A 212,490-nucleotide genomic window follows, 5' to 3' on the forward strand; every position below is an offset into this window, starting at 1 on the left:
ACTAAATCAAAAGTTTTTGTAAATAATATATTTGATAAAGCACTAATATCTAAATCAAAAGTTTTTGTAAATAATATATTTGATAAAGCACTAATATCTAGTTTATAAAGAATGCCTACAACTTGACAACCACAAAACCAACACAGAAATGGGCAAAGAAAAAAAAAGCAAAACTGGGCAAAGACACAACACTTCTCCAAAAAAGCTATACAAATGGCAAATAAACACACGAACAATGCTCAACATCACAAGTCATTAGGGAAATGTAAATCAACACCACAGCAGCATAGCCCTTCACACCTCTGAGGAACATAGGAAAACACACATAGGAAACAGCACATAGGAAACAGCAAGTGTTGACAAGGATGTAGCGAAACTGAAACACTCATACTCAGCTGGTGGGAGAATGCAGTGTCGCAACCACTGGGGAAAACAGTTTGGTGGTTCCTCAAGAGGTTAAACAGAAGAAGTCCCCAGTGCGCCTCAGCGTTAACAAAGCTGGCTAGTATCCAGGAGGACCCGGGTTCGATCCCTGGCCTTGCTCAGTGGGTTAAAAGATCTGGCATTGCTGTGAGCTGTGGTGTAGGTCACAGAAGTGGCTTAGGTTCTGCATTGCTGTAGCTGTGGCTGTGGCTGGCAGTTGCAGCTCCAATTTGACCCCTAGCCAGAGAACTTCCATATGCCATAGGTGTGGCCCTAAAAACCAAAAAAAAAAAAAAAAAAAAAAAAAGCAACGGAGAGAGAGAGAAGTTAAGCAGAATTATATGACCCAACAATTCCACTCCTAGAAATATATACCCAAAAGAACTGAAAGCAAGGATTCAAATAGATAATTGCACACCTATGTTCATAGTAGCATTAGCCGAAAGGTGCAAACAACCCAAATTCTGTCCCACAACATAAAACTGGATAAACAAATGTGGTGGGTACATATAATGGAATGTTATGCAGCCTTAAAAGGAGTGCAATCCTGACACCTGCTACCACAAAGATGAAACTTAAAAACATGATGTTAAGCAAAATAAACCAGACACCAAAGGAAAAATTTCTACTTATATGAGGTCCCTAGAATAGGCAAATTAATAAAGAAAATAGAGGATGGATACCAGGGGCAAGGGGGAGGAGGGAATGGGAAGTCAGTATTTAATGGGAACAGTTTCTTTTTTGGGGAGATGAAAATGTTCTGTAAATAGATAGTGATTTTTTTTTCTGGGCACATCTGCTGCATGTGGAAGTTCCTGGGTCAGGGATCAAATCTGAGCCAGAGCAGTGACCTGAGCCACAGCAGTGACAATGCCAAGTCCTTAACTGGGCTGGGCCACCAGGGAGCTCCAATAGTGATGTTGATGATAGACCATTGTGAATGTATTTAATGCCATTGAATGATACATTTAAAACATTTTAAAATGGTGAAAATTGCCTTATGTAAATTTCACCATTATTATTATTATTTTTTTGTCTTTTTGCCATTTCTAGGGCCGCTCCTGCAGCATATGGAGGTTCCCGGGCTAGGGGTCTAATAGGAGCTGTAGCCACTGATCTATGCCAGAGCCACAGCAACACGGGATCCGAGCTGCATCTGCAACCTACACCACAGCTCACGGCAACGCCGGATCGTTAACCCACTGAGCAAGGGCAGGGATCAAACCCGCAACCTCATGGTTCCTAGTCGGATTTGTCAACCACTGCGCCACGACGGGAACTCCCAAGTTTCACCATTATAAAAAAAAAGTGAAAGCTACCTATTTGGATTTGTACCCAAAACATGAGAGGGCTTGGTGGATGGGCAGAGGGGTGGAGAGAGAGCTGGATAGATACAGTATGATAAATTTAGCAACATGGTAATTGCAGAACCTCTGGGTATTCACCCTACTCTTTTCAGATTTTCTGTATGTTTGCAATTTTTTCAGAACATAATGTTGGAAAGTGACAACCACATCCTTGATAGATCTGGGTGGCAGCTCATGTCACAAAGGAGGGAAAAGCAGAGAGGACACAATGCCCTCTGTGAGAGAGACTTGCCAAAAACTGGACAGGGAATCTGACCCTCGGTTGGTCAAGTTGAGGACATAGGAACACGTTAAACTACACCACAAGGATGACCTCAAACTGGTAGAGTCTACAGAACAAACAGCACTAGTTTCATCACCAAATATTAGCAAGGGCGAAAGAAGAGGAACTCAGAACTTGCAGGAAACTGCACCCAACCAAAGGCAGCGCAGGGACCTTGTTTGGATTTTATTTTTATTTGAACAAACCATAAACAAACACCTGATATTGAAGAGATAATTGGGGGACTCTGAGCACAAGTGATACAATGATACTGAGGAATTACCATTAAACTTTTCAGTTTTTTCCTTTTTTTTTTTTTTTTTGCTTTTTAGGGCCACACTCGCACCACATGGAAGTTCCCAAGCTAAGGGTCAAATTGCAGATGTAGCTACCGGCCTACGCCACAGCCACAGCAACAAGGGATCCAAGCTGCGTCTGTGACCTACACCACAGCTCACAGCAATGCCAGATCCTGAACCCACTGAGCGAGGTTAGGGATGGAACCGGCAACCTCATGGTTCCTAGTCGGATTTGTTTCTGCTGCACCACCATGGGAACTCCAAACTTTTCAGTACTGATCATGAAATTGTAGTTATTTTTTGTGAAGATTTTTTTTTTTTTTTGCCATTTCTTGGTCCGCTCCCATGGCATATGGAGGTTTCCAGGCTAGGGGTCGAATTGGAGCTGTAGCCTCCGGCCTAGGCCGGAGCCACAGCAACGCAGGATCCGAGCCACGTCTGCAATCTACACCACAGTTCATGGCAACGCCGGATCCTTAACCCACTGAGCAAGGGCAGGGATTGAACCCACAACCTCATGGTTCCTAGTCAGATTCGTTAACCACTGAGCCACAATGGGACCTCCTGAGTATGCTTTAAATTGGCCATAATAAAAGTTGTTTGTTTCTTTGGGCTGCTCTCTTGGCATGGAGAAGTTCCCAGGCCAGGGACTGAACCCAAACCACAACAGTGACAATGCCGAGTCCTTAACTGCTAGGCTACCAGGGAACTTAAAAGTTTTTAAAAAGTAGCTGCCCAAGAACAAGCCAAGATAATTTAGAAAAAAAAAAAAAAAAAGAATGAGAAGAGACCTGTCCTATCAACTATCAAAATATATTCTAGTGTCAGTGACTTTCAAAATTACCAGGTTAGATCGTGCAGGCTGCTATTCCCAGTGGGAATTTTTCCTACAGTTACCCTTTAATGTGGGTGAAACGATGTGTACACATGTTTACTCACTGCAGCATGGGCATGGCAAAAGGTTACAAATGACTACATGAGGAGTTCTTGTTGTGGCTCAGCAGGTTAAGAACCCAACATAGTCTCCGTGAGGATGCAGGTTCAATCCCTGGCCTTGCTTAGTGGGTTGAGGATCCAGCGTTGCCACAAGCTGCAGCAGTTCACAGATGAGGCTCAGATCTGGTGTCACTGCAGTTATGGCACAGGCTGGCAGCTATCCCTCTGATTCAACTCCTAAACTGGGAATTTCCATATGCCCAGGTGTGGCCCTAAACAAAACAAAACAAAACAAAAACAAGCCCAAGAACATACTGTATGGAATTCCTGTCGTGGCTCAGTGGTTAACGAATCCAACTAGGAACCATGAGGTTATGATCCCTGGCCTTGCTCAGTGGGTTGAGGATCTGGTGTTGCTGTTAATTAGCTGTGGTGTAACTTGCAGACTTGGCTTGGATCCTGCATTGCTGTGGCTCTGGTGAAGGCCAATGGCTACAGCTCCAATTAGACTTCTAGCCTGTGAATCTCCATATGCTACAGGAGCAGCCCTAGAAAAGTCAAAAAGACAAAAAAAAAAAAAAAAAAAAAGAAAGAAAGAAAGAAAAAAAAAGAACGTACTGTATGGCTCAGGGAAATCTACTCAAGAGTTTGCAATAACCGGAGTTCCCGTCGTGGCGCAGTGGTTAACGAATCCGACTAGGAACCAAGAGGTTGCGGGTTCGGTCCCTGACCTTGCTCAGTGGGTTAACGATCTGGCGTTGCCGTGAGCTGTGGTGTAGGTTGCAGACGCGGCTCGGATCCCGCGTTGCTGTGGCTCTGGCGTAGGCCGGTGGCTACAGCTCCGATTCAACCCCTAGCCTGGGAACCTCCATATGCCGCGGGAGCGGCCCAAGAAATAGCAACAATAACAACAACAACAACAACAACAAAAAGACAAAAGACAAAAAAAAAAAGAGTTTGCAATAACCTATATGAGAAAAAAAGAATGGAGATGTGTGTATGTGTGTGTGTGTATATATATATATGTACACATATAACATATTCACTATGCTATATACTTGAAATTAATACAACATTGTGTGGTTCCCACTGTGGGGCAATGGGATCTGCAGTGTCTTGGGAGCATGGGGATGCAGGCTCAATTCCCAGCCAGGCACAGTGGGCTAAGGATCTGGCGTCAATGCAGCTGGCAACTTGGGTCGCAACTGTGGTTCAGATCTGATCCCTAGCCCAGGAACTCCATAAGCTGTGAAAGAAAGAAAGAGAAAGGAAGGAAGGAAGGAAGGAAGACAGACAAACTAATACAACATTGTAAGTCAACTATACTCCAATAAAGTTTTTTTTTTAATTTTTATTTTTGTCTTTTTTAGGGCCGCACCTGCAGCACACGAAGGTTCCCAGGCTAGGGGTCGAATAGGAGCTGTAGCCGCCACCCTACACCACAGATACAGCAATGCCAGATCCTAGACGCATCTGCAAGCTACACCACAACTCACAGCAACGCCAGATCCTTAACTCACTGAGCGAGGCCAGGGATCAAACCTGTATCCTCATGGATGCTAGTCAGACTCGTTTCCACTGAGCCACAATGGGAACTCCCAATAAAGTTTTTTAAAAAAAATGACTACATGCACCCCATCAGAGAACAAATGCTGATGACATTTGAATGATGACCTACAACACAACCATAAAATAGAAAAACACTTTTGCCAGGCTATATGGGATCACCTCCAAGGCCAATTACATGGGGAAAAAAATGAAAAGATATAGACTAGAGCTCTATATAGCAGCACATACTTTGCAAAAGATGGGAAAATATAAAATAAAATGTATAATATTAAATATATTAAAAAAAGAAAAAATATAAAAAAATAGAAAACAAAAATAAAATAAAAATTAATATACAAAAAGGAAAAACAGGGGAATTCCCACACAACAGGATCAGTGGCATCTTGGGAGCATTGGGATACAAGTTCCATCACCAGCCCAGTACACTGGGTTAAGGATCCGGTGTTGCTGTAGTTGCTACGTAGGTCACAATTATGGCTTGGATCTGAACCCTGGCCCAGGAATTCCATTTGCCACGGAATGGCCAAAAAATAAAAAGTAGGAAAAATAAAGGTGTGAAAATATGTGTACGGATTTCCTTGTATCTGGATAAATTTCCTCTGGAAGCCCAACCAAGAAACCAGATGATGTTAGTTGTCCCTTGGAGAGGTAACAGTGGTGGCTAAGGGACAGAGGAGGAAAATTTTACTGCCTATGTCAACACGACCTATCCAAAAAAAAAAAAAAAAAAAGGAAGATTTATAGTTATAATCAATATTTAATTTTGAAAACTGTTATAAAAAGCAAAATATCAGTAGGATAGTGCCAAACTGTCCTGTCAGGAGAGCTGTGATGCACAGGGTCTCGAGAAGTCCCATGGGAAAGAAATATAACTGCTTTTCACAATGTGGCTGACCTGTCTAAAGTATAGTTGTTAAGTAGAAACATGTTGGCAAATACCAGACCAACAAAAAAGTTAGATGTTTATCTTACATTTATTTATTTGTCTTTTTAGGGCCATACTTGCAGCATTTGGAGGTTCCCAGGCTATGGGTCAAATCAGAGCTGTAGCTGCCAGCCTATGCCAGAGCCACAGCAACTCAGGATCCAAGCCACATCTGCAACCTAAACTACAGCTCAGGCCAACGCCAGATCCTTAACCCACAGAGGGATCGAACCCACATCCTCATGGATCCTAGTCAGGATCATTAACTGTTGAGCCACAAAGGGAACTCCTTATCTTACATTTATTTTATTTATTTTTTGTCTTTTTTTGTCTTATCTTACATTTAGAAGGAATAAGCAATGAGGTCCTGCTGTGTAGCACAGGGAACTATACCCAATAGAACATGACAGAAGATTAATATGAGAAAAAGAATGTATGTATATACATGCATGATGGGGTCACTTTGCTGTATAGCAGAAATTGATACAACATTGTAAATCAAATATAAAATTTGATAAATTTTATAATAGTATAAAATATCATAGAAATTTTAAGACATTATAAAAATTTTAAAAAGTATTATTAAGCACTTGTTTATATGGCTCTCTGCTAAGCACTTGACAGATACAACCTCATTAGCTCTTTACCTTAGTCCTACAGGTAGCAAGCATAACCAGCCTCAGTTCAGAGTTGGGAGCTGAGGTCCAGATTGGGGAAGCCACTTGCCTGAGGTCACACAGCGGGAAAAGTGAATCTGGCAATCTTATCTACATGGCACAGGGCCCCCTCAAATCCTTCAGATATATTTACCATACACATTGATGGCCTTTTGTGTTCCAGGCCCTGGTCTAAGTGCTGGCTAGAGGTGAGTGAAGGTTACATAGTTAATTCTGGCTTCTTCTGCAATGAGTATCTTGCCCTAGCTGCAGTCCCCAGGAGAGCAGACACTTGCTGAAGAAGGGCCACTTACTGAGGGTGGAAGTATCTTCTACTTCCTCCTAGGGTGGAAGGTGGAGGAAGGCAAAAAGATCAGATTCAAGGGCCGGGATAGCTCCTTGCTTGTCCTGGGTCCCTCATGAGCCTGTGTCAGGCTCATGACCTTGGAAGGTGCTGTGATTGGAATGACTATGTCCCCCCAAATTCATATGTTAAAATCCTAATGCCCACTGTGATGGTATTAGGAGGTACGTGGGTCATGAGGGGGGAGCCCTCCAGAATGCAATTAGTGCCTTTCTAAAAGAGGCAAAGGAAAGTTCCCTGCACCCTTCTACCTTGTGGGGACACAGCAAGAAGGCACAGGCTATGAACCGGGGAGAGGACTGCTGCCAAGATCTGACCACACTGGTGCCTTGATCTTGGACTTCCTCGCCTCTAGAACTGTGAGAAATAAGTGCCTGTTGTTTTTAAGCCACCCAGTCTGTGGCTGCTTTTTGCTCCAGCAGCCCAAACAGACTAAGACAAGGAAAGTTGGCTCTCAGGAGTGGGGTCCCCAGACAGGGGTAAGGCACAGGGAGTCGGTGAGGCTGACCTCCCCTTTGTGGGCTCCTCTGAGGGTGGGGAGCAGGAGGGAGGACACTCTCTGTGGGTACTGTCAGCTCCAGTCCCCCGAAGCACAGTTGCAGGCAGGCTTCAGCAGACACTGAACACTGAGGGGGCCTGGCCTTGGTATTTCTCCTGGATGGTTTTCAGGATAGGTACGAGGTTCTGGAAGGTGGGGCGGAAGGAGGCCTTTGCCTCCCAGCAGTTCTTCATGAGGCGATAGATCTGGGGAAGGAAAAACTGAGGCTGTGATCTCTGCTTTCTCCCTGGTCCAAAGAACAAGAGCAGGGGAGAAAGGGAGGGGCTCACCTCATGGGGACATTTCTCTGGCTGTGGCAGCCTCTCCCCTTGTTCCAGCAGCTCAGTGAGCCTCAGCACTGTCATCTGCCCCTGGGTGAGGCCTATGAGCTCGATGAATTTCTGCAGAAGAAACAAGACAAGCTCTTTTCAAGAGGCAAGGCTGCCGAGATAGTGGTCAGGAGCCTGGAGCTGGAATGCAGGTGTTCGCATCACACCTCTACCACTGCCAGCTGTGTAACTCTGGACTTTGCCTCTCCCACCTCAGATCTCTCACCTGTAAAATGGTTCTACCACCTGGGGCCACTACTGTGAAGGTTAGATGAACATTGATAGAGTAATCCTGAATTAGGTATTTGGTGTTATTATTATTATTCTTTTCTTTTTTGGCTGCTGTGTGCACCAGATCCTTAACCCACTGTGCGGGGCTGGGGATGGAACCCTGGATACTGCGCATGCTGTTGTGCCACAGCGGGAACTCATTTGCTGTTATTATTAAGTTTCCCAGCAAGCTGTTTTTGCCTTTTCAGAAATTTTTTCCCAGGAGTCCCCATTGTGACTCAGCAGAAATGAATCCGACTAGGAACCATGAGGTTTTGGGCTCAATCCCTGGCCTCACTCAGTGGGTTAAGGATCCAGTGCTGCAGTAAGCTGTGGTGTAGATTGCAGAGGCAGCTTAGATCTGATGTTGCTTTAGTTGTGGTGTAGGCCTGCGGCTGTAGCTTAGATTGGACCCCTAGCCTGGGAACCTCCATATGCCCTGGGTGCGGCCCTAAAAAGAAAGAAAGAGAGAGAGAGAGAGAGAGAAAGGAAGAAAGAAAGAAAGGAAGAAAGAAAGAAAGAAAGAAAGAAAGAAAGGAGGGAGGAAGGAAAGAAAGAAAAGAAAGAAAAAGAAAATAATCTCCCCCCTTTTACAAAGGCACTCTGATTGGCTTCGGGAATAAACCCTTAATACACTCTGGGCTCTTCCCCCCCAGCCCAGGGCTACACAGTCATTGGCTCCCTTGAAGGCAAGTGAGTCAAGTTGGGCCAATCGGAGAGAGTCCTGAATTATGCTGGAAAGAGAACCCTTGTCTCTTAGGCTGGGGGGATGGTGGGCCCGCGGGGTGGGGGGTGGGGTTCCACTGTATCCACAACAGAGGTAAGGTCTGCTTGAGAAATGTTACCACAGAAAACTGCAGAGCCAGAGAGATGGAGAAAATGCCACTCCTGATGACATTCGAAGGTCTACGTGAAGCCCTTTCCCCAGTGTCCCCATGGAGTATGTGAATGGTGGAATAAGCTGTTCCTATTTGAGTTTCTGTCACAGCCAAAGCCCTCTGCAGTGTAAGTGGCCCACTTTACAGAACAGGACTATGAGGCTCAGCCGAGTTAAATGCTTGCTAAAGTGGGGGAGTTGGGAACTCACTAACTCCTCTACTATGGGGTGGGGGTGGGGGCTTGGCTCTCACCGAGGGGGGGCTCTGGCTGGAGTCACAGTAGGTCAGCAGCTCATACATGGTGACCCCAAAGGACCAGACGTCAGAGGCATAGTAGAACTTACACTCCTTCAGGCACTCTGGGGCATACCTGGGGAGAAAGGGCACTCAGGCCTTGGGCTAGACCAGGTTGGAGTCCTTACCTGGGGCTCCAAAGCCCTCCGGCCCCAATTAGGGCCCCACCCTTAAGGGGGGATGGATGCAGTGTTACTGGAACTAGGCCCTGTCATCTGAGACCCCAGCATCCGTCTTTTCCACCCTATCTGCTCTAGGTGACCCTGGCACCCTCCTCCAGCTGGGTCCCGCCTGGTCACCAGAACACAGGGCTGTCCCCATCCTCGCGCACGCAGTAGTAGTCGTGGCCTTCGGGCACGGCCTTGGCTAGGCCGAAGTCCCCGATCTTGACCAGCCTGTTGTTGTCCAGCAGCACGTTGCGGGCGGCCAGGTCTCGGTGCACATAGTGCTGCGCGTGCAGGTACGCCATACCCTGGGGGCGGGGCGAGTCAGGATCAGCGGGGGCAGGGCCGTGACCAAGATGACTGTGGGACAGTCAAGTCAGGTTTGGGGGGATTGGGCGCCGGAGCGGGCAGGATGGAAGGTGGGGCTGGGCAAAAGGGCCGGACAGCAGAGGGGGGGCCACACAGGCTCTCCCGGGTGGGGGACGGGCGAATTGCGAGGCTCCGTGCTGCCATGCTTAGCCAGATCAGCAGAGGGAACTAGACAGGTTGGGGGCGGGACCGACAGGGGTGTGGCCAGGTGATCCGCGGAAAGGACCCGGAAGGAGGAGAGCAGGCCCAGGGGCGGGGTCGGGCAAGCAGAGGGGATAGGAAGCTCAGGCCAGGCAGGCCGAAGAGTTGGGTCTGGGAGCAGGGGCGGACCGGCCGACCTCGCAGATCTGCTGGGCGAAGAGCAGCAGCTGGGCCAGCCCGACATTTTGCCGAGGCAAGTAGTCTCGGAGGCTGCCCAGGGGCACGTACTCCATGACGAGCTGTACTGACTTCTCGCCTGACAAGGGAGAGCGGCGGTCGGTAAGGGCGTTAGAGGCCTGGGCCAAGGACTGCCCATCCTGAGCCCTGCGACCCTCTATCCCAAGGTGAAGAGGAAAAGCCAAGATCCATCCACACTAGGCCCAGTGTGAACCCATCTCCAGGCAATCGAGCCCTCACCAGACGGAAAGGAGGCCCAGCCACGCCCACCTGGGTGAATACACTCGGCCCTCCAGCCTGCAAATGGGAGGCTCTAATTGGCCAGGCCCTTCTGGCCCCGCCCTCCAAACAACATCCACGCTCCAGTCCCCCCCCACCGTTTCTCCAGGACCCGCCCACCTTGGTCTTCGCAGCAGCCCTTGTACTTGACGATGTGTTCATGGTAGAGCGTGCGCAGGATGTCAATCTCTCGCCTCCAGCCGGTGCGGAGCTGGGAACCGCAGCCAGCCTTGAGGGCCTTCACGGCCACCATCTCACCAGTGCCATCGTTGGTCGGGTCATAGCAGTACAAGCTGACTTTCCCAAAGTGACCCTGGCCAGAGCGTGCGGGGGGGTCAGTCCCCCCGACTCCCTCACACCCCGCTCCCCAGGTCCACCTCCAGCCAAGTCTGTTCAGAAAATCTTAGGTCCTATCTACTCCAAGTTGATGGGTCCCCTTGGGGCCCAGGCCTCCCTTTCAAGTTCCCAGGGCCTCCCTAGAAGCTGAGGGTCTTCTTAGGCCAGAGCCTTCTAACAGCTCAGGCCCCGCCCCACCCCCACCCCCGGCCTCTAGGACCCGCCCCTGGTCCTCCAGGCCCCACCCTCACCTCGCCCAGGTCCCGGATCTTTTTCAAATAGCGCTTGTGGAAAATGGTGGGATCTGATGTCGGCAGGTCCGGGTTCACAGACAAGACATCAGCAAGATCTGGAAAAGCCACAGTGAGTGAGTCCCGACCCCAGCCCCTTCTCTAGCAGGCCCACACTTGGGCTCAGAGAAAGCCAGCGACTACTACCCCCATCCAATTCCAGAGGTAAGGAATTTTTTTTTCCAAGAGCTGGAAAATTCCATTTCTTGTTCAAAATGCAGAGTTGGCTGCACCAAAACTGATACGTGGGATGTTCTGAGATCACGTAAAGGGCACAACCTTTTCCTTAATAATGAAAAAATTTGCCAGGGTCTAATTCATCCAAAGAAGTTGTAGCCTTCTTCAAGCAAAACATTAAGGTCTGCTCCGGGCATCCCCACCCCCCAACTTAAGTGAATTAGAAACTGGCACACACCCCAAGCCTCTGCACAGAGACTTGGGTGCACCACACCTGTGTCAGCAAGGATCTCAGCCCCTCTCCTTCCTCCAGGATCCCAGCCCTGGAGTGGTGCTCACTTTGGGGCTGCAGCTGAGTGAGGTCACGCAGGATGGTGCGGAAGGATGGCCGCTGGGCTGGCTCGTAGGTCAGGCACTGGCTGGTGAGTGTGGCCAGCTCTGGGCAGGAAGGCTCAGGCAGTTTGTGCTGTTTCTGGTAGAAGCGCTCTTTCTGTTGGGAAGGGGACAATCAGAAGCAATCAGTGCACCCCCTCAGTCTCCTCCCCCAAAGACAAAGTCAGATCCACAGAGCAGTAGGGCTAGACCAGTCAGGTTCCTTGTTCTTGTCATTTCCATTTTACAGATAAGATGACTGAACTTCAGCAAAGGGACGCAGACTTGCCCACACCTCTAGTCAGGACTTGAATCCAAGTCTAGCAGATTGGGCTATGCCGGAGCATCTCACACTTGGCCCTTCCTGCCCTGGCTGCCACCCGGCTCTGCTCCTAGGAAGCTCCTACAGACTGCAGCTCCCCAAATGCACCAAAACCTCCTCTGGGCTTTGGCACAGGCTGTGCCCTCTACCTAGGCTGCCCCTCCTAGCCTGGGACACTGGTATTTCCTTTTTTTTCTTTTCCTTTTTTGGCCACCCCGCAGCATATGGAGTTCCTGGGCCAGAGATCAGATCTGAGCCGCAGTTGTGACCTACGCCACAGCTGCAGCACCACCTGATCATTTAACCCACTGTGCCAGGCTAGGGATTGAACCTGCACCCTTGGAACCGCAGAGATGCTGCCAATCCTGTTGCTCCATAGCAGGAACTCCGTATTTCTGCACTTAGATTAAAACCTCCTCTGGGAACCCCCGCCCCCCACCTTGCCAACAGCCTATGCTTTCATCATTCCTGTGGTCACTCTGCCTAGAACCGAGGCATGTGACCTACGTGGTGTGTGCCACAACGACCTTATGAGGTCAGGACTACAGTTCACCGAAATTGACTGATGACCAGATGGAGTCCCAGAGACATGAGGCGACATATGTGAGCCCCCACAGACAGAGGAGAGGCAGCTCTGGATCCTAAATGCACTCTCTAGACACCTGGCAGGTGCCAGCCCCCTTTGTGGGATGGGCCCAAGGGTCCTCAGATGTACCTCAGAGGGGCCACGGCCCTGCAGGGGGGCCTCGCCATCAAAGCAGATCTCCAGGAGGGTGGCACCAAAGCCCCACTTGTCTGCTGCAGTGCTCAGGCTGTTGGCTCCACCAGACAGGCACTCTGGGGCTGTCCAAGGGATCCGCTCAACTCGCTCTGGGGGACCAGGTTCAGAGGTCACCAAGGTAAAATAAGTAGGGGAAGCCCATCCCTGTGCCCAGCCCCACCCCGGTCCTCACCCTCTCTGGAGAGGGCATTCAGGCCCACACCGGGGTCACTCAGCTTGATGAAGGGGCTGGTGCCCTCTGCCTGCCCCAGCCGTGCCAGCAGGATGTTCCGGCCACACACGTTGCCATGAACCAGACTCTTGTCTTCCTGGGGGGAGGGGGTGGGGTATAAAAGGGGGCGTGGCCACCTAGGTGTGTAGGCACCACCTCCATCCCACTTGGTCCCCGCAGGGACAGCCCATGTGAAAAAGACACTCATGGTCATTATGGAGAGCCCAGTGCACTGTCACAGTGACAAGGCAGCACTGGGTGCCCAGTGGGTCCTTCCTGTTTCCCAGAGCTGGTGGCCAAGGCTTTTAGCCAGGGGCAAAAGGCCAGAGGACCCCACTGCTGTGCTCAAACCCATGTTCCTTCCCCGGGGCCTTGCACTGGCTGTTCCCTCTGCCGGGAATGCACTTCTCTCAGTTGTGCTCACAGCTCCCACCTCAGTTTCAGGTCACCTTAGTGAGGCTTTCCTGAACCACTCACCTACCTATTTAAGACTTCACCTCTTCCCCAAACTGAAGCAAATCTCATCTCCATTTCTGCTTTTTTCTTCACAGTTCTCACTACTTTCTGACTTTTTTTTTTGGCCATGCCCAGGGCATGCCAAAGTTCCTGGGACCAAGGACTGAACCCAAGCCACAGCAATGACAATACTAGATCCTTAACCACTAGGCTACCAGGGAACTCTACTACTTTCTGACATATTATGTCATGTCCTTAATTATTATTTCTCATTTGCCCCTTCCCATGAAAATGCCAGCTCCCCAAGGACAGACACTTCTGTCTATTTCATTCTCTGTTGGATCCCCAGGACCTAAGACAGAACCAGGCACACAGAGAGTGTTCTGGAAACGGGGGTGACTGGACCAGGAGGGGCTGGGGATGAAATGGTAAGAGAGTGGTGGAGGTGACTCCCACAGGGCCCTGGATGCCAAGTGAAGGAGTTAGGTGCTCTCTGGAGGAAGGTGGGAGCCATAGGGGTGTGTGAGCCGAGGAAACTCATGGGAAGATCTTCCCAGGATAGCATGTGGATGGATGTGTCAAGGCCTCCATATCCAAGGCGGGGGCTGCCCTGGCCCTCCCCACTGCCCCAGGTCCTGCCCACAGGCCACGTACCAGGTAGCTGAGGGCGCTGGCCAGCTGCTGGGCCACTGCCAACTTCCAGGCCAGAGGCACATGGCCCCTCTCCCGCCGCAGCCACACGTCCAGGGGCCCGTGCTCCACGTACTCCGTCACCATGATGTCTGTAAAAGCCCAGCCACTGCAGGCGCTGCCCACCCGCTCACCCTCCCAGGCACCAGGGGGCTGGGATCGTAGGTGGGGAGGGGGCTAGTCAGGGCTGTGGAGGAGGCATGGGAGTGACTCTGGGGGGAGGAGAAACTCAGGACAGAGGGCAGGTGTGGGGTGAGGCCAAGGTGAAAGGTGGCATTTAGGTCCAGAGTGGGGCCGTGGCACAGAGGAGGCTGCGAGTAAGTGACTAGGTAATGATGGGACTGGGGAACTGGGGGTGGGTGCAGGCGAGTGGAGCTCCAGGTGGGTTGTGAGCAATGTTTGGATCCCACAGGGGTGGGATGCTTGTGGAGTGGGGGGTGTGCAGGGTTGGCACGCAGGCCAGTGTTGGGGGGAAGGCAGGAGAGACAGATGTGGGGTTGATGTTGGTAGATCAGAGGCTGGCCACTAAGGAGCTGTGAGGTACACGCAGAGTCGGGGCAGGGGTAGGGGTGAAGCAGGGACTGAGGTCTGGGAGGACTGGGGCAGCCAGCAAGGCTGGGGTCTGTGCAGTCGCAGTGTTGATGCAGTCAGAGGGGCTGGGCCATTAGAGGTGTTCAGGTGGGAACTAGAGCTTGGGATGGAGTTTGGGTGGTGGAGGGTGGGTGTGGCCAGGAATCGGAGTGCAGGTAAGGGTCAAGGTGTATTCGGGGTATAGGTGAGAGTCAGATGGGCACAGACTGGGCTGCAGTCAGGGGTCAGGGTAGAGGTCAAGGGTCCGTGTGCAGTCAGGGATAAGGATGTAGGTCAAGGAGTCCCCTGGTGGACTCAGCAGGTTAAGGATCCGGCCTTGTTACTGCTGTGACTCAGATCACTGCTGTGGTTGATCCCTGGTCCAGGAACTTCCGCAGGCCGCCAGTGTGGTCAAAAAAAAGAAGAAGAAGAAGGATGTATGTCAAGTGGGGTTGGGCAGTAAACAAGATGGGGGTGGGGTGGGGTGGGGGCAGGGCCCACTCACTCTCAGAGCCGTGCACATAGACGCCATGAACGAAGACTAGGTGCACATGAGAGACCTGGCTCATGAGGCTGGCTGTCTCGTAGAAGGCCTGTGGGGACAGAGCAGTTGAAGCGGCCGCGGACCCCTTCATCCTGTTCCCCCAGCTCCTGGCTGCGTTTACTCACCAGGGCGATGTCATGGTGACTGGGGTCTAGCACCTTGAGAACCACTCGCAGCTCCTGCCCACGGTCCCCACTGGATGGGGAGGGGTCCCTGCCATCTGACTTTTCCTCTTCGGGGCCTCCGCCCCCCACTCGCAAGAGGCCCTCATACACGTTGGTCCTTGTGCCCTGGCCTAAGTGGGACAGCTGGGGGCGGGGGAACATTTCCGTGGAACATCTCCGTGACAATGGTTCAAGGCTGCCTCCCTGTGCCCCACCCCAAGGGCCCACTCCCCCACCCCCACGCCATGCACCTGAGTGATGTCTTCCTGGTGGACCCGGTGGAAGCTGAGATGGCTGAGGTTGAGAGGCCTGGTGCAGGCCTGAGGCCCCCGAGTGATGATGAGGTTGGAGATCTCTGGGGGGTGGAAGCCATCACTGAGGCGTGGCACAGAGGGAGAGGCCTCCCGCACCCTGTGGATGCCCCCACCCTATCTTGGTACCTCCCGGCCTCGGCAGGCAGCAGCGGTCCAGGGAAAAGCAGTCATCACCGGCCCGGAGAGAGCAGCCCTGCAGGGCAGCCCGCAGCTCCCGCACGCTGGGGAAGGACCGGCCCCAGCCCTCCAGCGTGACCGTCTCAGCCTGCAGCTCTATGGGGAACTTCCGCAGGCGCAAGCCCTTCGTGCCAGGTGCCTGGGGTGGGTGGCAGGGGTAGGGGCGGTGAGCAGGGGTCCAGGCAGGGAGCACGCTCAGCCCCGGCCCAGGACCCCCGCCCCAGGCCCACCTGGTCGCGCTGGGCCACTGTGAGGATGAGGCGGTTGAGGTGGCTGGTGCTCCAGTGAATGAGGTAGAGGCCATCCTCTGGCCGCAGCTTGGCCAGCACAAATGGCTCCCTGGGTGGATTGGGGGGGACAAGGGAGCACCATCAGAGCTAGGAACTGTGTGTGTACTAATCCGACTGTATACTCACATCGATACTTGTTTTATTAGTAGTAGTAGTATTTTTTGCTTTTTAGGTCCGCACCAATGGCATATGGATGTTCCTGGCTAGGGGTCTAATCAGAGCTACAGATGCCGGCCTACACCACAGCCACAGCAAGATCAGATCCAAGCTGCATCTGCAACTTACACCACAGCTCACAGCAACACTGGATCCTTAACTCACCGAGTGAGGCCAGGGATTGAACCCGAAACCTCATGATTCCCAATAGGATTTGTTTCTGCTGTACCACGACGGGAACTCCAATACCTACTTTCATATTTAACTACTAAAATAAACATTTCCTGATGATAACCCCATCCAGCACCACATTGCTTATCTGTAACTTCCTTCTCCAACTGGATGAAAACTGGTTGTCCGTATCTACAACATAGGTACTTATTTATTCAATGCTAGTAAACAGCAGTTCCAGAATTAACCTGTACCCCTGTGAGAAACAAATATACTGACCAGAATACAGTGTTTCTGCACAGTTCAGATTTTTTTAAATGGCTGCACCTGTGGCCTATGGATGTTCCTGGGCCAGGGACTGAATCTGAGCTGAAGTATGACCTACACCACAGCAATGGCAATGCCAGCTCCTTTAACCCACTAGGCCTGGCCAGGGATCGAACGTGCACCCCCAAAGCTACCCAAGTCGCTGCAGATGGGTTCTTTTGTGGTTGTTGTTTTTCTTTTTTTCTTTTTTGCAGTCATATTCTTAACTCGCTGTGCCAAGTGGGAACTTTTTTTTTTTGATAGGCAAGAAATAGATTTATTAAGAGGATGCTTGTGAGAGATGCAAGTGGGCAGGCAAGGAGGTGCTGCTGTTTGTTTTTTTGTTTTGTGTTTGTTTTTTGGTTGAGCCTGGGGCATATGGAAGTTCCAGGACCAGAGATCAAACCCATACCACATGGAGTTCCTATTGTGGTCAGCGTTAACGAGCCCGACTAGTATCCATGAGGACTCAGGTTCGATACCTACCCCCGCTCAGTGGGTTAAGGATCCAGTGCTGCCATGAGCTGTGCAGTAGGTTGCAGATGTGACTTGGATCTGGCATTGCTGTGGCTGTGGCTGTGGCTGGAAGCTACAGCTCAGATTCAACTCTTAGTCTGGGAACTTCCATATGCCACGGGTACAGCCATTAGAAGCAAAAAACAAAAACACTTCACAAAACCTGCCCAGGAAACTATGACTTGAAAAGATTCATTTATCCCAATATTCACTGCAGCACTATATACAATAGCCAAGACATGGAGGCAACCTAAATGTCCATCAACAGAGGAGTAGAGAAAGAAGATGTGGTACATATATATACAATGGAATATTACTCATCCATAAAAAATAGTAAAATAATGGCATTTGCAGCAACATGGGTGGACCTAGAAATTATCATACTAAGTGAAGTAAGTCAGACAGTGAGACAAAAATATCAGATGATATCACTTATATGTGGAATCTAAAAAAAGGATAAAAATAACTTATTTGCAGATAAGAAACAGACTCACAGACTTTGAAAAATTTATGGTTTCCAAAGGGGACAGGTTGGTGGGGAGGGATGGACGGGAGGTGTGGGATGGAAATGTTCTAAAATTAGGTTGTGAAGTTCCCTTCGTTGCTCAGTGGTTAATGAACCCAACTAGGATCCATGAGGATGCGGGTTTGATCCCCGGGTTAAGGATCTGGCGTTGCCATGAACTGTGTTGTAGGTCACAGACATGGCTTGGATCCCACGTTGCTGTGGCTCTGGTGTAGGCTGCAACTCCAATTCAACCTCTAGCCTGGGAACCTCCATATGCTGCAGGTGTGGCCCTAGAAAGCAAAAACCGCCCCCCCAAAAAATAAAAGATAAAATTAGGTTGTGATGATGGTTGTACAACTATAAGTATAATAAAATTCACTGAATTAAAAAAAAACAAAAACAATGGAGTTCCTGTTGCGGCTCAGCAGAAACAAATCCAACCAGTATCCATGAGGATGAGGGTTTGATCCCTGACCTCACTCAGTGGTTGGGGGATCCGGCGTTGCTGTGAGCTGTGGTATAGGCTACAGACATGGCTCAGATCTGGTGTTACTGTGGTTGTGATGTAGGCCAGCAGCTGCAGCTCCTATTTGACCCCTAGCCTGAGAACTTCCATATGCCACAGGTGTGGCCCTAAAAAACAACAACAAAAATAACAGCAAACAACAACAAAAAAAACCCTGCCCAGCAGGGCACACTCCAAGCTAGTATAAATGTCAGACACAGCTTATCTGGTGACACAGTCTGCACACACACACACAGTTACCAGAACAGGCACACAGTTGTGTGTAACAACTGTCAGCCACTGAGGCTGATAAGGTTACATACACACCCAGACAGGAAACAGCCATCACATGGGCACACACCCAGCCACAGACACAGCTACTCACAGGGTGACACACAATGATGATCAGTCACACACCCCAAAGACAATGATCACAGGCACAGCTGCTTACCTAGTGTAACATGGCAGCACAGAGGCATTGGCATCCTAGACCCAGAGGGGACAACTGTCATAAGCAAAAACAGGTGCTAGGAGGTGACACAACCACACAGGCCCCAACAGCTACACATGTTGTGGCTCACGTGCTGCCATAGACTGAATGTCTGTGTCCTCCTAAAATTCCTATGTTGAAGCCCTGAGCCCCAAGGAGGTGGCATTAGAAGACAGGCCTTGGGGAGATGATTAAGTCATGAGGGTGGGGCCCTCACGAATGGGATTAGTGCCTTATAAAGTGGACCTCTTCCACCACACAAGGACACAGCCAGAAGACTGAACTTGAGGCTGTGAACCAGGAAGTGGAGCTCTCAACAGACACTGGATCTGCCAGCACCTTGAACTTGGACTTCTAGTCTCCAGAACTGTGAGAAATAAATGTCTGTGGTTTCTAAGCCACCCGGTCACTGGTATTCTGTGATAGCAGTCTGAATGGACTAAGGTGACGCCGATGCTGCCCACAGCCACCCGCTTCCAGCCCCCCATACAGCTGTGACATGGCATGGCCAAAGCCCTTGAGAAGCGAAATGACCACGTCACCCTCCTCTGGTGTAGAGACTACGGTCAGGCCTCTTCGACATCCCCAGGATCCAGTCCCAGTGTCACAGGTAGGACAGGGGATGGATACCCAGGCACAGGGCCAATGACCAGACAAGGCGATAGTCACAAACCCCAACCGAGCCACATACAGGATGGCCACAGGCACACCTGATGACCACATAAGCCCTGACACTTCACTCTCAGCCCCACACATTGAAGCAGGAGTGCTCAGACAGTGATCCACAGTTACCAGGACAGATACACACCTGCACAGGGGTGTAAACACCCACATGTATATCTGAACGGCCATGGGCATTTGAGCAACACACAGCCCCACAAAAGTCAACAGTCCTGTCACGTGTGAAAACATGCATTGACAATTTCAAATGCAGCCACTGGAGCAGTGGTGCAGCTGCCTGCCAAATGGACTGTCTACACACATGTGCACACATCCATGTGCATGCACGCACACGTGCACCCACATCAGTATCCAGTGACATGAATGTGTGCATGATGCAGTGTGAGTGAATCCTTGCATGCACACATGCACGCACACACAGGCAAACACACACTGAGGTGTATACCCTAAGACACAAGTGTACATGTGTATGCATTCATACATGTGGGTGAACACACATGCTTTCACAGCCTAAGACATGTGCACACACTGAGACACAAAAGCACACACATCTTGTTCTAACCCCACCATCTCTAGGGCTCACAGTCCAGGTGGCAACTGCTACCACCTGGGCCTGCACCGCCCACCTGCCCTTCCGGGCACTCACAGCAGAGGTCCGTGGATCCCATCCTGGATGCTCATCACCAGCCGTGGAGGAGCCACCTCGTGGCACAGGTAGTGGCTCGAGTCAGCTGTCAGGCGGAAGTAGCCATCCACCAGTGCCACTAAGGACAGGGCCGTGGCCCGGGAAGGCAGGGTCAGCTCCTGCAGGCCAAGGCCACGGGGGACATCAGACAAGGATCGCAGGCCAGAGGTGCCCCGCCCCCCTCAGCCCCACCAGCCCAGCCCCGGGTCCGGGCCCCACCAAGCACTTGTCCTGACAATGAATGCTGACGTGGCGTTCTTTCAGCACCACGTGGGTGATGTCCTGGAAGTTGCAGAAGTAGGTCCACAGGGCCTCCCCAGGCCTGTCCACTGGCTGGTTGCCCCGCTCTTGGGCCTTGGCTTTCTTTCCAGAATGGCCAGTATGGGGAATCCTGCTGCTGCTGCCATCACCAGCACCACCACTGGGACCCTGGAAACCAGCATGTGGGGCAGTGGAATGGAGCAGAGCTATGCCTGTTTAGTTTCCCTGCATGTTCCTGCTGGGAAGAGGTGAAAGCTGAAGGGACCGGGTAACCCTGGTCAGGCATACCCCCAGTGAGTCCCAGTGTCACAGGCTGGACAGGGGACCCACCAAGAAGAGATACACTTGCCAGAAGCTGGAACTTCAGGGCTGGAATTTCAGATGTCAGATATAGGGGTGCTTCAGAGGTACAGACCCCATAAACTAGATCTCAGGGGGCAGAAAGGCAGAGGAGACTCTCCAAGAAACAGGCCCCAAGGCACAGACAGACACACCCCAGAGCCATGTGGGCAAAAACCCTCTTCAACCCAGTCACTTCAGAGGCAAAGGCCAAAGCTGAGCAGGAGTGAGCCACCCACAGAGAACCATGTGGGGAAAAACCATCCGCCACGCGCAGCTGCTCTGGACCTCCAGATGGAAGAGGACCCCCGCTCACCTCTGCCTGTACCAGCCGCCACTGGATGCCATCAGTGCCTGACACCAGCACCTCATGGGTGGTGGGTTCCGGAGCCGCCTGGGGCTCGGGGTCTGGAGAGGACTGCCCACCGTCCCGGATGTAGCAGGGTTCGCCCTCGGCCTGGGCCAACAGCTGCAGGCGGCAGACGGGTACGCGCTCTGTGCCGAAGCGGGGCGCCAGGCGCTCGAGCGTGGCCAGGTACTTCACCATGACGACCTGCTGTGAGAGGCAGCCCGGCTGGAAAGCCCGCAGGAACTTGCGGAAGATGCTCCGCAGGCGCAGCCTCGTCAAAGCGTTGTGCTGCCGGATCTGCCGGCGGAAGGAGCGCGGGATGCAGTCCTTGAAGCTGTGGGGACCACGGGAAGAGGCCGGTCAGGGGTCTGGGTTGCAGGCCAGGCTGGGTGATGTGGGGCAGGTGACTTAACCCCTCTGAACCTCCGCTGCCTCAGCTAGAAAAAAGGCAGGCTGCCCTGGAGAGAATGTGATAAAGAACCAGCACTGGGAGGTTGGGTGGTGTTCAGGCCCAGGGCCCAGGACTCTAAGGAGACCACAGAGCTGAAATCCCAGCTCTTGGGCCATTTCCCTAAGCTCTAAAGTGTTCTGTCTCTTCATCTGTAAAATGGAATCAAACAGTGCCTGCTTCTAGGGCAAAGAGGGAATTAGGACTATTGATTGGCACAAAATAAGGATTATTCGAGTGTTAAAATTTTTTTATTCCTTTTTGGCCACTGTCTGCTGCATGCAGAAGTTCCTGGGCCAGAGACCAAACCGGTGCCACAGCAGTGACAATGTTGCTTCCTTAACCTGCTGAGCCACAAGGGAACTCTGAGGGTTGGCTATTATTATTACTGGAGGAGTCACTATTGTTTTGAGCATTAATATAATTATCAGTAAAAGGCACAGCTCTGGGAAGCCTCTCTGCTCCTCACAAAGCCCTAGCCCTCACCCCTTCTCCCGCCCTGCACCTATCCACCAGTATAGCTCACTTTTTTTTTTTTTTGTCTTTTGTCCTATTAGGGCTGCACCCTAAAATATGGAGGTTCCAAGGCTAGGGGTCTAATTGGAGCTGTAACTGCTGGTTTAAACCACAGCCACAACAATGCCAGATCCGAAATGCATCTGCAACCTACACCACAGCTCACGGCAACACCGGATCCTTAACCCACTGAGCCAGGCCAGGGATCAAACCCAAAACCTCATGGTTCCTAGTTGGATTTGTTTCCGATGCACCACGATGAGAACTCCTTTTTTAGCTTTTTAAGGCCGCACCCACAGAACATGGAAGTTGCCAGGCTAGGGGTCAAATTGGAGCTGTAGCTGCTGGCCTACACCAGAGCTCACGGCAACACCGGATCCTTAACCCACTGAGCGAGGCCAGGGATTGAACCCGCATCTTCATGGATACCAGTCGGGTTCTTAACCCACTGAGCCACAATGGGAACTCCTTTACTTTTGTATTTTGTTTATTGCCTATCTCCTTCATCAGATGTGAGCTCCAGGACAGCAGGGATTTTTGTTGGCCCTGTTCAGTGTTGTCTCCACCACCCAAAACTAGTACCAGCATACAGTAAGTGCTTGATAAATGTTTGTTCAATGAACGAAGGCATGGTGGTATGCAAGGTCCACCCTGGCCCCCAGGTGCCTGGCCATGTCCACCCGCCCCATTCCCAGATACCTGATCTTCTTGGCCACCTTCTCAAGGGGGACACCGTGGCGGAGGGCGAGCTGGCAGAGGTGCAGGAAGGCCATGCCCAGGCTCTCGTTTTGAAAGTGGTGGATCTCCTCCTCACTTGACAGCTCCCACAGCGATGCCACATCATTTACAAACTCATGCTTGCCCTGGGGATGGGGGAATCAGGCAGGAAGGGAGGCATGAGAACCTGTTCATTCCTCAGCTTCTGGCCACTCTGGGGAAAGGAAGGACCCAGCATGGAAGCCTTCTCTGTCCAATCCTATGCCTGTGACAGACATCACTGATGGATCACATCACCCTTTTCCCTGTAATCCTGAGTCTTAAGATTCTTTGGTTCAGGCAGCCACAGGTTCCCAGGTAACATGTTTTTTGTTTTTAGGGTTTTTTTTTTTTTGGCATTTTAGGGCCACACCTGTGGCATATGGAGGTTCCCAGGATAGAGGTCGAATCGGAGCTACAGCTGCTGGTCTACACCACAGCCACAACAACAGGGGATCCGAGCCGCATCTGTGACCTACACCACAGCTCATGGCAATGCCAAATCCTTAACCCACTGAGCAAGGCCAGGGATCAAACCTGCATCGTCATGGATCCTAGTTGGGATCATTAACCACTGAGCCACGAAGAGAACTCCCCCAGATAACACATGTTAAAACCTATTAGCTATGGTGAACTGGGACAGAAGTGGGGACTCCTCAAATGCCCCTGGGTCCCTCATAAATCGTCCTGCCTCCCCAGCCCCGCTCACACCTGCTCAAAGAGGTACTCAAAGGAGGCTGGGTCCAGGAGTTGTACCCCCGGCTCTGCCTGTTCTGAGGTCTCGGTCCCGGGGGGCCCGCAGCGGTACACAGCTGGCTCCTGAGGATTCATGCCATGCCAGTTCCGGAAATAAAACCTGCAGGAAGGGAGAGGACGCAATTGGGGCTTAGCACGGATTCAGATCAGCTCCCAGATGGGGGTGACCAGGAAGGGAGGGGACAGAAAAGGGGACAAGCCCCCCAAGGGGACTGCACCTACCTCATGCGAAAGTGCAGCGTCAGGCTCGAGTCTCCAGAAATATCCAAGATGTGGTTTGGAGGCAGCCAGACTTGGGCCTGGGCATCGAAGAGGGCAAAGAGATTGAGGCAGAGTGGACTGATGCCTGGACAGGGAGAAACGAGTCAGGAGTTGGTGTCTGCTACTGTTAGCCCTGTGGACCCCTAAACCCACCGTCTCCCTTCACAGTCCCTCCCTGAGCCTCCTCCCCTAGGCCAATAGAAGGCAATGCAATATGTTGACCATGCTGTAGCCTCACAGAAAGGCTTCATTTCCCAGTCTCCTTTGCAGCTAGGATGGGGGCACTGGACTGGTTTCTGACCAATGGGATGTGGACAGAGGGAATGTGCATTTTTCTAGGCCTAGAAATAAACCCTCCTGCCCTCTTCCCTGCCCCAGGGATGTTGGCGATCCCTTGTGCCTGGTGCTGAAGCTACAAGATAGAGGGGAACCATCTCACCTATAACAGACTTTATGTAAATTTTCATTGTCTTCTTGTTTTTTTTTTTTTAAGGGCTGCACTTGCTGTATATGGAAGTTCCCGAACTAGGTGTCAAATCACAGCTGCAGCTGTTGGCCTGTGCCATAGCCACAGTAATAACAGATCTGAGCTGCATCTGTGACCTACACTGCATCTTGTGGCAATGCTGGATCCTTAACCTACCAAGCAAGGCCAGGGATCAAATCCCCAACCTCACGGACACTATATTAGGTTTTTAACCCACTGAGCCACAATGGGAACTTCAAAATTTTCATTGTCTTAACCCAGAAGAATCTGGGGGAGCTGCTTATTACCACAGCAAAATTTATCATAAACTGACTAAGCTCTATAACCTGATGGCACTTCGCCTGGTCTCTCTCTGAACTCTAGCCCCAGAGAAATTTCCAACTACTCTTTGGTTGTCTCCCTCTAGACATTTCAGGCTCCCTTAGATGTGCCTTGTTTCAAACAGATCTCATGTGAGGTCCCCAAACCCGCCCCCCTCCACCCAGTTTTTAAGCCAGGATTTGATCCTTGTCCTCAATTCCTCCCACTCCTTCCCCATCAGATTGGTCCCAAGTCCTGCTCTTTCTGCATCCTCCGTCTCTCTAGGATCTACCCACTTCCTTCAAGTCTAAAACCCAGCCCTAGTTCAGCCTCCAGACTTGCTATCATTTTCCATGCTGGCCACCCAAGCATCTTTTTTATATATATCACTTAAAAATTGTATATGAAATAGTCCTGCCAGAATAATTTATAATCACCCAAGGACTGACTAGCCCTCAGATAATAAAATAAATTCGGCAAGTACAATTGAAACCCCCACCTATATCTACCTCCTTTCTCTCCCTTAAAGAGGTAACCACACTCCTGAACTTGGGGTGATCATTTTCCCATCCTCTATGACCTAGTTGTGAATGTTATAAACTCAATGCAGTATTATACCATAGGTGTCCTTCTGCAATTTGCTTTTTCATGTTACAATAGGTTTGTTTCACACATGACGTGTAATTTTAGTCAAATTCCCTTTTCCTGCCTCTATAGTATTCCAGTGCCCAGCCATACTGCAACTGATTTGTGATTTCTCCTGGAGACAAGACTTTGAAATGGTCTCTTGCTTTTCACTAAGACAAACGAGGCAGCTCTGAACATTCTTGTGTGCATCCCCTGAAGCACATGAGTTGAGTGTCTGTAGAGTTCATTTCTAGGTGTGGAACTGAGTACCCCCAGCGAACATACATTTCAACCATGTTGGCTGATGCCAAATTGCTCTCCAAAGTTATTGCATCCAAGTGTTCTGCCCTTCAAAGAAGGAGCATGCCTCCCAGTGAGACAAATTTCTAAAGAACCAATCTGTTTCACTCTGGCTTAAACCTTCTATGGTTCCCATTTGCCCCCTAAGAAGGCCCAACCCCCTCAGCACTGACTAACCATGACCTGGACCCAGACAACTATGCTCTGGTTTCAATTCCTACTTCCCTTTCCAAATTCTTGAAACTGATGCACCAGTTACTCTTAAAGTCTTTTGCTTCCTCAAACAGATCAGGTTTTCTGGGCTCTCTGCCAGACATGTTTCACATCACCCAACAAACCTGTCCAACTTCTTTTTATTTTATTTTTTTAACTTTTTGCCACACCTGTGGCATATGAAAGTTCTCAAACCTCACAACAACAGTGACCCAAGCTGTAGCAGTGACAACACTGGAGCTGCCTGGGAACTCCACCTGTCCAACTTCTTTAAGAATCAGCCATCAGGAGTTCCCATTGTGGCTCATCAGGTTACAAACTGACTAGTATCCATGAGGATGCTGGTTCGATCCCTGGCCTCACTCAATGGGTTAAGGATCTGGTGTTGACACAACTTGTGTTGCAGATCACCAGTGTGGCTCGGATCTAGCATGGCTGTGGCATAGGTTGGCAGCTGCAACTTCAATTCGACCCCTAGCCTGGGGACTTCCATATGCTGCAAGTGTGGCCCTAAAAAAAAAAGAATAAGCCATTAAGAGTTCTTTTATGGCATAGCAGGTTAAGGATCCAGTGTTGTCACTACAGCATCTTGGGTCACTGTTATGGTGTGGGTTCTATCCCAGGCCAAGGAATTTCCACACGCCACAGTAGAGGCAAAAAAAATACATAAATAAATAAAATAAAATTCTGCCACCAATGGGAAAGTACAAGGTATTACAGAATCTACCAGAGGGCCCCCATCTAGTTATGGAGAAAGGGGTTTGAGAGGACTTCCTGGAGGAAGGGACATGTAAGTGAATTCCCCTTGGAGGGACCTTCCCCTCCTTTAGTGAAAGAAATTAGACTTTTGAGCACCTCTACTGCAGGCTCTCCCAACCATTCCTTACTGCTCCTAGGAAAAAGTCTAAATCTAAACTACTCCCTCTGGTGGCTTTTTTTTTTTTTTTCTTTTTCTTTTTAGGGTCGTGGGATTTGCACACTTCCCAGGCTAGGGATCGAATTGGAGCTACATCTGTTGCCTATGCCACAGCCACAGCAATGCCAGATCCGAGCCGTGTCTGCAACCTACACCATAGTTCACGGCAACACTGGATCCTAAACCCACTGAGGGATCGAACCTGCATCCTCAAGGATCCTAGTCATGTTCATTTCTGCTGAGCCATGATGGGAACTCCCTCCCTCTATTGTTGAAGGCACTGTAAGATTTGTTGTGGGGTTTCTTTGGTTTGTTTGTTTTGTTTTTTTGCTTTCTGTACCCATGGCACATGGAGGTTCCCAGGCTAGGGTTGAATCAGAGCTACAGCTGCCGGCCTACACCACAGCCAAAGCAATGCAGGATCCCAGCCATGTCTGTGACCTACACCACAGCTCACAGCAACACCGGATCCTTAACCCACTGAGTGAGGCCAGGGATCGAACCCACAACCTCATGGTTCCTAGTCAGATTCATTTCCGCTGCACCAGAATGGAAACTCCAGCACTGTAAGATCTGACACAGGCTGACCTCTCTTCCATCATCTCCTACCTGGAGGTCACCTCTGCCCTGGTGTCCCTGTTCCTCTCACCCACCCCAGTCTGCTTCCCCTCAAGGCAGCCTGAGAGTGTCTGTGACATCAGAGTCCAAACACGTTCCTCCTCAGTTCACAGTCCTCCAGGACTTCCACCTCACTTGAAGAAAAATCCAAAAGTCCTCCCTGAGGCCCAGAGGGCTCTGCATGATCTGTGCTGTCACCTCCTTGCCCTCACCTACTGCTGCCTCCACTTCATTCACTTGGCTCCAGCTACACCGGCCTCCTCTCTGTTGCCGGCAAGTTCCCACTTCGGGGCCTTTGCACTGGCTCTTCCCTGTGCCTGGCACCATCTTCCCCTAGATATTCCTTTGACTCCTCCCCTTATCTCCTCAAGGTTTTAATTCTTAGGATATCATCTCTGGTCTCCTATACAGTTTTCTTATTCATTGTTCTTCTTGCTGATCCCTGTTAGAATATTAAGTTTACAAAGGCAGCATTTGGGGCTTGGCACACAGAAGGTGCTCATTCAATGTCTGCTGAACAGATGCACAGAAGATTGGATGCCAGCTCCACCCTGCCCTAAGACCAATGCCTCCGACTCACCGACTCTGTGTGCGATGTGGATGCAGACCTCCTCTGCAGTCAGTGTGACCTCACTGAAGGTGACCCAGGGCTCCCCACCACCAGGACCAGCCCAGTGGAGAAGCACCTTCAGGCCTTCTGTGGTGGCTGTGGGCTGGGCTCCATCCCCATCAGGCTTTCGGCCCCGGGTGGTGGCTCCCCAATGGCACAGAGGCATGTTCTTCACTGCTGGCTTGCCTGAGAAGGAATAGCCTATTAGTCCCCACGCCTCAGCCTGGAGGCACCGTTTAGTACCTCAACCTTCCAACCATCCAGCGGAGAGATTCGGGATCCCCTTCACTGTGCAATTCCCTGCCCCCCTCCTCCCCGACCATGCCTGGATCATGTGAAAGTTCCTGGGCCAGGGATCAAACTCACGCTATAGCAGTAACCAAAGCTACAGCAGTAAAAAGCCAGATCCTTAACCACCAAACCACCAGGGAACTCCCCCAATCTCCCTCCCTGGGCCTCAATTTCCACATCTGTTTGATGGCATTGGAGTATGCGTCCCCATCTACTACTTGGCCAGTTATGAAGAATGACACCACCAGACCCCCATATTGGACAAATTCACCAAAATCAGCTCTGAACCCACCTTTCCAAAATAACCAGGCAGACAGGTGTGGTCAGACCGACCTGGGGATGAATCCTGTGTCAACTTAGGCAAGTCATGGAGCCATGCTGGGCCTCAGTTTCCCCATCTGGAAAATGGAGATGCTGAGAGTGTTGCCATGAAGAGGTGGTTGTGAAATTTCTATATTCTTTTTTTTTTTTCTTGCAGTATATGGAAGTTCCCAGGCTAAGGGTTGAATCGAAGCTGCAGTTGCCTCCCTAACCCACAACAACAGGGACACGGGATCCAAGCCACATCTGTGACTTACACTGCAGCTTGTGGCAATGCCGGATCCTTAACCCACTAAGTGAGGCCAGTCATTCAGGGATGCTAGTCAGATTGTTTTACTATGCCACAATGGGAACTCCAGCTTCAAACTTTTAAACTAGAATTGTAGGTGAATTATATACCACTGTTACCATATTGTAGGGAAAGACTTACTATTGCCATTTTGGTTGTTTTGTGGATCCATTGTTCCTTGTTTCTCATCCTGCTGTCTTTCTTTGTGTTGTGATGTAATTACTACAGGATTTTTCCCTTGTACTTACCCTAAGTTTAATGTTATAAGGTTAAGATACTTTATGAGACTTACCTAACATACCTCACACTTATAACACCCTATTTTTAAGCTAACAGCTTCACTTCAATAGAATTTGTAAACTTTACACTTTTAATTCTCATCCACCTCACCAATTTTGATTACTGCTCTTAACAATTTACATGGGTTTTTTTCATTTGCAATTTTTGTATTATTTTTAAAATTATTATTAAAATTTTTTAAATTATAGTTGATTTACAATGTTCTGTCAATTTCTGCTGCACAGCAAAGTAACCAGCCATACATCCATATACATTCTTCTTTTCACATTATCCTCCATCATGTCCCATCACAAGTGATCAGATATAGTTCACTGTGCTGTACAGCAGAATCTCATTGCTTATCCATTCCAAATGCAATGGTTTGCATCTACTAACCCCAAACTCCCAGGCTCTCCCCCTCCCTCCTCCATTATTATTTTTAATGGATGCACCAGCCACCAGCGGCATATGTAAATTCTCAGGCCAAAGACTGAATCCAAGCCACAGCTGTGGCCTATACCAAATCCTTTAACCCACTGCGCCATGCTGAGGAGCAAACCAGCACCTCCACAGAGGCCTCAGCCGCTATAGTAAGATTCTTAAAACTACTGTGCCCCAGCGGGAACTCCTTTCCTTTTTTTTTTTTTTTTTAATTTTTTTTCAAGTTTTTTTTTTTTTTTTTTTTGTCTTTTTGTCTTTTCTAGGGCTGCTCCTGCAGCATATGGAGGTTCCCAGGCTAGGGATCTAATTGGAGCTACAGCTGCCAGCCTGTGCCAGAGCCACAGCAACACGGGATCCCAGCCAAGTCTGCGACCTACACCACAGCTCACAGCAACGCCGGATCCTTAACCCACTGAGCAAGGCCAGGGATCAAACCGGAAACCTCATGGTTCCTAGTCGGATTTGTTAACCACTGAGCCATGACAGGAACTCCTGTCTTTTGTCTTTTGAGGGCGGCACTTGCGGCATATGAAGTTTCCCAAGCTAGGGGTCAAATTGGAGCTGCAGTCGCCAGCCTACACCACAGCCACAGCAATGCCTGATCCTTAACCCACTGAGCAAGGCCAGGGATTGAACCTGCAACCTCATGGTTACTAGTCGGGTTCGTTAACCACTGAGCCATGACGGGAACTCCTCCTTTCCATTTTTTAAAGTTTTATTGAAGTATGGTTGATTTACAATGTGTTAATTTCTGCTATACAGCAAAGTGATTCAGGTATACATATATCCATTCTTTTTCACAATTTATATGTTTTTTTAATATTGTATAATTGAAACAGATTATTGTAGTTATGGTTAGTTTTTCCATATTCTTTTTTTTAAAAAACTAGCATTGTAGGAGTTCCCATTGTGGCTCAGCTGATTAAGAACCCAACCAGGAGTTCCCGTCGTGGCGCAGTGGTTAACAAATCCGACTAGGAACCATGAGGTTGCGGGTTCGGTCCCTGCCCTTGCTCAGTGGGTTAACGATCCGGCGTTGCCGTGAGCTGTGGTGTAGGTTGCAGACGCGGCTCGGATCCCGCGTTGCTGTGGCTCTGGTGTAGGCCAGGGGCTACAGCTCCGATTCAACTCCTAGCCTGGGAACCTCCATATGCCGCGGGAGCGGCCCAAGAAATAGCAACAACAACAACAACAACAAAAGACAAAAAAGACAAAAAAAAAAAAAAAAAGAACCCAACCAGTGTCCATGAGGACTCAAGTTTGATCCCCGGCCTCGCTCAGTGGGTTAAGCATCCCGAGTTGTGGCAAGCTGTGGCAGTGGGTCACAGATGAGGCTGGCATTGCTGTAGCCGTGGCAGAGAGTGGCAGGTATAGCTCTGATTCAACCCTTAGCCTGAGTACTTCCATATGCCGTGGGTGTGGACCTAAAAAAAACCCAAAAAAACAAAAGCAACAACAAAAAACTGACATTGTAAATGAATCTGTGCCTTTTCAACACTGTTCTGCCTGTTTCAGTTTAGTACCTTGACATAGACATGAAAAAATAACATATAAAAACAAGAATGAAGTAATTATTGGTTTGATCATCATAATCCTTCTGCCTCTTTCAAGCCACGATTACTGCCTCCTACATCCATCCCCAGGAGCGACATGCAGGCCCTGCTGGCTCCCTGAGTGGAGGAGGGGCTGTGCTCAGCTCTCTTCCCAGCAGTCTGGAACTTTTTGAGAGCTAGGCCCAGGGCCAAGGCCCCCTGAGGTCTCCAGTATTTCCCAGAGGGGCTGTCAGCAATTCCACCGATATTACTGATTTAAGCAGTGATGGGGAAAAAAAGAATATTGTAATAGCACAATGTCGGATTGTCAGGAATCCTTTCTGAGCCTGTTTCCTCATTTGGAAAGTGGGCATATAACAGTCTCTCCCTCAAAGGGTTGTTGGGAGGATTCAACGAGGTGAGGCAGGGAAAGAGCTCGGCACAAGGCCTGGAATGCAATACACGATCGACAAATGTTCTATATTATTATCTTATTAACGTTCGAAATAAGATCCTGGAGATAGGGCTTTGGGGGTGACCATCTCCTCCTTCCTCGTTACCATTGGGCCCAGACCCAGCTTTGAAGATGGGATCTGGGTGAGACCCGCAACCCCCCACCCCGCAACATTGAAACCTCCAAACCCCGATGGTAGGGGCAGAAATCGCGACGTGCACCCACCGGGTAAAGACCAGTCTTAAGGCAGTGTGGGCGCTTCTACCCACCTCCTGCCCAGGGTAGTCAGTCTCCGATCTCCCGCCGGCCACGCCATTCCTGAAGATCTCCTGGGCGCGCCCCCACGTGCCCCGATCTAGACTCACCCTTTAGCGGGAACTCTGGCTCGAACCCGGGACCCCGCCCCACAGCCCCGGGCCGCCGCCGCTAGATCGCAGCTGGGACACCTCCTCCTATTGGCTGCCTGAAACAGGCACACTCATTGGCCGCCGTTCTGCTCCGCCCTTTCTCTGCAAGGGCGGCGCTCCTATTGGTCCCGGCTTCACTTTTCGCTCCGCCTCGGGAGGAGGAATGAGGTCTTACGGAGTCTCAGCGACTTGTTAACCACCTGCTGGTGGACCCAAGTCAGGCTTCCGCACCCGAATCTGGTGCAAGCCTAGGTCCTCACTTCGGCGATTACGGCTGCAGCGGGCCGCCATTCAGTCCTACAACCCCCTTGCCAGATGGCCCTACATTCCATCCAGCCTCTTCCCTATCTGCCAGGCCAGCCTTGCTTTGAGGGTGAGAACGTCTTCCTCCACAGGAGGAATTTCCGGCCACCTGCTCACATCCCTTTTCTGATCGCCTGTAGCTCCGTCCTTTGAAGCCTCTTTGCTCTCTAGGTAGCAGCTTGGACATCCCACTTGATCCCTACATAGCACGTCCCTGCCATTTACGGAGAAGGTTATGCGCTGAGCTTTTTACACACTTTATCTCATCTGTAGTCCTCTGAGGGCTCTCTCTCTCTTTTAAATTATCTATTTTATTTTATTTAAAAAAAATTTTTTTTGGTCGTGCCTGCAGCATGTGGAAGTTCCCCAGGCCGGGGAGCAAACCCACACCACAGCGGTGACCTGAGCCTCCGCAGTGACAATGAAGGATCTTTAACCCACGGAGCCGCAAAGAAACTGAGGCACAGTGAAGTGAGGAAGAATTTCTCCCTGACCAAACTTTAGCTCTCTGAGCCTTTTCCTGGCTACCCCTCAACCTAGCCCCAGTCCTACCTTTGGGCTGCACAGTCCAGTCTGAGCAAAGAATCCTTGTAGATCATCCCCCAATCCTTGATATCTGATCAAGTTTCTTCCCACCATTGATGTATAAATCCTTGGCCTATCTATTTTTTTTAATTTTTATTGTACTTGATTTATAATGTTCTGTCAATTTCTGCTGTAAAGTGACCCAGCTATACATACATACATTCTTTTTCTCATATTATCTTCCATCATGTTCCATCACAAGTGATTGGATGTAGTTCCCTGTGCTATACAGCAGGAGTCTTTTTTTTTTCCCTAAATGGTGGAACCCAAGGCATATGGAAGTTCCCAGATCAGGGACTGAACCAAGCCACAGAGCCACAGTTGTGACCTGAAGCACCAGATCCCTCAACACACAGTGTCTCTGCAGTGACCCAAGCTGCTGCAGTTGGATTGTTAGCTCACTAAGAACTCCGCTTGGCCTCTCTTTAGCAAGAACACTGTTATGTCAGTTTAGCAAAAATCCCGCCTATTCTTGATGTCTCCGGAGACCCCTTCAATCTGCTCTTTGGCTAGCAATCCCCAGCTGTCTTTGCAGTATTCAGAGTTGAGCGCAACTCTCTCCCTTTTTGCTGTCCCCCTATTGCAGTAGTCCAGAATAAAGTCTTCCTTATTGTTTTTAACAAGTGTCAAAATAATGGTTTTTTTGTTGTTATTTTTGGGTTTGGTTTTTTTTTTTTTTTTTTGGTTGTGCCTGTGGCATGCAGAAGTTCCTGAGCCAGGGATCAAACCCACGCCACAGCAGTGACAACACTGGATCCTTAACCAGCTGTGCCACAAAAAAACTCTGGAAAACTTTTTTTCATTCTTTCTTTCTTTCTTTTTTTTTTTTTAAGGCCCCGCCTGAAGCATTTGGAAGTTCCCAGGCTAGGGGTCTAATGGGAGATGTAGCTACTGGCCTATACCACAGCAACACCAGATCCGAGCTGCATTTGTGACCTACACCAGAGCTTTCAGCAACACTGGATCCTTAACCCACTGAGTGAGACCAGGAATCGAACCCACACCCTCATGGATACTGGTCAGGTTCTTAATCTGCTGAGCCACAACAGGAACTGCATTTTTTTTTTTCTTTAACAGAGGTAGAGTAACTTTCCCAGGTCACAAATCACAAAAGCCCAGAGCCAGATTAATTTCTAAAGTTGGAGCAATAGCTGCTGTGGCCAAGGACACTTGGCTACTCATCTCTGAGGCTGAGAAAATATGGGGAAAAACAGACTGTTCTTCACAGGGCAGCTTGGAGATTCAGTGTGAGACTTAGCCTAGCCCCTAGAGGGTAGTAAATGCTGGGAACTTGGGGATTGGGGAATGAAAAGTGGTTCATCCTGACAAGGGAATAATTTGCAACTGGGAAAAAAGAGAGAAAGAAAGAGAGGAGTTCCTGCTGTGGCCCAACTTGATCTGCGGTGTATGGAGTTCCCAGGCCAGGAATCAGATCCAGTTACAGTTGCGACCTAAGCCGCAACATGAGAACACAGGATCCTTAACCCACTGTGCCAGGTCAGGGATTGAACCTGCCTGCAACCCAGTGCTGCAGAGATGCCTCCAGTCCTGTTGCACCACAGTGGGAACTCCTAACCCCCTGAAAATTCTCATCTGAAGGAGTTGGCCTTTCCATGTGTGATATTTCAATTTAATAAGAATTTGGTCTTCATTTCCTGTGGTTGTTGTTGTTTGTTTGTTTGTTTGTTTGTTTGTTTTTTGTCTTGTCTTTTCAGGGCCACACCTGAGGCATATGGAGGTTCCCAAGCTAGGGGTTGAATCAAATCGGAGCTGTAGCTGCCAGCATACACTGCAATTCATGGCAACACCGGATCCTTAACCCACTGAACGGGGCCAGGGATCAAACTCTCGTTCTCATGGATACTAGTTGGCTTCCTTAACCATGAGCCACAGACAGGAACTGCTTGTCTTCACTCCTGATTCCTGGCACAGAGCTTCAAAAACTCTTGAAATTTCCTGAGTGAAAGAGGTGATAGCAGTGTGGGTTTTTTGGTTGTTGTTGGGTTTTTTTGTTTGTTTGTTTTTCGTCTTTTTACGCCCACACACGCAGTATATGGAGTTTCCCAGGCTAGGGGTCAAATCAGAGCTATGGCTGCCAGCCTACACCACAGCCACAGCAATGCAGAATCTGAGCCGTGTCTACCACCTACACCACAACTCATGGCAACGCCAGATCTTTAACCCACTGAGAAAGGCCAGGGATCCAACCCTTGTCCTCATGGATGCTAGTCGGGTTTGTTAATTGCTGAATCACCACAGGAACTCCCAGCAGTGTGATTTCTAATCATTTTTGGCTTTAGTCCCCAGTTTCCTTCTCAGAGTTCCTAAAGCCTTGGAATTTCCTGAGTGACAGAGGTGAGAATAATATATTTTGTTTTTCCTAATAATCACATTCAACCCTACCTGAGCCAAGGCTAATGAGGTGGCTCTTGGGAAATGGGGGTTGGTTTCCAGAGGAACTGACCACGTGATTAGAGGATCTGAACTTTCAGTCCCAAACCCTGACAACTGGGAAGGCTGAGGGCCTAGAGACTTAGTTCCATCACCAATGGCCAGTGATTTATCAGTTGTGCCAGTTTAACGAGGCCCCCATGCAATTTTCAAACAACGGGATTCAGAACTTTCTTTTTTCTTTTCTTCTCTTTTTCTTCCCTTTCTTTTTTCTTTTTCTTTTCCTTTTTTTTTTTTTTTTTTTTTCTTTTTGTCTTTTTAGGGCCACACCCATGGCATATGGAAGTTCCCAAGCTAGGGGTCGAATCGGAGCTGCAGCTCTGGGCCTATACCACAGCCACAGCAATGCCAGATCTGAGCTGAGTCTTCGACCTACACCACAGTGCATAGCAACACCGGATCCTTAACCCGCTGAGTGAGGCCAGGGACAGAACCCGAGTCCTCATGGATATTAGTTGGGTTCATGACTGCTGAGCCACAACAGAATTCCCTTAGAGAGCGTTCAGGTTGGGAAATACAGCCGCATGCTAGGAGGCTAGCACACCTTAATTCCATGGGGTCCGAAGCTCCCACATTCCAGACAGGAGTTTTCACTGTGGTGCAGTGGGTTAGCAATCCGGTTTGTCTTTGTGGAGGCACCAGTTCGATCCCACCAGCGTTTAGTGGGTTAAGGATCCAAAGCTGTGGCAACGATCTGATCCCTGGCCCAGGAACTTCCATATGCTGTGGCTGGGGGTGGAGTGAGGGTGGTGCAGGATGCTCCCACACTCAGGACTCTTCAGACCTTGCCCAATGTACGTCTTTATCTGGTTGTCCATCTCCTCTATAATATCCTTTATAATACACTGGTAAACCTGGAGTTCTCATTGTGGCTCAGTGGTAACAAACCTGTCTAGTATCTGTGAGGATGTGGGTTCCACCCCTGGCCTCAGTCAGTAGGTTAAGGATCCAGCATTGCCCTGAGCTGGGGTGTAGGTCACAGATGAGACTCTGATCTGGCGTTGCTGTGGCTGGGGTGTAGGCCGGCTGCTGTAGCTCCAATTCGACCCCTAGCCTGGGAACTTCCATATGCCGCAGAAGCAGCCCTAAAAAGCAAAAACAACGACAACAACAACAACAAAAACCAAACCAAAACAAACAAACAAAAAACCTGGTAAACCTAAGTAAATGTGTCTCTAAGTTTTGGGAGGCTTTATGGCACTTTATTGAACCTGAGAAGGGGGTTGTTGGAACCCCCAAATTACAGCCCTTTGGTCAGAAGCATAGGTGTATATGTATCAGTGAATCACTTTGCTGTACAGCAGAAATTAACACAACATTGTAAGTCAACTATACCTCACTACATTTTTTTTTAAATAAAGCGTTTACATCTAAAAGAAAAAAAAAAGTAAAGAAAGAACAATAATAAACCAGGAGTTCTCTTGTGCAGCAGGTTAAGGATCCAGTGTTGTCACTGCAGTGCCTTGGGTTGCTGCTGTGATGTGCATTCGAAATTCCTGGCCCAGGAACTTCCACAAAACCAAAGAAAAACAAAACAAAACCCCCCAGTACCCAGGCCAATAAATAAACCCTCATCTCTTCCCCAGAAACTCCTCATTCTGAATCAGCAAACCCGTGTCTCTGTCCCCTTTCCCTACTCCATTTTTCTTAACAGCTCTTATGACAACCTGACATTTCACTGGAGGTTTCTTTGAGGACTGATTTCATTTTAATTTTTTCTTTTTTCTTTAGGGCTGAACTTGTGGCACATGGAAGTTCACAGGCTAGGGGTTGAATCGGAGCTGTAGCCGCCAGCCTACACCACAGCCACAGCAACATCTGCGAACACGTCTGCGACCTACACCACTGCTCACTGTAACGCTGGATCCGTAACCCACTGAGAAAGGCCAGGGATCGAACCCACATCCTCATGAATACTAGTCAGGTTTCTTTCCACTGAGCCACAGTGGGAACTCCTGAGCACTGATTTTAATGCCTGCTTCCATTCTGGAATATCAACTCCACAATGTGGGGGAGGTGGGGGCAGGAGAGGTCTGTCCGTGGGGGGTGGTGGGAGGGTTCTATCTGGTTCTCCACTGTGTCCTCAGCACCTGGAATTGTGCCTGGCACCCAGTAGGTGCTAAAAAGCTGGTTGAGTTCCCATCGTGGCGCAGTGGTTAATGATCTGTCTAGTTAAGGATCTGGCGTTGACGTGAGCTGTGCTGTAGGCTGCAGATGCGGCTTGGATCCCGAGTTGCTGTGGCTGTGGCGTAGGCCAGCAGCTACAGCTCCAATTCGACGCCTAGCCTGGGAATGTCCACATGCCATTGGAGTGGCCCTAGAAAAGGCAAAAAGACGAAAAAATAAAAAAATAGGAGTTCCCGTTGTGGCGCAGTGGTTAACGAATCCGACTAGGAACCATGAGGTTGCAGGTTCGGTCCCTGCCCTTGCTCAGTGGGTTAACAATCCGGCGTTGCCGTGAGCTGTGGTGTAGGTTGCAGACGCGGCTCGGATCCCTCGTTGCTGTGGCTCTGGCGTAGGCCAGTGGCTATGGCTCCGATTCGACCCCTAGCCTGGGAACCTCCATATGCCGCAGGGGCGGCCCAAGAAATAGCAAAAAGACAAAAAAAATAAAATAAAAAAAAAATAAAATAAAAGGCTGGTTGAGTGAATGAGCTGGGGACACATCTAGGCCCAGGATACTGTCTACCCCCTGCGGAAGGACTGACCACAGCCTTCTGGCTCAGCTTCCTCTTTGCTACCAGGATAGCAACAGCAGGAAACCGAGTGTGCCAGATTCTTCAATAGCCAGCTCAGGTGAGGTTGGGCACCCTCTGCTGGGCTTGGAAGCTTGATCACAGAGGGCAGGGTGGACCTGGGACCTTGTATCCACCACCCCAGAAAGGACCGACAGGAAGTGTCAGGTGGGGTGATTAATAACAACAATAATGGTAATAAACTTAGTCATAATAATAAATTCTAATAATAACTTGCCTTTTCCCAGACCGGATGTTGTCTAAACCCTAGAGTTCTCTGAGCCCTCTAAGATTCTTCAAAAGTGAAACTTTTTGGAGAGACAGCAGTGAATAATGACTTGAAAGGAGTCTTCAGGAATTCCCGTCATGGCACAGTGGGTAATGAATCCGACTAGGAACCATAGGGTTGAGGGTTCAATCCCTGGCCTTGCTCAGTGGGTTAAGGATCCTGCATTGCCGTGAGCTGTGGTGTAGGTCGCAGACGTGGCTTGGATCCCGCATTGCTGTGGCCCTGGTGTAGGCCGGTGGCTACGGCTCCGATTAGACCCCTGGCCTGGAAATCCCCATATGCCACAGGAGCGGCTCAAGAAAAGGCAAAAAGACAAAAAAAAAAAAAAAAAAAAAAAAAGAAGGGAGATCTTCATTCTCTGCTCAGGAATTGAACCTGGGTAGCCTGGGTGAAAACCGGGAATCAGCCACTAGACCAGCTAGACGCTCAAAGCAAAACTGGCCTGATTCTTGACCCCGTTGAAAGCAAGACTGTTTCAAGGAGGCAAAGACTATAAAAGCAGGTACAAAGTTTACTGTTAGAAACACAGTACAAACGTGGGAGAGCACACAGAGAAGTAATCTCTCTAAGGCAGAAGCAAAGCAGTAACACACACACAAAGGAGAAGTGAGGGTGCGGGCCTCCCTCTGAATGAGGAGCGCACCAGTTATATGGGGCAGTTCTTCCAGGTCTTTGTTTTCCTTTGGTCAATTATCTTGTTTTATCTCTCATACCTGACTGGACCCAGGGCTTTCCCCAGTCTACTTGCCCATCTTTTGGCCAAGCAGGATTCCAAAGCAAGGCATGCTAGGAAGGTTAGCTGGACTTATTATGGCCTGGTGCTCCCTCCCTTTCTGACCCAGAGGGGTCTTTCTGCACATGTGTTAACTGGGGTCTCCCTGACCCCGAGGATGGAAAGTATGTGACGTCTCCATCTTTTGCCCAAGCAGGGCTTAGCCCCTTTCTGCCTCTGCCATTACCATTGATTAAAGGGTCCACAGAAGACAAATTCCAGTTATTTACCTTGTTCCTGTTGTGATTTCTATCTTGAAGTATAAACAGGTGGCTGGTTGTAAATAGCTATTCTGGAGCCCATCTATCTCCTGCCTCAAGACCAGTACCCTATTTGACACCTGAAGGAAGAAGAGGCCACCCAGGAGTTCCCCTGCATCTCAGTGGGTTAAGGACCCAGTATTGTCACTGCAGTGGCTCTGAGTACCAGTGGCACAGGCTTGATTCCTGGCCCAGGATCTTCCTCATGCCATGGGTAAAAATAAAATAAAAGAAAGAGGTTACAGAGGCCACTGGGAAGGATCATGTGATGCTCCTCAGCCCTGAGGTCACAGATGGTGTCTAGCCCCTGGGCAGGAAAGCTCCAGGTTACCCCACCAACCATGGGGGTTTGCCTAGGACTGGAGGGGGGTTTCCAGACAAGGGACTTTCCAGGCTAAAATTGGGTCCTAGGGAAACAGAGACAACTTGGGCACTTGCCCCAGTGGGTTTTCAGGAGGAAGCTGGAACTAGGGAAATCCCCACCTCTGAGAAGCTTACAGGGAGGGGCCTCCCCAGAGCTCCTACCAGACCAGGGAAAAGTCAGGAGCTGCTAAATTAAAAACAAAAATCCCTTTGTGGGAGTTTCTGTTGTGGCACAGTGGAAACAATCCAACTAGGAACCATTAGGTTTCAGGTTTGATCCCTGGCCTCTCTCAGTGGGTTATGGATCCAGCATTGCTGTGAGCTGTGGTGTAGATCGCAGACGCAGCTTCGATCCCGCGTTGCTGTGGTTGTAGCGTAGGCTGGCAGCTGTAGCTCTGATTGGACCCTTAGCCTGGAACTTCCACATGCCATAGGGTGTGGCCCTAAAAAAAAAAAAAAAATCCCTTTGTGTCCTTTTGAATGGGAGGGTTCAGACTCTTCCCCAAACAGTCACAGAATGGGTTGGGAATTCTTTCAAGGAAGTTCCACACCAAAAGTTCTCACCAGTAACCCCAGATAGCACATTCTCTACTGATCTCCAGAGGATACAAAAGAATTACATAAATGAAGGCTGGAGCTGGAAGGACTTTGTTCAAATCCCAGCTCTGCCACTGTGTGTGAACCTAAGTAATCCCATTGGGAGTTCCCTTTGTGGCTCAGCAGGTTAAAAACCTGACTAGGGGAGTTCCTGCTGTGGCGCAGCAGAAACAAATCTGACTAGGATCCACGAGGATTCAGGTTTGATCCCTGGCTTCATTCAGTGTGTTAAGGATCTGGCATTGCTGTGAGCTGCAGCGTAAATCGCAGATGTGGCGCAAATACCAAGTTTCTGTGGCTGTGGTGTAGACTGATTCCACCCCTCGCCTAGGAACTCCCCTATGCTGTGGGCAAGGCTGTAAAAAAGAAAAAAAAAATAGTCCTTTAACTTCTACTTACCTCAGTTTCTTCTTCTGCAAAATGGGTCTACTTGGAGTCCTAAACTCCGAGGTGTGTGTCAGGATCATCAGATTAATTAATCATGTAAAGAGCTCGGAACACAGCCAGGCATGGAGTGAAGGCTATTACCTTTTAGTTTTTATTTTGTGACCTCACCTTCAGCCTGTGGAAGTTGCTGAGGGATCCAAGCCCCACCACAGCAGTGACCAGAGGCTCTGCAGTAACAACACCCTATCCTTAACTCTCTGCACCATAAGGGAATCCCCTTTTAAAAAAAAATTTTTTTTTTTTTTTTTTTGCTTTTGTTCTTTTAGGGCTGCTCCCATGGCATATGGAGGTTCCTAGGCTAGGGGTCGAATTGGAGCTGCAACTGTTGGCCTATACCACAGCCACAGCAATGCAGGATCCCAACCACATTTACAACCTATGCCACAGCAACACCAGATCCTTAACCCACTAAGTGAGGCTGGGGATCAAAACTGCATCCTCATGGAAGCTAGTCAGATTCGTTTCCGCTGAGCCATGATGGGAACTCCTTTTTTTTTTTTTTTTTTTTTTTTTTAATTTTTTTGCTTTTTAGGGCTGTACCTGTGGCATATGGACGTTCCCAGGCTAGGGGTTGAATCAGAGCTACAGCTGCCTACACCACAGCCACAGCAACACCAGATCCTAGCAGCATCTGCAAACTACACCACAGCTCAAGGCAATGCAAGACCCTTAAACCACTGAGCAAAGCCAGGGATTGAATCCACAACCTCATGGATCCTAGTCGGGTTGTTACCGCTGAGCCATAATGGGAACTCCCTGGAATTGTTTTAAGGTGAAATATTTCAGGTTCCCCAAAAGGTGTAGAGATAAATAAAAACATCACCTAGGAGTTCTGGTTGTGGCTCTTGCAGGTTAAGAACTCGACATAGTGTCTGTGAGGGTCCCTGGCCTTGCTTTGTGGGTTAAGGCTCCAGCACTACTGCAAGCTGTGGCATGGGTTGCAGATGAGGCTTGGATCTGGTGTTGCTGTGGCTGTGGTGTAGGCCTCAGCTGCAGCTCTGATTAGACCCCTAGCCTGGGAAAATCCGTATACTACAGGTACGGTCCTAAACAAAACAAAACAAAAACAAAGAAAAAAAAATCACCTAGGCACCAGGTGGAAACAAGTCAAGAATCCATCAACAGATGAATGAACAAACAAAATGTGGTACAGCCAGAGAATGGAATACAGTCACCCCGCTGAATCCCTGGATTCTGAATCCCAGATTCAAGCAACGGTTGATGGAAACTAATCAAAAGAAAAGGAAATTCCAGAAAGCTCCCAAAAGTAAAACTTGAATTTGTCATGTGCCAGTAGCTATCTACACAGCATTGACATTGTATTAGTTATTATAAGTAATCTAGAGATGACGTGGAGTTCCCCTGGTGGCACAGCAGGTTAAAGATCAGGCATTGTCACATGTCCTGGGCATGGCCAAAAAGAAAAGAGAAAGAAAGAAAAAATAATCTAGAGATGACTTAGGAGTTCCTGTTGTGGGTTAAAAACCCAACATTGTCTCTGTGAAGACGTGGGTTAGATCCCTGGCTTCACTCTTTGGGTTAAGGATTCGGCATTGGGGCAAACTGCATGTAGGTCGTAGATGGGGATCGGATCTGGTGCTGCTGTGGCTGTGGTGTAGGCTGCCAGCTGCAGCTCCCATTCAACCCCTAACCCCATAAGTGCCAGGTGCAGCCATAAAAAGAAGACAAAATAGAGATGACTTAACAGAAGGGGAATTCCCTGGTTGTCTAGTGATTAGGATTTGGTGCTTGCCCCGCTGCATCCCGGGTTCGAGCTGTGGTCTGGGAACTGAGATCCCACACCAAGCTCCTGCATGCCATGGCAAAAAAGAAAAAAAAAATATATATATATATATATATACACACACATATATAGGAGGATGGTTTGGAGATTATAGGCAAATATGCCATTTTATATGAGACTTGAGCATTTGCAAATTTTGGTATTGTAAACAAAAACAATCAATAATAAGAATAGAAAAGAGTTTTCTTTAAATTAAACTGACGGCTATAGCCTGGAAGCCACCTTCCCAGATTATTGAGAAACTGTTCCAGAGAAGCAGGGTTTTCAGCACAGTTTTATATCTTGTCAGAACAAAGAGCATTAAGTCAGGGTCACATTTCTTCGAGGTTTAAAAAAAGAACAGATGGAGTTCCCGTCGTGGTGCAGTGGTTAACGAATCTGACTAGGAACCATGAGGTTGCGGGTTCAGTCCCTGCCCTTGCTCAGTGGGTTAACGATCCAGCGTTGCCGTGAGTGTGGTGTGGGTTGCAGACGCGGCTCGGATCCCGTGTTGCTGTGGCTCTGGCATAGGCCAGTGGCTACAGCTCCGATTCGACCCCTAGCCTGGGAACCTCCATATGCCATGGGAGCAGCCCAAATAAATAGCAAAAAGACAAAAAAAAAAAAAAAAAAAAAGAACAGACAAGTACATACACAAAAAGTCAGTTTTTTTTGGTTGTTGTTGTTGTTGTTGTTTTCTCCTGTTTTTGCTTTTTAGGGCTGCACCCACGGCGTATGAAGGTTCCCAGGCTAGGGGTCTGATCAGAGCTGTTGCTGCAGATCTACGCCACAGCCATGGCAACCCCAGATCAAAGCCGTGTCTGTGACCTACACCACAGCTCATGACAATGCCAGATCCTTAACCCACTGAGCAAGACCAGGGATCAAACCCACAACTTCATGGCTCCTAGTCAGATTCGTTTCCGCTGCACCATGACGGGAACTCCCAGAAAGTGAGTTTGGCCTTGGCACCTGGGAAAGGGGTCTCATCAAAGGAGGACCAGAATTGTCGACCCAGGAGGAGAAACGTTTAATTCTCCTTCCTTCCTTCCTTTCAAAAATTTTTGTCACCCATCAGCATACGTATTTCCTAGATCAGAGATCATATCAGAGACAGATCTTAACCTGCTGAGCACAAGGAAACTCCCTATATCCCTTTTTTTTTTCTTCTTTTTCCGGCCACACCTGTGCATATGGAGATTCCCGGGTTAGGGATTGAATAGGAGCTGCAGCTGCCGCCCTTCGACACAGCCACAGCAACGCCCAATCCAAGCCCAGTCTGTGACCTACAACACAGTTCAATGCAATGCCAGATCATTAACCCACTGAGAGGATCGAACTCGCATTCTCATGGATACTAGTTGGGTTCTTAACCTGCTGCATCACAGCAAACTCCCCAATATTCCAATTAAAAAAAAACCGTCTGTGTGCCATCCACTCAGGTAGTAAAACAAAACAGCACAAATACCTTGAAAGAGCTCAGAGTTTCACTCTCCATTTTCACCCCTGGAGGGGCGTGGATGTTGTCCCTTCTGTCCCCTAAAGCAGACATGTATGAGGACGGCATTTCATTTAGTTAATACCTATCTCTTGAGCACCTGCGGCGTGCTCGGCCCTGTTCTAGACTCTGGGGACACAGTACAGAAGAGAAGGGATAAAATTCCCTGCACTCATGGTGTGACATTCTAGATGGGACAACAGCTTGGACCAAGGATAAACAAGTAAAAATATATCATGTGGCAGATGGTGACATGATATAGAAAAAGCAAAGCAGGGAGATGATGTCACTGGAGAGCAGGTGGCCCAGGACTACCTTTCTGATCTGTGGGAGCCGAGATGGAACCACATGGATGGCAGGGGAGGGGTGCAGCAGGCAGAGAGAACAGAAGGGGCAAAGGACTGGAGAGGAAGGCTGTCCTTGAACTTGGTGTAATTCCTATCCACCTGCTGGCCCATGACTTGCTTGTTTTATCCACAATTCTGTTCATGAATTTCATCTACATTGGTGTGAGCCACTCTCCTTGGTTTCACTGCTTTATAGCATTGCACACATTAATAGGCTTTAATTTATTTGTCCCTTCACCCATGGATGGACTGTTACGGCATTTCCAACTAGGTGGTTTCAAATGTCTCCAAGAAGCAAGCTTAGCCCACCATTTTTCTCTTTTTAATGTTTTTTTAGATTATTTATTTGTATTTTTGGGCAATGGCTGTGGCATGCACAAGTGTGGTCTAAGCCTTGAGAATTTAGCCAGGAACAAGACACAAGAATTCCTGCCTTCAGGAAGCTGCAGGAGGAACTTGCTTTAGGCTCTGTCCTCAGGACCCAGCGCCATTCCCAGGCTCCTGGCAGGAGCTTTGCTTCCTATAAGCAGCTGTGTATTCACCCAGCTTCCATGTCCTTAGCTTCTGGTGGGTTCTGCCAATAGGGGAAGCTGGCAGGAGAGGGGAGGTGGGAGATGGAGGAGGGTTCCTTCTCTCTCCCTGCCCAGCCACACTTGGAGCAGTGGCTGTTTCTCTGTGGACACATAACCTGCAGGGAGCTGCTCTTTAATTCCCTTCCATTCCCTTTAGCCCTGTTAGCAGCTCCCCACTGCTGATAGTTCTGGGTGCCTTATGGAATAACATCACCCTGAAGATATCCATGCCCTAACCCCCAGAACCTGTGAATATGTTACGCTAAGTGGCAAGGGGAAATTAGGAATTTTTTTCCTATGGCTGCACCCACAGCATATGGAAGTTTCCAGGTCAGGGAGCCAGTCTGAGCCACAACTTTGACCTAAGCCACAGCTGTGGCAATGCTGAAAGGGCAGGGGATCCAAGGAGCGACCTGAGCTGCTGCAGTCAGATTTTTTTTTTTTTTTTTTTTGTCTTTTTAGGGCCCGCACCCACAGTATATGGAGGCTCCCAGGCTAGGGGTCAAATCATAGCTGGAGCCACTGGCCTACGCCACAGCAACAGCAACATCAGATCTGAGCAGCGTCTGCAACCTACACCACAGCTCACGGCACTGCCGGATCCTTAACCCACTGAGCAAGGCCAGAGATCGAACCCTAACCCTCATGGATGCTAGTTAGATTCGTTTCTGCCGAGCCACCATGGGAACTCCCAAAAGGTTGTGTTTTGGCTCTTTTGTCTTTGGTTTTTTGTTTTTTTGTCTTTTTGCCTTTTCTAGGGCCGCTCCTGCGGCATATGGAGGTTCCCAGGCCAGGGGTTGAATCGGAGCTGTAGCCACCGGCCTATGCCAGAGCCACAGCAACGCAGGATCCAAGCCACGTCTGCAACCCACACCACAGCTCATGGCAACGCTGGATCGTTAACCCACTGAGCAAGGGCAGGGACTGAACCCGCAACCTCATGGTTCCTAGTCAGATTCGTTAACCACTGCACCAAGATGGGAAATCCTGCAGTTGGATTCTTAACCCGCTGCACCACAGTGGGAACTCCAAGGGAACTAAGAATTAAGGATGATAATCCGCTGACTTCAAGATAGGGAGATTAGTTTATTCGCTTTAGCAGCAAGTCTCCTAAACTTGGAAGGCTACAGAGAAGATTAACATGGTTCCTCTGCAAGGATGACAGACAAATTTGCGAACTGTTCCATATTAAAGAAGAAAAGGGGGGAGTTCCCTGGTGGCCTAGTGGTTAAGGACTCAGTGTTGTCGCTGCTGTGGCTCGGAGTCAATCCCTGGCCCAAGAATTTTCATGTGCCACAGGTATGTCCCTCCCAAAAAAAGACAGAGGGATTATTCTGATGGGCTTAGGGTCATCACAAAGTTCCTTAAAATGAAAGCAGGAGGCAAAAAAGAGGTCAGAAAAAAAAAAAAAAAAGGTCAGAGTAACATAGTAGAATTTGATTCATCTGGAGTTCTCGTCGTGGCACAGCAGTTAACAAATCTGACTAGTATTCATGGGGATGCAGGTTCAATCCCTGGCCTTGCCCAGTGGGTTGAGGATCCAATATTGATGTGAGTTGTGGTGTAGGTCGCAGACGCGTCTCGGATCCCACATTGCTGTGGCTGTGGTGTAGGCCGTCAGCTGCAGCTCCAATTCAACCCCTAGCCTGGGAACCTCCATATTCCTCAGGTACAGCCCTAAAAAGAAAGAAAGAAAGAAGGAAAGGAAGGAAGGAAGGAAGAAAACTTGGTTCGTCTTTGCTATCTTTGAAGATGGAGGAAGGGGGCTGTGAGCCAAGAAAGGCAGGGAGCCCCTAGAAGCTAGAAACAGCAAGGAAATGGATTCTACCCACAGCCTCCAGAAGGATCACAACCCTGCCAATGCCTTGATTTTAGCAGAGCAAGACCCATGTCAGCTTTCTGAGCTGTAGAAGTGAAAGGTAATATATTTGTTTTGAAGCCACTAAATTTGTGGTGATTTCTTAGAGCAGCCATAGAAAACAGATACATGGGTGTTCCCGTCATAACTCAGTGGTAACAAACTCAACTAGTATCCATGAGGACATGGGATGGATCCCTGGCCTCACTCAGTGGGTTAAGGCTCCAGTGTTGCCATGAGCTATGGTGTAGTTCGCAGATGTGGCTCGGATCTGGTGTTGCCATGGCTGTGGTGTAGGCTGGCAGTTGTAGCTCCGATTCGACCCCTAGCCTGGGAACTTCCATATGCCGAAAGTGTGACCCTAAAAAGACAAAAACGAAAGGAAAAAAAAAAAAAAAGACACACTCAACATACATCTGTTGGTTCTCCTCCCTCACATCCCTGAAACCTGCCCCTGCATCACATTCTGTTTGGAATAGAGTTCTGTTTGTCCCTAAGACCCAGCAATCCTGCTTCTGGGAGCTTACTCGCAAGTGGGAGGCCTGTACTCCTGCAGTATTGCTGGCAGCATTGTTTGTAAAAGTAGAGATGGAAGAAAAAAAGGAGTTCCCGTCATGTCGCAGCAGAAACGAATCCAACTAGGAACCATTAGGTTGCAGGTTCAATCCCTGGCCTCACTCAGTGGGTTAAGGATCCAGCGTTGCCATGAGATGTGGTGTAGATCACAGACACACGGCTCAGATCTGCTGTTTCTGTGGCTCTGGTGAAGGCCGGCGGCTACAGCTTTGAAGAGACCCCTAGCCTGGGAACCTCATGTGCCGCAGGTACAGCCCTAAAAAAGAAAAAAAAAAACCCCACAAGTGTTAATAGAAAAAAAAAATGCTGATGAAATAAATGCTGAGATGTGCATACACTAGAACTCTCTACCAGAGTGGAGAGAATGAGGAAGTGCTGATGTACTGATAAGGAAAGATCTGCAGGGCCACACCGTGAAAAAAAGCAAGACTCATCACACACTATATCGTGCCCCGTTTCATGTAGAAAGGAAAGGGGTGAGATTTTGTTTGATCTTACAAAAAGAAACCCTGGAAGGAGTCACTGAGAAACCAGACAGTGGGTTCCCGAGGCGGCTGCGGGCAGGCAACCAGCTGGGTGGAGGATGAGTAAAGAGAGCAGCACTCTACGGTGTACCTCTTCATATCATTTGAAGTCTTATTAATTTTTTTTTCCTTTGGCTGCACCATGGACATGTGGATCCCTGGGCCAGGTATCAAACCAGCTCTGCACCTTCGCCACAGCTGTGGCAACATCAGATCCTTAACCTGCTTCACCACACGGGAACTTCCAATCATTTGCTGTTTTATATCCTCACTGGCACTAGAGGAAGGCAGGTAAGGCATGAAAGCAAAGAGGGCGTCAATTCAATCCAGTAATCAAGATAATGTTTTAATGTGACGCTTTTTTTTTTTTTTTTTTAGGGCCACATTTGCAGCATATGGAAGTTCCCAGGCTAGGGGTCAAATCAGAGCTACAGCTGCTGGCCTACACCACAGCCACAGCAACACAGGATCCGAGCCACGTCTTCAACCCACAGCACAGCTCACGGCAATGCCAGATCCCTAACCCACTGAGCAAGGTGAGGGGTTGAACCCAAAACCTCATGGTTCCCAGTTGGATTGTTTCCGCTGAGCCACAACGGGAACTCCTTTGATATGACACATTCAAAAGACAATTAATGTGAAAAAATTCCATACTGAACAAAATATTGAAATATTAAGAGTCAGTAACAAACAGTTCTGAGTTATATTGGAACCTGAGGTGATAGGAAATATCAAGAATACGGATTTTCTCTTTGAAAGTTTCTGTGGTAAAGAATTAACAGATTGATGAATCTGAATGGATCCCAGGTGGACCTTGGATGGGTGAGGTTTATTCAGCGCCTTAGGAAGATCCCCCTGCCCCACCCAACCCCCTCCAGATCCCCCACCTGTCATTCTCATCTATTAAGAAAGCATTAGGCAGAGTTCCTGCGCTGGCTCAGCAGAAACAAATCTGACTAGTATCCTTGAAGATGCAGGTTAGCTCCCTGGCCTCACTCAGAGGGTTAAGGATCTGGTGTTGCCGTGAGTGTGGTGTAGGTCACAGAAGCGGCTCAGATCTGACGTTGCTGTGCCTGTGGCTGTGGCTGTAGCCAGCGGTACAGCTCCTATTCCTTGGGAAACTCCATATGCCACAGGGGCAGCCCTAAAAAGACTGGGGAAAAAAAAAAAAAGCATCAGGCAAAGCGACTTGGGTTTGCAGCTCACTGTTGCCCCCTGGTGGCGGTCAGCTTGGACACCCTCTAACTTGGGCACAATGGCATTCTGGGGCCCTTGACAAAACTTACTGAAGTCCAGGGCCCCATAGGGGCAGGTCTCAGGACCAGGAAAGGTTCAGTTTGTGCCCTGGCAGCTCCCACAGCCTAAAGGAGACAGGAGTTCCCTTGTGGCCTAGCAGGTTGAAAATGGCCAGCTGGGGCTTGGGTCACTGCTATTTGATCCCTGGCTGCAAGTGCAGCCAAAACAAATAAGAGAGAGAGAGAGACCACAATACACAGGGTGCCAAGAATTCAGAAAGGTGAAGAAGCTGCATGGCTAGACATGAGGGGTGACTCAAGGGTAGGTCAAGGAGGGCCTCCAGGAGGAGGAAGAGCAAGGAACAGCTGCCAGGAGGTGATGTTTCCCCATAGAGGTGGGCAATGGGCTTCACTGGATCCTGAATAATTCATGTCTTAAAAGCTGATATGGGAGTTTCCGTTGTGGCTCAGCATAATGAAGCTGACTAGCATTCATGAGGATGAAGGTTCGATCCCTGGGCTTGCTCAATGGATTAAGGATCCAGTGTTGCCGTGAGCTATGGTGTAGGTCGCAGATGCGGCTCGGATCTGATGTTGCTACAGCTGTGGCATAGGCTTGCAGCTGCAGCTCCTATTCGACCCCCAGCCTAGGAACCTTCAAATGCCAAGGGTGTGGCCCTAAATAAGCAAAAAAAGTTAAAAAAAAAAAAGTAGTAAAAGCTGACATGTGGCATTCCCTCATGACTCAGCAGGTTAAGAATCTAACATTGTCACTGCTGTGGCTCTGGTTACAGGTGCAGTGTGGATTCAAATCCTGGCCAGGAATGTCTGAGTGCTGTGCATGCAGCCAAAAAAACAAAAAACAAAACAAACTGATGTGTCCTTGTTACTTTTTTTTTTTTTTTTAATTTTGTCCATGGCACGTAGCAGCTGGATGTGGGATCTATTTCCAGACCAGGGTAGAACCCAGGCAGCAGCGGTGTAAGTGCCAAGTGCTGATCACTAGATCACCAGGGAACTCCCTACCACTGTATTCTTTAAGCCTTTCCTGTGGCCCAAATATTTCATTACTTTTTAAAGGAAGACTGCAGGGAAGGGTATTAAAGGAGAGGGACAGGCATGTGCCGAGGTCCACATTTTCATTGCATCTGAGTGCGTGTACATCCTTTGTTTTCCTTTTTGGCTGCACTGGTGGCATGCGAAAATCCCCAGGCCAGGGACTGAACCAGAGCCACAGCAGCAATGTAGTATCCTTAACCTACTAGGCCATCAGGGAACTCCTGTACATTATCTTTTACTCTTCATGGTAACTCTGGGAGGGAGGCACTTACATGACTCTATCTACAGAGGAGGACACTGAGACAGAGTTAAGTTGCCCAAGCTCACAGTGATAGTGCTCATGGATCTTCAAGGAGGGAATTGGTGAGAGGGAGAGTAGGGGGAGGACACAAGATGAGAGCAAGGAGGTGACCAAGCAGGTGGTACAGAGCCTGGTGAGCTGCAGGGAGAGTTTAGGCTTCTGCTCCAGGGGAGGGATGTGCCCTGACTCACGTGTTAATAGGTACCCATTGGCAGCTACCCCCTTCCAGTGAGGAAAGGGGAGCCAGGGCGAGGGCTGGGGCAGGTGCCCAGGACAGAGGTGATGGGGGACCTGGACCAGGGTGGAGGATGAAGGGCAGTGGTCAGACCCAAGATCTCTTTCGGAGACAGAGGTGGCCACGTGGTAGGAGAGACATGTAAGGGGTGATGTACCTGAGTGGCTGGTAGGGGGATTGGAGGAATGGGATAAGCCAAAGACTTAACAGGAATAGAGCTAGAACTGATAAAAAAAGATGTCCTGAGGAGGTGTTCCAGGTGGTGGCCCAGCATGTGGAAGAGCCTGGAGTGAGGATAGAGGACAGTGCCCATTTGCTAGAGGCCAAAGCTGGGGTGGGGGGGGGAAATCACAGGCGGAGCCCCCAACACTCACCAGGGTTTCTGTCCCACCCCCAAGACAAGAGCTGTGCCAACAGCCCTCAGGACGTCCCTTGGAGCATCTGAAATCCTTTATTGGAAGCTAATTGCTCTTTACTATAGAGGAGACAGCGGACAAACAGTGAAAACAGCCCACGGTGACTGGAGCAGGCTCCTCGGCTGGGGACCCCACCCCCACCCTGAGGACCAGCCTGGCGACCTCTGCCCCTCCCTGGACCCCCGGGCCTTTGGCATAACGCTGATGGGGGGGCTGCAGGCAGTGAAGCCCCTTGACTCAAAGCAGAGACTTGGATGAGCGCTGGGGGGCGGGGGCAGTGGAGGGGGTGAGCAGGTCCCTCCAGGCTAGGTCAAGGAGCAGCAAAAGTGGAGGAAGCCAGGAGCTGGGAAGATGGCATCTATTTGTTTTCTGAAAAGGGTTGCACAGGGGCCTGCAGGCAGGCAGGCGGTGCCTGGGGCAGGTCACGCGCTGACATCTTTCTCGTCACCCGACTTGGAGGCAGCTTCCAGCAAAGGGTCCCCAGGACCCGCCTCTTCCCCCTCCTTGGCCTCGCTAGACTTGGAGTTGGGGACCCAGAGGCCGGAGTCGATGCAGCGCTGCATGTGGTACTTCGCGTCCTGTGGGGAGAAGGGTGGGTAGGTGAGGCTGGGCTGCCACCTACTGGTGGCCTCTCTGTCCCCTGCACATCCTCAAGCCTGCTTCCTGCTTATTCTAGATCAGAGCTGTCCTCAGGCGTGGAATTGGTCTGTGAGTTGCGCCCTGCAACAGCGTAGCCTCCTGCCACACGTGGCTACCGAGTACTTCAAATGTGGCTGATGCAAGGGGAGGACAGAACTTTGTATTTTACCTAACTTTTTTTTTTGTCTTTTAGTCTTTGGAGGGCTGCACCCGCGGCATTTGGAGGTTCCCAGGCTAGGGGTCTAACTGGAGCTGTAGCTGCCAGCCTACACCACAGCCACAGGAATGCCAGATCTGAGCTGCGTCTGTGACCTACACCACAGTTCAAGGCAACGCCAGATCCTTAAACCACTTAGCGAGGCCAGGGATTGAACCCGCAACCTCATGGTTCCTAGTCGGATTCGTTAACCACTGAGCCACACTGGGAACTCCTGTATTTTACTTAACTTTAATTCAAGTTCATTTATTTTATTTATTTATTGTCTTTTTTTTTTTTTTGCTTTTTAGGGCCACAACCACAGCATATGGAAGTTTCCAGGCTAGTGGAGCTGGAGCTGCCAGCCCAGACCACAGCCACAGCAACACAGGATCCAAGCCATGTCTGCGACCTACACCACACCTCACGGCAACGCTGGATCCCTAACCCACTGAGCAAGGCCAGGGATTGATCCTGCGTCCTCATGGATGCTAGTCAGATTTGTTAACCGCTGAGCCATGATGGAAACTCCTATTTATTGTCTTTTTTTACATTTTTGTCCTCCATGTGTACCCGCGGCATATGGAAGTTCCCAGGCTAGGGATGGAATCAGAGCCACACATGCAGCCTACGCTGCAGCTTGCAGCAATGCTGGATCCTGAACCTACTGATAGAGGCCAGGGATCGAACCCGTGTCCTCAAGGATACTAGTCAGGTTCAACCCACTGAGCCACAACTCCGATTTTAATTCAAATTTAAACAGTGTAGGTCTAGAACAAAGGTCAGCAAACTTTTTTTTTGGCAGAGGGCCAGACAGTAAACTTGCAAACTACGTCGTCTCTGTTGAAACCTCTCAACCCAGAGCGCCTCAACTTTATGGTTAACGGCACAAAATCAGCCAGAGAGAAGATGAAAAGAAATGAGCTTGGTTGCTGCATGCCAATAAAATTTTATTTACAGACGGGCAGCAGGCCTGCAAGCCATAGTCTGAAGACCTTTAATCTAGATGCTCTTTCCCACAGAAACTTCTAGAAACCCTGGGCCAGGCCTTGTGATTTTTACCCATTTTACAGATGAGCAAACCAGTGTGGCCAACCAATGAGCCAAGCAGCAGGAATGGGGTCAAACCGAGGTCTAATAGACTCCAAGTACTTGAGCAACCAGTGCTATTACTGCTCCTGATAAGAGCCAACCTTTACCAGCTGGGGGCTCAGCGCCCCCTGGGGATTTTGTGAGAGAGAAACTGGTTTAACTGAGGCTCGGGGGGAGGGGGGAGTCCTCCTCCCTGGGCCACTTAGAGTTGCGAGTAAAGGTGAGGTCAGTTGGGTATGTTCATAAACATCCCAGGGTGACAGGGACACTCAATCTTGACACTGAGCACACAGCAGGTGCTCAATAAATGTGAGTGTGTGGCACTAAGGTTGGCTGCCTCATGTGCTGGCCACCTCGTGTGCTGGCCTCACAGGGACAAAAACTTCCATTATTTCTTTGAGAAGCCCAGGAGGTGACAGGGCTGGAGGGGGGCAGGGAGACACGGCTTCCCAGGCGGGGCCTAGCACCCTTGTAGTTACTCACGGTGGGGTCCATCTTGCTGATGGCGTCTTGGAGCATCTGAACGTCCTTCGCATCAAAGCATTTCTGGAGTTCCTGTGGGTACAGGGGATGGGGTCATGGCCTGGGTTCCCAGGACCCCAGGGGATTCTACTGGCCGCCCACTCGACCACCAGGGGCCAGGGAGACCGCACCTCAGGGAGGGACTCGTAGACCTCGACAGGGTCCAAGCCACCAGGCCCGAGCCGCTTCTTGCGTTCCTCCTCCTCATACTCCTTCATGGCCTTCTCAATGCGCAGCTTGGCGCGGCCCCGCACACGGTCTTTGAAGGCCTCCAGCTCGTCGTTGAAGCCCTCCATGTACTGCCGATCGGCTGTCTGCAGCAGGGAGCAGGGGTGTTCACGGGACCGGACTGGGGGAGCCTGGAATCCACCCCCCCGCCACGACCCCTGCAGGTCTTCAGAAATGCCCTGGGGCTCGCCATGTCTGTTGGGCACCATGGGGCTCAGGCCTCTCCTCTGCTCCATCTGGCCTCCTCCACCTTCTCTGAGCTCACTTTACTTCTCTATGCTGGAGACTTGCATGGCCTCTTGAACTGCAGACTCATGACACCCACCTCCTGTGTGTCCTCCCGTGGGGAGTTTTGCAGGCATCTCAAATTCAACACAGCCACCCCCGAGCTCTAGATCACCCCGTCAGACTGCCCTGCATCTGGTTCTCAAACTGCTGAGCCACAGCGGGAACTACTCTGATATAGGAGGTTCTGATCACAGGGGCTTGAGTCTGAGTGGACCCAGGTCTGCCTCCCCCAAGTGACTGCAGGCTGGTTCCCTGAGAAGGACCACCCCTGCTTTGCCTTGATCACTCAAGCCCTGACCTTGATCTTCGTGAAGAACTGCCGGAAGCAGGCACGGGGGTCCACCTTTAGGCTCTTGGCCAGCTCTAGGATGAACTGCATGACAATGGTCTGGTGGGCTACCTGCTCCATGAGTGCACATTTCTGCCAAGGGAGAAAACAGGCACAACGTCACCAAGTAGCGGACAGAGAGCAGAGCCTTCCCCCAGCCCGAGGGGTGGGCTCCACTCACCTCCTCTACCTCTAGGTCAATGCACCAGATGACCAAGTAGTTGGCGGTCTCCTCGCACACCAGGTGGACATTGTCTGACAAGTACTTCTGGCTGTCGTCCCAGCGGCGGAGCATGCCTGTGAGAAGGTATGGGCAAGGTGTTGGAAGGGCCCTGGAGGCAGAGGACCAGCCCTTGTCACAGGCGCCACCTACCTGGCCTCCCCCAACCCCCTGAGAGGCCTTGCGCCCAACTCACCAAAGTGCTTGATCTGTTTCTCATACTTTTCCACGAAGGTTTTGTGTTTCTGCTCCCTCACCTCCTCCGACTCCTCCTCCGCCTGCTCAGGCTTGGTATTGACCATGCTCTGTGGTGGGGCGAGAAGGGGAGTGGGCTGGAGCGAGGCCATGGAGCGCCTCGAACGTGGCCGGGTGGGCCTCGGCCGCATCGCCCATCCCGTCCAGGGTGGAGGTGGTGACAGCGTCGTGAACCTCAATGTGGTGGGAGCGTGGGCGTGGCAGGTGTGGCCTCGGACTAGGGCCTTGGGGCAGATCAGAGGGAGGGGTACCAGTGGGGTGCCTCACCTACCCAGCCCCCCATCTCCTCCTCCCCCACTGACCCCAGCACCTGGCCTCTGTTCCTGGACCTCCCCCACCCCAAGCAAAGCTTCCCACACACCCCTCTCTCTCTCCCCACACACACCTTGCTGAAGCCATCCTTGCTCAGTGTGTCCACGTTCCAGGGCATGCTCTTCTCCTTCTTGCGCATCTCCTCCAGCTTCTGCTCCCAGCTCCTCTCCTCCTTGAGCAGCTGCTGTGCCTCGGCCTGGAGCCGTTCCAGCTCGGCCTCGCCGCCCTCGCCCTCAGCTACCTCCAGCTCCTTCAGCTTCCGCTGACACTCGGCCACTTTGCGCTTGCACTCGCGGCAGCCCCGGTCCAGCTCCTCCTTCTCTTTCTGGAACTGCTCCATGCGCTCCACCCGGGCCTACAGGAGGGGGATGGCCCATCGCTCTAGGGAACGGCTTGTCCCTTGACCCCTGCCCCATCCCAGCCTCAGGCTCCCGGCAGTGGCACCTGGGAATGGCCCCACAGTGTGGCCTCACCACCCTCCCTACACTGGACTCCCAACTTCCGCTCTCGCCCCTAGAGGTACACCTGAGCCAGGGCAGGTCCTTTCTCTGCTCAGAACCCTCTATGGCTCCCACTTCATGCTGAGCACAAGCCCAAGTTCTTCCCACAGTCCACAAGGCTGTGCACGATTTGTCCTGTCACCTCCATGCCCTCATCTCCTCCTGCTCACCCTACACTGGGTTAGGGTTAGGGTTACCTTCATGAACCCACTTCAAACCTCAGGGCCTTTGCACTTGCTCTTTGTTCCCTTGGCCTGGAAGGCTCTCTCCCCAGACCACCCCCGCCAACCCCTTTGCATCCTTATCATCTTCAAAGGACTTCAACAGATGATGCTTTCCTTGACCCCCCTACTGAAGGTCACAACCTCCCCTATTCTGCTCTGCTTGATCTTCCTCCTCAGCACTCGTGACCCAACAATGTCCCGTGACAATTATTTATCATGTCTTAAGCACTGTCCTCCTCCAAAGATACTGGCTTGGGGACCTGTTCACTGTTGTCTCCGGAGCCAGGAACTGGGGCTGGTGCATAGGAGGGATCCAGGGAAGGCATGCTGGATGTAATAAAGTATTGAGATGCTGGCTGGAGGCATGGCCACCCCCTCAGGGTCTCGGGCTTCCCCTCCTCCCTGGAGCTGCCCTCGGTAACACTCCACCACCCTCCCCCGCCTGCCGGGCTTCCCACAGTCACCTCCAACTCTGTGCCCCAAACTGAATTCCCCACCTGAGCTCCCCAAACTTGCTTTTTTGCTGTGTCTTCCCTCAGTGAAGATCGCCACCACCTCCTGCACCCAGCTGAGGCCTGCCATTAGCCCTGTCCCTCCCTAACTGCCTCCAAATCTTGACAGTGTTCATTTCCAGGTGTTTCTCCACTTTGCTCCATCTGGTGTTACACGTGGATCTGCAGAGGCCCACTCGCCTGTCTCCAGGCCAGCACGCCCAGCATGGTGCCCACCAGCCTCCTGTCCCCACCTCATCCTAGATGCTGCTTCCCAGATCTCCTCCTCCTCTGCACCCCAAGCTCAATGATAGCATCCCATCTCCTTGGTCCCCTATCCAGAACTCTATCAGATCACTGGGCCTCCCCATTTCCCACCCCATCACCTTCCCCAGCTCCCAGCACTGTCTGCTCTACTGAGCCCTGAAAGGCACCACCATCTTTGATCATCGTCCTCCCCCCATCCCCCCGCTTTCCAGGCTGAGACACTGCCAAAGCCTTTGAAACGCATGTGCACCTGCCCACAGCCCTCCCTGACACCTCCATCTGGAGGATCTGGGTTCAGATGGGACCCCAGATCCCCTGCCCCCAAGCTGTCCAGAGGGCACCAAGCCTCCTTGGAAGGTTAGGGCCCAGGCTAAGGCTGGCCCTTGTGGTTCCCTGGATGGACCTGCCCTCTCATACCTGTTAGCCTCTGCACATGCTATTCCTCCCACCTGGAACCCTCTTCCCCTTACACCATCTGCTTGTCCCCAAGTCTCAGCTTCATCAGAGTCTTCCCCAAGAGCCCCCCACCGCCCGGAGTTCCCATTGTGGCTTAGTGGTATCCATGAGGACACAGTTTTGATCCCTGGCCTCGCTCAGTGGGTTAATGGATCCGGTGTTGCCATGAGCTGTGGTGTAGGTCAAAAATGTGGCTCAGATCTGACATTGTTGTGGCTGCAGCTCCAATTCACCCCTGAGCCTGGAAACTTCCATATGCCTCGGGTGCAGTCCTAAAAAGACCCCCCCCCCAAAAAAAAGGGAGCCCACCCCTGCTAGAACCACTCAACCACTCAGCCCCAACGGCCCCTCTGTGATCATCAGATGAGGTGAGGAGATACTGGTGGATGTCCTTCAGGCCCTAGACCTGGGGTCATATCCCAGAGCCACCATGTAATGGCCAAGGGTTCCCAGGGCCAATTCTTGAACCTCAGTTCCTCATCTGTCAGAGGCAGACAACAGTGCCAATCTCACAGGGTTGCACCGGGAGAAACAAAATGGGTTATAAAGAAGACAGTCCAGAGCTGTGCTTGGTGAGCAGCATTTCCATGCTGACTAATGTCATTACTGCCTGTCCGGGCAGACAATCTCTTTCTGGGGACTACACAGGGGCTCAAATAAGAAAATGTACTTCAAAGTGCTTAGCCCAGAGTAAATGCGGGTCACTGGGAGTGGTTGCTGCTGCATCATACTGGCACTTACTGGCTTGTGACCTTGGCCAAGCTGCTTACACCTCTCCCTGCCTTGGTGTCCCCCCTCCAAAAAAATGGGGCCTCACAGAGTTGTTGCGAGGACTAAAAGAGTTACTTCAAGGAAACCACTTGCAACACAGCACTCAGTATACACGTCCCACTGTTAACACCATTGTCACGGCCAAGGCCACAAGGATGGTCTGCTAACTTGCTTCTGTACTTTATTCGAGGTTGGATCTCTAGGTCCTAGCACAGGGCCGGGCCCATGCTGGGTGAGAGTTGGGAGACCTGAGCCCTTCTCTATTGCTCCACAGGAACAACCCAGCCAATCACAAGCCTCGCTTTTCCCATGTGGATGAAGATGGGAGAAAGCCCTTGCTTTGCAGGGAATGCCTTGCATCTTCTGTCACCTCTCTTGCTCCATGATGGGCCTGCGTCGCCCTGGAGCCTTCCCGCTACAATATGAGGGGCTCTCTATGGTTGGCCTCAGGTGACAGCAGGAACGTACCACGCTGCTGGTTTCTGCTGGGTAGCCATCGAAATCTCGGCATCCTCTGAGCAGCTGCCAGGAGGCCCAAGCTAAATAAAGGACTCCTGGAGCGGTGAGGGTGGCAGCCTGCCTGGCATGGGCTTTACAGCTCTAGGAGGGGCTGTACCCAGCTGGGCAGGGCAGAAGCCCCAGCAGTGAGAAGGGGCCACAGGTGTCACTGACACCTTGCCTTATACATAAGGGAACCGAGGCTCCCAGAACCTTGATGCCACATAAGCTCACTGGAAGGGGCCACAAGAAACCAGTACTTATTTGTCTCTGGGCAAGGGAGCCAGGGAGGCAGGGAGCTGGAGCTGGGAGGACTCACCTGTCCCCTCTGGAATCTTGAGGTTCTTTTTTTTTTTACCATGAGTGTGAATGACCTAAACGATGACAAAAACTAAAGTCTCCACAGAACTTATTCCATCCGTGTGCTGTCCTGAGAGTGTTAACACACATTAAATACAAAAGGTGATCCTCACAACAACCCTATGGGGTAGATACTGTGAAGATTCCCTGCTGGGGAAATGAAGGCACAGAGCAATCCAAACTCACTGGGAGGGCTCCCACTGTGGCACGAGACAGGTGGCATCTTGGGAGCACTGTGACTCTGGTTCAATCCCCGACCTGGCACAGTGGGTCAAGGATCTGCCAGTGCCACAGCTGCAGCTTTGGTCACGACTGCGACTCAAATCTGATCTCTGGCCTGGGAACGTCACATGCCATGGGGTGGCCAAAAATGAAAAAAAAAAAAGAAAAGAAAAAGAAAAAACAACTTGCCAGGCAGTAAGTCTGTGATTCTGAAGGAGCCAGGATCTGAACCCAGGTGGGCAGGCCTGCGCTCAGAAGCACTCCAGGCTATTTGTTCTAGAATCCCCTCTTTCCCTCTGGAATGCTTACTCACTTCCTATGATTGACTCGTGGAGGTGGGGGTCTTGCTCCCCCTAGAGTAAAGCACCAGTGTCCTGTGGCAGGGCTGGGATAAGAACCTAGGCTTGCCTGCCACTGAACTTGGTGCTGCTGGAGACACCAGGCTCTCTACCTCCGACCCTCTCCACCGCTGCCCAGGAACTCTCAGTAGCAGGCCAGGAAAGAGTTTTGGCCAGGAGGGAGAAGGGCGTGGTGAGAGGAAGACGAGGTAGGAGAGGGGGCACTAGCCTGCCGCCCAGCAGGACCAGAACATCCACCACACAGTGGCATAGATTGACTATGTGACAGTAATCCATGTTCCTGAGGATAGTCTTCAGAGCTTTGCAGAGATCTTAAATATTTCATGATAAAATGTTACACATGGCAAGAAAGAGAGAAGTGCTAGAACTTTCTTCTTACACTCCAGCGGCTTGCCCAGCAGGGACACTACCCAGGAGACTGCTGCTTTAAGGAATGGGTTGGAACTAGCACTGGGTAGCAGATGTAGGGACTCATGCTGTGTCTTGGCAGGAAGGGGAAGAGCCCTTCTAGGAGTTTCTAGAAAAAGGACTGGGAGCTGATACACGGAAAAATGGGGTGAGGAATTCCTAACTGGAAGGTTCTGAGAGGTATATGCCCTGAGTTTCAAAGTCTCATAGGCACAGGAATGTGGGTGCCGGAGCTCTGATTTTGGGGAGCAGGAGGCTAGAACATTACATCTTAGGAGGGCTATTTTGCTGGCCTGTGAACACTGCTGGGTGGGAGAAGGGCAAGAGAACAGACTTTGGGATCCTGGAGTCTGGATTTGGGGAATAAGTAAAAGTAGGGCAATGAATCTGGAATCAGACTGGGAGGGTTTCTGGTAAAAGCAGGGTCACTCTGGGTGTCTGAGATCAGCAGTCCATGCTAGGGTCAGAAGGAAGAAGGGGTGGGTTTGGGTCCTGGACTTGCATTTGAATGAGGCTTTCCAAAGCTGACTCCTACAGGAAGCCTGTCTTGGGTGGGGGGGAGAGTTTGGTGACTGGGTCTGCAGTACCAAGCAGGGGCAGGGGCTCTAGCTGGGGGGAAGCCACGTGGGTAGGATTTCCTGACATAATGGGAAACTGGGTCTACAGTATGTGAGGCTGAAGGAGAGTGGCCGGAATTGGAAGCTCCATCAAGGGTAGAGCTGGTGGTTCAATCTGAAAGGGAACTAGGTTTCAAAATGCCAGTCCTAGATGGGACTAAGGATACTGATGGGCACTGGTTTAAGTTCCAGGAAAGGGGTCCTGGGTGTGGGCTGGAGTCCCACGCCAGGAACAGAAATCTCAAGGAAGGACAGAATTCCTTGTTGTATTTAGAGGATTTCTGGATCTAAACGGGAATCACCACTGGGACCCAGAAAGGCCGATCGAAGAACAGACTTACAACTTAAAGTACTGGGAACTCTAGGGATTGGGAGGGGCCCATGGGATGTCCAAGATCACAAGGGGGTACTTGAATAGGATCAGGGTCAAGATTCTGAGGTAAGATTCGGAGCGTAAATGGAAGGTCCCAAACGGAACTGGGGGGGAAGCCCAAAGCTTGTCTTGGTAGTTAAACTCTGAAGAAGGTGCCCTAGGGGTGAACTGGGAGTTCCAAGAAGAAATCGGCAGGGGGAGGCTCGGATAGCAGGCAAGGGACTCAAGGGTCCCGGAAGTTCTGGGATCCCGGAGTTGAATCGAAGAACCCTGGGCGCTACTGAAAGTCCAGACTGTAGGGTGGGAATCTCAGGTGTCCATGGCCGGGTTCCTAGCAGTATCTGAAGTCAGAACTCTGAAGCAGAGACCCGGGAGTGGGGGAAGGGGCTGGCCGCGCGCGCTCTACCTGGTGCCTCCAGCGGAAGAGGCTGGCAGTGTCGATATTGGGGTGCGTCTCGTCTTCATCGTCAGACACCTCGATGTGATCCCACACGCTGTAGTCCACCATCTTGCCTTGGCGGCCCAGCCAGCTCCGACTCTGGCGGCGGTAGCGGCAGCACGGAGACTCGGACCGCCGAGCCCCGCCCCTTCCGCTTCCGTCTGGGCGCGCACGCCCCCGCCCGCACGTGACGTCACATCCTTAGTAACCCTGGCAGCGGCCCTGGCGACCGAGTTCTTAAAGAGCCCTGCGCACGTGTCCCAACTCCTGGGATTCTCCCTCAAACCTCATCCCATCCTGCTTCGGGCACTTCCTGGGGGGTATATGAGTGGGTTCTCCAACCTCGAGCCCCGCTAATCTCCTGCCGCCGCATAGTGGGCCTTTACGGCGGCCGTAAGTGAGCAGTTGGCGAGCCTGAGGGAGAGGATTGTCCTCTTAGCCACGCTGCAGTGACGTCAGCCCTAGCCCACTGCTGGGTTCCTTGTGAAGGGGGATTTAGCTGTGTTGGGGAGGTTGTCTGATATGGAAGGACCTTCCCAGTCCGAGGGGTACAGGACCCTGTCCTGGGAGGGTCTAAGTGAAGGAAGGATATGGCCCTGCCCTTGAGGGGTTGGAGGTGATGGGAGTGCTGTGGCTCTGCCTTGGGGCCTGGTGTTTCCCCGGCTCGAACCACAGCCTCCTCCTCGCTTCTGCCACTCCTGAACGGGGATTCGCGCGCCCCCCTTCGGAATCACCCAGACTTCATTTAACTAGTCTCGGGAGCCGATCCACAGCGTCTCCCCGTGCGGCCGCTGGGTGGCACCAATGTCTAACTAGCGGCCAGTGCTTCTGGCCTCACACCAAGTGGGGAATCTTTCCCGGTGGTAGTGCTCTAGGACCGCTAGCAGGCCTTCCCCTTTCGTCTGGGGCCCCTTTTCTGGTCCTGGGCTCTAAGGACTCTTACATTGAGCTTGAGCGACCCCAGCCACACACTTTCATATATCCCTACCCACGCTTTGATACCAGGATAAAAGGCCGCGTTGCAGCCTAGGGCCGGGATTATCTCAGATTAAAGGATGCTCCGATGGCGTGGGGGATGGGAGAAGCTTCAACCACTTGCGTGAAGGGCGCCTCTTCCAGACTCCCCCAGAGTGGGCGTTTGGAGGGAAAAGGCTGGAGAGAAAGGAGTAAAGGTCTCTAAATGGGGGCGCAGGGGGGATGGGAGGGGATTCCCCAGTCGGGGGAAGGGGAGGGGACACGTCCTGACAAAGCTCCTGCCCGCTGCCTCCCCTCCCCCTCACGCTTCATTCAAACCGGCAAGGAGGCGGGCGGGGGCGGGGGAGTCCCCCTCTCCTCCTCCTCCCTCTCCAGCCCCGGCAGTCCAGCATCTCAGCAGCCGTCACGGCCTGGGCTCGCGCGCGCACGGACCCACACCTCAGGTCTGACAATCGCGCGTGCGCGCGCGCGCACACACACACACACACACACACACACACACACACCAGCAAACAACAAAGGGTCTGGACACCCCTGTCCCCTCCCGCCCCCCAGGCCGGAGAGGGCGGGGCATCCCCTCCCCAGTCCCCCTGCAAGGTAAGATTTGGGCTAAAAGCTGCGGTGGGGAGGGGAACCTGGCGCCCAAGAGGGAGGGGGCTAAGACGGAGGGAGTTTTCCTGTCCCCCAGAAAAGTCAGGTACCCCCCATTAAAATCAAAGTCCCCCCTGTACGCCCTCTGAGGGCTTCAGGCCGGCTTCTGGGCTGAAGGTGTGTGGGGAGAACCCCGGATGTCGGGGATTCCGGGTATACACGGGGGTCTCTACCTGGCTGCGGATACTGGAACTTCCTGGCCCCAGCGAAACAGGATCCCAGGAGACTCAGCTCCCAGAACTGGGGACAGGGCGCCGGAAGCTCCCCCAACAGTGCCAAGCGTTTCCTAACCTCCTGCCAACACAGCATCTCTAGTCCTGGGAACTGAGACAGAGATCCCCGAGTTGCTTTGCACCGTCCCCGGGTCTCCCAACCGCCCTCCCCACATCAGTGCTTCCCTGGCTGTATGTCTTACACCTGTGTGATGGGGGTGGGGGACTGGGAATGCTCCTCTAAGCTACCCAAGCTTTCTCTGCTGCATCCCACAGCCAGACAATGCTTAGCTGTGGTGGTAGGACTGGGTAGTCAGCTTTGCCTTCCTGAGCCTTGATTTCCTCATCTGGGTGATGACACACCTAGGATTTGGGGAGGTCACGCATGCGAGTCTGCTGTTACTCCATCATTTATTTCACAGTTCATTTAACACATATTTGGCAAGTGCCTACTGTGTGCCGGGGTACTGTGGCCAGGCTGTCAGGCTACAGCAACCAACAAAACCAGCTGGGTCCCTGTTCTGCTGCCCCTGGAGGCTGGTAAGGGAGAAAGATCCATATGTAAACAGAAATGCCTACCGTGATTTCGGACTGTGAAGACTGAAATTCCACGAGGCTTAGAGAGTGACTGGGGCGCGGGAGTCAAGATTAAATGAGATTTGGAGTTCCTGTCCTGGCGCAGTGGAAATGAATCCAGCTAGGAACCATGAGGTTGCAAGTTTGATCCCTGGCCTTGCTCAGTGGGTTAAGGATCCAGCGTTGTCGTGAGCTGTGGTGTGGGTCACAGACACAGCTCAGATCCTGAGTTGCAGTGGCTGTGGTGTAGGCTGGCAGCAACAGTTCAGGTTAGACCCCTAGCCTGGGAACCTCCATATGCCAAGAGTGCAGCCCTAAAAAAAAAAAAAAAAAGGATTAAATGAGATTTGAGATTTGTGGTTTGTATCTGCCTTCCTTCATTCACTTTCAGCTCCATGAGGGCAGGGCCAGGTCTAGAACAGTGCCTGGTACACAGTAAGTACTCAATAAATATTGAATAAGTTAAAGAGGGGATTACATTACAATTATTTTCATAGCACTTTAGATCAGATAGGAGACTTATCATGAACCAATCCATCCTCTCTCCCATTTTACAGATGAGGCAAGTGAATCCTAAGACCCAGAAAAGCTAGCCTGGGAACTTCCATATGCCATGGGCGCAGCCCTAAAAAGCAAAAGAAAGAAAAGGAAAAAAAATGGAGTTCCCGTTGTGGTGTGGCAGAAACGAATCCAACTAGTATCCATGAAGATGCAGGTTCAATCCCTGCCTCTCTCAATGGGTTAAGGATCTGGTATTGCCCTGAGCTGTGGTGTATATCACAGGTGTGGCTCAGATCTGGTGTTGCTGTGGCTGTGGTGTAAGCTGGCAGCTGCAGCTGCAGCTCCAATTCAGCCCCCAACCTAGGAACTTCCATATGCTGCAGGCCTGGCCCTAAAAAGCGAAAAAAAAAAAATTCTTCTAAGAACCAGAAAAGGGGAAAGATGTTTTCAAAAGCAACATAGGGAGTTTATGGGGTGTCATCATTTCCATACAAGTGAGGATGGCTGAAGGAATGGTTGTGAACAGCTGGGAATGGAAGAGAGTAGGGACCAGACTTGAGTACAGGTTCCTGCAGGAACCCAGCCCAGCGCCCATCTCTCTCCCCATACCACACAGACACAGCCCTGCATTAGCTCACTCAACAAGTATTTACTCAGTGTCTATTGGGTGCCAGGTCCTGAGGACACAGCAGTGAACAGAACAAAACCCCCTGCCCCCATGGAGCTGACACTTAGTAAACAGAGAACAACAAAAACAAATAAATACATAACAACAAATTATGATTAGGATGATGATAGAAATAGCTTGCGTCACGAGATAAAAATGGAGGGGTCCACTACGGGTTGGGTATCCATCCAGAAGACCTCCTAGAGGAGTTGCATTCTTCTTCAAACATACACACACATGTTGATCCAGACAAACATAATCACAATAAACACCATGTACAACCTGAAGCCTGAGAACCTGAAGAATGTGTCTGAGGCCCAATAGTACGGAGTGGCTCTGCAGAGATTTGAACCCAGAATCCGCATTCTTTTTTTGGCCACGCCCGAGGCATTTGGAAGTTGCCAAACCAGGGATTGAATCCACAACAGCAACAATGACCCAAGCCACATCAGTGACAATGCTGGATCCTTAACCCACCGAGCCACCAGGGAACTCCAAGAATCTACACTGCTAACCGGTGTAAAACGCTGCTTCCTGCTGCACCTACATTCACATACCCTCCCCTCTCCACATACACACATACTCATATTACAGTCACACAGAAACACAGCCAGCTTCATGCCCACCTAGACTGGTAGACGGATGTGGTGCCACCTTGTCAATTATGCATACTCCTGCAGGTACGGTCTGGCCTCAGCTACACAACACTCAAACTCCCAGAAAATTCTACCTTTCCGGTTGCACATGGACAGCCATGTACAAAGTCTTATGTCTTGCACATGCCCATGTGCGCGTGTGCGTGCACACACACGTGCCTGCGGACTGGGACCTTGGGATACCTTCCCAGCTTCCAGGCATAACTGTTCCTCCTCAGGCTTGACTGGTCTAGGGCAAGGTGTGGTTGAGGGCATGTATCCTCATTTCCTCTCCTCTTGTTGGCTGCCATCCCCACGTCTCTTTCTCTCTTTTTTTTTTAGGGCTGCACTTGCAACTTATGAAGGTTCCCAGGCTAGGGGTTGAATTGGAGCTGCAGCTGCTGTCCTATGCCACAGCCACAGCAATGCTAGATCCGAGCCCTGTCTATGACCTACACCACAGCTCTCGGCAATGCCAGACACTTAACCCACCAAGCAAAGCCAGGGATTGAACCCAGATCCTCATGGATACTAGTCGGGTTCTTAAGCCACAATGGGAACTCCCCCACGTCTTTCTGAAGGAGGTGCGGGCTGGGTGAAGCCAGTGCTCCTCTGTTGGGCCAGGCCAGGGGCTTGGATGAGCTTGGTGAGAGAAGAGGCTGCTCCTCACCCTGAACCTGGTGAGAGCTGCCCAGAGCTGCTTGCACTGCCATTTGGACCCCCTTCCCAGCCAGCCCTGTCTAGGAAATGGGAAGACAGGCTTAGCAGCACCCCTCCACTTGGACACTCAGGCCAGTTCCTGAGGTGCCCTGCATCCCATGCCTCTGCAGATGTGCAGATGGGGTGGTGGTGCAGACAGTGGTGGCGAGTGTATCTCCATCTCTCTCCCCTGGTCTCCTCCATTCCTTCCTTCATTGCACAAATCCTTGGGCACCTACCATGGGCTGTTCTGGGCACTGGATATAGCTAGGACTGGCTATGGAATTTTGCAGAGCCCAGGACCAGATGAAAGTGTAGGGCCCCTGTTCAAAATTATGAAGAGACATTCCTGTTGTGGCTCAGCAGAAACAAATCTGACTAGCATCCATGAGGAGGCTGGTTCAATCCCTGACCTTGCTCGGTGGATTAAGGATCCAGCATTGCCATGAGCTGTTGTGTAGGTTGCGGACGTGGCTCGGATCCAGTGTTGCTGTGGCTGTGGTGTCGGCCCGCAGCTGTAGCTCCGATTCTACCCCTAGCCTGGGAACTTCCACATGCCTCTGGTGTGGGCCTAAAAAGAAAAAAAAAAAATTATGAAGAATATCAAGATGGGCATTCCCATCGTGGCTCAGTGGTAACAAACCCAACTAGTATCCATGAGGACGCAGGTTCGATCCCCAGCCTCACTCAGTGGGTTAAGGATCTGGCATTGCCATGAGCTGTGGTTTAGTTTGCAGATGTGGCTCAGATCTGGCGTTGCTGTGGCTGTGGCATAGACTGGCAGCTGCAGCTCCAATTTGACCTCTAGATCTGGGAACTTCCATATACAGCAGGTGTGTCCATAAGAAAGAAAGAAAGAAAGAAAGAAAGAAAGAAAGAAAGGAAGGAAGGAAGGAAGGAAGGAAGGAAGGAAGGAAGGAAGGAAGGAAGAAAGAGGAGTTCACGTCGTGGCGCAGTTGTTAACGAATCCGACTAGGAACCATGAGGTTGCGGGTTTGGTCCCTGCCCTTGCTCAGTGGGTTAACGATCCGGCGTTGCTGTGAGCTGTGGTGTAGGTCGCAGACTCGGCTCGGATCCTGAGTTGCTGTGGCTCTGGCGTAGGCCGGTGGCTACAGCTCCGATTCGACCCCTAGCCTGGGAACCTCCATATGCCACGGGAGTGGCCCAAGAAATAGCCAAAAGACCAAAAAAAAAAAAAAAAAAAAAAGACAAAAAGAAAGAAAGAAAGAAAGAGAAAAAGAGACATTTGTTGAGCACCTGCTGTATGCTAGCATTGTCCTAGGTCCTGGACAGCAGGGAGGAAAAAAACAGACCAATATCCTGATCTCATGTCCTAACCAAAGAACAGGCAATAACTAATAAATAATAGGTAAATTACATATCTTGTTAGAACATTATATACATCTATAACAATCAAGCAGAGTCAGGGAGATCAGGCAGTGAGAGGAGCATAGAATATCTGAGGCTAGTTTTCTAGGTGAAGGGAAAAGCAAGTGCAAAGGCCCTGAGGTCTAAATATGCTTGAAGTGTTTGAGGAACAGCGAGGAGGCCAGTAGGATGAGGGGGAAGATGGGAGGAACTGAGGTCTTTGCGAATGTGTAGCTGTCTCCCATATCTGTTCTATAGCTCCACATGAGTCAACAACAGTGATAATTATTAGTATTATTAGGATAGGGCCTACTGTTTTGTGAGCATCTACTAAGAACCAGGCACTGTGCTCAGAACCTTACATGCATTGCTTCACTTCATCATCACAACAACCTCCTCGGATAGGTAGGACTTTATCCCCATTTTACAGATAAGGAAACTGAAGCTTAAAGAGGTTAGGCAACTTGCCCAAAGGTATAAGTGGCAGAGTCGGGGTTTGAATGCAGATCTGTCAATGTAATACTAGAGCCTAAGCATGGCCCTTACTGCAATGGCTCTTTCTCTGCCTGTCTGAGCACATGTGTCTGTCTGCATACAGAGGAGAAGGTGCACTATTCCCTGAGTGTCTAATCCATTCCTTCATTTATTCATTCAGGATACACTGAGACTACGGGGGGGGGGGGCATGATGAATGTGTAACACCTCTTGCCCTCACAGAGCTCTAGTGGGGAGTACAAATAATCACAACCTCAAATGAGGAGTGCTTTAATGGGGGCAGAATAAGCATGAGTGGGAGCCCAGAACATAGGCTAGTTCAGTCTGGCTGAGAAGTGAAAATGACCTTAAGCTATCTTTATATCATTCATCTATTTTTCAACAATTGTCTGTCACAGGTTTGCTTGATGTTAAGCACTAGGTAGCTGAGATGATGTTTACATTCACTTCTACTAGTTCACATTGAACTGACGTGCTAACTAGTGTTATATGGTAAAAAAAAAGAAGTAAGAGGGAAAGTAGGGGGTGAAGTAGCTAGTCCATAGTAGACCTGCTATGAACTTTATGAGTACGCTCTTGAGTCTTCAAAATAATAACCAGACACAGACATTGGACAAACACTTAATAAGAACCTACTACGTTCAAGATTCAGTTTTAGGCACTAGAAATACAGTAATTAATAAAATAGATAGGGAGTTCCCATTGTGGCTCAGCTGTAAGGAACCCGACTAGTATCCATGAGGACGTGGGTTTGATCCCTGGCCTCACTCAGTGGGTTAAGGATCCAGTGTTGTTGTGAGCTGTAGTGTAGGTTGCAGATGAGGCTTGGATGTGGTGTTAACGTGGCTGTGGTAATAGGCCAGCAGTTCCAGCTCCAATTCAACTCCTAGCCTGGGAACTTCCATATGCCCACAGGTCCAGCCCTAAAAAAAAAAAAAAAAAAAGCAAAAAAAAAAAACCAAAAAGATAAAATATTTGTGTTCTCCTGCAGTTGATATTCTACTATGGGACAAGACAGACAATACATGCAATAGGTAAATTTCATAGTATGTTATGAAATGATGAATGCTGTAGAAAAATAGAGCAGGATAAAGGGGTTCAAGGAATCCTGAGGGGCTAGCAATTTTAAACAGAATTGGGGTGAAGAGAATTGCCACCAGAGATGCCTGGGAAGGTGAGATGTGCACAAAGGCCGGGAGGATGTAAAGGACTTGTGGCTATTTAAGAGAACAGAGTTCTAGGCAGAAAGAACAGCAAGTGCAAAGCCCCTGAGACTAGATTGTGCCTGGTGTGTCCAGAAACAACCAAGAGACCCGTGTAGACAGAGCAGAGTGAGCCACGAGAGTGGGAGGAGATGAGAATAGGTAGGTGACTGAATACATCAGGGTGAACCGTGTGGGCCTCTTCTTGAGGACTTTGACTTCTCTGAGTAAGGTGAAAGCCATGGAGAGCTCTGAGCAGAAGAGGGAAAGGATCCGACTTGGGTTCTAACAGGCTCCCACAGGCTCAAATGTCAATAGCATCTATTAAGCACTTACTGAGTTCAGGACGCTGTTCTGCGAGCATTCAATATGGTATAATATCATTTTATTCTCATAAAGAACCTGTAAGGATTACCATTCCATTTCACAGAGGTGAAACCGAGGCTCAGAAAGTTTAAGTCATTGGCCTATGGTCACACAGCAATGACTTGCAGCGCCTGGGTGTGAAGGCGCAGTGAGCCATCCTTCCCCTCCCCCAAGCTTTTAGCCAGGGATCGCCGGCCGCAGAGCGCACTCATCATCGGGAGTTGCGTCTGTGTCCCTGTCTGTCTGTTTCTATTTCCACGCGTCCCTGTCTGTCTCCGCGCGCCTCTGCTTGTGCGTCCCCCATCTGTGCCCAAGCCGCCGTCTCGCTGCGCCCGGCCCCCGCACCTCGGAGCTATTTCGGGTTTTGGCATAAAAGCCCAACAGCTCGGAGGAGAGGCTTCCTCCGGCCCCCGGCTCGGACCACGCGCCACACGCGGTCGGCTCCGGGAGCTCCGCGTCTTCTTTGAGGGATCCCCAGGCTGGGGAAGCCCCCGCGGGAGGACAGCTGGGGGCTGGGGCGACCCGGGCCCGAGGCTCCCGGCCCCCCAGTGGCCAATCCCGGCATTGACGCTGTCCACAGCCCAGCCGTGCGTCAGCTATCGTTCTGGCAACAGGCGTGCGACGTCACCGACAGGCAGTGCGTCAGCCACCTGCTGACGTAACGCCCCGGGAGAGGCAATTGGCAAGGAGCGGGGGCGGATTTCATGCTCAGCCGGCAGGGGGAGCTCCAGGGCGTTAATGGCGGATGCCTTCGGCCTGGTCCTGCAGGAGGCGCTGGTCCCGGCCAACATGGCCTCTGAAGCCCCTAAGGCGCGCTAGTTTGGAGGGATGAAGAGGAGTTGCAGTGTCCTGTCAGTGGCCTGGACCCAGGACGAGGTGCGAGGGGCGGGGCCCGGGATAGGGGCGGGCTTTGGGCTGCGGTGGTGGTCCGTGGGGCGGCACCTACTGAACACGGCTGCCCACTAGGCCTGGTTGCGCTTCCTCAGGCTTCCCCGATGCCTCAGTTTACTCCCTTGACTTCATTATTCTTCTGCTGCCCAGATTAAGAGGCTCTCAGCCGAGGAGTAGAAGGCAGGGTCTTCCAAGGGACTTTCCAAATAGGAAGAGGATTGTAGGGTGGAGGGGGGCTGTGCTGAGTGTGAGGTCTTAAGGGTCTCAGATGTAAGGGAAGGGGGGGGGTCACAGACATTGAAGCCAAGAAGAGGCTGCATAGACTTGGAGGGTGGTGACATGTTAGAGGGGTTATGCAGTGAGGGACGGAGTAAAGGCATGAGGGCCCAGATCCCCAGGACTGGGACATCAAAAGGGAGCCCCACCAAATGTATGGCTGAGAATAGGCATCCTTCAGATGTAAGAGCCGAGAAGGCACCCTCTGTGGGAGGGATTAGCGAGTGGCTAAGAGTGAGAGGGACAAAGGAGCCTGTATCCCCATCAGCCACTCTCTCTGATGGCCAGAGAGGGACGGTACTGTGGAGAGGGGCTCAGAGCTGCCTGGTCAGGCTGCACCCCTTTCCCTCCCTTGTCCCACCTCAGAGGCCAAGAGAGACCCCTGAACCCAGCCAAGCCAACATGCTGGGGGCTGACCTCCGACGCCCTCGCCGACGCCTCTCCACAGGCCCAGGCCTGGGCTGGACTGAGCCTGAGCCCTTGGACACTGGGGTCCCTCTGCCACCACGGCCCACCACGCTGCCACTGCTGATCCCTCCGAGGATTTCCATCACCAAAGCTGACAGGTAGGCGGGAAGAGGACCAGGCTGGGAGACAGGGTGGAGGAACAGGGCCAGCTGGGTTAAGTCCAGCCACCAGCCACCAGCCCTTTCCTGGGCTACCAGCTCCTGGCTCCCTTTGTTTTGCAAAACTAGCTGAAACTTCTCTTGGACCCTGGTGGGTCAGGTTATAATGTCCTTCCTCCAAGAGGCACCTCTTGCAGCATCTAGAAACCCCTTCTGCCATTTTGCTGCTGCTTGAGTTAGCAAGGGGCAGGATTTCTGAAAGGATTTTCAACCCTCCAGTCCCCACGGTGGTCTCATGATTGGAAAGCTGGAATAGGCTAGGGAGTAAGCCTCCCACGAGTCCGCTGTGCACCTCTGTTTCCCTTTCTGAGAGGATGCAGTTTCTTCCAGGCCTTAAAAGGGGATGGTGAAACCCTGGAGGAGGTCTGGATGGGGCATTTTTCTTTCTCCTGAGCCCAGCTTCACACTGCACTTTCTCAGCTGGGGTCCTTGGAGGGCACTTCAACCCCAATCTTGGGCCAAGGATGAATCTGAAAGCCAGACAGCTGAGCTGGTCCTGGCTGCTGGCTGGGCCCCTGCCCCCACTGCCTCCCCAGGCCACTGTTCTCTGCAGCCTCGATCTTCCAAGCCACCCCTTTATCTACTCAGTTGGAGGGCTCCTGGGTGTCTGCTTTTTCATGGTACATGGTTCATTTCCAGATGGGAGAGGAAGTGACTGTCATTCCCCCTTACTAACCACCCCCCAGCCCCCCAAATATCCCTCTGGCCTCTGCCTGGTTCAGGCCACAGCTTCAGCTACCAACTCTGGCCCACTGCCTTGGTCCTTCTTTGTTCTGCAAACCTTGCTGTGACCTTCCCCCTCCTCCCACCATCACTTGTTACCCATCCAGAGCTTTGGCCAACACAAGGGCTCCCCACCCACCAAGAATTTGATCCAGTCCAAGACCCTCGATAATCTGGGAAGGACTTGGCATCCCCTGGAAGCTTTTTTGAGCGTACACTCATGGGAAGGGTCCCTGAGAGAAGTGGGGGACACAGTTCTGGCCTCTGGTGCATCCTGCGGCTGCTAATGGGAGGGCGGTTCTGGCTCTGAGTACACCCACGCCCGGAGCCCCCTCTGGCGGGGAGAAAAGCGGCTGTGGGGGTTGGAGACTTATTTTTTTTTTTTTAAATAAGAGCAGTGCAGAGGGAGGGCGATGGCAGACTGCACGGCCTGCCGCGGGGCGGGCGAGGGGGCCATTGAGGGGGGCGCACAGGGGCGGGGTTTGGTTCTGCAGACGTGCACCCGAAGGGGTTAAGCCGAGCTCTCGTCCGCCAGGGGGATGGGGCACAGGAGTGTCTGCGCTCCTCGAGCCCCGCGGCCACCACCACCAGGGCTTGGCCCGGGCCGGGGCGGGGAAAGCTGGGGGGAGGATGCTCGGATCCCGCTAGCTCCTCTGCTCGCTTGCTCCGCGCGGCGCTGGGGGAGGCGGGAGCGTGAGTCACGGCGACTCCCGATTTAGGTGCCGGAAGGGGGGTTTTGCCCGCGGGGGCAGCGGGGAGGAGGCGCGGCTGTTTACTCGCCGGAAAAGGGCACAGGGGTGCTTCCCCTGGCTGTCCGGGACCTGCCTCAGTTTACCTCCTGCAGAAGCGCTTTAGAAGAGGCAGAGATACACAGAGCGGTGGGCGGGCAATCGGGGTATCAGCCACCGGGTGTCCCCCTCGAGCTACACAGAACCAAAGGGACACACCCCAGAAACACCTCAAATCGGCCCCAGGCCGACCACAGACACACACACACACCCCGACACATTGACTCCCTCAGACACCACAATCAAACGAAGGCTGAATCGAATGCACAACTCCGCAAGCGCGGACCGATACAGTACACACCCAATCGCGTGGGAACACAAGCACAGCCTCAGCCACCAGAACAGACCCTGTAGAGGCGCACACCCTCCAAACAGGCAGCACATGTGCACACACATCCTTCACCCAGACACGCAGAGACACAGCGAAATCCAGAGAAACAGGCAGACCGCAGCAGCCAGCCACGTGCGCACACACACTTCGAGCAGACAACACAACACACACAACCCTCGGAAGAGGCCACGTGCGCGCACATCCCGCCTCAGGCACACATCATCACCATCCTACGACCCACCAAACAGGAGATTCCCGGAACACCGTCGCTGCCCGTCGCAGGGACCGGGTCCGTGTCTCCGAGACCACGTCCCACAAGCCTCCCCCTGGCCAGGGGTAGCGGCGAAGACAAGGCAGCACTGGGCTCCACCCCCACCGTGATGGACGGACTGACTGACACACCGGCAACCAGTCGGGTGTCTCCTTCACGATCGGATTAACCGTTTAACTCCTTCGTACCCATGCGCGCCGCGGCTAGGCTGGGCGCTCTGGAGAGAGCCGAGTTCCGGAGCCCCCTCCCCGCGGGGAGCGGGACTCTACGTGGGCGGAGAGGGCCCCCCTCCTTGGGTGGCTGCCCCCCACTGGCCCGGACGGAGGAGGAGGGGGGCGGCGCTGACAGCCGCGGCGGGCGGGGGGCGGGGAGAGGCGGGACGGGGCGGAGGAGCCGGGGCTGGTTCCGAGCGGGACGCGGAGCGCAGAGAGCGCTGCCGGGCACAGAGCGGAGCGCCAGGCGCCTACAGGAAGCCCAGGCGCCCGGGCCGGGGGCGATCGGCCCGAAGCGCCCCCGGGTCTGTCCCTGGGGCGCCATGGCCCCACCGAGGCCAGGCGCACCCGCGGGGCCCCGGGCGCGTCGGCTGGCGCACAGCTGAAAGGGGTGCTGCTTGGAGAGGCCGGGGCCCCCTGAGGTACAAGTGGGGGCCGGGGCCATGGAGCCCCCGGCCGCCCCCTCGGAGAGAAGCCTGTCTCTGTCTCTGCCCGGGCCCCGGGAGGGCCAGGCCACCCTGAAGCCGCCCCCCCAGCACCTGTGGCGGCAGCCGCGGACCCCGATCCGTATCCAGCAGCGCGGCTATTCGGACAGCGCGGAGCGCGCAGATCCCGAGCGGCCGCCACACCGGCCCATAGAGCGCGCCGACGCCGTGGACACTGGCGACCGACCTGGCCTGCGCACGTCTCGCATGTCCTGGCCCTCGTCCTTTCACGGCACCGGCAGCGGCAGCGGCAGCGCGGGTGGAGGAAGCTGCAGGCGGTAAGACGGCGGACGCGCGCGGAGCGAATAGGCGCGCAGAGAGAACGAAACTCGCCTTGCTGACCACAGGGGGGCGCTGTGATGCGGCTGGGGTCAGTGCGAGTGAGGGGGTGGGGGTGGGGGGAGTTCTACAGCGGGGGCGGCCGGGACCTGACCCCTGGTGGTGCACTGTACCCGAAGGTTCCTACTTAAGCTGATTCTGGGGTCGACTTTAGGGGGCACCATGCTGCGTGTGACATTAACCGGGTCTTGGCTGAGGGCTGCAGCCTTAGTGATCTGTGTCCTTCGTTAGTGACAGGACAGTGCAGGGCAATGGCTAGGCTGGGTACGGCTTGACGGAGCTTTCCTGGGGACTCTGCTGAGGGCTAGATACACTGTGTTTGGGCATGTCCTGGGGCCACTATGTAGGGTGGTGTCTGGTAAGACCACAATGCTTCCTGAAGGCTGGGGGGGCTCTCAGGGTCCTTCTGGAGTGAGGAGGACTCTACTGAGGGCAGAATTCCTGGGCTTTCCCTGTAGCTAGGCTCAGTAATGTAAAGGAGGTTTCTTGGTGGAGTACTGTGATTGGGGGCCTGTGGGCTGTGTTGGAGTCCCCTCTCAGGGCAGAAGTGTTAGGGTTCAGTAGCTGCCCAGAGGAAGGGAACGGTGCCCACGGGGCACACAGTCCCACCACAGAGTGAGGGGGTCCCTGCCTCCTGGATCAGTGTTAGCGATGGGTTGTGTGTTGGATATCCGCTCACCGACCTGAGTTTGCTCCAGCTGTTGCGGATAACCAGCTGTGGCTGCCTTGGCTACATCCTCTGCCTGGGTTTCTGGGGTTCCATGATTGTGGCAGTGGGACTGTGTGTACTTCTAGGATAGTGTTGTGATGTGTTGACTGTGTGTTCCCAGTACAATGATTGTGACTGCGTGACCTTTGTGCCTCAGAGACATGGTGATTGTGGCTGTGTATGCTCCTAGGACTGTGATGATGAGACTCTGTGCCCTTGGGACAGTGATCGTGACAGTGTGTGTTTCTGGGATGTAGTGATGGTGGCACTGTGATGTGTATACTGCTGGGGACAATGTGATTGTGTCATACTGTGTCTGTGCTCCCTGAAACACTGTGATTAAGACACTGTGACATATTCTCGGCTGCTCATATGCCCCATGTCTGGGAGTTGGTGCTCTGAGTTTCAGGGTGTACTCCCAACTGTCCTACTGTGCTGTGCTCCAACCACCTAGTGTTCCCATAATGCTTTGGAGTCTACTCTGTGCTCTGATGACATGTGTGACTGATGGCTTTGCATACTTTGCCTAACTCTCCTGGGTCCCTTCTACTTGGAACATCACTAGGACAGTGAGATTCAGGTCTCCCCTCTGGTTCCTAAGGGACATCTGTCTAGGCTGGAACCCTAATGTTTTAGCTCTTTCTGAGGGCCTCTAGCAGGCACCACAGCCTCCAGGTCACCCACCCACCTCCATTCGGGGCACCTCCAGCCCCAGCACCCCTACCCCCACCAGGAAGTGAGTGTCATGGGCCCAGCACACTCAGCCTATTTCCCAGAGGGAACAGGAGAGAAGCTGAAGGAAAACAAAGCTGGAGTCAACAGGAAATGCCAAGACCCAGGGGCAGTGAGCCAAACTGGCTCAAGTCACTGTCCTGAGAGACCCAGGAGAAGGGGCGGGGTGCAGTAGAAACTGGGTGCTATTGCCTTTTTAGGCCCCAGGAACTCCCTCTACCCTGGTCTCTAGGGGTGCTGACTCTCTGGGGATAGTGGCTGAGTGGTTGCATCATTATCTTAGTGTGATCCATCTCTTAATGGCTCATTTTCAGGCTCCATGCTGAGGACTTTTTCACACATCTTCATCCCCAGTGCCCCACAAGGTATTCCTGTTGGAGAAAACTGAGGACCAGGGGGGTGAAGCCCCTTCTCCTTCCTGACCAAGTTCACACAATCAGGAAGTGGCAGAGCTGAGATTCCAGCACAGGTCTGTCTGATGCCTGTGTGTCCTGGCACAAGTGTCTTGCCCTCTCTGAGCCCCAATTTCTCATCTGTAAAGTGGAGCTTTTGTTGGCACTGCCCTGTGGGAGTGATTTGGAGAGGACTCTGAGGTTGGGGGTGTCTGTAAAAGACTTACAAAGGGAGTGCTCCATAGATAGGCACTCAGGGACCCAGATTTGGGAGAGGAGGTGGGGCCTGGTAGACCCTGCTCCTCTAGGGTGGGAAGGAAAAAACGGGAACCTCAACCACATCCCCACAGGGGCTCAGGTTTCTGTTTCACTCTGGGCCTGTGTGGCCTCCAGTGGCTGGGTGGGAGGGAGGACATTGGTGCCAGCATCCGGCCCCCTTCCCCTTCCCCCCACCACCAGGCAGAAGGAGGAAGGGGAAACTGAAAGGCCTCCAGTGGGAATCTTGTTTCTTAGGAATGGGCAATCTGCCAGCCCAGTTCTCCAGAAAGGGAGCACACGCAGGGGGTTCCAGTGCTGCCTGCGTTGGAGTTCACGTGGGCACCAAAAAGGGGATCCAGAGAGCCCTCCAGACCTGAATCACAGGAATCACTAGAGAGAGGGCACTACCCCCTATCTGAGATGACATCCACAGTCCCCCTCCAGACCTGGGGATGTAAGAGCCTGCGCTTCCGGCGCCCTGTGGGGCTGAGTCATGGCACCAAAAACGATCTGTCAAGAGGCAGATGGAGCGGGAGGAAGAGAAGGACTCTGGTGGTGAAGTGGGGCGCGGGGGGGACTCGCCTGAATTGGACCCCCCAGACTGTCCCCAGTGAGGGGGGCGCTGTCCTGCCCCAGGAGGGAGTGGACTCAGCCGGACTGGGGTCTCTCTCTGGCTGGTGGACTCCCCTTGGGTCTTTTCCTCCCCTAGTCCTTGGCGCTTCCACATCCCCGCCGCCGGGTGCTTCGGAGAGTCAGTCTCTCTTCGCGCCCCTTCCTCCGCGCGCCCTCTGCTGGGTCACAAGAAAGGTACAGGCTGAGTGTGCTCTCGGAGTCCAGACCTGCCTCCCGCACTCTCGTCCTCAAGCAGAGTCAAGTCGCCGCCGCCGCCACTGCCGCAGCGTCCCGTATTACTATTTCATGTTTATTGAGCGCCCCGGAGAGAGGGCGCCAGGTCGGTCAACCGCAGGCTGAGGACGAGGCTCTCGCCCACCCCTGATTGGGACCAGGCCGCTACTTCCATCCTCGACCCCACCCCAAACCCCAGCCCCCAACACCCCCTCTCCCCCGCCCCGGCTGTACATAGTGGAGAAGGGCCACCTGGCGGATGGAGAGGAACTTGGCGGAAAAGTTGAGGACGCGGAGTTCCCATCTCGCCTCCTCGCACGCTTGCCCATCATGATGCCCATGCCAGGGCCTCCCAACACCAACCTGAGGTTTTATTTTTTCCCGCTTTTTAGGAGCGCACCAGTGGCATATGGCAGTTCCTAGGCTAGGGGTCGAATCGGAGCTACAGCTGCCGGCCTACACCACAGCAACGCAGGATCCGAGGGGCCTCTGCTGCCTACACCACAGCTCATGGCAACTCGGGATCCCCCACCCACTGGGCAAGGCCAGGGATGGAACCGGCATCCTCTTGGATACCAATTGGATTCGTTTCCGCTGCTCCGCAACACAAACTCCCCAACCTGCGTTTTTATTCTTTGGCTTTCCATTCCTGCCTAAGAAACCGAGAGACAAGTGATTTGCCCAAGGTCACACATCGAGGAAGGGCAGAATTGTGGTTAAAAACCAGGTTTCCTGGACTTCAGGCCAGTGGGTGAGATTCAGATTGTAGCCCTGCTGACTGTGTCGCTCTGTGACCTGGGGCTAGCATTATTCCTCTCTCTGCCTCATTCTCTTTATCAGTAAGTCCTGCTGAATAAGATCTGCCCACCCCCAGGGCTGCAGTAAGGCTGGCGTTGGGGCCAGACAGCCGGGAGATAGTGTCTTGAGAACTTCACTTCCTCAAAATGTACTTCCTTAGCAGAGGGAAAGGGGGGAGTCCCCCAAACCACAGTCCTGGGCCCTGGCTGCTAGGGTCCCCCCTCTCTCCCCAGCAACAGATTGACCGCAAACTCCTCTGAGTTGCAGGAAATTAGGGCCTTGGGCCTGAAGGAACTAGATTGACAGAGGGAGGACAGAGTTTGGGAAGATGTCTGAGCCCACTGTTTTCACTCATGAGTAAGAGCCCCAAACCAGCCTTTGCCCTTAACTTGCCATGTGACCTTGGGAAAGGATTTCATCTCTCCTGACCTCAGTTTCCTCATCTGCAACAGAGCCATTTATTCTGCAACTTTTTTTTCCTGCCGTGCCTGAGGCATGCAGAAGTTCCCTGCCCAGGGATAGAACCCTTGTCACAGCAGTGACCCAAGCCACTGCAGGGATGACACCAGACCCTTTAGCCCCTAGGCCACCAGGGAACTCCCCACTCCATAAACATTGATTGAGCATTTTCAGGCTGGTGTGAAGAATGAAATGGCCCCAGTCTCTGCTGTCCTGGGGTTCCCAGACTAGGTAGTGAGGAAGAAATAGCAAGTAAAAGCATTTGATAATTCCAGATGGTGACACAAGGGACATAAAGAAATGAGGGACCCTGAGGTCAGGGAAGGCATCTCTGAGGAGGTGACATCTGAGCAGAGACCTAAATGAAGTGAAAGAGAATGCTATATGGGTGCCTGAGAGTTGAGAATGACAAACAGAGAGAACAGCCCGTGTAAAGGGTCTGAGGTAGGAGTGTGTCTCACATGTTGGGGAAAAAGCAGGGAGCACATGTGGCTGAAGCAGAGTGAGCAAGGGGTGCTGGAACGAGATGAGGCAGGGAGGTGATGGGACAGATCAGGAAGGGCCTTGTAGGCCATGGTCAGGGTTGGTTTTACTTATTTACTTATTTATTTATTTAAAGGGCCACACCTGTGGCATATGGTGGTTCCCAGGCTAGGGGTCGAATTGGAGCTGCAGCTGCCAGCCTACACCACAACCACAGCAACGTGGGATCTGAACTGCATCTGTGACCTACACCACAGCTCACAGCAACACTGGATCCTGAACCCACTGACTGAGGCCACAGATCAAACCCGCATCCTCATGGATCCTAGCCAGATTCGTTAACCTCTGAACCATGAAGGGGACCCCTTTTTTCTTTTCTTTAAGGGCCGCACCTGTGGCACATGGAAGTTCCCAGGCTAGGGGTCAAATCAGAGTTGCAGTTGCCGGCCTACCCCACAGCCATGGCAACTCTGGATCCGAGCTACATCTGTGACCTATGATGTAGCAACTCCAGATCCTTCACCCAATGAGCGAAGTCAGGAATCGAACCCAAATCCTCATGGATACTAGTTGAGTTCCTAACCCACTGAGCCACAATGGGACCTCCGAGACAACTCAATTCATAATCCAGCTGTATTCCTTCCAGACTGGGTGACGCTGGCCAAGTCACTTGTCTCTCTGGGTCTCAGCTTCCCCATCCCTGATATGGGGCTAGTAAGAACCCTGTTGTCAAAGTCTGGTGTAAAGAGTTCCTGATGTGGTGCAACAGGATCAGTGGTGTCTCTGCAGCACTGGCATGCAGGTTCGATCCCTTGCCTGGCAGAATGGGTTAAGGATCCAGTGTTGCTGCAGCTGAGGCACGGGTCACAACCTTGGCTCAGATCTGATCCCTGGCCTGAGAACTTCCATATGCCACAGGGCGGCCAAAAACAAAAAAAAAAGTCTGATCTGAGGAATTGGCAAAACAGTGCAGGGAACCTTGGGGGCAGGTAAATATGAATTTCTTTCTGTGTGTCCCTGGACTGAGGAGTCCTGGTGGCCCAAGAGCATGGGTCTTAGTGGGTTTAGAGAAACAGTTCTCAACCAGGGGCATTCTGCCCCCTAGAGAACATGTGGCAATGGCTGGAAACATTTTAGCTGTCGTGGCTACGGGGGTGCTACTAGCATCTAGTGAGGAGGAGTTAGGGATTCTGTTACTGCTACTATCTGCCCCTAGGACAGAGGATTAGCTGGTGCTAAATGTCAATAGTGCCATGGTTGGGAAGCACTGCATTCTCAACAAGGTGACATCGGCTCCAAGGGGGTGAAATTTGGTTCTTGGGGTGAATATATGGAAAAAGTCTTATTTTTATTTATTTATCTTTTGGGTGTGCCCACAGCATGTGGAAGTTCCCAGACCAAGGATTGAACCCAGGCCACAGCTGTGACCTGAGCCACAGCAGTGACACCACCAGATTCTTTACCCACTAGGCCACCAGGGAACTCCAAAACCCTACTTTTATATATGAAGCCCAGATATACTTCCAGCACATAAACAGATGTACAGGATACCTGTGGCATTAAAACTTCATGAAGAAGGCAACTGGGGGGTGGGGGTAGGGAAGGGAGGAACGTGTCTAAAAAGGCACTCAGGGAGGTGATCAAGGGAGACGACTAGACAACTACAGCCTGGGTCAGCCACTCATTGGCTGCGCTACTTTGAGCAAGTTGTTTTTCTCCAAGACTCGGTTTTCCCATCTATAAAATGGGACAATAGTATTGTTTTGTGAGAATTATATGAAATCATAGCTGAAGGCACTGGTTGAAAGGAAGCATTCTGAAGCTTAGCTGCTATGTCATCATTCTTCTTTTTTTTTTTTTTTTTTTTTTTTTTTTTTTTTTTTTTTTTTTTTACTTTTTAGGGCCAAACCTGAGGCAAGTGGAAGTTCCTGGACCAGGGGTCGAATTAGAGCTGCAGCTGCTAGCCACAGCCACAGCCACAGCCACAGCAACACTGGATCCAAGCCACATCTGAGAGCTACGCCACAGCTTGCAGCAATACCAGATCCTTAATCCATTGAGCAAGGGCAGGGATCAAACCTGCATCCTCACAGACACTATATTGGGTCCTTAACCCGCTGAGGCACAATGGAAACTCCTATGTCATCATTATCATCATCACCATCATCTGTATCTTCTGGCTAGTACATGGCTGGCATAATATAAGCTCTCCATTGCGAGTTCCCTTCATGGCTCAGCAGTAACGAACCCGATCGGTATCCATGAGGCTGCAGGTTCGATCCCTGGCCTTGCTCAGTGAGTTAAAGATCTGGTGTTGCCATGAGCTGTGGTGTAGGTCACAGACGTGGCTCAGATCTGGTATTGCTGTGGCTGTGGTGTAGGCCAGCAGCTACAGCTCCAATTCGGCCCCTAGCCTGGGAGCTGCCATATGCTGCACGTGCATCCCTAAAAGGACAAAAAAAAAAAAAAAAGTATAAGCTCTCCATAAATGTTTTGTCCAAAAATAATAATTGTAGCTAACATTCGTTGGATGCTCACTATGTCCAGAAACATTTTGAGTCTTTTACAAGTCCATCTATGAGGTGTGTAGTGCTCTTTTATCCATTTTACAGGTGGGAAAACTGAGGCTTGGTGAAATGAAGTGACTGGCTCAAGATCAAATAATTAAGTGCCAGAGGCCAGGCTCAAGCCTAGGCCATCGAATTCTGAGCCGCTTGACCTTGAAGCCAATAGGTAGAGAGGGAAAGATATTCACAGAGGCAATTTAGTTCGCTTTTGTTTGTTTGTTTTTAGGGCCGGACCTGCAGCATATGGAAGTTCCTGGGCTAGGGGTTGAATCTGGGCTGCAGCCACCAGCCTATATCACAGCCGCAGGAACACAACTGTGTTGATCCAAGCTACAGCTGTGACATAGGTGTTGCCGCAACACCTTAAACCACTGAGGGAGTCCAGGGATCAAACCCACATCCTCATGGATGCTAGTTGGGTTCTTAACCCGCTGAGCCACATTGGGAACTCTGCAATTTAGATTTAAAATAGAGGTTAGTCCCATTTTTTTTCTTTTTCTTTTTTTTCTTTTTGGCTGTGTTCGCAGTATACAGAATTTCCTGGGCCAGGGTCAAATCTGAACCAGAGCAGTGACCCGAGCCACAGCAGTGTCAATGCCTGACCTTAACCTGCTGAGCTGCCAAAGAACTCCTGCCCCATTTTCTTATTTTAAACGAGTTCTTCCCCCTTCCTAACCCCAAAGAAGTGCAGACAGGTGGGATAGGCTGTGTAATGATAACCAATTGGCTGATTTTATTCAAGAATCTTCACCTCTCTAAGTCTCAGTTTCCCCATCTGTGAAATGGGATCATATGCCCCCCAACAGAGTCTCAGTGTTTGGGTATGCAAAGCCACTACCTCCAGGCCCCACTGAGTCAGCACTGAAGGGACATCAAGTTCTTGAAGCCGCCTCATTAGCTGTGGGGTCCCCAGTTCTAAAAGGTGCCTCAGAAATTCTAAGCAGGAGTTCCCGTCGTGGCGCAGTGGTTAACGAATCCGACTAGGAACCATGAGGTTGCACGTTCGGTCCCTGCCCTTGCTCAGTGGGTTAACGATCTGGCGTTGCCTTGAGCTGTGGTGTAGGTTGCAGATGCGGCTCGGATCCTGAGTTGCTGTGGCTCTGGTACAGGCCAGTGGCTACAGCTCCGATTCGACCCCTAGCCTGGGAACCTCCATATGCCGCAGGAGCGGCCCAAAGAAATAGCCAAAAGCCAAAAGACAAAAAAAAAAAAAAAAAAAAATTCTAAGCAGCTGGTGGCAATGGGGGGGTCTTGGGGCAGTGAGCACACTCAGCGCTTCAGAGCTTCTGGGGTATCTAAGTCTGGGGGTGCCCTAAGGATGGTGAGTACATCTTGGATTCTGGGGGTAGTAGCTTAGGGTTGGAAGACCGTCTTAGGAGCTGTTGAGCAATCTAGTTGTACCCCTGGGGTCTTTGGGGCACTCCAGGATTTTGGTGGCATCTCCATGGTTATGAGAGCATCCTCTGAGTCTGAAGGCACCTCTGAGGTTATGTTGGGGGTCTCTGTACTTGAGATTATGTTGGGGGTCTCAGGGATGCTACGGATGGTGGGCTGTGGAAGCATTCCTGGAGCCTCTGAGGGACCCTAGGATTTGAGGGGGCCCTCTTGGAGGTCTGTGGGAATGCTCTGTGGCCAGGGGGGGGATTCTGAGGGTATTTGGGGGGGTCTCTGCATGACTTAGAGGCAGGGGGTGTGTCTAGGGAATGTGGGGGGACATCTGAGCAATCGTGGTGGTTGTCCTGGGATCTGAAGGGGCTTCTCATGGACTCAGAGCACACCTGGCATTTGCGGGTGCATCCTGGGATTATTGGGGTGCCCTGGGGTTTGTGGGGTTTGTGGGGGAATGTCTCAGTAGCAATGAGGACTCTCCTAAGAGACATCTGGGGAGCTATGAGAGTGTCTGGGGTCTGTGGGAGCCTCAGAGCACTCTGGGTTTTGTGGGGGGAACCCAGGAATTTGGGGGAGAACCTCTGGGTTGTGTACCTCAGGGGTAGTAGGGGCACTTCCTGGGGTTGTGGCATCTCAGTCTGAGGGACTTCGGGGATGCCCCTGCCATCAGTGAGGCCTCTCGACATCGCGGGTGTGTGTATGTGTGTGAGGGCGGCTCAGAGATTAAGGGGGCATCCCCGGTGTTTGTAGAGACGCTTCCGGCAATTGTGAGGACGTCAGAGGGACCGCGGGGGGCCCCTGGGGTCTGTGGGGTGTCCCCGTCGCGGCCCCGCCCCAGGGGCGGCCCCAGAGCGTAGCCGGAAGGGCCGAGGCGGCCGGCCGGGGTGGCGCCCGTGGGCCCCGGGGTAGGGCCGCCGGTCTGCGTGGGCCGCAAGGGGCAGGCGGCGCTGCTCCCCGACGCCCGCCGAGGCGGGGCCGCCCCGCGCCCCCCGCGGCCATGGCGCGGCCGCGCAGCCTGGGCCGCATCCCCGAACTGCAGCTGGTGGCCTTCCCGGCGGCGGCCACCGAGGACGAGGCGTTCCTGCCCGAGCCCCCGGCCCCGCGTGCGCCCCGCCGCCCACGTTCACCACCTTCCTCGCCTGTCTTCTTTGCCAGCCCGTCTCCAACTTTACGCAGGCGCCTTCGGCTTCTCCGCAGCTTTCAGGATTTCAGCCGCCCGGCGTGGGCTGGGTAAGTGAGCGCTAATGCCGTGGGTTCGAGTCCCCCCTGGCCATCTGGCGCGCCAGCGTCTGGGATTCATAGCTGGCTCTCCCAGCCTCACTTTCTTCTTCAGTCAAAGGGCAGCGATAAAAATCATTTCTGCCTGCCGGGGTTGCCGTGGAGATATCTGATAAGGCATGCAGTAGGCGCTCAATAAACGCTACTGTTCCTCCCACTTCCTGTGCAGACCTGAAGCTGCGGTCGGGCTTTGGGGGAGTGAGGCCAACCTGCCAGCCAGGATGACCTGAGGACCTGTGTTGCGTTGTGCTATCCTCAGTCTAATGGTCTGTGAAATGGGGCCAGCGCTGCCCCCTGCGGGTTGCCTTGTCCCCAGGCTGGGGGATGTTATCGCCTGCACTGGGCAAGGAGGGCAAATCGAAGTTCCCTTCCTGGCCAGACCCGGGGTGGGCCGCAGGGGCTGGAAGCCTGGAGGTAAGGAGACTGAAGGCCACATCCGGCCTGGCTTTCCAGTGTCCGTTTGTCTTGGAAGCGGAGGTTGGCAGCCCGGAGGTAGGCACCGGCTGGCTCTAGAGACTTCCTTGAAGCCCAGAAAGATCCTTTGGTTGACTCTCTTCCCGCTACTCTATGCATGCACTTGTTTAGAACCTGAGTCCGGAGACACAGGCTAAGGGCACTGCAGGGACAGGACGCGGCCCCAAGTCTGGAAAGAGAGGGGCGGAGAGATAAGGAGGAGGGGTGGACGCCTCTGGGAGCCCCGCTTGGGGTCCAGCTTGCAGTCTGGGAGAACGTGAAATCAGTACCCTTCTCTGGTTTCTGTCTCTCCAGTCTCTGTTCCACGGCCCCCCAAGCCCCCAACTCCACCTCCCTCGCACCCATCGTCCCTGCCCTGAGTTTTTGTCACCGGACCCCACACTCCGCCCGCGGGCAAGTTATTTCCCACTCTTGGGACTCAAGGCGTTCGGAGACCTCCAGCGGGCCCAGCTCGACGTCAGGGAGGGGGGGAGAAGGCGGGGCCAGAGGCGGGCTCGGAGCCCGGGAAACCGGAGCCCCGGGCACCCTCCGAGGCCCGGGGGAAGGGAGGCAGGCGGGAAGTGTGAGCCGAGTTTCGTAGGGCCCCCGCAGGAGGAGGCAGGCGCGGAGCCCGCCCAGGCGCTGCGCACGAGGGGACGCCCAAACGCCCGGGGCCGTCCCTGGGGGGGTCACCGGGAGGGCGGGTGCGGAGGCGGCGCCGGCGGTGGCTGCAGACATCTCGGGGGCCTGGCAAGCAGTGCACGCCACCGCGCACCGTCCTCATGCGCACCCCGACGGTGCTTGGCACTCATGCGCTCCAGTGCAGCGGCGCCCCGGGCCCGGCCCCGGCCCCGGCCCCCTGCCCTGGCACTGTCCCCCACGGGCCCTGAGTCCCTGGTCCACTTCTCCTTCAGCGAAGAGGACACCTGTTGGTACCCTCCAGGCAGATCTGTCAGGTGGGTGGCCTGCGGCCAGTCCCCTCCTTTGCCACTGGAGGGCTCTGGCTGCTTTGTGGGGTGGGTGGGGAGTCTGCTTTGGGAGTGTCCCCAAAGTGGCTTTCCAGGGTCTGCCTGGAGCCTCACCCTCTTCCCTGGCCCTAAACTATTTGGGTGCTGCTGAGGGCTTCTTGCAGGTGTTACCCCCCAGAATGGGTGCTGGGCCCTGCCTCCTTCCTCCCTACCCAAGATAGGATCTCTTCACCCTCTTTGTGCCCCTAAACTTAGATTTCTGGCATTCACCCTGGCAGCAAATATGGGTGTCCAGCGTCACCTGGGCTCCACTCCCAGGCCACTGGCCTCAAGCCAGGTCCCTCCAGTCCTGCTCTGCTCAGTGCCTCCAGCTTTACCCTCCCTCCTTCCTTGCTGGGGCTGCCAGGCTGAAAACCAAGCTGGGGTGGGGGTGGGGAGGAGGTTCCTACTGGACCCCGGTGGGGGGCAGGGGGGCGGTATTTAGAATCATCTGGACAGTGCTGTGGTGGAGAAGTGACCTTTAGTTTCTCAGAATTCTCAGAGTTGTTCTTGCTGTCCTGCACCAACCCCTTCAGACATCTGGACACACACTTGCTCTCCGGCAGGGACACACATATACAGCCACACAAGACACACCCCCACACAGGGTGCTCGAGGTCACCTGGTGTTTACTGTGCTAGGCCTGGGTCTTCTGGCTGATGAGGCCCAAAGGAGAACCCTGCAGTTGATCCCTGGCCGTGGTGACAAACACATAACAGAAACTCTGGTCTCACCCAGCCTGGTACACACTGCGATGCCCGCAGGAACAGGCTTTCACTGCAACACACACCCAGGCCTGATTCCTGCCTGTACAGGGCCACACACGGTAGCCTTCATACCTCATAGCCACTGAAGAGTCAGGGACAGACACAGCACATGTGCGACACACAGGTACCCTCTCCCAAGGTCACACAGACACACAGACATAGACACACAGATCCACACAGGCACCGCAAACACCCAGACCCCACTCATACACAGACTTACAAACCTACACAGAGAGCTATAGGTACCCTGGTGCTCCTGGGCACACACATACCCTGACTCTCACATACACAGACCCTCTTTGCACACCCAGCCCCACAAAACAGCCATGTCACCTGGCACCACGCGCCTGTCTGGCAGACACATACCAGCGCCCGCCCCCAACCTCCGTGTGACCTTCACAAAGCAAATGCCAGGCCTTTCCATAAAGGCTGCCTGGCACCTCCTACAAGGGAGTCAGGTGGAGTGGGGCAGGGAGTCCAGGGAGACGCCAGGCCGGCTTGGGAGAGATGGATACCCAGCAATTTCCTGGGTAGCTTCATAGCCTGGCTGTCTAGGTTCAGATCCTTGTTTCACCACTAGCCACGTTACTCAACCTGTCTGCCTCAGTTTCTTCCTCTGGAAAATGGGGCCCTAGCACCTGTCCAGTCATAGCTGAGGGCCTAGCATGTGACATTCAATAGCAGTTGGCTACTTTCATTGTTGTGATTCCTACCAGTGAGGTTGTATCGCCTTTGCCTGGCTGTCCCCTCCCTCCACCCCACCCCCGCCCCTCCCCACTGCTTGTTTGTTTCCCATCAGCCGCTAGGGCAGAACTCTCTGAAGCCTAGATCTGCCCCTGGGCTGCACAGTCCTCCAGAGGCCCAGTCTGATGCTCTGAGAGCCCAGGTGGGCAGGCCTAGGGGCCTCAGAGGAATAGAAGCAGGTAGCAACTTCATCTGAAAAGAACATCCAGTGGGCAACCTGTCCAAAGGGGAGTCTTGGGCAAGTCATTTCCTTTCTGATGAAGTGTCTGGGGATGTGACTGTGATGTCAGGGCCTGTCATCTGCCCTTGACTCTGGCTTGTGGCTTCAGGTCCCATTGGAACATGGCTGGAGCCACCCCCAGCCTGACTTTGGCCACCCTGAGCAGTAACAAGTCAGGGAGAGGTGAGTCCCCACAGCTCTGGGGTCTGATTCTAAGGGGTAGCTGAGACCCCCCCCCCCCTCACACGCACACACACTCTCCTGCATTCAACTGGTCCAGTCCTCTCTCCTCTGACCTTCCACAGCCCAGGGGACATTCGCTCCTGAAAGCACAAACAGCAGGGCCCCAGGGAGCCTCTTCTTCTCATCCTGGCCTCTAGGCTCCTGCTTACGTGAGCTGAGTCACCTGGGGCTGCAGAATCTGCCTTCAGTGATAGTTGGATGTCCTCTGGGCTTGGGTCTCACCTTCCCCGAACTGTGACTTCAGGTCCTGGGCCAGGGATAAAGTCCTCAGTATGGAGGTATGTTCCTCTCCCTTCCCCACGAGCACCCAACAGAGCCAAAAATCCAGGCTGGGCCTAGGGAGAACACACAGATCCACCCAGGCACCACATTGAACCAAGATGTTAACAGAACCTGACTCACAGAATTAGTGGAAGATCTAATTGGGTTAATGTGTACAAAATACTTTGATAGTGCTAGGCAAATCCTGAATAAGTATCTTCTTGTTATTTCTATATATCTAAAAGGATCTAACCTGGCACCCAGTACACAGAAGGTGCTCAATAAATGGGCGTTATTGGAATTCCCATCGTGGCTCAGTGGTTAACAAATCCAACTAGGAACTATGAGGTTGAGGGTTCAATCCCTGACCTTGTTCAGTGGGTTAAGGATCCAGCATTGCCGTGAGCTGTGGGGTAGGTTGCAGACGCGGCTTGGATCCTGAGTTGCTGTGGCTGTGGCATAGGCCAGTGGCTACAGCTCTGATTAGACCCCTAGCCTGGGAACCTCCATATGCTGCGGGAGCGGCCCTAGAAAAGGCAAAAAGACAAAAAATAAAATAAAAAATAGGCATTATCAAAGGCCCAATCTCATGATCTAAGGTTAAGGATCTGGCTCTGTCACTGCTGTGGCTCATTGCTGCTGTGGCACAGGTTCAGTCCCGCGCCTGGGAACTTCCATATGCTACAGGGTTGGCTGAAAAAGAAAAAAATGATAATTGCTATCCTAATGAGTATGCATTGGTATCTCATTGGGTTTTGATTTGCATTTCCCTAATGTCCAGTGGTGTTGAACATCTTCTCATGTATTTATTATCCATCTATATATCTTCTTTGGAGATTTTTTTTTATTTATTTTATTTTTTTTTATAGTCACATCCATGGCATGTGGAAGTTCCCAGGCCAGGGACTGAATACAAGCCACAGCTGCAACCTATGCAGCAGCTGTGGCAAGGCCAGATACTTCATCCCGCTACACTGGCCAGAGGCTCAAACCTGCACCACTGCAGCCAGGTTTTTAACTTACTGTGCCACAGCGGGAACTCCTGAGAAATGTTTATTAAATGTTTTTCCCACTTTTTAATTGGGTTGTTTAGTTTTGGGGTTCTTTATACTTTATGTAGTCTAGTTATTAATCTCTTTTCAAATATGTGATTTGCAAAAATGTTCTCTCATTCTGTGGATTGCTTTTCATTCTCTGAATAATGTCTTTTTTTTTTTTTTTTTGTCTTTTGTCTTTTTTGTTGTTGTTGTTGTTGTTGTTGTTGTTGCTATTTCTTGGGCCGCTCCCGCGGCATATGGAGGTTCCCAGGCTAGGGGTTGAATCGGAGCTGGAGCCACCGGCCTACGCCAGAGCCACAGCAACGCGGGATCCGAGCCATGTCTGCAACCTACACCACAGCTCACGGCAATGCCGGATCGTTAACCCACTGAGCAAGGGCAGGGACCGAACCCACAACCTCATGGTTCCTAGTCAGATTCGTTAACCACTGCGCCACGACGGGAACTCCCAATGTCATGAAGTTTCTAAGAGTTTTGCAGTTTTAGTTCTTAAGTTTTGGTCTTTGGTCCATTTCTTTTCCATTGCTCTGTATATTTGTCCTTATGTAGTACCACACTGTTGTGACTACTGTAGCTTTATAGTGAGTTGTTATTATTATTATTACTATTATTAAAGTATAGTTGATTTACAATGTTTCATCAAGTTTGCACAACAAAGTAACCCCATCACACACATTTCCCTGTGCTGTATAGTAGGACCCCATTGCCATCCACTTCAAATATAACAGTTTATATTCCCAAAACCGCCAAAATCCATCCCACTCCCTCCCCTTTTCTTCCTGGGAACCCCAAGTCTGCTCTTCTTGGCCATGATCTGTTTCTGTGTTTTTGTTTGCTTGTTTGTTTGTTATTTTTAGATAGGATCATCTGTTCCATATTTTAGATTCTACTATAGTAAGTTTCAAAATCAGAAAGTGTGAGTCCCCCAGCTTTATTCTTTTTCAAAATTGTATTGGCTCTTCGGGTTCCTTAAGATTCCATATGAATTCTAGGGTAGATTTTTTTTTTCTACAAATAATGCTGTTGGGATTTTAATAGAGATTGCATTGAGTCTGCAGATTGCTTTGGGTAATATGGACATCTTGACAATTATTAAGTCTTCCAATCCATGAATATGGTATGTCTTTCCTTTTATTTCTGGTTTTCATTTCCTTCAGGAACATTTTGTAGTTTTCAGTGTACAAATCTTTTATCTCCTTGGTTAAATTTATTTATTTATTTATTTATTTTTGCTTTTCAGGACCACACCCTCAGCATATGGAGGTTCCCAGGCTAGGGGTCCAATCAGAGCTACAGCTGCCAGCCTACACCATAGCCGCAGCAACACAGGATCTGAGCTGCGTCTGCGACCTGCATCATAGTTCACGGCAACTCCAGATCCTTAACCCACTGAATGAGGTCAGGGATTGAACTCATAACCTTGTCGGATTCGTTTCTGCTGTGCCACAGTGGGAACTCCAGTCAAGTTTATTCTTAAGTGTCTTATTCAGTTTTTTTTTTTTTGCCTTTTTTTGTTGTTGTTGTTATTGTTGTTGTTGTTGCTATTTCTTGGGCCGCTCCTGTGGCATATGGAGGTTCCCAGGCTAGGGGTTGAATCGGAGCTGGAGCCACCGGCCTACGCCAGAGCCACAGCAACGCGGGATCCGAGCTTCGTCTGCAACCTACACCACAGCTCACGGCAATGCCGGATCGTTAACCCACTGAGCAAGGGCAGGGACCGAACCCGCAACCTCATGGTTCCTAGTCGGATTCGTTAACCACTGCGCCATGACGGGAACTCCCTCTTATTCATTTTGATGCTATTGTGAATGGAATTGTTTCCACTATATCTTTTCTGGTTTGTTCATTGTTAGAGCATAGAAAAGAAACTGATTTGGCGTGAGTTCCCATTGTAACTCAGTGGGTTAAGAACTCGACTAATATCCATGAGGATGTGGGTTTGATCCCTGGCATCACTCAGTGCATTAAGGATCTGGCATAGCCGCAGGTTCTGGTGTAGGTCACAGATGTGACTCAGCTCTGGCATTGCTGTGGCTGTGCCTGAAGCTCCAATTTGACCCTACCCTGGGAACTTCCATATGCCACAGGTGCAGCCCTTAAAAAAAAGAAAAAGAAAAAGAGAAGTTCTGTCATGGCTCAGTGGAAAGGAAAATGACTAGCATCCATGAGGACGCAGGTTCAATCCCTGGACTCACAGAGTGGGTTAAGGATCCGGTGTTGCCATGAGCTGTGATGTAGGTCGCAGATGAGGCTCTGATCCCGTGTTGCTGTGGCTGTGGTGTAGGCCAGCAGCAGTAGCTCCGATTCAGCCCCTAGCCTGGGAACTTCTATATGTCGTGAGTGTAGCCCTAAAAAGGCAAAAGGAAGGAAAGCAAAAGAAAAGAAAAAAGCAACTGATTTTTGTGTTGACTTTAAATTCTGCAATTTTTCTAAATTCACTTATTAGTCAGTTCTGTGAGTTTTGACATATGTAATCTGCACCAGTGGCTTCTTTCTCTTAGCAAAATTCATTTGAGACTCATCCAAGTTATTTTGTGTATGAGTAGTTAAAAAGGAAACTGCTGTTTCTTTCTACTTTTGCAGAACAATTCTGACACCAAATGTGTGCATGTGTGTTTTCCCCCACATCAACCAATTCTCCAGTTCTCTGAGGGCACCAACTGAGTGAACTACAGTTTAACTGGAGTTAGCACAGATCCCATGGGTTAAGGGCAAGACTTCCCCAACCTCAGATGTCTGTCTCAAATCCAGGTTGTCACCTATGCTTCTGAGCAACCACTTATAAATCAGAGATACCCACGACCCCTCCTAGGGTTCAGTAATTTGCTAGAAGGATTCACAGAACTGAGGAAACCAGTTTACTTACTAGGTTGCTGGTTTATTTTAAAAGATAAAGCTCGGGGAGTTCCCATTTGGCATGCGGAAGTTCATAAACCAGGGATCAAACCCATGCCACAGTAGTGGCCTGAGCCACTGCATGACAATGCTGGATCCTTAACCTGCTGCGCCACCAGGGAACTTCCCAAATATATGTATTTATTATTTCACAGTAGTTACGATCCCCTACTTACAATAGTTCAATCTATGATATTGCAACTTTACAGTGATGTGAAAGCAATACATATACAGTATAAACCATACTTCAAATTTTGGTACTCTCCCAGGTTAGTAATATGTGATCTGATTCTCTCTCTCTCTTTTTTTTTTTTGTCTTTTTGCTATTTCTTGGGCCGCTCCCGCGGCATATGGAGGTTCCCAGGCTAGGGGTTGAATCGGAGCTGGAGCCACGGGCCTACGCCAGAGCCACAGCAACGCGGGATCCGAGCCGCGTCTGCAACCTACACCACAGCTCACGGCAACGTCGGATCGTTAACCCACTGAGCAAGGGCAGGGACCAAACCCGCAACCTCATGGTTCCTAGTCGGATTCGTTAACCACTGCGCCATGGCAGGAACGCCCCTGATTCTCTCTCTTGATGCTGGGTGGCAGCAATGAGACACAGCTCCTGGTCAGCCAGGCAATCAGAAGGGTGAACGACTTATACACGTCTAACCATTCCAGACTCAGATAACCATTCTGGTTTTTGGTTTCAGTACAGTAGTCAATAAATTACATGAGATATTCAGCTCTTTATTACAAAATAGGCTTTGTGCTAGATGATTTTGCCCAACTGTAGGCTAATGTAAATGTTTTAAGCACATTTTTGGGGGGGTCTTTTTTTTGTCTTTTTTAGGGCTGCACTCCCGGCACATGGAGGTTCCCAGGCTAGGGGTCTAATCGGAGCTGTAGCCACTGGCCTACACCATAGCCACAGCAACTCAGAATCCAAGCCATGTCTGCGACCTACACCACAGCTCACTGTGCCATGACGGGAACTCCATGACTGAGCCATGACGGGAACTCCTTGAGCACATTTAAGGTAGGCTAGGCTAAACTATATTTGTTCTATAGGTTAGGAGTATCAAATGCATTTTTTTTCTTTTTTTTCTTTTGCTTTTCAGTACTACACCCTCAACATATGGAGGTTCCCAGGCTAAGGGTCTAATCAGAGCTACAGCTGCCAGCCTACGGCACAGCCACAGCCACGCAGGATCTGAGCCTTGTCTACAACCTACACCACAGCTGAAGGCAATGCCGGATCCTTAACCTGCTGAGCGAGGCCAGGGATCAAACCAGCAACCTCATGGTTCCTATTCGGATTCATTTCCACTGCACCATGACGGGAACTCCTCAAATGCATTTTCAGCTGTTGACATTTTCAGTTTCAATGGGTTTATCAAGATGTAACTCTACCATAAGTCAAGGAAGATCTGCAGTTCATTTTTGTGGGGTTTTTGTTTTGTTTTTTGCTTAATGGTATTCCGTGGCATGGACCTCCTACAACTTATCCATTCACCAGTTGATACATATTTGGTTTGATTATTTTTAGGTTTTGATGACTACGCACAGAACTGCTGTAAACATTAGTCAGCAGGTTTTTGAGTGGACATATGTTTTCATTTATTTTAGGTAAACATATAGGAGTGGGTTTGTTTGACTGTACAATAAGTGTATGTTTAATTTCCTAAGAAACTGAACACATGGGGTTCTCATCATGGTTCAGCAGTTAACGAACCTGAGTAGCATCCATGAGGATGCAGGTTCAATCCCTGGCCTTGCCTAGTGGGTTAAGGATCCGGCATTGCCGTAAGCTGTGGCGTAGGTCACAGACTACAACTCAGACTGGACCTCTAGCCTGGGAATCTCCATATGCCATGGGTCCATTCCTAAAAAGACCAGAAAAAAAAAAAAAGAATGAAAGAAACCGAGCACATGGCTATACCACTTGGCATTCCCATCCACGATGAATGGGTATTCCAGTTGGTCCATCTGTGTATCTTCTTTGGTGAACTGTCCATATTTTCATTGGTTTCTTTCTTTTTTCTCCCTTTCTTAGGGCTGTACTTTCAGCAAATGGAAGTTCCCAGGCTAGGGATTGAATTTGACCTACAGCTGCCATCCTACACCACAGCCACAGCAATGCCGGATCCAAGTTGCCTCTTCAACCTACACCACAGCTCATAGCAATGCCGGATCCTTAACCCACTGAGCAAAGCCAGGGATCAAATCCGCATCCTCATGGATACTAGTCAGGTTCTTAACCAGCTAAACCGCAAGGGGAACTCTCTCATTCGTTTTATAATAGAGTTGTTTGTCTTATTATTAGGTTTCCAGAGTTTATTATGTACTTTGGATACAAGTCCTTTGTCAGAAAATTTCTCCCAGTCTATTGCTTATCTTTTTATTCTTTGACATATCTTTTGCAGAGCAGAAACTTTCAGTGTTTTTAAAACGTTTTTTGAAGTTTGTTTTGAAAAAAAGTTTGAATTTTTGACTGTTAAAAATTCCTGGTTTTGGAGTTCCTGTTGTGGCGCAGTGGTTAACGAATCCAACTAGGAACCATGAGGTTGCAGGTTCGCTCCCTGGCCTTGCTTAATGGGTTAAGGACCCTGTGTTGCCTTGAGCTGTGGTGTAGGTCGAAGACACAGCTTGGATCCCGAGTTCTGTGGCTGTGGTGTAGGCCGGCAGCTATGGCTCCGATTTGACCCCTAGCCTGGGAGCCTCCATGCGCCGCGGGAGCGGCCCAAGAAATGGCAAAAAGACCAAAAAAAAAAAAAATTTCCTAGTTTCTTTCCTACAACTGGATAATCCCTATGCTCAGGGCCCCCAGCCCCACTCCGCTTTTTATCTTGGCTGCCTGGCTCCTGAGAAACCCCTCTCTAATGGGAGGACTGTGCTCTGTTGAGGGTCACATCAGCAGAGGGCAACGGTTAACATTTTGATCGGAGGAAGCATAAGACTTGAGTTTGAATTCTGACCCCCACCATGACCTTGCTGTGTGACCCAGAGCTAATTATTCTCCTCTCTGAACTTTATTTTATTTTATTTTATTTATTTATTTTGTCTTTTTTAGGGCTGCACCTGCAGCGTATGGAGGTTCCCTGCCTAGGGGTCTAATCAGAGCTGTTGCTGCTAGCCTACGCCACAGCCACAGCAATGTCAGATCCAAGCCACATATGCGACCTATGCCACAGCTCACGGCAACGCCGGATCCTTAACCCTCTGAGCAAGGCCACCCACAACATCATGGTTCCCACTCGGATTCATTTCCCCGGCACCACAACAGGAACTCCTGAACTTTATTTTCTTCATCTGTAAAATAGAGTCAATGAAGTCCCCCCCTTTCCCCTACCCCCCGGGAACTGGTCCATAAAAAAGACTCAATATATGGAAGCTGGTATCACTTTCCTGATATAGAAAATTTCAGACTTATTTCATAGCAGAGGGAACATTCAAATAAAATCTTAGGCTGACATTCAATAGTAGAACCAGAAAGAGGCAGGGAAAGATTCCATTTCTTCTCTCTACCTCCTTGCACCCACCAGAGCATAGCCTGAAGTCGGCTGAGCACTCTAACCCCTTCACTTTAACAGAGTAACAGACCAGAGAGGGCAGTGACCTTCCCAAGGTCACATGGCATGTCACAGGCACACAGCTCCCCACTCTCATCCTCACATCTTCATATCTATTGTCTTGCTGAGTTCCCTCCTCAAGTGGTGTATATGGGGTGGATATACCTATAACTGCCAGTGTCTTTTTTGAGCTCTGTATTAGGCACCATTCTGAGCATTCTGAGCATTTTACCCGTGTTAACACTGGTCACCCGGATGACCAGAGGCAGGTGGTGGTTGTCCCCATTTTGTGGATGAGGAAACTGAAATTTGGTCTTTCCCCCAAGTCACACAGCTGCGAAGTGGCACAGCCAGCTTCTCCCTGTCTCCTCTTGAGGGTCTGTCTTGCCACTGCCTGCAGGCTGTATCCACTCTCTTTGTAGCTGTGTCTCTGTCATCCGTCTGTATCTCCACTCCAGCCACACCAGTTTCTTAGCTGATCCTTCCTCAAAAACCGAATCCTGCCATAGGGCCTTTGCACTTGCTGTTTCCTCACCCTGCAGTGCTTGGTCCCATCTCCTGACCTGTGGCTTGCTCCTCATCTTTCAGGCCCTGCTCAATTTCTCAGAGAGGCCTGACTCAACCACAGGAGCTAAAATCACATCTCCAGGAGTTTCCATCGTGGCGCAGTGGTTAACGAATCCGACTAGGAACCATGAGGTTGCGGGTTCGGTCCCTGCCCTTGCTCAGTGGGTTAATGATCCAGCGTTGCCGTGAGCTGTGGTGTAGGTTGCAGATGCGGCTCAGATCCCGCGTTGCTGTGGCTATGACGTAGGCTGGCAGCTACAGCTCCGATTCGACCCCTAGCCTGGGAACCTCCATATGCCGCAGGAGCGGCCCAAGAAATGGCAAAATAAATAAATAAATAAATAAAAATAAAATCACATCTCCAGTCATCCACCTAGTTCTAATTCTCTGCATGGCACAATCCAGCCTATATATTCATTCGTTCATGTATTTATTTACATGGGAGTTCCCATTGTGGCTTAGCAGATACGAACTCAACTAGTATCCATAAGGACTTGAGTTCGATCCCTGGCCTCACTCAGTTGGTTAAGGATCCGGCGTTGCCCTGAGCTGTGGCATAGGTCACAGATGTGGCTCAGATCTGGCATTGCTATGGCTGTGGTGTAAGCCAGCTGCTGTAGCTCAGATTTGACCCCTGCCCTGGAAACTTCCATATGCTGCGAGTGCGGCCCTAAAAAGACAAAAAAAAAAAAAACCAAAGCAAACAAAAAAATAAATTCATTTGTATATTGCTTCACATGATAAACATTTATTGGGCATCCACTGCATGCCAGGACATGTTCTCGGCCCAAAGGATACAGCAATGTCGTTCCTGCTATGGAGCAGCAGGATCGGCGGTGAATTTGGAGGGCTGGGATGCAGGTTTGATTCCCATCCTGACACAGTGGGCTAAGGAACTGGTGTTGCCACAGATGCACTTAGGTTGAGACTGCAGCTCAAATCTGATCCCTGACTTGGGACGCCAAAAAAGGAAAGAAAAAAAAAAGGGTACAGCAATGAAAAAAAAAAGGGTACAGCAATGAAAAAAAGCAGACAAAAATCCTTGCTCTGCAGAACTTAGTTCTAGCAGGGAAGGCACACAGTGAAGAAGTAAAATATAGAATGTAACAGGAAAGTAGTATTTATTTTAAGGGTGACGACGATGAAGTATTAGGGCAGAGCTTGAAATTTTAGATGGGTTGGTTTGGGGAGGCCTTCCTAAGGAGGCGACATTTGAGAAGAAGCCTAAAGGAGGTGAAAGAGAAGCCAGTGGAGATCCAGGCAAAGGAAACAGCCTGTGCAAAGGCCCTGAGGTAGAAACATAATCTGAAATGTTCAGGGAACGGCAAGGCGGCCATCATGGCTGGAGCAGAGTGAATGAGGGGTAGAGTGGGAGGTCACAGGGTAGGGCCTTGGGGGCCACAGCAAGGACTCTGGCTTTTGCTTTGAGTGATCTGGGAGCCATAGAAGGTTCTGAGCAGAGGGGGGATACAGCCTGAATCAGATGTTTCCAGGCTCCCTCTGGCCGCTGTTGGGGGAGCAGACTGAGGAGCAAAGACAGGAGCTGGGGACCAGGGCAGAGGCGAATGCACTGGTCTAGGCAAGTGATGAAGTGGGGCTTGTCAAGGAAGGGGTGATGGGGAGTTCCCGTTGTGGCTCAGCAGAAACTAATCTGACTAGCATCCATGAGGATGCAGGTTCAATCCCTGGCCTTGCTCAGTGGGTTAAGGATCCAGTGTTGCTGTGAGCTGTGGTGTAGGTCAAAGATGTGGCTCGGATCCCTTGTTGCTGTGGCTGTGGCATAGAGTGGCAGCTGAAGCTCTGATTCGACCCTTAGCCTGGGAACCACCATATGCCATGAGTGCAGCCCTAAAAAGACACACGCATACACACACACACAAAAAGAGGGTGTGATAAGTAGACAGATTCTGCATAGATTTGGTTGATTTGGAGTGCAAAGGCAAGAGGGGAAGCAAGGAGGATCCCACAATTTTGGGGGTGCGCAGTGCTGCTAGGTGAACCTGTTCATAGTCTAGCCCTCCTGTGTCATCTCTGTGAGGGGCATATAATCTGTCTTGGTCACTGCTGTGACCCCCAGCTCCTGCAACAGGGCACGCAAAGGCACCCAGTAGCAGATCTCTGTAATTCCCTGTCTGCCGTCTCCTTTGGGGTATCTTTCTGCCAGGAATTTCCTTGGTTTCCTTATTTCTCCCTCCCCCCGCCGCCTCCAAATGCCATTTCAGCCCCTCTGAGCCCTCTTCCTGTCTGTCCCTTGCAGCTTCGAGGCAGAGAATGGGCCGACGCCATCACCAGGCCGCAGCCCCCTGGACTCGCAGGCGAGCCCGGGCCTCGTGCTGCACGCTGGGGTGGCCACCAGCCAACGCCGAGAGTCCTTCCTCTACCGCTCTGACAGCGACTATGACATGTCACCCAAGACCATGTCCCGGAACTCGTCGGTCACCAGCGAGGCGTGAGCACCCCCTATCCCTCCCCACCAGCTCTTCCAGGCCTGGCCTTAACGCAAGCTACCTTTCCCAGCAAGGAGCGGGGGACACTGCCCAAGCCCCTCCTCCCCACACCTGTCCTGCCCAGTGATAAGTCAATAATAGCCCCCCTTTTCCCTATCAAGGGCTCAGTTCCCCCCCTTTTTTTGGCCTTGCCCACAGCCTGTGGAAGTTGCCTGGGCCAGGGATTGAACCTGAGCCACAGCAGTGCAATGCCGGATCCTTAACCACCAGGCCACCAGGGAACTCCAGGGGCTCAGTCCCTTTATAGCATGTCCACCCAGTGAGATATGAGCGCCCACCCTATCTCTGTACCCACCCAGCCACACCGAGCCCCTCCCTCAGGCCAAGCCCCCTCCTATGTCTATATAGCCCCCACCCATTCAACTTGCCCAAGCCTCCTCTGACCAGTTGGTTTTGGGGGCCCAGTCTCACCTCACCCTGTCCCTCCAGCAAGGAGGGAACCCCACTTGAGCCCCTCCCTGCCCGCATTTCCTCCCAGAGTGTCCACCTTGGCTGAGCCCCCTCCTCCTCCCCAGCTCCAGGCTTCGCTAAGCAAGACCCCCTTATCGTGACCACCTGTCGAGGTATGCGCACCCCCCAGACCTGTTCAGCCCTCTTGCCTCTCACTTAGGCCTCTGGCTCTGCCCTCTACCCATCGAGGTATCCATCTCACCTCCCCTACCTCCTTCCAGCCCTCCATTCCCTCCCCTCCATTGCTCTCCCCAAGCCCTACCCCTGTAGTGTATTCACAGCCCTCCTATTGTCTCTGCACACACACCCCTACCCCATCCACCCACCTGAGCTCTTCTCTCTGACTCTTTCCTTCAGGACCGACCCCTACAGCAGGGTCACCCTTGTGGGGTCTAAGTGTCCTCTCCCCCCACCCCCGACTCCTGCACACCAGCCACCCTGGGCCCAGCCCCCGCCCCACCACTTGCTTCTCTGGCACCCCAGCCCCTCTCCACTGCAGGTCCTTGGGTGGAGGGGCCCACAGTGAGGACCCCTGACCTGCCCCTGTTGTTGCAGGCACGCAGAGGACCTCATCGTGACGCCATTCGCCCAGGTAAGACACACCTGGGGACAAGGGCCCAGCCCTGGCTGCCCCTCTGGGTGGACTCCTCTCCTCACTGCAGCTCCCTGACCCAGGTGCTGGCCAGTCTCCGGAGCGTTCGCAGCAACTTCTCACTCCTGACCAATGTGCCCATTCCCAGCAACAAGTAAGTGGAGGCCGGGCCCTAACACACATGATCAGGAGGCTCAGCACACCTGGGTTCAGCTCTGCACTGCCACGTGACCTCAGGCAGGCACTTGACCTCTCTGAGCCTCTGTTTAGGCAACAGCTCTCTCTGAGCCACTAAATCATTGCAATTTGAATGCCTTAGATATGGAAACTCTTGTTGTTATTGTTGTCTTTGTAAGGGCCGCAGCCTTGGCACACGGAGATTCCCAGGCTAGGGGTCGAATAGGAGCTGTAGCCTCTGGCCTATGCCACCGCCACAACAACGCCAGATCTGAGCCGCATCTGCGACCTACACCACAGCTCAACTCCAGATACTGAACCCCCTGAGCAAGGCCAGGGATCAAACCTGTGTCCTCATGGATACTAGTCAGATTCGTTTCTGCCCAGCCACGATGGCAACTCCATGGAAACTTTTATAAATAAAGGGGTCTGGACACTCAGTACTGAGGCCATGGGTGGCCAGCCACCCCAGCCTCTGGGCCACTCTGGCCCTGATGCCAACTTGCTGGACAAATACCCTCCTCTGGAACCTCCTGTTCCCCCTCTGTAATATGGGGGTTTAACAGTCCCTCATTCGAGTCAGAAGGTGATATACAGAAAGTGCTAGTATATTGCCCAGCACATAATAAATGCTCACTAAATAGAAGTAGTTATTATTTTAGGGTAGGGGTGTGGCTGAGAGTTGCTGTTCCCTCTGGGCGTGGGGCACAAAGCCATCCTTGGGTTCAAGGAGCTGGAGGGAGGGATGGTCAGCAAAGCAGACATAGAACCTGACCTTACCAGTTGTGTAGTCTTGAGGAAGCCAGCTCACCCCCTTGAACCTCAGTTTCCTCATCTCTAAAATGGGTTATTGGAGTTCCCTCTGTGGCCCAGCAGGTTAAGGATCCAGTGTTGCCACGGCTGTGGTGTACGTCGCAGCTGCAGCTCAGATTTGATCCCCGGCCTGGGAACTTCCATATGCTGCAGGTGCAGCCAAAAAATAAAATAAAGTAAAATAAAATAAAATAAAATGAGTTCTTGTGGGGCTCTGTGAGAGGCTTATGGCAGAGTACATGGGACACAGAGAGTGCTCAGAAAAAGAAAATAGCACACTTCATGGAAAGGGGAAGGCAGAGCTGGGGGTACTGAGCTGATGTTGGAACCCCATTTCTTTGCAGGAGGTCCCCGCTGGGCGGCCCAACCCCTGTCTGCAAGGCCACACTGTCAGGTAACTAATCAGGAGGATGGGAAGGACCCCTCTTGCTACCCAAGTGGGGGTCCCTCACTGGGGAAAGCTGTCTCACCCCTTTTCCCAGTATTCCACTCTCCTGGGGCCCCCATCACCTCTGGGGGTCTGCCATGTGGACTCTCTCAGTCACCACCCCTGCTGCCCCTTCTTCAGAGGAGACATGTCAGCAGTTGGCCCGGGAGACGTTGGAGGAGCTGGACTGGTGTCTGGAACAGCTGGAGACCATGCAGACCTACCGCTCTGTCAGCGAGATGGCCTCCCACAAGGTGTGCAGGGCCTGCGGGGTGGGGCCAACTGCTGGGGATGGGTGGGGTGGGGCTGGTGAGTGGGGTCGACCTGTGGCTAGAGCCTATGAGGTGGGATCAATCCCCGGGCTGTGCTTCAGGATTTGTAGCGCCTATAGATTCTCACTTCTCCCAGGACTTGAAGACCCAGGGGTGTGCATGTGTTTGCACATGTGTTTGTGTGTGTGTGTCTAGTTGTACAACTGTCCATAGGCGACCATCCCTTCTGAGGGGGTGCAAATCGTCTGTTTGTAGGGTCTAAGAGTGTGTATCCACAGCTGTGGGTTTGTGTGGCTGTCAATTTGTTGACTACACACCTGCAGTATGTTGGGGTGGGGAGGGGAGTGTTCTAGTAGGATTCATCAGGAGTGGCATGCACGTGTGATTCTATGGAGGGTATATGGGTGTGCACAGCCCATTATGTGGGGCTGTAAGTGTGGGGACTGCGCCAGAGGTGTGCATATATTTAGAGGTGTGAGTTGGTCCAGGTGTGAACCTGAGTGTGTATCTGCATGTATTTGTGACTGTGTGTGTGTGTGCACACATGTGCTCTTGCAGGGTCGCAGGAAAGGGTGCAAGGCTTCCATATACAGCTGTGCAGTGTGTGCACTGCACAACTCCAGGGGGCACCGTTCAGAAAGCACGCAATGTGAATGACATTCCTTGGAGTTGTGCCACAAGGTGGCAGCCCCTGTGGGTGGATGCCTATCAGGAAATGAATGTGCGGGTGGGAGTGTCTGTGTTGGGGGGTTGCATATGCCTGTGGGTGGAGGTTTGTCTGGGAACATGCCAGTCTGAGGGCGATTGTGTCCCTGAGGGTGTGTTGAACATCTGAGAATGTGACTGTGTCTCTGAATATAGGTCTGTGGGTGTATTTCCACAATGGTGTGTGTGTGTGTGTGTATCCGTGGGTGTGAGTGTGAGTATTACCTTATGGATTTGTCAGGGCATGTTTGTGTCTCAGGCCACATGAGTATTTGTATGTGTTTGTAAGTGTGTCTCTGGGAGTGTTGAGTGTGTCCAGTATCTGAGTGTTTGTCCCTTAGTGTGTGTCTCAACATCTGGATGTGAGTCTGTGTTCTTGGAAGGGGTGTATCTGAAGGCATTTGTATCTCTGTGTGCTCAGCTATGTACCAATAAATGTGTTGAACATCAGAGTTGTGACTTTGTGTGCGTGTATATGTATGTGTTTGTGTGTGTGTTGTCAGCATAGGATTGGAAGCTTTTGACTGTATGTGTTCAAGTGTGTGTGTTAAGTGGCTGTACTGGTGTGGAAGGTGTGTCTGAGTGTTTGTGTGTCTGTGTGTGGAGCATGTGGGTGTGTGTCTTTGTCTCTGGGTGTGTCCACGGAGGGGGCATGTCCTCTAGAGAGTGTGTGCGCCTCCCTGTCCATCCCTGGCAGCCCCACCTGAGTTCTGCCTGAGGCCCGTGGGCTCCAATGCCCCTTTAACGCCCCCCCCACCCCCGGCACCACCTGACATTGCATGCAGCCTGCCAGTGCTGCAGTGAGCACGCACACGCACACACACGGGCGAACACACGGAGCCCAGAGCCTCTGAAGCCTCCTCCCAGGACCCTCACCCTTCCCCCCATGGGCAGGGGTCCCTGGCCGCCTCCAGCTGCCGCCGCGCGGGGGCCCATGAGGGCCAGGGGCTGAATGACCATGTAACCAGGGCTGCTGCTGGGAGCGCGGAGGGGAAGGGAGCCCCCAGCCCTGCTGGGCCGGCCCAGGCCCCTCCGCGGCTCCCATTTCCACTGCCCACCTGCCCAGCACCCCCCCACCCCCCCCCGCCCCCTCCCATGCGGTAGCTGCTGACCCTGGGACTCCCCAAGCCCAGCCTGTGTGTGCGGCAGCCCTGAGCGGGGCTAAGACTCCAAGATGCCCTTGGTGGATTTCTTCTGCGAGACCTGCTCCAAGCCGTGGCTGGTGGGCTGGTGGGACCAGGTAGGGGAACTCCGGGTGGAGGATGGGCAGGAAACCCAGCTCTGGCCCTCCCACCTCAGACCCTCCAGCCCCTAGTCTGGGCTTGTGTGTGCAGCTGTGCACGTGTGCAGCCTGGAGATTAAGCCTGGTGACCAGGGCTGGGTGTGGATGGCGGGTGGCTGGGAGTGTGGGTTTCTCACTGGGTGTGACTGTCAGTGCACACTCGTGTGTGTGTCTGCAGTGGTGTGGGCCTGCTTGTTTTCCTGGGTCATGGCCTGGCCCTGGTGGCCCTGGCTGAGATCATGTGGCTCTGATTTGTGGTGTTGTGTTTTGGGTCAAGTTTATGAGCCCAGAGCTATGTGATTTTTCTGGGGCATGTGACCCCCAGTGTCATGCCTGTCTTATTGTGTCTGCTCCTTGATTTGTGTATCTGGGGCTGTGTGGAACTGTGAAACATGGGAGTCTGTGACTGTGTGTGGTTGTGTGACTTTGTGGGTCCATCTTGTGTGTGTATGTGTGTCTCTTTTTGTGCACCCACGACCTCTGGCAGCACTGGGAGGAGTGAAGACCCATCCCCCTGTGGGCCATGTGGGCTCAGCCTTCCTGCTGAGCATCCCTCTTGCCTCTCTGGGCAGTATTCCCCTGCTTTTGGGGTGCTTTGGCAAAGCTTGGGGGTGGGGAGCTGATGCCCTTTCTCCTCATGCACAATGTCACAGCAGATGCTTCTGTGAAGTGCTATGAGGGGACCAGGAGGAGCTCCCAAACCTGGTTCTGGATATGCTCCATTCATCTGTGCATCTGCCCACTGCTCTGAGGCTGGGGGAGAGGGGGCCCTGATGAGAACCCCCCTCCCCTGGGTGACTCAGTTAGGGTTTCCTCAGCTCACTCTTCTCCCTGCCCCGGTCAAACCTCTCCACCCAGAACTCTGGGACTGCATTTGCTCCTTCCAAACCAGGCTGGGGGCTGGGAGCCAGGACCCCAGGGAGTGGGGTCCCTGTCTTTGAGACCTGGGCTGGGGTAGGTCTGGGAAGGCAGGGGTTAAAGGGCCAGCAGCCTGCCCCCCTTTCCCCAGCTCAGCAGCTGGTTGGAGGGGGAGTTGCTAAGGAGACTCCCATCACCATGGCGATGGGATTCTCCTGACACCCCATTGGCTCCCGTTAGGCAGGAGCCCCTCCCTTCCACAGGTGCCCCTCTGGCTCCTCCTTGGGGGGAAGTATGGCCAGAGGAGCACCCCCTTCCTCAGACAGGGAGGGGTATGCTGAGTCCTGACTCCCCTAGCCTGGGGACCCCCATCCAGAGCTGGGAAGAGAGGGAGGGCTGACCCCTCCTCTCCAGCAGCTTGCTGAGGGCTCTTTTGGCTGAGCAGAGAAGTAGGAGGGACTCATGGGTTCTTCAGAAGTTTCCTGGGAGGGCCTGACCTCCCCGTAAGCCCTGCCAAGACTCCTATCATTCCTTCCTTCTTACCTCCTTCACTTTAGTTCAAGAGGATGCTAAACCGTGAACTCACACACCTGTCAGAGATGAGCAGGTCAGGAAACCAGGTCTCTGAGTACATCTCCACTACATTCCTGGGTGAGTGAAGGGCAGCACTTTGTGTTGGGGTTGGAGGTGGGGGTGTTGCATATCTTGACTGCAGGGGGCCACCTTAGACCCTGGGTCCTGTTGCTCACATTTGCCCAAAGGACCCTGACTCTTAACTCCCTGAAGGTCACCATGCTCAAAGTATCCATACTCACAATGCCCCCCAGTTCAGTGTTGCCCCAGCTTCTTTAGGACCCCCACATTTAAAATCTCTCCAAGCTGAAAAGCCCCTCCAAACTTAGTGCAGTTCCATTGGAACTCAAACTCAAGGCCCCAAGAAACCCTCAAACTCAAAGAGAATTCCTAAACTTTAAAATGCCTCCAGGGGAGTTCCTGTTGTGGCTCAATGGGTTACAAACCTAATATCCATCCATGAGGATTTGGGTTCAATCCCTGGCCTTGCTCAGTGGGTTATGGATCAGCATTGCCGTGAGCTTGGCAACTTCCATATGCAGCAAGTGCAGCCCTGAAAAGCAAAAAAAAATTTTTAGTTAAAAAAATATTGGAGCTCCCGTCATGGCACAGTGGTTAACGAATCCGAGTAGGAACCATGAGGTTGTGGGTTCGATCCCTGGCCTTGCTCAGTGGGTTAAGGATCCGGCATTGCCGTGAGCTGTAGTGTAGGTCACAGATGCGGCTCAGATCCCGCCTTGCTGTGGCTCTGGCGTAGGCTGGTGGCTACAGCTCTGATTCAGCCCCTAGCCTGGGAACCTCCATATGCTTCAGGAGCGGCCCTAGAAAAGGCAAAAAGTCAAAAAAAAAAAAAATTAAAGTGCCTCCAGGGAGTTCCCTTGTTGCACAGTGGGTTAAGGATCTGGCATTGCTGCTGTGGCTTGGGTTCAATACCTGGCCCAGAAACTTCCACATGCCAGGGGACAGCCAAAAATAAATAAATAATGCCTCCAGGCTGAAAAGTCTCCCAAAATTCAATAGAATTTCCCAATTTGGGTTTCCCCCCAAAATTCAGAAAACCCCTCACACTCAAGAAAGATGCCCAGACTCAGTAGGGTTCTCAAACTTAAGGGAACCCTTGTGCTTAGGAGTCCATAAAAGATCCCCTAACCTTTAAATACCTCCAAGCTGAAAAGTCTCCCAGATTCAACCAAATCCCCAACTTGGTATGACCTCCTCTCCCCAGTAGACCCTCCCAAACTTTCTTCTTCTTCTTCTTCTTATTTTTTTTTTTTTTTCAAGCTTGGTTGCCTGACAGTTCTTTTAGAAATGCTAAGGTGTTTGGGCAAAGGTTTATTTTTTATTTTTATTTTTATTTTATTTTTTATTTTTTGTCTTTTGTCTTTTTTAGGGCCACACCTGTGGCATATGGAGGTTCCCAGGCTAGGGGTCTAATCAGAGCTGTAGCTGCCAGCCTACGCCACAGCCACAGCAATGCTGGATCCTTAACCCACTGAGTGAGACAGGGATTGAACCCGCAACCTCATGGTTCTTAGTTGGATTTGTTTCCGCTGTGCCGTGATGGGAACTCCTATTATTATTATTATTGTTATTATTATTATTTTGACTTTTAAGGCGCACCTTTGGCATATGGAAGTTCCCAGGCTAGGAGTCGAATGGGAGCTACGGCTGCCAGCCTACACCACCACCACAGCAACACAGGATCCAAGCCATGTCGTGACCTACACCACAGCTCACAGCAACACCAGATCCTTAACCCACTGAGTAAGGCCAGGGATTGAACCCTCATCCTCATAGATACTAGTTGGATTCATTTCTGCTGAGACACGATAGGAACTCCAGATCTTCCCAAACTTTAGATACCAAATGAATAGGATTCTCATGCTTAAGAATCTGTAGGGAGCTTCCTTGTGGTGCAATGGGTTAAGGATCTTGCGTTGTCACTGCAGAGGCTTGGGTTGTGGTGTGGGTTCAATCCCTGATCCTGATCCCTGGCCCAGGGCTGTGGGCACAGCCAAAAAAAAAAAAAAAAGAAGAAGAAGAAGAAGACCTGTAGTAAGTGATTCCTAAACCCCAAACTTAGTTTCCTAACTCAGTGGAACCCTGAAGACAGTAGAATACCCCAAATTCATTGGAACCCTCAAGCTCATGGGGACCCCCAACTCATCCTGAACCCCAAAGCTCTGAGGATATCCCCCCCACCAACTCAGGATAATTTCACCCTCGGGATTTATCACCAAAGGTTCCCCTCCAGCAAGCAGGGAAGAAGGTTTCAGAGTTTCAAAAGCTCCTGCCAATGGGGGTGTGGTACTCCCACGTTCTGAGATCCGGCCAATAAGAGCATGGCATGTAAATGACCCCCATTAGACCCTGTCATTGACTGGCAGGCCCCAGGTCACAATGGGTGACCCTGGCTGGGCTCTGGAAGCCCTTAAGAGCTCAGGAAAAGGGCTCTCTTGGGGCTGGCCCCCAGGCAGGCTGGTGTCCAGGGGGCGGGGGTGGGGTCTATGGAGCCAGAGACCACCCTTCCCTCCCACCTCCCTTCGCTGTCCACTCCCACCAGCACTCTCGGTCACCATGGTGGTGTCTTCCCTGCCCGAGAAGGTTCCCTGCCTATTCAGGGCAGGCAGCGGCTCCCTCTAGCATCCCCACCCTTCTTCCTGACTTCCCACACTGTCCCCCTGCCAGACTTGGTGATTGGCTTGGGGCCACACCACAGCTCAGGGCTGGCCCTGGGGTTCCCACTCCAGCCCACCACCTCCCTGAAGAATTCCCACCTCCCCTCTGGTTTCCAGTCCATGAGTAACCAACAGCCTGACTCCTGGAAGAGGTCTGCCCTCCTGGGTGAGATTTCCCAGGGCGTGGGGGTGGTGGGGTGTCAGCGGTCCAGATGAGGGAGCTTCTGTAGGGGTACTCATGCTTGTCTTACCTCTGCCCCCCGCAGATAAGCAGAATGAAGTGGACATCCCATCACCCACAATGAAGGATCATGAAAAACAGCAAGCACCACGGCAGAGACCTTCCCAGCAGCCCCCACCCCCTGGACCACAGTTCCAGCCCATGTCACAGATCACCGGGGTGAAAAAGCTGATGCATAGCAGCAGCCTGAATGAGGATTCCAGCATTCCCCGCTTTGGGGTGAAGACCGATCAAGAGGAGCTCCTGGCCCAAGTGGGTGGGAGCTCAGCAGGGGCTGGGCTGGAGAGGGGCAGGGTTCTCCTGGGGCCCAAAGAAGGACTGGACTTGGAGTCGACCTGAGCTAAGGATTCGGGTGTACCTGCTTTATGAGCCTCTGAGGAGAGAGGGAGTGAAGGAAGCAGGATAGGCTGGCGGTAATAAGCCAGGAGGTGGTCTCTGCTGGAGCCCGCAGCGGGGTCTGGAGGCCAAACAGCATCACTGAATTGAGCCCACCTTTAGGCAAGCACACTGGCCTTTTATTTTTTGTTTTTTTATTTTATTTTTTTATTTTTTTGTCTTTTTGCTATTTCTTGGGCTGCTCCCGAGGCATATAGAGGTTCCCAGGCTAGGGGCTGAAACAGAGCTGTAGCCACTGGCCTACGCCAGAGCCACAGCAACGCAGGATCCGAGGCGCGTCTGCAGCCTATACCACAGCTCACGGCAATGCTGGATCATTAACCCACTGAGCAAGGGCAGGGACCGAACCCGCAACCTCATGGTTCCTAGTCGGATTCGTTAACCACTGCGCCATGACGGGAACTCCCACACTGGCCTTTTATACCCTTGTGTCAGTCATCGGCTAGGGGCTGTCCCCAGGGTAGATGGCCTCACCCCCTCTATGTAGTTCCTAGAGAAGAACAGATTTTTGAAAAGGGGCAGCTGTGAGTCTTTGTAAGCTGCAGCCCCAGCAGCTGGGGGATGGTTGGATGCATTGACCGGTGAAGGGAATATGGGCAGAAGCGTCTACTACTGGCCAGACCTGGAACTGCTTCCTGGCTTTTCTGTGAAACCTTAAGCCAAAGGGCTCCCATATTGATTTAGACAGTGGACAAGACAAGATTGGCACTCAGTGGCTCACTCAGCTAATATTTATTGTAACCCTCTGCGTGCTAGCACTGGCCAGCGCTATATTCAGTCACCCAGTGTGTACCTACTCTGTGCTGAATTCTGGGGAGACATGGAAAATCAGCACATATTCCTTTTCTTCTGGCGCTCATGAGCAGTTTAGCTCAAAGTTTGAGTTGTGCTTTGGGATCAACTAAGCTGGGTTCACATCCTGCCTTTTCTGCTTGTGAGTTGCAAGGTCTTGGGTAAGTCATGTCACTGCTTTGAGTTTGGGTTCCCTTGCCTGCCACACCAAATCAAGCGCAATGAATGCTTGATTTGGGTTCCCTTGCCTGCCACACCAAATCAAGCGCAATGAATGCAGATAATGTATGAGCATTGTTGAGATAGATGCTGGGGTTGTTTTATCATCTTCCAGTCCAGTAGGACCTGGGCTGCAAATTCTGTACTACTGAGCACGCCACCCACTGAGTGAGCAATAATGGTGCCACTTTCAGACCAAGGTTCTGAACTGAAAGAGTCTAGAGGGTCCTGGGCCTTGAGCGCTCGTGACCTGTGGCCTCTATCTCCATTAGGAACTGGAAAACCTGAACAAGTGGGGCCTGAACATCTTTTGTGTGTCCGATTATGCCGGGGGCCGTTCCCTCAGCTGTATCATGTACACAATATTCCAGGTAGGGCGGGCTGCACCGGGCAGGATGCCAGGGAGGGGGAGGGGCGGGGAGCTGAGGGCCAGTGGAGGTCACTGCCCTGTACACCTGCCCTCAGGAGCGGGACCTGCTGAAGAAGTTCCGCATCCCGGTGGACACGATGGTGACCTACATGCTGACCCTAGAGGACCACTACCACCCCGATGTGGCCTACCACAACAGCCTGCATGCGGCAGACGTGCTGCAGTCCACTCACGTGCTGCTGGCCACACCTGCGCTGGATGTGAGCATGGCCTGGCCCCCATATCTCCCCAGCCCCCCTCTCTCTCCCTCTCTCTGATTGCACATCCCCAATCTGCTTCTCTGGTCTCTGACATCCATCACTCCCTGACCCGGGTCCTCTCTCTCCTGACCCCCATCTTGCTTGACCCCCCATCTGTCTTTAATATTGTCTCTCTGTTGCCCCATCCTTCTAACCCTTGTCTCTCTGATGCCCTTGCTCCGCCCCCAGGCCGTGTTCACGGACCTGGAGATTCTCGCCGCCCTCTTCGCAGCTGCCATCCATGACGTGGACCACCCTGGGGTCTCCAACCAGTTCCTCATCAACACCAGTGAGTGGCCCTCCGCGGGAGCGGGGCCTGCGCTGTCCCACCCCGTTCCCCACCCCGGCCCGCCCCGACTGGGGGCTGCCTGGGTGGGTCCTCTCCTCCCCTGACTGCCCGCCCCGGGCCTGGGCCACAGATTCGGAGCTGGCGCTCATGTACAATGACGAGTCGGTGCTGGAGAACCACCACCTGGCCGTGGGCTTCAAGCTGCTGCAGGAAGACAACTGCGACATCTTCCAGAACCTCAGCAAGCGTCAGCGGCAGAGCCTGCGCAAGATGGTCATCGACATGGTGGGCGGGGCGAGGGGCGGGGCCTGAGCGGGAAAGGTCGCCTTTGGGGAGAGGGGGCTTTGGGCAGTGCCAGGCCAGAGCCTGGAATAGAAAGGCCCGTGCGGGGGGAGACGTCCTTTGATGGGGGGGCTTGCGGGAGCCGGTTGTGCCCAGTGACAAACGTCAGAGGCCTGGGTCTGGTCAGTCTTGGTACGGCTGGATGCTAGGCTTCTACAGCCTCTGTGACAATTCCTTGCCCACAGGTGCTGGCCACGGACATGTCCAAGCACATGACCCTCCTGGCTGACCTGAAGACCATGGTGGAAACCAAAAAAGTGACCAGCTCAGGGGTCCTCTTGCTGGATAACTACTCCGACCGCATCCAGGTGCTCCTCTCCCCCACTACACACATACCTTAAAAGGAGGTTGTACCCTTTCCCTCCCCTCCCCACTTCGGTTTGGGTTGCTGCCCCTCCCCTCTGCCTTCAGCTTCCCGTTGCCCATCTTCCCATCTCTCTTTCCACTCCCATCTAACCCTTTCTAACTCCCATCTCTCCGCCCCATCTCCCCCCATCTCCTCCAATTCCCTCTTCCTTTTCCTTTTGTTTTGTCTTTTTAAGGCCGTACCTGTGGCATATGGAGGTTCCCGGGCTAGGGGTCAAGTCAGAGCCATAGCCGCTGTCCTATACCACAGCCATAGCAACGCTAGATCTGAGCTGTATCTGCTACCTACACCGCACCACACAGCAATGCTGGATCCTTAACTCACTGATCGAGGCTAGGGATCGAACCTGCATCCTCATGGATACTAGTTGGGTTCTTCACCCGCTGAACTGCCACAGGAACTCCCCCTCTTCCTTTTCTTCATCAGCCCCTGTCTTCATCTCCCCCACCCCTGTCTCCCTACCTCCACTTCTTCCTTGCCTCTCTCTGCCCCTTGCTCCTCAAGCTCCTATCTCTCCCCTTCTCTCCCTCACTCATCTTCCTCTTCCCTCATTTCCTCTTTTACCTCTCTCCATCTCCCCCCTCCCTCCTCTATCCCCTCTCCTCTCAAAGGGGCAATAAGGATGCCTTGAGGCCCCAGGCTGGGTTGGGGGCCTGGCCTCTGAAGGTCCCCCATCCCCATCCTATGCAGGTCCTGCGGAACATGGTGCACTGTGCGGACCTCAGCAACCCCACCAAACCCCTGGAGCTGTACCGCCAATGGACTGACCGCATCATGGCTGAGTTCTTCCAGCAGGGTGACCGTGAACGGGAGCGTGGCATGGAGATCAGCCCCATGTGCGACAAGCACACGGCCTCAGTGGAGAAGTCTCAGGTAAAGTTTCAGGGTGGCACTGGAAGGAAGCTCCAAGGCCCAGAAGGTCCTAACCTGCCCCTCCACAATATCAAGTTTTTCCTTGTCTCTTTTTTCCTTCCTATCATGATGGGAAATAGGCAACACTTTCTCCTCCCTGGAACCACGGAACTGAGCCTGTGGACTCATAAGTCATAGACTTGCAACCAGGCAGTTCCGATAACTCATTTGTGGCACCTGCCATCACATCAGTAACAACACTTACCTGGCCCTTAGTTATAGACCTCATGTCCTTTCAGCCCCTCAGTTTCCCAGGAATCTGGCCACTCATATTATTCTGGCGTTTTGGTGGATTTTTTTTTTTTTTTTTTTGCCGTTTCTTGGTCCTCTCCCATGGCATATGGAGATTCCCAGGCTAGGGGTCCAATCGGAGCTGTAGCCACTGGCCTATGCCAGAGCCACAGCAACGTGGGATCAGAGCTTCGTCTGCAACCTACACCACAGCTCACAGCAGTGCCGGATCCTTAACCCACTGAGCAAAGCCAGGGATCGAACCCGCAACCTCATGGTTCCTAGTCAGATTCGTTAACCACTGAGCCACGACGGGAACTCCTGGATTTTGAAATGAGGTGAAATAATTTGTCTTCATCATGTGCCTATTTAATTTACAAGAGGAACAGAAACACAGTTTCGTAAAAGACAGTCCTAATGTGTGAACTTGAGAGTTTCTCACCCTCCCCACTCCCAGTCTCCTCCCTGGCGAGACCTCCTCTTCCCGGTTTGGTGTGTGTGCCCTTCCCATCCAGTGTTCCACCCTCAGCACTATTGACATTTGAGGCTGGACCATTCTCCATGGTGAGGCCATCCTATGCACTGTACGGTGTTGAGCAGTATCCCTGGCCTCCACCCACGAGGTGCAAGGAACACCCTCCCCTTCCTGTGGTAACAAGGAAAAATGTCTCCAGACATTTCCAAATGTCCCTGGGGAATGCACAAACTCCTGATGAAAACCAGTTTCATTTGTTTTGTTATGTATTTGTATTTACAGGCAACTTAATAACAATTGTTTGTGGTTTAGCTTTTTGAAAAATATACAAATTGTATCAATATATAACTATTTTTATACAGGTTATCTTTTCTTCCCAACAAGGATTTGGAGATCTGTCCACACTATTACATATAGATTAAGTTTATCCTTTTCCACTACTGTCTAGTAATAAATAATGGTGGGGGTCCCCATTGTGGTTTAACGGTCATGAACCCAACTGGTATCCATGAGGACTCAGGTTCAATCCCTGGCCCTGCTCAGTGGTCTTTAAGGATCCATTGTTGCTGTGAGCTGTGATGTAGGTCACAGACGTGGCTTGGATCTAGCATTGCTGTGGCTGTGGTATAGGCTGGCAGCTACAGCTCAGATTCGACCCCTAGCCTGGGAACTTGTATATGCCACAGGTGCAGCCTGATACAGTTTCGGTAGTCATTGCCCTGTTGATGGACATTAAATGTTTAGTAGTTAGGAATTCACGGTGACTCAAACAGGATAAAAGCTTTACCCATTTATTTCTTTCTCTTATGTATGGAAAGTCTGGAAAAGGAATTTGGCTTTCTTTGACTCCACAAATTTGGCAGGCGGAATTTTTAGTGTTTCTCATCTACTATCTGAGGCATGGGGCTTCTCTACTCAGAGGTGTCTCTTGTGATCACAGATGCTTTTGAAACTCCAGCCATTCTAGCTACATTCCAGGGAAGAAAGGCTTTGCCAGCTGAGGCACTCCCCAGCATCTTCCATCCACAGGTGGTCATGTGGCCACCTGCTCTTTTGTAAGGGAGGCTGAGAAATGTAGTTTTCAGCTGGAGGCACTGCCTCTCACAAGAAAAATCAAGTTCTGTCAATAAGGAGAGAAAATGATATCAGGGTGTTAGCCAATAGTTGGCCATGAAGTTGTTTCTAGTTTCTCTTTGTTGCAAAAATGCTATAATGAATATGTGTTATGTGCCACAATATTTTTTTATGCTTTTTAGGGCCGCTTGTGTGGCATGTGGAAGTTCCCAGGATTTGAATTGGAGCTGCAGCTGCCAACCTGCGCCACAGGCATTGCAATGCCAGATCTGAGCCTTGGCTGCGACCTACACCACAGCTCATGGCAATCCCAGATCCTTAACCCACCAAGCAAGGCCAGGGATCAAACCCAAATCCTCAAGGATACTAGTCAGGTATGGGAACTCCCATACCACGATTTTTTAAACTAATCTCTAACTGATGTATATATGGAGGTGTTTCCAGTTTTTGTTTATACTTCATAGGTGATTTTTTCCCCTTACTTGTATAAGAGTTTTTCCAGGGTCGATTGGGAGAAGCAAGATTGCTGGGTCAAATGGTAACAGCATTTCTAAAATTTTAATAGGAGTTCCCTGGTGGCTCAGCAGGTTAAGGATCTCGTGTTGTCACTGGCTGTGCCTTGGGTTCGCTCCCTGGCCTGGAACTTCTGAAGGTCATGGGTGGAGCAGCCAAAAAAAAAATTAGATCTTGTAACCCAGCAGTGCCATCTGTGCCAGCAGACCCCCAGTTTATTCTTCCTCCTCCCTCCCTCAGGTTGGTTTCATCGACTATATTGTACACCCACTGTGGGAGACGTGGGCTGACTTGGTCCACCCCGATGCCCAAGAGATCCTGGACACATTGGAGGACAACCGGGACTGGTACTACAGCGCCATTAGGCAGAGCCCATCACCACCACCGGAGGAGGAGCCCGGGGGACCAGGTCACCCACCCCTACCTGATAAGTTCCAATTTGAGCTGACACTGGAGGAGGAAGAGGAGGAGGAGGTGTCCACTGGCCCAGGTGCAGTCAAAGTGCAGGAATTGTCCACAGCCCCGGATGCTGAGCAACCCTTGGAGGTAGAGGAAATGTACTTGACACAGCGAGCAGACTTAGCAGATAGTGTGGCTACAGGTGGCCAGGACGGGCCCACGTCTCCAGATGCATCCCTGGATGCTGTGGGCTGCAGCAGCCCCCCTGCCCTGTCTTCTGAGAGCTTCCCTCTGCCTGCCTTGAGGACCCTTCCCCCTCCAGAGGGGGACCCGGGCCTTCTGGGCCTCCCCTCCATGGCAGCCGAGGTGGGGGCCCAAAAAGAGCATCAGGCTGCCAAGAGGGCGTGCTGTGCCTGCACAGGGACGTCGGCCGAGGATCCACCCACACTTTCAGCTCCTGGAGGGTGGGGGCCAGCTGGAGGCCCTACCTGAGCCTCAGCCCCCGCACCCTGTTACCCACCCTGCCTCCCACCACTACCATCACCCCCCGACCTCCTCCACTGCCTCAAAGACTCTTGGGCCTCCTGAGAAAAAAGAAAACAGAAAAGTGGTTTTTTTTCTCTTTTCTTTTTTGCCCCTTTCCCCCCACCCCCACCCACGGGGCCTCTTTTTGGAGGTGGGGGCTGGGGAACAAGGGGCTGAGGTCCCGGAAGGGATTTTATTTTTGGAATTTTAATTGTTACATTTTTAAAAAAAGAAAAAAAAAAAAAAAAGGATGAAACACAGCAACTGTAGATGCTCCTGTTCCCGGCTCCCCCTCATCCATCTCCAACCCCCCTAACTGCCCCCCCTAGGTTCCAGGCTTAGTCTTCCGGCCTCTCTGGGCTCTTTGCCTGGTGTAGAGTCCCCCTCCAGATTTTTCTTCTGAATTTTGGAGGGTCTCTAGAACCCAGCCAGGAATAGCCATTCGGGGGCGGGGGGGGCTCTGGGGGTGGAGGGTTGGAGGGGTCCCAGCTCCAGCCCCTCTCTGGCTCTCTGCCCTCCCCCCGGAAGTCTTCCGCCTCATTTTGCACAAACCTGGCAATACTGATTCACGGGGGGCTGGCAGGGCAGGAGCTGTGGGCTTTAGGATTCAGGGGTGGGGAGTTGGAGGGACATTCATATCACTAACCTGGGGTCTGAGGTATGATTCCCCCTCCCCCCTCCACTTGCCACCCCTTTTCCCTTCCACTTGGGTTTCCGTTTGAATTTTTTCCCTGTGGGGCTGGACGGTTTAGAGCCGCACCCCTGCTTCCAGCTGCTTCTCCTCTTGTTTCTGCCTTAATGATTCCCACGGCCATAGGAGAGGGGGTTGCAGTGGCTCCCACCTGCTCTTTGGGTGGGGTGGGTCCAGGCCCAGAGCCCCCATCCTGGGCTCCCCCACTTCCCCAGCATCCTCCTGCTCCCCCACTCTTTGCCCTAGGAGGAAGCAATAACGGTGTATACCCACATTCCCTTTCTGGGCAGCCCTCACCCACCCTGGCACCAAAGTCATTTTTTCTTTGCCCTCACCTTGCCAAGCCTCCCCCCTCCCCCTAAGCTATTCCCTGAGCAATACAACAGACAGATGCAAGGCCATTTTTCTCCAAGCCATGGGGGACTGTTTGGAAGGAGAAACCCCCTCTGCCCCCTCCTCTCTGCCCTTGGCCTGGTTCTGCAACTTAGGCAGGACCGGCCTCTCTCATTTCCCTCCCCTCTGATTCTGAGCACACGGTACTGTAGCCTCCAGCTCCCCCAAGCCTTCCATCTATCTGTCCTTCCCAGTGGGGAGTGCCACCCGCTCCCACCCCCATGATGCTGTACAGGGTTCATTTTTAATAGTTTTAGTCCCAGCCGGTGACCGGAGTGGGTTTGTTTTGTTTTGTTGTTTTTTTGGTTTTCCTTTTTCTTTCTTTTTCGTTTGCTTTTTTTTTTTTTTTGTACATACTGTAAGGTTGGTTTGTAAATTATTCTACAGAGGCAAAAAGGGAAAATAAACTTGCCCTTCCCCCACTGACTCAGTCAGGGGAAGAGGGGTGGGGGTCTCCCGGAGGGAGTCTCCATTCCTACTGTATTATACAAACTGTACCATACATAGACCCCGAAGTGTGGACTCAGCGCTGTTGTTTAACAGAGAGTCTTCAAGGGGGGGAGGGGCTTGGTTGAGCCTGCCCCTCCCCTCTGCCCACCGGCCGGGCAAGATTGGCAACTGGGGACAGGAACCCAGGTGGGGAGCCACAGGAACCCCCGTGAGCTGCTAGAGTGTTGTCCACTTTGTCGATCAATCAGTCGGTCTGCTGATCGATAATCAGTCCTTCGATCTTGTCTCTAATTAAACCGAGCCTTTCACCGATCTTCATGGCTGATGTGGCTTCTTTTCCCATCTTATTTCTCTCTCTTTTTTTAAAAAAATAATTAACTAATTTGCTTTCAGCCACATCCAAGGCATGCGGAAGTTCCTGGGCTGGGGTTCCAGCCGTCGCCACAGCAGCAGCAATGCCAGATACTTAACCCCATGCGCCACAGGCAAACTCCCCCATCCTTTTTCTCAAGATGTGCATCTTGCTGTCTCTCTGGGGCAGGGTGAGGGTAAGGAGTGGGCTCTGTCCAAACCCTCCCCAAGCAGTTAAACCTTGAGGGGGTGCAGACAGCTTTGCAGGAGCCAGGAGCTTCAGGTCGTAAGTTCAGACCACACAGTCTTTGGAGGCCAGCAGACCCAGGTAAGCCTTGTTTCTTTCATGTGGAACCTATCTGATGCAACTTGGGTTCTTCTGGTACCTCAGAGTCATTCCCAGAAACCAAGGGAACTTGACTGACCACGCCTTGAACATCTGGTTGCTAGGTCATGATAAAAGCTCTGGTCAAATTCTGCCGTACAGGCATTAAACTTGATTCACAGGCGTAAGAGAATTTACATCTGTTCAGTTCCATGAGTTCCCAGCATCTAGCATTACAGTGTTGCAGCCCTCACGCTGCATTCAAACAAAACCAAAAAAGGAGTTTCCATTGTGACTCAGTGGTAAAGAACACACCTGACTAGTATCTGTGAGGAGGCAGGTTCAATCCCTGGCCTTGCTCAGTAGGTTAAGGATCCAGCATTGCTGTGGCTGTGGTGTGGGCCAGCAGCTGCAACTCCAATTCGACTCCTAGCCTGGGACCATCCATATGCCATAGATGCAGCCCTAAAAAGCAAAAACAAAAACAAAAACACGAAAACAAACTTGAATACCCTAAATCCTGTGGCCCTTATAATGTGTATCAGGCAAATTGAATCCTCCAAGTTCACACAGAACTGGTTCAGGATTTTAGCTCTTGTTTTTTTAACATGTTCATGCAAGATTAGGAAGCAAATGAGTCTCAGATATTTTAACCAATCCACAAATTTGTTAATTCCACTCATGGAAGCCCATTTTTCCAACCTTTATCAGGCTAATTAATAAGCCCTGATTTCACCAATAAAACATTTCTGACATTCGTTATGCTAATGAGCAAAACTTTCCTCATGGATAAAGATAATGATGGCAGCTTCCCCAAATCTCAAGAGAGGTTGACCCACCTGCTCTGCTATTTGTCTCTAGCAGCCAAGGACTAGTTTGAATCCCAGCTCTAGCTGTGTGACCTTGGGTGTGATCTCTCTGATCTTCAATTGTTTCATTTACTAAATGGGAATGGGAGTTTCCTGGTGGCCCAGCAGTTAAGAATTCTGCATTGTCACTGCTGTGGCTCAGGTCACTGTTGTGGCATGGGTTCCATTCCTGCCCCAGGATCTTCTGCAGGCCAAATAAATTAATAAATAAAATAGGGATAGCAAAAGTTCTAGGCTAGAGAGGGCTATCCAGTGAAACTTTCTGTGATGATGGGAATGTTCTATGTCCGTGATATCTGACGGGGTAGTTGCTGGGCACACCTGGCTATTAAGCACTTGAGGTGTGACTAGTGTGACTGAAGAACTGGACTTTTAATTTTCCTTTACATTAAGTAGCCACATGTAATGAATGGCTACTGCATCAGACAGTGCTGTACTGACCCATAGCCGGAGTTTACATAGAGAATTGAATGCATACAAAGCTTCAACTGCTCGACTTTGGCTTAAAGATTCAGAGGCGGTATCCTGGCCCAGAGGAGTAGGGGCCAGTCTGGACCCTGAGGGGGAGGAGCAAAGCTGGAAAACTAGGTAGAAGTTTCCAGGGAATCTGAATCTTACACAAGAAGCAATGAGGAGACACAGATGTTTTCCCAAGAGTGTTTCAGTCGGGGAAAGGGTGTTGGGCTGGGGGTCAGGAGACGACAGTATCAATTCCAGCCTGCAGGGGTTAGCTGGGTGGTCTGGGTGAGTCTTCTGGTTCTAGTCCTCAGTTTCTCCAAGTGTAAAAGTGTAGCTGTAATGTCCCAAATGCTTCCTGATTGGGACTTGGTGACAATCTGAGAATGTGAGTCAAAGGATAGAGGTGCCATGTGACCGTCAGCTGGCTCTTTAAATCTTCCTGTTGGGGAGTTCATCTTTCTTCAGGGAAAGGTGACCAAGGGCAGAGAGGCCTTGTAATCTGAACAGGACAGGGGGACCTGGGGAAGGGGTGGAGTCAGATCATTCTCTGAAGTTGACATCAGCCACTTGCAGGCTTCAGTGGTCTGGGGCTAATGGCTCCACCTTCCCCAGCATTTAGAGGGCTCTGCCCTATGTGAGACTCATTAGTTGGATTATTTTATCAGCTTTCCAGCTCTCCTTGAGATATGTACTATCATTTTGCAGATGAGGAAACTGAGGCTGAGAAGTGATCTCACAGTGTCAGAAAAATTCAGGGAAATAAGGCAGGGATCTCACTTGCCCCAATGCCTGTTTGACAATGAAGCGCTGCCGGTACTTTTATATTATTATTGCTATTTTGTTTCACATGCACAGAATCCTGAAATGTGGGTAATATTCTCCCCTCTTTCACAGCATCAAAATATAAGGAAGTAAAATTAAAAGATGACAGTTTTCTTTTTTCACCTATTGGCAAATAATGAAAAGATAGACCATCCTGGTGTGAACAAAGCACTTTCAAAGCTCATTAGTATTGGTAGAAATTGGCACATACAGCTTTCCTGGAGTGGTCTGACAATATTTATCAAAAACATAACTGTGGAGTTCCCCTCATGGCTCAGCGGGAATGAATCTGACTAGTATCCATGAGGATGCAGGTTTGATCCCTGACCTTACTCAGTGGGTTAAGGATCCAGCGAGCTGGTGAGCTGCAAATGCGGCTCGGATCTAGTGTTGTTGTGGCTTAGGCCAGTGGCTATAGCTCTGATTCTACCCCTAGCCTGGAAACCTCCATATGCTGCAGGTTCGGCGCTAAAAAACACAAGCAAACAGGAGTTCCCGTCATGGCTCAGCGGTTAACGAATCCAACTAGGACCATGAGGTTTCAGGTTCGATCCCTGGCCTTTCTCAGTGGGTTAAGGATCTGGCATTGCAGTGAGCTGTGGTGTAGGTTGCAGACGCGGCTTGGATCCCGAGTTGCTGTGGCTCTGGCATAGGCCAGCAGCTACAGCTCCAATTCAACCCCTAGCCTGGGAACCTCCATGTGCCGTGGGAGCGGCCCAAGAAATGGCAAAAAGACAAAAAAAAAAAAAAAACCCACAAGCAAACAGAAACTAGATTGGTCTATATTTACTGAAATGACAAGATGTTCACAGTGAGGTGTACAGGTTTCAAAATATTCTGCATTATACTATCTTACATATGTGCATAGAAAAGGCAACTTGTTCATCAAATATTGTGTCTACAGTGATGAGATTAAAAGGTACCAGTGTTTTCTTTCTGTAGTCTTACATATTTTCTGAATTTTTGCAATGAGTATATATTACTTTTATAATCAAGGGGAAGCTATTTCATAATCAGGAAAGAAATAGCCGGTATTTGTTATCTGGGATCTGCAAAAGCATGATAGATAAGCACACAGACTGGATTCTGGTTGCAACTACGCCAGTTAGTGACTGAGTTCGTTTGGGCAGATTCATGCTGTAAAATGCAAATAACAAGAGCTCAGGTTTGCCAGGAGATTACAATGTGCCAGAAACTGTTTTACATAAATTACTGCATTTAATTCTCGCAACAGCCGTACTGTCATTATGAAATGGGTCACAGGTGAGGAAGGAGGTAGGGACTGGGAGCTCCTACTCCTGTGCGCCCCCTAGAGTAGGTCTTAGGAGCTACAGCAGGAAGGAGGGTGCGCGCGCGCAGACGGGGTAGGAGGCGTGGCAAAGGCGCGCGGGAGATTTTTCCACAGCGCTTCGATTGGCTGTCGTGGTTGTCATCAGCCAAGAAAGAATCCAATGAGAGGCGCGGCGGCTTCGCTAGTCGAACTCGATATCTGAGGGAGCAGAGGAGCTTGGACTGTTGCAGGTGCGACGAACCCTGAGGCAGGTGAGGGGACCTGCAGTCACTCCCTTCCTGAAAGTGACCCCAGTGCCGTTCCCACTTTTTAGGGGTCCTCCAGTGTCATCCCCCTTTCCTGAGACTATCCAGGTGTCTTTTCCCCCTTCCTGAGGGGCACCCCTGAGACGTTCCCTTTTGCTGAGGAGGAGACCAGCATCTTCTTTCTGAGGGTGACTCCAGAGTTGTTCCGACTTTCTTAGAGAACCCTGGTGTCAGTCCCCTTCCTGATGGGGCCCAACATTGTCCTTCCTGAGGGAGACTGACGCCGGCGTCACCCCGTTTTCCTAAGGGGGTCCTCTCTCATATCACCCTTCCCTACGGGGAACCCGCCCCCCCCCAGGGTCGGATGACCCTTCCTCAAATGTCCCCGGTATTGCTCCTGCCTGAGAAGGGGCCTGGCATTGTCCCCTCCCTTCCTGAGGGTTTTTCTTAATCTCCATCCCCACACCCTGGAGGGACCCATCATCCCCCTTTTCCCTGAGGGTAATAATCTCTTCCTCCCTTGCAATTGGAGGTGACTCCCTGCAAGGGCTTTGGTGGTCACCATACAGCAGAAGTCCCAAAGGCCCCTTCTGCACTTTCCTGCCTCCAGTCCTGGAGGGGGAAGGCAAGACTTAAATCACCCTTAAAATATTTAAGTGGGGAGTTCCCGTCGTGGTGCAGTGGTTAACGAATCCGACTAGGAACCATGAGGTTTCGGGTTCGATCCCTGCCCTTGCTCAGTGGGTTCACGATCCGGCGTTGCCGTGAGCTGTGGTGTAGGTCGCAGACGCGGCTCGGATCCTGTGTTGCTGTGGCTCTGGCGTAGGCTGGCAGCTACAGCTCCGATTGGACCCCTAGCCTGGGAACCTCCATATGCCACAGGAGCGGCCCAAGAAATAGCAAAAAGACAAAAAAAAAAAAAAAATTAAGTGGGAGTGAAACTAGCTGATAAAGGAACTCACCATGTCACGTGAGAAATTGCTTAGGGAACTGGGGCTGTTTCTCTTAAAATGGGAGCTGCAGGAAGTATCTAAATCTGCCTTAAGGAGTTCCGGTAGTGGTGCAGCTGAAACGAATCTGACCAGGAACAATGAGGTTGCCGTTCGATTCCTGGCCTTGCTCAGTGGGTTAAGGCTCCGGTGTTGCCGTGAACTGTGGTGTAGGTTGCAGATGTGGCTTGGATCAGGCGTTGCTATGGCTGTGGCATAGTCCGGCAGCTGTAGTTCCGATTTGACCCCTAGACTGGGAACCTCCATGTGCTGCGGGTGCAGCCCTAAAAAGACCAAAAAAAAAAAAAAAAAAAAAAAGTTAAATCTGTCTTAAAATATTTATCAAGGGCTTCTCACAGTTCCTGATATCATCAGCAGGTACTTAATGAGCAATTGGATATGGAAAGGCTGTTAGCTGAAACAGGGATTACTCTGTCCCATGAAGTTCCAAGAAATCTCATGGTAACGATAAGAGAGATCAAAAGGGCTGTTTTGGCTATAAACTAAAATCCTAATAGGCTAAGTAGCTCCACTTTTGCACAGAGCTGGCAAAATCCACACCCTTGGAGAAGCATCTAGAAGACCTGACCAGTTCCAGCCAATCCCACAAATGTTTATCATACATCCTTTGTGACCAAGAATTCATCTACTTAGGAGTTCCCGTTGTGGCTCAGTGGTTAACAAATCAACTAGGAACCATAAGGTTGTGGGTTCAATTCCTGACCTTGCTCAGTAGGTTAAGGATCCGGCGTTGCCGTGAGCTGTGGTGTGGGTTGCAGACACAGCTCAGATCCCATGTTGCTGTGGTTCTGGTGTAGGCCGGCAGCTACAGCTCCTATTGGACCCCTAGCCTGGGAACCTCCATATGCCGCGGGAGCGGCCCTAGAAAAGACAAAAAGAAGAAAAAAGAAAAAATTCATCTACTTAATATTCAAATATGAGTGAAGCTCCTACTGTGTGCCAGTAAATAAAATGGCGAACAAGGTGAAGAATAGAAAAATAATTATGAACACATGGCCAACAAACACAATGTTTACGACTTCGGCAAGCTCCTTTTTCCTAGAGCATTTTTCAGAGTTTCTGGTTATAGGTTAATGAACAATCATGCAAATAACTGTCCACACCCACCCCTGCTGACTCTGGATTACAGGAGGGCAGAAATCATGGGTTCTTCTCCCAGTCGTATCTACACAGTATCAGGAATATGGTAGGCACTGAAATATTTGTTGTTCCTGCCTCATGTCTTCACTTGGATTTGATGAATCCTTAGATGAATTGCGAGATGATCAGGGAGGGTGAAATATGATCAGTAAGAGGAAGACATGGGCTAGAAATGAAAGAAAATCCACCTGTGACGGCTGAGACAAACACTAACTCTTTGACTAATGTTATTAATCTTTCCTGACACTGAAGCTGTAAGTGAAGACAGAGGTAGCTGACATCAGCCTTGGGCAGCAGTTTCAAATTCCTGCAAAAGTTGTCTAAGTCAGCTGATTAAATCGCAGAGGAAGAGTTCCCCTTATGGCTCATGAGGTTAAGAACCTGACTGATGTGGGTTTGATCCCTGGCCTCACTCCCTGGGTTAAGGATCCACCGTTGCCTCAGGCTGCAGTATAGTTTGAAGATTCTGCTCCTGTCCTGCGTTTCTGTGGCTGTGGTGTAGGCTGGCAGCTGCAGCTCCCATTGGACCACTAACCTGGGAACTTCTATATGCTGTATGTGCGGCCCTAAAAACAAACAAAAAAAAATCCGAGAAGATCCTGGGATATGTAGCCTGAAAAGTTTTCCTGGGTGTCCTGCTTAATATGTGGCATAATAAAATCAAACTTACAACTCTGAGGTGTGGATTTGGTGCTGTGGCTCACAGGACGGAGAGTCCTTTAAATAGGGAGATTCCTGGACATATTTGAAGTTGTTTTTATTTGTAAAAATACAATTTTCCCAGAAATTTTGAAGAATTCTATTTTTTTTTTTTTTTTTTTTTAGCCATGGTATGTGGAAGTTCCCAGGCTATAGTGACAACGCTGGCTATTTAACCCACTGCACCGTAAGGGAACTCAAAAAATGCTAATTTAAAAAATGGGGGGGTCCCCTTGTGGCTCAGTAGTTAACGAATCTGACTAGGAGCCATGAGGTTGTGGGTTCGATCCCTGCCCTTGCTCAGTGGGTTAAGGATCCGGAGTTGCCGTGAGCTGTGGTGTAGGTAGCAGATGCAGCTCGGATCCTGTGTTGCTGTGGCTCTGGCATAGGCCAGTGGCTACAGCTCCGATTAGACCCCTAGTCTAATATGCAGCAGGAGCAGCCCAAGAAATGGCAAAAAGACAAAATAATAATAATAATAATAACAATAAAATAAAAAATAGGGGGAGTTCCCATTGTGGCTCAGCGGTAATGAATCCAGCTAGTATCCATGAGGATGCAGGTCCTGTCCCTGGACTCACTCAGTGGGTTAAGGATCCAACATTGCAGTCATGGCTCAGATCTGGCATTGCTATAGCTGTGGTGTAAGCTTCAGTCTGACCCTTAGCCATATGCTGCGGGTGCAGCCCTAAAAAAACCAAAAAAAAAGGAAAAAGTTAAGATCAGAGAATTCTGCACTCTGGGGCTCCTCCAATCTTGCTCCTTTTTCTTCTCTTGGAAATAGTTCGTCTTTTCATCCAGAGGCCCACAAGAGGGTGCTACACGCCTTTTAGACCACACTTCCCATATCAGCCCTGAAGGTCTTGAGAAGCTACAGAACTATCACAAGACAGGTAGGTTTGCGTTCCCATTGCTGTGACTCAGCGGTAACAAGCCTGACTAGCATCCATGAGGATGGGGGTTCGATCAATTGCTGTGAGTTGTGGTGCAGGTTGCAGACTCATCTCGGATCCCAGGTTGCTATGGCTGTGGCACAGCTGCAGCTTGCATTGACCCCTAGCTTGGGAACTTGTTTTGCCCTAAAAAGCAAACAAAAGAGACAGGTGGGTTGGTGCAAGGATTGATCTTTTCACAGATAATGAAAGCCAGTGAGGAATTTTAAGTAACACTTGTATAGTGCTCTGGGGTTATTAAATATTATCATTATCATTCCAACTTTAACAACTTTAATAATCCAGATTGGAGTTCTCATTGTGGCTCATCAAGAACCCAGTTAGTATCCATGAGGATGAGAGTTCGATCTCTGGCCTCACTCAGTGGATTAAAGGATCCCGAGTTTCCAAGAGCTGCAGGATGCAGACACAGCTCAGATCCGGTGTTGCTGTGGATGTGGCATCTGTTTCATCCCCTAGTCTGGGAACTTCCACATGCCACAGGTGCAGCCCTAAAAAAAAAAAAAAAAAAAAGGTGCTGGTGGAAGATCAGTATAACAGCAACTTTCTCATATACCAGAAATACCAATTTTAAAGAATCATTGAGGGAGTTCCTGTTGTGGTGCAGGGGAAACGAATCCGACTAGTATCCATGAGGATGTGGGTTCAATCCCTGGCCTCACTCAGTGGGTCAGGGATCTGGCATTTCTGTGAGCTGTGGTGTAGATCGCAGACACAGCTTGGATACCGTGTTGCTGTGGTGTAGGTCAGCAGCTACAGCTCCCATTCCATCCCTAGCGTGCAGGTGTGGCCCTAAAAAGAAAAGAAAAAAAAATTTCTTCAATAAAAAATAAATAAAAGGATCAATGAGCAAAGATCTCATTGACATTAGCAACAAGGCCTGTACAAACTCCTACAAAACCTATTGCAAGCCCTTTGTGGAAAACTTATAAAGCTTTCCTGAGGACAGCAAAGTCTTCACTAAATGGACAGATAAAAATTCATGAATGGAGAGACCCAATGTAAATTTTTTTTTCTTCCCAGCTGGACAGTTTTAATGCAATTGAGTCAAAATTTCTTTTTTTCATGAAATGTCATCCTTTAGAGGGAGGGAAAAATATGCAATAATAGTTCAGACTATTAAAAAGAAAGAATGAAAAAGAGGGGAAGGAGGGATTTGTTCTATCTGATAATAAGATGTTATAAAACTGTAGTAATTAAAACAATGAAGTTGGTGCATAAATGGACGTGTAGGTCAACAAGTCATTAAAATGTCAATAAAACAGGAGTTCCCGCTGTTGTGGGTTAAGAATCCAAGTGCAGGAAGTTCCCTTTATGGCTTAGTGGTTAACGATCCCAACTAGGATCCATGAGGTTGTGGGTTTGATCCATGGCCTCGCTCAGTGGGTTAAGGATCTGGCATTGCCGTGAGCTGTGGTGTACATTGCAGAAGAGGCTCGTATTCTGAGTTGCTGTGGCTGTGGTATAGGCCGGCAGCTGTAGCTCCAATTCAGCCCCTAGCCTGGGAACTTCCATATGCCTCGGGTGCAGCCCTAAAAAGAAAAAAAAAAAAAAAAAAAAAAGAAAAACAGACAAAAAACTTTTTAAAAATAAAATATATTTTAAAAATTTCTCAATGTCTCTATTAGTCAGGAGTCTTAGTTCTCACAGAACCAACAAAAACCAACTTTGGGAGTTCCCAGTGGCTCAGTGGGTTAAGGATCTACTGTGGTTCAAGTTGTTGCTGTGCCATGGGTTCAATCCTCAGCCCAGGAAGTTCCACATGCTGCAGGTGCAGCCAAAAAAATAATGCACACACACAAAACCAACTTTGGTTAACTTAGGCAGAAACAATTAATTTATAGACAGGAGACAATAACTTAACAAATGGGTAGGAAGCTGCAGAAAAGACCAACATGAGGTTCTTTTCCTTTTTATGACACGGAAGGAAAGAACCATCAAGAAAGAGTGATACATTTGACTGTGTAAATTTATAAAGGACTTCTAGAAACAGCAGCAATATGATTTGTTACAACCACTTTGGAGGATCATCTGGCAGCATCTAGAAAAGCCGTGCTTACCCAGGATCCAGTAAGTTCTACCTCTTAGTATCCATCTGGAGAAATATACACACTTGTGCCCAAGGAGACATGATTAAGAATGGATATTGCAGCCTTATCTGTAATTCTGAGAAATTGGAAACAACCTAAACATCTGTCAGCAGAGGAAGAGATAAAACAGAACATCCGATAGCTGGTAAAAGGAATGTGACATCACAGATGGATCTTACTGGAGGATGAAGGAAAAAAGCAAGTTGCAGAATAATACAATGTTTTCATAAGGAACTACATAGAACATACAATACTGAAATTATTAAATTTTTTAAATTTAGAGGGGCTGGAATGAGAGTAAGATTTCAGCTTTATCTGTAATATTCGAACTTTTCTTTCTTTCTTTTTGGCTGCCCCACTGCATATGGAATTCCCAGGCCAGGGATCAGATCAGAGCCACAGACCTATGCTGCAGCCATGGCAATGTGGGATCCTTAACCCACTGTGCCAGGCTGGGGGTTGAATCTGCATCGCAGGGTTCCAGAGATGCCGCCCATCCCATTGCACCACAGCAGAAACTCTGGAACTTTGAAAAGATAGTCTTTAGGGAGTTCCCATTGTGGCGCAGTGGTTAACGAATCCGACTAGGAACCATGAGGTTGCAGGTTCAATCCCTGGCCTTTCTCAGTGGGTTAATGATCCAGTGTTGCCGTGAGCTGTGGTGTAGTTTGCAGATGTGGCTCGGATCCCGCGTTGCTGTGGCTCTGGTGTAGGCCGGTGGCTACAGCTCCGATTAGACCCCTAGCCTGGGAACCTCCATACACTGTGGGAGCGGCCCTAGAAAAGGCAAAAAAAAAAGATAGTCTTTAGGTATTTAATGAGTGAAAAGAATATGACCCACGGGTCTGGCTCCCCCCACACCCACCTCTTTGTTTATCCTCTCCTGCCACCCTGTTCCTCCTGCCTCAGAGCTTCATCTAGACTTGCTTCTCAGTGCCACAGGACCTTTGCGTGTGATGCTTCCTCTGTCCAGAATCTTGCCCCTCCTTCCCTCAATTTTACACTTATCAGTTCCTTTGGATTTCTGTGAGAAAACACTTCTTAAGAATGCTTTCTCAGGACCCCTGACCTAGGTGGAGGCAGAGTGCAGATCTGACCTGTGGAGTACAACAAAGCAGCCCCTCTCAGCCACAGCACTCTATACCTCTGTGACTGTGAGAAGGGATATTAAAGAGGTTCCCTGGGGTCAGTGTGTATAGCCAAAAACAATCTAGTGACCTTAGGCAAGTCACCTTTCTGAACCTCCGCTTCTCATCTGTAAAGAAATCAAAGTTGGAGATCCCTGGTGGCTTGGAGGTTAAAGATTCGGCATTCTCACCGACTGCTGTGGCCCGTTGTCACTTCTGGGGCTTGGTGGCTCAGGTTCGATCCCTGGCCCAGGAACTTCTGCATGCTGAGGGCACACCCCTCCACACAAAAAAAATTTCAAGCTTGCCATTCTTAGCTCACAGCGCTAATGAATACAAAGAATGTGTAGAAATGGAGTTCCCATCATGGCGCAGCAAAAACAATCCAACTAGGAACCATAAGGTTGCCAGTTCCATCCCTGGCCTCACTCAGTGGGTTGAAGATCCGGCATTGCTGTGAGCTGTGGTGTAGGTTGCAGACACGGCTCATATCTGACATTGCTGAGATATATGCCGGCAGCTGTAGCTCCGATTAGACCCCCAGCCTGGGAACCTTCATATGCCACGGGTGTGGCCCTAAAAAGCAAAAAACAAACACAAGAACTTGTAGACACTAAAGGTCTATCTAGGTACATTTACAACTGCAAGTCCTCCCCCATCCATTCAATGCAGCCAACAGATTTTCTTGTTCCATAAAAACCTTAGGATGAGGATCAGAGAACTGGGCTGGCTAAGACAGCCTCCAGGTGAACTGAGTGAAGCTGCAGCGATGGGACGTAGGGGGATTTCCCCGGCAAGGCAGGCATCAAATGCTTCCTCTCTAAGCTATTTGGAAGAACCTGTGAAATACCCTAGTTGAGACCATACTGCATTCTTTTCTCCACTCCCAGAGCTTGAAGAGAGTTGATTGGCAGAAGAAAAGATCCAGGCCACATACTCCCTTCACACACATTGTTCATAAGGAACCAGACTATTGAGCCCTCTGCCTAAGTCAATTTCCAAGAATCCCTTTGTCCTTTTAATATCCAGGTACCCAAATAAAATAAAAGTCTATGTTACTTAAGTGCATAAGGATACTTTCAACAAATTGGGAGGCATGTGGGGATGGTCTGCCTTAAAATATTAACTGTGAGGAAGTTCTCGTGTGGCACAGCGAGGATCCAGTGTTGCCGCAGCTGTGGTACAGGTTGCAACAGGAGCTTGGGTTTGATCCCTGCTGGCCAGGGGACTTCCACATGCTGAGGGCGTGGCCAAAAAATTAACTGTGAAAATATACACTGTGCATATGTGAAATTAACCTCAGGGAGCCCTAGGAGATGTGTAAAGGGGTTAGGTAGGTGTCTTTAAAGCAGCTAAAAGTGATGGACAAAGCAAGCCCTGTGTGGCTTGCCTATGGGGAGAAAGATGCCCTACATTTAAAAGTTCAATGGGCAGAGATAACAAACTGGTTTCAAATCCAAGCCCTAAATCAAAGACTTCAGTACATTTCAGAGGAAGAGTCCTTTCTGCCCCCAGGGGTTCAAGACCTCCAGCTGAGAGCTCCAGTGGAAGACACTAGTTAGTTTGTTCTTTATTTTCATTGGAAAGTTACAGGGTTACTTATCAACAAAATGACTGTCCAGGGCAGCGATATCCAGTGGTTTCTATGTACAGGCCCGTCCCTGGGGTCCTTAAGCAGGAAGGGGCCTCAGCCCCTGAGGCCTCAGTTGGCTCCTTCCCAGGCCTCAAGGAACCAAACACAGAGTTGCAGGGAAAAAAAAACAGTCTGTCCTCGGCACCTGCTTTCATCCCAAAGGGAGGTGGTGGCTGCTGGTGTAGGACCCAGGCCCAGTCTTGGGGTAGTGGGTTTGGGGGCCTCTCTCCGGGGGCCCGCCCTTCCTGCACCCACCTCCCAGGCAAGTTCTCCCAGACATTCCTGGGACCACTCTGACAGGCTCACAGGTTCCCACTCTGGCCTTTGGAGTTGTCGTTTTAACACTGAGGCATCCCAGCTTCCTATCTTGGAGGACAAGCCTTTGCTCTGTAGCTTTTTCTTTTGTCCCTGTTTTGATACAAAAGTGATAATACTCTTGATCTGACCCTTTTTTTGCCCAAGAAACAAAAGTGGCTCAACAGGTACAGTTCTGCTGGTCAATCTGCTTCCGACAGGGTTCCATGGTGACGGCGACACCAACCCCACTCCGGCCGGATGTCATGCGGGTCACCTCGCTCCAGGTGTCCGTGTCTGGGTCATAACATTCCACACTGTCCAAGAATGTGTGACCATCATAGCCTCCTGCCAGAAGAGTAAAAGGGATGGTCAGTCCCTCCGAAGGCTGGGGAAAGGGAGAAACCACGAGAAGCCTCCCACCAGGATTTTTGAGGGTGGGGGCACCACAGGTACAGCATATGGAAGTTCCCAGGCCAGGGGTCGAAGTGGAGCTGCAGCTGCTGGCCTATGCCACAGCCACAGCAACACGGGATCCGAGCCATGTCTGAGACCTAAACCACAGCTCATAGCAAAGCCGGATCTTAAACCACTGAGTGAGGTCAGAGATTGAACCTGCATCCTCATGGATACTAGTCAGTCGAATTTGTTACCACTGAGCCACAAATGGAACTCTTTCCCACCATGATTTGAGCCTGCCCCTAAAAGATGAGGCTAGATGGGCTTCTCCACCCAGACTCCCACTCCCAGGGCCTCACCGAGAACATAGATTCTTCCCTGATGCACAGTAATCCCCAGGGCGCTTCGCCGATGCTTCATGGGGGCTACGAAAGTCCACGTTTCTGTCTCCACGTCGTAGCGTTCCACACTGTTCAGCTGGTCCTGACCATCGTAGCCCCCCGCAGCATAGATACAGTTGTGCAGGACACAGACTCCTAAACCACACCACACAGAGAGGTTGACTCCAGGGCCTGGCCTAGGGTGCCCCGGCCACCACCTTTTCGGGTCGGGGGGACCCTCCCCTCTCCCTTCCCTCTCCCTTCTCCCCTCTTCTGAGGAAACCTTCAAAAACAAAGCTGGGACAGAGGAGCTTGGACTCTCAGAATCTAGCTCTCCTGTGTGTGCCACAGGGTTCAAGGTTGAGACAAGTGGCCTGGCCAAGTTTCACTCCTAGGGGTGAGAGGGTGTGTCTCCTGGCTCCCCTCCCTGAAGCCCCCGCCCACCTGCCCCACTTCGAATGGTGTTCATGGGTGTGATCATTCGCCACTCATTCCTCTCTGGGTAGTAACACTCTGCTGAGTTGAGGCGGTTTGTCCCGTCAAAGCCCCCAACTGCGTAGAGCAGACGGTTGAGGACAGCCACTCCCACCCCGATCCTTCGCGTCAGCATTGGAGCCACCAAGTGCCACTCATCCCGCTCGGGTTCATACCTGCAAGGACATAATAACAGTGACAACAGCAACCACTGCTAACCAGGAACACTGACCCCCCCACACTTAGATTCTGCTAGGCCTCCAGGCACTTGAACTCTTTAATCCTCACAAGGATTCCCTCAGGCACAAGTTATCAGTAGGTCCCTTCTCCAGATAAGAGAACTAAGGTTCATAGCCACCATCTGCTCAAGGTCACACGTACATCTGCTGGACCCCAATGGCTCCATCACAACACCGCCAGGCCCTGTACTGAGTGTTACGTGTGTCATCTCACCAAAGACCATCCAGTGTGGTGGCGAAGTCAGTCCTCATGATCGTCCCTTACTTCTCAGATGACAAGACGGAGGCACAGAGAGGTGAAGTGGCAGGCCCAGGGTCACCAAGGAAGTGGCAGAGCTGGGGTGTGATCCAGCCTTCTTGAACACTAGAACCCCAGTTCTAACAACATGGCTACAGCCTGGCATGGTTCTTCTCAAATTATGATGGTCAAAGATGGAGTGACCATATATCCCAGTTGGCTGGGGCATTTTCAGTTCAGGCCTGTGCTCCTAGAATAATTCCTAGGGCCCCTTTTATCTTGAAAGTGGCCTGCTGAGGGTGATGCATCATCTTATTGTCCTATTCAAAGACTATGTACATTAGAGCCCTCTGTCTGAGGCGTGTATTAAAAATTCCCACTCCTGGCCTTACTCCAAACCCACCAATGCCAGGTATCCTATGGACAGCTGGGGAGTTTAACATGTTTCAGGTGAGAAGGTAACCTGGCTCACACTTCTGGAAAAGAAAAAGGCAGAGGTCTAGGCTACACAAGAGTCAAAAGCCCAAAACATTCAGCTTCTAAACACAGGGTCACCATGCACAGTTGTTCAGGCTGCGTACTGCACAAGGGCACCACATCTATGGGGGCATCTTCCAAATAGCAGGCCTCAGACATATGTTCATAACAACAATTTTTGGACAGATAGCAGTGAGGCGTTACATTTTCACAAAATTAGCCTATTACAACAATTTCAAACTGAGGAGACTTTCCCCAAATCTGCACAAAGTTGCTGTATGGATTTGTAACGGCCCCATGAACAGTTTCCAGGCCCAGATACATCATCCAAGGTCACGATCATAAATCTCTCAGATGTGGAGTTCCCGTTGTGGTGCAGTGGAAATGAATCAGACTAGTAACCATGAGGTTGCGGGTTCGATCCCTGGCCTTGCTCAGTGGGTTAAGGATCCAGCATTGCCATAAGCTGTGGTGTAGGTTACAGACTCAGCTCAGATCCCCATTGCTGTGGCTGTGGCATAGGCCAGCAGCTACAGCTCTGATGATTCAACCTCTAGTCTGAGACCCTCCATATTCCGCCGGTATGGCCTTAAAAAGCAAAAAAAAAAATCTCTCAGGTGTTTAGTTTCACCTTGAGGCTTCCACTCCCTGAAGACAAGGCACAGAGAAAAGCACTCAGCAACAGTGGGGAGGGAACCCCTAGATCCCAATGGCATGGGACCTGTTAGCAGCAGGACCCTCGGAGCCCACCCCTCCTGACCCCGCCACTCACCTCTCCACACTGTTGTGGTGGATACAGCCATGGGAGCCACCTACAGCATAGATGTGCCCATCGATGACCCCAACCCCAATTCGATTTCGTGGTACGCTCATGGGGGCACAGGGCGACCACTGGTTGGTCATGGGGTTGTAACAGTCCAGGGCGCTGGAGTCGGTGTTGCCGTCGGGTGAATTGTTCCGGCCGCCCACAGCATACAGCAGCCCGCCCACCACACAGCCTGCCAGGCCGCTACGGGGCACCTGCAGGTCCGCCAGCCGGAGCCATGTGCCATCACTGGGGTTGTAGGCCTCCAGGTAGCTGAGTGACTGGCGGAAGTAGCCGCCGGCAGTGTAGATGAGCCGGCCAACCTTGGGTGCTCGGCAGGGCATCACCTGTGTGGGCTTGTGCAGAGTGAGCTCTTGGAAGATCTTGACCAGGTAGTCCTTGCAGCGGGAGTCCGACTGCAGGATCTCGCACTTCTGCAGCTGCATCTGCAGGAAGTGGGGCGTGAGCGAGTGGCAGCGCACAGCCCGCAGCAGCGCCTGCACGTAGAAACGCCGCTGCTCACAGTCGTACTTGACCCAGTTGATGCAGGCATGGAAGACCTCAGACTCGCAGCGCACATTCAGATCGTCCCGGCTAATGAGGGTCACCAGCTGGCAGTGGGACAAATTGAAGAATTCCTCTTGCTTGGCCACCTGCAGAGGGCATTGTGCGACGGGCTGACTTCTATGTCTCTCTCCCTTGCCATCCCCTCAACAGTGCTATGATCTTGGATAAGTCACTCAACCTGCCTCTGTCAATTTCAGTTTCCTCAGGTGTAAAATGGGCATTTAAAATAGTCTGAACCTCACAGTTTGTGAGGATTAAATGAGTTAATGCAACATGCCAGGCATGTAGTACATAAGTACTCAGGTAAATGGGCAAAGACATGATGTATCACATATGGTTTAGTATCATTCTGTGTTTGAACTCTGAGATCATTACCCTTTGTAAAAAATGAAATTACTTTTACAAAAGAGCAGACTGGCTAAAAAGGAAATAGCAGAGTTCCCTCGTGGCACAGCAGAAATCAATCCGACCAGGAACCATAAGGTTGCGGGTTCGATCCCTGGCCTTGCTCAGTGGGTTAAGGATCCAGCATTGCCATAAGCTATGGTATAGGTTCTCAGATGTGGCTCAGATCTAACGTTGCTGTGGCTGTGGCGTAGGCCGGCAGCTGTAGCTCCAATTAGACCCCTAGCCTGGGAACCTTCATATGCTGTGGGAGTGGCCCTAAGACAAAAGACAAAAAAAAAAAAAAAAAAGGAAATAACAATAGAATATTCTAGGAAAAAAAGTTCAGAGAGCTCCCTGCTGGCACAGCAGGTTGAGGATCCAGCATTGTCACTGTTGTGGTTCAGGTTGCTGCTGTGGTACAGTTCAATCCCTGATCTGGGAACTTCTGCATGCTGTAGATGGGGCCAAAACATAAATAAATAAAAGGTTCAGGCTGGAAGAAAGCAGCCTGAGTTGCAATTTTGGTCCAGGACTTTTTTTTCTTTTTTTTTTTTTGTCTTTTTAGGGCCGCACTCCCAGCATATGGAAGTTCCCAGGTTAGGGGCTGAATCAGAGCTGTAGCCGCCGGCCTACACCATAGCCACAGCAACGCCATATCTGAGCCGTGTCTGAGACCTCAGCTCACAGCAATGCCAGATCCTTAACCCACTGGGTGGGGCCAGGGATCAAACCTGCATCCTCATGGATACTAGTCGGTTTTGTTAACCGTGAGCCACAACGGAACTCCTTGGCCCAGTACTTTCTAAGTGTGGGACCTTGGGCAAATACCTGAAACACTCTGTGCCTGGGTTTTCCTCCTCCCTAAAAGGGAGGTTATACTACTAACTATCTCAGAGCAGGGCTACTCCTAGGGTATACAGGGCAAATATTTTTTGTCAGGCCCAGTCCCTATAAATAATTTGTTTACCCCACATCAGTGGGTCCTCACCTTTCTGGTACCCCGAGCCCATGCAATCCCTTGAAACCAGTACTGTGTAGACTAGTGGGAGAGCCCTGCTCTCAGGCCACCTCCCTGGAAGCCATAGGCCTTAGGTCCTTGGGGCATTTGGTCAACTCCAAAGGTGGTGCAGAGTAAAGGAAAGAAATGGAGACCAGGGTAGTGTCCACCCCCAGCTGATCCCAGCCACAGGAAGACTTTGAAAATGTCCTGGAAGGCATTCCAAAGCACACACACCTGATAGCTGGGAAGATTCAGTGATTTAAAGGATGGAAATCACTTAGAACAGAGGCTGGTCCACAGTAAGTGCTCGATAAGCACTTATTTTTTCTGTTCACAACTTCCTCCACTTAAAAATGAAAACGAAACAAAGAATAGTGTAAGAACAACACTATGTGGACCAAAGAAAACATGTCTAAGGGTCACACTTGCGGTCTACAGCACATCATGGGTGTTCAATAAATATTTGCTGACGGCCTGAAATGTCGGGCCCTACTCAGTGCACCCCAGTGTGGAAATGCCAACGTACTCACTGCACCCTGTCCCCACCTTTGACCCCAGAGAAACCAGGAGCCCAGGGACCTATGAAGGCCTCACTTTCTTGAGCTGTTCCCCAGAGTTGCCCAAGATGTGTAGAATAAGAATTCAGAACCCCATTTTTCTCCAGCTCCTTGCCTTGACCTTTCACATCTCAAAAAGAAATGAGCTCCCATCTGTCCTTGGTTCTTCAGACACTGCTCCCAAGCCCTGGATCCATGTCAATTGCCCTCACTCACCTCCCCAAAGTGCATGTAGATGTACTCTCGGGCACGCTGGTGTAGCTCGGCACAGCCAATCTGCTCGGCGAAGTTGGCAATGCCAATGGCATTGCTGGGGTCCAGCTGCTGCACCAGGAAGTCGCTGCAGGCACGGACCACACTGTCAATCTGGTACATGACAGCACCATTCATGACATGGAGCACACACTTCTCACCCATGGAGATGGAGGCCGTGTAAGCGAACTCGATGAGGCGCTCCATGACCTTAGGGTGGATCCCCTCAATGGACACTACCTCCATGCCCTGCTCCCGCAGCCCGTTGGTGAACATAGCCTTGAAGACAGGGCTGGATGAAGCCAGCACCACCTTGTGGGCCATGAACTGGGCAGCTGGTGCATCCTCGTACTTGACCTGCAGCGTAACATCGCATAGCTGTTGGCTGAGCCGCAGTTCATTCATGATGCCAAAGGCTTGCTTGGTGTGGTCCTCCAGCGTGTAGCTAAAGGTGCGGTTGCCGTGCTGCGAGGGGGTCACCTCAGCCTTGCACTCCGTGGAGGCGTACATCACCGTGTCCCCTGCCCCTTCGGGGCGCTGTGACCTCAGGGGCAGAAATTGGGTGTGTGCCCCAGCCCCACTAGGCCTGGGTTCCGGTTGCATGGGGTTCCAGATGACAAGGGACAACACCACCACTGGCACTCAGAGGCCTGGAGGAGGGAGAGCACAGGGCTGCGGGCAGGGCCTGGGGCCAAGCCTTTTCTAAAATAAAGCAACTCCTAGACCAGTTTTCCTTCCCAAGCCCAGGTGAAGCAGTGTCCATCTGTGCTAACTGCCCAATGGCCTCACCAGCCCAAGGGTCCACCTTATATCATAGGTCAGATGATGTCCCTCCCCTGCCAGAATCCCCCCCACACTGCCCCCCGCCAAGCCCTGTGGCACAGAGTAAAACCAAACTCTTCAATGGCTGGCAAAGCCCTTCACAATCAGCTCCTGTCCACCTGTCCCCTTTGCTCATTCTGTTCCAGTTATCTGATGGTCCTTCCCTTCCTAGGGCATATCCATCTCCTTCCTTCATTCACCTCACCAACATTTATTGAGCATCTACTGTGGACCACTACCAGGCACAGTTCTAGACACCAGGGACACAGCAGTGAGTAAGACTGACATACACTGTGCTCCCTTAGAGCTGACACTTGGGAATGGAGGAGCCATAAGTAAAATAAGCAAGACTTGAGCAAAAATTGAGGCTTTGAAGGAAATGACAGCACATTGTGATAGTGTGACTTGAGGGCAGTTACTTTAACTCAGGTATTCCAGGCCTCTGTTGGTGCTGAGACAAGAGGGGTGAACATATGAAGGAGGTGGGGGTGGGATGAGAGTTTTCTAGGCAGAGAGAGAGCAAGTGCAAAGGCTCAGAGGCAGAATGACAGGCAATCTGAAAAATCGGTAAGGAGTATAATGAGCATAATGACTATTGAAGGGTTTCCAAGAAACCTGTGGAGACTCGACAGCCAGGGCAGGAGCTGTGTTTTGAAAAGTCCTTCAGGGAGGAGGGAATCTGCAAGAGGCTCCCCAAGTTTCTCTAACTCATCTTTCCCTGGGCTCAACTCAGTCACCTCCTCCCTGCTTTATTTCCATCACAGCACTTGTCAAGAATTGAAATGAGCTCCTTTGCTTCCTCCTTGAAGGATGGCCCATCCGTCTGGCCCTGAGCCCCCAGGTTTCTGAGGACAGGTAGCCCTGTGTAGGTCAGGGCTGTGCCCATCCTCTCCTGTGCCTCTCTGCCTGGGATCTGGCACCGTGCAGGGGTCAATGAGCTATGGCTGGCTGACTGCCCACTCCAGTGTGCCTGCCAGATCACCCTCCTCCACCGGGCCATGGCCGCCTCTCCCCAGCTGAGGCCCAGGCCGGCCTCTTGGTCATGGGCCAATCGGCCAACGGTGCCCCCTGGGCCCTGGGCACTCCCCCGCCACCCCCATGAAGCGGTAAGTGGGAGACTGCGCATGTCCTGCCTGAGCTGCCAAGGCCTGGAAAAGGGAGGAAGTGACCCCGCCGCCGCCTCTCCACTGCCAGCCCCAGGGCGAAGACCAAGCCCCCCAACGTCCCGGAATCCCCCGGCCTTGGTCGGAGCGGCGCTCCCTGGGCCCTTGGCTCGGTTTGCGTCGCTCTCGGGCCACCCCGCGAGTTGCGCCGTCCAACAAAAGGCTCCGACTCGAACCGCACCCTTCTGGCCTCCGCGGAGCCGCGGGAACCCCGAGGCGACCGGCCCGCAACGCGCAGTTCTCCGGCCCCCAGGCACGGCCGCAGGGCACTCACGGCCCACGGTACCCGCCGCCCGGGCGCAGGCCGCCTCACTCACCCCGCCATGGCCGCTCTCGGGCTCCGCCTCCGTCGCCCAGGCCCAGGCGCCTCCATCGCAGCGTGCAGGGGGGAGGTGCGGAACGCGCGCAGGTCACCATGACTAAGCAGAGCCGGGCGCCGGCCGTGTCAGAATAAAAGTCCCGGCGGCCCCCGGCCTCCTCGAGCGGCGGGGACAGCGGAGGGGCCGCTCCCCACCCCACCCCGCCCACGCTAGCTGTCGCCCAGCTGCGCAGCCTCAGCGCGGCGACCACAGCGGTCTTTGCGACGGGGCCAATGACCGCAGCGCTCGGCGCTCCCAAACTCGTGGTAGGAGCCGCAGAGAATCAGAGCCCCAGGTTCGAGGCCCAGCCCGTCCCCGCACCAGGGATCAGTGGGCATCCCTCACCACCGCCGACCTGCCGCCGCGCTCACCTGGGTCGTCGCGTAGCCTCTGCCGCTCTCCCTACGAGGTGGGGAAGCCTGGGCTCCGCGGCGGCTCTGGGGCACCGTGGTGCCACCCGCTCACCGAGCTTCCGGGAAGCCCTAAGGGCCTCGGCCCGGCCGGGGGCGGCTCTCGACTAATTTTCCTTGTGAGAGGCCCGCGGGCGCTTCCGCCGTCGCGGGGGGGCCTTGGTTCTGGGGTGGCTCAGCCTTCGGGGTCGCGGCCGTCGAGTGGGGGGGCAGCCTCAGGACGCCCGGGAAGGAGGCGGGGAGAGGGCGGAGAGGGCGCGGCGGGGAAGGAGTCTCGATTCCCCGCCCTTCCCGCAGGTGCCTCGGCGCCCGTGGGCATAGAGCTGGGCATCGGGCGAGGGATCACCGCGAAGCCTATCTGGCCGGTACCCCCCTCGCAGTCCCCTCCATCCGCCTAGTTTTGTCGATTTCTGTGCGTGTCTGCTGTCCACGACCTGCTCTTCTTTGTCCCTTTAACTTCACAGGGCGCGGGCCTCACATTAAGGCAGCGCAGGATCCAGTTAGAATTGTCTACCCACTTGAATTTTCATTGTCTTTATTTTTTAGTTATCGCCAATCTGAAAGAGCGTGAAGCTCTCGGGAAGAGATACGAACTCCAGCTCTGCCACTCTAGCTCTGTGCGGGTGGGCCTGTAGCTTAATTAACCTCTCCAGGCTTCAGTTTCCTCGCTATAAGAATGTTAACAATAAAAGCACCTACCTGCTAGGTTATCTGGAATACTAAATAAGAACACTTGCGCCCAATAAAATATGGATTTTTATTCTTCATGGCAAGTGATACTGATTTACCACTTATGCTGTCTGTGATATAAAGGTAACTTCAATAAATGCATTAAAAATTTTTTTAAGAGTACATCTATATGAAAACTTAAGTGAGAAGTTCCTGTCCTGGCTCAGCGGAACCGAATCTGACTAGCACCCATGAGGACGCAGGTTCGATCCCTGGCCTTGGTCAGTGGGTTGCAGATCCTGGGTTGTCTTGAGCTGTGGTGTAGGTCACAGATGCCACTCAGATCTGACATTGCTGTGGCTGTGGTGTAGGCCAGCGGCTACAGCTCCAATTCCACCTGTAGCCTGGGAACCCCCATATGCCATGGGTGCGGCCCTAAAAAGCGAAAAAAGAAAGGAAGGAAGGAAGAGAGAGAGAGAAAGAGAGAGAGAAGAAAGAAAGAAAGAAAGAAAGAAAGAAAGAAAGAAGGAAAGAAAGAAAAGAAAGAAAGAAAGAAAGAAAAAGAAAAAGGAAAGAAAGAGAAAGAAAGAAAGAAAGAAAAAGAAAACAGAAAACTAAGTGAATACAGGGAAACGCTAGGCGGTACAGATATTGATCTAAGAAAGGATTCCGAGTTCCCATCGTGGCGCAGCGCAAACGAATCCAACTAGGAACCATGAGGTTGTGGGTTCGATCTCTAGCCGGCGTTGCGGTGAGCTGTGGTGTAGGTCGCAGACGCGGCCTGGATTTGGCATGGCTCTGGCTGTGCTGTAGGCTGGCAGCTATAGCTCCGATTAGACACCTAGCCTGGGAACCTCCCTATGCCGACATACCGCTGGTGCGACCCTAAAAAGACAAAGACGACCCCCCCCCCAAAAAAAAAGGATTCTGCTCATCTCCAGGTAAACCTGTAAGATTCAAGGTCCCTGGTCTGGGTCTGGGATTAATTCCACGCCCTTCCTTCCCCTCCTATTGTGTGAAGATGCGCTTCTGGATAGCTCCAGAGAGGGCGCGGTAACAAAGCTGCTGAATACCTTCCTCAACGCGCAAAGGAAACTTTCTTATCTCTCAAAATAATACCTACAAGGCCTGTGATCCAGCGGGTGCCACGTGTAGATATTTATCCAAGGTACCCTTGCATATGTGCAGGAGGATGTATGTACACAGATGTTTATTGCAACACTGTGTATAAAGGCAAAGTGTTGGACTCAACACAGGTGTCCCTAGGGCCTTAGTGTAATAAGTGGTGGGACGTCTACGTTGTGAAATACCATGGCAGCCAGTGAATAGAAGCAGGACATTTGCTGTATAAATGTTTACCTTGTTTGTTTGTTTTTTTAACGTGGAGGGGTGGTAAGTGCTGTGAAATTCCTGTTGTAGCTTATTGAGTTAAGAACCTAACTAGTATCCATTAAGATGTGGGTTCGATTCCTGGCCTCGATCATTGGTTTAAGGATCCCGAATTGCCATGAGCTGTGGTGTAGTTCAAAGATGTGGCTTGGGTCCCAAGTTGCTGTGGCTGTGGCATAGGCTGGCAGCTGCAGCTCTGATGACCCCTAGCCTGGGAACTTCCACATGCCTCACATGTGGCCCTAAAAAGAAAAAAAAAGTGCTGTAGGCTGAATCGTGCCCCCTTCCCCCACCACTCATATATTGAAGCCCTAATCCCCAGTGTGATGGTATCTGGAGATGGAGATTTGGGGAGATAATCAGGTTTAGATGAGGTTGTGAGGGTGGGGCCCTCATGATGGCATTAGTGTTCTTTTAAGAAGAGAAACCAGAGAAATTGCTCTTACTCTCCCTCTACCATGTGAGAACACAGGCCGAGAGAGCAGCTGTCTATAAGCCAGGAAGAGAGCTCTCATCAGAACCCAAACCTGCTGACACCTTGGTCTTGGACTTTGAGCCTCTAGAACTGTGAGAAATAAATTTTGGTTGTTTAAGCCACCTAGGCTATGGTGCTTGTCATGACAGCCAGAGCTGATGAACACAGCATAAAATCTAAAAGTGCAACAATTTCCCAGATATACTACTGAGTGAACAAAGTGGAGAGAGATGCTAAAGTTGTGTAAAAAGAGAGAAAATGTATTTCCATTTCAGCTCATTTATCCACAGAATAGCTCTGGAAGTGCATGCATCCCAACAGTGCATGCATCGAAGAGGGGGTATTGGTGCTTTTTGAATTTTGTAAAATGTGAGCAAGTGAATAAATCTGCTGTCACACCAGCAAACAAGTGAACAGTGGGGTAAGTGTCTCAGGTTGCTCTGGAAGTTTACAGGACCCTGGGAATAGGGGAACCAGGCCAGGTGGGAAACTGGGTTCAGTTCTGGGATGTGACCCTAGGTTTGAGTGTGTTTGTGTTCCAGGAAGTAGGTTGGTTCCCCGTGCGTGCTGCCTGCAGAGACGGCCTGCGTGTGGCCCACGGGGACTCAGCATGACAGGCTGGGTCAGTGGCCCCGAAACACACAGCCATCTTTGCGGGTGCCTGCAGTTTCGCTGTTTCCCGGCAGGTGGCGCGCCGCAACCTGAGCCCGAAGACCGCACCCCCTACTCCCACCTCCCACCCCGATTCCGCCCCTTTCCCGCGGGCCCCAGGGCACAGAAGTTAGGAATGTGCCTGCGGCCAGCTGGAGGCTGGGGAGAGCAGGAAGCCTCGGCCAGCGCTCCTGAAGCCTTTTATGGGCACAAATGGGGCCCTAACATCGCCCCCGCCGAGAATGAAGACCCTTAAAGGAGGGAGGGGCAACCTGGCCTCGACAGACTGCTCCAGAGGGGCTAGATATCAGGCCTGTGCCTCCTCATGCCCGGAGCCTGACCATCTGGGCTAATATCCTGTCTAAGACACTTGGGCAAAGTAGATCTTGGAGTTTCACTATCAAATGGGGGTGAGGAAAACCTACCTTGCAAAGTTGCAGTAAAGGTAAGAAAAAGGCATGTCCTGGGCCTAGCATGTGGAGCAGCTAGCCAGGTACAATAAACTGTAATCACTCTTATAATCCGATTATATTTTTATTTTTTATGTAGGACACCACATTCAAAGAAATTTTGTTTCAGATGGATTGGTTGAGTCTCCCAGAGTCGATTTTGGGGTGCCCTGTCTTTGGGCTCTCCTCTAAAGTGAAGAGCTGTCCTTGACTCCTTTCTCACACCCAATGCCTCAGTAACTTGGTCCATACTTCTCAAATCTGTCAAGAATCCACATGGTCTGAGGCCTTATCATCACTCACCTAGGTCAGTTCAGGGCACCTTGTTCTCCTAGCTTTGCCCCCCACCTCACAAAGACCAGAGGCATTTGTAAACATCTGGACCAAATTCAGTCTCTCCTCTGCCTGGAACCCTCCATGAATCTCACTTCACTCAGAGCAAAAGAAAATTCCCCCTGTCCCATAAGGCCCTGCAAAATCTGCCCCATTATTTCCCTGCCTCTGTTTCTTCCCACTCTCCCTCTCCATCCTAGCTCCAGCCACACTGGGATCCTTACTTTTCAGAGAACACACATATTCTAGCCTCAGACCCTTTGCACCTGTTGTTAACCCTACCCTGAAGTGCTCATCCTTCAGAAATTCCCAGGACAGTGACCATCTCAAGTCATAACACCTGTTGCCACCTCTGTAGAGAGGCATTCCCTGACCACCACTGCATCACTATATTGTCCGTGGAATTATCTCCGTACCTTTTCACTCCGTTATTGTCTATGTCCACCACCAGAATATCAATTCCACAAGGCAAGGATTTTTGTCTGTTTTCTTCACTGCTTCGAGGTTTAGTGTCAATAAAATACATCTTCTTCCATCTTTTCTGCCTCCACCATCTTCAGCGGCTTTTCCCATAAATTCCTTAATTTAAAAAGAAAGTCGAGGAGTTCCCGCTGTGGCGCAACGGAATCGGCAGCCTCTTGGGAGTGCTGGGACACATGTTCGACCCCCGGCCTGGCACAGTGGGTTCAGGATCCAGCGTTGCCACAGCTGTAACTTAGGTCGCAACTGCGACTCAAATCTGAACCCTGGCCTGGAAGCTCCATATGCCGCAGGGCGGCCAAAAATGAAAAAGAGAGAAAGAGGGAAGGGAAGGAAGGACGTCGGCAAAAGAGCTCTTAGTGAGGGCAACGGCTGGCCAAAGGGCGTCAGTCTGCGGCGGGCGGGGGTACCAGGGTCTGAGCGGCTGTGGGCGCGGCAGGGCTGCCGGTGGAGCCGCTAGTGTCCAGTCCGTCCCGCTGGGGCGACGAGCGCTCGGAGCGGCTAGAGCTGCGGTCCATGCCGGGAGGTAGCCAGCGGTGCAGGCCGCCAGAAGCCCCAAGGGTGCTCCCCGGACTCCGGGAGGTGCCAGAGCCTCCCCAGCAGGGGCGGCGGCCGCAGCAGATGAGGCGCAGGAGTGCGTGGCGGAGGTCGCGGTTGGTGAATGTGTAGATGATGGGGTTCAGAAGTGAGTTGGCCATGGCCAGACCCAGAAAGGGGTCTGCCTGCAGGAGCACGGGGCAGGCGCGCGCGGGGCACGCCACGTCCAGCAAGAGCAGCAAGAAGAGAGGGCCCCAACATGCCACGAAGGCCACGAGCACCACGCTGAGCGTGCGCAACAGCGCCAACGAACGCGGCGTCCCGCGCGCCCGGGCGGAGGTGCCCTCTCCAGCCCCAGGGCGCACCCGCAGGCGCTGTGCTTTGGCACGCACCTGGCAGTAGATGCGTGCATAGAGTCCACAGATGGCGGCCAGGATGCCCACGAAAGCGAGCACGCAGAAGAGCACGTAGGCCTTGGCATAGAGTGGCAGGACCGTGGAGCAGGCTTCCAGACGCCCCAGGCAATTCCAGCCTAGTGCCGGCAGTAGCCCGAGGAGCAGCGACACGCCCCAGGCGCCGGCGGCCAGCGCCAGCGTGCGCCCCCGACGCGCGGCGGGCGCGGGTCCTCGGCGCTCCATGGTGAGGAGGCGCTCGAGCGCTATGGCCAAGAGGCTCAGCACCGATGCGGCGAGCGCCACGAAAACGCCTCCCTCACGCGCGAACCAGAGCGCGGGCGACAGGCGCAGTGTGAGCGGCCCTGACAGCAGGATGTTGGCTGCATAGGCGGCGCCGGCCAACAGATCCGACAACGTGAGGCTGCCCAGGAGCAGGAACATGGGCGCATGGAAGCGTGGGTGGCGTCCGAGCACGACCAGCACTGCTAAGTTCTCGAGCACGATGAGCGCGCACACGGCCAGGCACACCACGGCGTCGGCGCGCAGCCCCGCACCTGGCTGGTAGCGCGCACCTCGGAGCTTGCCGGTGTAGTTGTAATGCAGGACGATGACCTCGCTCACAGGCGCTGGCCGCAGCAGCCCCGGCTCCATGGGCCTCCCGCCCCAAAGCTGCGGAGAGGTTGGGTGTAAGGTCAGACCTGGCAGGCACCATCACCACGGCCTGCGGAGGCGGGCACAGGCAGTGGTCCTCACATGGTAAGGGAACCCTAACCCCTTATTACGAATCCCACAGGATGCCTAGGGGCCCAGAAAGAGTTCCTGACGGAAGGGGGGCGTCCATGGCGACAGGCCAACACAAAGACACACACAAATATCACGAACGGACAGGGTAGCACACAGTTCCACAAGAAAGGGACACTAATAATTCACACACAAGCATGCATATCCAGAGGCATATTAATCATAAACGGAAACAATCACACACAGAAAAAGACACACAAATACAGTGACATACCAACAAAGACATGTACACAAAGAGTCACAAACTAGGGCAAAATTCGCACTTATACCCCATCAAGGAAACACGAAAATACACTTACACATGGGCAGGGCCACAGAGGCAGAATTAAATTCTGCCACACGCAAATGGGATCTCATGCCGAGTCTCACAGGCCACAATTTCACAGCCTCCACCCACACCCAGCCTGGAACCCAGCACCCACAAATATATGCCCCAGCGCACACAGGGCTTTTTCCTGTGAACCCCCCTTAATCCACCGCAGAACCCCAAGTGAGAAAGCTGAGCCTATCCAGCCATTTTGCTGAGGCAGAGCCTGGTGGCGGCAGACAGAATCCACACCTCACAGACAGACTCTTGCAGAAGGCATCCATGTCATTAAAGTATAATAATACCTCCCATCTGCGACTGGGCCTTTTCATCCCCTTGACAGCTCTCCCTTAGTCCCAATTCACAGAGGAGGAAGCTGAGGCTCAAAAGAAGTACCTCACATAGAAGCAGGCACAAAGGTTTCATGTTCCCACACAAACACATCCACGCAGAAACAGTTACACAATAGCAGGACTCCGATGAGGAAACCGGGGAATTACAACTACACCGGCCTGGAAAGGGGAACGGACTTATTCGGACATGGCAGAAACAAATGGCTTCAGTTGCACACAGGAAGCCAGGCGCAAATACAGACTCACAAGGAGTCACAGACTCAGCCACGCTGGGGGAGCGGGAGGCACCAAATGCACGCTGATACAGGTTATCCTCGCTCGGTTGGGGACGCTACGCAGAGGCTCACAGCCTGTGCACCGCCCGCCATGCCTCGGCTTGCCTGGAGGCAGAATTGAGGCAGCGAAACTTGCAGTGGGGAGGCCGGGAGAGGGTGAGGCCGGGAGATTCCGGGTGGCCCCCACCCCCAACCCGGGTCCCGCGTCCACTCTCGGAGTCACCGGTTTTCCCCTCCCAGGAGGCCTTTGGGAAAAGCCCGGGATACCCACGCAAGGGGGCAAGGGTAGTGGCCAGGGTAACCCCCTTCCAGCAGGCTGAGCCCCGCGCCTAAAAGGGACCCAGTGCTGTACACTCACCCCTGCGCCCAGGTGGTGCGCCCTCAGCGGTCCCGCTGCCTGGACCCGAGTGAGCGGCCGTGTTCAGGGGCGGGGCTGGAGCTGACAGGACAGGGGACAGGCCCGCCACGCCGAGCCCTGGCGTTCGCAAGTAGTTGCCCCCTCCTCTTGGGGCCCGGGCTACCAGCCTGTGTCTGCCAGCCTGTGCCACCCGCCGCGGCACCGGAACGCACCCTGGCGGCGACTGGCACCGGCGAGCCCTCGGCTCCCCCGCTCCGGGCCTGGGCCGCCTCCTAGGGACGGTCCATCGCGGTGGGAGGACCGGGGGACAGGCGAAGGGGAGGATTCTTCACCCTGGAGGCCACAACCTGAGCCTCTTCCCTCCCCCCTCCCCAGTAGAGGGGTCCTATCTGACCTCCGGCCCTGGGCACTGGTCCCTCCCCATTTTCCACCTACCTTACAACTGAACCTTCTGGGCTGCACCCCAAAGACGCCCCGTCAGCGGAGGGACCTGGCACCCCGAACTAGGAGGGGGCTTCGCAGGGGCAGAGGTAGGCGCATCCCCTCCCCCCCAGTAGATAGGTCCGAGCGGCTTCCGGGAGTAGGCCCCACCCCATCTCCCCGCTCCCACCGCCTGCTTGGGGCAAGTGGGGGAGGGGCAGGCGCAGACCAGATTCTGGTGGGAACCGTCCCCTCCCCCAGATAAGGAGAGTGGCTCCCAAGTTCCTGTTTCCCCCACCCCGTCTCTCTCACCCTTATCACTCCCGACAAGGCGATTTACTCCGTTATCGTTGTTTCTGGGCTGTGTCCCCATCGGACTGTCAGCCCCACCGTGACAGGGATTTGTGTCTGTCGTAGACTCTGCCGAGGACGAAGCCTGTGCCGAATAAGTAGCCGCTGAGAAAGTGAGTGAATGAATGAATGAATGAATGTCTCCTTCACTTTCTCTGTGTGTGTCTCTCTTCTGGTCTCTGAGTCTCTCCCTGTCTCTGTGCGCCTCTCTCTCCGTCACTGTCTTTGTCTTTCTCAGTCTGTCTCTCTCCCACGCCTCTCCCAGGCCTCCGCTCCTCCGACGGGCCAGTCCCAGCTGGCCCCGCACCCCCACCCCCAGTTCCCAGGAGCTTCCAGCCTGGGAAGCTTCCTCAGACCAGCAGTGGAAGGGGGGGCTGGGCCTGGTTGCAATGACCTTCACCAGAACTGTGCCCTTTGCTCTGGCCGCCTCAGGCTTTGCCGGCCACGGTGAGGGCGTCCCAGGGACTGTGAGCCGCAGGCTGGGGATGGATTGAAGGGGTGCCCCTGGGGCGGGGGGTGGGGCACCCAGGCCAGGTCACATCCCCCTCCAGGCCTTCAGGGCTTCCTGGGGCTGCAAACAGAACCACTCCCATCTGCTCCAACAAACATACTGGGAGCAGAACAGACAGTGAAGCCCAAGTGGGGTAGGAGGGCTGAGATAAGGTTTGGGTGCCACAGCCCCACAGCCTCCTGGAAAAGCCTGCTGGGAAGAGCCCTGTAGATTCCCCAAACATGGTGGGGGCCATGCCTGGTGCATAGACTGTTCTGGATCAATGACCCCCTTTTGCATAGGGGGAAGCCACACCCCAGGGTGGGAAAGTGGCTGCTTCTCACCTCCCAGGCAGTGGCAATCTCACCTCCCACGGGCCCCTACAGGGTGCAAGGGGGCTCTTCCGGCCATGGGTCCCAGGCCCAGCACCCCCAACTCATGCCACCTCATGCATGCGATCACACGCAATCATATTCCTGTCCTGCCTCCGGCCTTCCCATGCCTTCATATGGGGCTCAGAGTAAACGCCCCAATCCCACAAGGCCCTGGAGCATCTCTCCTCTGTATATCTCCACTCTCCCTCTGCCTTACTTTCTTTGAGCTTCCCCCACCCAGTTCTTCACCTGCTTCTAGACCTTGGCACTTGGGGATCTGCCTGTCTGGAAAACCCTTCCCCAGACCTTCCTAGCTCGTATTTCCTCAGAGAGGCTTTCCCTGATGTGTCCCCCTTCTCCCCAACCTCATGTGGCAGTTAGCACCATCTGAAATTACTTTGAGTAGGAGTTTCCGTTGTGGCGCAGCAGAAATGAATCTGACTAGTATCCATGAGGATGCGGGTTCAATTTCTGGCCCTGATCAGTGGGTTAAGGATACAGCATTGCTGTGAGCTATGGTAGAAATCTTGAAGTGGGTCAGGGATCCAGCATTGCCTTGAGCTGTGGTATAGGTCTTAGACATGGCTCGGATCCCAAGTTGCTGTGGTTGTGGTGTAGGCCGGCAGCTGTAGCTCCGATTCCACCCCTAGCCTGGAAACTTCCAAATGCCACTGGTGTAGCCCTAAAGAGAAAAAAAAAGAAAAGAAAAGAAAGAAAAAAAAGAAAAGAAATTACCTTGAGGGAGTTCCCTTCGTGGCTCAGTGGTTAACAAATCCAAGTAGTAACCACAAGGTTGCGGGTTTGATCCCTGGCCTCGCTCAGTGGGTTAAGGATCTGGCGTTGCCTTGAGCTGTGGTGTAGGTTGCAGACACGGCTTGGACCCCTCGTTGCTGTGGCTCTGGCATAAGGTGGTGGCTACAGCTCTGATTAGACCCCTAGCCTGGGAACCTCCATATGCCGCAGGTGCAGCCCTAAAAAGACAAAAGACAAAAAAAAAAAAAAAAAAAGAAAAGAAATTACCTTGATTATTTACTTACTTATTCATCTGGCATGTTCTGTGTCTCTGCCCTAGCCGCCGAACTCTAGGAACAGTGACCCCGTCCGTCCCTCTGTCCAGTGTTGGAGTGAAGGTTAAGGGCTTGGAGTTTTGAGCCAGGCTCAGCTACAGTGTATTCTGGGACTCTGCATAAGTGTCGCCCCCTTTGAGCTATGGTGGCCTCATTTGTAAAATGGATGACAGCAGCCGTTCTGAGGGGTGCTGTTGAGAAGGAATACATGGAACAGAGCTCAGACACACAGGTGAGAGTTCAGTAAATGTTAGTTCAGTTGCTGTTGGTCACCGCCAGTATCACAGAGGAGGAATTAGGAGAGGGTTTAGCTCAGGCCCCATCAGCCCCAGACACCACTGCCACCCCAACATGCCTGCACCCCCTGCCCCCCAAGCCTTTCCTGGTCTCTTCCCAAGGGAAGGGCATCCCTGGCCTCTGCCACAGCCCGCCCGCCCGATGCATGCCTGGGCCAGCACACCTGCCTGGCAGGTTCTGCTGCCAGGGCTCTCACCCACAGGGGCCACCCCACCCAATCTGCGCCCACTCTCACTGAGCAGTGTCCTTGCCTCTGAAAGAGCAAAATGCCTTCTACAGTCACCTCACGCCCCCTCCCATCCAGAAAGTCAGAGGGCAGGACTTCCCATTTCCCCCCTGCCTGGTCTTCCTCCAACCAGTCCTGAGGCATGGATGTGGCTGCGGGCAGATAAAACTGACAACTTGCCCTTGGCCAGAGACCAGAGCAGTCATGTTTTCCAGGGTCTCCAACTGGAGGTCCGAGGGTCAGCTCTGGCTCACAACCACAAGGTTTGTTTGTTTGGCTCTGAGGTTTCCCATTCAAACATCTGTCTGAACGAGTTCTCTTGTGGCTCAGGGGGTTAAGGATCCAGCATTGTCACTGCAGCCACTCAGGTCACTGCTGTGGTGTGGGGTTTTTTTTTGGAGGGGATTGCCTTTTTTTAAAAAAAAAATTTTTAGGGCTGCACCCACGGCATATGGAAATTCCCAGGCTAGGGGCTGAATCGGAGCTATACCACAGCCATAGCAACGCCGGATCCGAACAGCATCTGTGACCTACACCACAGCTCATGGCAACGCCAGATCCCTGACCCACTTCAAGATTTCTACCATAGCTCACAGCAATGCTGTATCCTTAACCCACTGATCAGGGCCAGGGATTGAACCTGCATTCATGGATACTAGTTGGATACTATTTTGTTATCCCTGAGCCACAATGGGAACTCCATGTGGTGTGGGTTTGATCTCTGATTCTGGAACTTCCACATGCCCCAGGCCCGACCAAAAACCAAAAACAAAACAAAATAAACAAGAGTTTCCACTGTGGCACAGTGAGTTAAGAATCTGCATAAAATAAAAATAAAAAAATAACAACAACAACAACAAAAGAATCCAACTGCAGCAATTTGGGTAGCTGCAGATGAGCAGGTTCCATCCCTGGAAAGCCCTAGTGGGTTAAAGGATCTGGCACTGCCACTGCTGTGGTATAGGTCACAGCTCAGATTCAATCCCTGGCCCAGAAACTTCCATATGCTGCAAAAGCAGCCATTAAAAAAAAAAAAAAAAAAAAAAAAATCGGAGTTCCCATCATGGCACAGCAGAAACAAATCTTGCTAGGAACCATGAGGTTTCAGGTTTGATTTCTGGCCTTGCTCAGTGGGTTAAGGATCCAGCATTGCCGTGAGTTGTAGTGTAGGTCACAGACATTGCTCAGATCTGGGATTGCTGTGGCTCTGATGTAGGCTGGCAGCTACAGCTCTGATTAGACCCCTAGCCTGGGAACTTCCATATGCTATATGGGTGTGGCCCTAAAAAAAACAAAAGACAAAAAAAAAAAAAAAGAAAATCTGTCTGAACTGTGCAGAAACACTTACTCTGGTCAGTATATTTGTTTCTCACAGGGTTACAGGTTAATTCTAGAACTGCTGTTTACTAGCATTGAACAAATAGTACATATGTTGCAGCTACTGACAACCAGTTTTCATCCAATTGGAGAAGGAAGATACAAATAAGTAATGTGGTGCTGGATGGGGTTATCATTGGGAAACGTTTATTTTACTAGTTAAATATGAAAATAAATATTGATGTGAGTGTACAGACGGATTAATACACACGCAGTTCCTAGATCTGTCTGCCAAGGGCCCAGAAGTAGTGACACCCCAGTAACAATGAGTACACTTGGTACCCAGATCTTGATTTCTAAATACCATTTTTCCAATTCGAGGAACCAGGGCTCCTTAGAGAAATGGCTGCGTCTAGGTCTGGGGCAGAGAAAATGCACAATGATCCTGGAGACTCTTCTAGAGCTAGAAAGTGCCTAAAAAAAAAAAAAAAAGCCAGCAGTTAGCCATCCCGACTAGGGTCCATGAGGATACCTGTTTGATCCCTGGTCTCTCTCAGTTTAAGGATCCGGCGTTGCCATGAGCTGTGGTGTAGGTCGCAGATTCAGCTTGGACCCTTTGTTGTTCTGACTGTGGCGTGGGCCAGCTCCAGTTCGACCCCCAGCTTTGGACATTTATATTACCAGCCTAGCTTCCAATGATATTCAAAACTAAAATCCCTGGCCAAGATGCCAGGATCATGGATTGGATTGGATTGGATGGGATTGATTGATTGATTTTAGGGCCACAGTTGTCTAAACTTCCCTGAGCCTCTGTTTCTTCTTCTGAAAAGGGGAACACGCACTGTCCCCTGCCCATAAGGGGCTCACATTTTCATGGGGGACAAAAAAAAATCCTTACACAAGTCATTGAGATAATTCCATATAGTGATGTGTGCTATAATGAAATAAAATATCACAGGAGTAATTGGAAACTATTTTAGAGCAGGGAAAGCCTCTTTGAGGAGGGGAAGTGAGCTGAGGTCAGAGTAAGAAGAAGGCAGCGGGAAGGGTGTTCTTGGCAGAAGAATCAGCATGAGCAGAGGCCTGGAGTACTGTACTTCCTTATATTAATTTTTTAAAAATTGAGGTGACAGTCACATAACATAAAATTAGTCCAGTCCCTACCCAAGGCTGACCATACCCAAGGCTGTCCCTACCCAAGGCTGAGTGTAAGTAAAACTTGCTGTACACTGAAAAAAATAAAATAAAATTACTCATCTAATTTAATTTACTATTTTATTTTATGGCCACAAACCACATATGTAAGTTCCCTGGCTAGGGACTAAATCTGAGCCACAGCTGCATCCTATGCCACAGCTGTAGCAATGCAAGATCCTTAACCCACCATTTTTTTTTTAATGGCTGAACCTGCAGCATATGGAGGTTCCTGGGTTAGGGATGGAATCAGAGCTTCATCGAAGGCCTACACCACAACCACAGCAATGTAGGATCCCAGCCACATCTGCGACCTACACCACAGCTTTCAGCAATGCCGGATCGTTAACCCACTGAGCAAGGCCAGGGACAGAACCTGCACCCTCAGGAACACTATATTGTGTTCTTAACCAGCTGAGCCACAGCAGGAACTGCCAACATTAATCATTGTAAAGGAACAATTCAGGAGTTCCCTTGTGGGGCCTAGCAGTTAAGGATCTGGTATTGTCACTGCTGTGGCTTGGGTCATTGCTGTGGTGTAGGTTCGATCCCTGGCCCAGGAACATAAGCATGTCACAGCCAAGGCCAAAAATTTTTTAAGAATATAATTTTTCGAGTTCCCATAGTGGCTCATTGGTTAACAAATCCAACTAGGAACCATGAGGTTGCAGGTTTGATCCCTGGCCTTGCTCAGTGGGTTGAGGATCCGGCATTGCCGTGAACTGTGGTGTAGGTTGCAGACGCAGCTTCGATCCCGCGTTGCTGTGGCTCTGGCGTAGGCCGGTGGCTACAGCTCCGATTCGACCCCTAGCCTGGGAACCTCCATATGCCACAGGAATGGCCCAAGAAATGACAAAAAAGACAAAAAAAAAAAAAGAATAAAAAGGAATATAATTTTTCAAAAGGAGCAATTCAGTGGCAATGAGTACATTTGCAGTGGTATACAACCATCACCTCTATCTAGTTTCAAAATATATTCATCACCCCAGAAGGAAACCCTACACCCATTAAACAGTTGTTCGCTATCTCCATTCCCGAGCCCCCTGGGCAACCACAGATCTGCATTCTGTCTCTGTGGATTTCCCTATTCTTGATACTTCATATAAATAGGATCATACAATATGTCGCCTTTTGTACCTGACTTCTTTCACTTAGAGTAATGTTTTGAGGTTCTTCCACATTGTAGCAGGCAGCCAGATAATTTCTTTCTTTTCAAATTTTTTTATTTTGCTTTTTAGGGCTATATCCGTGGCTTATGGAAGTTCCCAGGCTAGGGGTCGAATCAGAACTACACCATAGCTGCAACAATGCAGGATCCTAGCTGCATCTACGACCTACACCACAGCTCACGACAATGCCAATCCCCAACCCACTAAGTGAGGCCAGGGATCGAACCCGAATCCTCATGGATACTAGTTGGATTAGTTTCCACTGTGCCGCAATGGGAACTCCTTCATTTCTTTTTACGACTGGAGAGTATTCTATTGTATGAGTGTACCTATTAAAGATTTTAAAAGGCCCTGACAAGGAGTTCCCATGGTGGCTCTGTGGTTAACGAACTCATCTGGCATACTCGAGGGTTTGATCCCTGGCCCTGCTCAGAGGGTTAAAGATATGGTGTTGCTGTGAGCTGTGGTGTAGATCACAGATGCAGCTCGGATCCCACATTGCAGTGGCTGTGGTGAAGGCCAGCAGCTACAGCTCCAATTCAACCCCTAGCCTGTGAACTTCTGTATGTCATGGGTGTGGCACCTGTTCTGGAGAACTACCCAGGGGAAAATCCGACTCGTCCTCCCACACACATGTCCCCAGTTACAACTTAACCCAGGCCCAAGGGCTCCCAAACTGTAGACATGGAATGGGGGTGGGGGCAAGTCCTCAAGAAGCATAGGAAGCAAGCCCTGATCTTCCAAGCAACCCTCTTGGTGCCCCCCTCCCTGCACCTCTCATTTCCAAGTAAGGTCTGGAAACATAGAGTCAGGACTTTCTCTCTCTCTGTCTTCCCCCTCACACTTAGACATTCATTTCATAGACTAGGTAGTGAGGGCAGAGAAAAGAACAGCTGGGCAGGGGGATTGAATCGATAAATGCAAAAGCCTGGAGGTGGGAAAGAATGTATGGATAAAAGAAATGAAAGTTCCTTTGTGGCCCAGCAGATTAAGGATCTGGAGTTGCTGCAGCTGTGTGTGGCACAGGTCAAAATTGCATCAAGGGTTCGATCCTTGGTCAGGGAACTTCCACATGCCAAGAGTGGGGCAAGAAAGAAAGAGGTGTGGTGTAGGCTGGCAGCTGCAACTCCAATTCGACCCCTGGCCTGGGAATTTCCATATGCCGTGGGTGCAGCCCTAAAAAAAGAAAGAAAGAAAGAAAGAAAGAAAGAAAGAAAGAAAAAAGTCAGTAGGGCCAAAATGTGGCTTAGGCAGGGAAAGAGCAGGGGTAGGAGGTGAGACGGGGCTGGGTCCAGGGTCGGATCTGGTGGACGTCAAATGCCAGGCCTCTGATGTCTGACCACCACCTCTCTGTGTTACTTGCTCAACCTCTCTGACTTCAGTCTCCTCATCTATAGGATGGAAACATAAAACTCTTTTTCATTCTCACGGTGACCTTGTGAGAATGAATGCAATCATTGGTGTAAAGAACTAACACATTGCCTGGCCCAGAGCTAACCACTTGATAAATATCAGGGTTTTTTTTTTTTATTTTCCTGCACACCCAACATTTGCAGAAGTTCCCAGGCTAGGGATCAAACCCGCACCACAGTTGTAAACAGAGCCACAGCAGTGACAATGCCAGATCTTTAATCCACTGAGCTACCAGGAAACCCCAAAGACATCTTTTTTTGTTGTTGTTGCCTTTTGTCTTTTCAGGGCTGCACCCACAGCATATGGAGGTTCCCAGGCTAGGGGGTCTAATTGGAGCTGTAGCCGCCTGCCTACGCCACAGCCACAGCAACGCCAGATCCTTAACCCAGTGATCGAGTCCAGGGATTGAACCCGCAACCTCATCGTTCCTAGTCAGATTCGATAACCACTGAGCCACAACGGGAACTCCCAAAGACATCATTTTTTTTTTTTTTTTTTTTGGCTATTTCTTGGGCCGCTCCCACGGCATATGGAGGTTTCCAGGCTAGGGGTTGAATTGGAGCTGTAGCCACCGACCTACACCACAGCCACAGCAACGCAGGATCCGAGCCGTGTCTGCAACCTACACCACAGCTCACGGCAACACCGGATCGTTAACCCACTGAGCAAGGGCAGGGACCGAACCCGCAACCTCATGGTTCCTAGTCGGATTCGTTAACCACTGCGCCACGACGGGAACTCCAAAAGACATCATTTTTTAACAGCTTGCAGAGACATAATTCACATACCACCAATCATCCATTTAAAGTATGTAATTCTATGGTTTAGCGTATTCACAGAGCTGTGTAACTATCACCACAGTCAATTTTAGGACAATTTAGAGTTCCTGGTGACACAGCAAGTTAAGGATCAGACATTATCACTGCTGTGGTTCGGGTCATTTCTTTAGCATGGGATCAATCCCTGACCCGGGAACTTCACATGCAATTTTTTTTTTTTTTCTTTTTAGGGCCGTACCCTTGGTATATGGAAGTTCCCAGGCTAGGGGTCAAATTGGAGCCTGAGCTGCCAGCCTACACCACAGCTCTCGGCAACACCGGATCCTTAACCTACTGAGCGAGGTCAGGGATCAAACCTGTGTCCTCATGGATACTAGTTAGGTTTGTTACAGCTGAGCCACAATAGGAACTCCCCCACAAATTTTTTAAATTAAAAAAAAAAAAGGAACAATTCAGAGGCACTGAGTACATTCACAATGGTATGCAACCATCACCTCTATCTAGTTTCAAAACATTTTCATCACCTGTAAAAGAAACCCCACACCCATTAAACAGTTGTTCCCCTTCCCTAACTCCCTGGGGCAACCACATGGTTGGGAATGAGTTGTCTTGTGTAACTGAAAATCTAGGGATCTAGGAGTGGGTTGACTTCAGGCATAGCTGAATCAAGAAATTCCAATGTTAGAGTTCCTGCTGTGGGGCAGTGGGTTAAGAATCTGACTGCATCAGATTGGATCAACTGGGTTGAAGCTGCAGGTTGGATTCAGTCCCTTACCCAGGAACTTCCATATGTCATAGGTGCGGCCATAAAAAGAAAAAGAAAAAAGAAAAGGAAAGAAATTCCAACGTCACCAGGAATCTAACATTGTCTCTTGGCTCAGCTGGGTTTTCATCTCATCAAGCTCCCCATTGGGTGGTGGAGATCCAGGAACTATAAGATCCCTTTTTCCTACTCAGTAGTGACTTGGAAAGAAATATCCAACCACCCACAAGATTTCACCAGAAGTCCCAGTACTGAATTTCATTGGCTCAACTAGGAGCACATGTTATAACCAAGCCAATCTCCTGGCCTGGGGAGTGGACTGCTGTCATTGGCCGGGTTGGAGAATGTGGGAGGAGTCAGCACAAATTTATCTAATCTTATTCTGGGCCATTAGGAGTTTCCAAACCTTGGTAGGCTGCATTTCAGGTGTCTGAGATGGGGAGGCCATGGAAAAAGAGAAAGGTCAGAAGTTACATTTGAGAAGTTCAGTTTAGGGCCAAGTGAGTTTGAGATGCCTCCCAGGCATCACGTGGTGCCACTGAGTCATCAACTGGATATGAGACATGCATTTACCTGATGTCTTGGTGGCTCATTTTTTTAAATTGATTTTATGGAAATGTAATTTCATTTCCTTTTGAAGGGTACAATTGAGAAGTCTAATTATTATGAGGCATAATCTCTCTATTTGGAGTTAATTGACTACTTTTTTTTTCCCTTTCATTGTCTTTCTGAGAAGTTCTGCCAGTTTATCTCAATTCAACTTTTCAAAAGATAAATTCTGCCAGATAATCTATAGATAGCATTCTGTTTTCCTTCTGGGTTCTTTTTCCTAGGAAATTCCTCCAGCCACCCTCCCAGGATTTTCTTCCTCTCTCTCCTATGTTGAGATCCCTGTTTCCCTCCATCTCAGGTCTTATGTTTTCTTTGTTTACCCATCAATTTTTGCAGAGCCCATCCTGCAGTAACTTTCTGAGAACATAGGAGCATGAGCAATAACATTTTTGAGCCCTTCCATGCTTTGAAATGCTTTACTTGCTCCTCACACTTGATCAATATTTTGGCTGGAAATAGTAGTCTGGATTGAAAATCCTTTTCTGTCAGAATTTTGATTCCATAAACCCCTTGTCTCTTTGGGGTTTTTCTTTGTTTGCTTGTTTTTATTTTTTGTTTCTGTTTTTGCGTGTTTAGGGTTGCACCTTAGGCATTTGGATGTTCCCAGGCTAGGGGTGGAATATGAGCTACAGCTGCCGGCCTACGCCTCAGCCACAGCAACTCCAGATCTGAGTTGTCTGCAACCTACATTGCAGCTCATGGCAACACCGGATCCTTAACCCACTGAGCTAGGTCAGGGATTGACCCCACATCCTCATGGGTACTAGTCTGACTCTTAACCCACTGAGCCAGGGCAAGAACTACTCCTTTGTCTCTTCGTTTCTGGTGTCTTTGTTTTTTAAAATTTTTTTTTTGTCTTTTTTTGGTGTGTTTTCTCGGGCCATATGGAGATTACCAGGCTAGGAGTCTAATTGGAGCTGTAGCTGCTGACCTACGCCAGAGCCACAGCAACTCGGGATCCAAGCCACATCTTCAACCTACACCACGGCTCACAGCAACCCCGGATCCTTAACCCACTGAGCGAGGCCAGGGATCAAACCCGCAACCTCATGGTTACTAGTTGGATTCATTAACCATTGAGCCACGATGGGAACTCCTGTTTCTGGTGTCTTTGAATGTGCTGTTTGTTCTACTAGGAATGCACTTCCTTCCTCTTTTTTTATAGCTAATTACCACTGATCCTTTAGATAAACATTTCTAGGGATCAATATCTATTAAATGAAAAACTACTTCAATTAGGTAACTCTCTTGATGAAATCTGGCCATTGAAATGTGAGTGGAGACTATATACATCACCTCTGTATATTAATCATTTCTGAGGAGGCATCAAAAAGCCCACACAATCTTTTCCAATCTCTTTCTTGTCTGTCTGTGGCAGCTGAGGCAAAGAGTTCCTGATGGTGCAGCCACAAGGTGGTAGTTGCCTTGTGAGCCTGGAACCCTGCATGACTCTGTGAAGCTGAGCCCATGCCAGCCCATGCAGTACCAGAGTAACAAGAAAAAGGTTAAGAACCCAACTAATATCCATGAGGATGCCAGTTCCATCCCTGCCTTGCTTAGTGGGTTAAGGATCCTGCGTTGCAGCAAGCTGTGGTGTAGGTCACAGACAGGCTCCAATCTGGACTTGCTGTGGCTTCAGCTCCAATTCGACCCCTAGCCTGGGTGGGAACTTCCATATGCCTCAGTGTAGCCCTAAAAAAAAAAAAAAAAAAAAAAAAAAAAAAAAAAAACTTGATCTATCATGAGAAAGCATTTTTACATATTTATGTTTCCTTCAAGAATGTATAATTTCATCTCGAAACTGCTCAGCCTGGAAGGGTTTCACTAAGGGGCATGGGAACTGGGTGGAGATGCACAGAAACATTCCTGGAATTGCTGAGGGACCCACAATAAATTTCATGTGCTGATGCCAAAGTACAGTCATCAGGAGACTCTCCTACCTCATTGGATTCCGCTCAAGAGCAATTTTTTGTTCGTGTCCTGATGTTACTATACATATTTGGGTTTTTTTTTTTTTCTTGTTTTTTTTAGGGCCACTCCTGTGGCATATGGAAATTCCCAGTCTAGGGGTGGAATAGGAGCTGCAGCTGCCGGCCTGTGACTACAGCCATAGTGACACAGGATCCAAGTCCCATGTGCAACCTACACAAGAAGCTTGTGACAATACTGAATCCATAACCCACTGAGAGAGGCCAGGGATTGAACCTGCATCCTCATGGACACCACTCAGGTTTGTAACCCACTGAGCCACAACAGGAACTCCCTAAATCTTTTTTTAATGAGGATATAAGACAGTAACTCCGGATTTGTTTTTTTAAACTTTACTGGGGTGTCATTGACATGCAACACAGTGCACATCCGCCAGATGTTCCAGTTCCTCTGCATCTTCACCAGCACTTGATAAAGTCAGTCTTTTTCATTTTGGCTGTTCTGGCTGATTTGCAGTGGTATCTGATTGTTATGCTAGTTTGCATTTTCATGAAGGCTAGTTGTGAGAATCTTTTCATGTGCTTGTTTGAAATTCATTTGTCTTTTGTGAAGAGACTGTACAATTTTTTTTTTTTTTTTTTTTTTGGCTAATGCATGCAGTGACTTGGTGGAGGATCACAGTTCGCAGATCAGGGATAGAGCCCAGGCCTCAGTGATGAAACTCCCAAACTAGACTACTAGGAAACTTGTGAGATCATACAAATCTTTTGCTTGTATATTTTTCTTTTCTTTTTAAGAATGCACCTCTGGCATATGGAAGTTCCCAGGCTAGGGGTAGAATTGGAGCTGCAGCTGAGGCCTTGCCACAGCCTCGGCAACACCAGAACCTTAACTTCACCACTGGGTAAGGCCAGGGATCTAAACTGCATCTTCTCTGACATCATGTCGGGTTCTTAACCTGTTGAGCCACAACAGGAACACAGTGCCTGTGTTTTTACTATGTTGCTTTCTATGCTTTATTTTTATTTTTCAATTTTTTTTGGTCTTTTCTAGGGTCACACCTGCAGCATAAGTAGGTTCCCAAGCTAGGGGTCTAATCGGAGCTGTAGCTGCCGGCCTACGCCAGAGCCACAGCAACGCAGGATCCAAGCCTCATTTGCGACCTATACCTCAGCTCACAGCAACACTGGATCCTTAACCTGCTAAGCGAGGCCAGGGATCAAACCTGAAACCTCATGGTACCTAGTCAGATTCGTTAACCACTGAGCCAGACAGGAACTCCTCTATGCTTTATTATTATTATTATTTATTTTTTTTTTTTTTGTGTGTGCCCACTGCAGAAGTTCCCAGACTAGGGATCAAACCTTCACTACAGCAGTGACAACACTAGGTCATTTGACTGCTAGGCAACCAGGGAACTCTTCTGAATTTTAAATGTATGATGACTTTGAAAATTACCACTGGGAATAACAATAGCTCCCTTGTTGTATGACCTCTATTTCTTATTTTTTAGATCCCTGTATGTAAGATGGGTGTAATGATTGTATCTAATTTATAGGGTTTTGCTGAGGGTTAAATGATTTAGACAGATAAAGTCAGAAGGGCAAAGCTTGAGGAATTGATCTAGCACCTTGGAGAGCCAGCTGTGGAGACTCAGAAAGGGCTGGGAAGGGGAGTCCCTGTCATGGCCCAGTGGAAATGAATCTGACTAGCATCCATGAGGACACAGGTTCAATCCCTGGCCTCACTCAGTGGGTTAAGGATCCCGTGTTGCTGTGAGTTGTGGTATAGGTCTAAGAGGCACCTTGGATCTGGTGTTGCTGTGGCTGTGGTGTAGGCCAGCGGCAATAGCTCCAGTTCGACCCCTAGCCTGGGAACCTCCATATGCTGAGGGTACAGCTCTAAAAATACAAAAAAAAAAAAAAAAAAAAGAGAGAGAGAGAGAGAGAGAGAGCCAGGAAGAAGCACTCAGGACAACTAAGTTCCATAATCATTCATTTAGTCATTTAACAGTTTCTCTGTGTTTATCATCTTTCAACACAAGAGGCACTAGAGAGCAGGAATGACTGGTTTTCTCTCTTTGTCATCGCTAGTCTTTGGTGCAGCAAGATGCAAGTGACCTTGGATAGTCTTCTCTCTCTTTTTTTTTTTTAGTTGAAGTATAGTTGATTTAAAATATTGTTTCAGGAGTTCCCATTTTGTCTCAGCGGATTTCGAACCTGACTAGGATCTATGAGGACAAGTTTCGATCCCCAGCCTCACTTAGTGGGTGGGTTAAAGATACAACATTGCCTCAAGCTGTGGTGTAGGTGGCAGAGGACTTGGATCTGGTGTTGCTATGGCTGCAGCGTAAGCCTCAACTGCAGCTCCAATTCGATCCCTAGTCTGGGAACTTCCACATTCCACAGGTGTGGTCCTAAAAAAAAAAAGCAAAAAAAAAAAATTCTGTTTCAGGAGTTCTCATCATGGCTCAGTGGTTAAGGAATCCGACTAGGAACCCTGAGGTTGCGGGTTTGATCCCTGGCCTCGCTCAGTGGGTTAAGGATCCGGCGTTGCCGTGAGCTGTGGTGTAGGTCGAAGATGTGGCTTGGATCCCAAGTTGTTGTGGCTCTGGCGTAGGCCAGTGGCTACAGGTCCGATTAGACCCCTAGCCTGGAAACCTCCATATGCTGCGGGAGCAGCCCCAGAAAAGACAAAAAAAAAAAAAAAATGTTTCAGTTGTGCAACATGGTGATTTGATGTTTTTGTATATGATACCCCATTTACAGTCATTTAAAAATATTATATTCCCTGCACTGTACAATATATCCTGGTAGCTTTTTATTTTACACATAGTAGTTTGTACCTCTTAATCCCCTACCCTTATGTTGCCCTTTCCTCCTGCCTCCAGCCACTGGTAACCACTAATTTGTGAATTTGTTTCTGTTTTGTTATATTCAATCATTTGTATTATTTTATAGATTCCACATATAAATGAAAACATACAGTATTTGTGTTTGTCTTTCTCTCTCTCTCTCTCCCTCTTTTTTTTTTTTTTTTTTTTTTTGGTCATGCCCATGGCATGTGGAAGTTCCCAAGCCGGGGACTGAATCCATGCCACAGCAGTGACCTCAACCACAACAACAGTAATGATGCCAGATCCTTAACCCACTGAACTACCAGGGAATTCCCACCATGTTCTTGAAAAAATAATGGCATTAGGACAGTTGTGGCTCTTTCTTTCATGGGGCATTTGCCCACACAGGAAACACTGGGATTAACAAGCAATGACAGGAGTTCCTGTCGTGGCTCAGTGGTTAACGAATCTGACTAGGAACCATGAGGTTGCAGGTTCGATCCCTGGCCTTGCTCAGTGGGTTAAGGATCGGGCATTGCCGTGAGCTGTGGTGTAGGTTGCAGATGTGGCTCTGATCCTGCATTGCTTTGGCTCTGGCGTAGGCCGGTGGCTATAGCTCCAATTAGACCCCTAGCCTGGAAACCTCCATATGCCGTGGGAGCGACCCTAGAAAAGGCAAAAAGCCAAAAAATATAATAATAATTATTATTATTACATTTGTGGTCAGGAGGAGCCTGAGAATAAAGAGGGCCTGGGCCGAGCTGGAGGTCAGAGCAGGCCTTTCCGGGCAGTTGATGGGCAAGCTCTGACCTGAAGAGGCAGAGGGGTTCAACAGGCTGCACTGGTTTCCTAAGGCTGCTGTAATGAATTGCCACAGACAGGGTGGCTTTTAACAGAAATGGATTCTTGCACGGCAATGGAAGTACAAAGTCAAGGTGTCAGCAGGCTTCGCTCTCTCTGAAGGCTCTAGAGGAGAAGAGAGAACCATTTCTTCCATCCTTCCTAGATTCCGGTGGTTACTACCTTCTTCCGTTTGCAAGCAGTTTCTTCACCCAGTCTTGGCCTTGTGGTCACATGACCTTCTTCCTTGTGTCTGTCTGCATCTCTGTTTTCTCTTAAAAGGACATCAGTGGGAGTTCACCTTGTGGCTCAGTGATAACATAGATACTGAGACTAGCATCTACGAGGACTCGGGTTCAATCCCTAGTCCCACTCAGTGGGTTAAGGATCTGGCATTGCTGTGAGCTGCTGTGTAGGTCGAAGACACAGCTTAGATCTGGCGTTGCTGTGGCTGTGGCGTAGGCCGGTGCAGTTCCAATTTGACCGCTAGCCTGGGAATCTCCATATGCTGAGGGTGTGGCCCTAAAAAAGGGGGCCTCAGTGGAGTTCACTGGTACCTCAGTGGGTTAAGGATCCCCAGATTTGTCACTGCTGTGGCTCAGGTTACTGCTGTGGCACAGGTTCAATACCTGGCCCCAGGAACTTCCACATATTGCAGGTGAGGCCAAAAAATTTAAAAATTAAAAAATATATAAGGACACCAGTCATATTGGATTCAAGGCCCACCCTAATTCAGCATGATCTCATCTTTTTTTTGTTTTGTTTTGTGTTTTTTGTTTTTATGGTTGTGCCAGAAGCATGTGAAAGTTCCCAGGCCAGGGGATTGAACCTGCCCAGTGCAGCAGTGACCCAAGCCACTGCAGCGGCAATGCCAGATCCTTAATCTGCTGTGCCACAAGTGAAATCTGTGTATGATGTCATCTTAACTAATTACATCTGCAAAGACCCTGTTTCCAAATAATATCACAGCCACAGGTAACTGGGGTTCAGATTTCAATATACCTTTTTTGGAGAAACAACATAGCCCACAAGGCAGGCTGGCCACAATAACAGCTATTGTTATTTAGAATCTAACATCTGGTGGCCACAGTTGGATCCAGACAAGCTTGGGGTGGCCCAGGGTCTTGCTGGAGACTGGTTTGCTCAAGGTAGTAGGACCTTACAAGAGGAGGAAGATAATAGAAGGAGTCAGCACCTTTGGAGACACAGACTAGGCCTCGGCCGCACTCTGATTCAGGCAGAGATTGTCTCGGGACACAGAGGGAAGGACCCAGGAACCCAACTGCATCTGACATGTCTCCTATCTGCACCTGGGCAGTGGTTACATTTTCTACATTGTCTAATACAGTAGCCACTGGCCACATGTGGCTATTGAGCACTTCAAAGGTGTCCTTTTTTGAGACACTGAAATGACAATGCTGGATCCTTAGCCCACTGTGCCACAATGCCACAAGGGAACTCCTATAGCCAGTCCAAATTGAGACTTTCTGTGGTTGTAAAACACGCATCAAATGTATCAGATTTTGGAGTTCCTGTTGTGGATCAGCAGATTAGGAACCAGACTAGTATCCATGAGGATGCTCGTTCTATCCTTGGCCTCACTCATCTGGTTAGGTATACAGTATTGCTGAGAGCTGTTGTGATGAGCTGCATGTAGGTCACAGACGAGGCTCAGATCTGGCAAGGCTGTGACGTAGGCCTCAGCTGCAGCTCCAATTTAACCCACTGAGTGAGGTCAGGGATTGAACCTGCAACCTCATGGTTCCTAGTCGGATTTGTTAACCACTGAGCCGTGATGGGAACTCCTCTTTCTTGTCTTTTAGATAATAGTCATTCTAACAGGTATGATGTAACATTTCCTTGTGTTTTTTGTTTTTTGTTTTTTGGGTTTTTTTGTCTTTTTGCCATTTCTTGGGCCGCTCCCATGGCATATGGAGGTTCCCAGGCTAGGGGTTGAATCAGAACCGTGGCCGCCGGCCTATGCCAGAGCCACAGCAACGCCGGATCCGAGCCACGTCTGCAGCCTACACCACAGCTCACGGAAATGCTGGATCCTTAGCCCAAAACCTCATGGTTCCTAGTCAGATTCGTTAACCACTGAGCCACGGCAGGAACTCCTCCTTGTGGTTTTGATTTGCATTTTGCTGTTGATTTGTGATGTCAAGCATTCTTCAGGTACAGGTGGCCATCTTTTTTTGTTGTTGTTTTTTTTTTTGGGCATGCCTATGGCAAGCAAAATTTCCTCAGGCCAGGCCAGGGACCAGACTGGTGCTATAGTAGTGACAGTGCCAGATCCTTAACGCACTGTGCCACAAGGAAACTCCACCCAGTCGGCCATCTGTATGTCTTCTTTGGAAGAATATCTATTCAGATTGTCTACTATTGCCGGAAATCTGATTTTGCCTCTTGGTGGGTGTCAAGCCAAAAGACATAACCAAGCTAGAGAGTGGGAGAAGGAAGGAGTTATTACTCGTGGCAAGTAAGAACACTGAGGAATTTTCCCAAAGCAGTGTCTCCCAGAACAGCAAAAGTGGGAACATTTTAAGCTAGGCATACATGCATGTTCATGAGAGGGTTGTGGTAGTATATGCATATTCATGAGGGGTTTGAGCATAGAATGGGGCAAAGGTTGACAGGACAAAGTCCAAGCTTTGATTGAAATCTGGAGGGTCAGAAAAGATCAACATCATATTTCTTAGGTTCTAGTTGATCTGGTGTTTGAGCACTTGAGGGGTGTTAGATTTTTTGCAAAACAGCTCAAGAAAGTGCTTCAGGAGAATCTTTATGATTGAAAGAGAATTGGAAGTCTTTACAACTGATTTATTATCATTGATGTTGTTACTTCTCAGGCCTGATAACATGTTTTTTTTTGTTCCTGCAGTCTTTTGTTCCATTAAGATCATTAATTACCGAGACTTGTTCAAGGGCAAGCCTCATGGCCAGGCTTAGATCTCAAATGGCTTAGACCTAAAATGGCTTCTTTTATGTCAAAAAGCCAGGAGATCCCTTGGTGGCACAGAGGTTAATGACCCAGCGTTGTCACTGCTGTAGCTTGAGTCACTGCTGTGGTGCCACTTAGATCCCTGGCCTAGGAACTTCCGCATGCTTTGGGTATGGCCAAAAAGAAAAAGAAAAAACCTATAGCTGGTTCTTTTCCTTCATGGATCCCCTACCATATCTGCTTATGTAGCCACTTTTTTTTTTTTTTTTTTTTTTTTTTTTGGTCTTTTTAGAGGCCGCACCCTTGGCATATGGAGGTTCCCAGGCTAGGGATTGAATCGGAGCTGTGGCCGCCAGCCTGTGTCACAGCCACAGCAATGCCAGATCCGAGCTGTGTTTGCAACCTACATCACAGCCCACGGCAATGCCAGATCCTTAAACACCCAGTGAGTGAGTCCAGGGATCAAACCCGCAACCTCATGGTTCCTAGTCGGATTCGTACCTGCTGTGCCACGATGGGAGCTCCATACCCACTTTTTAAAAATTTTTATTTTTATTTTATTTTGCTAAAACACAAGTTGATTTATAGTGTTGTGTTAATCACGCCCACTTTTTTTCTCTCTTTTTTGGCCCAGGCCTATGACATGCAAACCAATGGAACATGAACCAATTTATTTATTTATTTATTTGTCTTTTTAGGGCCGCACCTGCAGCATGTGGAGTTTCCCAGGCTAGGAGTCAAATTGGAGCTACAGCTGCTGACCTACACCACAGCCACAGCAATGCAGGATCTGAGCTGCTTCTTCGACCTACACCACAGGTCATGGCAATACCAGATCCTTTACCCACCTTGAGGCCAGGGATTGAACCCAAATCCTCATGGATACTAGTCAGATTCATTTCTGATGCACCACAATGGGAACTCCTCTTTTTTTTTTTTTTTTTTTTTTTTTTTGCTTTTTAGGGCTGCACCTGCGGCATATAGAAGTTCCAGGCTAGGGGTTGAATCAGAGCTGTAGCTGCCAACTTGTGCCACAGCTCACGGCAATGCCAGATCCTTAACCCACTGAGCAAGGCCAGGGATTGAACCGGCAACTTCATGGTTCCTAGTCGGATTCATTAACCACTGAGTCACTACAGGAACTCCACCTCACGTTATATTTCTATTGGACAGTGCTGCTCTATATTTTTTGGTGTGGTGGAAATTACCTATTAAAATAATTTTAGGAGTTCCCTTCGTGGTACAGTGGAAATGAATCCGACTAGGAACCATAAGGTCGTGAGTTCGATCTCTGGCCTCGTCCTTAGCTGTAACTCTGATTTGATCCCTAGCCTGGGAACCTCTATATGCCGCGGGTTTGGCCCTAAAAATCAAAAAGGAAAGACTATAGCAGTTACAATTCACATTAAATTGGTGGTTGTGGGGCGTTCCTGTTATGGCACGGGGGAAACGAATCCGTCTAGGAACCATGAGGTTTCAGGTTCGATTCCTGGCCTCACTCATTGGGTTAAGGATCCGGCGTTGCTGTGAGCTGTGGTGTAGGTCGCAGACATGGCTTGGATCCTGTGTTGCTGTGGCTCTGGTGTAGGCCGGCAGCTATAGCTCTGGTTAGACCCCTAGCCTGGGAACCTCCATATTGCTGCAGGAGCGGCCCCCAAAAAAGACAAAAAAAAAAAAAAAAGATAAATTGGTGGTTGCTGTATGACAGACATTATGTTAAGCATTTTGCATCCTCATTTTAGTCTTCTTTCAAATCCTACAAAGTAGGCAATATTACTACCCCATTTGGCAGACAAGGAAAGTGAGGTATAGGAAAGCAAGATCATCTGTTGGAGACACCTGATTGCAGCTTCTGCCCATGACTATTGTGCTGCTTTGGGGCTATGAGGACAACTAGGGACAGTTTAATTGATAAGTGGACAGACAGACCCTGGGAAGAGAGGCAATGAAGGCTGAGTTAGGGGGATGGGAGCCAAGGGAATGGGAGGAAAACAAGTGGGGGTCAAATGCAGGATCAACTAGGAATGCATTGAACTTGGGGAGCCTGAGGGACATCCCAGGAGGGACATAGGTGGCAGCTAGATGCTGCGGGGATGGAGACCCAGGTGGGAAGCTGAGGTTGTGGCTGTACATGTGTAAAAGGGGGGTGAAGGGAAGGAATTAAGATTGAATCACTCCTCTTCTCCAGGGAGGCACCAGCTGTGGCCATGGGGGTGGGGGGCGTATGGTTCAGGCAGCCAATCAAACAGAAGGGGTCACCTGTGGCCGTCCTGGCCCATCTCTTTCCTGGGAGGCTACAAGCTCTCCTGCCATTCCACAAGTTGTGTGAACACCTACTGTATGCCAGGCCACATGTTGAGTGTTGAGGAGCCAGCAGTGACCAAAATGGACAGAGACACCTGCCCTCTGAACGTTTGTGTCCCACTCCCAAAATTCCTAAGTTGAAATCCAACACCTAATGTAATGGTATTAAAAGGTGGGGCCTTTGGGATTGATGAGGTCATGAGGATGGAACCTCCCTAATGGGATTCGTGCCCTTATGAAGAGGAACAGACATAAGATCTCACTCTCTACAATGCACCAGGGGAAAGGCCATGTGAGGACATAGCCAGGAGTAGGGCCCTCACCAAGAGTCTGACTGTGATCTTGGACTTGGCATCCTGATCTTGGACTTCCACACTCCAGAAGTATAATAAATCTCTCTTGTGTAAGCCACCCTGTCTGCAGCATTTGTTACTGCAGCCCAAGCTGACTCAGACAATCAGGGTATAATAACTGCTCTGGAAAAACAAACAAACAAACTTAGCAGGGAAGGGGGAAGAATCCCAAGGGTAGGAATGGGATCGTTTTTTGTTGTTGTTGTTGTTGTTTTGCGGTGCCCTGGCGTTCAGAAGTTCCTGGTCCAGGGATCAAACCCACCACTGCAGCAGTGACAACAGCTAGGGAACTCCTGGGTGGAATTTTGAAGGCAGTCATGCTGCAGGGATGACCTTTGAATAAAGTCCTGAAGGAGAGCAAATCAGATATCTCTGGGAAGAGTGGTCTAGGCAGAGGCAACAGCAAGAGTAAAGGTCCTGAGGTGAGATGGTACCTGTTGCATTTGAGAAAGGAGGCTGGTGTGGCTGAAGGGAAGTGAATGAGGGGAGCGCAGATGAGAAAATTGGGGAGGTGACTGTCCTTTCCTGCCATCACATCGCATACTCTTCCCCCAAATCCTTCATCCAAATTCTGTCAGCCTGCTGACAGAGCCCTTGAGCTGGCCACTAGAGGCCACCCTCTCTGCAGTTCCCAAGGTCACTACCTTTATCCTGTCTTTGGGGTCATGGTTGGCTTTTGCTGAGCCCTGACTGTCTCTCAAATGCCACCCTAAGCGCTTTATGGGGATGAACTCTGCCCATCTTCTGAATTAGATGCATTGAAAATTTTTTATAGTTTTATTGAGGTGTAATGGACACATCAAACCACACACTGTAAACATGTACAGTCCCTTGAGTTTTCACACGCTGGAAACAAACACCACAATCAAGATAGTAAACACAAACTACCCCCTTTTTATCCCTCCCTCCCACCTCTCCCCACCCCAGCCCCAGGGAACCACAGATCTGCTAAGACTATAGATGAGGTTGCATTTTTCCAGAGTTTAAATAAATGGGACCAGAGAGTATACACTCTTCTTTTTTGTCTGGATTCCTTCCCTCAGCAAAATTAGGAAGATTCGTTTGTGTTTATCGTGTATTTGAGCGCTTTTTTGCTCCTGGGGAAACAGAAGCACCTAGAAGTGTAGCTTGAAGGGGGAATTTGGGGAGAGGGTGTCAACCACAGGCTGAGCACACAGCCGAGGCGTGTCCTGTGTGCGCAGCCCGTAGAGGGGCACTCCGATCTTCTGGTGGACGAGAGCAGGAGCAAACCGCACCTGAGCCGCGCGGGGTGGTCAGTCCCCAGCGCCCCAGAGGGGGTGGGGCCGGGGCGGGGCCTGTTTAGGCGGGGCTTCCCGGCGCTTGGGGCCTCCGATAAGGACCTGCAGGGGATCGGGCAGACCTGGGCGCAGTGATAGAGCGGGCGGCGGTGGGGGTCGCGGGGCGCTGTGGGGAAGGCTCTGCGTCAGGAGGCCCCACTGCGGCCACCCGGGACTGGGGCTGGGAACCCAGGCTGGGGGCAGGGGCGGGGCGTCCGGCCGTGTCACGCCCGCCTCCCTACCGGGGCTAAGGCCGCTAAAATGGCGGCGGCGGCGGTGACAGCGTCCTGCGCCGGGCCCGGGGGTCTGGCGGTTGTGCCGGGGGCTCACTAGCGCCTTCCTAGGTGTCCGCGTCCTGGCCCCCTGGGGCGCTCGCGCGCGGCCCCCGGGGCCCTCGGTCCGCCCTCCCGGCGCGCCCATGAACTCCGTGTCGCCGGCCGCCGCGCAGTACCAGAGCGGGAGCCCGGAGGACGCGCGCCGCCCCGAGGGCCGCAGGCCGCGGGGTCCCCGGACCCCGGACCCCAACAGCCTGGGGCCCTCCGGAGCCAGCGGCCCCGCTCTTGCGTCACCAGGGGTTGGCCCCGGGGAGCCGGACGAAGTGGACAAGTTTAAGGCGAAGTTCCTGACCGCCTGGAACAACGTGAAGTACGGTGAGGAGGGGGCGGGCCCGGGGATTGGATTTGACGTTGGAGAGAACGTAGGGTTCAGGCGGGCGGGGAGCTTACAGATCGGGAGTCAGGGAGGACAGACCCTGCCTCTGCCAAGTATTCCACCCTTTGTTCTCCTGTGAGTCACCTGTGGGTCGATCCCCCGCCCTGCCCTGCCCAGGGCGGGCCGCTGGTTGGCAGGTCAAACGGGGAATGTGTTTTCCAGTCTCAGTGATTCCTGGTGTGACCTTGGGCAAGGGTTTTTTTGGTTTCCCTGTGCCTCCATTTTCCCCCTCTGTAAAATGGGTACTATAATCAGACCTGCTTTAATTCAATCTGAATTAATTGGCAGACCGCTTGTGACTGTTACTAGGGGCACCACCTCCACCTTAGAGGCATGCAGCTATGATTCCCCAGAGCCTTCTGTCAGATAGGAACTAAGATAGCCCCCATGTCACAGATGGGGGAATGGAAGCGCTGCTGCCGTCCTAACCATCAGGTGTCAAGCAAGTGCTTCATCTTGCTGGGCGCTGCCCCACATCTCCCCAGGTTGGGCAGTCAAAAGCCGGACCAGCTTTAGCAAGATCTCCAGTGTCCACCTGTGTGGCCGCCGCTACCGCTTCGAGGGCGAGGGTGAGCTGGTGACCTGTGGCTAGGGTTGGAGGAGGCCCCCCTGGGGGTGTCCCTGGTGGCAGCTGACAAGCCTGCTCTTGTAGGTGACATCCAGCGTTTCCAGCGGGACTTTGTGTCCCGCCTATGGCTCACTTACCGCCGGGACTTCCCGCCCCTGGCTGGGGGCTGCCTGACCTCAGACTGTGGCTGGGGATGCATGTTACGAAGTGGGCAGATGATGCTGGCACAGGGCCTGCTGCTGCATTTCCTGCCCAGAGGTGAGTAGTGGAGGGGGAAAGGCACCAACTACAAGTCAGCAGTATTAAAATTGTTTATAAACTAAGAGTTTAAAGTCATGTTAGAAGTGTGTGTCAAGTATGTTTTGGAGGGAAGTGAGAGTTGTCAATAAAAATAAGTTTAAGGAGTTCCTGCTGTGGTACAACAGGATTGGTGGCGTCTCAGGAGCCCTGGGATGCAGGTTCGATCCCCGGCCCAGCACAGTGGGTTAAGGATTCAGCATTGTTGCAGCTGCAGCCTAGGCGGCAACTTCGGCTCAAATCCAATCCCTGGCCTGGGAACTCCATGTGCCGTGGAATGGTCAAGAATATAAAATAAAATAATTTTAAGGAATGTGAAAATTGTGGTTAAACACAGGGTCTCTGGAGCATTACAGTTGTGTGTAAGTCATTAGGAATGGGAACTGTGCCTCTTTCCTCCACTGTCACCATTTGTTTATTCCATCACTACCAGACTGGACGTGGTCCCAGGGCGTGGGCCTGGGCCCCCCTGAGTCGTCTCCCAACCGGTACCGTGGACCAGCCCACTGGATGCCTCCGCGCTGGGTCCAGGCTGCCCCTGAGCTGGAACAGGAGCGCCGGCACCGGCAGATTGTATCCTGGTTTGCTGACCATCCCCGGGCCCCCTTCGGCCTACACCGGCTGGTGGAGCTTGGGCAGAGCTCAGGCAAGAAGGCAGGAGACTGGTATGGGCCATCTCTGGTGGCACACATTCTCAGGTGAGGGCCACTGCAGGGGACACGGGAGCCACTGGTTACCCCCAGGAACTCAGGCCTTTCCTCCCATCTGCAGGAAAGCTGTGGAGAGCTGCTCAGAGGTCACCCGCTTGGTGGTGTACGTTTCTCAGGACTGCACTGGTAAGGGGCTGGGAGCCAAGGTCACAGGGCCTCACCCTGAGCCAGTCACTACTTCAGCTGCCTCTTAGGACCCACCTTCCTCAGAAGCTGAAACAGCTTCTGTGGCAGAGGGAGCCTTAGAAAGGATGCAAGGCCCATGCTGTGGGAAGTGCTCAGGGTCGTTCTGCTCCTTCTGGGACCAGGAGAGGCTTTAGGGGCTTCTCCCCTAATGATAGAGTGAAGGATGTAAGGATTTCCTCAGTCCAGCTCAGTCTTATTCTGCAAGCATTTCTAACATGTACAAAAGTCGGGTCTTCTCTGTCCCTCATAGGGTTGTCCTGACGACTAAGTGAGTCAGTAATACAAGTAAGACCCTTCAAACAATGCTTGTCACATAGTAAGCGCTCACTAAATAATAATGTTGTTATTCTCTCCAAAACAGTTTAGAAAGGGTCTTTTTTTTTTTTTTTTTTTTTTTTTTTTTTTTTTTTTTTTTGCTGCATCTGAGGCATGTGGAAGTCCCTGGGCCAGGGTTTTAACTCCTGCCACAGCAGTGACAATGCCTAATTCTTAACCGCTAGGCCACTAGGAAACTCTTAGAAAAGGTCTTAAAAGGAGCCTTCATGGATTGGTATCAAGGCATCTATAAAACCTGTAAATCTTTATGAAAAAAATATAGGAATTTGGGCAACATTTCACAGAAAGCCATTGTCTTAGTTGGTTATGGCTGCTGAAACAAAAATACCCTAGGCTAGGTGGCTTGTCAATAACAGGACTTTATTTTCCCTAATTCTGGTGGCTGGGAAGTCCAAGATCAAGGCACTGGCACTTTTGGTGTCTGGTGGGGGCCCACTTCCTGGTTCATTTTGCTGTGTCTTTGGGTAGCAAAAAGGACAAGCGAGCTCTCTGAGGTCCCTTTTATAAGGGCAGTGATTTCATTCATGAGGGTTCCACCCTCCAGACCTAATCACCTCACAAAGGCCTGCTTCCTAATTCCATTACCTTAGGGGGTGAGGATTTTAGTGGGCCCAGCAGGCAGGGGCACATGCGTTCAGGCCTTAGCAGCTCGGTGTGGGTTTGATCCCTGGCCCAGGAACTTCCACATACCGTGGGTGTAGCCAAAACAACAAAACACACCATAGCAGCTTTGTCTCCAGAAAATGTTGGCTGCACTCTTCTAGGAGCCAAGAGGGGGCTTACTAGCCGCAAGGGAGAAGTGGCAGCGGGGAGACCAGCAGACAGGATTTGAGGAGGGACACACAAGGATATTCAGCTCTCTGGTGGGCCACTCAGCACCCCCATTTCCCTCCCTGCAAACCCAGGCACCCAGACAGGGAGGACTCATCAGGCCTGGTGTTGGGGAGGCACTGGGGCCCCAAGGAAGGCCCTCCACCTCCTCCTAGCTGTCCACTCTTTGTCAATGTCTCAGGACCTCAGCGGCCCTTTCTGTAAAACGGGTATGTCCACACCTGCCTGGAGGCCCTGGGATTGTTTGAGGGAGTTGGTGGGGGGGGGGGGGTTGCACTGGAAAGTTTTCTTCCAGCAACAGGAGTATCATCCCGACATGTCTCTCAGGCAAGGATGGGCTTCTGGGGCTGGAGGGTCACTCTCCGAGACCTGAAGGGCAGGCAAGAATGTGACCTGCTGCCTTGTCCTTCCAGTGTACAAGGCGGATGTGGCACGCCTGGTGGCCCGGCCAGACCCCACAGCTGAGTGGAAAGCTGTCGTCATCTTGGTGCCTGTAAGGCTGGGTGGTGAGACCCTCAACCCCGTGTATGTGCCCTGTGTGAAGGTAGGTTCAAACAGATTCCACCATGCCTCCCCCAAGGGGCTCTCCAGACTTTTCCAGCTTGGGTTAGCTTCCTTCATCCCTTTAGCGGTTTATCTGATAGTTATGGGGCACGTATTATGTGCCAAGGACTGTCCCAGCTGCTGGGGACTCAAGAGGGAACAGGCAACAATCCAGGCCCTCTGGGAAGGGACATTCTGATAGGAAAATGACAAAGAGTTGATGTGGAACCAAATTGACAGCTGTGGTATGACAACTTGGACTCAAAAGGAACCAAAACCAAGATGATGAAGGGCAGGTGGGGGTGGCCTACAGCCCAGGAAAGCCCCTCTCCAACCAGAAGCAAATAAGCCAGAGGAGCAGTGCTTCAGGCAAAAGGAACAGCAAGGCTGGAAAGACCCCAGCATGTTTAACCTCAGAATGAAGGCCTCAGTTCTCTCTGCAGCCCACAAGGCTCTGTACCATGTCTCTGTCCCTTTCTTGACCTCTCTGCCCCCACTCTCTGCCTCACTTCGCTCGGATCTAGCCACACGGGACACCTCACTGTTCTCAGAAGGCACCTGCCTCAGGGCCTTTGCACCTGCTTTTTTTTTTTTTTTTCTTTCTTTGGCTGTGCCAACAGCATGTGAAAGTTCTGATGCCAGAAATCAAACCCTCACAACAGCAGTGACAATGCCCCTATGCCACCAGGGAACTCCCCTCGCCTTTTTTTAATTGAAGTATAGTTGATTTACAATGTATTAATTTCTGCTGTATAGAAAAATGATGCAGCTGCGCATATATGTACATTCTGTTTTATTTTATTTTATTACTATTATCTTTGTTGTCTTTTTGTCTTTTCTAGGGCTGCACCCACGGCATATGGAGGTTCCCAGGCTAGGGGTCTAATTGGAGCTATTGCTGCCGGCCTATGTCGAGCCACAGCAATGCGGGGTCCAAGCCACGTCTGCAACCTACACCACAGCTCACAGCAATGCCGGATCCTTAACCCACTGAGCGAGGCCAGGGATCGAATCTGAAACTTCATGGTTCCTAGTCAGATTCATTAACCACTGAGCCACCACGGGAACTCCATTTACGTTCTATTTTATATTCTTTTCCATTATGGTTTATCACAGGATATTGAATATAGTTCCCCATGCTATATGGTAGGAAGTTGTTTATCCATTCTATATACACTAGTTTGCATCTGCTAATCTCGGACTCCCAATCCATCCCTCTCCCACCCCTGCTCCCCTGTGGCAACTATAAGTTTGTTCTCTATGTCTGTGAGTCTATTTCTGTTTCATAGGTAACTCATTTGTGTCATATTTTATCTTATTTATTTTTTAGAGCCACACCCTCAGCATATGGAAGTTCCCAGGCTAGGGGTCAAGTTGGAGCTGCAGCTGCTGGCCTACGCCACAGCAAAACCAGACCCGAGCCTTGTCTGTGACCACAGCCCATTGAGCAAGGCCAGGGATCAAACCCGTGTCCTCATGGATATTAGTTGGGTTCATTGCCACTCAGCCACAATGGGAACTCCTCTGTCATACTTTAGATTCTACATGTAAGCGATATAGTACTTGTCATTCTCTTTCAGACTTACTTCACTTATATGATAGTCTCTAGATCCAGCCATGTTGCTGGAAATGATGTTATTTCACTCTTTTTTATGGCCGAGTAATATTCCGTTGTATATATGTATGTACCACATCTTTATCAAGATGCACTTAACTCCCCATCTTTACTGAAATGTCATCTCTCAGTGAGGCCTTTCCTGAATTCCCTATTAAAACTAGCAAGACTTTCTTTCCTCCTTTATTCTTTTCCTGTTACCACCTTCTGACATTTATTTAACTTACTCATTTTGTTCCTTGTTCTCCCACACTTGGATATTAGCTCCCTAAGGGCATGGTTTTGTCTCTTGGTCACAGGCCTGGGTTCACACATACTGGCCCTTTGCTAAGGGTTCAAGTGCCGAACAGCACCGGCCCCAAGTCCTCACCTTCACCCACTTTCCTCCCTACAGGAGCTCCTGCGTTCAGAGCTGTGCCTGGGGATCATGGGGGGCAAGCCACGCCACTCCCTGTACTTCATTGGCTACCAGGGTAGGCCTCCCCCATCCTGCTTCATTCCATCCCACCTTACTCTTTTCCACCCCAGCTCACACCTCCTCCCCTGCAGATGACTTCCTGCTCTACCTGGACCCTCACTACTGCCAGCCCACTGTGGATGTCAGTCAGGCTGACTTCCCCCTAGAGGTGAGCTGGGATTCCCCAGGGTGGTGTTGGTGGCCTCTGGAGGGAGCACCCCGAGCTGCCTTTGTCTGTCTGCCCTAGTCTTTCCATTGCACCTCACCCCGCAAGATGGCCTTCACCAAGATGGACCCAAGCTGTACTGTGGGGTTCTATGCTGGAGACAGGAAGGAGTTTGAGACGCTCTGCTCAGAGCTGACCAGGGTGAGCAAGGCATGCTGGAGGGCGGCAGCAAAGGGCAGGGCCAAGGCAGAAGAGAAACAGAGGACTTGAGGCCAGCAGACCTGGGGAGGCTGCTCTAGGCTATGTCGTCAAGATCATTCCCTGGTGCCTCAGCAGGCTAAGGATCCAGTGTTGCCACTGCTGTAACTTTGGTTACTGCTGTAGTGTGAGTTTGATCCCTGGCCCAGGAACTTACACATGCCTTGGGCACAGCAGGGAAAAAAAGAAAAAAGATTATTCTGCCCACAAGCTGCAAAAACCCAGCTCTGGCTAGAACAAAAAGGGGCATGAAATGAACAATTTAAGGGGATAGCTGCTTCCAGGGGGGTCAAGGGGTAGGACCCCTCCTTGTTCTTTGGCTCTGTTGTCCTATCAGGGCTTTAGCTTTATGGTGGCAAGAAGTGGCCACTGGGAGTTCCTGTTGTGGCTCAGTGGGTTAAAAACCTGACTAGTGTCTGTGAGGATGTGGGTTCGATCCCTGGCCTTGCTCAGTGGGTTAAGGATCCAGCATTGCTGCAAACTGTGGCATAGGTCACAGATGCAGCTCAGATCCCATGCGCTGTGACATTGGCCTGCAGCTGAAGCTCAAATTCGACCCCTAGCTCCATATGCCACAGGTGCAGCCCTAAAAAAGGAAAAAAGAAGTGGTCAATAGCTTCTCTGGGCACCTACTATCTAATACAGTGGAAAGGGAACCCCACCTTCTCAGACAGAGAAAATTCCAGGACTGCAGTAGTTTGGCTACACAGGGTCACATGCTCATCATGGAACCAACCACTGTGGCCAGGCTGGGAAGATGCTGATTGGCTGGCCTACATCACTCCCCTGGAGGGATGGGATGGGAGTTCAGTTCAGGAAACATCTGATATAGTTGTTAGGGAATTTCCTGGTGGCGAAGTGGTTAGGGATCCAGTGTTTTCACTACTGTGTCACAGGTTTGATCCCAGGCCGAGGAACTTCTGCATGCTGCAGGTGTGGCCAAAAAATTTATATGTGTATACTTGTTAAGATCATTATAACTACTAGGATAATTAACATGGTTTGGGGGCTGAGCTGCTCTCTCTCCTTCCATCAGGTCCTCAGCTCCTCCTCAGCCACAGAGCGGTACCCCATGTTCACCTTGGTTGAGGGCCATGCTCAGGACCACAGCCTGGATGACCTCTGCTCCCAGCCCTCCCAGCCAACACTGCGGCTCCCTCGCACAGGCCGGCTCCTCAAGGCCAAACGCCCAAGCTCTGAGGACTTTGTGTTTTTATAAAGGGAAGGGATGAGGGAAAGACACACCCCTATTTATTTTTTTATTTATGTCATGCTGGGTGTGGGAGCTTCAACTCCCCTCGGACAAGTGCAGCTGAGACCAGTCCAGGAAGCCTCTGGGCTGGGGCCATTCAGCCAGGAACAGAGCCTGCACACCTGCCTCCCACCAGCTGGGCCCTCCTCACAGGGCAGGGTGGGAGGGAGGGCCCCCGGGCACTCACTCAGGGCCTGACTCAGTACTGTAGTTTGCACTGGACCGCCCACGCCCCGCACTGGCCCCAAAGACCCGTCCTGCCAAAGCAGGGAGTGGGGATCTGTGGCCGCTGGGGGCTAATAAAGCTGTTTGACTTGATCTTGGCTATGGCTAGGTCCGGCATTTGAGGGATGGGGCTCAAGGTGTGTCTCCAAGTTATCGGGGGAGGCTTGTTGAGTAAGCCTCAGTTTTCACATCTATAAGATGGGAAAACTCTCTTGCCCACAGGTAGTCAGGAAGGTTATAGTTGGCAGGAGGGCTGGGCATCCAGGGGCTTGATTGAAGGAGAGGAGCCAGGGCTCCTGTGGGCTCCCTCAAGATCAGGGGCTGCTCTTGGGCCCCTGCTGCTTCCTCTGTTGTCGGCCCAGCTGGCGGAAGTGCAGCCGTTTGGGGTTGAGGCCAAAGGCCTGCAGTCTCTGGCGGCTAAACTCACGTCCACCAAGTGTTACTGTGGGGCCCAGGAGACGTGCCTTCTTGCCCCTCCTCCGCCTCTGGGGGGCTGGCTTCTTGGCAGGTGGCACAGAGGCCTCCTCTTCCTGTGCTGGGGGGCTCTCAGGCCGGGGCTGCTTCCCACAGGCCCCATCAGGTGGCAGCAGCTGCCCCTGCAGGCCAGCTTTGTCTCTCTGTGGCTTCCTTGTGGCTTCCGTGGTGGCCGTCTCTGTCCTGGAGGAGGAAAGTCATGGCTCAGCCCAGGCAGTCACAATTAGGCCTGTTCCTAGATACACACACCTTCCATTTTTACAGATGAGAAAGGGAAAGGCTCAGAGAGTTGGCAACACAATAATTCAGGGGCCTTCCCAGGACTCATCAAGTGTGGGTCTGATGCCAAAACAGATTTTTCTGCTGAACTTTGGCTGCATCACTGATTTTAATAGTTCAATTTTAATAGGTGAGCCTGGACCTGTGCTAACCACACAAATCAACTCATTCTAGCTTTCCATCAACTCCATGAGCTTCAATCACCCCTGATTTACATATAGATCAGGAAACGACAGTCGTAATAAGAGCTTGTACCTATCCAGCTTTTGTTTTAAGCACTTTACCTGAATTCACTTAATCCGAAAAAAAAACAAAAACAAAAAAACACTAAGAAATGAGCCATCTTTATCTCCATTTTATAAATGAGGAAACAGGCCCAGAGAGGGAAAGTGACTTGCCCAAAGTCACACAGCTGTGGTCCAGCCAGGATTTGAACCCAGGTATCAGAAGGGAAGCCCCATTCCCAAGGTCATACAACAAATGGGTGACAAGGCATGACTCAAACCTGGGCCTGGAGGGCTCCCATGCCCACCCCCACCCCTCAACCAGCAACACTCACTCCTCTGAGCAGAGCGACTTGAAGATCTGCCTCTTTTTCCATGTATTCTGGGCCTTTTGGCTGTACGACCTCTTGTCCTGCAGCTCTTCCTGCTCCGACCTGTAGGCATCAGGCAGACTCACCTGTCTCTGGGTGCTCTGGGTGGTGCCCACACTTGCCTGCCAGCTCACCCACCACTCCTCCCAGGGCACCCAGCCCAGCCCCACCCCTTCACCTGTACATGCATGTCTTCTTCAGGGAGCACCACCGGTTCAGCTCCTTGTCGTCAGCAGCGAGGATCTAAGGGGGAGGGAAGGTGAGGTCCTGTGTGTTTGCCTGGGGGGGACCTGACTCTAAGCCTTAGTCACCTTCTCCGCCATTTGAGCCTCTGCTTTGCAGAAACCGTTTGAGGCAGGTAATCTTAGCGGTATCATCATTAGCACTATTATTCCTATTGCCTTTTTTTTTTTCTCCTGCGTTAGTGGCATGCAGAAGGTCCCAGGCTAGGGACTGAACCTGCCTCAAAGGAGCCCCCCAAGCTGTTGCAGTGACAACACTAGATCCCTAACCCACTGTGCCACGAGAGAACTCCGTTATTCCTATTGCTTTTGTGATGAAGAAACCAGCCATGTCATAGCCCGGGCAAGCTCCGGGCTCCCCCTTGCCTAGCGGATGTCCTTGGGATCCCACCTCCTCCGTGCTGAGCCCGAAGTCGCAGGGCACCACCGTCCGGTACTTGAAGCGGCAGGGCAGGTCATCAATGATGTCCTCGTAGTCTAGCCGGTAATACTCATCCAGGTACTCCTCAAACGTCTTGTCCCCTACGAAGGGACAGACAGAGCCAGGCTGCCGAAGTGCGCCAGATCAGCAGAGCCCCTACCTGCCCACGGCAGCCCGCCTGGCCTCACCGGGATCAAACACAGGCTTTTCCTGCCCCACAGCGGTGGCGAAGGGAGACTTTCGCTTTTTCTTGCCCAGGGAAGGAGCCTCGCGGTGCTTCTTCCGAGGCTGGCTAGGGTCATAGTCGGCATCCATCTGTCAGGACGCATGGGTCAGACCTGCCCTCCGGGCCTTGGAGGACCCTGTGAGTGCCCCGCCCCCCCATCCCCAAGCCCAGGGCACCTACATTGAAGTCTGGGTCCTCGCAGTGCAGCTCCGGCTGGCTCCAAGCTCCACCCTGCTCCGGCCCAGCCCACGTGTCCCAGTTCCAGTCATCTGGTTCCAGAGGACAGAAAGACAGCAGTGGGCGTCAGATTGGGCCAAGCGCCCCCACCCCAGCCCACTTCCCCCTAACCCTAACCGGTGACCTCACCTTCAAGCCCCTCCTCTTCCTCAAATTGCGGCTTCTCCTCCTCTGCGGTGCCGTAGTACTCATCCCCAAAGCACTTCTGCAGGGTTGTTGGGGAGTGGGTTAGCAGAGACAGCTCTCCTCCCGCCCTTTACACGGCTCCCCAGCGCCCCCTAGGGACCCAGCTCCTGCTGGGAGCAGGCTGACGCGGTGCGTCTGCCCCCCCACACCCACTTCTTGGCTCATCTTGCCCTCGCCAACCCCTTCCTCTGTGCGCCCTGTTCCACTTGACTGGCATAAGCAGACATTACCAACTGTGTCATTTATTAAGCACCCACTACATGCCTGACGCTGGGCTTCACCTCACTGGGTTTTCACAAGCACCCAGAGGTGCAGAAACCTCAGAATACCGAGAAACTGAAGCTCAGGATTAAGCTTCTAGAAAGTGAAGGCTGAATTCCGACCACACAGCACCCACCCAGCCCAGTTATCACCTGGCCCACCTACACATGTCTAGTCTCCTTCCCTGACCTCCCAGGCTTAGTCAGGGGCCGCTTTGCAGTGTCCATGTTCCCCACCACTTCTCCCATCCAGCCCTCATTGTCTGTTTCCATAGCCTGAAACTGTTTCCCCATCTACAACAACAAAAAACACTAGCAGCTCAACAGGTGAGTTTATTTTTTTACTTTATTATTTTTTTAGGGCTGCATCCACAGCATATCGAAGTTCCCAAGCTAGGGGTCCAACTGGAGCTGTAGCTGCTTGCTGACCTACGTCACAGCCACAGCAACACCAGATCTGAGCTGCATCTGTGACCTATACTACAGCTCACAGCAATGCTGGATCCTTAACCCACTGAGTGGGGCCAGGGATCGAACCCACATCTCCATGGATACCAGTTGGGTTCATTACCACTCAGCCACAGCAGGAACTCCTCAGTAAGAGAGTTTAAAGGAAAGACAGTGACCCGCAGTTCCTTGACCATTAACCAACTTATTTTTTTTTTGCCACACCCATGGCATGTGAAAGTTCCCAGGCCAGGGATCGAAGCTGTACCACAGCAGTGACAACACCAGGTCCATAACCCACTGAACCACCAGCGAACTCCCCAACTTAATTTCAGAGACACAGGCTCAGAGAGGTTAAGCCATTTCTCTGAAGTGACACAGCTGGACTCACCTGCATGAGCTGGTCGTGCCGGGCGGGGTCAAAGTCATCCTCGAGGTCCTGCTCCTCAAAGCCCAGGGTCTCATTGCCCGTGACCTGCCGCAGCCTCTCCAGCTTGGCCAGAATCTCCTTCCTCTTCAGATTCTTCAGCTGCTTGAGCTCCTCTTGCTTCCTTGCTTTTTCCTGTGGGCAGCAGGCCAGGGTGAGAGAGGGGGCATGGGCTCCTCTTCACAGGCTGGGGACCACCCCCCAGCAAGTCACCCCGACACTCACCCTCTTCTTCCGCTCTCGCGTCTCCTCCCTCCTCTCCTTCCTGCGCTCGTCCTTTCGGCGCACAGAGGATGCGATGTTCCGAGGGTAGGTCTTGACCTGTGGGCAGCAGAGATGAACCTGGGCTCTCCCACCCCGCAGGCCAGGTCCTGCCCAACCCCGGCCCCTGGCCCCTGCCCCGTACCCCCCGGCTCCAGGCACCCACCAAAGCTGAGTCTGGCTCCTCGAAGCGGAAGTTGTACTTATGCTCAAAGTCCTCCTGCTTCTTCAGAAAAAGCTCCCCCTCGTCTGAGGAGTCATCCACGGCCAGCTGGACTGGGGGGCCAGGGACCCTGGGGGATGAGATGGGGCGGAGTTGAGGGGTCAGATGAGTCCTCACCCTCCTATGTACCAGTGTATTAACTTGAAGCCTCCCTACACCCTCTGCCAGGGTGCCACCATTATATCCATTTTACAGATGGGTTAACTGAGGCACGAAAGACTAACTCTGCTACCATCTGTGTGAAAAAGTAAACACCCAGTGCCTTTTACTTTCTGGCCAGTGCAGGCTCCAGGCCCTTGGGGGACATAGCTGCTCACCTGTCCTCCTCTTCCTCTTCCTCCTCTTCCTCTTCCTCCTCATCTCCCTCCTCCTCATAGCGTTTGTTGAGGATGTAATCCCTCAGGAAGCGTTCCCCCTCGTCCAGTTCTGGGTTGTTCCAATATTCCCTAAGGTGAGTCTAGGGGTGGGGGTGGGGTATGACAGGACCCAGGTCAGGGACTAAGTGACAGGGAAGGAGGGTGGATGTGGGCACCGAGGAGATTTAGGTGACTGAGGCTTCACGGCCAACCTAGGAAGTAGGGGGGCATAATCCCCATTTCACAGATGTAGAAGCTGAGGCCCAGGGAGGGGAGCCACCCCATTTTCAGAGCAGAACTACCTCAAGGGTTGATTTCCAGAAAAAGGTTGAAGAGGGGTGGACCAGGCAGTTTAGTGGGTCAGTGACTACGCCTGGGACTCACCAGTTCTTTCAGGGTGTCGGAGTTCTGAATCTCCTTCTGCCCCTTCAGCCATTCGATGTAGTCAGCGTCCTCCTGGGCCTGGGGGAGGCAGACACTAAGGGTCTGCGGGAGCCCCAGCGCCTCTCTCTCCGCTGCCAGCCCCCATTCAGCTGGGCCCCAGCACCCACCTTCTCCTCTCTGCTTTTGGCGCGTTTCTGCAGCAACCTGGATCCACCTTCCCCAGCGCTGTCCTCATCCTCGCTGTCCTCCACGAACGCCCGGAAGCTGCCCGTGCGAGAGAATAGGCCTCAGGACCGGCAGACTGGCCCTGCTGGCTACCCTGTCTACTAAGGCCTGGGCTCTTCCTGACAAGCCCAGAGCAGTGTTGTGACATAGAGCCCATTATCAACTCTTTTGAACAGATGTCAAAACTAAGGCAAAGAACGAACAGATGACATACCGGACTCATTTTTTTTTTTTTTTTCAGGTCCGCACCTGTGGCCCATGGAGGTTCCCAGGCTAGGGTGTGAATTGGAGCTGCCACTGCAGACCGATGCCACTGCTACAGCAGCACGGGATCTGAGCCGTGTCCGCGACCTACACCACAGCTCATGGCAACGCGCCGGATCCTTAACCCACTGAGCAAGGCCAGGGATTGAACCCCTGTCCTCATGGATACTAGTCGGATTTGTAGAGCCCAAAGGGGAACTCTGACCATGCTGGATTTGAACCCAGGCCTGCCTAACCTCAGCATCTCAACTCCTTTCCACTTGACCGCTGAGCCGGCCTCAGGGCTCACCTTTCCTTCAGCTGTTTCTGTTCCTCCACATAACTTTTCGCTGAGGTCTGCTGCAGAGAGAGTGACATGGGCCTCAGGCCCAGCCCTGGGCCCCTCGAGCCCCCCCCGCCCAGCCTGCACCCCACTTACCTGGAGTCTCTGATCAGAGGTCTCCCCGTCTGAATTTTCCTCATCAACATATTTGCTGCAAGAAAGGATGAAGGCTTCAGGATAGGTGCCCCAGGGCCTGTCTGTCCCCATGGGGTGGGGAGTGGGTCACCAAGGCTCCTCCCCTCTCAACTCTGATGAGTCATGGGCTTCATCCCACCCCTGCCCCCAAGTCCCCCATGTGTCCACCTGCCCTGGAAAGGCAAGAACAGGGGCACCAGGCTTTCTCCTCACCCTCCTTTCTCCAAGATGACCTTCCTCTCGTAGTCCTTCAGGTACATGGGACAAACCTTCTTTTGCTTCTCCTCAGCTGCCGGCTCCTCCTCGCTCTCCGAGGAAGATGCTGTGGGGCCACCAGAAGACACTTGCCATCAGCCACACCCACCCACCCCTTCCTCCCTGAGTCATACCCAGGCTTCAAATCCCCAGGCCGCCTGCTCCCAGCTCTCAAACATGTATCACACGGGCTACTACCCGGTAGTACCTGGTGGTGACCATTCAGTGAGTAGTTTACACTCAGAACAGTGCCAAGCACACAGCCATTATTATCATTTTTTTAAGTTCCCTGTCAGAAACCCCAGCTAGGACCTATGCCACAGCTGCAGAAACACCAGATCCTTAACCTAATGCACAGGGCCAGGGATCGAACCCATGCTACCCAGAGACAACATTGGATACTTAATCCACTGTGCCATAGTGGGAAGTCTCATACAGCCTTTTTTTTTTTCCTTTGGTCTTTTTTAGGGGCAGCACTCACAGCATATGGAAATTCCCAGGCTAGAAGTCAAATGGGAGCTGCAGCTACCAGCTGCATCCGGCACAGCTTGAGGCAACGCCGGATCCTTAAGCCACTGAGCAAGGCCAGGGATGGAACCCACATCCTCACAGAGTATCTATGTATTCTATAGGGTTCTTAACCTGCTGAGGCACAACAGGAACTCCTGCTGTTGTGATGTGTAAAGACTCATGAAATAGGGAGATCCCTGGTGGTTCACTGGGTTAAAGATCCAGTGTTGTCACTGCTGTGGCTCGGGTCACTGCTGTGGTGGTGCAGCAGGTTCAATCCCTGGCCTGGGATCGCATGCCTCGGTAGAGCCAAAAAAAAAGATTGGTGAAATAATCACAACAGCCCATAAGGCAATGAGGAAACTGGGCCTCAAGATGAGCAGCCCCAGAGTTCCCGTCATGGCTCAGTGGTTGATGAACCCAACTAGTATCCATGAGGATGTGGGTTTGATCCTTGGCCTTGCTCAGTGGGTTAAGGATCCAGCATTGCCCTGAGCTGTGCTGTAGGCCACAGAAGTGGCTCGGATCCTGAGTTGCTGTGGCTGTGGTGTAGGCTGGCAGCTACATCTTTGATTCAACCCTTAGCCTGGGAAGTTCCATATGCTGCCGGTCCCACCCTCAAAAGACAAAAACAAAACAAAACAAAACAAAAAAACGAGCAGTCCCAGACCTGTTCTCTGATAGAATGTGGCATCTTTCTTGTAAATCCGGGGATCCTTCTTCTTCAACAAGGATAGAGTCCTGTAAAAGTCTCGCTCCTGCTGGGGGTCAAATTCCTAGGGCAGGAAAAGAGGTGGAGACAGATTTCAGAAGGAGGCACCTGGTGATGAGGGCACCAGGGGTAGGTGGGCTGAGAGGGTGTGGGAATTAGGGTGGGGGAGGGGCATATATTAAGAAGCAGGAAGGGGAATCTGGCTAGAGAGGCAGGTGGGGGGTGGAGGTCTGGATCTGAGTGGAAGAGGGGGGCAAACGGGTGGAGGAGGGAGAGGGGCCGTCTTGGGGGTGGTCCACACATAGGATATGTACAGGATATGAAATGGAAGTAGTGGGTAAGGAGAGGTTACTTCCTGGCATCAGTAAGGGATTCAGGACACGGGGCTAGGTGGGCAGAAAGGGCACAGGAAGAATGGAGAGAAAGGGCTGGACCACTCAGGGAGACTGGGAAGATCAGGGCTGCTATGGGGAAAAGGTGGGTGCCCCATGTGGCAGAGGGATGCCCCACTTTGGGGAGAGCGGCAGGCGTTGAGAAAGGGTTAGACTGTTAGGGACAAAAAGGTGGACAGACAGTTTACACCTCACAGATCAAGATGGGCCAGGAGCTCCGAGGTGAGAAGGGGGAGGTAGGGGGAATCTGGCCACCCCCTGGGGATGGGGAGGACGCTGTCTGGCTCTCAAGGGAATGAAGGGCGGGAGTTGAAAGCTCCCCTCGGCGCGCTGGTGATGAGGGTAAGCAGCTCCCTATAAGCCGGGCAAGGATGGTGTGCTTGGAAGCCTCCCCAAGTTCAGGACGGAAGCGGGTAAGCTCACCACGCGCTCATCGCTGGAGTCAGACTCGGAGCTGGAGTCGCCACTGCCGTCCTGGTCTCCGTAGCGATCTTTGACTGTGGGGCACAGATAGGAGCCCTCAGGTCAGCCTGGGGGACCAGATCAAGCCCACTTCCTGACCGCCCGGCATGCGCCGGCGCCCCGCGCGCATGCGCCCCGCACTCACGCCGCTGCAGCTCCTCGCGCTCCCGGTAGCGGCCGTACCGCGCAGCAAACGCCGCGTTCACCCGCAGGGGCGACGACCCGCGCGGCTCCGGCATGGCGGCTCTGGGCACACTGCGCAAGCGTACGGAGGGCGCCCCAGGGGGCGGGGCTACTCCCTAGCAAGCTAGCTTTAAATGGGGCGGAGCCTCGTGGACGGCACTTAACCCAGCCCCTGGCCCTTCCGGGATCCCAAGCCCTGTGACGGCAGTCCCCACCCATGGGCCACGCCTCTGCAGGGAAGGCTACGGCCACCGCCCACCCCACTCCCCCACCCCCAGGGCTCCCGGCACCCAGCTGACATCTGGGGGCCCTTTCTCCACTCGCGGTTTCCTGCCTCCCTTCCGTTCCGACAGCGCAAACCGCTGCCCCACCCAGCTCACTCACCCCTTGCGCCCTGGGAATTACCACTCTCGCCCCTCCGCCAAAGGACCCACGATCCGCGACCTGGGTGCCCACCCCCACAAACATCCTGAATGCACGACTCTCCATCGCAGCCTCAAAAATCAGAAGCCACTGGCGCTATGATCATGCACAAGTCTTAATTTAATGGGTAAAAACATTAAATTACACACACAACAATTTTTTCCATAAAGCTTAATAAATAGAATGTGTTAACGCTGTACAAGGGACTGGAAAACAAGCTTTTAAACAAAATATGAATGAACTCATACTACCCTTTTACTGATTTGGAACACCCCCCTCCCCCATGCCCGAAAGCAGTGTGCACACTTGAGGTCTAGCTCTGGGTATAGCTGGCCAAGGTCGACAGGTTCCAGGAGCCTTGGAAGGAATGACCTCACTCTGGAGCTAGGGCTTTAAACGCTCTGCCCTTGGGACTTGTCTGTAGTCCCAGCAGTCTGGGGGGTGGAGGAAACTGAACCGTTTAGGTGGCTGTTGCCTGCAGGAGCCCTTCTCTGCCCAATACACCAAAAGGGGTGAGAGGAAAAAAAATGAGAAATGCACCTCAAACACACACACCCCAGAAATCAACACCAACAAGCCACAAACTTGTGCCCCTCGGCAGTGGGCAGGAGGAGCTAAGGGAGAAAGTGTTTCTTCCCTTCTCTTCTGACACAGAACCCAGCCGGGTCCTGTTGCTGGACTGGGTGGCCCCAGGTCACAGTGGTGCCACTGTGTGCCGCTGTAGTATGTCCATGAGATCCTGAGCACCTCTCCCCCTTGCCAGCTCCAGGGGTGTAAGCCCCCTGGCGTCCCTGTGATGGAGATCAGATTCAGCAGCCAGGAAGCTGACCACAGAGGTGTGGCCCTCTCTCACAGCCAGATGAATGGGGAGTGCCCCGGTGCCATCAGGTGCATTGACATCAGCGCCGTGCTCTACCAACACTTTCAGGGTGTCAAGGAATCCAGTACGGGCTGCATCGTGGGCCGGAGTGGTGCCGGAAGCATCCTGGACATTGGGGCTGGCACCTTGTTTCAGGAGCTCCTGGGCGATGGTGGGGCTGCCAAACATCATGACCTGTTGGGGGCAGAGGGTCAGGGGGTCCTCAAAGGAGGAGGCCCAGGAAAATGGGGGACTGGAGAAAAGGGTCATTCAGGAGTAGAGAATGCCAGAGACAAGGTCCTCTAGAGAATGAGAAATTTGGGGGAATATAAGCTCCCAGGCAGAACAAGATCTCCTGAGAACAAGAACCCTCAAAAAACTGATCACCCCCAGGATAATACATCCCCTAGGGAAGAGCCCCCAAGGAAACTTTCAAGGAACCTAAGACCCTCCCCCAAGGAACCTGAGACACTTCTCTCCACATATGGGAAATCATCAGGAAATATGAAACCCCCACCAGGAAACAGACCCGCAGAGGATGAGAACACCCCCATCAAGGGAAAGGAGAGGCCCAGGGAATTTGAAACTCCTTCTCCAAGGAATGTCCCCCTCCCAAATAATGGGGATGCTCCACAAGGTACCTGACCCCTTCAAAAAATGGGATTCCTATTTTGTAAATGCCAAGGGAATAGGGATTCCCATGTACTCCCTTATTGGGATCCTCCCCCATAATATACCAATATGAAAATCCCCAGGGAATGGAGACCTCAGGGAGACACCCCCACCCGAAGCTGGATACCTCTCAGAGAAACTACCTCCCCCACCCCAGATGATGGGGACGCCCTGGAAACATGAATCCCTCCTTCCAGAGATCGGATCCTCCATGGAAGCTCCAAGAAACCGAAGCTGTCCCCATGAAACCGGGATTCAAAGAAGCTGAACCCTTACCCAAGGAATAAGAACTTCTCCTGGGAAACTGAATCCTCCGCAATCAGAGAACAAGGAATTCTCCAAAGATGGAAAGCCTTCCCCTCCCCCAACCTAACCCCATCCACCACCCACCTAAGAAAGGGGACATCAGGGAGCAAAGTCAGCCCAGAGATGAAGGAACAGACCCCAGTTGGCCACCGGGGACAGGAGACGAGAGGGAAGGGGTCTGGGGTCTCGGTCCTCGGCCCACTCCCCGCCTCGCCCTCGCTGCGGGGCCGGCCGGGCCTCACCTGCAGCGCCGTCTTGCCAAAGCGGTTCAGGACGTCGGGGTGCACCAGTTCGCGGTGCAGAAGGCGGCGCACCTCCTGCACGTCGCCCCGGGCCGCCGCTCCGCTCAGCCGGTCGCCGGCGCAGACCTCCTCTAGCAGCATATCGATACTGGCGGCCTGCGAAGCCCCTCGCCCCACCCCGGTGCGGTCAGTGCGGGGGAGCCCAGCGGCGATGGCCCTAACAGCCTTCCAGTCGCGTCCCCGGCCTGCGCTAGGATCCCGGTCCCACTCGCTAGTCCGGGGCTCCGACGCGACCCCCGCCCTCCCAGCTGGCTCCTCCCCCTGTCAGCCGGTGGGTAGCGAGGGGTTGAGAGCCCGGCCCAACCCTCCGCTGCCCACAGGGGCCTGCCGGCGCCCGCCCCTTAGGGGCCGGGTCTCCCCCAACTCACCCTCCCTCCTCCTCGACGGGCGGGGTCTGTTCTGAACCGACTCCGCGGCCGCAGTAGCCGAGCCGGCCGCCAGGGGGCGGAGCCACCACGCTCGGGGCCCCGCCCCCGAGCGCCGCGGATTTGTTTTCTTATGAACTTGCTACGTTGTAGCCCAGCAGCATTGCCCGGCTCGCGACCCTGTAGTGTCCCGCCCTCGCGGCCAGCACAGCCAATGGCCACGCGTCGTCAGGGGGGCTTTGCGCTCCAGAGGGGGCGGAGCCGTTGCTGATTGGGCGAGCTTCGGCGACCGGTGAACCGCCGGCAATGGCGGGGTTTTCAGTTTTTCAAACGCGCCGGGCGGGCGGGAAAGAGGGCCTGTTTAACTGACCCGGGGGATTAAAGGTCAGGGTAGGGTAGCGCGGGCTGCTCCAGGGCCTCGGCACCTTCGGGGGAAGGAAAGCAGGGCTGGGGCCGCCCAGTTCGGGATTCTCCCGTTCAATTACAAGATTAAGTATTTATTAGCTCTTATTGTACGCTGAGCGCTTTATTTAATTAATTTACTCTGTGCAGGAACCCTTCCTCGCGTTGGGGAGCGTACATTCAAGCACATAAATTTAGCGGTAAGCAGCGTGAAGAAAACAACGTGGAAATGGAATGGATGAGGAAGGAATCGCATTCAAGTTCAAGGGCGTGGAGGAAATTTCACGCTACAGCTGCAACGTGGATGAGGAGCGAGGCAAAAGTCGCGGTCGGAGGCTCTCAATAGAGGCCTTCAAACATTTACTGAGCACCTACTGTATAATAGGTGCCGAAGTGGAGAGCAAGCCGAGTACTTCCTGCTTCAGGACGCCGACCGTTTAGGGCTGGATAAATCGAAAATTAAATATTTTCAGAGTATACTGATAAAACGGCATTAAGTAATTCCTTTTTTGGGAAAGGAAGGCCTTTGAAATTGAGAGGTCAGAAAGGGCCACCCTGAGGAGGTAACATTTGGTTTGACCTGAAAATTAAGGGAAAAAGCCATGTGGATTTCTGGGGAAAAATACGCCAGGTGGAGGCGCTACAGATGCGAAGGCCCTGAGGTGAGAGAGTGCCCAGTAAGTACAGGAAGAGTGAGGTATAGAGGGAGAGAGTGGGAGGGAGGGATAATGCACTTTGGTCTTGTGGGCTGCGGTAAGCACTTGACTTTTACTTTTTAAAAAGAATGGAACCCTGGGAGGGTTCTGCGCACAGGACCCACGATCTGATTTAGGAGTTAACAGGTGCCCTCTGGCGGCGATGAGGGGAACTGGCTCTCGTCGGGGAGGGGAGCCCTGAGCCAGGGGACCAAAGTGGACGGAGGCAACAGAGAGGGCCTAGATGAGCAATGACCGGGGCTGAGAAATGGATATGTGTTACCTACTCTTATCCCAGCACTTCAGGTACATGGCTGGCATCCCCAGCCCCCAGCCAAAAAGCACATACACAGCAGCTAGATTAATTTTTTTAATGCCATCCTAAAACTCAGAATGGGTCAGCAGGGCCTCTGGGCTCAGCAACTGTGGAGGAGGGGCACCCTCCCCCCACCTCCTAAGGCAGGTCACTGCAAGAAGGCACTCACGAGGGGGACTTCAAGCCCCTCTTCTATTTCTTCATATAAAATTGGAGGTGGGGAGGGGCAGGAGCCTGGAGACAGGGAAACCACCCCGCCCAGCCTATGTGTAAAAGAAAAGGCTGGGAGCGATCCTGGTGCTGAGAGCAGGAAACTGCCAATTCAGACGCTGCCCTCACACACAGACATGCACGCCATCGTGCCTCCCTCTCTCTATAGAGTCTTCAGTCGGGGGCCTGGGGAGAGGGTGGCCCATGGTCAAGCCCCCACCTCTTCTCCCTTCTAACTGGTACGAAGTTGATAATCTGCAGGGAAACAATGAGTGGGGACCATCTCAGAACTAGGGAAAGAAGGCAGAAAGACAGCCCCCCACCCATCCTGAAATCCATCCCCTTCCCCACTATTCATGATTAGCTGCATATTTAACAAGGCTAAGGATGGGCTCAAACACAGGAACAGTAACCAGGAGTTCCCATCATGGCTTAGCAGTAATGAACCCAACTAGGATACATGAGGATGCAGGTTCAATCCCTGGCCTCGCTCATTGGGTTAAGGATCCGGCATTGCCATGAGCTGGGGTGTAGGTCACAGATGTGGCTCAGATCATGAGTTGCTGTGGCTGTGGTGTAGGCTGGCAGCTACAGCTCCAATCTGACCCCTAGCCCGGGAACCTCTATACGCCTCAGTACAGTCCTAAAAAAAAAAAAGGGACAGGGACAGTAACCACAGCAACAAGCCTGTTTCCAGGCAGTACATGGCACTGCTATGTGTTCAGCTCCTCATCCAAAACCTATCATCACAACCCTAGAAATGGCAAATCCCCCGCCCCGTTTTTTTTTTTTTTTTTTCTTTTTTGGCTGCCCAGCGGCATATGGAGTTCCCAGGCTAGGGATCAGGTCTGAGCCACAGTTGTGACCTAAGCCACAGCTGCAGCAACAATGCTGGACCCTTAACCCATTTTTTAAAAATTTTTTTGGTTGGAGTTCCCGTCGTGGCGCAGTGGTTAACGAATCCGACTAGGAACCATGAGGTTGCGGGTTCGGTCCCTGCCCTCGCTCAGTGGGTTAAGGATCTGGCGTTGCCGTGAGCTGTGGTGTAGGTTGCAGACGTGGCTCGGATCCCGCGTTGCTGTGGCTCTGGCGTAGGCCGGTGGCTACAGCTCCGATTCAACCCCTAGCCTGGGAACCTCCATATGCCATGGGAGCGGCCCAAGAAATAGCAACAACAACAACAAAAAGACAAAAGACAAAAAAAAAAAAAAAAAAATTTTTTTGGCCATGCCTGTGGCATGCAGAAGTTCCTAGGCCAGGGATTGAACTTGCGTCACAACTATAACCAGAGCCACAGCAATGATAACACTGGATACTTAACCCACTAAGCTACAAGGGAACTCCCTGTCCCCATTTTAAAGACAGGCAGGAGTTCCCCTCGTGGCGCAGTGGAAATGAATCTGACTAGGGACCATTAGGTTATGGGTTTGATCCCTGGCCTCACTCAGTGGGTTAAGGATCTGGCATTGCCATGAGCTGTGGTGTAGGTCGCAGATGAAGCTCAGATCCTATGTGGCTGTGGCTGTGGCATAGGCCGGCAACTGTAGCTCTAATTTGACCCCTAGCCTGGGGACCTCTATATGCTGCGGGTGCGGCCCTAAAAAGCAAAAAATAAAATAAAGACAGGCAAACTGAGGCCAAGGGTGGCACACTGACAAAGATGGGGTAGACCTGTAGCCAAGCCTTTTGAGGTCTGGCACCCTCTGAGACAGAATGTATCAAAGCCCCAAGACCATCCCCTTCATCTCCTTGTCCCCATCATGCCAGGAAGCCAGGCTGCCTTACCGCCACTCTGGGTAATATAGCGGACCCAGGGCAGGGCCTGATAACCACTCTTCTCGATGATCTTCATATATCGGACCTGCAAGGAGATGAAAAGAGGTGGCTCAGGCTATAGGAGGAGAGAGCCAATGGGACCAAGGGGATATATATATATATAACTTGGGGGAACAAGAGAGCATAGACCATCAACCATAATTTAAAAAAAAAGAACGCATAGGCTGGGAGTAATGACGTCACATGGCTCAGGGCAAAAATGTGGCAAGGGCAGTGTGGGGTGGGGAGGGGGGAAGTGGTCCAGGACAATGGGAAAGATGGCACCGTACAAGGGAATGGCACAGGGCAAAGCGAAAGGGGGAGGGACCCAGGCTGAGAGCAGAAAAGGTAACACTGTTGTAGGAAAAGATAAGGCTGATGGCAAAGGAGAGATGACTCAGGCCAGGGAAGGCCAAGCCGAGAGATGGGAGAGAAGGGATCCCACAGAGGTCAAGGAGAGGAGCCCCCCCCTTGCCCACTCCCTTCACCTGGATCCCGGAGACAGTGAAGTAGGGAATCTCAAACTTGACCCCGATGGGGGGCCGGCCCTCCACTTCCTCCTTCTCCACGCTGGGGAGGCCAAAGTGGGCACGCATCAGGTACTCCTTGCCTCCCTGAGGGCATATGGGGGTATCAGACACACTGAGGGGACCCCTCCATACCCTAGAACATCTTCACAGCAGCCCCCAGGGCAGGCTTGGCTCTCAGCCCATTTTGCAGACCAGAAAGTCAAGGCCTCCTGGCCCGAGACTCATAGCCAAGCTTCTGACTGCAAAGGCTGGTCAAGGGCCTTCTTTTTTTTTTTTTTTCATTTTACTTTTTTGGCTACACCTGCAGCATATGGAAGTTCCCAGGCTAGCAGGTGAGTCAGAGCTGTGGCTGAGACTCATGCCACAGCCAGGGCAACACCAGATCTGAGCTGCATCCGTGACCTACACCATAGGTTGCAGCAACACCAGATCTTTAACCAACTGAGCAAGGCCACGGATTGAACCTGTATCCTCACAGACACTATGTCAGGTCTTAATCCACTGAGCCACAATGGGAACTCCAGGTGGAAGGCCTTCTAATTATCACCTCCCATTTTCCAGGCCCCAGGGAACCTCTCCAGATCACAGAGACAGACCAAATCTTCTAGCAGCCCCAGGACCTGGGGTGGGAGTGGGGTGAAGGGGCGGGGACCATAACAACATCCTGCCTCTTTCACAGATGGGCAAACTGACGTTCCATGAGAGGAAATGGGTCTCCCAAGGCCATCTAGCTCAGAGAGCCAAGCGTGAGCAATCTGAACCCAGGGCTGGTTTCCTTAAGACTTGAGATGGGAGAGCTTAACCACCAGACTGGCCTGGTTTCCACCTTTTCGCACATGTGGCGCTCTGCTTTATTCTTTGCCTCAGTCACAAGCAGCAGGGGCCAGGCCCCCGGATTTCCCCCCAACCCCAACAGTGCCCGGGACTCACCGGGAATGACTTGATGCTCCAGATAACGACATTCTTCTCTGGCACGTACTTGGCACTGCCCACACTGGTTTTGAAGCGTGGGGAGTCAGCATCGCTGGGAACAGGCACAGATATCTCCACACTGTTGGCCACCGACTGCTTCTTAAACTGCCCCTTGGCCTATCAGTGAAGAGAGTGAAGAATTCACTCATGCAGATATTCACCAAGCCCTTTCCACGCCATCTTACCGAGAGCCTTCCACAACCTGAAGTGGGGACCATGATCCTGTCCATTTTCCAGATGAGGAAACAGAGAAGTTAAGGCATTGGCCTGGAAGTGCACAGCCAACAAAGTGGCAGAGCTGGGCTCCACACCCACAAGAGACTCTAGAGGCCCTCCTCCTATTTTTTTTTTTTTTTTTTAAGGACCGAAGGTATAGCATATGGACATTCCCAGGCTAGGGGTCCAATCAGAGCTGCAGCTGCCAGGCTACGCCCCAACCACAGCAACACTATGTCCGAGCCACATCTGTAACCCATACTGCTGCTCGCAGCAACACCAAATCCTTAACCCACTAAGTATGGCCAAGGATTGAACCTGCATCCTCAAGGGGGATTCTTTTTAGGGCTATACTTGGGGCATAGGGAAGTTCCCAGGCTAGGGGCTGAATCAGAGCTGCAGCTGCTGGCCTACACCACAGCCACAACAATTCAGTATCTTTAATGCACTGAGCGAGGCCAAGCATTGAAACTTCATCCTAATGGATACTAGTCAGGTTCTTAACCCACTGAGCCACAAAAGGAACTCCAGAGAGGCCCTGCTCTTGGCCTTCCATTTGGAAAGTGTCCAAACACTTTGCGTGGGTTCAAAATGATCCTTCATTTGAGCAGCCCTTAGTGCAGGCTCTGCTCTCAGCACACTTCACAGATGAGAAAATGAAGGCTTCTGACCAAGATGCACAGCTGAAACTTCTGACTGCAAGGTCTGGATGGGTCCCTCAGCCCTTCAGTTTTCACTGGAAAGCTGGCATTTACTGAGCCCTTACCTCATTCTGGGCCCTGTGCCAAGCACTCAACTCTTTCATTAATTCTCTAAAGTAGGATCCATTCCTGAAGTCCATTTTATGGATGAGGAGACAGAGAGAAAGAGCACTTTGCCCAAATCACATAGCTGGTAACTGGCACAGCAGAAATTTGACCTGAGCCTGTATTCTCAGGCCTCACATGCTCTCCTTACAAAGTGGAGTTTCCTGGTGGCTGAATGGGTTAAGGATCCAAATTTGTCACTGCTGGGTCTCAGGTCATTTCTATGGCACAGGTTCAGTTCCTGGCCCGGGAGCTCCCACATGCCACAGGAGTGGACAAAAAACAACAAAACACCAAAAAACAATCCCAAGACGAATAAGCAAGTTACAACATTAGATCTAGATTTAGATTTGTGTGACATGGGACGAGCTTTTTTTTATTTTTATTTTTATTTTTTTGTCTTTTCAGGGCCATACCCATGGCATATGGAGGTTCCCAGGCTAGAGATCTAGTCAGAGCTGTAGTTGCCAGCCTACGCCACAGCCACAGCCAACACCATATCTGAGCTGCATCTGTAACCTACACCACAGCTCATGGCAATGCCAGACCCATAACCCACTGAGCAAGGCCAGGGATTGAACCCGCAACCTCAAGGTTCCTAGTCAGATTCATTAACCACTGAGCCACAACAGGAACTCCGGGACAAGCTTTTTTTTTTTTTTTTTTTTTTTGTCTTTTTGTCTTTTTGTTGTTGTTGTTGCTATTTCTTGGGCCGCTCCCGCGGCGTATGGAGGTTCCCAGGCTAGGGGTTGAATCGGAGCTGTAGCCACCGGCCTACGCCAGAGCCACAGCAACGCGGGATCCGAGCCGCATCTGCAACCTACACCACAGCTCACGGCAACGCCGGATTGTTAACCCACTGAGCAAGGGCAGGGACTGAACCCGCAACCTCATGGTTCCTAGTCAGATTCGTTAACCACTGCGCCATGACGGGAACTCCCGGGACAAGCTTTTTAACACAAGAATTCTGTGTCCTGGAGTTCCAGTCATTGACTCAGCAGTTAATGAACCTGACTAGTATTCATGAGGATGCAGGTTCAATCCCTGACCCCGCTCAGTGGGTTAAGGATCCAGTGTTGCTGTGAGCTGCAGTGTAGGTTGCAGACAAGGCTCAGATCTGACGTTGCTGTGGCTGTGGTGTAGGCCAGCAGCTACAGCTCTGATTCAACCCCTAGCCTGGGAACTTCCATACGCTTCAGGTGCAGCCCTAAAAAAAAAAAAAAAGGAAAAAAAAAAACCAACATTACAGAATTCCCTGGTGGCTCAGCAGGTTAGGGATCTGGTGTTGTCACAGCTGTGCCTTGGGTCACTGCTGTGGTGTGAGTTCAATCCCTGGCCTGGGAACTTCTGCATGCCACGGGGGCAGCCAAAAGAAAAAAAAAGTCATGTAGCTTGAGTCCATGGATATAAACACTAGAAATCAGCAGAATGAAATCTTTACGGTTACAAATATGGGTGGCAAAATTACAAAGAAAAACAAAGAAATAATTTACATGAAATTCAAAATGGTGACTACCTGTGGGTAAGGAGGGAGCAGTAACTGGGGGAGGAACAGGTAGGGGTTCAGAGGCTCTGGTCAAGCCAAGCACATTCAAATAAACTGGGTGATTTACTATTACTCTTTAAACCATTGAAACATACTCTATGGTTTATATACATATATTAAAACAAATAAGTAAAACAGATCATGTGGCAGATGGCGATAATACAGAAAAAACAGCAAGGAAGGGAAGCAGAGAAATCAGGGAAGGCTCCTCTGAGGAGGTGACATTTAAGCAAAGAGCTGAAGGAGGTGAGGAAAGGAGCCATGTGAATATCTGGGGGGCTGGGAGCAGAGTGATTCAGGGAGAGAGGACAGCTGGGGACCATGCTTGGCATGTGTGAGAACCAGCCAGAAGACTAGCAAGGCTGGAAGGAAGGAGCAGGGAGGAAGGTGGGAGACGAGGGCGATGGGAGGGGCAGATTGAGCATTGTGAATAATTATTTCCCAGGGCCCACCTTGACCATGATCTCCACGCGGCTGTGGGAGAATTTCTCAATTACAGATTCAATCCAGATCAGCGGCTTGACCTACAGATAGAAGAAGTAGGAGTTCTTTGAGGCTCCAGGTCAATTCTTACCCCCTGCCATGGCCCTGACCCTGCCTCACCTGAGTGCTGAGTCGGTAGGACATGAGCTCGAAGTCACCATCGGGTGGGATGAAGGAGATGGTGCGGTCATTGTCAAAGCGAGAGAGCCGCACACACTGGTGGAACTTCACATCCTCTAGTTCCACGGACTTGTTCTTGCTCCCTGAAACTCGGAGCCGAGTTAGTGGGGCAACCCTGGAGCTGGTCCCTAACCCTACCTTCCCCATCTACCACTAGGACCACACCCATTTTACAGCTGAGGAAACTGAGGTGCAGAATGGATGAGTAACTTGCTCAGGGTCACCTAGCTGGTGAGGACCAGAGAGCTAGGATCAGAACCCAGAGAATCAGGCTCTTGCAGTCAAGTTGTTAAACATGATGCTATTCCCTCTCCTGCTTCTACTAGAATGTCAGCTCCAGGAGGGCAGGTTTTTTTTTTTTTCCCCTTCACTGCTGTGTCTTTGCTCCTAGCACTCAATAATGAAGAAGTATTAAGTGGTCCAAGAACCAGCTGCTGTAGTACTTAAAATGACCAGCAGAGTGCGCGCAAACGCTATTCGCAGCTCTCTGGGTTATGTCTCCCAAGGAGGTGAGGTCTCAGGCTCCCCTATGCACCCTCTTCCAGAAGCTTACGGCCAGTGAGCTCGAAGAGCACGCGGTCGTTGAGGCCCAGCCGCAACTCAGGCATTCCCGATAGAAACACCTTGAGCTTAATGGTGCCCACGATCTCACTCAGCAGGACACTGCCATTGGCGTTGACCTGAAGAGGCACACATGGGGGGGGGGTCAACAGACCTAGGGCCCCCCTCCCAAGGCCCGGGGCTGTGGCGGGCTGGGTGTGGGGGCTCACCAGTAGGTTGACTGACTCTATGACATCGATGAAGACCTCGTTCTTCTTGTACTTTATGCCCTCTGAGCGCCAGGACACAGCATTGGTGACAGTGGGCGGCACACGCGACTTGCCAGTCTCCAGCTTGTTGCCCTGCTGCGTGATGTACCTGGCAGGAGGGCAGGGGGATGAGTAAGGTGGGCCCAGGGACACTTTCCCGGCCCTCCCCGACTTCCTCACACCCTGTGGCTGACCCATGGCCCCCTTACTCCTGCAGGATTTTGCTGTCGGTGGTCTGGGGGAAGCCAAAGTCCATGAGCTCATCTAGCAGCTCGTAGATGATAACAAAGTTGTCTCTGATACTCTCCTCCTCCAGCTCCTTGAAGTATTCAGAGAATACCTGGGGATTTGGAGAGACAGAAACCCACAGGTGGGGCTGATGTAGCCTCTGCAATGGGCTGGGTCGCCACTCATCCAGCTAGCCACCCCCCAAAAGCAACTATTGAGCACCTACTATATACCGAGGTTATTAATGGTGAAACAAAGCTAACAGGGTCCCTGTCCTCATGGAATGGTCTGGCGTGGGAAATGTACTGGTAGTGGGACCAACATTATTAAACATGTTGGGTGCAATGATGAGGAAAACACAACACAAACAGGAGCCCAGAGGCAGGGAGAGCCAAGAAGACTTCCTGGAAGAGGAATTGGAAGGGCTGAGAATGATTTTTATGGACCAGAGATCCCTGTGTTGTCTGGTGATGTTAATGGATCCACCTTAGAATAAGGTTTGTAAACGCATAAAATAAAACACATAAGGGAAGGAGTTCCTGCCGTGGCTCAGTGGTTAACGAATCTGACTAGGAACCATGAGGTTGCGAGTTCGATCGCTGGCCTCGCTCAGTGGGTTAAGGATCCGGCGTTGCCGTGAGCTGTGGTATAGGTTGCAGACTCGGCTTGGAGCCTGCGTTGTTGTGGCTCTGGCATAGACTGGCGGTTACAGCTCCAATTTGACCCCTAGCCTGGGAACCTCCATATGCCGTGGGAGTGGCCCAAGAAATGGCAAAAAGACAAAAATAAAAATAAAAAATAAAAAATAAATAAAATAAAAACACATAAGGGAGAAGTTCCTGTTTGTGACTCAGCCTGTAAAGAACCCGCTAATGGAGTTCCCATCGTGGTTCAGTGATAACAAACCCAACTAGTATCCAAGTTGAGGACAAGGGGTCAATCCCTATCCCACTCAGTGGGTTAAAGAGCCAGCGTTGTTGTGAGCTGTGGTGTAGGTTACAGACATGGCTCAGACCTCTGTTGCTGTTGCTGTGCTGCAGGACGGCAACTGCAACACCAATTTGACCACTAGCCTAAGAACTACCAGGTTCGATCCCTGGCCTTGCTCAGTGGGTTAAGGATCTGGCATTGCCAAGAGCTGTGGTATAGGTCGCAGATGTGGCTTGGATCTGGCATTGCTGTGGCTCTGGAGTAGGCTGGCAGCTACAGCTCCAATTAGACCCCTAGCCTGGGAACCTCCATATGCTGTGGGTATGGCCCTAAAAAAAAAGAAAAAGAATGGTATATTCAAAGTGTTCAATAAATTACAATATGATTAGAGGATATGATATTAGCAATAATGCTAATAACACTTATTGAGCACTTACTGTATACTGAGCACTGTTTTAGGTACTTCAGAGGTATGAATTTGATTAATTTGTACAACCATCCTGAGGCAGGACTTAATATAACCCCCACTTTAGAGGCACAGAGGTTCCCATCATGGTGCAGTAGAAATGTATCCAACTAGGAATCATGAGGTTGTGGTTTCAATCCCTGGCCTCACTCAGTGGGTTAAGGATTCAGTGTTGCCATGAGCTATGGTGTAGGTTGCAGATGTGGCTCGGATCTGGTGTTGCTGTTGCTGTGCCTGTGGTGTAGCAGCTGTAGCTCTGATTGGACCCCTAGCCTGGGAACTTCCATATGCTGTGTGAGTGTGGCCCTAAAAAAAGCAAAAAAAAGGGAGTTCCTGTCGTAGCGCAGTGGTTAACGAATCCGACTAGGAACCATGAGGTTGCAGGTTCAATCCCTGCCCTTGCTCAGTGGGTTAACGATCCAGCGTTGCCGTGAGCTGTGGTGTAGGTCGCAGACGCGGCTCTAGTAGGCTGGCAACTACAGCTCCAATTAGACCCCTAGCCTGGGAACCTCCATATGCCGTGGGAGCGGCTCAAGAAATGGCAAAAAGACAAAAAAAAAAAAAAAAAAAAAAAGCAAAAAAATTTTTAAATAAAAATAAAAGTAAATAAAAAATAAAAAAAATAGAGGCACAGAGAGAAGTGACTTGTTCAAGGTCAGACAGCCAGGAAGTTGGTGAGTGGGTTTGGAACCCAGTTCCCTTTAGTTCAGATTATTATTTTTCCTTTTTCTAAGGCCATACCTGAGGCATATGGAAGTCCCCAGGATAGAGGTCAAATTGGAGCAGTAGTTGCCGGCTTATGCCACAGCCACAGCAATGCCAGATTTGAGATGCGTCTGCAACCTACACCTTAACCCACTGAGCGAAGCCAGGGATCGAACCTGCAACCTCATGGATACTAGTCAGGCTCATTACCACTGAGCCATAATGGGAACTCCCCCCTTGGTTCATATTTGAGCAGGATACCCTCTGAGGAACCTCCCTGGTCCCTGCCCTATAGGGAGAGATGATACCATAGCAGCTAATGAGAATACAGAGTGATGGGGCGTTGATGGGGGCACCCCCAGGGAGGTCAGGGAAAGCTTCCTAGGAGAGATGGATCCTGAAACAGGCAGACAAAACAGGTGGACAGACAGACCAGGCAGCCAATGGAAGGCCAGAACCTACCTCCACTGTCTTGTACAGGAAGGAGTACACAAGAGAGGCGTTGGCATTCTTCAGGGTGGTGGCCACCACTGCAGGCAGCAAGGTTAAGGAAAAGGTGCCATTTTGGAGGGTTCCAATGGAGTACAGACCCTGAAACACACACCCCCAGCCCCCACCCCTGCCCCAACCACCCTCACCCTCCAGCTTGAGCCACGATGGGCTGTGTGTCTCCTGTGCTGACCCACCTTTTCTGGGCCTGAGCTGCCACCACCCCAAGCCCCCAGGGACCCACCTGTGGCTGGATACAGTAGAGGTTGCTGTATTTGATCCACAAGAAGTGGACCCGGCCATGGCTCAGCAGTGGGGCCAGGGCACCCTCCTCCTCCCGCTGCATAAGCAAAGGCATGAAGTGCTCGATCTCGCTCATGGCCACGTCGCCCTTGTAGTTGCGGCTGATCAAGGGCTGAGAGTGGACAGAGAAGGGCTGGTCACCTCTGGGATCCAGGGACATTCCTGCCAGAGGCATCAGAGCACGAGGCTCTGAGCCCACTTGCTGGCTAAGGGGTGTGGGCAAGGCTCTGCCTCTCTGCACCTCAGTTTCCTCTTCTGCAAAATGCCAGGATATTTGTGGATTTATTTATTTATTTGTTTGTTTATGTCTTTTCTAGGGCCCCACCCATGGCATATGGAGGTTCCCAGGATAGGGGTCCAATTGGAGCTGTAGCTGCCAGCAATGCAGGATCCGAGCCGTATCTGTGACCTACATCAAAGCTCAAGGCAATGCTGGATCTTTAACCCACTGAGCAAGGCCAGGGATCAAACCCACAACCTCATGGTTCCTAGCCAGATTCGTGAACCACTGAGCCATGACGGGAACTCCTGTTTGATGATTTATTTCATTGTCACCACAAGCGTGAGGTTGGTGATCTCATCATTTCCATTTTACAGATGGGGAAACTGAGGTATGAATCATCTCCACAGTAAGTGGGGAAGCCAAGAATTGAATCCTGGCTCTAGAATTCCTGCTCTCAAGCACGGCTTCTATCACCAAATAGGTAAGGTAGAGATGATGAAAGGAAAGAAAGAGAGGAGTTCCCACCATGGCACAATGGGATTGGGAGTGTTTCTGTGCAGGTTTGATCTCCAGCCTGGGATGCAGGTTTGATCTCCAGCCTGGCACGGTGGGTGAAGGATCTGGTGTTGCCAAAGCTGCAGCACAGGTCACAACTGCTGCTGGGATTTGATCCCTAGCCCAGGGGAACACCATATAAAGGGAAAAAAAAGGAAAGAAAGAAGAGAGAAAAAAAGAAAGAGAGAGAGAGAAAGAAAAGAAGGAAGAAAGGAAGGAAAGAAGAGTTCCCTAGTGTCTCAGCAGGTTAGGGGTCCACCGTTGTCACTGCTGTGGCTCCAGTTGTAGCTGTAGCTTGAGTTCGATTCCTTGGCCCAGGAATTTCCGCATGCCATGGGCGTGGCCAAAAAAATAAAGAAAAAACAAAAAAAGAAAAATGATTATACCCATATACATCTTCTAGTTCATATGCTCTGTCTGGCAGGCAGTAGCAGTCAATAATAGTAGTACCTACTTGGGGAGGTTATGTAGTCCAGTGTTTTAGAACCCAGCGGGCACTAAGCAGGTCCTCACACACCTTAGCTTTCAATATTATTATCAGGAATATTACTCTCACCACCACTATTATTATTGCTATTGAATGACATGACAAATGGGAGGGGATTCCAAGAAGGGACAAGGCAGCCTCAAAGGATAATTAGGGTCTTCTGCCTGTGCTGTTCTCCCCAAATAATAATATGGAGGATGATGATAGAAATAATTTCAACAGATTAAATGCCAAATGTTTGCAGCAGGGGAACTGTGCTAACTAATATACAGACATGGGGTTGTGTTCTTTCTTCTTGGGTGGGGACTGTCTTATTCATTCCCATTTGCATGGACAGTGAGACTGAGGCTCAGAGAGGCGAGGCCCCTTGCCTCAGACACGCGACTGGTAAACAGCGAAGGTGGGATTAGCGCGGGACACCCAGGCCTTGGGGGAGGGGTGTTCCTACACACCAGAGCTTTCTGGGGCCTCGAGACCCGGAGGCCCGCCCCTGGGTCGGGGAGAGCGGAGCCTCACCTGTCCGTCCCCTCCTCCCCGCCCCCAGCCTCACCTTGCCCTTAACGTCGAGGATGAAGACAGCGGAGGCGGACATGGTGGCGGCCGGCGGACTAGGGAGGTGGGAAGGGAACTCCAGGAGGCGACAGTGGCGCCGCTTCCTTCTTCCTGCGGAAGCGCCCGCGCGCAGGTGAGGACCCAGGTGAGCGCGTCTTAAAGGGGAGGTCTCCAGGTGAGCGGCGCTGTCGGCCGACGAGAAGACGCTGCGAGGGCGGAGCTTCGGCTGGGACAGCTGCCCCGCCTCACTTTCCCTTTGCATCCTGGAGTGTCGATGGGCTGGGCGGAGATCTCAGACCAACCATCTATCCATCCAGCCAACAAACTATTCATCCATCCATTCATCCATCTAACCATCCAACCAACCACCACCCAGCCACTCATTCGTTTCTCTTGTCACTACCACGCGGGTATTCATCCCATAGAGCAGGGACTTGTGTTTTTCATGCCTGGGGCCTCAGTGACTAGTGCTGGCTGGGTGCTCAATGTGTGCCTAATTAATTAATACCCTACATATTTACTAATTAATGTCTTCATTCACTCGCTGATAAATTCTTCCACTCCATGCCCGGAACTGCGGCTTTTTTTTTTTTTTTTAGAGCCGCAGCCACAGGCATATGGAGTTTCCCAAGCTAGGGGTCTAATCGGAGCTACAGCTGCCGGGCCTACGCCAGAACCGCAGCAACATAAGATCTGAGCCGCATCTGCGACCTATACCACAGCTCACGGCAATGCAGGATCCTTAACCCACTGAGCAAGGCCAGGGATCGAACCCGAAACCTCATGGTTCTTAGTCGTATTTGTTTCTGCTGTGCCACAATGGGAACTCCCAGAAACTGTGGTTTGCATGCTGCACAGGACAAATGTAGCTGCTTTTACTACTATTCCTAATGTTACTCTTTTATTAAAAAAAATTTAGGGAGTTCCCTAGTGCCCTAGTGGCTAGAGGACCCAGCATTGTCACTCCTGCGGTGTAGATTCTATCCCTGGCCTAGAACTTCTGTGTGCAACCCAAAAAATTATTTTTGTAATTTTTCTAATTTTTTATACAGTTTTGTTTGTTTGTTTTGTCCTTTTAGGGCTGCACCCATAGCACATGGTGTTTCCCAGGCTAGGGGTCAAATTGGAGCTGCAGCCACCAGCCTACGTCACAGCAATAGAAACTTGGGATCCGAGCCGCATCTGCAACCTACACCACAGCTCACGGCAATGCCAGAGCTTTAACCCACTGAGTGACACCAGGGATCGAACCCACGTCCTCATGGATGCTAGTCGGGTTCATTAACCACTAAGCCAAAACAGAACTTCTTTTTATATAGTTTTTAAAGGTCACACTCCATTTACAGTTATTACAAAATATTTCCTATGTTCCCCATGTGTTGTAAATACAGCCTCGTAGCCTATCTTACACTCATTCATTTGTGTCTTGCCTCCCCTGCATTGCCCCTCCCCACCAATGGCAACCGTTTATTCTCTGTATCTGTGTCTGCTCCTTCTTTGTTGTATTCATTAGCTTGTTGTTGTTGCGTTTTGGTTTTATGGGTACACCCTCAGCACAGCAGTGACAACGCTGATCCTTAACCTGTTGAGCCAACAGAGAACTCCAGTTTGTTGTATTTTTTAGATTCCACATAAATATCGTACAGTATTTGTCTGTCTTTGTTTAATTTTTATTTTATTTACCTAACTTTTTGCAGGTCACACCAGCAGCTTATGGAAGTTCCCAGGCTAAGAGTCAAATTGGAGTTGCCACTGACAGTCTACTCCGCAGCCACAGCAACGCAGAATCTGAGCTGCCTCATAGAACTACCCCGCAGCTCATGGCAACACTGGATTCTTAACACACTGAACGAGGCCAGGGATCAAAACCATGTCTCGATCCATCCTCATGGATACTAGTTGGATTCAGTTCCACTGAGCCGCAAAGGGAACTCCCCATGTTTGTCTTTCTGTCTGATTTATTTCACTTACTGTAATGCCCTCCAAGTCCATCCGTTTTGCTGCAAATGGCAAAATGTCATTGTTTTTTACGGCTGAGTAATATTCCATTGTGTCTATAAACATCTTTATCCATTTATCTGTTGTTGCTTTTTGTTATTGTTGTTTCTTTGTTTTGCTCTTTTAGGGCCGCACTCTTAGCATACAGAAGTTCACAGGCTAGAGGTCAAATCAGAGCTGTAGCTGCTGGCCTACATCACAGCCACAGCAACGTGGGATTCAAGCTGCCTCTGAGACCTACACCACAGCTCATGGCAATGCCAGATCCTTAACCCACTGAGTGAAGCCAGGGGTGGAACCTGCATCTGCATGGATGCTAGTCAGGTTCATAACCTGCTGAGCCAGAACAGGAACTCCATGTTACACATCTTGAAAACCAAAAAAGGTAATTCCTGATGAGGTCGGGAGCCCTGAAGGCCGGGGGCGGGGCGTGTATGGTTGTTGAAAAATGACTGGGGTTCCTGAAGCAGAAAGATCAGGGAAGGAGCTGACCTTTAAGAAAGGCCTGAGGTTCCCTGTAAAGGATGACAAGAGACAAGATGGATAAGAATGCATCACTGCCTGTGGCTATTTGCCCAGCCCTTAACTGTGTTAAGGGCTTCTTGGGCTTCTAGTCCTGAATTTGCACCATGACATTAGGAGCCAGGACAAGCCAAGAGAAAGTCCCAGGGAAGAACCTGGCACAAAACTGGTACTAGTATTATTTCTGTTGTTATTGTTTTGCGTGTGGGCTGGTTGAGGGCACAGATTCTGGAGCCCATGGCTTGGGCTCAAGTCCTGGATCTGCAAGGAGCCAGTCGGGTGGCCTCAGGCACCTGGCCTCCCCTCCCAGGATCTCAATTTGCATGGCTGTAAAATACTGTTGAAACTATCCTTTCCTATAACCAACAAAAACCTATTCTATAGCACAGGGAACTGTACTCAATATTCTGTAATAAACCATAAGGGAAAAGAATCTGAAGAAGAATATATATAGGCATTCCTGTTGTGGCTTAGCAGTAACAAACCCAACTAGTATCCATGAGGATGCAGTTCAATCCCTGGCCTCGATCAGTGGGTTAAGGATCCAGTATTGCTGTGAGTTGTGGTGTAGGTCACAGATGCAGCTTGAATACCAAGTGGCTGTGGCTGTGGTGTAGACTGGTAGCTGCAGCTCAGATTCAACCCCTAGCCTGGGAACTTCCATATGCCTCAGGTGTGACCCTAAAAAGCAAAAAAAAAAAAAAAAGAATAAGAATAGATATAGATATATATTACAATTGAATCACCATGCTGTACACCTCAAACTGACATGATATTGTAAATCAACGGTACTTCAATTTAAAAAAAAAAAAACAGGAGTTCCCGTGGCTTAGCGGAAACGAATCCGACTAGGAACCATGAGGTTGTGCATTCGATCCCTGGCCTTGCTCAGTGTATTAAGGATTTGGTATTGCTGTGGCTGTGACAAAGGCTGGCAGCTGTAGCTCCAATTTGACCCCTAGCCTGGGACTCTCCATATGCCGTGGGTGCAGCCCTAAAAAGCAAAAATAAATAAATATAAATAAAATAAAATAAATTTAAAAAAATTTAAAAAAACAGTAAAACAAAACAAACCATGCTCTTTCCTAATTAAGTTGTAGTGAAGCTCGACTGAGTTATTACATCCAATATGATGCTTGGAACTGTGCCTGGGATGGAACAGACGCTTGATAATGTTATTATTATTATTTGCTATTATGATTTGTTGTTATTATTGTTGTTTGGGGGCACCTCCAGCAACATTTGGAAGTTCCCCAGGGCCAGGTATGGAACCCAAGCCACAGCAGTGACAGCAACAGACTCTTAACTCGCTGGGTCAATGGGGAACTCTGTTATTATTATTTACTGTATGGCAGTTAAGGGTACAGGTGCTGGGATGGAATCCTGACTCCACTATTGGCTGTGAGATACCTCTTGTGCCTCAGTATCCCCTTTTGGGGGGGCTTATTGGGGGGTTTTTTGGCCTCACCCATGGCGTATGGAAGTTCCAGGCCAGGGACTGAACCTGTGCACCATAGCAGTGACCTAAGCCTCTGCAGTGACAGTGTTGGATTCTTAATCCACTGTTCCACAAGGGAACTCCTCAGTTTTCCCTTCCGTTAAATGGGTATGCCTCCTTAGGCAGCATAACTGGGCATCACTCAATGCCTGGCACAACACCTACACTCCCTGCTCATCAGCTATTATGGATTCTGTGTTTCACTACAAAATTGTTGGACATCTGGAGGTAGGGGTTGGAAGGAAGTGGGGGGGAGTCTTGGGCTGGCTGGGAACAATCCTGCTCCATCGAGGGAGGGAAATTCCTGCAGTCCTCCAGGGAAAGAGGCTCAGTTCTCCCAGGCTTAGTCCCTCCTTCCCTAAACCAGCCCAGGGCCCTTATTAATCCCTGAGGAGGGGAGAGAGGACGGCAGCTATCAGATCCACCCACTGTGTTCCTGCCATGGCTCAGGGGTTAATGAATCTGACTAGCATCCATGAGGACGCAGGTTCGATACCTGGCCTTTCTCAGCGGGTTAAGGATCTGGTGTTACTGTGAGCTGTGGTGTAGGTCGCAGAGGCGGCTCGGATCCTGCATGGCTGTGGCTGTGGTGTAGGCCGGCAGCTCCGATTTGACCTCTAGGCTGGGAACCTCCATATGGCCCTAAAAAAAGAAAAAAGGAACCACCCTCTGCCTCTTGGTCATTCACTGAGCCCTTATTTTCATGTTCCCTTACAAAGAAAGAGAAGGAGCCATTCCTTTGTGGTGCATCAGATTAAGAATCTGGCATTGTCACTGCAGCAGCCCAGGTAGCTGCTGTGGTATGAGTTCAGTCCCTGGCCTGTGAATTTGTACATGCCACGAGCATGGGGAAAAAAAGAGTTGAAGCCACTTGCCCAAGGTCACACAGCAGTTGAACCAGAATTTGAACCTTACTTATGGAGTTTGAGAACTGGGACCCAGACCTCTTCCAACTCCTCTGCTACATTTCAGGATACAAGTATTACTCTTACTAACAATACCTAACCCCTATTTGGTGCTCACAATACCCAGGGCTAGTCTAAAAGTCTCCCATGTGGGAATCCTGAAAACAATGCTTTGAGTTAGGAAAACCGTTTTCATCATTTGACAGATAGGAAAACTGAGGCTCAGAAAGAACAAATGACTTATATAGAAGTCACCCAGCCAGCAGAGGCAGAGCTGGAATTCTAGCCCTGCGAAGCCCAAGGTTTTATGCTGCCTCTGCCCAAAAGAGGGGAGTCCTCCATGCTCCTACCAGCCCCTTGCTCAGTCGCCGACCCTGGTGGATTGAGTGAGGACATGGTCAGGTCAGGCTTTCTCCCCAGCCCAGGCATCCTTGAACTTTGCAAGGGCCCTTCTCCTGGGGCCCTCAGATGTTTTCAGACAGTAAACAGAACCCAAAAGCCTGGGCCCAGCGCCCTGGAATCTGAGACTCAAGGCCTGTTTGGCTGAAAAATTCATGAGCCCAAAAGCTTCAGTGAGGTCAGAGAACAGAGAGGCTCTGTGTGCCCAGAGCCTCGCTACAGCTGCAACCTCCCCCAGCCCCAGAGGATGGGGCCCTGCCCTAGTTCCTCCTAGATGCCTATGGGGGACCCTGCCTCTAGACACACCCTGCACCCCTTCTCCATACCACTAAAGGGATCTCCCTGAAACTCAGTTCTCACAACCCTCCCTCACTCTCACATCACCCATGACTCCCCATTGCCCTCAAGCTGTTCTGCCTGGCACGGTTTCACCTCTGCTGACCTCTCCCACAAGGCAGCCTTGAACTCATTGACTCAGACACTCTGACCTCCCTAATTTCAGTTCCTCTTTCTCTCCTTCCTCTGGAACATGACCGCTCAGTGCATGACATCTGCTTTCTCCACCTGCTTCTCCCTCAGTTTTCAGGTCTCCTCTGCAGAATCCCTCCATGACCTCTCACCCCTTGCATAGGTCAGATGATCCTTCCTCTAGGCTTTCCCAAGTCTCCCCTGCCCCCCCCCCAACCCTGTCATTAGCTATGTTGTGCCATTTTTTAAAAAATCTACTAAGAAACTTTTGGAGTTCCCGTCATGGCGCAGTGGTTCACGAATCTGACTAGGAACCATGAGGTTGCAGGTTCGATCCCTGGCCTTGCTCAGTGGATTAAGGATCTGACGTCACCCTGAGCTGTGGTGTAGGTTGCAGACGTGGCTCGGATCCCCCGTTGCTGTGGCTGTGGAGTAGGATGGCAGCTACAGCTCCAATTCAATCCCTAGCCTGGGAACCTCCATATGCTGCAGGAGTGTCCCTAGAAAAGACAAAAAAAAAAAAAAGCACTACTAAGAAACTTTTATTAGGAGTTCCCATTGTGGTTCAGTGGGGTAAGAACCTGACTAGGATCCATAAGGATGCAGGTTCGATCCCTGGCCTCATTAGTAGGTTAAGGATTCAGCAATGCCATGGCTGTGCTGTTAGCCAGCTCGCTCCTACATCTCTTGATTTGACCCCTAACCTGGGAACTTCCAGATGCCATGGGTAGGGCCCTAAAAAGAAAAAAAAAACCACTTTTATTGGAGTTCTCTTGTGGTACAGCATGTTAAGGGTCTGGCATTGTCACTGCTGTGGCTGGGGTCCTAACTATGGCTCAGGTTTGATTCCTGGTCCAGCAACTTCCACATGCCATAGGCAAGGCCAAAAAAACAAACAAAATCTTTTATTGTGGTTATATCTATCTATATCATAAAATTTGCCATTTTAAGCATCCAGTCCAGCGGCATTAAGTACATTCACATTATTGCACAACCATTACTGCTGTCCATTTCTTGAACTCTTTCCTTCTTCTGCTTCTTTTTTTTTTTTTTTTTTTTTTTTTTTTTTGGCTCTTCAGGGCTGCACCCACGGCATATGGAAGTTCCCAGGCTAGGGGTTGAATCGTAGCTACAGCAGCCACCCTAAACCAAAGCCATAGCAATGCCAGATCTCTGCAACCTACATACGACACAGCTCCCAGCAACGCCGGATCCTCAACCTGCTGAGCAAGGCCAGGGGTCGAACCTGAATCCTCATGGATACTTAGGTTTGTTACCACTATGCGAAGGAACTTCTCTTCCCTTCCTCTGAAACAGAAATTCTGTCCCTAAAAAGCAATAACTTTCCATCCCTCTTCCTCTGCCCCAGCACTCACCATTCTACTTTCTGTCACTATGAATTTGACTCCTCTAAAAGTAGAATCAGGAGCACCTGTCGTGGCGCAGTGGTTAACAAATACAACTAGGAACCCTGAGGTTGTGGGTTCGATCCCTGGCCTCGCTCAGTGGGTTAAGGGTCTGAGTTGTGGTGTAGGTTGCAGACGTGGCTTGGATCCCGCGTTGCTGTGGCTCTGGCATAGGCTGGTGGCTACAGCTCTGATTCAACCCCTAGCCTGGGAACCTCCATATGCCTCGAGAGTGGCTCAAGAAAAGGCAAAAAGGCAAAAAGGCAAAAAAAAAAAAAAAAAAAAAGTAGAATCATACAGTACAGTGTGACTTTTTTTTTTCTTTTTGGCCACCCTTCGTGGCATGTGGAAGTTCCTGGGCCAGGGATGGAACCGTCACCACAGCAGTGAGAATGCTCAATCCTTAATCTGCTGATCCACCAGGGAATTACATGACTGACTTGCTTAAATCTATTTTTTTTTTTTTAGGGCACCTGAGATACATGGAAGTTCCTGGGTTAGGGGTCGAATCAGAGCTGCAGCTGCCAGCCTACACCACAGCCACAGCAATGCCACATCCTCAACCTGCTGAGCAGGTCCAGGGGCAAAACCCAGTCCTCATGGATACAAGTCAGGTTCATTACCACTGAGCCACAATGGGAACTCCCTTAAATCTATTTTTTGAAATAGAGTTTTAATTACCCAAGAAACCTAAGAATACAGTCTCCCACTAAAGAGACAGAAAGAAAGATAGGACATTGCAGATCAGAAAAATGTCCCTTTCCCCTTCCCCCTCCCCCATCCTGGTCCTTCTGACATCTCCTGCCATGTTATGATTTTTTTCTGTTGTGACTTGCAGATGTGTGGTGTGTACCTGTTTGATATCTCCCTCTCTCCTTTGCATACCGTCCATGAGTGACCAACTAAACATGATTTGCTATTTTTACACACTGGCTGAGTGGTGTGGAGTTTATGTGAATGGTGAAGTCAGGCTCCTCCAGTTAAAATTCTTTTTTTGTTTGTTTTTAGGGCCAAACTTTCGGCATATGGAGTTCCCAGGCTAGGAATCAAATCAGAGCTGCAGCTTCGAGCCTGTGCCACAGCCACGGCAACATGGGATCTCAGCTACATCTGCGACTTACACCACAGCTCAGGGCGATGCCAGATCAGATCCTTAACCCACTGAGTGAGGCCAGGGATCAAACCTACATCCCCATGGATACTAGTTGTGTTTGCTATCACTGAGCCAAGACAGAAACTCCTTGGGTTCAAATTCTTGTACAGCTCTGTGCTCACTAACTGTGTGACTGTGGGTTAATTACTTACCCTCTTTCTGTCACTTTTGGCAACTGGAAAATTGTTACAAGGAGTAATACAAAATACTTAATACATTGCTTAACCTCCCTGTGTCACTTTCCCTGAATGGAAAATGGTTATAAAGATTTAATGTAGGGAGTTCCCGCCATGGCTCAGCGGAAATGAACCCAACTGGTATCCAAGAGGCGAAGGTTCAATCCCTGGCCTCACTCAGTATTAAGGATCGGGGGTTGCCATGAGCTATGGTGGAGGTGGCAGATGTACTCGGATCCCGAATTGCTGTGGCTGTGGTATAGACCAGCAGCTACAGGTCCAATTCAACCTCTAGCCTGGGAACTTCCATATGCCTCAAGTACAGCCTTAAAAATAAAAATAAAAATAAATAAAAAGATTTAATGTAAAGCACTTAACACCTCACCTGATGCTGACTAAGCTCTCTATTAACATTTACCCTTGTTTGAATCTGCAGAGCCACCTCCTTCTTTCTTAAACTGCTGAAATGTTTTCCACTTTCAAAATGTAAGGTGTATTAAGAAAGGGCAGAAGTCATGTAACTGTGAGAAACTGAACCCACCTGTTAAACCACAGTCGTGTTTCCGGCTCCTGAGGAAACTAAGCTATGGCCCCATCAGTTACTATCAACTGCAAAGGCCGCCACTAATCCATGTTCTGTTACCCTAGGTTGATTAGCTATGCCTGTCCTAGAACGTCATACCAAAGTGTCTGGCCTTTTTCACTGGGGCATAATGCCTTTTTTGTTTTTGTGTGTGTTTTTGTCGTTTTTTGGTCTTTTTAGGGCCCCACCTGTGGCATGTGGAAGTTCCCAGGCTAGGGGTCAAATCTGAGCTACAGCTGCAGGCCTACACCTCAGGCATAGCTACACGGGATCCAAGCCATGTCTGCAACTTACAACGCAGCCCACAGCAATGCCAGATCCTTAACCCACTGAACAAGGCCAGGGATCAAACCCACATCCTCATGAATACTAGTCTGGTTCATTCACTGCTGAGCCATGACAGGAACTTCTGGGGTATAAAGCTTTTTATTTATTTATTTATTTTTTATCATTCATGCTGTTGCACATACCAGTAGTTCATTTCACTTTCTCTCACTCTCTCTTTCTTTCTTCCTTTCACCTCATGGCATATGGAAGTTCCCAGCCCAGGGTTGAACTGAAGCTGCAGCTGCTGACCTATGCCACAGCCATGGCAACACTAAGTCCAAGCCCATTCAGTGACCTACAGTGAAGCTTTTGGTAACGCTGGATCCTTAACCCACTGAGCCAGGCCAGGGCTCTAACCCATATCCTCATGGATACTAGTTGGATTTGTTTCTGCTGCACCGCAATGGGAACTCCCTGGTTTTATTTTTCTTAGTAAATAAAATACCTAGGAGTAGAATGTCTGGATCATATGGTAGGTGCCCGATTAGAAACTATTGGAGTTCCTTTTTGGCATAGCAAGTTAAGGATCTGGCATTGTCACTGCAGTGGCCCAGGTCACTGCTGTGGTGCAGGTTCCATTTCTGGCCTGGGAACTTCCGCATGCTGCACATGTGCCCCCTGCCCCCCCAAAAAACTACCAGATCTTCTTCCAGGTGGTTGTGCCATTTTACATTCCCACCAACTGACCCATTCTGACCCATTCCCATTCTGAGCCACAGCATCAGCTCACCGTGCTTGAGGTTACCAAACTCTAAAATTCTTGCCAATGTGATGAATGAAAAATGGTATCTTTTTTTCTGTTCACTGGCATACAGTCAGTGCTCAGAGACCCTATTTGCTGCAGATCCTCACCAACACTTGGTACCATTAGTCTTTTGAGTTTTAGTTATTCCAGTGGGTGTGTAGTGGTGAACCATCAAGTTTTATTTTGCATTTCCCTGATGACTTCATTCTTTT

At 51.2% G+C, this 212,490-nt stretch overlaps 9 protein-coding genes, 1 long non-coding RNA gene and 1 other non-coding gene across 73 annotated transcripts; 4 read left to right on the plus strand and 7 right to left on the minus strand.

Moving 5' to 3' along the window:
* Positions 1-6,068: 6,068 nt before the first annotated feature.
* TYK2 (tyrosine kinase 2) lies at positions 6,069-31,833 on the minus strand. 23 transcript variants are annotated; one of them, XR_014836494.1, is made up of 27 exons: positions 31,742-31,833; positions 28,812-28,919; positions 28,353-28,458; positions 27,740-27,955; positions 23,660-23,783; positions 23,393-23,537; positions 22,625-22,788; positions 20,929-21,295; positions 20,232-20,441; positions 19,974-20,131; positions 15,935-16,043; positions 15,654-15,843; positions 15,465-15,568; positions 15,175-15,357; positions 15,011-15,098; positions 13,900-14,894; positions 12,751-12,886; positions 12,513-12,667; positions 11,443-11,593; positions 10,888-10,985; positions 10,421-10,613; positions 9,982-10,100; positions 9,410-9,582; positions 9,069-9,186; positions 7,630-7,740; positions 7,310-7,545; positions 6,069-6,779 (listed from the first exon to the last, which is right to left on the minus strand). XR_014836494.1 is itself a non-coding variant. In XM_085009694.1 (26 exons), the coding sequence occupies exons 4-26, from the start codon at positions 27,933-27,935 to the stop codon at positions 7,411-7,413; spliced, it is 3,555 nt and encodes a 1,184-aa protein (XP_084865820.1). In that variant the 5' UTR covers positions 27,936-27,955; positions 28,353-28,458; positions 28,812-28,919; positions 31,742-31,833; the 3' UTR covers positions 6,069-7,410.
* A 14,042-nt stretch (positions 31,834-45,875) lies between these two features.
* On the plus strand, positions 45,876-45,978 carry LOC146405495 (U6 spliceosomal RNA). Its single transcript, XR_014839292.1, has one exon. It is a non-coding gene; the product is annotated as a U6 spliceosomal RNA (small nuclear RNA).
* A 5,024-nt stretch (positions 45,979-51,002) lies between these two features.
* Positions 51,003-61,217, minus strand: CDC37 (cell division cycle 37, HSP90 cochaperone). Of its 2 annotated transcripts, none has more exons than NM_001123096.1 (8): positions 61,022-61,217; positions 55,143-55,424; positions 54,699-54,807; positions 54,464-54,579; positions 54,253-54,375; positions 53,570-53,752; positions 53,400-53,471; positions 51,003-51,567 (listed from the first exon to the last, which is right to left on the minus strand). In NM_001123096.1, exons 1-8 carry the CDS (start codon positions 61,121-61,123, stop codon positions 51,412-51,414), a joined length of 1,143 nt encoding a protein of 380 aa, NP_001116568.1. In that variant the 5' UTR covers positions 61,124-61,217; the 3' UTR covers positions 51,003-51,411. The 2 variants fall into 2 exon arrangements, with proteins under 2 accessions (NP_001116568.1, XP_020932429.1); XM_021076770.2 differs by having other exon boundaries at positions 51,006-51,567; positions 54,699-54,981; positions 61,022-61,188.
* Positions 61,218-62,529: 1,312 nt separating this feature from the next.
* Positions 62,530-116,651, plus strand: PDE4A (phosphodiesterase 4A). 14 transcript variants are annotated; one of them, XM_085009618.1, is made up of 18 exons: positions 62,530-62,626; positions 70,170-70,277; positions 70,935-71,134; positions 84,132-84,206; positions 98,284-98,475; positions 99,539-99,575; positions 99,659-99,729; positions 100,910-100,959; positions 101,134-101,246; positions 104,667-104,760; positions 107,627-107,853; positions 109,281-109,379; positions 109,474-109,638; positions 109,867-109,966; positions 110,097-110,251; positions 110,494-110,616; positions 111,366-111,548; positions 114,121-116,650. In XM_085009618.1, exons 2-18 carry the CDS (start codon positions 70,230-70,232, stop codon positions 114,769-114,771), a joined length of 2,583 nt encoding a protein of 860 aa, XP_084865744.1. In that variant the 5' UTR covers positions 62,530-62,626; positions 70,170-70,229; the 3' UTR covers positions 114,772-116,650.
* Positions 116,652-123,590: 6,939 nt separating this feature from the next.
* On the minus strand, positions 123,591-138,637 carry KEAP1 (kelch like ECH associated protein 1). 11 transcript variants are annotated; one of them, XM_085007551.1, is made up of 8 exons: positions 138,137-138,637; positions 135,386-136,071; positions 132,626-133,311; positions 130,870-131,075; positions 130,405-130,581; positions 129,894-129,994; positions 125,230-125,294; positions 123,591-124,628 (listed from the first exon to the last, which is right to left on the minus strand). In XM_085007551.1, the coding sequence occupies exons 2-7, from the start codon at positions 136,022-136,024 to the stop codon at positions 125,256-125,258; spliced, it is 1,848 nt and encodes a 615-aa protein (XP_084863677.1). In that variant the 5' UTR covers positions 136,025-136,071; positions 138,137-138,637; the 3' UTR covers positions 123,591-124,628; positions 125,230-125,255.
* On the plus strand, positions 137,868-138,942 carry LOC146405496 (uncharacterized). Its single transcript, XR_014837635.1, has 2 exons — positions 137,868-138,174; positions 138,722-138,942. It is a non-coding gene; the product is annotated as an uncharacterized LOC146405496 (long non-coding RNA).
* Positions 138,943-141,874: 2,932 nt separating this feature from the next.
* S1PR5 (sphingosine-1-phosphate receptor 5) lies at positions 141,875-146,662 on the minus strand. Of its 5 annotated transcripts, XM_085007610.1 has the most exons (3): positions 146,380-146,662; positions 145,058-145,173; positions 141,875-144,222 (listed from the first exon to the last, which is right to left on the minus strand). In XM_085007610.1, the coding sequence occupies exons 1-3, from the start codon at positions 146,438-146,440 to the stop codon at positions 143,008-143,010; spliced, it is 1,392 nt and encodes a 463-aa protein (XP_084863736.1). In that variant the 5' UTR covers positions 146,441-146,662; the 3' UTR covers positions 141,875-143,007.
* A 22,052-nt stretch (positions 146,663-168,714) lies between these two features.
* Positions 168,715-182,229, plus strand: ATG4D (autophagy related 4D cysteine peptidase). 9 transcript variants are annotated; one of them, XM_085007595.1, is made up of 11 exons: positions 168,715-169,270; positions 169,728-169,900; positions 169,984-170,157; positions 170,630-170,894; positions 170,968-171,032; positions 172,334-172,468; positions 172,673-172,803; positions 174,812-174,890; positions 174,967-175,043; positions 175,122-175,241; positions 176,335-176,868. In XM_085007595.1, the coding sequence occupies exons 3-11, from the start codon at positions 170,097-170,099 to the stop codon at positions 176,515-176,517; spliced, it is 1,116 nt and encodes a 371-aa protein (XP_084863721.1). In that variant the 5' UTR covers positions 168,715-169,270; positions 169,728-169,900; positions 169,984-170,096; the 3' UTR covers positions 176,518-176,868.
* KRI1 (KRI1 homolog) lies at positions 176,545-185,327 on the minus strand. 3 transcript variants are annotated; one of them, XM_005654861.4, is made up of 19 exons: positions 185,216-185,327; positions 185,032-185,105; positions 184,175-184,280; positions 182,953-183,061; positions 182,701-182,755; positions 182,572-182,618; positions 181,961-182,057; positions 181,794-181,871; positions 181,371-181,510; positions 180,997-181,123; positions 180,795-180,890; positions 180,534-180,704; positions 179,379-179,454; positions 179,193-179,281; positions 178,975-179,101; positions 178,757-178,887; positions 178,302-178,366; positions 178,088-178,186; positions 176,545-177,432 (listed from the first exon to the last, which is right to left on the minus strand). In XM_005654861.4, the coding sequence occupies exons 1-19, from the start codon at positions 185,307-185,309 to the stop codon at positions 177,090-177,092; spliced, it is 2,124 nt and encodes a 707-aa protein (XP_005654918.1). In that variant the 5' UTR covers positions 185,310-185,327; the 3' UTR covers positions 176,545-177,089. The 3 variants fall into 3 exon arrangements, with proteins under 3 accessions (XP_005654918.1, XP_013842891.1, XP_084869071.1); XM_013987437.3 differs by having other exon boundaries at positions 182,572-182,621; XM_085012945.1 differs by lacking the exon at positions 182,572-182,618.
* A 451-nt stretch (positions 185,328-185,778) lies between these two features.
* CDKN2D (cyclin dependent kinase inhibitor 2D) lies at positions 185,779-188,216 on the minus strand. Its single transcript, XM_005654859.3, has 3 exons — positions 188,184-188,216; positions 187,756-187,911; positions 185,779-186,730 (listed from the first exon to the last, which is right to left on the minus strand). Exons 2-3 carry the CDS (start codon positions 187,894-187,896, stop codon positions 186,371-186,373), a joined length of 501 nt encoding a protein of 166 aa, XP_005654916.1. The 5' UTR covers positions 187,897-187,911; positions 188,184-188,216; the 3' UTR covers positions 185,779-186,370.
* Positions 188,217-189,634: 1,418 nt separating this feature from the next.
* On the minus strand, positions 189,635-202,178 carry AP1M2 (adaptor related protein complex 1 subunit mu 2). 3 transcript variants are annotated; one of them, XM_013987439.3, is made up of 12 exons: positions 202,097-202,178; positions 200,237-200,393; positions 199,952-200,019; positions 197,370-197,500; positions 197,122-197,269; positions 196,905-197,031; positions 196,292-196,434; positions 196,141-196,212; positions 193,079-193,237; positions 192,107-192,232; positions 191,589-191,664; positions 189,635-190,058 (listed from the first exon to the last, which is right to left on the minus strand). In XM_013987439.3, the coding sequence occupies exons 1-12, from the start codon at positions 202,136-202,138 to the stop codon at positions 190,036-190,038; spliced, it is 1,272 nt and encodes a 423-aa protein (XP_013842893.2). In that variant the 5' UTR covers positions 202,139-202,178; the 3' UTR covers positions 189,635-190,035. The 3 variants fall into 3 exon arrangements, with proteins under 3 accessions (XP_013842893.2, XP_084869081.1, XP_020939449.1); XM_085012955.1 differs by having other exon boundaries at positions 196,292-196,440; XM_021083790.2 differs by having other exon boundaries at positions 196,905-197,269.
* Between the last annotated feature and the right edge of the window lie 10,312 nt (positions 202,179-212,490).

Source organism: Sus scrofa, chromosome 2 (genome assembly GCF_054392235.1).
Source record: "Sus scrofa isolate SSC_HxYL_T2T_F1_AM1 chromosome 2, Sscrofa_HxYL_maternal_Yorkshire_Landrace_v2.0, whole genome shotgun sequence".
Lineage (NCBI taxonomy): Eukaryota > Metazoa > Chordata > Mammalia > Artiodactyla > Suidae > Sus > Sus scrofa.

Coding starts and splice junctions, on each gene's coding strand:
- TYK2 (XM_005654826.4), bottom strand. CDS start 27,935: ATGCCTCTGTGCCATTGGGGAGCCACCACCCGGGGCCGAAAGCCTGAT. Junction 15,099..15,174: donor GTCACCATGACATCGCCCTG/GTGAGTAAACGC, acceptor CTGTCCCCACAG/GCCTTCTACGAGACAGCCAG. Junction 12,887..13,899: donor CCAGCGCCCTCAGCTACCTG/GTACGTGGCCTG, acceptor CCCTCCCCCCAG/GAAGACAAGAGTCTGGTTCA.
- CDC37 (XM_021076770.2), bottom strand. CDS start 61,123: ATGGTGGACTACAGCGTGTGGGATCACATCGAGGTGTCTGACGATGAA. Junction 54,982..55,142: donor GCAAGGATGGCTTCAGCAAG/GTGTGTGTGGGG, acceptor ATCTGCCCCAAG/GCCCTAGTCCGAGGCCACAC. Junction 54,580..54,698: donor GAAACAGATCAAGCACTTTG/GTGAGTTGGGCG, acceptor ACCTTCTCACAG/GCATGCTCCGCCGCTGGGAC.
- PDE4A (XM_085009618.1), top strand. CDS start 70,230: ATGAAGAGGAGTTGCAGTGTCCTGTCAGTGGCCTGGACCCAGGACGAG. Junction 71,135..84,131: donor TCCATCACCAAAGCTGACAG/GTAGGCGGGAAG, acceptor CTTCTTTGCCAG/CCCGTCTCCAACTTTACGCA. Junction 104,761..107,626: donor CATCTCCACTACATTCCTGG/GTGAGTGAAGGG, acceptor TGCCCCCCGCAG/ATAAGCAGAATGAAGTGGAC.
- KEAP1 (XM_005654811.4), bottom strand. CDS start 136,024: ATGCAACCGGAACCCAGGCCTAGTGGGGCTGGGGCACACACCCAATTT. Junction 131,076..132,625: donor CACCACAACAGTGTGGAGAG/GTGAGTGGCGGG, acceptor ATGTCCTTGCAG/GTATGAACCCGAGCGGGATG. Junction 129,995..130,404: donor GGGAAGAATCTATGTTCTCG/GTGAGGCCCTGG, acceptor CTCTTCTGGCAG/GAGGCTATGATGGTCACACA.
- S1PR5 (XM_085007610.1), bottom strand. CDS start 146,440: ATGGGGACACAGCCCAGAAACAACGATAACGGAGTAAATCGCCTTGTC. Junction 145,174..146,379: donor CCTTGTCGGGAGTGATAAGG/GTGAGAGAGACG, acceptor TCCCCTTTCCAG/GCCGGTGTAGTTGTAATTCC. Junction 144,223..145,057: donor TGTGCCTGCTTCTATGTGAG/GTACTTCTTTTG, acceptor ACCTCTCCGCAG/CTTTGGGGCGGGAGGCCCAT.
- ATG4D (XM_005654812.4), top strand. CDS start 169,039: ATGAACTCCGTGTCGCCGGCCGCCGCGCAGTACCAGAGCGGGAGCCCG. Junction 172,804..174,811: donor TGTATGTGCCCTGTGTGAAG/GTAGGTTCAAAC, acceptor TCCTCCCTACAG/GAGCTCCTGCGTTCAGAGCT. Junction 175,044..175,121: donor AGGCTGACTTCCCCCTAGAG/GTGAGCTGGGAT, acceptor TGTCTGCCCTAG/TCTTTCCATTGCACCTCACC.
- KRI1 (XM_013987437.3), bottom strand. CDS start 185,309: ATGCCGGAGCCGCGCGGGTCGTCGCCCCTGCGGGTGAACGCGGCGTTT. Junction 180,705..180,794: donor CGCGAGAGCGGAAGAAGAGG/GTGAGTGTCGGG, acceptor TGCTGCCCACAG/GAAAAAGCAAGGAAGCAAGA. Junction 178,888..178,974: donor AAAGCCTGTGTTTGATCCCG/GTGAGGCCAGGC, acceptor GTCCCTTCGTAG/GGGACAAGACGTTTGAGGAG.
- CDKN2D (XM_005654859.3), bottom strand. CDS start 187,896: ATGCTGCTAGAGGAGGTCTGCGCCGGCGACCGGCTGAGCGGAGCGGCG. Junction 186,731..187,755: donor TTGGCAAGACGGCGCTGCAG/GTGAGGCCCGGC, acceptor TGCCCCCAACAG/GTCATGATGTTTGGCAGCCC.
- AP1M2 (XM_021083790.2), bottom strand. CDS start 202,138: ATGTCCGCCTCCGCTGTCTTCATCCTCGACGTTAAGGGCAAG. Junction 200,394..202,096: donor TCCTCGACGTTAAGGGCAAG/GTGAGGCTGGGG, acceptor GTCCACTCTCAG/CCCTTGATCAGCCGCAACTA. Junction 197,270..197,369: donor GACAGCAAAATCCTGCAGGA/GTAAGGGGGCCA, acceptor CCCTCCTGCCAG/GTACATCACGCAGCAGGGCA.